Source organism: Oncorhynchus nerka, linkage group LG1 (assembly GCF_034236695.1).
Source record: "Oncorhynchus nerka isolate Pitt River linkage group LG1, Oner_Uvic_2.0, whole genome shotgun sequence".
Classification (NCBI taxonomy): Eukaryota; Metazoa; Chordata; class Actinopteri; order Salmoniformes; family Salmonidae; genus Oncorhynchus; species Oncorhynchus nerka.
Genome location: NC_088396.1, coordinates 39,471,382 through 39,717,050, shown reverse-complemented (window position 1 = coordinate 39,717,050; position 245,669 = coordinate 39,471,382). Strand labels below are relative to the sequence as shown.

General features: G+C 44.5%; 5 protein-coding genes across 8 annotated transcripts; 3 read left to right on the top strand and 2 right to left on the bottom strand.

The window, feature by feature from the left end:
• Positions 1-14,299: 14,299 nt before the first annotated feature.
• On the bottom strand, positions 14,300-40,163 carry LOC115130134 (signal transducing adapter molecule 2-like). The gene is made up of 14 exons (XM_029660934.2): positions 39,975-40,163; positions 37,266-37,350; positions 34,301-34,376; positions 33,311-33,406; positions 29,563-29,709; positions 21,644-21,710; positions 21,272-21,467; positions 20,985-21,079; positions 20,734-20,816; positions 20,015-20,102; positions 19,784-19,838; positions 19,339-19,504; positions 17,093-17,253; positions 14,300-16,722 (listed from the first exon to the last, which is right to left on the bottom strand). The coding sequence occupies exons 1-14, from the start codon at positions 40,012-40,014 to the stop codon at positions 16,554-16,556; spliced, it is 1,524 nt and encodes a 507-aa protein (XP_029516794.2). The 5' UTR covers positions 40,015-40,163; the 3' UTR covers positions 14,300-16,553.
• A 2,862-nt stretch (positions 40,164-43,025) lies between these two features.
• LOC115130125 (very-long-chain (3R)-3-hydroxyacyl-CoA dehydratase 2-like) lies at positions 43,026-52,396 on the top strand. The gene is made up of 7 exons (XM_029660922.2): positions 43,026-43,196; positions 44,882-44,999; positions 46,175-46,193; positions 46,786-46,874; positions 47,341-47,462; positions 48,597-48,775; positions 51,774-52,396. Exons 1-7 carry the CDS (start codon positions 43,072-43,074, stop codon positions 51,851-51,853), a joined length of 732 nt encoding a protein of 243 aa, XP_029516782.1. The 5' UTR covers positions 43,026-43,071; the 3' UTR covers positions 51,854-52,396.
• Positions 52,397-58,676: 6,280 nt separating this feature from the next.
• Positions 58,677-146,429, top strand: LOC115130564 (adenylate cyclase type 5-like). Its single transcript, XM_065014855.1, has 4 exons — positions 58,677-59,871; positions 74,313-74,648; positions 143,288-143,437; positions 146,244-146,429. The coding sequence occupies exons 1-4, from the start codon at positions 58,921-58,923 to the stop codon at positions 146,427-146,429; spliced, it is 1,623 nt and encodes a 540-aa protein (XP_064870927.1). The 5' UTR covers positions 58,677-58,920.
• Positions 146,430-164,717: 18,288 nt separating this feature from the next.
• On the bottom strand, positions 164,718-244,718 carry LOC115130102 (vesicle-trafficking protein SEC22a). Of its 4 annotated transcripts, XM_029660886.2 has the most exons (8): positions 244,611-244,718; positions 239,307-239,445; positions 234,940-235,157; positions 229,698-229,861; positions 229,120-229,299; positions 226,779-226,897; positions 226,421-226,486; positions 223,854-225,783 (listed from the first exon to the last, which is right to left on the bottom strand). In XM_029660886.2, exons 3-8 carry the CDS (start codon positions 235,122-235,124, stop codon positions 225,583-225,585), a joined length of 915 nt encoding a protein of 304 aa, XP_029516746.1. In that variant the 5' UTR covers positions 235,125-235,157; positions 239,307-239,445; positions 244,611-244,718; the 3' UTR covers positions 223,854-225,582. The 4 variants fall into 4 exon arrangements, with proteins under 4 accessions (XP_064874702.1, XP_029516746.1, XP_029516738.1 ...); XM_065018630.1 differs by lacking the exons at positions 223,854-225,783; positions 239,307-239,445 and adding an exon at positions 164,718-165,240; XM_029660878.2 differs by lacking the exon at positions 239,307-239,445 and having other exon boundaries at positions 244,611-244,716.
• On the top strand, positions 171,603-221,784 carry LOC115130118 (adenylate cyclase type 5). The gene is made up of 16 exons (XM_029660908.2): positions 171,603-172,120; positions 172,526-172,667; positions 175,393-175,530; positions 178,261-178,283; positions 180,381-180,525; positions 181,585-181,682; positions 186,462-186,549; positions 191,992-192,108; positions 192,389-192,547; positions 196,067-196,242; positions 196,696-196,716; positions 196,990-197,122; positions 197,192-197,455; positions 212,592-212,796; positions 213,025-213,149; positions 213,449-221,784. The coding sequence occupies exons 1-16, from the start codon at positions 171,996-171,998 to the stop codon at positions 213,575-213,577; spliced, it is 2,088 nt and encodes a 695-aa protein (XP_029516768.2). The 5' UTR covers positions 171,603-171,995; the 3' UTR covers positions 213,578-221,784.
• Positions 244,719-245,669: the final 951 nt, after the last annotated feature.

Genomic DNA, 245,669 nt, shown 5'->3' with positions numbered 1-245,669 from the left:
CCACCCTGGTTCATTGACCTTTTCCTGCGTTGACCCTGAGCCTGCCTGTCATTCTGTACCTTGTCACACCACCCTGGTTCATTGACCTTTTCCTGCGCTGACCCTGAGACTGCCTGCTGTTCTGTACCTTATGGACTCTGATCTGGATTGCTGACCTCTGCCTACCCTTGACCTGTCGTTTTGCCAGCCCCCTGTTCTAGTAATACACTTTGTTACTTTGACACCTTATGCATCTGGGTCTTCTCCTGAAATGTGACAGTACGAACTGGCCATGACAGACCCAGCAGACTCAGACCAGCTCCGCAAGCCATCTCCTCCCAAGGAGCCACCATTAGAAGGCACAAGGAGTTGCTTCATGGTCTTATGGAAGGGTTCCAGACCTTGGCCAAACGTCATGACCGAGCATTGAACACATTATTGGAGCAATTCCGAGGGTTGTCTGTTAGGCAGCCTACCACTATGGCAACTTCCCAGTCCCTCAGTAACCTGGCCACCCCGATTTCCCGGGAACACCGCTTACCTCGCCTGGAACACTTCGATGGAGAGTCGGGCACCTGTCGGGCGTTTCTCGCTCAGTGTTCCCTCATCATCGAGCTGCAGCCCTCCTCCTTCCCCTTGGACCGCTCTAAGATAGCATACCTCATCACGCAATGTCCGGGAGGGCTCTTGCCTGGGCTACAGCAATATGGGAACAGCAGTCGACCGTATGCTTCAGTCTGGGGAAGTGCGTGTGTAACAGTATAACTTTAGACCGTCCCCTCGCCCATACCCGGGCACGAACCAGGGACCCTCTGAACACATCAACAACAGTCACCCACGAAGCATCGTTACCGATCGCTCCACAAAAGCCGCGTCCCTTGCAGAGCAAGGGGAACCACTACCTCAAGGTCTCAGAGCAAGTGACGTCACCGATTGAAACGCAATTTAGCGCGCATCACCGCTAACTAGCTAGCCGTTTCACATCCGTTACACTCACCCCCCTTTTGACCTCCTCCTTTTCCGCAGCAACCAGTGATCCGGGTCAACAGCATCAATGTAACAGTATAACTTTAGACCGTCCCCTCGCCCATACCTGGGCGCGAACCAGGGATCCTCTGCACACATGAACAACAGTCACCCACGAAGCATCGCTACCCATCGCTCCACAAAAGCCGCGGCTTTTGCAGAGCAAGGGGAACTACTACTTCAAGGTCTCAGAGCAAGTGACATCACCGATTGAAACGCTATTTAGCGCGCACCACCGCTAACTAGCTAGCCGTTTCACATCCGTTACACGTGGCGGAGGTGAAGAAAGTTTTTGATGCTCCATTGTCCGGGAGAGAGGCTGCCCGGAAGTTACTCCAGCTACGGCAAGACTCCCACAGTGTGGGAATCAACTATGCAGTTGATTTCTGTATGTTGGCAGCTGAGAGTGCCTAGAACCCGGAAGCGCTGTTCAACATGTTCCTGCACGGAGTATCGGAGGAAGTAAAGGACGAGCTTGCTGCCCGGGAACCACCGATGAATCTCGACTTGCTCATCGCCTTGACCATTCAGATCGATGGGCGACTACTGGAGCAAAGGAGAGGAGGTTTGATTTCACTCACCCGCCCAAGGCTCGCCTCCGAGACATCCCGGAAGTCCCAGACGGCTCCGTTGCAGAGAGAACCCGAGGCTACCCGAGTTCCCCCGAAGTCTGCCAATTCACCTCTTTCCGAGCCGATGCAACTAGGCAGAGCTAGGCTGTCTCCAGCTGAACGGCTGGTGGGCCATACGAATAACTTTTCCTTTCCCCTTACTCGCAACCCTTTTCAAGCCATCTTGCTGTGGGGGAATCAGTTGAAATCACTCAGGGTACTCATCAACTCTGGGGCTGATGAGAGCTTTATGGACGCTACCCTGGCGTCCAAGCTGGGCATCCCCACTCAGCCCCTCTCCATTCCCATGGACGTTAGAGTGCTGGACGGGCGCTCTATAGGCCGGGTCACCCACAATACCACCCCCATCAACCTACGTGTGTCAGGGATCCACAGCGAGGCGATCCAATTCCTGCTCATTAAGTCTCCTCAGGTTTGCATGGTTTTGGGATTCTCTTGGCTCCAGAGACACAATCCCCTTATTGACTGGTCTTATTAAAAAAAAACATATTTTTAACCTTTATTTAACTAGGCAAGTCAGTTAAGAACAAATTCTTATTTTCAATGACGGCCTAGGAACAGTGGGTTAACTGCCTGTTCAGGGGCAGGGTGACAGATTTGTACCTTGTCAGCTCGGGGATTTGAACTTGCAACCTTCCAGTTACTAGTCCAACGCTCTAACCACTAGGCTACCCTGCCGCTGGTGCCATCATGGGCTGGAGCCCGTTCTGCCATGCTCATTGCCTGAAGTCAGCACAGTCTTCCCCAGGATGTCTTTCTGGGGACTTGGAAGTTGCACCGGACCTCTCCTCCATTCCCGCTGAGTATCAGGACTTCCGGGAGGTGTTCAGTAAGGCCCGGGCCACTTCGCTTCCTGCCGCCCCAATTCTATGACTGCAGAATCAACCTTCTCCCAGGCACCACTCCGCCCCGGGGAAGACTGTACTCTCTGTCGGGTCCGGAGACCAAGACAATGGAGACCAACATTAAGGACTTCCTAGCTGCAGGGTTCATCCATTCTTCTTTCTTCCTGATGAGAAAATGTGTTTTAATAAATTATTAGAATGTTACACTCCTGAAACCATAGGTCTGAAACCATGTGATTGCATGAAACCATAGGTCTGAAACCATGTGATTGTATGAAATTGATTTGAATCATTAGATTATTATAATACATGTGTGTAAGTGTTAGAATCATTCGATTATTATATTATAATACTGTGTGTGGTTTTAGTCAGAATCAACGTTTTGGGAACAATGTGTCTAGTGTTTTGAAAACAGACTGTTTGTCTGAGCCAGATTCGGGGCCGACCTTGGCTGGGACACTGAGAACTTCCCAGTCCCAGGTCTCTCCCTATCTTAGGGGAGGGTAGGAAGACACTATTCTTTACGTACTCCCCTAATCTCTATTGGCGGGAGGATTTGATGGTTTGTGTGGAAGTATGTGTGTCACTATAAATTGAAGGTCTTGTACTGTGCACGTCAGAACGTTCCGTGAATAAACATTTAACTTTGGTAGACTGGGACTCTGTCTGTTTTAATTTCTATCAGTATCTTACAAATCCTGATATAACAGACTGAGGGTAACATAATTGAATTTGTTAATGAACAGGAGAATAGACTTCTCCTAACACTTCCCCACCGGCACAGGGTTCTTCTTTGTGGAGAAGAACAAAACCCTGCGCCTATACATTGACTACCAGGGCCTCAATGACATCACAGTGAAGAACCACTACCCACTACCACTCATCTCCTCGGCCTTCGAGGCGCTCCAGTGGGCCACCGTGTTCCCCAAGCTGGACCTACCAAATGCCTACCACCTGGTGCGGATACGGGAATGTGACTAGTGGTAGACTGCCTTTAACACGGCCAGCGGTCATTTGAGTATCTGGTCATGCCATTTGGCCTTACCAATGCCCCTGCTGTGTTCCAGGCTCCAGGCTGTGTTCCAGACATGTTGAACCGGTTCATCTTCGTCTACCTCGACAACATCCTCGCGCTCTACGTCCGAAGGTGAGAGCGGTGGTGGATTGGTCCCAGATAACCGAATGTTTGTTCTTGACGCTGTCCACTCCCCGGTCCTAGAGTGGGCTCACTCCTCCAAGCTTGCCTGCCACCCGGGCTCCTGTTGGACCCTGGCCTTTGTGCAACAACGCTTTTGGTGGCCTACCATGGTTCCTGATGTCGCCACATGCATGATCTGTGCGCAGAATAAGACTCCCGGCAAGCTCCGGCTGGTCTCCTTCAACATGTGCCTCACCAACCCTGTTCTCACATATCCTTTGTCACGGGTCTCCCCCGTCCGATGGCAAAACCGCCATCCTGACAGTAGTGGACCAGTTTTCCAAAGCCGCCCACTTCATTCCTCTCCCCAAGCTACCCTTTGCCAAAGAGATGGCCCAGCTCATGGTGCAGCATGTTTTCCGGATCCATGGTCTCCGACCGGGGTCCTCAGTTCTCGTCCCATTTCTGGAAGGCGTTCTGCACACTCATTGGGTCGTCGGCCAGCCTGTCCTCTGGGTTCCACCCCCTGTCCAAAGGCTAGTCGGAGCGAGCCAACCAAGACCTGGAGACGACTCTTCGCTGCCTGGTCACTGCCAATATGTCTTGTATACTGTTGCTCAGGTTAGTTATCATTGTTTTAGTTCACAATGGAGCCCCTAGTCCCACTCCTCATACCCCTGATACCTCCTTTGTCCCACCTCCCACATATGCGGTGACCTCACCCATTACAACCAGCATGTCCAGAGATAAAACCTCTCTCATCATCACCCAGTGCCTGGGCTTACCTCCGCCATACCCGCACCCCACCATACCCCTGTCTGCGCATTATGCCCTGAATATATTCTACCATGCCCAGAAACCTGCTCCTCTTATTCTCTGTCCCCAACGCTCTAGGCGACCAGTTTTGATAGCCTTTAGCCGCACCCTCATACTACTCCTTCTCTGTTCCGCGGGTGATGTGGAGGTAAACCCAGGCCCTGCATGTCCCCAGGCACCCTCATTTGTTGACTTCTGTGATCGAAAAAGCCTTGGTTTCATGCATGTCAACATCAGAAGCCTCCTCCCTAAGTTTGTTTACTCACTGCTTTAGCACACTCTGCTAACCCTGATGTCCTTGCCGTGTCTGAATCCTGGCTCAGGAAGGCCACCAAAAATTCAGAGATTTCCATAACCAACTATAACATCTTCCGTCAAGATAGAACTGCCAAAGGGGGAGGAGTTGCAGTCTACTGCAGAGATAGCCTGCAAAGTAATGTCATACTTTCCAGGTCCATACCCAAACAGTTCAAACTACTAATTCTGAAAATTACTCTCTCCAGAAATAAGTCTCTCACTGTTGCCGCCTGCTACCGACCCCCCTCAGCTCCCAGCTGTGCCCTGGACACCATTTGTGAACTGATTGCCCCCCATCTAGCTTCAGAGTTTGTTCTGTTAGGTGACCTAAACTGGGATATGCTTAACACCCCGGCAGTCCTACAATCTAAGCTAGATGCCCTCAATCTCACACAAATCATCAAGGAACCCACCAGGTACAACCCTAACTCTGTAAGCAAGGGCACCCTCATAGACGTCATCCTGACCAACTGGCCCTCCAAATACACCTCCGCTGTCTTCAACCAGGATCTCAGCGACCACTGCCTCATTGCCTGTATCCGCTACGGTGCCGCAGTCAAACGACCACCCCTCATCACTGTCAAACGCTCCCTAAAACACTTCTGTGAGCAGGCCTTTCTAATCGACCTGGCCCGGGTATCCTGGAAGGACATTGACCTCATCCCGTCAGTTGAGGATGCCTGGTCATTCTTTAAGAGTAACTTCCTCACCATTTTAGATAAGCATGCTCCGTTCAAAAAATGCAGAACTAAGAACAGATACAGCCCTTGGTTCACTCCAGACCTGACTGCCCTCGACCAGCACAAAAACATCCTGTGGCGGACTGCAATAGCATCGAACAGTCCCCGCGATATGCAACTGTTCAGGGAAGTCAGGAACCAATACACGCAGTCAGTCAGGAAAGCTAAGGCCAGCTTCTTCAGGCAGAAGTTTGCATCCTGTAGCTCCAACTCCAAAAAGTTCTGGGACACTGTGAAGTCCATGGAGAACAAGAGCACCTCCTCCCAGCTGCCCACTGCACTGAGGCTAGGGATCACGGTCACCACCGACAAATCCATGATTATCGAAAACTTCAACAAGCATTTCTCAACGGCTGGCCATGCCTTCCGCCTGGCTACTCCTACCTCGGCCAACAGCTCCGGCCCCCGCAGCTCCTCGCCCAAGCCTCTCCAGGTTCTCCTTTACCCAAATCCAGATAGCAGATGTTCTGAAAGAGCTGCAAAACCTGGACCCGTATAAATCAGCTGGACTTGACAATCTGGACCCTCTATTTCTGAAACTATCCGCCGCCATTGTCGCAACCCCTATTACCAGCCTGTTCAACCTCTCTTTCATATCGTCTGAGATCCCCAAGGATTGGAAAGCTGCCGCAGTCATCCCCCTCTTCAAAGGGGAGACACCCTGGACCCAAACTGTTACAGACCTATATCCATTCTGCCCTGCCTATCTAAGGTCTTCGAAAGCCAAGTCAACAAACAGGTCACTGACCATCTCGAATCCCACCGTACCTTCTCCGCTGTGCAATCTGGTTTCCGAGCCGGTCACGGGTGCACCTCAGCCACACTCAAGGTACTAAACGACATCATAACCGCCATCGATAAAAGACAGTACTGTGCAGCCGTCTTCATCGACCTTGCCAAGGCTTTCGACTCTGTCAATCACCATATTCTTATCGGCAGACTCAGTAGCCTCGGTTTTTCGGATGACTGCCTTGCCTGGTTCACCAATTACTTTGCAGACAGAGTTCAGTGTGTCAAATCGGAGGGCATGCTGTCCGGTCCTCTGGCAGTCTCTATGGGGGTGCCACAGGGTTCAATTCTCGGGCCGACTCTTTTCTCTGTATATATCAATGATGTTGCTCTTGCTGCGGGCGATTCCCTGATCCACCTCTACGCAGACGACACCATTCTATATACTTTCGGCCCGTCATTGGACACTGTGCTATCTAACCTCCAAACGAGCTTCAATGCCATACAACACTCCTTCCGTGGCCTCCAACTGCTCTTAAACGCTAGTAAAACCAAATGCATGCTTTTCAACCGATCGCTGCCTGCACCCGCATGCCCGACTAGCATCACCACACTGGATGGTTCCGACCTTGAATATGTGGACACCTATAAGTACCTAGGTGTCTGGCTAGACTGCAAACTCTCCTTCCAGACCCATATCAAACATCTCCAATCGAAAATCAAATCAAGAGTCGGCTTTCTATTCCGCAACAAAGCCTCCTTCACTCACGCTGCCATGCTTACCCTAGTAAAACTGACTATCCCACCGATCCTCGACTTCGGCGATGTCATCTACAAAATTGCTTCCAACACTCTACTCAGCAAACTGGATGCAGTTTATCACAGTGCCATCCGTTTTGTCACTAAAGCACCTTATACTACCCACCACTGCGACTTGTATGCTCTAGTCGGCTGGCCCTCGCTACATATTCGTCGCCAGACCCACTGGCTCCAGGTCATCTACAAGGCCATGCTAGGTAAAGCCCCGCCTTATCTCAGTTCACTGGTCACGATGGCAACACCCATCCGTAGCACGCGCTCCAGCAGGTGTATCTCACTGATCATCCCTAAAGCCAACACCTCATTCGGCCGCCTTTCGTTCCAGTACTCTGCTGCCTGTGACTGGAACGAATTGCAAAAATCGCTGAAGTTGGAGACTTTTATCTCCCTCACCAACTTCAAACATCTGCTATCTGAGCAGCTAACCGATCGCTGCAGCTGTACATAATCTATTGGTAAACAGCCCACCCATTTTCACCTACCTCATCCCCACAGTTTTTATTTATTTACTTTTCTGCTCTTTTGCACACCAATATCTCTACCTGTACATGATCATCTGATCATTTATCACTCCAGTGTTAATCTGCAATATTGTAATTATTCGCCTACCTCCTCATGCCTTTTGCACACATTGTATATAGACTCCCCTTTTTTCTACTGTGTTATTGACTTGTTAATTGTTTACTCCATGTGTAACTCTGTGTTGTCTATTCACACTGCTATGCTTTATCTTGGCCAGGTCGCAGTTGCAAATGATAACTTGTTCTCAACTAGCCTACCTGGTTAAATAAAGGTGAAAAAAAAAAAAAAAAAACTCACCACCTGGAGCCAGCAACTAGTGTGGGTTGAATGTGCCCCCCACACCCTTCCTTGCTCTGCCATGTGTCTCGCCCTTTGAGTGTTCCCTGGTTTATAAGCCCCCGCTCTTCCCGGAGCAAGTAGACGAGGTCCCCATACCCTCGGCCCAGATGTTTGTCCGCCGCTGTCATCGTACCTGGAAGAGAGCCCGGTCGGCTCTTCTCAAGACCACTTCGACGACAAGCGGACTGCCACTGGACCCCGGCTCCCCCGGTATCATCTCGGGCAGAGGGTACGGCTGTCCACCCAAAATCTGCCCCTCCGGGTGGAGTCCCACAAACTTTCCCCCCGGTTTATCAGGCCCGTTCCCCATCTCCAAGATCATAAGCCCCTCTACTGTTTGTCTTCTGTTGCCCTGTACCCTCCGTATACATCCCACTTTTCATGTGTTTAGGATCAAACCCATGGTTTACAGCTGTTTGTCTCCTGTTTCCAGGCCGACCCCTTTCCCCCATCTCTTGTTACTGGCTGGTCTCCTTCAACCTCTGCCTGTTTTCACCTTCCCTGGTGTCACATATCCCAGGTTCCACCCCCTGTCCAATCGCGAGTTGGAGCGAGCGAGCCAACCAAGATCTGGAGATGACTCTTCGCTGCCTGGTCTCTGCCAACCCCATGACCTGGAGCCAGCAACTACTGTGGGTTGAATATGCCTGCAACACCAATCCTTGCTCTGCCACAGGTCTCTCGCCCTTCGAGTGTTCCCTGGGATATCAGCCCCCACTCTTCCCGGAGCAAGAGGTCGTCATACCTTCAGTCAAGATGTTGTCCACCCGAGATCTGCCCCTTTGGGTGGAGTCCCGCAAACCCTTTCCCCATCTCCAAGATATTTAGCCCCTCTGCTGTTCGTCTTCTGTTGCCCTGTACCCCCCGTATACATCCCACCTTTCATGTGTCTAGGATCAAACCCATGTCTCACAGCCCTTTGTCTCCTGTTTCCATCTGTCTGTATCTGGGTCTTCTCCTGAAACATGATAGTTAAGGGTTAGGGTTTAGGGGGATAGGGTTAGGCTCTAGGGTAGGGACGTCCCAAGGATCCCAGATAATACTAACCATTTAGGCATAGCAATGGAGGACCACACTGAGTGCACAAAACATTAGGAACACCTTCCTAATAATGAGCTGCACCCCCCTTTGCCCTCAGAACACTACATTTGTCAGAGCATGGACTCTACAAGGTGTCAAAAGCGTTCCACAGGGATGCTAGTCAATGCTGACTCCAATGCTTCCCACAGCTATGTCAAGTTGACTGGATGTCATTTGGGTGGTGGGCCATTCTTTATACAGACGGGAAACTGTTGAGTGTGAAAAACCCAGCAGCGTTGCAGTTCTGGACGCACTCAAACTGGTGCATCTGGCATCTACTACCATACCTCCTTCAAAGGCACCTAAATATTTTGTCTTGCCCATTCACCCTCTGAATGGCATACATACACAATCCATGTCTCAATTGTATCAAGGCTTAAAAATCATTTTTTTTATCCTGTCTCCTCCCCTTCATCTATACTGATTGAAATGGATTTAACAAGTGACATAAATAAGAGATAATAACTTTCGCTGGATTCACCTGATCAGTCTATGTCTGGTGTTCATAATATTTCTGTACACTGTGTACATTCAGTCTTCAAGGACATTTTCGATTGGGAAAAAGAGTCAAGAAATTGACCCTGCCATTGAGCAATGTTTCCCAACTCCAGTCCTCCAGTAAACCCTAACAGCACACATTTTTATTGTAACCCTGGACAAGCACTACTGATTCAACTTGTCAACTAATCAAGCCCTCAATGAGTTGAATCAGGTGAGTTTGTCTGGGGGCACGACAAAAATGTGTGCTGTTGGGGGTACTGGAGGACTGGAGTTGGGAAACATTGCCCCTAGAGTATCTTGGAAATGCACACAAGCCAGTATAAGACACAAAGACAGCTCACATGAAGTGGGATAATTAGACAGGACGCCAGGCTTGTTGAACCTTCAACCTCTGTGCTAGAACCTTACTACGCTAAAGCACCCCAGCTATCATATGAAGAAATCATAAAGAAAAGGCTCACCGAATAAAACGTGTCTCCTGGCCACAGTGAGATTTTTTTTTTAATGTAGTGTGAATATGCTTCCTGCTCAGTAGACCATTGTTCACACCCCTCACCAAAGCTGTTATAACAGAATGGACCTAACCCCTTCACAGAGTCGAAAGGATGAAACAAAACTTGTGACCCATTGAACATGACATATCAGACAATAAGGGACTACCTCCAGTCCTCCAATTCCACAGGTACAAGATGAATAGTGGTTATGGGTCTCCCTCTTCCAAATAGATATGACAACATACATCACTCGAAGCCAGTTCCACTGCTTTCTTTCATTGTTCCCCTCTAATCATAGACTGATTTAGACCTGGGACACCAGGTTGGTGCAATTAAGTATCAAGTGGAACAAAAAACCTTCCAGCTCCAGACCTTATCGGGTAAGAGTTTATTACCCCTGCCATACATGGTCAACGAGAAACTGAAAAGACTTGAGACTTAAGTTGTGTATCACAAGGGAATAGAATAGAATAATAGAAGAAAGGAAGACAAAATAAGGACAGAAGAAAAAGGAAAAGAAAAAGGACAACAAAGTGAAACCTCTAAAGAAACAAGAGACCATAATACAAGAAACAGCACTATAGAGAGATAGAACAACAACAACGCAGCCACTGCCAGCTAGCCTACTTCAGCAGTACTGTATCATTTGAATTATTTTAGTCAATAAGATTCCTGCTACGTAAGCTTAACTTTCTGAACATTCGAGACGTGTAGTCCATTTGTCATTCCAATCTCCTTTGCATTAGCGTAGCCTCTTCTGTAGCCTGTCAACTATGTGTCTGTCTATCCCTGTTCTCTCCTCTCTGCACAGACCATACAAACGCTCCACACCGCGTGGCCGCGGCCACTCTAATCTGGTGGTCCCAGCGCGCACGACCCACGTGGAGTTCCAGGTCTCCGGTAGCCTCTGGAACTGCCGATCTGCGGCCAACAAGGCAGAGTTCATCTCAGCCTATGCCTCCCTCCAGTCCCTCGACTTCTTGGCACTGACGGAAACATGGATCACCACAGATAACACTGCTACTCCTACTGCTCTCTCTTCGTCCGCCCACGTGTTCTCGCACACCCCGAGAGCTTCTGGTCAGCGGGGTGGTGGCACCGGGATCCTCATCTCTCCCAAGTGGTCATTCTCTCTTTCTCCCCTTACCCATCTGTCTATCGCCTCCTTTGAATTCCATGCTGTCACAGTTACCAGCCCTTTCAAGCTTAACATCCTTATCATTTATCGCCCTCCAGGTTCCTCGGAGAGTTCATCAATGAGCTTGATGCCTTGATAAGCTCCTTTCCTGAGGATGGCTCACCTCTCACAGTTCTGGGCGACTTTAACCTCCCCACGTCTACCTTTGACTCATTCCTCTCTGCCTCCTTCTTTCCACTCCTCTCCTCTTTTGACCTCACCCTCTCACCTTCCCCCTCTACTCACAAGGCAGGCAATACGCTCGACCTCATCTTTACTAGATGCTGTTCTTCCACTAACCTCACTGCAACTCCCCTCCAAGTCTCCGACCACTACCTTGTATCCTTTTCCCTCTTGCTCTCATCCAACACTTCCCACACTGCCCCTACTCGGATGGTATCGCGCAGTCCCAATCTTCGCTCTCTCTCCCCCGCTACTCTCTCCTCTTCCATCCTATCATCTCTTCCCTCTGCTCAAACCTTCTCCAACCTATCTCCTGATTCTGCCTCCTCAACCCTCCTCTCCTCCCTTTCTGCATCCCTTGATTCTCTATGTCCCCTATCCTCCAGGCCGGCTCGGTCCTCCCCCCTCCCGCTCCGTGGCTCGACGACTCATTGCGAGCTCACAGAACAGGGCTCCGGGCAGCCGAGCGGAAATGGAGGAAAACTCGCCTCCCTGCGGACCTGGCATCCTTTCACTCCCTCCTCTCTACATTTTCCTCTTCTGTCTCTGCTGCTAAAGCCACTTTCTACCACTCTAAAGTCCAAGCATCTGCCTCTAACCCTAGGAAGCTCTTTGCCACCTTCTCCTCCCTCCTGAATCCTCCTCCCCCTCCCCCCCCCTCCCTCTCTGCAGATGACTTCGTCAACCATTTTGAAAAGGTCGACGACATCCGATCCTCGTTTGCTAAGTCAAACGACACCGCTGGTTCTGCTCACACTGCCCTACCCTGTGCTCTGACCTCTTTCTCCCCTCTCTCTCCAGATGAAATCTCGCGTCTTGTGACGGCCGGCCGCCCAACAACCTGCCCGCTTGACCCTATTCCCTCCTCTCTTCTCCAGACCATTTCCGGAGACCTTCTCCCTTACCTCACCTCGCTCATCAACTCATCCCTGACCGCTGGCTACGTCCCTTCTGTCTTCAAGAGAGCGAGAGTTGCACCCCTTCTGAAAAAACCTACACTCGATCCCTCCGATGTCAACAACTACAGACCAGTATCCCTTCTTTCTTTTCTCTCCAAAACTCTTGAACGTGCCGTCCTTGGCCAGCTCTCCCGCTATCTCTCTCAGAATGACCTTCTTGATCCAAATCAGTCTGGTTTCAAGACTAGTCATTCAACTGAGACTGCTCTTCTCTGTATCACGGAGGCCCTCCGCACTGCTAAAGCTAACTCTCTCTCCTCTGCTCTCATCCTTCTAGACCTATCGGCTGCCTTCGATACTGTGAACCATCAGATCCTCCTCTCCACCCTCTCCGAGTTGGGCATCTCCGGCGCGGCCCACGCTTGGATTGCGTCCTACCTGACAGGTCGCTCCTACCAGGTGGCGTGGCGAGAATCTGTCTCCTCACCACGCGCTCTCACCACTGGCGTCCCCAGGGCTCTGTTCTAGGCCCTCTCCTATTCTCGCTATACACCAAGTCACTTGGCTCTGTCATAACCTCACATGGTCTCTCCTATCATTGCTATGCAGACGACACACAATTAATCTTCTCCTTTCCCCCTTCTGATGACCAGGTGGCGAATCGCATCTCTGCATGTCTGGCAGACATATCAGTGTGGATGACGGATCACCACCTCAAGCTGAACCTCGGCAAGACGGAGCTGCTCTTCCTCCCGGGGAAGGACTGCCCGTTCCATGATCTCGCCATCACGGTTGACAACTCCATTGTGTCCTCCTCCCAGAGCGCTAAGAACCTTGGCGTGATCCTGGACAACACCCTGTCGTTCTCAACTAACATCATGGCGGTGGCCCGTTCTTGTAGGTTCATGCTCTACAACATCCGCAGAGTACGACCCTGCCTCACACAGGAAGCAGCGCAGGTCCTAATCCAGGCACTTGTCATCTCCCGTCTGGATTACTGCAACTCGCTGTTGGCTGGGCTCCCTGCCTGTGCCATTAAACCCCTACAACTCATCCAGAACGCCGCAGCCCGTCTGGTGTTCAACCTTCCCAAGTTCTCTCACGTCACCCCGCTCCTCCGCTCTCTCCACTGGCTTCCAGTTGAAGCTCGCATCCGCTACAAGACCATGGTGCTTGCCTACGGAGCTGTGAGGGGAACGGCACCTCAGTACCTCCAGGCTCTGATCAGGCCCTACACCCAAACAAGGGCACTGCGTTCATCCACCTCTGGCCTGCTCGCCTCCCTACCACTGAGGAAGTACAGTTCCCGCGCAGCCCAGTCAAAACTGTTCGCTGCTCTGGCCCCCCAATGGTGGAACAAACTCCCTCACGACGCCAGGACAGCGGAGTCAATCACCACCTTTCGGAGACACCTGAAACCCCACCTCTTTCAGGAATACCTAGGATAGGATAAAGTAATCCTTCTCACCCCCCCCTTAAAATATTTAGATGCACTATTGTAAAGTGGCTGTTCCACTGGATGTCTTAAGGTGAACGCACCAATTTGTAAGTCGCTCTGGATAAGAGCGTCTGCTAAATGACTTAAATGTAAATGTAAATGAATAGGAGTATGTTTTCTGTACGTGAGATCAAATTCCCACACCATCTGTCTTGAATATTATAGATGCCATATCTTAATTTGATCATCCTGTTGCAGGTATTTTCCTGCACAGCAGGAAATGCAAACTTGTAGTGTATTCAAAGTTTAAAAGGTGTCCAAAGTTTGTAATTTCAGACATGATTTGCCCAACGAAAAAATTCAGCCCCTACAAAAAAAATGCCCAATAATGATAATTTACATAATTCTCATTTCCAGTTGATTATTTTCCTGCTATGAGAAACTGGGTCAAATTAAGATACAGCATGTGTGCTGCATATAGAAATTCATTTGATTCTCTTTCTACATCAGAAATGTGTCATTGAACTGTTCTCAAACAACTCAAAAGTATCCCCTCAAACAGCACGCACTTACAAGATGTCCATCTCAGAGTTTTCAGAGAACACATACTGCAACATGAAAAAACTGCATCCATCAGTAGAAAGCTGTGAACACAGGTACATTTTATTTGAAAGAATATTAGAGTTGACGGTGTTACAAAAGGATTTACAATGATAACGCAGAGAAATCTTGAAGTAACAAAACATGGAGTCAGTTATAATAAATGGGTAGTACTGAATGGGAACACTCCCTGGAATATTTTTTAAATATATAGAGTTCTAGATATACAGCAGCTTCAGGGTCAATTCCTTTCCCAAAGATGTTTCCATTTTGATTTGATTTCTAAAGAAAACAAGGCATCCAGTGGTAAATCAAATGTTTACAAAGTTAAGGTGCAATTACCCACAATGCCAGAAGATATTTTACATTAATATACAACACCTTTTCAGATGCAGATAAAGAAAAAGTAAAGTGGACACAGTTATTATTTTAGTCAGAGTAGACTATCCAGCTAAAGGGGGAGGGAGTAAATAAATCTGGTCCTCGGTTACACCCAACAGTTTCATTAATTTCAGATGAACATTTTAGGCCAAACAGTTCTCTAGCTATAAAACTTTGTACAATTCACACATTTATCAATGAGCCAGTTCTAACTGTTGGTCACGGTAGCCATTTGTTCTGACACAAATAAAGTAAAACCAAAAAGTATTAAAGGGGAAAGCATACCATACATTTATAAACCATAAAATAATATCTGATCATATGGATAGAATCCAGAGAAAGATGTCAAGTGATGTCATTTACAATTTCTAATTAAAGGTCCAAATGCAGAGCAAACAGCCATTCCAAAGAACCATTATTTCCACAAAAAGATTTATATGAAAACGTGACCTCCTACAGCCCAGAAACATGAAAAGCACACCGATATTAATTTAATAATTACAAACATCTATTACTAACGTCTATGGTCTTAAAAGCCTTTTCAACAGAAGAGTGAATGAAGAAGGACCATAGAAAGATATAGCTAGGACTTGGCTCATTTCCCAATCAATCTCTTATTCCTTGCGATTACAACTTGTTACTCAAGGTATATAGGACATCTACCAAGTTGCCAAGAGCCTTGGCACATGAATGTTGTTAATCAACAACCATATAATCTGAAGATTCCATTTAGCCTGGTCCCAGATCTGTTTATGCCGTCTTGCCAACTGCATTGTTGTCATTGTCAAGGCAAACATGACAAATTTCATAAGGAGTTGGCAATAGAGTAGAAACAGACAGGCACCCAGGCTAGATTACATTTGCATTACTAAAAAAGTTATGTTTATGAAAATGTGCACTAAACCTACAATAGCATTACATTTGGAAAGGCTGCATGGTCACAATTCTAAATGTATTTAACAATGACTTCAGTTAATTTCATAACAAAATCACATCGAAATTGCACACAAATGAAAAATGATAAAACGTGTCACTCCTAGAACATATTAAACACCCAAAGAGTGTTGCAAGGCAGGCAGTGTATGGGAAGCTAATCTCTAACTGTACCATAGTATCTAATAAAACATGGTACTGATTATAGCACAAGAAGACATACCTAGAGCACTCCATAACCTTTGGCCCCAAGAAGGGTCAACTAAAGTGGATGACGCTGTTAGAGAGAGGGGGATAGAAAAGTCCTGGTCAGGGTTGGGGTCAATTCCATTTCGAATTGACTCGAACCCTGGTCCTGGCCAGCCATGGGTTCCTTCATTTGGACTGATCTCCAGACAGACACCAAACCAGACGGTGAACAGAAAAACAAACATTTAAAAATAGAAGATGATTAAAAAGCAAACAAACAAAAGATATCTCTGAACAAGGACAAATACACACAACATTAATGAAGCAGTTTGGAAATTATCAGCTGATGAGCTGCCCCCTTAACTGTTTTAAAGAGGCAAACCAAGACAAGGAAAAGTACTTATTTCACATACTGTTTCAAAACATTCATCCCTTCCAAACAGGCCGTGGTGGGTGGGTGGTAGGTTGGCATTTGGTCTCCTCCTGTGGGTCTCCACACCTCTCAGACAGACACTGACCTTTGTGACAATCTAGGCGGTGTTCCAAATGACTCTATTCCCCAAATAGTGTGCTACTGTTGACCAGAGCTCTATGGGTCCTGGTCAGAAGTAGAGCACTACATGGGGAATAGGTTGCCATTTCGGACACAAGCCTACACAAGCATACCTCATACCATTGCCATAATATTTTCATAAAGGACAAAAGAGGGGGAGGATTGTGTCATTGTACTGTGTCTGTTGGTGGGGATATGCTGCTTCTCACTCAGACAGCCCTGATAGTATTGCACGGCCTGCCTTTATAGGAGAGGCTGCTGATAGTAGGCCTGTTGCTGGTGTGGGGCCTGCTGCGATGGAGCAGCCATTTGATAGGAGGCTGGAGGCAGGTTGGCGTTCTGATAGGCCGACATGTCCATCTGTGGGGCCACACCCATCTGTGGAGGGTATCCGGCAGGTGCATATGGTACACTGCGGTGAAGAGACAGAATGGTACAATATTAGCCACCTACTGCCTAACACAAGCATTAAGACAAGACATTTAACCCTCAACACAGGAGCAATGCCACCCCCAAAAATGTAATACTCACAAATCCACTAGTGGGATGTCTCAAAACACAAACATCCAGACACAAGAATGACCTCACAAAATGGCTGCCATTTAGCTAGCTAGTTGCCTAGTCAGGGCTGGTATACAAAGGAGACCTGTAACCCTGTAAAGTACTGGTATACCGAGAAGACGTGTAACCCTGTAAAGTACTGGTATACCGAGAAGACGTGTAACCCTGTAAAGTACTGGTATACCGAGGAGATGTGTAACCCTGTAAAGTACGAGGCTTACCTGTAAGGAAGCTGTGCTGGCTGACCGTTGGGAGATGTGACGTTAGGGTGGAGTGAGTGGAGGGGTCCGGGCTGGTCAGAGCCCATGTAGGCCTGCTGGGCTGGGGGGCCCTGGGGCATCCCCGGAGGCATGTAGGAACCACCAGGCTGACCTGGGTAACCCTGAGAGAGGGAGGAGGGGAGCAAAAAGAGAAAGTTCAATGTGAAATTGGGTAAAACACATTTCATAGTACAGTGTACATTGCATTACTCCACTAAACTATACAACCAACATTACTACAGGTGCAGCCAGGTACACAACAAGGAAGAGATAGTTTCTAAACTGGTTTTGCAGTGCAGAAAGTGAAGTGGTAAAACAGTCCAAACATGACCACTGGAATCTCCCATTCGTCTCCAAGGAGGGACTGACATCCATCATCAGGGACAAACAGCACACATGGTCAGCATCTGAAATGGAATCCTATTCCCTATATAGTTCACTACTTTTGACCAGAGCCCACCATATGATATTTTTGATTTAACTAGGCAATTAATAGGATGCCATTTTGGACACTGGCATAGTGTCTCTGCCTTCACCGAGGCCACACACACGTATGTGTGTCCCCTTCAAATTAGCAGATTTGGCTATTTCAGTCACACCCGTTGCTGACAGGTATATAAAATCGAGCTTCCAATCTCCATAGTAGAGGTTGAACGATTATGATTTTCCAACGCCGATACCGATTATAGGAGGACAAAAAAAATCTGATACTGATTAATCAGCCGATTAAAAAACGTTAAAAAAAAACTTTAAAAAAAAAAAATATATATATATATAATGACAACTACAACAATACTGAATGAACACTTATTTTAACTTAATATAATACATCAATAAAATCAATTTAGTCTCAAATAAATAATGAAACATGTTCAATTTGGTTTAAATAATGCAAAAACAAAGTGTCATATGTGGCACATGGCACATGTAAGAAAGCTAACGTTTAAGTTCCTTGCTCAGAACATGAGAACATATGAAAGCTGGTGGTTCATTTTAACATGAGTCTTCAATATTCCCAGGTAAGAAGTTTTAGGTTGTAGTTATTATAGGAATTATAGGACTATTTCTCTCTATACTATTTGTATTTCATATACCTTTGACTATTGGATGTTCTAATAGGTACTTTAGTATTGCCAGCCTAATCTCTGGAGTTGATAGGCTTGAAGTCATAAACAGTGCAACGCTTGAAGCATTGCAAAGAGCTGCTGGCAAACGCAGGAAAGTGCTGTTTGAATGAATGCTTACGAGCCTGCTGGTGCCCACCATTACTCAGTCAGACTGCTCTATCAAATAATAGACTCAATTATAATATAATAACACAGAAATACGAGCCTTTGATCATTAATATGGTCAAATCCGGAAACTATCATTTCGAAAACAAAACGTTTATTCTTTTAGTGAAATACAGAACCGTTCCGTATTTTATCTAACGGGTGAAATTCTGGCAAATCAGTTCGCAACGAGCGAACTAAGATCCCCATGTGCAATGCCAAGCGTCGGCAGAAGGGGTGTAAAGCTCACCGCCATTGGAGCAGTGGAAATGCGTTCTCCGGAGTGATGAATCACGCCTCACCATCTGGCAGTCTGACGGCCAAATCTGGGTTTGGTGGATGGCAGGGGAGTGCTACCTGCCCCAATGCATAGTGCCAACTGTAAAGTTTGGTGGAGGAAGAAAAATGGTATGGGACTGTTTTCCTGGTTCGGGCCCCTTAGTTCCAGTGAAGGGAAATCTTAACGTAACAGCATACAATGCCATTCTAGACGATTCTGTGCTTCCAACTTTGTGGCAACAGTTTGGGGAAGGCCATTTCCTGTTTCAGCAAGACAACACCACCGTGCACAATGCGAGGTCCATACCGAAATGGTTTGTCGAGATCGGTGTGGAAGAACTTGACTGGCATGCACAGAGTCCTGACCTTAACTCCATCGAACACCTTTGGGATGAATTGGAATGCCGACTGCGAGCCAGGCAATCGCCCAACCTCAATAATGCTTGTGGCTGAATGGAAGCAAGTCCCTGCAGCAATGTTCCAACATCTAGTGGAAAGCCTTCCCAGAAGAGTGGAGGCTGTTATAGCAGCAAAGGGGGGGACCAACTCCATATTAATGCCCACGGTTTTGTAATGAGATGTTCGACGAGCAGATGTCCACATACTTTTGGTCATGTATTGTATGTGACAGTGGTTAGATAGTTTGTTATTCCTGACCTGAATGGGGACTTGGGAGGCAGGTGCGTATTGGGGCTGCTGCGGTTGCTGCTGGGACTGCAGTTTGGAGTAGGCTGTGTAGAACGGTGCTTCGTTCATCAGTTTGTTATAGAGCTCCAAGGCCTCCAGTACCTTCACATTCAGCTCAGACAGCTCAGAGTGTTGCCTGCCAGGGAGGGAGAGAGAGAGAGTGGGAGGGGTGGAGATAGAGGTCATCACGACACAAGTAGGACAAAGACTGATGATCGTAGCGGTCATCCAGATACAGTCAATATAAACTATATCAAGTATGTATAAATACATACAATTTGAATAACTCTGTACAACACATATGCCTAACCAATAGAAATAAAACTCTGACATGCAATAGTATAGCCTCTAACATACAATTGAAAATATAGTCCATTATGAATAATTAATTATACTACAGTTAAATTCATTTTACCTGTCAATGTCTTCCAGCTTGTCATCAATCATTGGATTCATCTGCTCACAAGCACCTGGGTGGGTAAAGCATTGATAAGGTGAGACTGTGTGTGTGTGTGTGTGTGTGTGTGTGTGTGTGTGTGTGTGTGTGTGTGTGTGTGTGTGTGTGTGTGCGTGTTAGAAAATAGTCCAACTGCAAAGTGAGCATGGCTACTAGGATTTATCAGAGCATTAAGTCATTGTCGTATACCCTCCAGTTGGACCAGCTCTTGGCAGTCAGGTGCTGCATCAGCAGGGTCTGTGTTCTGGAGCAGATACAGCACTCTGTCCATCTTCTCCTGCAGAGACAGAGAGGGAGGAAGAGAGAGGGGAGAGCAAGAAAGGAGAGAGAGGGAGGAAGAGAGAGGGGAGAGCAAGAAAGGAGAGAGAGGGAGGAAGAGAGAGGGGTGGGGATGAGAGAGAGGGACGGAGGGAGGAAGAGGGGTGGGGATGATTGAGGGGAGAAGGGAAGAAACAGAGGGGGAAGAAGAGAGAAACAGAGGGGGAAGAAGAGAGAAACAGAGGGGGAAGAAGAGAGAAACAGAGGGGGAAGAAGAGAGAAACAGAGGGGGAAGAAGAGAGAAACAGAGGGGAAGAAGAGAGAAACAGAGGGGGAAGAAGAGAGAAACAGAGGGGGAAGAAGAGAGAAACAAGGAAAAGAGGGGATGAGAGAGGGGGAGAAAGATTCTTGTTATACGATGTTACATTACAACTTTGTATAACAAGCCGTGTCAGACTTTATTAACCATTCTAAACGTTTTACTAAGTTACAACTGACAGACTGATGAAGAGGGTTTTCAATGGTCAAACGGTCAAAACTGACAGTGGACTGATTATATCCAAGAAGAAAAGATACATGATGATATAACATGATTTAGGCCTACATGTATGGACAGTCATGCAGTAGGTACGGTACGTAGAAGCACCCACCTCATCTATGAAGACAGGCTCAGGCTCTACGTTGGCTTCTATGCTGGGCTCCTCCGGGGCTGGCGTCTTCTCCACATACGTTACTGTTAGGAGAGGAATTGACATTTTACACATTTAGTTAACGCTCTTATTCAGAGCCACTTTAGAGTCAGGATTTAAAACATGAAACCAAACACTTGACTAGAAGGACTCTCCGTATGGTGGTACAAGAGTGAGGTATGGTACTGGACAGGAACAGAGGGGAAACGTACCTAGTTCAGGCTCAGCGTTGAGGTTGGTCGTGACAAAGTTGGACGGAAAGAGACCTACTCCTCTGTGGTTCTCACCTTTCCACCAGTTTGGGTCACTTTGACATCAACATGGTTAAATCAGTTCAAACATTCTTGTAAGTAAACACTTGCCATTATAAATTAAATGAATGCATGCATTGCAGAACAACAGACATGTAACTGAAGAACTTTTGTTCCCATATTTGCCTATACAGTAGGCCATCATATGGGTCAGAGCCAGGTTTCCATAGCAGCATGTCGTTAGTTACCTGTCGTCCAGGACGAGGATGAGCTCTCCAGTCTTGAAGGTGAGCTCGTTGTCCTCGGCCGCCTCAAAGTCGTAGAGCGCCCGCAACTTCCGGGAATCCCTGCTACCCCCGCCCCCGTTGGTATTGAAGGGGGGGTCGGCGGTCACGGTGAGGGGTCGCGTCTCCACATACTGCTCCTGCAGGGACAGCTCGATGGCTGCAGATGGGAGGAGGACAGAGGCAGTGGAACAAAATTGAAATACACTGCTCTACACTGTGTCATTCTCAATGATTTTAATGTGTCTAATAAATGTATTAATTCATTCATCAACATGCACAATTCATAATGTAATATGATGTGGTATTCTAGAATCTGTTGGATATTATTTGTACCTTTGGCCAGGTCGTCATCGTCAGATGGTTTACTAACAGCTGGAGTGGTGCCCTTTAGGCTGGACCCCTGTTGATAAGAGGTGGTTGGTTAGAGAGAAGCCTTCCAGAGCAGAGGGGATTTGGGATTAGCTGTGACTGATGCCACCTGTAGGGATTGATAGGTACTACAGGCTTTGCAGGCAGTATTTTGGTAGTAAACTGAGAGCGAGTAAAGGCGTCAGCATGCTTTGGTTCGGCTACCCAAACTCGGCTAGGTGAACCAAACGAATGTGCTTACATACTCCCTTAAAAGACCTTGCTTGAAAAATAAGAAAAACGCAGCAATAGTACTGTTTGTCCATCTTGAGACGCCGTAGCGTCAGAATTAATCTAAAATAAGAAAATCGGTCATTCATTTACGTTTTGCAGATATCTTAGTCACGCAATTTTACATATAACTAAGGTATTTGCTGCAGTATTTCTCAAGCGAATTTTTTTTTTAAACGATTAGTCTCTCGTTAAATGACACGTCATTGAAGAATCCCTACTGTTGACCAATCACAGACGAAGGGGAGTAGACTTCTGCTTGCCCCCCCAAAAAGTGTGCGCACGAACGGCCAATAAACCACTTGCCGCAAGACCAAAACAAATACAAAGAAAGTCACAAAAATGTTGTCATAATATATGCAGAAACTGTTCTGAACTGTTTTAACTGGGAAGCATGTGGATTCCTTAAGAGTAAAAGAGCTCCTAAAATGAAATAGGACATTGAATGACATGAAATTGCAATCGCTTCATACGCAAACATATATAGCCTAACATCTGGAAACCAGTGACACTGACTACAGTTTGAAGAATAAACTGATGTCTGTGAGAGAGGTTGGGAAAAGTCTGTTTCAGTAGAAAATACTTCAGAGTAATTTATTAAAGACCCAATGCAGCAGTTTTATATCAATAAAAAATTATTTCTGTGTAAAAATAAAGTACTTTAATTTAATAGATTTTATTTTTTAAAACTAGGCCATTTCTCAAGCAAGAATTTAGCTTGGAGTGATGATCTGAGTTGCGAGGGGGAAACTGAAAAAAAAAGCTGTTATTTGCAGAGCGGTTTGGATCTCTTTGATTGGACTATTAACCAATTAACCGCATGTTAATGTCACTGTGGAAAGCCAAAACTCCTAACCATGCAAAATGGCTGATTAGAAGGTCTTGTGTAGATTGTATTTTCAACCAGCAACTATCAGGAAATAACACTGATCAAATGTTTTAACCGTTTTACAGGGTTAGTTTCATCAGCTGTTGTACAATATCATACAAAATAGGAAAAAACAAAATGTTGACTGCATTGGGCCTTTAATATAGAATAGGTCACTCAGCCTACCATTTCAACCAAATTAATAGAGTACCAGACTGTCCCTCACATACAATCACAAAAGGAATTCTAATCCCCTTCTGCTAGCTTGCTAGCACCGGCCAGCTAGCTGCCTGAAGCCACTCACTGGACTCCTATGATCTCTCGGCTACGCATGCCTCTCCCGAATGTCAATATGCCTTGTCCATTGCTGTTTTGGTTAGTAAGTATTGCTTTATTTCACTGTAGAGCCTCTAGCCCTGCTCAATACGCCTTAGTTAACACTTTAGATCCACCTCCCACACATGCGGTGACATCACCTGGTTTAAATTATATTTCTAGAGACAATATCTCTTTCATCGTCACTCCATGCACAGGTTTACCCCCACTGTATTCACATCCTACCATACATTATGCCTTGAATCTATTCTACCGGGCACAGAAATCTGCCCCTTTAACTTTCTGTTCTGAAAGTACTAGACGACCAGTTCTTTTAACCTTTAGCTGTAGCCTTATCCTACTCCTCCTCTGTTCCTCTGGTGATGCGGAGGTTAATCAGGGCCCTGCAGTGCCTAGCTCCACTCCCATTCCCCAGGCGCTCTCATTTGTTGACTTCTGTAACCGTAAAAGCCTTGGTTTCAGGCATGTTTTAACATTAGAAGCCTCCTCCCTAAGTTTGTTTTATTCACTGCCTTAGCACACTCTGCCAACCCGGATGTCCTTGCCGACCACAAACCTAAACTGAAATTTCCATCCCTAACGATAACATTTTCCGATTTGCAATCTACTGCAAAGATAGCCTGTAAAGTTCTGTCTTTACTATCCAGGTCTGTGCCCAAACAATTTGAGCTTCTACTTTTAAAAAATCCACCTCTACAGAAACAAGTCTCTTAACGTTGCAGCTTGCTATAGACCACCTTCTGCCCCCAGCTGTGCCCTGGACACCATATGTGAATTGATTACCACCCATCTATCTTCAGAGCTCGTGCTGTTAGGTGACCTAAACTGGGACATGCTTAACACCCCGGCCATCCTACAATCTAAGCTTGATGCTCTCAATCTCACACAAATTATCAATGAACCCACCAGGAACAACCCCAAATCTGTAAACATGGGCACCCTCATAGATATCATCCTAACCAACCTGCCCTCCATATACACCTCTGCTGTCTTCAATCAGGATCTCAGCGATCACTGCCTCATTGCCTGTGTCCATAATGGGTCTGCAGTCAAATGACCACCGATCATTACTGTCAAACACTCACTAAAACACTTCAGCGAGCAGGCCTTTCTAATCGACCTGTCCCGGGTATCCTGGAAGGATATTGACCTCATTCAGTCAGTAGAGGATGCCTGGTTATTCTTTAAAAGTGCTTTCCTCACCATCTTAAATAAGCATGCCCCATTCTAAAAATGTAGAACCAGGAACAGATATAGCCCTTGGTTCACTCCAGACCCAACTGCCCTTGACCAGCACAAAAACATCCTGTGGCGTACTGCACTAGCATCGAAAAGCGCTCACGATATAAAACTTTTCAGGGAAGTTAGGAACCAATATACACAGTCAGTTAGGAAAGCAAAGGATAGCTTTTTCAAACAGAAATTTGCATCCTGTAGCACTAACTCCAAAAAGTTCTGGGACACTGTAAAGTCCATGGAGAATAAGAGCACCTCCTCCCAGCTGCCCACTGCACTGAGGCTAGGAAACACTGTCACCACCGATAAATCCGCGATAATTGAGAATTTCAATAAGCATTTTTCTACGGCTGGCAATGCTTTCCACCTGGCTACCACTACCCCGATCAACAGCTCTGCACCCTCACTGCAACTTGCCCAAGCCTCCCCCAATTCTCCTTCACCCAAATCCAGATAGCTGATGTTCTGAAAGTGCTGCAAAATCTGGACCCCTATAAATCAGCCGGTCTAGACAATCTGGACCCCCTCTTCCTAAAATGATCAGTCGAAATTGTTGCAACCCCTATTACTAGCTTGTTCAACCTCTCTTTCGTATCGTCTGAGATCCCCAAAGATTGGAAAGCTGCCGCGGTCATCCCCCTTTTCAAAGGGGGAAGACACTCTAGACCCAAACTGCTATAGACTTATCTTTCCTACCCTGCCTTTCTAAGGTCCTCGAAAGCCAAGTTAACAAACAGATCACTGACCATTTAGAATCCCACTGTACCTTCTCTGCTATGCAATCTGGTGTCAGAGCTGGTCATGGGAGCACCTCAGCCACGCTCAAGGTCCTAAACGATATCCTAACCGCCATCGATAAGAGACCACACTGTGCAGCTGTATTCATCGAACTGGCCCAGGCTTTCGACTCTGTCAATCACCACATTCTTATCGGCAGACTCAACAGCCTTGGTTTCTCAAATGACTGCCTCGCCTGGTACACCAACTACTTCTCAGACAGAGGTCAAATCGGAGCGCCTGTTGTCCAGACCTCTGGCAGTCTCTGGGGGTGCCACAGGGTTGAATTCTCGGGCAGTCTCTTTTCTCTGTATACATCAATGATGTCGCTCTTGCTGCTGCTGATTCACCTCTACGCAGACGACACCGTTATGTATACTTCTGGCCCTTCTTTGGACACTGTGCTAACTAACCTCCAGACAAGCTTCAATGCCATACAACTCTCCTTCCGTGGCCTCCAACTGCTCTTAAAAGCAAGCAAAATAAAATGCATGCTCTTCAACCGATCGCTGCCCACACCTACCCACACGTCCATCATTACTACTCTGGACGGTTCCGACTTAGAATATGTGGACAACTACAAATACCTAGGTGTCTGGTTAGACTGTAAACTCTCCTTCCAGACTCACAGTAACCTCTCTGGGATATTTGGGATGGTAGCGTCCCACCCAGCCAACTGCCAGTGAAAGTGCAGGTCGCCAAATTCAAAACAACAAAAATCTCATAATCACGAGCTCATGGCAATCTGCCAGAATCCTGGCTCAATCCTCTCTCACTCGGCCCCCCTTCACAGTGGAAGCATCAAACAAGGTTCTATAGACTGTTGACATCTAGCAGAAGGCCTTGGAAGTGCAACATGACCAATATCCCACTGTATCTTCGATAGGCTATTTTTTAAAATTGTACCTTTATTTAACTAGGCAAGTCAGTTAAGAACAAATTCTTATTTTCAATGACGGCCTAGGAACAGTGGGGCAGGGGCAGAACGACAGATTTGAACTTGCAACCTTCTGGTTACTAGTCCAACGCTCTAACCACTAGGCTACCCTGCCGCCCCTATGAGTTGAAAACCTCCAAACCTCAGATATCCCACTTCCTGGGTGGATTTTTCTCAGGTTTTCACCTGCCATATGAATTCTGTTATGCTCACAGACATCATTCAAACAGTTTTTTGAAACACATTCTGAGTGTTTGAGTGTTTTCTATCCAAATATACTAATTATATGCATATTATAGATTTTATGGCTGAGTAGCAGGCAGTTTACTCTGGGCACCTTATTCATCCAAGCTACTCAATACTGCCCCCCAGTCACCAAGAAGTTAAGCATCTCCAATCCAAAATTAAATCTAGAATCGGCTTCCTATTTCGCAACAAAGCATCCTTCACTCATGCTGCCCAACATACGCTAGTAAAACTGACTATCCTACCAATGCACGACTTCGGCGATGTCATTTACAAATTAGCCTCCAACACTCTACTCAGCAAATTGGATGCAGTCTATCACAGTGCCGTCCGTTTTGTCACCAAAGCCTCATTCACAACCCACCAATGCGACCTGTATGCTCTCATTGGCTGGCCCTCGCTTCATATTTGTCACCAAACCCACTGGCTCCAGGTCATCTATAAGTCGTTGCTAGGTAAATCCCCACCTTATCTCAGCTCACTGGTCACCATAGCAGCACCACCCGCAGCACGCACTCCAGCAGGTATATTTCACTGGTTACCCCCAAAGCCAATTCCTCCTTCGGGCGCCTTTCCTTCCTGTTCTCTGCTGCCAATGACTGGAACGAACTGCAAAAATCACTGAAGCTGGAGACTCATATCTCCCTCACTAACTTTAAGCACCAGCTGTCAGAGCAGCTCACAGATCACACCTGCACATAACCAATCTGTAAATAGCCCATCCAACTACCTCATCACCATATTGTTATTCATTTTATTTATTTTGCTCCTTTGCACCCCAGTATCTCTACTTGTACACTCATCTTCTGCACATCTATCACCCCAGTGTTTAATTTGCCATAATGTAATAATTGCGCCACTATGGCCTATTTATTGCCTCACCCCTTTATCCTACCTCCTTTGCACACACTGTATAGACTTTATTGTATTATTGACTGTATGTTTGTTTATTCCATGTGTAACTCCGTGTTGTTGTTTGTGTCGCACTGCTTTGCTTTATCTTGGCCAGGTCGCAGTTGTAAATGAGAACTTGTTCTCAACTAGCCTACCTGGTTAAATAAAGGTGTTCTCAACTAGCCTACCTGGTTAAATAAAGGTGTTCTCAACTAGCCTACCTGGTTAAATAAAGGTGTTCTCAACTAGCCTACCTGGTTAAATAAAGGTGAAATAAAAAATACAAAATAAATAGGGAGAACTGGGGTATTACATGAAATATGTGAGAGACAATTCCATTCGGAGGTCATGCCTTAAAAACACAGAGACAAGCGCCATCCTCCTCCTCTGTATTGGCAACACATGGGAGAGCAGCACACTGAGGACAAGGATAGACCACACTGCACTGGGGCCAGTGAAAGTACACACACAGAGCTTATTTGCTTACAGTGGACCACAGGTTGAAGTCATGAGGAGAGCTTTGTGTTTGAGCTAGCCAATAACAGTTCGTAGGCGAGTCTGGCGATAGCTTCAATAAGACAGGGCTCTACAATGCTACCTTTTCAGTCGGCTATGCTCCTAAATATTTTGCTGTGCTACTTTTTACATAAAAAAATAATAAAATAAACACCCAGATAACATTTAGTGGAACAAAAAGTAAGGAAACGGAAAATAGCTTCTTCAGGAGATGAGCTTCAAAAGATTCATACCCCCCCAAAATTCTGGTGCTCCTTAAACCTGTATGTTGCTATTGCTGGCAATTCTTATAAAAAAAAAAATGTGTGAATATTTTTCATTTGTGCCCCTAAATTTCTTGATGTGCTCCTACATTTTTTGTAAAAAATGTCAGCGTAGCGCCCTGTAAGAGGGTAAAGTACTGATATAGTACGTAAAACCACGTTGGTTTACGGGGGCCTCCCTAGTGGCGCAGCGGTCTAAGGAACTGCATTGCAGTTGCAGAACTGCATTGCATCCAGTTAGGCCAGTTGAGAACAACTTCTCATTTACAACTGCAACCTGGCCAAGATAAAGCAAAGCAGTGTGACAAAAACAAATGTACAGTCAATAACACAATAGAAAAATCTGTATACAGTGTATGCAAATGAAGTATGGAGGTAAGTCAATAAATAGGCCATAGTGGCGAAGTAATTACAATTTAGCAATTTACACTGGAGTGATGTATGTGCAGATGATGATGTGCAAGTAGATATACTGGTGTGCAAAAGAGCAGAAAAACTAAATCAAATATGGGGATGAGGGAAGGTAGTTGGTTGGATGGGCTATTTACAGATGGGCTTTGTACAGCTGCAGTGATCGGTAAGCTGCTCTGACAGCTGACGCTTAAAGTTAGTGAGAGAGCTCGAAATCTCCAACTTCAGTGATTTTTGCAATTCGTTCTAGTCATTGGCAGCAGAGAACTGGAAGGAAAGGCAGCCAAAGGAGGTTCTGGCTTTGGGGATGACCAGCGAAATATACCTGCTGGAGTGCGTGCTAAGGGTGGGTGTTGCTATGGCAACCAGTGAGCTGAGATAAGGCGGAGCTTTACCTAGCAAAGACATATCGATGACCTGGAGCCAGTGTTTTTGGCGACGAATATGAAGCGAGGGCCAGCCAACGAGAACATACAGGTCACAGTGGCGGGTAGTATATGTTATTGGGGCGTTACAGACCCAGGTTCGATCCCAGGCTATGTCACAGCCGGCCGTGACAGGAAGACCCATGAGGCGGCGCACAATTGGCCCAGCGTCATCCGGGTCCCGGAATGGTTTGGCCAGCCGGGATTTCCTTGTCTCATCGTGCTCTAGCGACTCATTTTAGTGGGCCAAGCGTCTGCAAGCTGTCTTCGGTCGCCAGCTGGACAGTGTTTCCTCCGACACATTGGTGCGGCTGGCTTCCGGCTTAAGCGAGCAGTGTGTCAAGAAGCAGTGCGGCTTGGCAGGGTTGTGTTTTGGAGGATGCATGGCTTTCGACCTTCGCCTCTCCCGAGTTCATAGGCGAGTTGCAGCGACGGGACAAGACTAACTACCAATTGGATATCACGAAATTGGGGAGAAAAAAAAGGGGTAAAAGTTTTTTTAAAGACAATCAAACGGCTCTATTTTCCAGGTGAGGCACATCCAGGCCATCTGGCACAAAAATTGTCAATTGAAACAAATAAAAAACAAACTCTTTTAGGAAGGGGGTAACAGAGTTAGTAGTGAGGGGAAACTGCCTGGCCTATACAATGATAGAGGCAACACTGGGTTAGGGTGATAGACGATAGGTTGTTGACTACATTACCTGTGACCCAGAGGATGGGAAGACGACCCCTTCCTCTCTCAGAGACTTGATGGTGGCACTGACCAGACTGAGCTGTGGATCTTTCTGGAACCCATCACACCAGTCCACCATCATCCCCTTCAGCTTGTCACACACCTTGCTGTGGGCCTGCATTGGGAATAGTAATAATTATTATTATTAGGCTACTTATTTGACAGAGGTAGATACAAACAAAACATTGACACAAAGAGCCAGCTGAATGATAATAATGGCGCCCAAGACCAGGCCCAAATCCCTGTCACTCGCGTGAAGAAAAGATGGAGATACAGGGGAAGGTCGAGCTGCCCTGTGAGAATTCAACGGCAAGTGGGTAAACCGCTACTACCATCTGTCCTACTGCCCAAAGTGCAATCACTGGAGAATAAACTGGATGATATTCAATCAAGACTATCCTACCAATGGGACATTAAAAACGAATTTCTTATGTTTCACCGAGTTGTGGCTGAACGACGATATGGATAATATAGAGCTGGCTTGGTATTCCGTGATTCGTCAGGACAGAGCAGCTACTTCTGGTAAGACGAGGGGCAGGGGTGTGTGTCTACTTGTCAATAACTGCTGGTGCGCGATGTCTAATATTAAAGAAGTCTCAAGGTATTTCACGCCTGAGGTAGAGTACCTTATGATAAGCTGTAGACCACACTATCTACCAAGAGAGTTCCCATCGATATTATTCGTAGCCATCTATTTACCACCACAAACCGATGTTGGCACTAAGACTGCACTCAACTAGCTGTTTAAGGGCATAAGCAAACAAGAAAATGTTCATCCAGAAGCAGCGCTCCTAGTGGCCAGGGACTTTAATGGTGGCAACCTTAAATCCGTTTGACCTCATTATACCAGCATGTCACATGTGCAACCAGAGGAAAAAAACAACTCTAGACCACCTTTACTCCACACACAGACAAAGCTCTCTCTCGCCCTCCATTTGGCAAATCTGACCATAATTATATCCTCCTCATTCCTGCTTACAATCAAAAACTAAAGCATCAGTGACTCGCTCAACACGGAAGTGGTCTGACACAGATGCTACGCTACAGGACTGTTTTGCTAGTAGACTGGAATATGTTCCAGGATTCATCCAATGGCATTGAGTATACCACCTCAGTCACCGGCTTTATCAATAAGTGCACAATGTCATCCCCACAGTGATAATACGTACATATCCAAAACCAGAAGCCATGGATTACAAGGCAACATCTGAACTGAGCTAAAGGCTAGAGCTGCAGCTATCAAGGAGTAGGACACTAATCTGGATTCTTTCAAGAAATTCCACTATGCCCTCAGACGAACCATCAAACAAGCAAAGAGTCAATACAGAATTAAGATTAAATCCTACTACACCGGCACTGACGCTCATCGGATGTGGCAGGGCTGGCAAACTATTACAGACTACAAAGGGAAACCCAACCGCGAGCCTACCAGATGAGCTAAGTGCCTTTTATGCTCACTTCAAGGTAAGCAACACTGACGCAAGCATGAGAGCACAAGCTGTTCCAGACGACTGTGTGATAACGCTCTCAGTAGCCGATGTGAGCAAGACCTTTAAACAGGTCAACATTCACAAGGCCATGGGGCCAGACGGATTACCAGGACGTGTACTCAGAGCATGTGTGTTACAACTGACAAGTGTCTTCAAATACATTTTCAACCTCTCCTTGCCTGAGTCTGTAATACCTACATGTTTCAAGCAGACCACCATAGTACCTGTGCCCAAGAAAGCTAAGGTAACCTCTCTAAATGACTACCACCCCGAAGCACTCACGTTGGTAGCCATGTATTCCTTTGAAAGGCTGGTCATGTCTCACATCAACACTATTATCTCAGAAACCCTAGACCCAGTCCTATACGCAAATCGCCCCAACAGATCCACAGATGACTCAATCTCAATCACACTCCACACTACCCATTCCCACCTGGACAAAAGGAACACCTATGTGAGAAAGCTGTTCATTGACTACAGCTCAGCTTTCAACACCATAGTGCCCACAAAGCTCACCATGAAGCTAAAGACCCTGGGAATAAACACCTCCCTCTGCAACTGGATCTTGGACGGGCTGCTCCCAGGTGGTAAGGGTAGGCAACAACACATCCGCCATGCTGATCCTCACTGGGGCCCCTCAGGGGTGCGTGTTTAGTCCCCTCCTGTACTCCCTGTTCACCCACGGCTGCGTGGCCAAGCACGACTCCAACAGCCTCATTAAGTTGGCTGACGACACAACAGTGGTAGGCCTGATTATCCGAAAACGATGAGAGTCTATAAGGAGGTCAGAGACCTGGCAGTGTGATGCCAGGATAACAACCTCTCCTTCAATGTGAGCAAGACAAAGGAGCTGATCATGGACTACAGGAAAAGGAGGGCTGAACAGGCCCCCATTAACAACAGTTTCATGTTGCTTGGTGTCCACATCAACAAACTATCATGGTCCAAACACACCAAGACAGTCGTGAAGAGGGCACAACACATTTTTCCTCTCAGGAGACTGAAAAAAATTGTCATGGGTCCCTAGATCCTCAAAACGTTCTATAGCTGCACCACAGAGTGCATCCTGACCGGTTGCATCACCGCCTGGTATGGCAACTGCTCGACATCTGACTGTAAAGAGCTACCAAAGGTTTATTTGATTTTTTATTTATTCGTTATTTTACCAGGTAAGTTGACTGAGAACACGTTCTCATTTGCAGCAACGACCTGGGGAATAGTTATAGGGGAGAGGAGGGGGATGAATGAGCCAATTGTAAACTGGGGATTATTAGATGACCGTGGTGGTTTGAGGGCCAGATTGGGAATTTAGCCAGGACACCCCTACTCTTACGATAAGTGCCATAGGATCTTTAATGACCTTAGAAAGTCAGGACACCCGTTTAACATCCCATCCGAAAGACAGCACCTGGGGATATTTTTTTAGACCAGAGGAAAGAGTGCCTCCTACTCGCCCTCCAACACCACTTCCAGCATCTGGTCTCCCATCCAGGAACTGACCATGACCAACCCTGCTTAGCTTCAGAAGCAAGCCAGCAGTGGTATGCAGGGTGGTATGCGTATGGCCCAGTACGTCACTGGGGCCAAGCTTCCTGCCATTCAGGACCTATATACTAGGCATGTCAGAGGAAGGCCCTAAATATTGTTAAAGACTCCAGTCACCCAAGTCATAGACTGTTCTCTCTGCTACCCCACGGCAAGCAGTACTGGAGCACCAAGTGTAGGTCCAAAAGGCTCCTTAACAGCTCTTACCCACAGCCCATAAGAATTAATCAAATGGCCACCTGGACTATTTACACTGACCCCCCCCCCCCCCCAATTTGTTTTTACACTACTGCTACTCGCTGTTTATTATCTATGCATAGTCACTTTATCCCTACCTACATGTACAAATGACCTTGACTAACCTGTACCTCTGCACAATGACTCGGTACCCCCTGTATATAGCCTCATTATTGTTATTTTATTGTGTTACTTTTTAATTTTACTTTAGTTTATGTAGTAAATATTTTAGTATTTGAGTAACTCTATTTCTTGAACTGCATTGTTGGTTATGGGCTTATAAGTAAGCATTTCACGGTAAGGTTTACACCGGTTGTATTTGGCGCATGTGACAAATAACATTTGATTGAATTGTTATGCTTGCTCACGTGTGTGTAAGTCTGAACATCCTCAATTCATCACAAATATTGCAAAAGAAAAAAAAACTTGAGACGGCTTCCCTACCCTGCTCAACACAGTTCGGACTTCAGTGGCAAACTCCCGCGAGCAGATTTCTAAGTGAAATATTCTTCCACTGTTATTGACACAGGCAGCCAGCAACTGTAACAGGGAGAAAAGCCAGGTTAGTACAGTAGTCAGTTTAGATGATGTATGTAGAAGTTTTACATTACAGCAAGAGAAGTAGCCCAACGCTTTTATAATCTTCCACAATTCCACATTTAATTGAATAACATAAATGTATTAACACTAATAAATGTAACACCATTGAAATGATGCATGATTTTATGACAGAGAGAGCTAAAGTTGACTGAGTGAGGAGAGATATCAACAAAAAAAAATGGAACAGCCATGTGACTATATACCCTAATGGTGAGTCAGAGAGAAGGCTCACATGGTCTGAGGCTTAGCATCATCCCTCTATAACAACTCTAAGCAGCAGAGAGAACAGAACAAAGCAGTAAAAAAAATGAATCCCGGGCCATGGATCATCACACTCTGGTTGACTGGCTACCCAGAGCAGGAGAGTTACGAGCTCAGAGCTCTAGAACTGCCAAGAGCAGAAGGAGATGGACCACTCTTCCCAAATACTTTATTACGTCACTGAGGCTTATGGCAACAGTCAGAGAACTTTTGATCCACCAGCCTCACTGCCTGAACCAATAAATTCACACTCAGACTTTATACAAGCAAATTGTTTAAACTCTGCTATGCATTCTATAGAAGGATTCATGACTCATTAACTGTGTCTATGATCGCAGTCACTAAACAAGCTCCAGGGCCTGACACCATGCTGAGACTAAAACACCTGACCTTACACTAACCCCACACCCTATGCAGACTATTTCTCTATTGACATCGGTTTATTCATGTATAATAAAGCCTATTACACAGTTAAGCAGTAGGTTTTTCAACAGTCTACCAAATGATATGCAGCTTTTGCTCCAGGTGTCTTGAATACCACATTAAATAATAAAGTAAGTTATAAGAACTCACGGTGAGGGCCTGCATGGCAACGTGTGGGACCTTGTGGTTGACTCGCTTCATCACAGACCTCAAGCAGTCCTTGGCTCTGGGAGAAGAACGACATGGTTATTATGGCTCAAGTAGAAGGTTATTCCTACATGAGTTTTCCAAAAGTATACCATCTTCAATATACAGTTACAGTGCCTTCAGAAAGTATTCATACCCTTTTACTTATTCCACATTTTGTTGTTACAGCTGCAATTCAAAATTGATAAAATTGATAATTTTTTTCACCCATCTACACACAATACCCTATAATAGCAAAGTGAAAACATGTTTAGACATTTTTGCAAATGTATTTTACATAATGACACTCCAAATAGAGCTCAGGTGCATCCAATTTCCTTTGATCGTCCTTGAGATGTCACTACAACTTGATTGGAGTCCACCTGTGGCGAATTCAATTGTTTGGACATGAAACACAGCTTCTATTTAAAAAAAAAAAAGGTCCCTCAGTTGACTGGGCATGTCAAAGCAGAAACAGAAGTCCAAGGACCAGTCTTCAGATTTCAGGGATAGAATTGTGATGAAGCATAAACAGTTGAAGTCGGAAGTTTAATCAAATCAAATGTATTTATATAGCCCTTCGTACATCAGCTGATATCTCAAAGTGCTGTACAGAAACCCAGCCTAAAACCCCATACAGTAAGCAATGCAGGTGTAGAAGTTTACATACACTTAGGCTGGAGTCTTTAAAACACTTAGGCTGGAGTCTTTAAAACACTTAGGCTGGAGTCTTTAAAACTAGTTGTTCAACCACTGCACAAATGTCTTGTCAACAAACTATAGTTTTGGCAAGTCAGTTAGGACATCTACTTTGTGCATGACACAAGTAATTTTTCCAACAATTGTTTACAGACAGATTTCACTGTATCACAATTCCAGTGGGTCAGAAGTTTACATACACTAAGTTGACAATGCCTTTAAAGCTTGAAAAATTCCAGAAATTTGTCATGGCTTTAGAAGCTTCTGATAGAATAATTGACATCATTTGAGTCAATTGGAGGTGTACCTATGGATGTATTTCAAGGCCTACCTTCAAACTCATTGCATCTTTGCTTGACATCATGGGAAATCAAAAGAAATCAGCAAAGACCCCAGAATTTGTTTTTGTAGACCACAAGTCTGGTTCATCCTTGGGAGCAATTTCCAAACGCCTGAAGGTACCACGTTCATCTGTACAAACAATAGTACGCAAGTATAAACACCACGGGACCACACAGCAGTCATACCGCTCAGGAACGAGACGCGTTCTGTCTCCTAGAGATGAACGTACTTTGGTGCGAAAAGTACAAATCAATCCCAGAACATCAGCAAAGGACCTTGTGTAGATGCTGGAGGAAACAGGTACAAAAGTATCTATAAACACAGTCAAATAAGTCCTATATCGACATAACCTGAAAGGCCGCTCAGCAAGGAAGAAGCCACTGCTCCAAAACCACCATAAAAAATACAGACTACGGTTTGCAACTGGACAAAGATCGTACTTTTTGGAGAAATGTCCTCTGGTCTGATGAAACAAAAATAGAACTGTTTGGCCATAATGACCATCGTTATGTTTGGAGGAAAAAGGGGGTGGCTTGCAAGCTGAAGAACACCATCCCAACCATGAAGCACGGGGGTGGCAGCATCATGTTGTGGGGGTGCTTTGCTGCAGGAGGGACTGGTGCACTTCACAAAATAGATGGCATCATGAGGGAGGGAAATTATGTGGATATATTGAAGCAACATCTTCAGACATTACTCAGGAAGATAAAGCTTGGTCGCAAATAGGTCTTCCAAATGGACAATGACCCCAAGCATACTTCCAAAGTTGCGGCAAAATGGCTTAAGGACAATAAAGTCAAGGTATTGGAGTGGCCATCACAAAGCCCTGACCTCAATCCTATAGACCATTTGTGGGCAGAACTGAAAAAGCGTGTGCGAGCAAGGAGGCCTACAAACCTGACTCAGTTACACCAGCTCTGTCAGGAGGAATGGGCCAAAATTCACCCAACTTATTGTGGGAAGCTTGTGGAAGGCTACCCAAAACATTTCACCCAAGTTAAACAATTGAAAAGGCAAAGCTACCAAATACTAATTGAGTGTATGTAAACTTCTGACCCACTGGGAATGTGATGAAAGAAATAAAAGCTGAAATAAATCCCTCCCGCTACTACTATTACAACCCAAGATTATTCAAGATGACTCAAAGCTGTAATCACTGCCAAATGTATTTCTATAAACTATCAGGGATGTGAATACTTATGTAAATTAGATCTGTATTTCATTTTTAATACATTTGCAAACATGTTTTCACTTTGTTATTATGTTGTATTGTGTGTGTGTAGATGTTTATTAAAAAATATATTTAATCCATTTTGAATTTAGGCTGTAACAACAATTTGGAATAAGTCAAGGGGTATGAATACTTTCTGAAACACTGTATTTACATTTAGTAGACACTCTTATCCAGAGCCAATTCCAGTGGTGACTGCATACTTTTTCATACAGATATGAATTGCATTTTGAGTCACTGCTATTCAATGCCATAGCTATAAATAAAATAATCATAACCAATAACCTCAACTTGAGTCCTGGAGTTTAGAGCAGTGGCATTATAACTTGTTCAGCAGGAACCTCATTTCTCGTGAACCCACCCCACCAATAATTACAACCTTAAAATCGGTACATGTCGATTTGTACATCAACAATTAACCTTCAATTAATTAATGTTCATCTCATATCAAGATGAAACAAAGTTAAAGGTTAATTAAAATAAATAAATAAAGGAAACCAAAACAAAATGTACCTAATTGTCTTTTCAAATGATCTTTCTCAAATGTTTGTACATTGTCCCATTGTCCCTGTACTGTTCATTTTTGGTTAAAAAAACAAACAAACATTTTAGAAACAATCTGATATTTTAGAAATAGGAAGTCGCACTTCAACTTACCCATTGGGCGTCTGTCCAACTCTGTCACAGATATCCATAATCAGAGCCCAGTCCTCCACTGTATTGGTTTCATTGGTGGCTTTCTCTGAAAATGTGGTACACCGAGATACATGTGGTTAGTTGGGAAAAGACAATCTGTGGTTGGTATGTAGTGTGTTGGGCCAACATTAACTCAATATTATACCTCTAGTTCTCATTGCTTTAGTTCACCACTATATTTGTATAGGATTGACAGTTAACACATAATTCTGGAAGTTGTATGACTAGACTAGGAATAAAGTCAATTATTCCGTATCTGATTTGTGATACCAGATGGCACAGTCACCGTGTTTCTAGCTCCTAGCCAACTTTGCAGTATTGTTTTTATTTGCTCAGACCATATGTATTATTACTTAGTCACTCAATAGAAATGTGGACATCCCAGACCTGACTTAATTGCTTTCTTTTTACTTTTTGGATTATGTGATTGGTAGGTATTTTTTATTACTGCACTTTTTTGTTGGGAGCTAGAAACAAGCATTTCGCTGCACCTGCAAATCCGTGTATGCGACCAATAGACTATTTTATTTGTGATAAAGCCATTACACATGGCTAACTATATATTTCTGTACAGAGTGAAATTCGTATTATTGTAGCTACAAGGACACTAGGAGATACGAGAGCATCTGTTACAAAGATGATGGCTAAACTGCTCACCCTAGAGGGGGTTAGCTAGCTACAGCGCATTCGGAAAGTATTCCGACCCATTGACTTGATCAACATTTTGTTTTACACTACAGGCTTATTCTAAAATGTATGACACCCCCCATCAATCTACACACAATACCCCATAATGACAAATCAAAAACAAGTTTAGATTTTTTTACGAATTTGTAAAAAAACGAAAAAAACTGAAAACACTTTACCTAAAGTATTCATACAATTTACACAGTACATTGTTTTAGCACATTTACAGCCTTGAGGCAGCGATTACAGCCTCAAGTCTTCTTGGGAATGATGCTACAAGCTTGGCACACCTGTATTTGAGGGGTTTCTCCCATTCTTCTCTGCAGATCCTCTCAAGCTTTTGTCAGGTTGTATGGGGATCGTCGCTGCACAACTATTTTCACATCGAGTTCAAGCACGGGCTCTGGCTCAGCTACTCAAGGACATTCAAAAACTTGTCTTGAAGCCATTCCTGCGTTGTCTTGGCTGTGTGCTCAGGGTCGTCATCCTGTTGGAAGGTGAACAGTCTGAGGTCCTGGAGCCGGTTTTCATCAAGGATCTCTCTGTACTTGTCTCCATTCATCTTCCCCTCGATCCAGACTAATCTTCCAGTCCCTGCCCCTGAAATCATCCCCACAGCATGATGCTGCCACCACCATGCTTCACCGTAGGGATGGTGCCAGGTCTCCTCCAGACGTGACACTTGGAATTCAGGCCAAAATAGTTAAATGTTGGTTTCATCAATCTTGTTTCTCATGGTCTGAGTCTTTAGGTGCCTTTTGGCAAACTCCAAGCAGGCTGTCAAGTGCCTATTACTGAGGAGTAGCTTCCATCTGGCTAATCTACCATAAAGGCTTATTTGGTAGAGTGCTGCAGAGATGGTGGCCCTTCTGGAAGGTTCTCCCATCTCCACAGAGGAATTCTAGAGCTCTGTCAGAGTGACTATCGGGTTCTTGGTCACCTCCTTCTCCACCCGATTGCTACGTTTGGCTGGGCGGCCAGCCCTATGAAGAGTCTCGGTGGTTCCAAACTTCTATTTAAGAATCATGGAGGCCACTGTGTTCTTGGGGACCTTCAGTGCTGCAGACATTCTTTGGTACACTTCCCAGATCTGTGCCTCAACACAATCCTGTCTCAGAGCCCTATGGGCAATTCCTTCAACCTCATGGCTTGGTTTCTGCTCTGACATGCACTGTCAACTGTGGGACCTTACACAGACAGGTGTGTGCTTTTACAAATCATGTCCAATCATTTGAATTTACCACAGGTCGACTCCAATCAAATTGCAGAAATACATCAAGGATGATCAATGGAAACAGGATGCACCTGAGCTCAATTCGATTACCATAGAAAAGAGTGAATACTTATGTAAATAAGTAAATCATGTTTTTAAAACTATTTTCGCTTTGTCATTATGGGGTACTGTGTGTAGACTGAGGATAACATTTTTAAATCAATTTTAGAATAAGTCTGTAACGTAACAAAATGTGGAAACAGTCAAGGGGTCTGAATACTTTCCGAATGCACTGTATATTATATGCATACAACGTTTGCATACAAGACCCTCCTTCCCTTTCAGTAAACCTAAAACTAACCCAACTCATGAATGCATTAAGCTAAATGAACTAACTAGCTAGATAATGTTGTTCTTGTTTAATGTGTGAGCTTGTTGCAGTTTAGTCAGTCTTGTTATTGAAAATCGTTCATTACGATAAAGTGATGACACAACAACTAGCTAACATAGCTAGCACAAAGTCTGGCCGATGACTGTCTGCTACAAGCTAGTTACCGAGTTTACCAAACCGCATAACTAGCTAGCTATGTGGATAATCTCACATTTGGTCAGAGCGTCAAAGTAGCTAGCTACAGACATGCAGCCCGGCTAACGTTAGCTAGCTAGTTGTTGTTGTTAGCTTGCGGGCGAGAGGTTTCGCCATGTACGAAGCTACGGTAGTTACGCTAGGTCACTGCTAACCAACATGCCAAATGAAGCGCTCAACTTACCAACATCTTGGTCGAATGGATTCTGCGCAAATAAAGGCATGTCTACTTCTTTAAATAAACCGACGTTGTTGAGAAAGAAAATGTAGCTAGAATATTTATTTCAAGAACGTAAAAAAATCCCTTGCTCATCCATCAAACCCTGTACACTTTCACCAGTTGCTCTTCCGTACACTTAGGTGGCTGCGAAAATGCCTGAATACATTTGCGAGCATTACATGGAAAATAAATAGAACTGAAATCATATCGACACATATTGATTAATGTATATGTTAAGATCATTAATTAGCGTACATTTAACATTGCTGTATTTCTGCATTCAAATGTATAATGTACAGGCAGATAAAAAGACACATTTTATGACCCAATTAAAAATCCTGGTGTAACGTCACACTGCCACCCCTAGGGAGGAAGAAGTACGTATGAGAATATCCCAATGTTCATTTTATTTTATTATAAGGCTTTTATAAAAAATTGAATGGTTCGAAAAGCATGACGTATACTGCCACTCACAAAGAGTCATGCAGCAACAGCAGTAAATCTGTCTAAATGGCCACACCGATCGATATTCATAATTTGTTGTAATTAGAAATATAGGCTACGCACACAATATTTTGTTTGCGCCAAAACAAGCACTAAACAAAACTGCTCACGGTAACATCAAACGTTGCCGAAACAGTCCCATAAAATACCGCGCAGGCCCAGTTTACGCCTTTTATTTCCTGATTTGGTGGACCGATTCCTTAGCATTGGGATTACCGTTCAACAAGCAGCAGGATATTATTACAGCTAATTATACAAATATTTGATATTATACTGGCAGCATGCTGATTTTGGGAGGGAATAAGAGTCCCATTGCAAAGACGTGCTATATTTGGGGAATAATGATACTTTTGGGAACTAGTGCATTTCAACTGTTTTGCATAGCATTGCACGTACATTTGAATAAATAAAAGGATAATTTGACGTATTTTATTTTTAATAATGTATTACTTATACTAGCATTTATTTTGAAAGTGTACAGAAAATACTGGTATGTTGAAAGCTATTGTATATCTAGGCAATATTTAAAGAAATACACTTTTAATAAAATACAAATATATGTTATTGGAATTACTCAATAAAGTCTGTAAAACTGAAATAGGTCTCTTGCGCTCGGCAACGGGTTTAATGCAGAGTACTTGTAGACTCCTTACTCTACCCGCTCCATTCACTGCAATATACGGTATATGGGATACGTATTGGCTTGCAGGAAGAACTTTTTGACCTGTCTCAGCTGAAGTTGGGTGGGAAATACTCAGTAGGGTGTCTACTAACCAAAAATGTTTTGTTTTGGAGGGGGACTGTGTCGTACATACCTAGCAGCACTTCATTATCTACCCCTTCCATAGCCCCCAAAGCACTGTAACAGACTGTACATGGGGTACATATTGGCTAGTAGAGAACTTTTCCACCTGTCTCAGTGTGGTGGGAAATAATCAAATATGGTTAGTTTTGGAGGGGGACAGTGTCGTACATATCCAGCAACACCGCTTTAAATGACCCAGCAGTATCCACAGTCCTGAAAACAATACACCAAAAAAGAAAAGAAACACAAAAGCAACCTTTTAAATCAAAAATAATAAATGTAATGAATATTAACCAGGCTAGGACACAGTATAATCACGCTTTCGGAACAGCAATGGAGAAAATGATTTACAAGTCTTATCTATGAAGTTTTGCCGTATCGAGCAGTGTTTCCCAACCCTGGTCCCCCAGTACCCCCAACAGTACACATTTTTACTGTGACCCTGGACAAGCACACTTGATTCAATTTGTCAACTAATCCTCAAGCCTTCAATGAGTTGAATGAGTGTGTTTTTCCAGGCTTACAATGAAAATGTGTATTGTTGGGGGTACTGGGGGACCAGGGTAGGAAACACTGGTATAGAGTAATGGCCTGTTACCTAGTTTAAAAGGGTAATAACATAGACAAGATTATTTTATAAGCAATATTGTCATGATTATCTTTCAAGGTCAGCAAAGGCATTATATTGGGGCACCAATGAGAAAATTAATAGTTAAGTGTCACATCCATGCAGTATCAGATACTGTAATGCCAGGTATTTCTGAAGGGGAAGTAGTCTATCCTTTAATTCTCTTTTATACTGGTTGAGGGGATATGACACCCCTCCCCTTTTACAGGTAGGCCTATCAAATTAGAGATTTATTTTGGAAATTCTACCCAATAATTGAAAGGGAGGTTGGAAGGAGCACAAGGGAAGGAGCACAAGTTAAAACAACATTTTTAAAAATAAAGTATAAAATAGGTGAAAAGTGCATTTCAGACTCATGTTGTGCTTGCTTCCATATGCATGTTTTGGCACATGTCAAGGCTGGCCAAGAGCTGATTTAAATCTGTAAAGATGCACCCATTACCATCGCCATTAAATTCATCTGGGTTGTTAACATGTATGCCATTTCATCATTGATTACATTTTGTCTGTCTAAATTTTCATTTGATTTCACACTGGAAGCAAACCGGGTAAGCAACATAATAGAGTTAAAGTTCAAGTTTCCCATGCACTTTAGCTGAGACAGGTAAAAGCTTTCTCTCTAAAAGCCCATATGTATACCATGTACAGTCTATTACAGTGCATTGCATTGGGGGCTATGGAAGGGGTAGATAATGAAGTGCTGCTGGTTTGTATGACACAGTCCCCCTCCAAAACGTAGCATATTTGGTTAGTAGAGACCCTACTGAGTATTTCCCACCCCACTTTAGCTGAGACAGGTAGACCATTTTTCTCTCTACAGCCCAATAATCGCAACATACCAGTGTCAATATTGCATTATTTTCATTATTGGTCTTAAAAAATGTTTTTAAAACCATATTTCTTCTTTACTTATTGCATTTTCTTGTTGTCACAATAAACGTGGCTATTGATTAAAATTCAATATAATTTGAATGAGTTATCCACATTGAAATGTTTTGAAATGCAGGCTTTTATTTAGAAGGTTTCCTCATTGCCATGTGAAAGTGACGTCACAGTTTGTGCTGCTTGTAGAATACTAGTACCATCCGGTACACTTATCCGGCAGCGCCAAGTGGGGTTCAGTCATGTCGGCACCTGCTATGGGGACCACGAAGACGGCGCACAGTGATGTGGCCCCGAAGAAAAAGAGGGGACCGGGTGCACTGGCTACGGCGTATCTGGTTATATATAACGTGGTTATGACAGCTGGGTATGTACATAATTCTGATACACTTCTTGTTGTAGGCTACTTGACGACATTTGGGTGCAAGGGTGCATGAAATGCCATAGTGAATGGCTTGGGAAGAAGACACGCGCCTATTACGAGACTCGATCCCGAACTGTTTTTATGGATATGTTGCACAATAATGCCTCGTTTCATTGTGCTGCCTTCAGCTACACTGTAGCAATTCAACTCAGCCACACACTGAACTTCTGTGTTGTTACTTTGTAACCGACTTCGTCGGGAATGTATCAATTGTCAGTGTCTTTGGTTACATTGTTGCCGAGTGCGCGTCTAAAATACTCTGCAATTATGTTGCCTAGAGTTAAAAAATAAATACATTTGTGTATTGCTTCCACTAAAATGTGCTGGCAATATCTCTGATTTTCACTTAGGTTATTATGACACAAAGTTGTTGTGAAGGAAATCCCATAGGGCGGCGCACAATTGATCCAGCGTCGTCCGGGTTTGGCCGGTGTAGGCCGTCATTGTAAATAAGAATTTGTTCTTAACTGACTTGTCTAGTTAAATAAAATGTACTGAATCCCGTGAATGGTGTATTTCAAGAAACAATTGGCGTCCACGGTGTCATTATGTACAGTTATAGCTATACTGCATGTAGTTTCAATCTAATCATAATTGGTTACATTAAATACATATTTGTATTGCTTTGACTAAAATGTACTGGCAATATCTCTGATTTCACTGAGGTTATTATGACACAAAGTTGTTGTGAAAGAAATTGCACAAGAATTATGGATGCTCTCCCATCCTGACCAGTTAGGTGACTTTACACAACCTGGTCTCAGATCATTTTGTATTATTGAGTATGTAAATGCAAGACACAGCATTTGGTATGATATGTTACATTTCGTATGGTATGTTATAAATTACAATTCGTATTATATGTTATGAATTTGAAAAATGTACCATATGTTACGGATTTGCAAAATGCATGAGAAGTTACTAATTCTAGCTAGATGGCTAATGTTAGCTAGGCTAGGGGTTAGGGTTAAGTTAGGTTCAAGGGTTAGGGTTAAGTGAAGGGTTAGCTAAGTAGTTGTAAAGTAGCTTAAAAGTAGTTGAATAGATGCTAAAGTTGACATTCCCGTTATACTCCCACTCATCTACCCCTACCAACCACCCTCCTTTCTTTTTTTGCCTTAAGTAACCATTGTCTTATGTAACTATACCAAACTTCATACTAAATGGAGTGTAATGAATTTACTTACAGAGTGATATGAAATGCTCCCCCCCCTCTGTTTCCTGTCTGGTGAGGTGATATTTGCCCTGTGTCATGCTTTCTCTGTCTATTGAATACCAGCTACAGTGGGGTACATCCTGCCTTTTCAGGAGCTATGTAGCCTGCTCAGTTTCTATTACTTTATTTAGTAGATGAGTTTCTATCTGTTCAAAACCTCAGTCACTCATACCAATCATGCCTATTCAAGTATATCATTATGCAGATGCAGATAGAAGTATCTATGTATTGGGCCTCCGTTCTACGTGGTTGGACTGTTTTGCTTTACCCTGTCCTCTAAGAGCAAACTGAGGCTATTCTTTTATATCAGAAACATATTCCCACCCAGGACTCCTTGGACAATAGTGCCATTTGTTACTGAGTGGACTATCCTGGCTAAATGAGCTAAATGAAAATCTGTGTGTTCTTCCAGGTGGCTGGTCATAGCCGTGGGCCTGGTGCGGGCCTACTTGGCCAGAGGCAGCTACCATGGCCTGTACTACTCTATAGAGAAACCACTGAAGTTTTTCCAGACCGGAGCTCTTCTGGAGGTGAGTGGCTGTAGGCCAAGGGTGCAATTGTTATGCAGATTCTGTTGCAAAACGTTTTGCAACAGGAAACGTTTACTCTAAACTAAAAATACAGACGAGAGTTTCTATTGGACAAATTCAGGTAGGTCCCTCCCTGTTTCGTTCCATTTGCTTCCGTTTGGTTCTTAAACAGTAAATGGTTTCCGTAATGAATACCCCCAGAGTCTCTGTTGTATAGGTCAGACCTGGGTCATGTTCATTAGGTACACTAGCAAAACGTTATTCGGTAGTGCCCCCCCCCCCCTTATTTAAAAACATTAACAAACTTACAACAATGTCTTTTTATACTTTGTTGAGGGGAAATATACTTGCTATGATTGTGATATGTTGTTGTCTCACCTAGCATTCTTAAGATGAATGCACTAGTTGCTCTGGATAGGAACGCCTGCTAAATGACTAATAACAACATGTGAATTTCACTCCCTTCCAAATGTTTTCTCCCCACTGAATACAAGCTTTTATTCAGAGAAGGGTAAATAGAACAGACTCATCGCTTTCTGTGGGTGGTGAGTTGGTTATGTCCCCTACTGTACGAATACAACTTAATGGCAGGAATGTTTAGTCTCACAGTGCTGTTAATTTTTTAAATGTTTTATAATAAGTCCTCCATAGTGACTGGCCTTGGCCTTTCCCCTCTTCCACCTCTGTCCTACTCTACTCAGTACGAATACCTAGTAGGGTGTTAGTGTGATCCTCTCCAGCCAGCCATACTGTAACACAGAGATAAGGATTAGGCCTAGTGGAACTCCAGCTCTGTCTACCGGGTAATTGTCCTCTCAGTCATACTAACTCCAATCATTCATAAAAACGTCTTCAAACACGGGCCATTTCCTGTGCTGTGATTAGGTTTAGAGACTAGTGTAGGCTTTTGTCTATTCCTTGACTAGTGGAAAGAACTGTATTGGTGCACATATCTATTGTGTTCCAACAACCATCTTATTTAAATTTTTAACCATGGTTCATTGAAGAACAATTTGAGGAATTTTTACATACAGTATATCGTAGCTGTGTTACAGCAACATTATTATAACAATTCAGCTTGAGTATTTATTTAGGAAATTATATTATTGCATGTTTAGTATGTTCACTGACCATGTGTTGTGTTTATGTATTAAGTTATTTTCCTTTCCCCTCAGGTATTGCACTGTGCAGTAGGTAAGTTCATTCTTCTGCTCCTGTTGAAAGTACCATACAGGTTCAAGGGTGACCACATAGTGGTATTTCTTTATGACTAAACCAGGCATGTGGAGCTATAGGCCTACTACAAAAAGCCATTCCCTCAGCTCAGAGTCTATATAGAAGATGGTGGATAAGCTAAGCCTGATAACAGCCTGGCCCTGCTACGTTGTGGTCGTGGCATTCCCGGTTCACAGTCCACTACTCATTATCTGGGATTTAAAGCTAAACCTGACCTTTCACATACTGCAGCTGTCTGTCCACTCCTGGCCTTGTTCTCTGCTACTCTCTACTGGCCAAACACCGATGCCACACCATAGCATGTATTCTCATGTACTATAGAGTTATACAGTTGAATGCTACTGTATTTGAATGAGCTAATATTGCTACTGTGCATTAGGTTTTGCTACCTATTTATCATTCTTTGTAGCATACTTTTTTATTTGTTGTCAACTCTTGATTGGCTAATTGAAATCATATAATTTTCTCCATATCACCGTGCTCTAAAACGTGGTAAAACTGATGTGAGGTGATACATCTTCTCTAACCATTGTGTTGTCTTCTGCTCCAGGGATCGTGCCGTCCTCAGTAGTTTTAACAGGGTTTCAGGTCTTGTCACGAGTCTTCCTCACCTGGGCCGTGACACACAGTGTTCGAGAGGTACGTCTCTTCTCTTTCTCTTATCCCTTATCTCTATGTGCATCAGTGTCAATCAATCAATGGCATTTATTTCTAAAGTCCTTTTTACGTCAGCAGTTGTCTTCGTCCCAAAGAAAGAGCTTTGCGGAGACACTAAGGTCTGTGAGCCTGAAATAGTAAACATGCTTGAAACCAACATGGTGAATAACACTGACATGCTTGTGAGCTCTGAAACATTCAAACTTTCTATATGTTTGTGAGCATTTGAATCTATGTTAACTTACCAAGACTGAGTTTAGCTTTTTAACTTGTGCTGACTTGTGTCTCTGTCTCCATGCCTGTCATGAGATGCAAAGTTACTATAGAATGCTGTATGTAGTGGGTGCTACAAACTGCACGATTCTGCCATAACCCCCGTCTATCTCCTGCTAGAGTGCTTCCTGTTTCCCACCCTCATGCTTGTCTGGTGCCTGTGTGGTCCCTACAGGTCCAGAATGAAGACAGTGTCCTGCTCTTTGTGTCAGCCTGGACCATCACAGAGATCATCCGTTACTCCTTCTACACTTTCAGTCTGCTCAACCACCTGCCCTACCTCATCAAATGGGCACGGTAAGGCTCACATAATGAAATAGAACACAGTCATGATATTGAATATATGATATGTTTGAATGCATATGATGTATCTCTATGGCATAACCCTGGCGCCGGAGAAGAAGGCTGAAGTTTTATGTCCCCAACCAATTGTGCTTTCTGTTTGTTTCTTTGCATTGTTTGTACCTTATTTTTTACATGTTACTTTTATTTCTTATTCTTATCTGGGGGTTTTTAAACTGCATTGTTGGTTAGGGGCTCAAAAGAAAGCATTTCAATGTATTCTGCGCATGTGACTAATAACATTTGATTTGACTTGGACAGGTATAAATAAATACAGTGTAATGATCTGTGTCCTTTGAATACGTGGGTCCAAAAACACCCCTCTATTTATTCACTAAAAGTCTAAGGCCATAAAGCAACATTCAGGATTGAAAGCAGTAAAACAAAAGCCATATTTTAAATGGTAGGGAAACTTTGACTTTATCCCTGGAGGCTTTCTTATTCTATATGTGTCCATGGAAGTTAAATATAGAATGATGGAACATGGGACTGTTTGAAACTGTTATGACACTCCACCTCCATAATATTTTTTTTCTCAGTCACAACCATGGCAACAAAGTCTTAGCGAGCTCCAGTAGCCTACTGGTGGGGAGGACCTTCTTTTGTTGCCGGGTAGAAAATGTTGATGAATCTTCTCCCAATGTCGGCCAATGTTCTGGTGCTTTGCTCTTTTCACATTCAATTTGCTTTTCAAAGGCAGATTGAGGTATATGACAGGTAGCGTCACATAGGTGAGAAATTCAACTAAGGGTGCCAAGATTAGCCTCAGTGATTTGAGGTATATGACAGGTAGCGTCACATAGGTGAGAAATTCAACTAAAGGTGCCAAGATTAGCCTCAGTGATTTAGATCAGGTCTCACTACATTACTATGCAATACTAATGATATAACTAATGATAATACAATGTTACTATTGTAATATACAGCGTTACTACTACAAGCAACTTGTAAAATGTAAAGTGTTATCTTCATGAGCTACCCATTTGGTGTGCTAGTTCCTGTTTACCAGTGATGCCTCCTCTCCCTCTTTCCAGTAGCTAAATGGTGACAATAAAGGGTTTCTAAAAAAATGAAATAAAATCTCTCCAGGTACACATTCTTCCTAGTGCTGTACCCCATGGGAGTAACTGGCGAACTGCTGACTGTCTATGCTGCCCTGCCCTACGTTCAGAAGACAGGCCTCTACTCTGTCACCCTTCCCAACAAGTACAACTTCTCATTCGACTACCACACCTTCCTCATCCTCACCATGGTCTCCTACATTCCATGTAAGTCTCTCTCCTACCCACCACAATACACCACTGATGTACAGTACTACTGTAGCTGGGTTGTTCCACGAATAGAGTACATTTTGCATCCCTTTGGTATTCTAAGTAGAAATTGTTCACCAATATTGCATTTTAAAAGCCTGTTATATTAAATGAAGTGACCACGTGGAAAATTCAATAAATCTGATTTTTCTATATGAAAAAAGACTTGCTAAAGTACCTTCGTCATGTTTTTCCGACTTCTAGGACAATTTTTAACCCACTTAACTTGAAATGTAGTGGTTTTCACCATCATTGTAAAGCCCTAGTTATATTCTTGCTTTGACAGTCATTTCTGAAGATTTTTATTGATTTCATCATGTGATTAATTGACATGTGTCCCTCATTTTTAGGTCAACCCTGTTATGTGAACTGACCATTTTTCTGGTGTTTTATGGTGGAAAACTGAGTGTGTCAAGCATAACATGTCAACCCTGTTACCCATAGATAGGCATGACATTTTTTTACCTCTACGGGATCGGTGTCCCTAAACCGGGATGGTTGTTGCTCAATGTGCGATTAATGTGAGCAGAAAACGTTGTATACAACATACAACTACGGGACATAGACATGTTTTATATGGGCAGAAAATAATTTAAGCTGTTAATCTAATTGCAGTGTCCAATTTTACAGTAGCTATTACAGAAAAACAATACCATGCTATGGTTTTGAGGATAGTGCACAACAAAACACTTTTACCACTGCAACTGGTTTGATTTAATCTCCTCTGAAGGTAAATAATGTACTTAAATTCACTAATCTTGCTCTGATTTGTCATCCTGAGGGTCCCAGAGATAAAATGTAGCATAGTTTTATTTGATAAAATCCATTTTATATTCAAAAGTAGGAACTAGGGTCTACAGTTTGACCCCACTGCTGTCTCCGGCTCCACACCCACCCTGCCCGGCCATCTAGATGTGTGAAAGTTGGTGTGTTTTCTGTAGGGAAGCTAATGATTCATGTATGAGATTCTTGGGAGTGTAAACGTAAATGTTTTATTACCATAGCATTGTTGTATGTTCTTTATAGTTATGTACTTGAAAATGTATAAATTGACCAATTCGGCACATTTGGGTAAACTCTTGGCAGACTTGATACAAAATATTGTGTAGTAATGTAATTATTCACTGGATCAGTCTGAAACTTTGTACACACACTGCTGCCATCTTCTGGACAAAATCTAAATTACACCTATGATCCTAACTCTATGGCTATTCTCTTGCATTTCAAAATAGAAAACGCATGTTTTTTTGTTTGTATTATATTTTACCAGATCTAATGTGTTATTCTCCTAGATTAATTTCACATTTCCACAAACTTCAGTGTTTCCTTTCAAATGGTATCAAGAATTTGCATATCCTTGCTTGCTTGTAATTTTAGGTGAAAATTGAAAAAAAGGGTCTGATCCTTTTAAAAAATATATTAAAAAACATGTGAAGCTTGCATTCAATTGCCCCTCCCGGGTTGCACACAAGCTTCCATTCCTCCTGTCACAAGGGGATTTATGGCTGACTTTTAAGATGAAAACCTCAACCCTGTCAGTCGGTACTGTTACAGTCAAGCCTGTTTCTTTAATGCTGCTTTATTGGCAATTACTATAGTCTTTTTATTTGATTTAACCCCTGAGGTGGGGGAACATGTTTTTTTATGGAGTTGAACATATACTCTTTAAGACAGAATGTTAAAATTAGGTGATTTAAAACCATTTTTGTTTTTACCAAGTTACACTACCCAAAATGCACTCTATTTGTGGAAAGACCTAGCTATGTCTAAGGTAAATCAGCTTCGTGCTGTGAATTATAATATTCTACCTTGCACTTTGTGCTTGCTTACTCTAGATCAGGGGTCTCCAACAGGTAGATTGCGAGCTCAGCCCACCTACGAGTAGCTCACCAATCAAATCTGAAAGTACTTGCCTTTTTTTCATGTTTTCCATGGCAAACTGTCATAAACATAAAGCTCCCAGCTACTATCCAATCAAAGCCACATTGACATTATCCCACCTCTGGTTAGCCACTATTGGCTTAAATTTAAACGTAACACAATATTTGCCAATTCATTTCCATCAATATTGCCTGTGTCTGTTTGGTGCGAGTTTGTCTATCAGTCCGTAAATAGCCAGGTAGTGAAAACCGGCGTCTTGTGGGTAGACGGAAAGACGTTCCCTATAAACTTTCTCCATTATGTGTACACTGCAAAGAAGGCTGACAGAACTATATATATTCATTGTATCAATTTTGGTGGCCATTGTATTGCAAACTCTGCCATGACATTTTCTGATACATTCGTCCTAACAGCAGCAACCTTTCTAGACTGACACATTCTTCTCTTGATAGATGCTCAATTAATGGGGAATTACACCCCAAAAAATCTACATTTTGTTATTTTTTTCTTCTTCCGTACTTCAAAAATGTGATTAAAGCATTGATGTGGACTCGGAACATACATTTTCATTTTTTCTGTATATGAATAATTGTTATATTGAGAGTAAAAAAAACTACAATCAAACTGAGAAAATAGAATTCTGGAAAATACAAAGATAATTTGATGTGGCCTGTCATGCTAAATACTGTTTATTAACCATAATATTACCAGGAACAGTATATTGACAGAACACATCTCTTCTATACCATGGCCCCAGGGAAGAGTTTCAGGGTAGAGGAGAATGATGTGCCTATTTGAAAGCCTTAAAAAAAAGAGTAGCTGGCGACGTTTCATTTTTAAAAAGTACCTTTCATGCTAGAAAAGGTTGTAGACTCCTGCTATAGATCTTATGGGGACCCATTTTAGCATTCATCATTTTATGAAACCGCTCATGAATTCATTGTGTGGAAGAGGAAAAAAGGGTTTTATAATAGCACTGTAAAAATCCCATGTATTACTGTCAACACACTTAAATTGATAGTTCTGAGTATGACTCTATGGTTCCTTGTTGTTGATCTGACTGTTTTCTTTCCAGTGTTTCCTCAGCTCTACTTCCACATGATGCGTCAGAGGAAGAAAGTCTTGTGCCATGTGGAGGAGTACAAAACAGAGTAAACAAACACAATGACACACAGCAGCCTGATGACTTCATGACACAGGCAGGAATGGAAAAAGACCAGAACCTTTTAAATTGGCCAAGCATGTTTTTTTAATATATATTTTTTATTTTTTATGTCTGCTTGTTGAAATATCATAGAAAGCCATCTCTTTTTCAGATCAAGAAAATAACATGGGGAATGGGGATGATCGATCTAACAATGGTTCTTGGTAATCACTTGGGTCAGTTTTAGACTGTTGCCTGGTTAATCAGATGCTCAAGTCATTTACAATATACAAACTGTTTTTTGTTTTCTTTATAAGCCTTATGGTCCCTGGTCAAAAGTTGGACACTATATTGGGAATAAAGTGTAATTTGGGATGCAGAAATGCTTTGTGCTCAAATGAATAGTTGTTATTTTTGTTAAGATAGAAGGTTCCATATTAGTCTGACTCTCAACTGACCACTATGCCTGTTATATTATTTGAGTCATTTATTTTTTATCTGCAGAACTTCTGATCAAATTCCTTGTTTTGGTGTAATAAAACAATTTTATTTTATTCTGTGTTTACATAGTTTTCTTTTCAAATACTCAAGTACTAACTGAAGTAACTGAGTGCTTATTGTCATAAGATAGGTTCTTGCTTTTATGTTTAGGATTTTTTTGTTGTTGACATTATTAGTTGAGTATTTGGACCATAGGGTTTCTTTACATTAATATATTAATGTTGATTGTGGGTTGGTTATTGATTTGTAGGGGTAGGCCTCCATGACGTAGAGTGGATAGTACATTGATAGGTGGACCAGTTGTAAATGTACTTGTGCTTTCTTTTGTATATTTTCAGAGGAAACTCAATTATTTAATTTAAGCTTTAAAACTAAAGGTTGTCTTCGTGTGACGTTGGACCAAGACACTGCTGGACATTGCTTTGAAAACATATTGAAGAGCTAACCACCCACCAGCCATTTCTGACTATTTATTCATTTTTTTAAATTAAAGGTCTGTGTTGAACTATGGTAGAGTCCCAGGACATGAACTGATTGACAGGAAGCTTGCCTAGACACGGGAGCCAATTGAATTACAGAGCTTGTAGTCATGCATTTCCAATGAGTTAAATCTAACAACAAACAGAGAGAGCTGGGAGTCAGTCAGGAGTTTCTGTGTGTGGTTCAGAGTTTCTTTCCATCTCCCTGGCTTAGAAGTTAACTGAGAAATGATTTTGCATATGAGTACATTGTAAAAAGCTGAAAGGTATTCATTTGGATGTGAACAGTAACTGCACTGCACGAGCATTGACTGCTCAAAGAACCAGATTTTCGTTTCAGCTACTAAATTGTTTTAGAACCATTTTTAAGTCCACAAAATGTAGTTTGTCTTTCACAATTGTTCTACAACAATTTAGTAGCTGAAATTAAAATCTGGTTCTTTGAGCAGTCAATGCTCGTGCAGTGCAGTTACTGTTCACATCCAAATGAATACCTGTTAGCCTAAAAAAAAGTGTCCATGTTGTGTTTGAGTAGTGATCCCTGTCTGTGGGACTGCATCTCTGCATGCAGTTGTAGACATCGATCAGGAGTTACCTCACACTGGCCTGATGTTCTTTGAGCTGCGTATATTCATGATACCCTGAATGATGCTGTTAAAGGCCTACTATATGCAAGGCATTTTTCTCATAAATAATGTCTGTTTCCCTCCTTTTCTCAAAATGTCCCATTGTCCTGGTCGTTGTTGAGTTCCTGTGTTTCTGTTCTTTGTTGACCTTAAATGTAGTCTACACCCCTATGAAAGAGTTGAGCTAGCAATGTGAACTGAAGGTGCCTTTAGTACATCAACAACAACCCAACATTCCAACTAACTTGATTTAACATTCCCCTGGAGTAGAGGACATTTAAGCGTGGCCAGAACGGTTGGAAAAGCTTGTGAGAGGAACGAGTGCTTATGCATATCCCAATTTTGGGATATGTAAATAATGTTAGGAATATTATATTAGAATATGTAATGTGCAAAAAAATATTAAAGGAAAATTGGAATTTGCAGTATACAAACCTAACATGAACAGGAATTACATTTACTCTTACAGGTGGCCAAACATTTTCTGAAAACCACGCTCCTTGTAGGCCACACCTCCTGAAAATAACCAATGAATTACATTTATAAAAATAAAATAAAAAGCTGCTGAGTCAACCCAATTGATGGTTACAAAAAAACAGATCTTAAAATGAACCCATGTTTGGGTAATCCAGACAACCAAACATTTTGGGTTATTCACGCAACTCAACTGACTGGGTCAAAATAACCCAGCACGTGTTCTGTCCAATATTTACCTGGCGCTGGGTAACCAAATAACCCACATTGAGTTGTTTTTAACACACCATTTTTTAGAGTGTACATTTGCATGTACCAAAGTGATGATACTTTGGTACAATTTACAGTATGGAAAAAGCATGGCACAATGCTATTCCATCCACCGGTTCTACTGAGCTTTTTGATTCAAACGTTTTGCATGGGGACCAGCAGACTTTGTATAAGTATGATTAGTGATATAACTATATATTTACAATAAACTCTTAACATGGGAAGTTATACAGATTGTTGTTTTTTTCTCTATTTTGAGGATTGTTTAATGATCCACATCTGTGATCTGATTACTGTACCTGTGTGTCTGTCTGTGTGTGTATGTGAGAGAGCGATGACGCAGTACTGATGTGGAACACATGCATTTACCACTCACATGATGGCAGTAGTGTTCTATGCCAAAGCCATGTAGGATGTTACAGTTGTACCCTTTCCCCCTAGATAAATGACTATATTCAGACCCGGTTTGCCAGTGCACGTGTGGACGACTGCTTTAGCAGGGTGACTTTATCCCATAAATCTGATTCCTGTTGTTCTATATTGACCACCACGCCCCTTATGTACATCAACATTGAGGACCGAAACGCATATGCTGATGCACGGACCCGGGACCCACTAATGAATTCGTACCACACCAATCTTAGTTGAATATTTACTTATTAAAAAGTTAAAATGATGATAAAAGATACACATAGACAAAACACATTATAGGCTATTGATTAGAACTTAGTATAACGGGCCAACACACTGGCACGTGTTACCCACAATGGGAATTTCAAAAGAGAGAGAAAAAAAAGAAGTACATAAGAGAAATATACATTTGGGTGAATTTGTCAGCTATGCTATTCTAACCCTAGCCTTGCCCTAAACTGCCGCTCTTATGGGTCAGAATATAATGATGTAATTACGTGGGAATGATCTCCGGGGATTCTCTGCGTAGGCCTTCAGCTGTTTGATGACACGCTACTCCGGCGCACCTCTCTGACCGTCTTCCCGGTGTCAGTGTCCTTTTGGCTTAGGAGTCTGTTCCCTCACCCCTTTCTCTGGAAGGGGTCTTCTGAGGCCAGACAGCTCTGTAGCTCAGAGCTCACAGCATAGGAATGAAACCCTTTAGATACCACGATTCAATGGGAGATGGAGGCTAGGTGGTTCGACTTGAATTCACCCGCTTAGACACAGCTACTCATCCGTAGCTTGGGTAGAAAAGGATTTCTTTGTCCTTAAACTTGCGTTGCTTTCTGGGTTTGTTGACTTTTTAAGACCCTGCTGCAGCTGGGGTCACGTAGTCTTATTGTAAATTCTATACTCACAGGTTTTATACCCTTGGGTCAGAAGTGGGCGTAGCCGCCTTTAGGGTAATTCTCTGGGTGTACCAAGTTAATGAGGCAAGGGCTAGATTTATCTCAAATCCCATTTTAGACAACTAACTTAACATTTCATCCTCCCCAAAACATTCTCTCAACGTACAATGTATAAACATCAAACATATACTAGGAAAACCCTTCACATTACAATGTTTTTGTAATAACGTCATCTATTAATCTTCAAGAACAGAACAAAAATGACATACATTTTCATAGTCTATCTATCGTCATGACCACCATTGTGGCTGATGAAAACCCTTGTTCCAAAATCCCTTAAGTTAATGTTTAATGTTCTGAGGCTGGTTCTCTATAGTGACAGGACAAAGGAATTTTTCTGTGGCCTGAGATGTACCAGGGGCGTGGGGGCCATAAAACCCCCCCACGTCTTCAGACCCCTAGATCTCTCCTCCTCTGTTGGGGTTGAGAGATAATCTGTAGGGTTGTGGTCTCCTGTAACCTGATCAAGAGAGTCATGACACAGGTTTAATCCTCACTGTGATTCCCACAGTAATATAACTGTTCATCGGGAAGCAGCAGAATTAATTATCAAGATGTTGGTAGTTTTTTTATGCTTGGGGCTCCCGAGTGGCACAGCGGTCTAAGGCAATGCATCTCAGTGCTAGAGGCATCACTAAAGACCCTGGTTCGATCCCGGGCTGTATCACAATTGGCCGTGATCGGGAGTTCCATAGGGTGATGCACAATTGGCCCAGCGTCATCTGGATTAGGGAAGTGTTTGGCCAGGGTAGGCCTTCATTGTAAATAAGAATGTGTTCTTCTGACTTTCCTAGTTAAATAGAGGTTACATTTAAAAAATGACAGATAGTAGGGCTGTCGGAAAGACACAGGTCACGTGCACTGTCCTACTCTGTGTGTTTTGTGTTCGTTTTGTTCAGATCCATTTGTTTCACTGACCAACAAAGGCAATGATACTGTATGATGGACTCTGATGTTGAAACATGCGATCGAGTTCCCTCCCATTGTGGAGTTTCAGTGATCCTACTATGCTTGTTTCCAGAATGTCCTGTCCCTGGAAAGTGAAACATATACACTATCCGCCTTTCAAGAGGTTAGGTTAAGAATTAGTAAGACGTCATTGGACACACAGCCAGTGTCATTACGATTTACGATACAAATGCCACATCTAAAACGAGCATGTTCTTAGGACGTGCTGCGATATAGATAGTAGACACAGTAGCATCTTGTCTCTCCTGGTTGTAATTCATGCAATCGGTTTATCAGGTGACCAAAGAAAAAAACACTGGATATATAAAATGGTGACTTGGTGTGGTTGGGATCTTAGATTCCTGTTCTTTTATGGCCATATAAGGAGTTATACATGTGACAGAGTAACAGAGAGCTCCTCTCAGTATAAAAAAAACAGTCACCAAGCGGTCATATGACAAACATGCCGTTAAAATTGCGGAATTTAGATCGACATGTGGTTTCAAGAGGTTAAACCTATGTAACCCTATGTTCATACCATTACTATCATGGACTATATAATGAGTTGAAATGATAACTGAAAGAGAACAGGTCTGGAAAGTTATTAGAATAAAGATTTCGCCCCACCATACTGCTCAACTTGTCTATATCTCACTAACTCAACAAATACCTTGGCCATTTGACTCAAGAATGACATTGACTTGCAAGGTACAGGGCTGTCAACTGAAATTTATAGCAGTCTCCTCCAGGCTTTGGTCTGGAGACCATAAAAGGAAAATGTCCCTTGGTTGCCAGGGTGGCAGAAGTCACACCCAAAATCAATTAGGTCTGCTGCACAGGTCACAGCAAAATACACAATTGTCTTCTATTTGCTTATCAATATGCCCCACCAAATAAACTACACAGGGGTCCAGCAGCACATCGGGGGTTTAGTTTGCTTTCGCTCGAGGTCCAGCTGTGATCACAGACCCGCCCATTTATCCAAACGCGGGAGACCGCGCAGGAGTCGCGTCTCCAACTGACACGGTCGAAAGCCAATGAAAAAAGCTTCAAAGTGAAAGTCATACTCTTGCATATCCAATGGGAATGAGCAAAAGGCCGACTTTTCGGAATCAGATTTGGTTGAATGGCAACCCAACAACAACGAGCAGTAAACCGATGATGCCTGCCTACAACCACAATGCATGACTCCATATCATACCCTGCAGGGATTGCGCGCAGAAAAAAAAATAATTCCGGTCAATCGGTCTGAATACTTTACGTTCGACGTTGCAGGAATACAAATATGGGACGGAATGAGGACCAAATGCTGCGGTATCGTTGGGTGATGTGTGCTGCATGAATCGTATGGATCAAAACTGGATTGAGTCTTCAGGGATTTAGCTGTTTGTCATACTATGCAGTCATAGGCTAATACTGATGAGAACCGTTTTTTGGATGTCGGTGTGTGGACTTTTGGGTGTGTGGAATTGCGGAGTCTTCCTCCCCTCCGCTCCGCAATGAAAGCGCGCGAGGGTCGTGCTGTGACGGTTTCGTAATTTACATTTCATTTGCATTTGAGTAATTTAGCAGATGCTCTTATCCAGAGCGATGTACTGTAGTGAGTGGATACATTTTCATATTAATTGTAAGGATGTAACCATCCAAGCAGCGACAAGGCTGCAATAAGATGCACAGGTGTACGACTACGACTTCTAGCACTGGATGAGACGCAAAACTAATGTAGCCTAGACGTCAATATGGGATTGTCCCCCACAACATCGCATTTTTTATTTTCATTATTTTTTTTAAATAAAGTGTTTGGGTAACATATTCGCAACGTAATATATGTTTGTATGACCAACTATTGGAGTTGTGTAACGTTTTTATTCCATGGCCTATATAACAACATTCGGCAACATTTCTGCATACAGAGCTTCATGTTTGGATTATAATTAATTAAAACGAACTTCTCCTGGAAATATATTATCCACCATAGTTGCGTTTGTTGTTATCGTATCGTATCTCCCATGTGACTTTTCTTCCTATTTCATTGATTTTAAGTGATTTTCAGAACATTTTACCATCTGCTGCCAAATTTATCCAAAGTCATGAATAGGCCTATGCATCACATTTCAACAGTATCCTGGACACACATTTGTTCTACCGTAGTGGACTTTCAACTGGACACATTTAATTGACTTAAACGTCCTCTGATTGTTACCTTACCTCTAGAATTAACCCGTCGCTGATTTACCATGCGTTTCATAGACCTGCCGCCGAAGAAAACATTGTAACAAATGTAACAACATTTGTAACAAGAACAATAGCCTAATTCTTAAAAAGTTTGGGGTCGAGTTGGCTTTCATGAGAAACTTTAAGCAGGCGCGTGTGTGGTTCTGTGCGTTGCTTTTTCTATTATTTTTATCTGAGAAATACCATGTCCCGATCTAACAGTGTTAGCCCGCCCGGAGTCGGTGCGCCTGGGCTGAGGGGAGGGACTGAACTGAGATCAGCTTGGGGCGAGTCTGAGTATATTGCCAACGGATGCCCATACTCGGCTAGATCTCCGAGCAAAAAGCTCGCCCGTTCGAACAGCAGATGGACTGAAGGAGATGATGATCCCGACCGACAGCCCAGACCAGGACGAGCCACGACAATGGTTAGCAGGGTCAGTTTTAGGTCTAGGTCTGCGTGGCAAGAGCATGGCACTGGAGAGGAGAGCCGAAAAAACAACCGATCGTCCCCTAAACACGCAGATGGAGCCGTGGAAGTGAGACCCATATCGGTGGAGTTGGGCTTGGAGGACCGTAGAGTGAAGGGCACCAAACCCGAGGAGGAGGAACTCATGCCCGAAGTTCACATTTCCATGGTCGCGTGCTGCAGCAGCATGATGCAGATTTTCAGATCCAAGAAATTCCAATCGGAGAAGTTGGAGAGGCTGTACCAGCGTTACTTTTTCCGGCTCAACCAGAGCAGTTTGACTATGCTCATGGCCGTTTTGGTGCTCCTGTGCGCGGTCATGCTGACATTCCATTGCGCGGGGGGAGGATGCCGGATAGCTTACGTTGTGGTCTTTTCCTTGGCCATCTTACTTATCCTCATCTTGATGGTGGTGTGCAATCGGAACGGGTTTCATCAGGATCACATGTGGATAGTCTGCTATGTGGTCATTCTAGTCGTGCTGGTATTACAAGTGATCGGGGTCCTCCTCGTACATCCGCAAAGTGCCTCTGAGGGAATTTGGTGGACAGTGTTTTTTATCCATGTCATTTACACACTGCTCCCGGTTCGGATGCGGGCTGCGGTTATCACTGGAGTTATACTGTCTGCCATCCATGTGGTCGGGTCTTGGAAGTTAAACGAAAAGGATGCCTTTGTATGGAAGCAGGTAAGTCCTGTTTTATACATTTCTTATTAGGCGACGCATTTATTACTCATGAATAAACTGATACACGTGAAAGTAACTTTACGCATGGAATAATCTACCAAATATTTTTAGTTTAAAGATGGATTTAGGGGGTGCCTCCCATCAGGTGGCAGTGTTATTACGCCAGGTTGGAGCATAATTGCTGAGTCAAAGGCCTATTTTATTGCAGATAATTCAATTTCTCATAATTGACCGAATACTCATTAGGGAATACAGGAATGCAGTGTCTCTCATTATTGCTAGAACTAATGTTTCCCACAGTCAACGCTTTTCACTGGTTAATAGACAGTGACTTATAATGATGCTGAATTTGTCTTGAGGTGCTGCTGATGCTTGTTGCTACGGAAACGGTCTCGATTGACCATTGCTCAGTCCCCTAGTCCCCTAGTTGTTATCATGGAGAAGACCATTAGCAAAAGCATCCATAATATTATAATATTATATTAGCGAAAAAACACGTATACGAAGCCAATCTGAGCGCACTGGGTAAAACGGGAGTTTTAAGAATTTAGGCAAAATAACAGTTCTAGAAGAAGTTCTAGAATTATGAGACAGAAGGAGATGATAGTGCTGGCACAGATGAGCATCCTCCTGAAGTTAGTGTGTACTGTTTCGGGTTTGTAGACTTTAGAAGAATTGGGATGGAAACATGGGGTTATTTTGTTATTGGGATTTTGCAAATGATATTCCTATAGAGAAACAACAGTTATATGCTGTTTTGTGTTTTATTATGTTCCTAATAAAATGTTGAGGCCCACTGCTCTATTTTATTCATTTTAAAAACTTTGACCATCATAGCTCAGAGCTCTTGATTTGTAAAACTCCATGCGTGTCATCTCTCATTCCCCTCTTATTATTCGGCTTCCTATTGATAATTTGCCGTTTTAATGATATATTTAATAATTTTGATTTGTTTATTTAACCTTATTTAACTACTAGGCAAGTCAGTTAAGAACAAATTGTTATTTACAATGATGGCCAAACCCTAACCCGGATGACACTGGGCCAATTGTGCGCCACCCTATTGGACTCCCAATCACGCTGATTGTGATACAGCCTGCAATCAAACCAGTCTGTAGTGACGCCTTTGGCACTGAAATGCAGTGCCTTAGACTGGTATCATTGCGTCTGTCCTATTGAAATGTGAATCGCTTTACAATAAACTAGGCCTTTATAGATTGTGTCTGAGGGAGGGGAAATGTTTGGCTAGGCCACTTAAATGACTTAGGATGTTTGTAAGAGATAAGACTTTTTTAGTATCAAGTTCTATGTCAGAAGGAAGTTGTGTTTGAGAACCCCCCCAGATCATGTGCTCTGTAGAATATCCCCAAAACAATTCAGGAGACTAAGGCTGCATCCCGAATGGCAGTATCCCCTTTATATGTGCTCTTCCAAAGAACTGCTGTTTCACACACCTGGGGAATGGAAAGTGTTCATCAGTCCCCTATTGAAATTTAAGGGCTTGTAAATGAATTATTGAGCAAGTGAAAAAAATAACTCTAACTTAAAAACAAGACTCCACACAATACCACCTCTTTCCCATAGGCTACAATGGGTCAGTTGTGTGTTGTGTTCCAATACAGCATTCTAGATCAGTCTAATCCACTTTCTTTGTCTTTTGATTATATCAGTCAGAGAGTTTGTGATACAGACATGTGACCCTTATATCTAAGTGTGGGAACAGACTGCTGTATTTGTTTCTCTTTCCTCACGATCCTGTTGTTTTTACTATATCAGATCTCCCCCTGTTTATATAGGTCCCAGCAGCTCTCCACTGTGGAGCTGTATGTTTATATAGGTCCCAGCAGCTCTCCACTGTGGAGCTGTATGTTTATATAGGTCCCAGCAGCTCTCCACTGTGGAGCTGTGTGTTTATATAGGTCCCAGCAGCTCTCCACTGTGGAGCTGTGTGTTTATATAGGTCCCAGCAGCTCTCCACTGTGGAGCTGTGTGTTTATATAGGTCCCAGCAGCTCTCCACTGTGGAGCTGTGTGTTTATATAGGTCCCAGCAGCTCTCCACTGTGGAGCTGTGTGTTTATATAGGTCCCAGCAGCTCTCCGCTGTGGAGCTGTGTGTTTATATAGGTCCCAGCAGCTCTCCGCTGTGGAGCTGTGTGTTTATATAGGTCCCAGCAGCTCTCCGCTGTGGAGCTCTCCCGCTGTGGAGCTGTGTGTTTATATAGGTCCCAGCAGCTCTCCGCTGTGGAGCTGTGTGTTTATATAGGTCCCAGCAGCTCTCCGCTGTGGAGCTGTGTGTTTATATAGGTCCCAGCAGCTCTCCGCTGTGGAGCTGTGTGTTTATATAGGTCCCAGGTCCCGCTGTGGAGCTGTGTGTTTATATAGGTCCCAGCAGCTCTCCGCTGTGGAGCTGTGTGTTTATATAGGTCCCAGCAGCTCTCCGCTGTGGAGCTGTGTGTTTATATAGGTCCCAGCAGCTCTCCGCTGTGGAGCTGTGTGTTTATATAGGTCCCAGCAGCTCTCCGCTGTGGAGCTGTGTGTTTATATAGGTCCCAGCAGCTCTCCGCTGTGGAGCTGTGTGTTTATATAGGTCCCAGCAGCTCTCCGCTGTGGAGCTGTGTGTTTATATAGGTCCCAGCAGCTCTCCGCTGTGGAGCTGTGTGTTTATATAGGTCCCAGCAGCTCTCCGCTGTGGAGCTGTGTGTTTATATAGGTCCCAGCAGCTCTCCGCTGTGGAGCTGTGTGTTTATATAGGTCCCAGCAGCTCTCCGCTGTGGAGCTGTGTGTTTATATAGGTCCCAGCAGCTCTCCGCTGTGGAGCTGTGTGTTTATATAGGTCCCAGCAGCTCTCCACTGTGGAGCTGTGTGTTTATATAGGTCCCAGCAGCTCTCCACTGTGGAGCTGTGTGTTTATATAGGTCCCAGCAGCTCTCCACTGTGGAGCTGTGTGTTTATATAGGTCCCAGCAGCTCTCCACTGTGGAGCTGTGTGTTTATATAGGTCCCAGCAGCTCTGTGGAGCCAGCAGCTCTCCACTGTGGAGCTGTGTGTTTATATAGGTCCCAGCAGCTCTCCACTGTGGAGCTGTGTGTTTATATAGGTCCCAGCAGCTCTCCACTGTGGAGCTGTGTGTTTATATAAGCTCCCCAGATGATGCTTGTATCATGAGTGGTCACATGAATTAGCCCAAGGCACAAATAACCATGCTGGCTGAGTCTTGGCTTGAGATGGTGGCTTTGTATTTTGTGTATGTGCACTGTACTCCAGATGTCTGCAGGGATGACCCGCTTCTTCCTTAAACCACAGTGAGGTAACTTGAACTGTCTAAACGTTGACAATACAAGAAAAACATTTATAAACCTGGTAGTTTAGATACTGGATGCTTATTGGCTAAAATCACCATGAATATGACTTTTAGCCTTTTCACCTTGATAAAATGGCTACATGGACAATGCTTCAATATAGTGTTGACTTTCTCTTCTATCCATCTATGAAGGGTTACTTCCTGGTTTGACAGGAGTTTCTATATTTTAAGGAAGGAGGAGCCCTAGGGAGTTTACACCTGCAGTGCCTTCCATATCACCTGGCTTGTCTCTTTCAGACAGTGCCACTGTCCCTTCCCCTGCCAAAGCCTGGCTGGAGAGAGGCCTTCAGAGGGGGACGTCCAGTCAGAATGAACCAGCCAGGGCTGTGTGGCAGTTAGCCAGCTCACTCCTCTTCTCCTCTGCTCCCTTCGCTTTAAGTCAGTGTGGATGGAGAAAAACCTGGTTCTAGTGCTAATCAGATAAATTGACGTGCTGTACCAAAATTAACAAATGGCTAGAGTCAACGCCATCGCGCATTAGATGACGTATTTTTAGCACTATTTTCAAAAGTACTATAAAACGTTAATTTTTCACATTCTATTTAGTACGCTAGTATGGGTATTCGGACAGGGATCTTATGCTACACAAATATAAGAAATATATATTTTTTTATACTTATCCAATCTGTATGTGGTTGGATATATAGCAACCGTTAGTGAGATAGTTGTTCCAGTTGACATGGTGTAGGTCATCTTCATGTGCTGCATTTCCTTCCCTACTCTGTCAGACATTCTAACATTCAAGTTGAGACGTAAAAGAGATTGAATATCACATTGCAAACCACCATAATGTGACACATTAAGAAATATTCAAACAAAGCTTTACATCTTTATAACTCAAAGGAAGTAAACTGAAAGAGAAGTGTACTCTGCTGTTGTTGATTGTTAATTCAAAACAACACAGAAAAGTGTAAAATGTTAAGGTAGTTATTTAAAAACAACAAATATATCATTTTAATTATCTCAAAAATATCAACACCATGACATGAGTTGTTTTAACACAAAATGGGGGTCAAATAGTGTTGCATTTGACTCCATGGTAGTTGAATTAATTCTGCCGTTTTGACTGTGTAGGTGAGCGGGCTCAAGTCTCTCCTGGCTCCCCACCAGCTGTAACCAGGTTTGCGGCCACTGTAATTGAATTCCCCTGCGCCGTAACGTGAATCTCCCCCGACAGATCTGCTATTAATTTGCCTCGGAGATTCAACCCCCATGGAAGCATTTAACCAGCTCCTGAGTACTGGAGTATGTGCACTCTAGAACGAGCCCTCGCTGAAAGTGGTCCGGGGACTGAGGCTCTGAATCACCTGGTAGCGAGACCGTTCAAAGACACTTAAATATTTTGGCACACGTACTGCACACAATCCTTGTCTCAAGTTTCTCAAGGCTTACATTTTTACCTGTCTCCTCCCCTTCATCTACACTGATAAAGGTGGATTTAAGAAGTGACATCAATCAGGAGTCATAGCTTTCAGTTGGATTCACCTGGTCAGTCTATGTCATGGAAAGAACAGGTGTTCTTAATGTTTTGATGTTTTGTACTCTCAGTGTATACTGTACATTATACTTAAGCTATCTGGTAGCCCCAATCTCCCTCTTGTGTCTGTCCATGTCCAGGTGTATTCTATCAGAACAGTTTGGTTTTTGGTTGATTCCCATGACCACATGTACAATGAGGTGTGTGCAAGTAAAAAGGGAAGTCACATTTTGTGGAAAAGGGTTAGGGTCAAAAAGGGTTAGGGTCAAAAGGGGTTAGGGTCAAAAAGGGTTAGGGTCAAAAGGGGTTAGGGTCAAAAAGGGTTAGGGTCAAAAGGGGTTAGGGTCAAAAAGGGGTTAGGGTCAAAAAGGGTTAGGGTCAAAAGGGGTTAGGGTCAAAAAGGGTTAGGGTCAAAAGGGGTTAGGGTCAAAAAAGGGTTAGGGTCAAAAGGGGTTAGGGTCAAAAAGGGTTAGGGTCAAAAGGGTTAGGGTCAAAAGGGGTTAGGGTCAAAAGGGTTAGGGTCAAAAGGGGTTAGGGTCAAAAAGGGTTAGGGTCCAAAAGGGTTAGGGTCAAAAAGGATTACGGTCAAAAAGGGTTAGGGTCAAAAGGGGTTAGGGTCACAAGGGGCTACTGTCAAAAAGGGTTAGGGTCAAAAGTTATCCCAGTAGATTGGTGTATTTCCCAGGCATTTGGAGTTGATCTTGAGGACCAAACGTCATCATCCCCATCACCTCTCAGAATCCTGCATGCACACTGCTTCCAGTATCTTAGCAACAGAAGCCCTTTATCACAACACAACACCATCCAGAACCTCTTAGAGAGATCTTCCCTGCAAGAAGACCTCTGTCTTTTCATCTCTTCACCCTCCCTTCCACCGCTGAGTGTACACTGGCATCCCAAATGGAACCCTATTCCTGATTTAGCGCACTTTTATGAACTTCCTAGGTAATAGGGTGCCATTTGGGACAAAGCCTACAGATGGAGGCTCAAATTGGAGATAATTGGGAAACAGCTGGCCTCAGTGTTATTTGATTTACTTTACCCTAACCTAACCTCCCCTCCTACCTCCTTCTTTTATCTTCTAGTATCATGTTAGTTGTCATTACAGAGGTTTTAGGTGTAGAACGTTGATCCAGTCAATATCACATGCAACAGGATCTCTTATGATCTCTTAACTACCTCCTTGCCATTGCATTTCTATTCCTATACTCTTCAGAATTCTCTCTGGCCAAAGACACAAAGCAGAGGCTGTAGCTCTGTCCAAATGTTGTCCTCAGGTTTACACGTTATTGATCACTTTATTTACCCCCTTTATTGACGTCCCACTGTCAACAACATGGACATGATTAAGCCTAATCATTACAGAGGGAGGCACCATGGCCCAGTCCACACCTGCTAGATAAAAACAATTCAGAAATACAAGAAAGAGGATAATAACAACAGAAAGAGACCCAGGTATACTACTTTGAGAAACTGTTGGACAGGGAGACCTTTTTTTGATAATCACAGCAGCTGAGCAGCACCTCTCCTCCCTCTATCCCATCCCTCCCTCCGTCCTTGCCTACCCTACCCCGCCAGTCCCTCTCTCTATCCCATCCCTCCTTCCCTACCCTACCCTACCCTGCCAGTCCCACCTCTCCTCCCTCTATCCCATCCCTCCCTCCTTCCCTACCCTACCCTACCCTGCCAGTCCCACCTCTCCTCCCTCTATCCCATCCCTCCCTCCGTCCTTGCCTACCCTACCCCGCCAGTCCCTCTCTCTATCCCATCCCTCCTTCCCTACCCTACCCTACCCTGCCAGTCCCACCTCTCCTCCCTCTATCCCATCCCTCCCTCCTTCCCTACCCTACCCTACCCCGCCAGTCCCTCCCTCCTCTCCTCCCTCTATCCCATCCCTCCTTCCCTACCCTACCCCACCAGTTCCTCCCTCTATCCCATCCCTCCCTCCTTCCCTACCCTACCCTGCCAGTCCCTCCTCTCCTCCCTCTATCCCATCACTCCCTCCCTCCCTCCCTCCTTCCCTACCCTACCCCACCAGTCCCTCCCTCCTCTCCTCTCCTCCCTCTATCCCATCACTCCCTACTTCCCTACCCTACCCTGCCAGTCTCTCCCTCCTCTCCTCCCTCCCATCTCACCCTCCTAGTGCTGAGTGAATAGTGCTTTTTGAGGTAGGTTCGGCTTCGTTTCGATTATTAAAAAATAATCACAGTTTTCTATTTCGGTTTTGATAATTTTTTTAAACATTCAATGCACTGTGCATTATGTGGGTTGAACGCTGTAACAACACAGAATTAAACAATTAATACAAGTCCCATGATGGTAGTGACTGCCCATTACTGCTTATTACTTACAGTATTAACCATCATTTACTTTAATAAAATATTTCAGTTGTTGTGTATATTACATTTGTTTTATTTGATGACTTTATTATTTCATTCCAATTCATCATCTCATCTCTATAGAGCTGCTGCCTGATGTCTTACAAAATCACTATTTTAGTTCTTCAAAGTAAATAAGGCATACTTTTATAACTGCTGAATACCAACAATCAATCACTTAGGTCATGTATTTTCAGGTAGAGATACCTCACAAAGCAAATGCTCTCGATCGCGCAATGGATTATGGTCATTGTAGTTAATTACCACATGTAGTGGTGATTGTCTATGGAAAGACACTTGCACAGGAGAGCCATCCATAATGTGTTAACAAGAATCAGCTTTCCAAACGTTACCCTTTTTCGGGTGAAGCTCCCAGTTATTGCGCATAGAAAATATAAATAGCGCCAATGCACATATTCCTATACAAAAGGTGAAGGGAGATGGATTCTATAACCTGTGATAAGGTAAGAACTGTATGCCCTCTCCTCTCACCTGTGCTAATCCTTCCTGGTCACCTGTGCTAATCCTTCCTGGTCACCTGTGCTAATCCTTCCTGGTCACCTGTGCTAATCCTTCCTGGTCACCTGTGCTAATGCTTCCTGGTCACCTGTGCTAATCCTTCCTGGTCACCTGTGCTAATCCTTCCTGGTCACCTGTGCTAATCCTTCCTGGTCACCTGTTCTAATCCTTCCTGGTCATCTGTACTAATCCTTCCTATTCACCTGTGCTAATCCTTCCTGGTCACCTGTGCTAATCCTTCCTGGTCACCTGTGCTAATCCTTCCTGGTCACCTGTGCTAATCCTTCCTGGTCACCTGTGCTAATCCTTCCTGGTCACCTGTTCTAATCCTTCCTGGTCATCTGTACTAATCCTTCCTATTCACCTGTGCTAATCCTTCCTATTCACCTGTGCTAATCCTTCCTGGTCACCTGTACTATTCCTTCCTGGTCATCTGTACTAATCCTTCCTATTCACCTGTGCTAATCCTTCCTGGTCACCTGTGCTAATCCTTCCTGGTCACCTGTGCTAATCCTTCCTGGTCACCTGTGCTAATCCTTCCTGGTCACCTGTTCTAATCCTTCCTGGTCATCTGTACTAATCCTTCCTATTCACCTGTGCTAATCCTTCCTATTCACCTGTGCTAATCCTTCCTGGTCACCTGTACTATTCCTTCCTGGTCACCTGTACTAATCCTTCCTGGTCACCTGTACTAATCCTTCCTGGTCACCTGTACTAATCCTTTCTGGTCACCTGTACTAATCCTTTCTGGTCACCTGTACTAATCCTTCCTGGTCACCTGTGCTAATCCTTCCTGGTCACCTGTGCTAATCCTTCCTGGTCACCTGTACTAATCCTTCCTGGTCACCTGTACTAATCCTTTCTGGTCACCTGTACTAATCCTTCCTGGTCACCTGTGCTAATCCTTCCTGGTCACCTGTGCTAATCCTTTCTGGTCACCTGTACTAATCCTTCCTGGTCACCTGTGCTAATCCTTTCTGGTCACCTGTGCTAATCCTTTCTGGTCACCTGTACTAATCCTTCCTGGTTATCTGTACTAATCCTTCCTGGTCACCTGTACTAACCCTTCCTGGTCACCTGTACTAACCCTTCCTGGTCACCTGTACTAATCCTTCCTGGTCATCTGTTCTAATCCTTCCTGGTCACCTGTACTAACCCTTCCTGGTCACCTGTACTACCCCTTCCTGGTCACCTGTACTAACCCTTCCTGGTCACCTGTACTAATCCTTCCTGGTCATCTGTTCTAATCCTTCCTGGTCACCTGTACTAACCCTTCCTGGTCACCTGTACTACCCCTTCCTGGTCACCTGTACTAACCCTTCCTGGTCACCTGTACTAATCCTTCCTGGTCACCTGTACTAACCCTTCCTGGTCACCTGTTCTAATCCTTCCTGGTCACCTGTACTAACCCTTCCTGGTCACCTGTACTAACCCTTCCTGGTCACCTGTACTAATCCTTCCTGGTCACCTGTACTAATCCTTCCTGGTCATCTGTACTAATCCTTCCTGGTCATCTGTTCTAATCCTTCCTGGTCACCTGTACTAACCCTTCCTGGTCACCTGTACTATTCCTTCCTGGTCATCTGTACTAATCCTTCCTATTCACCTGTGCTAATCCTTCCTGGTCACCTGTACTAATCCTTCCTGGTCACCTGTGCTAATCCTTCCTGGTCACCTGTTCTAATCCTTCCTGGTCATCTGTGCTAATCCTTCCTATTCACCTGTGCTAATCCTTCCTGGTCACCTGTACTATTCCTTCCTGGTCACCTGTACTAATCCTTCCTGGTCACCTGTACTAATCCTTCCTGGTCACCTGTACTAATCCTTTCTGGTCACCTGTACTAATCCTTTCTGGTCACCTGTACTAATCCTTCCTGGTCACCTGTGCTAATCCTTCCTGGTCACCTGTACTAATCCTTCCTGGTCACCTGTACTAATCCTTTCTGGTCACCTGTACTAATCCTTCCTGGTCACCTGTGCTAATCCTTCCTGGTCACCTGTGCTAATCCTTTCTGGTCACCTGTACTAATCCTTCCTGGTCACCTGTGCTAATCCTTTCTGGTCACCTGTGCTAATCCTTCCTGGTCACCTGTACTAATCCTTCCTGGTTATCTGTACTAATCCTTCCTGGTCATCTGTACTAACCCTTCCTGGTCACCTGTACTAACCCTTCCTGGTCACCTGTACTAATCCTTCCTGGTCATCTGTTCTAATCCTTCCTGGTCACCTGTACTAACCCTTCCTGGTCACCTGTACTACCCCTTCCTGGTCACCTGTACTAACCCTTCCTGGTCACCTGTGCTAATCCTTTCTGGTCACCTGTTCTAATCCTTCCTGGTCACCTGTACTAACCCTTCCTGGTCATCTGTTCTAATCCTTCCTGGTCACCTGTTCTAATCCTTCCTGGTCACCTGTACTAATCCTTTCTGGTCACCTGTTCTAATCCTTCCTGGTCACCTGTGCTAATCCTTCCTGGTCACCTGTACTAATCCTTTCTGGTCACCTGTACTAATCCTTTCTGGTCACCTGTTCTAATCCTTCCTGGTCACCTGTGTAAATCCTTCCTGGTCACCTGTGCTAATCCTTCCTGGTCACCTGTACTAATCCTTTCTGGTCACCTGTACTAATCCTTCCTGGTCACCTGTGCTAATCCTTCCTGGTCACCTGTGCTAATCCTTTCTGGTCACCTGTACTAATCCTTCCTGGTCACCTGTACTAACCCTTCCTGGTCACCTGTACTAATCCTTCCTGGTCACCTGTGCTAATCCTTTCTGGTCACCTGTACTAATCCTTCCTGGTCACCTGTACTAACCCTTTCTGGTCACCTGTACTAATCCTTCCTGGTCACCTGTACTAATCCTTCCTGGTCACCTGTACTAACCCTTCCTGGTCACCTGTACTAACCCTTTCTGGTCACCTGTACTAATCCTTCCTGGTCACCTGTGCTAATCCTTTCTGGTCACCTGTGCTAATCCTTCCTGGTCACCTGTGCTAATTCTTCCTGGTCACCTGTACTACTCCTTCCTGGTCACCTGTGCTAATCCTTCCTGGTTATCTGTACTAATCCTTCCTGGTCACCTGTACTAACCCTTCCTGGTCACCTGTACTAACCCTTCCTGGTCACCTGTACTAATCCTTCCTGGTTATCTGTACTAATCCTTCCTGGTCACCTGTACTAACCCTTCCTGGTCACCTGTACTAACCCTTCCTGGTCACCTGTACTAACCCTTCCTGGTCACCTGTACTACCCCTTTCTGGTCACCTGTTCTAATCCTTCCTGGTCACCTGTGCTAATCCTTCCTGGTCACCTGTGCTAATCCTTCCTGGTCACCTGTACTAATCCTTTCTGGTCACCTGTACTAATCCTTCCTGGTCACCTGTGCTAATCCTTCCTGGTCACCTGTGCTAATCCTTTCTGGTCACCTGTACTAATCCTTCCTGGTCACCTGTACTAACCCTTCCTGGTCACCTGTACTAATCCTTCCTGGTCACCTGTGCTAATCCTTTCTGGTCACCTGTACTAATCCTTCCTGGTCACCTGTACTAACCCTTTCTGGTCACCTGTACTAATCCTTCCTGGTCACCTGTACTAATCCTTCCTGGTCACCTGTACTAACCCTTCCTGGTCACCTGTACTAACCCTTTCTGGTCACCTGTTCTAATCCTTCCTGGTCACCTGTGCTAATCCTTTCTGGTCACCTGTGCTAATCCTTCCTGGTCACCTGTGCTAATTCTTCCTGGTCACCTGTACTACTCCTTCCTGGTCACCTGTGCTAATCCTTCCTGGTTATCTGTACTAATCCTTCCTGGTCACCTGTACTAACCCTTCCTGGTCACCTGTACTAACCCTTCCTGGTCACCTGTACTAATCCTTCCTGGTTATCTGTACTAATCCTTCCTGGTCACCTGTACTAACCCTTCCTGGTCACCTGTACTAACCCTTCCTGGTCACCTGTACTAACCCTTCCTGGTCACCTGTACTACCCCTTCCTGGTCACCTGTACTAACCCTTCCTGGTCACCTGTACTAACCCTTCCTGGTCACCTGTACTAATCCTTCCTGGTCATCTGTTCTAATCCTTCCTGGTCACCTGTACTAACCCTTCCTGGTCACCTGTACTACCCCTTCCTGGTCACCTGTACTAACCCTTCCTGGTCACCTGTGCTAATCCTTTCTGGTCACCTGTACTAACCCTTCCTGGTCACCTGTACTAACCCTTCCTGGTCACCTGTACTAACCCTTCCTGGTCACCTGTACTACCCCTTCCTGGTCACCTGTACTAACCCTTCCTGGTCACCTGTACTAACCCTTCCTGGTCACCTGTACTAATCCTTCCTGGTCATCTGTTCTAATCCTTCCTGGTCACCTGTACTAACCCTTCCTGGTCACCTGTGTTAACCCTTCCTGGTCACCTGTACTAACCCTTCCTGGTCACCTGTGTTAACCCTTCCTGGTCATCTGTACTAACCCTTCCTGGTCACCTGTACTAACCCTTCCTGGTCACCTGTACTAACCCTTCCTGGTCACCTGTACTAACCCTTCCTGGTCACCTGTACTACCCCTTCCTGGTCACCTGTACTAACCCTTCCTGGTCACCTGTACTAACCCTTCCTGGTCACCTGTACTAATCCTTCCTGGTCATCTGTTCTAATCCTTCCTGGTCACCTGTACTAACCCTTCCTGGTCACCTGTACTACCCCTTCCTGGTCACCTGTACTAACCCTTCCTGGTCACCTGTACTAATCCTTCCTGGTCATCTGTTCTAATCCTTCCTGGTCACCTGTACTAACCCTTCCTGGTCACCTGTGTTAACCCTTCCTGGTCACCTGTACTAACCCTTCCTGGTCACCTGTGTTAACCCTTCCTGGTCATCTGTACTAACCCTTCCTGGTCACCTGTACTAACCCTTCCTGGTCACCTGTACTAACCCTTCCTGGTCACCTGTTCTAATCCTTCCTGGTCATCTGTTCTAATCCTTCCTGGTCACCTGTTCTAATCCTTCCTGGTCACCTGTTCTAATCCTTCCTGGTCACCTGTTCTAATCCTTCCTGGTCACCTGTGCTAAACCTTCCTGGTCACCTGTACTAAACCTTCCCGGTCACCTGTACTAACCCTTCCTGGTCACCTGTACTAACCCTTCCTGGTCACCTGCACTAACCCTTCCTGGTCATCTGTACTAACCCTTCCTGGTCATCTGTACTAACCCTTCCTGGTCATCTGTTCTAATCCTTCCTGGTCACCTGTACTAACCCTTCCTGGTCACCTGTGTTAACCCTTCCTGGTCACCTGTACTAACCCTTCCTGGTCACCTGTACTAACCCTTCCTGGTCACCTGTGTTAATCCTTCCTGGTCATCTGTGCTAACCCTTCCTGGCCATCTGTGCTACCTATATACATGTGACCAGTGACCCATGACCCCAGCATATAGTGCCCACTACTGTACAAAACAAGTTAAAAGAACTCTTGATGGGCTTGATTGAATTTATCTGTAGAGAAATGCACAATATTGGCATTGAGCTCATAAAAAGAAAGAAAGAAATGGAATCAAAATATTTGAATCACATTGGTCAATTAGTTGTTTAAAAAAATGATAAATAACCGACATTTCAGTTAATCGCTCAGCACTATCCTCACTCCCTCCCTCCCTTTATCCCTCCCCCACCAATCCCTTCTTCTTGTATCCACCTCACTGCTTTCCTTTCTCACCCAAGTCACTTCGTGTCTCTCTCTCCTCTCCCACACAAACCTCCTCCTCATCAACCTCTCGGTTGCTCTGTTGTTAGTCAGGAGAGTGAATAGTGCCATAGAAATGGAATCCTTCCGTATGGAATTCTATTTCTATGAATAGTGCCCTGTCCATGGCCTGTGCCCCAGCCCTTGTCTAAGTGGAAATGGCTTTGGTTGGCTATTTCAGTGTAAACGTTATCAGCACAACTCCCCTTTTTAAACACCTTGATGTCATTCCATGTCAAAGCCTGGTGTGATTTTTATCCTCTATGGCCCCCACACTCACCTGGCGGACCGTGGGTCCCTGACTAAAAATATAAATAAATACTGTACATGAAGAGTTTATTTCCAAAATGATATATCCATGTTTTCACCAGAAATGATTGCTTATGGGCACCTTCACTGGCGTACGGGACAACCCTGCAGACCCACTTGTGGGGGGTGGAGGGGGGGACGAGCTGTGAGGGCCCATGCGCTTTGTCATCGATGCTTGTTTTCTAAAATGTAATGTCACGTTTTGCTGTGACAGGACAACCGACAGTTGAGCTCAGCTCAACACTGATTGGCTCATTTTTTTATATATTTTTTTATCAAGTGAGGCCAAATGTGCCATGCCTGCTCCCGCTCCTCCTCCCTGGCGCTCGAGGGCACTAGGCTACCCGTCATCATACACTCCTGTTGCCAACATTACACGCAGCTGCGCTCATTGGACTCACATGGACTCCTTCACTTTGTTGATTACCCCCTCTATACCTGTCTGTTCCTTGATTGTTCCCTGTGTCTACATTGTTCCGTATTGTGTTTGTTATGTGTTCCTGTCCTGATGCTGTTCCTGTTCCATTTCATGTCCGTCAGCTAATAGACCTTCACTCCCTGTACCTGCTTCTCATCTCCTGCGCCGCTCCCGTGACAATATGTGACAGAATGCGGACACCACTACAAGAAGCATAGGGGAGTTCTTTTTGTTTTGTGGGTGACAGACTCGGGGGCCGCCACCGATGAAACCGGGGGTGCCTAAGCCAGCTCGTCGGGCTTCCACGCCCTTGCTGGCTCGAGAGGTTTCCATGCCTCGGTTGGTTCGGCAGGTTCCCATCCCACGTCATGCTTCAGCCGGCCCATTGGGTTTCTACGCCGCAACGGGATCTTCAGGTCTTCATGCCTCAGCCGGTTCGCCAGGCTCCTACGCCTCAGCCGGTTCGCCAGGCTCCCATGCCTCTGCCGGTTCGTCGGTGGGGGGGTACTGCTCCCGCTCCTCCTCCCTGGCGCTCGAGGGTGCAATCGATGGCGATTGCGTTATCTGTGCATCTGTTGGGGCGGTACGCAATTTGTAGTGGGTCTAGAGTATTGGGTAAAGTGAAGGTGATATGATACTTAACTAGCCTCTCAAAGCACTTCATGATGACAGAAGTGAGTGCTACAGAGCAGTAGTCATTTAGTTAAGTTACCTTCGCTTTTTTAGGTACAGGAACAATGGTAGACATCTTGAAGCAGACTGGGATAGGGAGAGAATGAATATGTCCGTAAACACTCCAGCCAGCTGGTCTGCACATGGTCTGAGAACGCGGCTAGGGATGCCGTCTGGGCCGGCAGCCTTGCAAGGGTTAACATGCTTAAATGTCTTACTCACGTCGACCATGGAGAACGAGAGCTCACGGTCACTATGTTTTCCTGAAATTATTGCATTTGACAGATACCCAATTGTAGCTTGTATTGGACAGTGGTTTCTTCACAATTGTTGACTTGCTCTTTTATGAAAAAAAAGAAAAGTCCAATACTTTCTCTGTATTTGTAATTGGCTGTAATTTAGAAAAGACACGGGCTGCTGGACCATTAAACCTGTTGGAAATGTTCTTATGGGCCTTTTTGTGTGGATTTCTGGATTACCTCTTGGCTACACCACTTAATTCAACCTTTCTGGTTTTTGGTTAATGTTTGTAGTTGGCATGTTTTACCATGCAGTGCTATCAGTGTTTTAGGAATGTGTGTGGGTGTGTATGATAAACACAATATAATAAGCACAACGGATAAGTAACGTCATGCTTGGGCTATTCCTGCTCCTTGATGCACCAGGAATCTCTTTTTCCCCACATTCAAGAACGGTTAATTGAACATTCTTTCTCTTTAGACTAAATAGAGTGCTCACTTTACACAGTGCTCACTTTACACAGTGCTCACTTTACACAGTGCTCACTTTACAAAGTGCTCACTTTACACAGTGCTCACTTTACACAGTGCTCACTTTACACAGTGCTCACTTTACAAAGTGCTCACTTTACACAGTGCTCACTTTACAAAGTGCTCACTTTACACAGTGCTCACTTTACAAAGTGCTCACTTTACACAGTGCTCACTTTACACAGTGCTCACTTTACACAAGTGCTCACTTTACACAGTGCTCACTTTACACAGTTCTCACTTTACACAGTGCTCACTTTACACAGTGCTCACTTTACACAGTGCTCACTTTACACAATGCTCACTTTACACAGTGCTCACTTTACACAGTGCTCACTTTACAAAGTGCTCACTTTACACAGTGCTCACTTTACACAGTGCTCACTTTACACAATGCTCACTTTACACAATGCTCACTTTACACAGTGCTCACTTTACAAAGTGCTCACTTTACACAGTGCTCACTTTACACAGTGCTCACTTTACAAAGTGCTCACTTTACACAGTGCTCACTTTACAAAGTGCTCACTTTACACAGTGCTCACTTTACACAGTGCTCACTTTACACAAGTGCTCACTTTACACAGTGCTCACTTTACACAGTGCTCACTTTACAAAGTGCTCACTTTACACAGTGCTCACTTTACACAGTGCTCACTTTACACAGTGCTCACTTTACAAAGTGTTCACTTTACACAGTGCTAACTTTACAAAGTGCTCACTTTACACAGTTCTCACTTTACACAGTGCTCACTTTACACAAGTGCTCACTTTACACAGTGCTCACTTTACAAAGTGCTCACTTTACACAGTGCTCACTTTACAAAGTGCTCACTTTACACAGTGCTCACTTTACACAGTGCTCACTTTACAAAGTGCTCACTTTACACAGTGCTAACTTTACAAAGTGCTCACGTTACACAGTGCTCACTTTACACAGTGCTCACTTTACACAGTGCTCACTTTACACAAGTGCTCACTTTACACAGTGCTCACTTTACACAAGGCTAACTTTACACAGTGCTCACTTTACACAGTGCTCACTTTACACAGTGCTCACTTGGAAGCAATCTGTATTTAAATATTTTTAATTACTGCAATAATCTTTTAGGATGCAACGCAAGTTAGGCAAAGTGTGGATGTGTATGTCTGCAAATCAACAGTTATATCATATGCATAGAGAATGTGCAACATCTTTTGAGAAACATATTGAGAGAGATATTCATATTCCTCCTCCCTCTTCTCATTGTGGTTTTCGGGACATGAATTGGCATGAGGGATGCTACGCTGTGTGCTAAATTAGGGTTAGCCTCCGAGCAACACAGACAAATGAAGCCTGTAGCTGGAAACTGTCCAGAGCTTCTCTCTTTGTCCCTGGTGATCTGGCAGTTAGCATGGAAGATAACAAACTCCTCATCAATTTTTGGTTTCTCTGTAGATTTCTTTGTTCTTCGATGGCTTTTTTTCTCTCCTGAAACTCGAATCGATTAGTCAAACTGTCTTAGGTTGAGATCCCAATAAGAATCTTATTCATTTCTACCAGAGCTCTCATCCGTGGGTAACATATGCTTTAGTGTCACCAATAGGAGTGAGGGACTAGTGAGGAGGAAGGAGACTCCAGAGAGACAAGGGCATCATCCATGTTGTCGTCAATGGAACTGATTCACCTGTGTCATATCATGTGTTGATTCAAATCAACACAGTACAGTACTGGGCAACAATATATGGGTTGTCATGTAACCCCAACACCCCAGGCATTGTTGGCTGGAAACAACTGTATTGCTCCATCGCTTCACACTGTATTGTACCACAGAGCCATAGAATGTATAGAAAACACATTTGGCCCAGCCATGACCTCTGTGTAACCCTTAGTATTTGCCCCTGACATGATTGTCCATTTACACTGTGTTGACATTGAAGCTGAATCGTGGTCTGAATATAGCATGTGTTAGGCTGAGCTCCTCTCCTCTCCACTCTCCAGGAAAAGAAACGCGTTATCCCTTATATGGTACCTGCCAGGCAAATGAACCATCCTCTGCCCTGTCTGATATTCACATTCATTTCTAGCCATTCTGACTGAGTTTGTCTACTTGAGTTTGTCTTGCCTCTATACAAAGCTTTAGCCTATCTCTGGTGCTAGACACAAAAAAACAAAGGAAATTGATCTGTTGAACACTTACAGCCAAATCAAATGTTATCCATCATTTTTTCTACAAGCTTATGTTCACTACAAGCAGAAGCGTTAACGCCCCACTTAGCTTAGCTGACTGTGTTTCTTAATATTTTCAAGTGTTCTGGAAATAATAATCATAGTGAAGAACTTCTTCATTCCCATGTCCATCAAATACCTAAACCACAATAAGTAAGCACGCCACTGACAGGATGTAAGGGAAATGTTTTTTTATTTAACTAGGCAAGTCAGTTAGGAACAAATTCTTATTTCCAATGACGGCCTACTGGGGAACAGTGGGTTAACTGCCTTGTTCAGGGGCAGAATGACAGATTTTTACCTCGTCAGCTCGGGGATTCGATCCAGCAACCTTTCGGTTACTAGTCCAACACTCTAACCACTAGGTTACTGTCTAATCAAGGTGGGTGGAATCAGGCGCAGAGAGCAGATAACGATATAAAGTTTATTCTCCGTTGAACAAAACAAACACGGTCAACCCAAACACACACAGGGTGAAATTATCCAACACAGGATAACAGACTAACCGGAGAATAAGAAACACAAAAACACCGATAGACGAAATGAATGACAACATAAACAATCCCGCACAAAACAAGGGCGGGACAACCTACATTATATACAGACACTAATTAACTAAACAACACACAGGTGCAACCAATCAGACAAAACCAACAGATACACGAAAAGGGATCGGTAGTGGCTAGTAGGACGGTGACGACGACCGCCGAGCACCGCCCGAACGGGCAGGAGAGCCAACCTCGGCGGAAGTCGTGACAGTTACCTGCCGCCCCATTATGTATGTCAGGGGTAACATGCAATGTATTATGTTGAGTGTGTAATGTACCGTGTCTATTTTGTATACAGTAGTACTGTGTGTCTAAGACAATTTTCCCCTTGAGGACATTAAAGTCTGTCCTATCCTGTATTTTCCTAGTATGACTCGGTTATAGCAAGAGTAAACTCTGGAGAACCTGGCATACTCCAATTGGGTTGTTTGGCTCTGTCACCTCCTTGCGATTTGTACTCATCTTAAAAGATGCCATAAAAACACCCCCACAGAAAAACCTTCTCCCACAGAACAGATGTAGGTTGTTAGGCTACGTTTACACAGGCAGCCCAATTCTGATCTTTTTTTTCACTCATTTTTCTTTTGACCAATCAGATAAGCTCTGAAAATGGAAAGATGTGAAAGATCGGATGTGATTGGTAAAATGATCAATTAGTGGAAATATATCAGAATTGGGCTGTCTGTGTAAACGCAGCCTAACAACCAGCATCTGTTCTCTGGGCGAAACTTTTTCTGTGGAGTTGTTTTTATAGCATCTTTTAAGAGTAGTACAAGAACATAATGCAAATGTTAGTAATGGACTTTGGTGCAAGACAAGTGACTCCTTAACAAATGTTGAATCTGATCCGAGTCAGATTGACCACATTACCATTTCAGACGGGTGATTGTATGCATTTTCCTCGTTGAGCAGACCTTGGGAGTGAGGAGTGAGGCTGCTTGAAACCGAAACCTCTTGGTGCTCAATGACCTTTTTTGACATTTTATCTGAGCCATCAGATTTATCATCCAGTCAGTGGACTGTCTTGTGTTCTGTTCCGTCACGGTCGCTGAGAGAGAGAGCACAATGCAGAACAAAGAGGGAGAGAGAGAGACATAGTGTAAGAGAGAGAGGGAGAGAGAGAGAGACATAGTGTACGAGAGAGAGAGAGAGGCAGTGTAAGAGAGAGGGAGAGACATAGTGTGAGAGAGAGAGACATAGTGTAAGAGAGAGGGAGAGAGAGAGAGAGACTTTGACTTTTGGTCTTTCTTTATTGAAACATTCTCAATTCATTTAAAACTCACCCCCCCACTCCTAAAATAAAAAATAAAATAAAAATATATCCTGTACAAATCACCATACACAAAAACCCTCTCCTACAACCGTATATCCAAAACATCTTCCCCAGCAATACAGACAGCCCCCCCAACACACCATATCTCCTCAAACATCTCCACACATTTGATCATTTTATAGAACTCAAACTCAACCCTAAGGCGCGCAGAGACCATCCCATTAAACAGTAGTAAAGGGTCTGTTATCCCCCCACCTTTGACCCTGTTCCTCCTTGTTAGCCAAATAGCTAACTTTGCCTGAGCAAACAGAAAATTTAACAAAACACATTTTTCTTTCTCCTTACTCGAATACCTGTATCCCATTATAAACATCCCAACATATAAACACCCCAACCTGTCACACAGACATTCCAACAGAGACATTAATGGCATTAACCTGGTGCACACAGAAAACACATGAATTACAGTTTCTTTCATTTGACAGAAAGGACACCCCTGCCCAATTCCCGGATCAACCCGTGCCAACCAGCTGTTAGTGGCCAGGGCTCCATGAAGAACCCTCCACTGGAGGTCCCCTGACCTCTTTGGTACTGGGGGTTTGTAGAGCGCCCTCCATCTAAAACCCACCATACTCTCTGCCCCACATACCCCCTGCCACTGATGTGCCTTCACTCCTGTTAGGCTTCTAATGCTCCTAACCTTAACGCAGAGGTTGTAGAGGGCTTTACCTCCCACCCCCTCAAACTCCCCCAGGCTCGGAGTGTTAAAATCTAACAAGTCCTCCAGACCCCCTTGCCAGTCTCCAGTCTCTGCCGTCACCTGCAGTGGCGGGAACATTGGTGGCCCCTCTCCCTTTGGCCTCTCAAACACCCCCCTTACCGGCTCAGACAGTGCCTCCTGGACCTCCTCCAGGAATCTCTCCAGCAGCCTAAGAGACGTTATTCCTGTTTGTTGCGCCAAGACCTCCAGGGTTTTCCACCCCTCCTCTCCCAGCAGTCTCAGGTCACCCAGCCTTTGTAAACCCCCTGCCATCAGTTGCCTCTGCAGGGTGGCGGACTGAACCGATCTCAAAGGGATGGCTGGGTTGTGGAAGATAGGCTCCTCCCACTGCCCAGGCTCCACACCCCCTTCTCGTGTGGGCCTTAGCAGCTGCCAGGCCCTCAGCACCGCAGAGTAAAACTCTGAGAGACCTGCTGTACTCGGTCCAACCCTAATCCGCCAGCTCTCCTCAGCAGCGCGCATGCTGGTTCCCTCCAGCCAACATCAGTGTGGTACAGCAGTCTCTGCACCACCTTTAGTCGGAAAGCAGCCATCCTGCTCTCCAGTTCCACCAGGCCCTGTCCTCCTTCGTGGACGGTCATGTACAAAACTGCTGCCTTCAGCCAGTGATGTCCCGACCAAAAGAAGTCCACCAGCTTGCGTTGCAGGTCTGCAAGCAGACCGGCGGGGGGGTTGAGGACAGCCAGTTTATGCCACAAGGAAGATGCCACCAGGTTGTTGATTATCAGCACCCTCCCTCTATATGACACTTGGGACAGGAGCCACCTCCACCTGGCCAGTCTTGACACCACTGCCTGTGACAGCCCCTCCCAGTTCTTGCTGACCCACCTCTCCGAGCCCAGGTACACCCCCAACACTTTAAGCCCTTCACAACCCCACTGCAAACCCCTGGAAGCAGAGGAGGAGCGCTATCCCCCATGCCCCACATAACAGAGCTTTGCTCTTTCCCCAGTTTACCTTAGCTGATGAAGCTCCCTCGTACACCTTCAGACTGGTCTCTAGTTCCTGCATATCTTGCCCATCCCTGACCATCACAGAAACATCATCTGCATATGCTGAGACTGCTATTCCTGTCACCACATCCATGCCTGTCCAGCACACTCCCCGCAGTCTCCTGCGTAGCAGTCCTAAAAAAGGCTCAATGGCTATTGTGTACAGCTGCCCAGATAGAGGGCATCCTTGTCTAATGCCCCGTCTCACCCAGACTGGCCTACTGAGCCCCCCTCCAACCTTAACCATACATGATGCCCCAGCATACAACAGCTTCACACAGGTCACAAAACTCTTCCCAAACCCAAACACAGACATCACATTAAACAGATACTCATGATCCACTCTATCAAAAGCCTTCTCTTGATCTAAAGAGACCAGTCCAAAGTTCACATTAGAACCTCTCGACAAGTCCAACATGTCCCTAACCAAGAACAAGTTGTCCATGATTGAGCGTCCCGGTACACAATATGTCTGGTCCTTGTGTATTATAGAGTCCAGATGGGACTTCAGTCTGTTAGAGAGGACCTTGGCAAAAATCTTGTAGTCCGCACAGAGTAATGCCACAGGCCTCCAGTTCTTAAGTTCACACAAGTCCCCTTTTTTGGGCAGGAGAGTCAGAGCCGCCCGACGGCAGCTCATCGGCAACTCTCCTACCCCGACGCATTCACGCAACACGCAAAAGAAATCCTGTCCAATTGTTCCCCAGAATTTTTTGTAAAATTCCACTGGAAGTCCATCGACCCCGGGTGCACGACCGGGGACATCTGGGTTACTGCCTCTGCCAGTTCATGTGACAACAGAGGAATGTCCATTTCATCCCTCTGTGCCCGAGAGAGCTTAGGGAGTCCTGCGAACAAGACCTGAGCACACATAGGATCACACATTTCTGCCCTATACAATTCAGTATAAAACTCCACAGTCCGCTCCCGCATCTCCCCCACCACAGAGGTCACCCGCCCATCAGACAGCCGTAGACAATGCATACCCTTGGCTTCACTGCTCTGTCTTTCCAAACCAAAGAAGAAGGAGCTGGGAGCATCCATCTCCTTGAGCATGGAGAACCTAGCTCTTACAAGTGCTCCTTTTGCTTTAACCTGGAAAAAACTGCCCAGGTCCCTACGTAATTCGGCTAAGTTAGCCTGGAGGCCTACATTGCCTTGCCCCACCATCTCTACCTCCATCTCACTAATACACCGCTCTAGTTCCCCCAATACTCTCCTAGCCTCTGAGGATGAGAGAGCTGTGTACTGTTGACAGAAAAGCCGAATTTGCACTTTCCCCACATCCCACCATTGACTCAGAGACTCATACTCCTCTCTTCGCTGCCCCCATCTTTCCCAAAAGTCTGGAAACCTGAGCAAAAGTGGCATCTTGTAAGAGCTTTACATTGAACTTCCAATAAGATGCCTGCCGGGGCCTGGTGAAATAGACAGCCGAGCCATGGTTATGTGGTGATCCGAAAACCCCACTGGGAGAATGGTAGCACCCAGCAGCCTATTGCTCTGATTCCTGGACATGTAAAACGATCAAGTCGAGCTGCACTCACCCTAGCCCCAAAAACCTTCACCCACGTATACTGTCTTGTGTTTGGATGTTTAGTTCTCCAAACATCCACTAGGTCAAACTGATTAAAGATGTCCCTTAACACTCCAACTGACACTGAATGAGGCTCTTCCCCATTTCTGTCTTTTGTAAAATCCATTGTACAGTTCCAGTCACCTCCGATCACCAGCGTCTCCTCAGGCGCTACTTGTGAGAGTTCCTGTCTAAGACTCCCAAATAGAACCCCTCTTTCTCTCCCTGTGTTAGGCGCATACACATTTATAAAGACAAAACACATGTTGTTCATTTCTGCTTTAACAACAAGCAACCTACCCCTACACACCTCCTTTGAGGAGCAAACCCGGTGCAAAAAGGACTGCCACCCCTGCACTAAGATTTGTCCCATGGCTCAACACACTTGCCCCTTTCCACCAGAGCCCCCAATCAACTTCATTCACCACATCACTATGCGTCTCCTGCAGAAACAACACCTGTACTTTTTTTTGTTTTACATATTCACCCAACACACTCCTCTTTCCCGCATCTCTGGCGCCATTTATATTGAACGAGCCTACCCGAAGAGTCTCCATAAGAAGTGGGAGAAAAGCCAGCAGAGAAATAGACCAATAGCAAAGCTCAAAAGGCCCCAGTGTCAGTAAGAAATTAAACATTTAAACAGTGTCTGAAGGTAAACCTTTACGCACTGTTGTGACCCACTTCTTCAACCTAAACCGTTTCCTGGGTGAGAGGACACCATGCCCCTCATTACTCATAGCATGTTGTACTGATCTTACAAACTTTCTAGGATCAGGAAAAAAAGCCTCAAGATGAACTTTTTTCCCCTTAGTCTCTTTCAGGAACCGTGTCAGTTCTCTCAACGTGTACTTAGACCCCTCTGGTTGACTGGCTGTCAGCTCCGGGCCAATTGAAGAGGAGTCTGAAAAAAATAACTCCTCATCCTCAGACTCAGACTCACTTTCCTCCTCCAGTATCATCTGCCTGTTGTTGTGGGTGAGGCCATAGCATGACTAGGGCCAGCCTCAGCTACACCACCCTCCATAGCATGACTAGGGCCAGCCTCAGCTACACCACCCTCCATAGCATGACTAGGCCCAGCATCATCTGCACCACCCTCCATAGCATGTCTAGGCCCAGCCTCAGCTACCCCACCATCTCTAGCCTGACTAGACCCAGCCTCTGCTTCTCCACCATCTCTAGCCTGACTAGACCCAGCCTCCACTACCCTACCATCTCTAGCCTGACTAGGCCCAGCCTCTGCTGTCTGCATCTCCTTACCCCCTGCATTTTGACCTCGATTTCCCCCACTTGCGCTAGTACCCTCACTTTGTCTATGGCCTTTATGTGGGCACGCAAAGCTCTTGTGCCCCAAATCCCCACATTCAAAACACCGTAGACTATCTGTGCTGGCAAAACCTGCATAGAGCCCCTCCCCATGCCTCACTTTGAAATGCACATTTAGCTGTTGCTCATTATTGTTCAGAAACATAAACACTTGCCTCCTGAACGAAACAACGTGCTTAACGGCATCTGCCTGAAAACCTGCTGACAGTACACGGAAACCGCTAGCAAACTTACCAAAACGACTCAGCTCTTTCCTAATTTGATCATCCGTAATAAACGGAGGCAAATTTGCCACTACAACTCTTGTTGAAGGGGTAGAGAGAGGTGAAATTGACACCAACACATCCCTTACAAATATTCCGCTAGCAATTAGCCTACCGACCAAATTAGCCCTTTTCATGAACACAACCACCGCTTTGTTCATTCTAGAAGCAGAATGTATAAACTCAGCTCCTACCTGTTCACCGACCGCGAGCAGAACCTCCTCCACCTTAACTCCGTTCTCAGGAACACACCTGAATCCATGCTGTATCGACAGCGTCTCCTCCGCGCTAGGCTGAGAAGCCATTGCGCACACAACACCTTCCAACCCCCAGGAAAGTTACTCTGTCCTCTTCCACCCTAACTTTGAAAAAAAACTTTGGATACCGCTAAAAACAAATATTGCATTAACCCTCCACCATAGAAAATAACATGTAAAGAAAAGAATCAAGAAAGTTAGTTAGGATAGAGCTCTCCACACCAAACACCCAAAATCCAAAAACACCCAGCATGCACCGAGAGAGAGAGAGAGAGAGAGAGAGAGAGAGAGAGAGAGAGAGAGAGAGAGAGAGAGAGATAGAAAAGTCTACAGCACCCGGCCTCACCCTACTAGAATCTGAAGTCAAATGTCTACTGTTTGCTGATGATCTGGTGCTTCTGTCACCAACCAAGGAGGGCCTACAGCAGCACCTCGATATTCTGCACAGATTCTGCCAGACCTGGGCCCTGACAGTAAATATCAGTAAGACCAAAATAGTGGTGTTCCAAAAAAGGTCCAGTCGCCAGGACCACAAATACAAATTCCATCTAGACACCATTGCCCTAGAGCACACAAAAAACAATACATACCTTGGCCTAACATCAGCGCCACAGGTAACTTCCACAAAGCTGTGAACGATCTGAGAGACAAGGCAAGAAGGGCATTATATACCATCAAAAGGAACATAAAATTCAACATACCAATTAGGATCTGGCTAAAAATACTTGAATCAGTCATAGAGCCCATTGTCCTTTATGGTTGTGAGGTCTGGGGTCCGCTCACCAACCAAGAATTCACAAAATGGGACAAACACCAAATTGAGTGCAAAAATATGCAAAAATATCCTCCGTGTACAACGTAGAACACTAAATAATGCATGCAGAGCACAATTAGGCCGATACCCACTAATGATCAAAATCCAGAAAAGAGACATTAAATTCTACAACCACCTAAAAGGAAGCGATTCCCAAACCTTCCATAACAAAGCCATCACCTACAGAGAGATGAACATGGAGAAGAGTCCCCTAAGCAAGCTGGTCATGGGGCTCTGTTCACAAACACAAACACACCCCACAGAGCCCTGGGACAACAGCACAATTAGACCCAATCAAATCATGAGAAAACAAAAAGATAATTAGTTGACACATTGGAAAGAATTAACAAAAAAACAGAGCAAACTAGAATGCTATTTGGCCCTAAACAGAGAGTACACAGTGGCAGAATACCTGACCACTGTGACTGACCCAAACTTAAGGAAAGCTTTGACTATGTACAGACTCAGTGAGCATAGCCTTGCTGTTGAGAAAGGCCGCCGTAGGCAGACATGGCTCTCAAGAGAAGACAGGCTATGTTCACACTGCCCACAAAATGAGGTGGAAACTGAGCTGCACTTCCTGAAATCTTGCGAAATGTATGACTATATTAGAGAGACATATTTCCCTCAGAATACACAGATCCACAAAGAATTCGAAAACAAGCCCAATTTTGATAAACTCCCATATCTACTGGGTGAAATACCACAGTGTGCCATCACAGCAGCAAGATTTGTGACCTGTTGCCACAAGAAAAGGGCAACCAGTGAAGAACAAACAGCATTGTAAATACAACCCATATTTATGTTTATTTATTTTCCCTTGTGTACCCTTAACCATTTGTACATCGATGCGACACTGTATATATACGTAATATGACATTTGTAATGTCTTTATTGTTTAGAAACTTCTGTATGTGTAATGTTTACTGTTAATTTTTATTGTTTATTTCACTTCTGTATATTATCTACCTCACTTGTTTTGGCAATGTTAACACATGTTTCCCATGCTAATAAAGCCCCTTGAATTGAATTGAGAGACAAACCTTGACAAAGTACAGGCTCAGTAAGCACAGCCTTGCCATTGAGAAGGATAGACACAGGAAAAACTGGCTCCCTGTAGAGGAAAGGCTGTGCAACCACGGCACAACAGCAGAACCTGAGATGGAGCTGCATTTCCTGACTAAATGTAAAAAATATATAACAATTAGAGAGTGTCATTTCTCCAAATTTGAAACCCTTATTCAAGGTTTCAAAGACCTCTCTGATGAGAGTAAGCTACCCGTCCTGTTGGGGGAGGACGCAGAGAGCTGTGGGTTGGCAGCGCACTACATTGCTGTCTGCCATAAGATGAGGGACAGTTTCTGACAGACCAATCTGCACATGTCCTCTACTGTATGATTATTGTTATTGTTGAATGGATGGTTATTTTGACACTTGGTTATTGTTGTTACTGTTGTCCCGTTGACAATTTTGATTATTATTACTGTCATATTGTAAATATCCAAAGTAAGCTTTGGCAATATGTACATTGTTACATCATGCAAATAAAGCAAATTTAATTGAATTTAATTGAGAGAGACAGTGTTAAGAGAGAGTGATAGAGGCAGTGTAAGAGAGAGGGAGAGACATAGTGTAATAGAGAGGGAGAGAGAGACAGTGTAAGAGAGAGGGAGAGCGAGAGATAGAGAGAGAGACAGTGTAAGAGAGAGAGATAGAGGCAGTGTAAGAGAGAGGGAGAGATAGTGTAAGAGAGAGGGAGAGAGAGAGTCATAGTTTAAGAGAGAGGGAGAGAGAGATACATTGGAAGAGAGAGAGAGAGAGTGTAAGAGAAAGGGAGAAAGAGAGATAGAGGCAGAGTATGAGAGAGAGACAGAGACAGATCGTTTTCATCTCAAAGTCTGTGATAAAAAGTAATCTGGGCTTCTGATACTCATTGCTTTGAATTTAGATCTCTCTCTCGATTAATAATAATTTAGTAAAATGTCAAACAAAATCTGGAGTGCTGCTCTGTGCTCACTGTCTCTTTTAGGGAAATGAATGAAAGTTCACCAAACCCACAGTTCGGTACGTATTGCAGTTTTGGTGTCACGGTTTGGTTTTGTTACTGCAGGAAAATGTCATTCCATTCACAATGTTCCTTGCATTTTGTGTTGTGATCTAATTGTTATGTTGGGCCTCTGAAGTTTTCACTGATGCTGCGTTTGTAACCATGTGGGTGGTGGGAATTTTGGGAAGTCACAAATACCAGTTGGATGCATTCATGTGATTTGAACTCGTTGAGAAATGCTGATTGGCAAATTAGAAAGTTCAAAAACGATATTAATAGATTTGTATAAATAATGTTTTATTGTTGCATTTAACTGCTGTTATGGAGGCCAGTTCCTTATTAGGTGACGTTAGAGGTCACCATGTGGAAGAAGTGGGTGCTCAGGATGATAGACGAGTGTTCCACTAGTAATTACCAGTTTGAGGGCAGTTCAAGTGGATTTTTTTCCAGTCGAATGTGATAAAGTCCTACTTCCCACTTGGTTACGAACGCAGAATTACACTGCCTCCTTCAGTGCCAGATGCTCACTTGTGACTCTCATAAAGGGGGGCGTGTCTGTAGAAGGGTCCATCTCTCACTCCTGGGTAATGTGATGGGCTGTCACTGTTAACTAGGTGCTCCACAGGGTTCATTGGCCAAATCATTGAAAATGTTGGCTTGCTTACATAGAGCCGGTACTACCCATTTGCTGAAATGGGTGCAAGAGGGAAGTTCCTAACATGGGCGTATATCCATGGCTATAAACCAACGACTGTAAAAAACATAAACATAGCCCACCTATCGCTCTTGGAATCTATTTGGCCTGGTCAGAATCAGCTGCCAAGGGCTGCTTGAATGCAGAGGGGAGACTATGTTGTGTTGTTTCTTTGCGTTTCCGTCTTGCTCTGGTATTCTGGGGTGTTGGCAGCTACATAGGCTATTCTTGTTGAGCGTGGCAACATACTGTTAACGTTTTATCCACAACTCTGTCCATCGCCGTTGTAATCTACTGGGAAGCTGGCTGAGGAACGCTCAACTTCGTTCTTTAATATCGAGGCAGAGTTTAGTTTTGGTAACAGGTCACAGGATTTGCTAGCAACAACATTGAGTCACCATCAGTTGATTCTTGTAAAAATGTCAATTCAGAAAACGCTTACCTGTACCTATGTTTATGCTGTAAAACTGAGGTCATTCCGCGGCGTGCTGAAAGTCATACTTTAAAAAAAACTTTGATCGAATGCAACCACCAACTTTTCCCCATTTTTTAAATTACAATAACAAAATACTCAGTGATACCTGTGACTAATATTGACATGATTGTGTCCATAGAGTAAAATGCCATATAATCTATTTGGAGAACATTCTAATGTTCTGTGACTTTCTTCCTTCTGTATTCTTTCCTTTATCTTCACCCTAATTGGTAGTTACAGTGTTGTCCCATCGCTGCAACTCCCATGCAAACTCAGGAGAGGCAAAGGTCGAGAGCCATGCGTCCTCCGAAACACGACCCCGTCAAGCCACACTGCTTCTTGACACAATGCCTGCTTAACCCGGAAGCCAGCCACACCAATGTGTCGGAGGAAACACCGTACTCCTGGCGACTGTGTCAGCATGCACTGCACCCTGCCCGCCACAGGAGTCACTAGAGCACGATGGGACAAGGACAACCCAGCTGGCCAAACCCTCCCCTAACCAGGACGACGCTGAGCCAATTGTGTGCCGCCCCATGGGTCTCCCGGTCACGTCCGGCTGCAACACATCCTGGGTTCCGAACCAGGATCTGTAGTGATGCAGCTAGCACTGCGATGCAGTACCTTAGACCGCTGCGCCACTCGGGAGGCCGATGCATATTTATTTTCCTCAGTGTTTGTGCTGCTATATCAACTTCTGTTTAAACCATTATTCATCATAGCTGATTGATGGTGAGAGGGAGGGCTGATTGATGGTTAGAGGGAGGGCTGATTGATGGTGAGAGGGAGGGCTGATTGATGGTTAGAGGGAGGGCTGATTGATGGTGAGAGGGAGGGCTCATTGATGGTGAGAGGGAGGGCTGATTGATGGTGAGAGGGAGGGCTGATTGATGGTGAGAGGGAGGGCTGATTGATGGTGAGAGGGAGGGCTGATTGATGGTTAGAGGGAGGGCTGATTGATGGTGAGAGGGAGGGCTGATTGATGGTTAGAGGGAGGGCTGATTGATGGTGAGAGGGAGGGCTGATTGATGGTTAGAGGGAGGGCTGATTGATGGTGAGAGGGAGGGCTGATTGATGGTGAGAGGGAGGGCTGATTGATGGTGAGAGGGAGGGCTGATTGATGGTGAGAGGGAGGGCTGATTGATGGTGAGAGGGAGGGCTGGATGGAGCGTGGGGAATTCATAAAGCAAAATAACAATAATAACAATAATTAGCGGGGGAATAGTGCACTAACTTTGACCAGAGACCTATGGGCCCTGAGGGCTCTGGTCAAAAGTAGTGCTCTATATTTGGGACGTAGCATAGTCTCCCACTGATAGGACCAATAGTCTCCCACTGATCAAATCAAATTGATTTATAAAGCCCTTCTTACATCAGCTGATATCTCAAAGTGCTGTACAGACCTAGCCTAAAACCCCAAACAGCAAGCAATGCAGGTGTAGAAGCACTGATAGGACCTATAGTCTCCCACTGATTGTTCCATAGGGTTTCTCTGGAGGGTTCCTTTTTAATAAGCCTTCATGAATGAACCAGTGGTTTAATAAGAGATGTGTCCTCTGTTGTCCTAGCTTTGTCCTTGATCTGATTCCACTGTAATTCACTTCCAGGCAGAGCATAACCTAACTTAGAACCTAACCTTTCTTTCTGGTCCTGCGAGAAAACAAATACTGCCGGGTGAGGTTGTTTTCTGTACTGTTGAACCAATCCAGTAAATTTGGAGGAGGAGATACGTAAGATGGAGTGTCGCCTTGTTAACGCCCAAAAGTAGAACTCCACAGGCTCTTTCCATTTCCCCTGAAAACTGGATGTAGCCGGTTGTTCAGAACACAGAGGGTGGGCAGAGCAGATAGGATATTTCCTCTTGATGACATCTTCAGGAGGTGACCTCTGGTTGGGGGATTTTTGCAGCGTTCTTTCTAGGCAAAAGTATTCTGTCTTCCTCTGTGTTCGCTTTAGCCTATAGCGACAAGAGAGCAGAACGGCTGAGACATGAGACATGTTTACGTAGTTAATTGGCCCAAGACAGCAGTGCCCCAGCCCTCTCCCCCTCTTCCCTCACTGTATTTGTAAGTCGCTCTGGACAAGAGCGTCTGCTAAATGACTTAAATGTAATGTAAACCCCAATGTGCTGTCATTACTCAAAACTTTAGAGGAACGCATTGCACTATATGCACTACATTACCAAAAGTATGTGGACACCTGCTTGTCGAACATTTCATTGCAAAATCATGGGCATTAATGGAGTTGGTCACCCCTTTGCTGCTATAACAGCCTCCACTCTTCTGGGAAGGCTTTCCTAGATGTTGGACCATTGCTGCAGGGACTTGCTTCCATTCAGCCACAAGAGCATTAGTGAGGTCGGGTACTGATGTTGGGTGACTAGGCCTGGCTCGCAGTCGGCGTTACAGTTCATCCCAAAAGTGTTTGATGGGGTTGAGCTCTTCCACATCCTATGACGCTGCCACGTTGAAAGTCACTGAGCTCTTCAGTAAGGCCATTCTACTGTCAATGGAGATTGCAGTGCTGTGTGCTCAATTTTATACACCTGTCAGCAACAGGTGTATAAACAGGATGAAATCATACCTTGAAGGCAGAACTCAGTGTGTCAGAGTGAGCAATGAGCTGTCGCCCACTCGTAGCTATGATGTGGGCGTGCCCCAAGGGTCAATACTGGGGCCCCTCCTGTTCAGCCTGTACATTAATGATCTGCCTTCTGTCTGTACTGGGTCTGAAGTTCAAATGTATGCAGATGATACAGTGATATATGTGCATGCAAAGAGCAAACAACAAGCTGCACAAGAACTCACTACTGTAATGGTCCAGGTTACAAAGTGGCTCAGTGACTCGTGTTTGCATCTCAATGTGAAAAAAACTGTTTGCATGTTCTTCACAAAGGGCAACAGATGCTACTGAGCCAGATGTCTATGTGTCAGGGGAGAAGCTCCAGGTGGTATCCGATTTTAAGTACCTTGGCATCATACTTGATTCCAACCTCTCTTTTAAAAAGCATGTGAAAAAGGTAATTCAAATAACCAAATTCAACCTAGCTCATTTCCGATTTATACGAAATTGTTTGACTACAGAGGTAGCAAAACTGTACTTCAATTCTATGATACTCCCCCACTTAACATACTGCTTGACTAGTTGGGTCCAAGCTTGCTGTACAACATTAAAACCTATTCAGTCTGTCTACAAACAGGCTCTCAAAGTGCTTGATAGGAAGCCCAATAGCCATCATCATTGTCACATCCTTAGAAAGCATGAGCTCTTGAGTTGAGAAAATCTTGTGCAATACACCGACGCATGTCTTGTATTTAAAATCCTTAATGGCCTGGCTCCCCCTCCACTCAATATTTTTGATAAACAGAAAACCCAGACATATGGCAGCAGATCCACAAGGTCTGCCATGAGAGGTGACTGTATAGTTCCCCTAAGGAAAAGCACCTTTAGTAATTCTGCATTCTCTGTGAGAGCTTCCCATGTCTGGAATACACTGCCATCAGACACACATAACTGCACCACATATCACACTTTCACAAAATGCTTGAAGACCTGGCTAAAGGTCAATCAGATTTGTGAACATGGTCCCTAGCTGTGTGTTGCCGCTTTCCATGTTGTCTGTTGTCTGTAGCTTGTGAGGTGTGGAAACACTTTGTTGCTTTTATGAATTTTGTTTTGCTGCTTTTTGTTCTATGTTGCTCTGTCTGTATGCTATGTCTTGCTTGTCCTATGTTGCTATGTCTTGCTTGTTCTATGGTGCTATTGTCTATATTGTAATTGTTTTTAATTACCTGCCCAGGGACTGAGGTTGAAAATTAGCCGGCTGGCTAAAACCGGCACTTTTACTGAAACGTTGATTAATGTGCACTGTCCCTGTAAAAATAAAATAAACTAAACTAAAACTAAACGGGTGAGGCTGAAATAGCCGAATCCATTAATTTGAAGGGGTGTCCACATACTTTTGGTCATGTAGTGTGTATCTGAGTACAGTTACATAAAGTGATTATGTGGTCATTACTCAATCTGATAGAGTCACTGTGACCCTGTAGGGGGTCCAGATTGGAGTTGTATCAGCTTGACATTTTTTATTAACACCTCCAATATAATTTCCCAGTGTGCCTTGCCTTTTCGAGTGAATTGTAGTGTTACCACCCATGCCTGTATTTGTTAGTGACAGAGACATGGTTATTGAATTAGTTCATTTTCAGTCCTGTGGCCTTCACCAAGTGAGTGAACATTCCTAGGCGAATGTTAGGCGCATGTTATCGTTATAATTAAACTGTGATAATACATTACATATCTCATAAAGCCTTATTTTGAGGCCTAGCTTTGCCCTAATACAGTGGTCTAAAACGCATGGTTTACAGGCCACATCAGGTCTGATAGTAGGGTGGCAAAATTCCAGGAACTTTTCCCAAATTCCCAGATTAAAAAAACAACTGGTTTAAGGATTTCCAGGAATCTTCCAACAAGGATTTCTGGAACCTTGCAAAGTGATGTGTAAAAGTCGTATTCACCCACAACCGGCATTCCTGACTGCCGGGGTTAGGAACAGTGGGAGGACACTACCTATGTAATTTAAACTGGAATAACCATTTCAGTAACAGGTGCAGAAATTCTAAATTAACTATTGGATTAATTTAGAAAAGTGTATGTTATTTATCTTGGTGTAGCATAAGATTAATCAATCAATCACTCAATGTACATGCAAAAACACATGAACATTTTTTTACCTGCAGTAGAGCATGCTGGGAAAAAAGTTAATTTGTTACCATAACTTTAAAAAATAGAGTTGGTGTGACTTCTCATTTAGTTTTGAGTCAGTACCAAAAAGATTTTAAATAATAATGACTTTTCATTGACTTTGAGTTCAACTTACTAGAAGTATTTGAGCACAAAATGCCTTGGGGTTTGCAGTGCAGTTGGTCTTTATCTGAGCATTATTCTTTCCACCCAGATGGCGTAACAACGTGAGAAATGCACCATGGTGCGGAGCTGATTTCCGAGAATCTCTCTTTCTCATCTCCGTGGCTGGGAGTAAATTGCCGGATGGTCAACAGAAGTCATCCGAAACTAACTGAGACAGTGTGATCACATTGCTTTTGTTGTACTAGTGGGAAAATAAAATCCCCCTTGTGTGGTGTGGAGACAAGCCCGCCTTTCACTGATTAGGTTGGGTCTGGCTAGTTCTCTATTTCTCTCTGCCTGGTCTGAGTACCAAAAGTAACATGCATATTACAGATAGACAGATGGGTATGCCCTGCTGCTCGTAAATACATCTGTTCTGTCCTCTGGGGTCTGGGCTTTGGCTCGCTATCCACTAGCTGCTCCCACAATCCCAGACGCTGGGTATGCTCATTCAGGAGAGGAGTACAATACATGCCCATGATATCAACTGTTCCCATAGCCTGGTCCCAGACCTGTTTTGTTGTGTTGTTGTTTGGGGCTACAATGAGCACAGGACTTTGCAAGACAGCACAAACAGATCTGGGACCAGGCTACTGTTCCCACTTCCCACAGGCCTCCTGTGTCATCTTAGGGACTCACTACTAACTAACTACACTGGCTCTGGTGGCTCAACCACAGAGTAGCCCCATGCATGCATGGACGGACCTCCTTGCAACAGTGTGGTTCCAGATTTGTATTTCTGAACAGCTGAGGGACATGTTTGTCTCTAAAGAGGCAAAAGAATGCAGGAGTAGTTTAAAAATAGTTTTTGCTATAAAAGGAGCAGGCTGCTGGATGGAACGTTGTTTTTATGTGTCTGTCTTATTTACAGACCTGGATTCAAATAGTATTTGTTTTCTTAATAATAATTGTATCTGTGCTTGACTGAGTTTGCTTGGCAAAATGGAACCAATGAAATAGTTCAACAGAGCTCACTCATCTCTGGGTTCGTCCCAAATAGCACCCTATTCACTGTTCACTACTTTTATGGACTCTGGTCAAAAGTAAAATCAAATCAAATTTTATTTGTCACATACACATGGTTAGCAGATGTTAATGCGAGTGTAGCGAAATGCTTGTGCTTCTAGTTCCGACAATGCAGTGATAACCAACAAGTAATCTAACTAACAATTCCAAAACTACTGTCTTATACACAGTGTAAGGGGATAAAGAATATGTACATAAGGATATATGAATGAGTGATGGTACAGAGCAGCATACAGTAGATGGTATTGAGTACAGTATATACATATGAGATGAGTATGTAGACAAAGTAAACAAAGTGGCATAGTTAAAGTGGCTAGTGATACATGTATTACATAAGGATGCAGTCGATGATGTAGAGTACAGTATATACGTATGCATATGAGATGAATAATGTAGGGTAAGTAACATTATATAAGGTAGCATTGTTTAAAGTGGCTAGTGATATATTTACATCATTTCCCATCAATTCCCATTATTAAAGTGGCTGGAGTTGGGTCAGTGTCAATGACAGTGTGTTGGCAGCAGCCACTCAATGTTAGTGGTGGCTGTTTAACAGTCTGATGGCCTTGAGATAGAAGCTGTTTTTCAGTCTCTCGGTCCCAGCTTTGATGCACCTGTACTGACCTCGCCTTCTGGATGATAGCGGGGTGAACAGGCAGTGGTTCGGGTGGTTGATGTCCTTGATGATCTTTATGGCCTTCCTGTAACATCGGGTGGTGTAGGTGTCCTGGAGGGCAGGTAGTTTGCCCCGGTGATGCGTTGTGCAGACCTCACTACCCTCTGGAGAGCCTTACGGTTGAGGGCGGAGCAGTTGCCGTACCAGGCGGTGATACAGCCCGCCAGGATGCTCTCGATTGTGCATCTGTAGAAGTTTGTGAGTGCTTTTGGTGACAAGCCAAATTTCTTCAGCCTCCTGAGGTTGAAGAGGCGCTGCTGCGCCTTCTTCACGACGCTGTCAGTGTGAGTGGACCAATTCAGTTTGTCTGTGATGTGTATGCCGAGGAACTTAAAACTTGCTACCCTCTCCACTACTGTTCCATCGATGTGGACAGGGGGGTGTTCCCTCTGCTGTTTCCTGAAGTCCACAATCATCTCCTTAGTTTTGTTGACGTTGAGTGTGAGGTTATTTTCCTGACACCACACTCCGAGGGCCCTCACCTCCTCCCTGTAGGCCGTCTCGTCGTTGTTGGTAATCAAGCCTACCACTGTTGTGTCGTCCGCAAACTTGATGATTGAGTTGGAGGCGTGCGTGGCAACGCAGTCGTGGGTGAACAGGGAGTACAGGAGAGGGCTCAGAACGCACCCTTGTGGGGCCCCCGTGTTGAGGATCAGCGGGGAGGAGATGTTGTTGCCTACCCTCACCACCTGGGGGCGGCCCGTCAGGAAGTCCAGTACCCAGTTGCACAGGGCGGGGTCGAGACCCAGGGTCTCGAGCTTGATGACGAGCTTGGAGGGTACTATGGTGTTGAATGCCGAGCTGTAGTCAATGAACAGCATTCTCACATAGGTATTCCTCTTGTCCAGGTGGGTTAGGGCAGTGTGCAGTGTGGTTGAGATTGCATCGTCTGTGGACCTATTTGGGCGGTAAGCAAATTGGAGTGGGTCTAGGGTGTCAGGTAGGGTGGAGGTGATATGGTCCTTGACTTGTCTCTCAAAGCACTTCATGATGACGGAAGTGAGTGCTACGGGGCGGTAGTCGTTTAGCTCAGTTACCTTAGCTTTCTTGGGAACAGGAACAATGGTGGCCCTCTTGAAGCATGTGGGAACAGCAGACTGGTATAGGGATTGATTGAATATGTCTGTAAACACACCGGCCAGCTGGTCTGCGCATGCTCTGAGGGCGCGGCTGGGGATGCCGTCTGGGCCTGCAGCCTTGCGAGGGTTAACACGTTTAAATGTCTTACTCACCTCGGCTGCAGTGAAGGAGAGACCGCATGTTTTCGTTGCAGGTCGTGTCAGTGGCACTGTATTGTCCTCAAAGCGGGCAAAAAGTTATTTAGTCTGCCTGGGAGCAAGACATCCTGGTCCATGACTGGGCTGAGTTTCTTCTTGTAGTCCGTGATTGACTGTAGACCCTGCCACATGCCTCTTGTGTCTGAGCCATTGAATTGAGATTCCACTTTGTCTCTGTACTGACGCTTAGCTTGTTTAATAGCCTTGCGGAGGGAATAGCTGCATTGTTTATATTCTGTCATGTTTCCGGTCACCTTGCCCTGATTAAAAGCAGTGGTTCGCGCTTTCAGTTTCACGCGAATGCTGCCATCAATCCACGGTTTCTGGTTAGGGAATGTTTTTATCGTTGCTATGGGAACGACATCTTCGACGCACGTTCTAATGAACTCGCACACCGAATCAGCGTATTCGTCAATATTTTTATCTGACGCAATACGAAACATGTCCCAGTCCACGTGATGGAAGCAGTCTTGGAGTGTGGAGTCAGCTTGGTCTGACCAGCGTTGGACAGACCTCAGCGTGGGAGCCTCTTGTTTTAGTTTCTGCCTGTAGGCAGGGATCAGCAAAATGGAGTCGTGGTCAGCTTTTCCCGAAAGGGGGCGGGGCAGGGCCTTATATGCGTCGCGGAAGTTAGAGTAACAATGATCCAAGGTTTTACCACCCCTGGTTGCGCAATCGATATGCTGATAAAATTTAGGGAGTCTTGTTTTCAGATTAGCTTTGTTAAAATCCCCAGCTACAATGAATGCAGCCTCCGGATAAATGGTTTCCAGTTTGCAAAGAGTTAAATAAAGTTCGTTCAGAGCCATCGATGTGTCTGCTTGGGGGATATATACGGCTGTGATTATAATCGAAGAGAATTCTCTTGGAAGATAATGCGGTCTACATTTGATTGTGAGGAATTCTAAATCAGGTGAACAGAAGGATTTGAGTTCCTGTATGTTTCCTTCATCACACCATGTCTCGTTAGTCATGAGGCATACGCCCCGCCACTCTTCTTACCAGAAAGATGTTTGTTTCTGTCGGCGCGATGCGTGGAGAAACCCGTTGGCTGCACCGCATCGGATAGCGTCTCTCCAGTGAGCCATGTTTCCGTGAAGCAGAGAACGTTGCAGTCTCTGATGTCCCTCTGGAATGCCACCCTTGCTCGGATTTCGTCAACCTTGTTGTCAAGAGACTGGACATTGGAAAGAAGAATGCTGGGGAGTGGTGCGCGATGTGCCCTTTTTCGGAGTCTGACCAGAAGACCGCCTCGTTTCCCTCTTTTTCGGAGTCGTTTTCTTGGGTCGCTGCATGCGATCCATTCCGTTGTCCTGTTTGTAAGGCAGAACACAGGATCCGCGTCGCGGAAAACATATTCTTGGTCGTACTGATGGTGAGTTGACGCTGATCTTATATTCAGTAGTTCTTCTCAACTGTATGTAATGAACCCTAAGATGACCTGGGGTACTAATGTAAGAAATAACACGTAAAAAAAAAAAAAAAACTGCATAGTTTCCTAGGAATGCGAAGCGAGGCGGCCATCTCTGTCGGCGCCGGAAGTAGTGTATTATAGTAAATCGGGTATCATTTCAGACGGTCTTTCTTTACTGTATTCTGTCAGGACAGAAGCTGAGACTGGCATCATATCTCATGGATTAGAGAATCTCATGAATACAGGAGCGCTTGTTTGTGTCTGGTCCGCTTGCTTAAAACAAGCCAGGGCTATGATATCCAGGGAAACAATAGGCTGGCATACCGTCTGTCTGCATGCATGTGTTCTGTTCTGCTCTCTCTTTGAGCCCATATGCTTGGTAATGTAAGCAGATCCTTTGATTGGACAAGGGACCATTACTGCATCCCAAATGGTACCCTATTCCCTAAATAGTGCACTGCTTTTGACCAGGGCCCATAGGGGAATAGCATGCCATATGTCCTAGCAGCGTTATTGGTCCAGGGTATAGATTTACTAGCAAGGCTCAGGTAGAAGCACAAGTATCTGTGGACATGTACAGTAGCAACAGTACCGCTTGATGAAACCTTACTACCTAGATTCAATTGCATATAGTTGAGCTTGTTTTAGCAGGCCTACATCTCTAGGAGACCGAAATGGGATTTTTAGGGTAATTACTATGTCATTATTACAAATTAAAATTTGACCATATACTTTCTAAGAAATAAAATGTTCTAAGAAAATACCTCGCAGTTCACAGTAAAAGGATGCAGCTGAGGCAACACTGATTTCATCTCCTCATATGATTGATGGCTTTGAACTCCTCAGAAAGTGGTGAAGCATCACAATTGCAGAATTATGTAATGCACTTTACTTGAAGTACTTTTTATAGCATAGTTAACAGGCTGGTATTGTTAAGGTGATGAGAAGACACCATTACGACCATTATGTGCCATTATGCTAATTACGTACGGAGAAGGAATTGCATTATATTATCATGACTAATGAGGTAAAATTATGCTCTCTCTCTCTATCTTCAGGATGGTGTGAGGGAGGGAGGGATGGAGGGAAAGGATTCACTTTGTTCTTGTAGAAAGAAGGTAAAGCACTCCGGTGAGAATTCACAATGAGAGCGTTTAAACTAAGATTTTAAATTGTCTTGCTGCAGGGGGAGTTTTAGATTATGATGTTCACTATTTTATGTGTCTCTAAGTGCATATATTATATTAAGTGTATTTACACTACCGTTCAAAAGTTTGGGGTCACTTAGAAATGTCCTGGTTTTTGAAAGAAAAATCACATTTTTTGTCCATTAAAATAACATCAAATTGATCAGAAATACAGTGTATGGTAATGGCTGATTTTTAATGGAATATCTACCTAGGCGTACAGAGGCCCATTATCAGCAACCATCACTCCTGTGTTCCAATGGCACAGTTCGTTAGCTAATCCAAGTTTATAATTTTAAAAGGCTAATTGATCATTAGAAAACCATTTTGCAATTATGTTAGCACAGCTGAAAACTGTTGTGCTGTTTAAAGAGGCAATCAAACTAGCCTTCTTTAGATTAGTTGAGTATCTGGAGCATCAGCATTTGTGGGTTTGATTACAGGCTCAAAATGGACAGAAACAAAGAACTTTCTTCTGAAACTCGTCAGTCTATTCTTGTTCTGAGTAATGAAAGCTATTGCATGCAAACAATTGCCAAGAAACTGAAGATCTCGTACAACGATGTCTACTACTCCCTTCACAAAACAACGCAAACTGGCCCTAACCAGAATAGAAAGAGGAGTGGGAGGCCCTAGTGCACAACTGTGCAAGAGGACAAGTACATTAGAGTATCTAGTTTGAGAGACAGACGCTTCACAAGTCCTCAACTGGCAGCTTCATTAAATAGTACATGCAAAACACCAGTCTCAACGTCAACAGTTAAGAGGAAACTCCGGGATGCTGGCCTTCTAGGCAGAGTTCCTCTGTCCAGTGTATTTGTTATTTTGCCCATCTTAATATTTTCTTTTTATTGGCCAGTCTGATATGACTTTTTCTTTGCAACTCTGCTTAGAAGGCCAGTATCCCGGAGTCACCACTTCACTGAACGCCTATGTAAATATTCCATTAAAAATCTGCCGTTTCCAGCTACAATAGTCATTTACAACATTAACAATGTCTACAATATATTTCTGATCAATTTGATGTTATTTTAATGGACAAAATTTTGAACGGTAGTGTATATTCACAGGAAATGTATGGACAGCTATTTAGAGATAATCTCTCGTGGACAGACTAAGTAAGCATAAATGGGTTAACCAAGATTCATTTAGAGATAGAGATGTATTTTCTTATTTGGGACTACAGTACATAGTTACTGCTTAGATGAGCTCTTTTACCCAGTGTCCATGCTTGTGTCCCCTTCTTGGAATGTGTTGGGGGATGTGGTGCAGGAGTTTGTTTTGTTAATATTATCCTTTTCCTTTTCACATAATGAATAAGCATAAACAATATAGTTTTTTATTACAGAGGATACTGGACATAGTAGTATAATCAGATAGGGGTATATTGCTTACATACAGCTCCTTCAGAAATGACCCCTTTACTTTTTCTAAATGTTGTTATGTTACAACATGAATTTAAAATGCATTAAATATAGATGTTTTTTGTCACTGACCTACACACAATACCTCATAATGTGAAAGTGTAATTATGTTTTTTAATATTTTTTTTTACAAATTTATAAAAAAATGTAAAGCTGAAATGTCTTGATAAGTCAAGGGGTATGCATACTTTCTGTAGGCACTGTACATACAGTAGATAGTGTAACAATACTTGTGGTTGTTTGCATGCATTAAATATTCAAGGGAGAGGATCCTAGAGGTGTCATTGGGAACCAGTAGAGCACCCAGGTTTGTACTGTATAGAGAGAGCCATAGGGTAGCCAAACATCCATGTTTGCACTGATGTCCCACTTAGCCTTGTCTCAATAGCGATGCTGAGATTTGCATATGCCACACTCTAATATGCCACACTCTAATATGCACACACTCAAGTGTGCTAGAAGACCAATGAATCTGTAGATGTATTGCCACGGCAACTAGTACTACAGGATCCTTCAGCAGCAGGTTTCTGAATCTTGTTGGAGGTTCGAGAGAGAGGGTTTGGTTGAGAGGGTATCTATAAATAATGAGGCCAATGTATGACATTGGGATCAGAATTTCAAAATGGTTTGAAACGAAAATAAAAAGGATTTGCCTGCAGTTCCACATGTGTACTTAGAGAAATAAAAGTGAATATATGCAAATTGGCCCACAACTCCACCTTATACATCCTATAAGCAGGGTTCATACAGACATAGACAAGACAAATCCAGGGACCTATTCATTCTTAATGATAATTTTCAAATACTTTAATGTTATATAATTGTATAATTTATATAGTTGTACATATAGGGCCTAAAAGTCCTTGCAAATGCATTTATATTAATTGTACATGTAAATTTTTGTCATTTACCAGACGTTCTTATCCAGAGCGATTTAAAGGAGCAATTAGGGTTAAGTACCTTGCTCAAGGGCACGTCGACAGATTTGTCACCCAGTCGGCTCGGGATTCGAACCTGTGACCATTCGGTTGCTGGCCCAACGCTATTAACCGCTATAAAATATGTGAGAATAATGTGGACATTGCTTGACTAAATAGATTGGATGCATGCACGGCGATTTTTCTGTAGCCTGTGTGGCTGACGCAGGCATACATAATTAATCCATGAATAGCGGTAGCATTAATCTCACCATTTGAATCTCACCTTCGCTGTTTTATAATGAGAAAGGATTTGTATGGAAAGCCAAGTTGAAGCCAACATTAGATGTTGTAGTCCTTAATAACCACACGTGTTTTTTTCCGCAACAGGGTAGCGCAACGTCCTTCAATTGAAGTGGCGGGAAAACAAACGGAAGTGGATTTGACTCAGTAATGCCCAGAACATGGATGTCATAAGGTGAAAGCACCAATTTGTAAGTCGCTCTGGATAAGAGCGTCTGCTAAATGACTTAAATGTAAATGTAAACATGTTGGACCCCCAAACGGCTAACAATGTACTAAAAACACGAGTCGTGATTCTACGAGCCTCTTGTTCACATTTCGTTCATAATGGGGCATATTTGAGCAGTTATTTGTGTACTTTAAACAATGCACATTTGTTGATTGCTAGGCATACAAAATGGCCGACGATTATTCCTTGATACATTTTAAAGGATGTCTAGTTGTGGCTGTAACCGGACTAGATTGTGAACGATTCTTGGCGGAATGCGGTGAGGGTGATACGTACCCTGATTACTCACACTAAATTCTTCCGCTGCTTTGTCGTTCGTTACGTATCTCTTTCATTGTGGAGAAGAAACTAAATGCCCAGTTTACATCGTGATGTATTTCATTACGCCGTACGTCATCTTCATGGAGTCTTGCCCCGCATCTGAACGGACAAGTACAACTGAATGATAACTTAAAACACAAAATATAAATATCCATTAACAAACTTCTCATAGCTTATTAGACACATTTCCACTTCCTGAACACATACTACTTAAATAAAAACCATTCCGCCATTTCTTAGTAAAAATGCAAAAGTAAAAAAGAATAAATACAGTCGTATTTCCACCATCGCATTTATTTTGGGAGATTTAAAAATAAGACCTTTTCACTCTGGGAGATAAAAAAATGTGACCTTTTCATTCGACACAGGATAAATATATTGTTTCAAGTGATAATAAAATATGTCTTGTTTCGTTACTTTTCCATCAACTTGTTACTGCAAGTCAAGCTAGCTTGCGCTGCAGAGCAGCTAGGCTAGGTTCAAGATACTATTGTAACTACCGTCCCCCCACTTAACAATTATCATCAAAAACAAACTTTATTACCATCATAATACACTTTAAACGTGAGGCAACAGTCATATAATATAATTGTCTTAACAACCAATGTGTATTATTTAACATTAGTATTAAAATAGTAGGCCTACTCACTTATAGGAATGGGTAATTGTTTACAAGTTGCTGGCTATCCCATAAAGCTCTAAATACTCTGGCTGGACTGAAGACAATGCAGTTTGAAAAATGCAAAGAATGCGGCGTCTGTCTTGCAATGGAGCCTTAATCCATTGTGGATATCTCCATTGGAATGCATGACATCTGGCGTAACATAACGGAGTGTTTATGGGTATTGTGAACGAGGTTTAACGTCCGTGGGCGTGGCGTAGTGCTTGGCCGGAGCAAGGAGTCTGGGTAGCCAGGCAAGGTGATAAATTAGCGAACTGCAGCCCCCCAAACGATTCGTTCTCGAGTACGAGTTTGTTGTGCTGAGACTGTGTATGTTTTGATTCAACAAAGTTGTGCCCATCATAACATTCTATAATCAATTAATTGTAGCCTTTCTTGCACCATGCGATCAATTATTAGTTCTAAACATGTATTTGTATACTTCATGCTCATTATTTATTTTCCTGCGTGCATATGACAGACAGTTCCCGGTCGGAGCTCATCTCTGGACCTACTGTGTCGGAGGAGTATTAAAGGCTTGACATAGTCAATCTTGATGTCTGAAGTTTACTGCGATGCTGCCGCCGCTTTCATACTTCTTGCACTCCTACAAAATTGTGGAGGCGCATGGTGATGCGGTAGGGAGCTTGATTTTGCATCTGCATAGCAGAGCATGCAGATTTGAACAGTTGGAAATCCCGCTCGGTAGGGAGCTTGATTTGGCATCTGCATAGCAGAGCATGCAGATTTGAACAGTTGGAAATCCCGTCGGTAGGGAGCTTGATTTGGCATCTGCATAGCAGAGCATGCAGATTTGAACAGTTGGAAATCCCGCTCATGGAGCTGTGCTTGCGCAGCACTCCAGCGCTCCATGTGCTTTCCTACCACTCTGCTAAAAACCGCCCTGCGATAACAGGGAAAAAACGGCTGCTCCAAATCCGCTCCATTCATTAAAATCTAAATTTAACCACACCCATCTATTTTTGTGACTCCCTGGACTTACCAATTGTTTTTTAAGTATTGAAATCAAACCATATGGTTTGGAAAGAAAATGATTTGAATAAAACATGACAAGGTAGAGGTAAGAAGGGGACATCATTCAAATAGGCTACATGTCATATTAAACAGCATATAAACACTCTAAATAGGCCACATATCATATTAAACAGCATATAAACACTCTAAATAGGCCACATGTCATATTAAACAGCATATAAACACTCTAAATAGGCCACATGTCATATTAAACAGCACATAAACACTATAAATAGGCCACATGTCATATTAAACAGCACATAAACACTCTAAATAGGCCACATATCATATTAAACAGCACATAAACACTCTAAATAGGCCACATATCATATTAAACAGCACATAAACACTCTAAATAGGCCACATATCATATTAAACAGCACATAAACACTATAAATAGGCCACATGTCATATTAAACAGCACATAAACACTATAAATAGGCCACATGTCATATTAAACAGCATATAAACACTCTAAATAGGCCACATGTCATATTAAACAGCACATAAACACTCTAAATAGGCTACATGTCATATTAAACAGCATATAAACACTCTAAATAGGCCACATGTCATATTAAACAGCACATAAACACTCTAAATAGGCTACATGTCATATTAAACAGCATATAAACACTCTAAATAGGCTACATGTCATATTAAACAGCACATAAACACTCTAAATAGGCTACATGTCATATTAAACAGCATATAAACACTCTAAATAGGCCACATGTCATATTAAACAGCATATAAACACTCTAAATAGGCCACATGTCATATTAAACAGCACATAAACACTCTAAATAGGCTACATGTCATATTAAACATATAAACACTCAAATAGGCCACATGTCAAAAACAGCATATAAACACTCTAAATAGGCCACATGTCATATTAAACAGCACATAAACAAATAGGCTCTGTCATATTAAACAGCATATAAACACATGTCATGTCATATTAAACAGCACATAAACACTCTAAATAGGCTACATGTCATATTAAACAGCATATAAACACTCTAAATAGGCTACATGTCATATTAAACAGCATATAAACACTCTAAATAGGCTACATGTCATATTAAACAGCATATAAACACTCTAGATAGGCTACATGTCATATTAAACAGCACATAAACACTCTAAATAGGCCACATGTCATATTAAACAGCATATAAACACTCTAAATAGGCCACATGTCATATTAAACAGCACATAAACACTATAAATAGGCCACATGTCATATTAAACAGCATATAAACACTCTAAATAGGCCACATGTCATATTAAACAGCACATAAACACTCTAAATAGGCTACATGTCATATTAAACAGCATATAAACACTCTAAATAGGCCACATGTCATATTAAACAGCATATAAACACTCTAAATAGGCCACATGTCATATTAAACAGCATATAAACACTCTAAATAGGCTACATGTCATATTAAACAGCACATAAACACTCTAAATAGGCCACATGTCATATTAAACAGCATATAAACACTCTAAATAGGCCACATGTCATATTAAACAGCACATAAACACTCTAAATAGGCCACATATCATATTAAACAGCACATAAACACTATAAATAGGCCACATGTCATATTAAACAGCACATAAACACTCTAAATATGCTACATGTCATATTAAACAGCACATAAACACTATAAATAGGCCACATGTCATATTAAACAGCACATAAACACTCTAAATAGGCCACATGTCATATTAAACAGCATATAAACACTATAAATAGGCCACATGTCATATTAAACAGCATATAAACACTCTAAATAGGCCACATGTCATATTAAACAGCACATAAACACTCTAAATAGGCTACATGTCATATTAAACAGCATATAAACACTCTAAATAGGCCACATGTCATATTAAACAGCACATAAACACTCTAAATAGGCTACATGTCATATTAAACAGCACATAAACACTCTAAATAGGCTACATGTCATATTAAACAGCATGTAAACACTCTAAATAGGCCACATGTCATATTAAACAGCATATAAACACTCTAAATAGGCCACATGTCATATTAAACAGCACATAAACACTAAACCTAAATAGGCTACATGTCATATTAAACAGCACATAAACACTCTAAATAGGCTACATGTCATATTAAACAGCATATAAACACTCTAAATAGGCCATATTAAACAGCATATAAACACTCTAAATAGGCCACATGTCAAAAACAGCATGGCTACATGTCATATTAAACAGCATATAAACACTCTAAATAGGCACATGTCATATTAAACAGCATATAAACACTCTAAATAGGCCACATGTCATATTAAACATATAAACACTCTAAATAGGCTACATGTCATATTAAACAGCACATAAACACTCTAAATAGGCCACATGTCATATTAAACAGCATATAAACACTCTAAATAGGCCACATGTCATATTAAACAGCACATAAACACTCTAAATAGGCCACATGTCATATTAAACAGCACATAAACACTCTAAATAGGCCACATGTCATATTAAACAGCATATAAACACTCTAAATAGGCCACATGTCATATTAAACATGTCATATTAAACAGCACATAAACACTAAACACTCTAAATAGGCTACATGTCATATTAAACAGCATATAAACACTCTAAACAGTCATATAAACACTCTAAATAGGCCACATGTCATATTAAACAGCACATAAACACTCTAAATAAACACTCCTAAATAGGCCACATGTCATATTAAACAGCATAAACACTAAATAGGCACATGTCTAAAACAGCATATAAACACTCTAAATAGGCCACATGTCATATTAAACAGCACATAAACACTCTAAATAGGCTACATGTCATATTAAACAGCACATAAACACTCTAAATAGGCTACATGCATGTCATATTAAACAGCATATAAACACTCTAAATAGGCCACATGTCATATTAAACAGCATATAAACACTCTAAATAGGCCACATGTCATATTAAACAGCAATAAACACTCTAAATAGGCACATATAAACACTAAATAGGCTACATGTCATATTAAACAGCACATAAACACTCTAAATAGGCTACATGTCATATTAAACAGCACATCACTCTAAATAGGCCACATGTCATATTAAACAGCATATAAACACTCTAAATAGGCTACATGTCATATTAAACAGCATATAAACACTCTAAATAGGCCACATGTCATATTAAACAGCATATAAACACTCTAAATAGGCCACATGTCATATTAAACAGCACATAAACACTCTAAATAGGCCACATGTCATATTAAACAGCATAAACACATCTAAAAACACTCTAAATAGGCTACATGTCATATTAAACAGCACATAAACACTCTAAATAGGCTACATGTCATATTAAACAGCATGCACTCTAAATAGGCCACATGTCAAAAACAGCATATAAACACTCTAAATAGGCCACATGTCATATTAAACAGCACATAAACACTCTAAATAGGCTACATGTCATATTAAACAGCATATAAACACTCTAAATAGGCCACATGTCATATTAAACAGCATATAAACACTCATAAATAGGCCACATGTCATATTAAACAGCATATTAAACATAAACACTCTAATATTAAACAGCACATAAACACTCTAAATAGGTCATATTAAACAGCATATAAACACTCTAAATAGGCTACATGTCATATTAAACAGCATATAAACACTCTAAATAGGCACATGTCATATTAAACATATAAACACTCTAAATAGGCTACATGTCATATTAAACAGCATATAAACACTCTAAATAGGCCACATGTCATATTAAACAGCATATAAACACTAAATAGGCCACATGTCATATTAAACATATAAACACTCTAAAACAGGGCCACATGTCATATTAAACAGCACATAAACACTCTAAATAGGCCACATGTCATATTAAACAGCATATAAACACTCTAAATAGGCCACATGTCATATTAAACAGCAATAAACACATCTAAATAGGCCACATGTCATATTAAACAGGCCACATGTCATATTAAACAGCATATAAACACTCTAAATAGGCCACATATCATATTAAACAGCATATAAACACTCTAAATAGGCTACATGTCATATTAAACAGCATATAAACATAAACTACATGTCATATTAAACAGCACATAAACACTCTAAATAGGCTACATGTCATATTAAACAGCACATAAACACTCTAAATAGGCTACATGTCATATTAAACAGCATATAAACACTCTAAATAGGCTACATGTCATATTAAACAGCATATAAACACTCTAGATAGGCTACATGTCATATTAAACAGCACATAAACACTCTAAATAGGCTACATGTCATATTAAACAGCACATAAACACTCTAAATAGGCTACATGTCATATTAAACAGCACATAAACACTATAAATAGGCCACATGTCATATTAAACAGTCATAAACACTCTAAATAGGCTACATTTAAACAGCACATAAAACACTCTAAATAGGCTACATGTCATATTAAACAGCACATAAACACTCTAAATAGGCCACATGTCATATTAAACAGCACATACACACTCTAAATAGGCTACATGTCATATTAAACAGCATATAAACACTCTAAATAGGCCACATGTCATATTAAACAGCACATAAACACTCTAAATAGGCCACATGTCATATTAAACAGCATATAAACACTCTAGATAGGCCACATGTCATATTAAACAGCATATAAACACTCTAAACAGCACATAAACAATAGGCCACATGTCATATTAAACAGCCACATGTCATATTAAACAGCATATAAACACTCTAAATAGGCCACATGTCATATTAAACAGCACATAAACACTCTAAATAGGCCACATATCATATTAAACAGCACATAAACACTCTAAATAGGCCACATGTCATATTAAACAGCACATAAACACTCTAAATAGGCCACATGTCATATTAAACAGCACATAAACACTCTAAATAGGCCACATATCATATTAAACAGCATATAAACACTACATAGGTCACATGTCATATTAAACAGCACATAAACACTCTAAATAGGTCAGGAGCCAGACAGGGAGCCTAAGAAGGAAAGAAAATGAATTATTTAGGCTATATATTATTATAAAGAAATACATTGTGACGAATTTGCAAGTGCGACAGAATAGTCTGATAAGACAAAGCGTTCAGCATTTATTTTGTTGTTGTTGTTGTATTAAATCATTATAGTATATAAATTGCGCGTATCGGCTGTAACTTACTTAGAATTAAATCGAAATTAAACGAAAAATGACTTATTAGTGCATTTGAATTCATTTTTATAAACGCGAGTTTGGCCGGTCTGTGGCTTCAGGCTCATGTGATGGTGCCTGGAGAGCTTGTCAGCAGCAGAGAATATCCTCTCCGCACCTGCAGAGCCACTGGGGATGCGAAACACCCGTTTGGTCACTCTTGCCAGGCTGGGCAGAGATGCAGAGTTGTTTTTTTATTTTTCAATAGGTACGCCTAAAGGTTTTTAGGCAAAATAACCCAATAAAAATGGAAAGCTCCTTGAACGTGGGAATATACCAGGCCTATTGGGCCAAAATCAATTATGGCCCATTGTATATAGATAATAGAATGAAAATGAACGAACAGTTTAAGAGATCTGAATTTTTGTTTAAAATTACTTTGCTACAATGACACACTTTGTTATCTACCCACCTCTTTCCTTTCTTTTAGCATGGGTATGTAAGCATGCTTTTGGGATATGTGCATGTTCAGATTCCACAATGATTCTTTAGTGGTGGACACTAAATCCCCGCACTCCCTCTCTTGCTCTTGGTACTCGTCTTTGTAAGTCACCTTGATGTTTCACGCGTGTTTTAGCAGTTTCTTGTGAAAATACTTAGCGAACTCCCGCAATTGAGTCTATAGTCTATACGAAGCATCCGACCACATTTTCGGATCAAGCATAAATTTGATTTCAAACCTACTGTAGGACTCATTGTGACCAGCAGTAGCAGGTCAAACGAACGATTTAAATGAACGAGTCACGCAGAAAATGAATCATGAGTCTCGAGTCAGTAAAAAGATTCGTTCAAATAGAACGAATCGTTCACGAACTGCACATCACTAGTTGATAGTCCACTCTACTGTTTAAAAACCATGACTAGAGAGGGAATGTCAACGAATGCAGCAAGTAGCTGCAGTTTTTATGAGTGAGTTAGTGTTTAAGATTTTATTCAGCACTGTCAACACTTTTATAAGCCATGAAACGCCCTCTATCACCTCGTGCTAAAAAGTGTATCGATAAACTCGCATTGTTTTGGCGGTGTGAGTCTTTCTAAAATCAAGGAGTATTTTACGCTGTCTTGTCATACGAGTAACAACATGAATTGGTGCATGAGTGTGACTCGAGTTTCGCCATTAGCTGGAAGACGGTGTCCCCTTTTTGGTCAGCGGAGGGAGGAAGCACTAAGGGATTGTGAGGGGCAGCGATTCCGTTTCTCTCTTTCCCGCTCGCTCTCTCTCTCTCTCAATTCAAGGGTCTTTATTGGCATAGGAAACATATGTTAACATTGCTGAGGCAATGTGTCTCTTTTCCTCCTTCCATATATCCACTGAGACTGAACATCAGATTCAGGCACCATCAGTCAAAAAACCTCTCTTGATTTCAATTGATGCCTCACGAGTAATACAACACAATTATCTATTACCACTGTGATTATACTTCACGTTTTTTTTTAAATGGTCTGAGAAAAACAACATTAGCAGGGAAATTGAGAAATAGCTACTATGCAGGATTAATGTGTTGAGCCTATAGCTTACTGCACAAACCTAATTTGTTACAGAACTGTTTTTAATAGCTTCATGTTGCATAGGCTTATGTTTTTTATGTCATGTTTAAATTTGACTCAGATAGAGATCTTGGCTCAGAAAAGGTTGGTGGACACTGCACTAAACAGTATTTGGAGCATTGGAAGGCAGTGGGGTAGCTAAGAAGGGAAGTCTTACACATGCCACAGGAAGTCAGTCCCACATAACTCCTCACTCCACTTACCCATCCACACTGACAGGTCACGGATGGACTACAGGAAGTCAGTCCCACATAACTTCTCACTCCACTTACCCATCCACACTGACAGGTCACGGATGGACTACAGGAAGTCAGTCCCACATAACTCCTCACTCCACTTACCCATCCACACTGACAGGTCACGGATGCACTACAGGAAGTCAGTCCCACATAACTCCTCACTCCACTTACCAATCCACACTGACAGGTCACGGATGGACTACAGGAAGTCAGTCCCACATAACTCCTCACTCCACTTACCCATCCACACTGACAGGTCACGGATGGACTACAGGAAGTCAGTCCCACATAACTCCTCACTCCACTTACCCATCCACACTGACAGTTACCACCATCTTCATGGAACACTATGTTATTATGAGAACAAATGTAGATGTAGGTACACATGATTAGGTATTTAGGGAATGGGAAGGAAATATTGGTTCTGTGATACTAGTCTCGCAGCCAGTCCAAGTACCCCTCTCCCGTCACCCCATCCCTCTTCTCACCCCCCCCCCCCCTCTGGCTATCAGAGGTTGGCTATTTCTATTGTCCATCTGCTCTGCAAGCCCTTTGGATTTATGCTAAACCTCGTAGTTAGAGAAAGCAACCAGTGTGTGAGTGTTTGGGTAGAATATGTATGCACGATTTATACAAGAACCACATGAGAAGTGTTCAAGAAAAAATATGAGTGAAGGGCTTGGACCAATATTGGGTGGCGGAGCGTAGTAAATTAGCCTTATGTTCAGTATATGTTTATGGTTTTGTCTTTGCCGAAGTTCCAATCTGTTAAAAACACAGACCCTGAGCCAATGGGTTCTTGTAATGGGTTCTCCTAATTGATGTGGCACTATTACACCAAATGAATGCTACAGCACTGTAGATTAATTAACCGCCTAGCGCTTACAGTTTTTCTCAATTGCTAAAACACTAAAACCCATTGGCTGAACAAATTTCTTAGTTGCCTCGACTCATTTAGCTAATTAGGCAGTCACGGTTGGGATGGTGTTCTTCGGCTTTTTAACATATTTTTCCCAGCGCCAGTAAAGCCCCTTGAATTCTGTGTTCTGCCCCTGAACAAGGCAGTCAACCCACTGTTCCTAGGCCGTCATTGAAAGTAAGAATTTGTTCTTACAGTTTTTCTCTATTGCTAAAACACTATAATCCATTGGCTGAATAAAGTTCTCAGTTGCCTGGACTCATTGTGCTAATTATGCAGTCTGTTGTCAATACCTTAAACCATTTCACATGGTAAAACACAATTTGCAGATCTCACTTAGACTTTTCAGCAAAACTCTAAACACATTCTCATTCTCAAAACACACTCTGCACTCTAATGCACATGTCATCCATACTGGTAAACACAAGTGACAACAATCAAATACAAATAGAGAACACATGTCATTGATTGAACACAACCACTCAAAATGGATTTAACCTGTTTTAAATGATGCAACACAACCAATATAAGCCAGTACAGAGAGTAAACAGGTTGTTGAAGGTGGGAAGGAGAAAGTCTGAGAATGGATACTGTAGTACAGTGCATTGTAGGCTGTATACTGTACAATGGATGAATTGTATGGCCCTGAACATTGTGCTTTCCATTTATTAACAGTACTGACTGCTCAATAGATTTTGACTGGTTGCAGGTTCATATCAACAAAGAACAATAATTACAGTATCACAGAGACAAAGGACAAGTTTGTGAGATGCAGGGTACAGTACTGTATAAATAGGGGTACAAGGAGGAGGAAGAACAAAAAACTAAATTGCAAAGAACAAAGCAGAGTAGTAATTTCTGATCAAGTTTGAGCTACTATGATAGAACATGTTTTCGTTCATCAAAAGACAATGACGGAAAAATATGAATAGTTTTTTAGATTAAAAATGTACTTCTACCTGAGAATTGTATGTTTTGAACAATGTGTTTTCTATTTTTCGGTGTATTGTTTACTGACTGCTTGAGAGTGTATATGATTTTGATCACTTTGTTTATGATTTGAGAGCAGTGTTTGATTTTGAACACAGGTAAAACTGTTTTGAGGCGAATGTTTCATTTTGCAAGAGGAGTCAGAGGTTATGTAAATAGTGCTTGAAGATGAGGTTTTGTGTTTAATGTATTCAGGAAATGGAGCAAGGTTTCAGAAATTGTGTTTTAGCAATTGAGAAAAACTGTAAGAGTATTGGGCCAATAACAGAAAGGATCGCTGGGTGGAAAATCTGCCCACGTGCCCTTGAATAAGACTAAACCCTATTTCTCCTGTAAGTCGCTCTGGATAAGAGCTTCTGCTAAATGACTGGAATGTAAATGTACACTGAGTGTACAAACCAGTAGGAACACTTGCTATGTTAAATCCACTTTAATCAGTGTAGATGAAGGGGAGGAGTTTTAAGTCTTGGGACAATTGAGACATGGATTGTGTATGTATGCCATTCAGGGTGTATGGGTTAGGCAAAAATATTTCAGTGCCTTTGAACAGGGTATGGTAATAGGTGCCAGGCGCACTGGTTTGAGTGTGTCAAGAACTGCAACGCTGTTGAGTTTTTCAAACTCTAAAGTTTCCCATGTTTTTCCCATGGTCCACCACCCAAAGGACATCCAGCCAACTTGACACAACTGTGGCAAGCATGGGCCAGCATCCCTGTTGAACACTTCGACACCTTGTAGAGCCCATTCCCCTCGGTGAAATGATGCTGTTCTGAGGGCAAAATGGGGGTACAACTCAATATTAGGAAGGTGTTCCTAATGTTTTGTACTCTTATTGTATATCCCTAGCATTTGGGTTTAGCAGCTAGCATGCTGGTACCTAGGATGTGTTCCAAATGGCACCCTATTCCCTACATAGTGCACTGCATTTGACCAGAGCCTGCCCAGTGTCCATGCACTTTTCCCACTGCAAGAGTAATCCATTAGCCACCAGACGGTGAAACACTTGAATTATGGAAACCAGTGGAAGCTGGTGGGAAGAGCTATAGGAGGACAGTCTCATTGTAATGGCTGAAATGGAATTGATGGAAAGTCCTCCTATAGATCCCCCCCACCAGCCTCCTCTGATGGAAACACATAAAGCAATTAATGATTCTAAAAATAGGTCATCCTGTGCCGCCAAAGCTGTTGCCATTTAAACACTACTCAAACTGTAGTTTGTTTAGTTGATGTCCCTCGCTGAGTCTACTTTTGCCATTGAAATGCTTAGTCTGATTGTGTGGGTGTTTAGATTAGTGCTGAGATTTTTAAGCAACTAATTGACCGATGTTGGTTCAATTATTTGAGTTCCATTTAGTTTTTTTTCTTCTTGTGAGCTCGATTTGCAGTTTCTCTAGAGATAAATGAGATCAAACCCAAACTGTGAGATGCAGTTGGGAGTTAGAGTTTCTAACAGGCCAATATTCTACATAGTTTAGCACAGAAAACGTGGTAATTAACTACAATGATTAACTACTTGTCTGGTCTGTGTGGAGCAGATGTTCGAGAGGGATAGAAAGCAACGGCTTTGCGAGGTATGTCTACCTGAAAATACATGATCTACGTGATTGATAGTTGGCATTCAGTGTTCATAAAAGTATGCCTTATTTACTATTGAATAAAATAGTGATTTTGTCAGACAGCATAGCTCTATAGAGATGACCAAAACCAAAACCGAACCGAACCCAAAAAGCACTAATTGCTAAGCACTAGTGTTGATACAAATGTTTATATATTTACATGCACAGCCCTGATTGGCAGATAGGATCGGGGACCACATATTTCCTGCCAGAATTTCTTGAGACTCAATTCCCCCCCCCAAAAATATATCTTGTCCCCACCCAAAATCTGACACAACCATAAAATCGGTCAATTTGGACTTTTACATCAACAAATAACCTTCAATTCATTGCATTTTCATCAAAATGAAAAGTAAACAATAAACAAATGTACTCAATGAAATAGTTTTTCTTTCAAGTAATCTTTCTCAAAAACGTTTGTCCCATAGAATGATTTGTACTCTTAAATATTATTATTATTATTTTTCTTGTTTTCTTTGTTGGCTACCCCACAGCAGTTCCCTTTCAACCGACTTTTAATACCACTGCTCTAGAGCCTACCCCATTTACCCCTGCAAAGTAGGAGGATACATAAAGTATGCAAATCAGATCAGATTGTGATGTCATGATCTGGACCTAAAACTCCATCCCACCTGAACAGTCTGAAATTCCAGTATTTTTTTCAAACAGATCTTACACAAAAAGGGCATTATTATCATTTTCACAATTTCAGAGTATTGTAATCAATTTCATAGTGTGGAAATATCATTAAAAAACTGGAAAAATCACAGTTTTGACCTATTTTTCACTGGAGAGGTGCATTTGGTATGTTTTTAGCATGAATGTCTTTTTTCAAGGGATGTGCTTTTGAATGCCCCCCCCCCCCCAAATTCAGGTGTGTGTTTAAGCTTGAGTGTGACTTCATACATACATGGCATGTGTGAGAGATAATAGATGTGTGTTTCGTTGTGTCTGTGAGTGTGTTTTATTTAGGGAGGGATTTCCTTGATTATTATGTGCTATGAGGACAAACAGAATGTTAGCCCCATGTGTAAAGTGGCATGGACATGGGATTGGGATACACTGACTAGGGATCCTCTTTTCCCTTTCCATTGTGTTTTTCTTAGCTGTTGACAGGTGCTATAATACAGACATGATCTACTCTGGCTCGGAACTGTGTATCCTAACTATCTCCAACTGTATATTGTTTTGAAGGTGCAGCATTCAAATGAAGCCCAGTTGTCAACCCTCCATAAACAATTAAGCACTAAAACAGAGATATCCTAGGACAACATTTACCCAAAGTTGGTCCGTGGATGGTATGTCAACCGCAGTCCAGCTACTCCTTCTGTTGGTTTAGATTCCCTTTGCTGTGCCTGAGTAGCCCATTATCGACTCTGTTATATTATGGGAATGAGATACTTGTAAACTGCAGGCAAACATGCCTTATTGATATACAGTACTGCTTTCAAGTAAGTCCCCATGAAGTCCTGGTAGATGATGTTTCCCTGGTCACAGCTAGTCTGTTTATTCCACACTCCAAGACTGCTTCCATCACGTGGACTGGGATATGTTTCGTATTGCGTCAGATAACAACATTGACGAATACGCCGATTCGGTGTGCGAGTTCATGAGAACGTGCGTTGAAGATGTCGTTCCCATAGCAACGATTAAAACATTCCCTAACCAGAAACCGTGGATTGATGGCAGCATTCGCGTGAAACTGAAAGCGCGAACCACTGCTTTTAATCAGGGCAAGGTGACTGGTAACATGACCGAATACAAACAGTGCAGCTATTCCCTCCGCAAGGCTATCAAACAAGCTAAGCGTCAGTATAGAGACAAAGTAGAATCTCAATTCAACGGCTCAGACACAAGAGGTATGTGGCAGGGTCTACAGTCAATCACGGACTACAAGAAGAAAACCAGCCCAGTCACGGACCAGGATGTCTTGCTCCCAGGCAGACTAAATAACTTTTTTGCCCGCTTTGAGGACAATACAGTGCCACTGACACGGCCTGCAACGAAAACATGCGGACTCTCCTTCACTGCAGCCGAGGTGGCGGCATCCCCAGCCGCGCCCTCAGAGCATGCGCAGACCAGCTGGCCGGTGTGTTTACGGACATATTCAATCAATCCCTATACCAGTCTGCTGTTCCCACATGCTTCAAGAGGGCCACCATTGTTCCTGTTCCCAAGAAAGCTAAGGTAACTGAGCTAAACGACTACCGCCCCGTAGCACTCACTTCCGTCATCATGAAGTGCTTTGAGAGACTAGTCAAGGACCATATCACCTCCACCCTACTTGACACCCTAGACCCACTCCAATTTGCTTACCGCCCAAATAGGTCCACAGACGATGCAATCTCAACCACACTGCACACTGCCCTAACCCATCTGGACAAGAGGAATACCTATGTGAGAATGCTGTTCATCGACTACAGCTCAGCATTCAACACCATAGTACCCTCCAAGCTCGTCATCAAGCTCGAGACCCTGGGTCTCGACCCCGCCCTGTGCAACTGGGTACTGGACTTCCTGATGGGCCGCCCCCAGGTGGTGAGGGTAGGCAACAACATCTCCACCCCGCTGATCCTCAACACTGGGGCCCCACAAGGGTGCGTTCTGAGCCCTCTCCTGTACTCCCTGTTCACCCACGACTGCGTGGCCACGCACGCCTCCAACTCAATCATCAAGTTTGCGGACGACACAACAGTGGTAGGCTTGATTACCAACAACGACGAGACGGCCTACAGGGAGGAGGTGAGGGCCCTCGGAGTGTGGTGTCAGGAAAATAACCTCACACTCAACGTCAACAAAACTAAGGAGATGATTGTGGATTTCAGGAAACAGCAGAGGGAACACCCCCCTATCCACATCGATGGAACAGTAGTGGAGAGGGTAGCAAGTTTTAAGTTCCTCGGCATACACATCACAGACAAACTGAATTGGTCCACTCACACAGACAGCATCGTGAAGAAGGCGCAGCAGCGCCTCTTCAACCTCAGGAGGCTGAAGAAATTTGGCTTGTCACCAAAAGCACTCACAAACTTCTACAGATGCACAATCGAGAGCATCCTGGCGGGCTGCATCACTGCCTGGTACGGCAACTGCTCCGCCCACAACCGTAAGGCTCTCCAGAGGGTAGTGAGGTCTGCACAACGCATCACCGGGGGCAAACTACCTGCCCTCCAGGACACCTACACCACCCGATGTTACAGGAAGGCCATAAAGATCATCAAGGACAACAACCACCCGAGCCACTGCCTGTTCACCCCGCTATCATCCAGAAGGCGAGGTCAGTACAGGTGCATCAAAGCTGGGACCGAGAGACTGAAAAACAGCTTCTATCTCAAGGCCATCAGACTGTTAAACAGCCACCACTAACATTGAGTGGCTGCTGCCAACACACTGACACTGACACTGACTCAACTCCAGCCACTTTAATAATGGGAATTGATGGGAAATTATCTAAAATATATCACTAGCCACTTTAAACAATGCTACCTAATATAATGTTACATACCCTACATTATTCATCTCATATGCATACGTATATACTGTACTCTATATCATCGACTGCATCCTTATGTAATACATGTATCACTAGCCACTTTAACTATGCCACTTTGTTTACATACTCATCTCATATGTATATACTGTACTCGATACCATCTACTGTATCTTGCCTATGCTGCTCTGTACCATCACTCATTCATATATCTTTATGTACATATTCTTTATCCCCTTACACTGTGTATAAGACAGTAGTTTTGGAATTGTTAGTTAGATTACTTGTTGGTTATTACTGCATTGTCGGAACTTTGTAAGTAAGAATTTCACTGTTAGTCTACACCTATTGTTTACGAAGCATGTGATAAATAAAGTTGTATTTGATGTGATTGGTCGTTAGTATATTTTCAGTGGCGAGGACTACTGTTGTATCTGGGGAACGAGCTGCCTAGCGCCCCAAAGCCGTAGGGTAAAGAGCCTGATTCAATTAACCCATCTCAAACCACCAGTACAGCTGTCCCAAGTGGCCATCCAACAAGAAAATACCTCTATCCGATACAGGCTATGGCTTTCAAATGGCTGAACAGCCCAAATGGCATCATTTAGGTAATTTTTTGAATGGTTGTGATGGTTTTCCCCCTGATTGATCCACAGATTGCTTATCATAGTAATTTGGGTGGCAGTGGTTTGAAGGATAATAAAAACATTTCAGTTCAACCTTTGTTAATTGAACAGCTTTCTAGATTCCTAGTAAACGGGGACTGAAATTGCAGTCACCACTGGGTAGGCACATGCAAGGCCAGAGCACTCAATCTGCCACTGTTGCAACTGAGTGTATGTGTGTGTGAGTGTGCGTGAGTGTGTGTGAGTGTGTGTGTGCGTGAGTGTGTGTGTGTGTGCGTGAGTGTGTGTGAGTGTGAGTGTGTGTGCGTGAGTGTGTGTGTGTGTGCGTGGGTGTGTGTTTGTGAGTGTGTGTATTTTTGTGTGCGTGCGTGTGTGTGTATACGGGTGAGTGTGTGCATATGTGTGTGTGAGTGTATGTGTGTGTGTGTGTATGCAACACACTACAGCAACACATCCCATCCTATTTATTCACCTCTCCACCACTCCACTAAGTGTTTTAGGTCAAGTAACAGAGAGTACCTCATCCACTGACACCCACTGTCAGTCCACTGTCAGTGCATATCATGAGTGTATTATGGGGTAGCTAGCTAGCCTTAGATCCCTATAATTCACTATTGCTAAAGTTAGCTCATAGCCTCATACTGTAGCCAGCAGTGACACAGCTGCAGGTCATTACCCCAGATGTAAGGATGTTATGTGGTCTCTGTAGTTCATGTCATGTTGAGAAGATGGCTACATAATAAACCAGTTTTGATCATGCTAACTTGGTGGTCTGTCATCACTTATTTATTCAACTAGACTTACTAGGTCACATAGACGGTAGTTTATGCAGTACAGCACAACTGGGTCAACTCCACTGACGGACATTTAAACTGTCAATATTATTTGGCGCTAACAAAATGTAATATTATATATTTATATCCAAAACAGATACCATAACAGATACAGTGCTTGGACACACCTACTCATTCCAGGGTTTTTCTTTATTTTTACTATTTTCTACATTGTAGAATAAGAGTCAAGACATCAAAGCTATGAAATAACACATATGGAATAATGTAGCAAAAAAACAAATCTAAATATATTTTATATTTAAGATTCTTCAAAGTAGCCACCCCTTGTCTTGATGACAGCTTTGCACACTCTTGGCATGCTCTGAACCAGCTTCACCTGGAATGCTTTTCCAACAGTCTTGAAGGTCTTTAAGGTCCCCAAGAATACAGTGGCCTCATACATTTGTAAATGGAAGATGTTTGGAACCACCAAGACTCTTCCCTAGAGCTGGCCATCCAGCCAAACTGAGCAATCAGAGGAGAAGGGCCTTGGTCAGGGAGGTGACCAAGAACCCGATGATCACTCTGACAGAGCTCCAGAGTTCCTATGTGGAGAAGGAAGAATATTCAAGTAGGACAACCATCTCTGCAGCACTCCACCAGTCCTTTATGGTAGCGGCCAGACGGAAGCCCGTCTAACAGCCCGCTTGGAGTTTGCCAAAAGGCGCCTATAGGACTCTCAGACCATGCAAAACAAGATTCTCTGGTCTGATGAAACAAATAATGAATTCTTTGGCCTGAATGCAAAGCGTCACATCTGGAGGAAACCCCGAGCTGTAAAATAAAGTACTGGTTTAAATCCTTATTTTCTGTTCCTTTTTTTAACATGTAAAATCAACCGTTTTTTTTAAACATTTAGCTCATTAAATTACTTCACCAATTAGAGCAGATAGTGCAGGCAAGCTAGTTGTTTACATGTGTGATGGACAGACAAGTGTAGCCCATGTCGCAAGATGAAACTGACATTTTTGCAGGTGGGGAGAGAGCAAGAGAGAGTTGAGGAGGAGGCTTGAAATGCTGGGCATCTTATTATGACATGCATTATGTGAGTTAGGTCCACGGAATGATACCTAGGAGAAGCGGCTTCTATGGAGGAACTTTGAATGTCCTTTGAGCTAGCTAGCTAACAAGATTTTGCGTGCAGAGTGGCAGCAGAATGAAAAACAGGTCTTACTTTTTTTGTAGTTAATAAATCCAATGTGAAACGGGATAACAATGCCTAGAGTATCCTTAACTAGCGTTGAAAAAGTAAATCCATCTCTCTCCCTATCTTCTGATTTATGCTTATAATGTCAGTACAGTAGCCTATGTTAACGCCAGTACAGTAGCCTATGGTAACGTCAGTACAGTAACCTATGGTTACGTCAGTACAGTAACCTATGGTTACGTCAGTACAGTAGCCAATGCTTTGAAGGGGGGAGGGGCAGATAGCCTAAACACGCACACACGCTGACAAAGATTTTCAGCTTGCAAGCAGACACTGAGTGACAGAGTGAGGGCTTTGCATAGGTGCTTTGTTGTGTTTTTTTGAGTGGGGACTCGAAAAAAAATACATGGAATGTAAAAGCATGTTATTAACCGTTTCCCATGCTTTTAAAATAACGTTTCTGTTCTGGAACAGTATGGATCACTTTCGTTCCCGGTTCCGTTTCTGTTCTTTGAAAATGTTTATGTTTCGGTTTTTGGTTCTGTTCCCTGAACTGGTTCCAACCCCTGATTCAAATATATATATTTTTTAAAAGTACTTGCTTCTCAGATCTGTATTCAAAAAGTTTTAAAAAGTTGTAATTTTTTTCGGATCTGTATTCAAGTAGCTGTAGGCACCTCCAAAGTAAATAATTATTTTCCATAAAGAATATTTAAACTTAAGTTATCCCAGGTCTGCAACGTATTCATCCTGATTTGTCCTAACCCCTCCGAAAGACAACCAATCACACATAGGTTGGAGAGGTTAAATCCAAGTATTAGTGGTCATATCCATTTCACCAAAGTGTATGGGAGGGTAGAGGGTAGGATGTTTCAGTGTGGACGTCTACCCTAAGTCTAAACCACCCTCTCCTGATTCAGAGGGGCTGGGTTAAATGCGGAAGACACATTTCAGTTGAATGCATTCAGTTCAGCATTTTACTATGTTTCCTTCCTGGTGCACCCCTGTTAGTTGTGTATCTGTAGGGAGGCTGGCTGGCTGGGAGGGAGCCCTTTGGTCCAGTGTTACATACACTAAGCCTGAGCCCTGCTGAGCATCACAGGACAGAATGCAGCCTCTATGCTGCCATGCTTCCCTGCGCCACAGAGCACAGCAGAGCACAACTCAACATAATGACATCAGCCACACAGAGGCTGTGTCCCAAATGGCACCCTATTCCCTATTTAGTGCACTACTTGGGACGCACAGAGAACACAGAGTCTCCTATTGATGAGACTGTCGAGTTGTTTCAAAGAAAATATATATATATATATTTTTAACTGGAACATAATCACATGTTCTGTTGCCCCAGCCCGAGCCCAGACTAACACCATCTGTCCTCACGAGGTGAGCCCTAGAATGCATCGCCATGCCAGATGATGAATCCGGTTTCGCTGGTTGTGTTTACAGTAGTACTCTATGGGTCGGTTTTCTGGACACAGATGAATGCTTTTTAGTTCAGGACAGGGCTTCCCGAGGGCTCCAACGAAGACTATTTGTCTGTGAGTGAGTGAGAGGAGGTGATCGGCTAGGGAGCTTTTACAAGTTGATGATTCACACAGGTGTCTGGCCTACAATGGACCCAGTTGTTGAGGCTGGTGTGTCCTCATCTCACCTTTTCAGTCAGAGTGACATTTTCCCTGTGAACAATAGTCAGTTTGAATGCTTTTACTGTGATCTGTTACCTCAGCGAGCCGCCAACCTCTGGATGTCCATTGTCAGTAATTGGGGATGGCGTCTCCTAGCAACACAGTGATTTGATTTCACTCTGATCCTGGCCATCTATTATTTAGATTTTATTTAGCCTTTTATTTAACCAGGCGAGTCAGTTATGATGACATCCTTGTTTACAATGACGACCTTGTTTACATTGACAGCCTTGTATAGTGACGGCCTAGCCATCGCTATTATATATTTGGCCTTTTGATGTGTAGATAATGGTTTGAAGTAGTGGCGTTTGATGAGGGAGGACAGCTCATAATAATGGCTGGAATGGAGCGAATGGAATGGCATTAAACACATGGTAACCATGTGTTTGATGTATTTGATACCATTCCACTTATTCGGCTCCAGCTATTAACACAAGCCTGTCCTCCCCAGTTAAGGTGCCATCAACATCCTGTGGTTTTATTTCAATGTTTTAATGAACCTTTATTTAACTAGGCAAGTCAGTTAAGAACATATTCTTATTTAAAATGACGGCCTACCAAAAGGAAAAAGACGGGGGACGGGAGCTGGGATTAAAAATAAAAATACATTTAAAAAATAACATATAAATATAGGACAAAACACACATCACAACAAGAGAGACAACACAATACAAAGAGAGACCTAAGACAACAACATAGCAAGGCAGCAACACATGACAACACAGCATGGTAGCAACACAACATGACAACAACATGGTAGCAGCACAAAACATGGTACAAACATGATTGGGCACAGACAACAGCACAAAGGGCAAGACGGTAGAGACAACAATACATCACACAATGCAGTCAGAACTGTCAGTAAGTGTGTCCATGATTGAGTCTTTGAATGAAGAGATTGAGATAAAACTGTCCAGTTTGAGTGCTTGTTGCAGCTCGTTCCAGTCACTAGCTGCAGAGAACTGAAAAGAGGAGCGACCAAGGGATGTGTTTGGGTTGGGGACCTTTAACAGAATGTGACTGGCAGAACGGGTGTTGTATGTGGAGGATGAGCGCTGCAGTAGATATCTCAGATAGGGGGGGAGTGAGGCCTAAGAGGGTTTTATAAATAGTCATCAACCAGTGGGTCTAGCGATGGGTATACAGAGATGACCAGTTTACAGAGGAGAATAGAGTGCAGTGATGTGTCCTAGAAGGAGCATTGATGGAAAATCTGATGGCCGAATGGTAAAGAACATCTAGCCGCTCAAGTGCACCCTTACCTGCTAATCTAGAAATGACGTCTCTCTAATCTAGCACGGGTAGGATGGTCATCTGAATCATGGTTAGTTTGGCAGCTGGGGTGAAAGAGGAGTGATTATGATAGAGGAAACCAAGTCTAGATTTAACTTTAGCTGGCCCTCGCTGGCCCTCGCTGGCCCTCGCTACATATTCGTCGCCAGACCCACTGGCTCCAGGTCATCTACAAGTCCATGCTAGGTAAAGCTCCGCCTTATCTCAGTTCACTGGTCACGATGGCAACACCCATCCGTAGCACGCGCTCCAGCAGGTGTATCTCACTGATCATCCCTAAAGCCAACACCTCATTTGGCCGCCTTTCGTTCCAGTACTCTGCTGCCTGTCACTGGAACGAATTGCAAAAATCGCTGAAGTTGGAGACTTTTATCTCCCTCACCAACTTCAAACATCTGCTATCTGAGCAGCTAACCGATCGCTGCAGCTGTACATAGTCTATTGGTAAATAGCCCACCCATTTTCACCTACCTCATCCCCATACTGTTTTTATTTATTTACTTTTCTGCTCTTTTGCACACCAATATCTCTACCTGTACATGACCATCTGATCATTTATCACTCCAGTGTTAATCTGCAAAATTGTAATTATTCGCCTACCTCCTCATGCCTTTTTGCACACAATGTATATAGACTCCCCTTTTTTTCTACTGTGTTATTGACTTGTTAATTGTTTACTCCATGTGTAACTCTGTGTTGTCTGTTCACAATGCTATGCTTTATCTTGGCCAGGTCGCAGTTGCAAATGAGAACTTGTTCTCAACTAGCCTATCTGGTTAAATAAAGGTGAAATAAAAAAATAAAAAAATGTGATATGTGCTGAGAGAAGGACAGTGTACTGTCTAGCCATACTCCCAAGTACTTGTTTGAGGTGACTACCTCAAGCTCTAAACCCTCAGAGGTAGTAATCACACCTGTGGTTAGGGGGGCATTCTTCTTACCAAACCACATGACCTTTGTTTTGCAGGTGTTCAGAACAAGGTTAAAGGTAGAGAAGGCTTGTTGGACACTAACCCAGCTTTGTTGTAGAGCATTTAACACAAAATCTGGGGAAGGGCCATCTGAGTTTAAAACTGTATCATCTGCATATAAATGGACGAGAGAGCTTCCTACTGCCAGAGCTATGTTGTTATTGTAAATTGAGAAGAGCGTGGGCCTAGGATTGAGCCTTGGGGTACTCCCTTGGTAGATCAGCACTCCTACTCTAAGACTCTTTGTGAATGCAGGCCCTGATGGTGAGATCAGTTGTGATGGTAAATGAGCCTCATACTTACAAATGCCAGACAGGAGAGGAGAGTTATAGGCCCTAGGAAAGGAGTAATTCCATATGAGATCAAACAATGATTTACTTCTAATGGAGAAAGACTGAGAGGGGGAAGGATTAGAGATGGAGAGATAGAAAGAAAAGAGCAGAGGGAGAGAAGCTAAAAGTAGGTGGCAATAAAGGCAATTTGGGTTGGTGTAGAAAATATATCAAATGTTTATATAATCCATCCAAGTGAAGCTTCTAGGTCCTCTGATACTTTTCTCTTAAAGCTCTGGGGAGGCATTCCTGCTCTCCCACAGAGACACAGTCTGCCCATGTACAGGACCTGTGCCTGAAGACACATGTTATGGCTTGAATCATACACGTTTGATGTGATATGACCTCTAAACATGTAATTGAATGGATTATTGACCAACCTGAAAACCAAAGTGTCAGATGCATTGTGGATTATTTTCCAGGTTGGGTGAGGAAGGTGACATTGATCGCTTTGCCAGTTCTCTTCTCAAGGTGTTTACATGCAGCCTGTTGGGATGCCCTTGGGACAGATGCATCTGTTCCCCATCCCCAGGCCTGTTATGGCACCCTGCTCCTCTGCTCAGACACAGCTTTCTGGAGAGACACGTTACCTGCGGGGACTTGCTTCCATTCAGCCACAAGACCATTAGTCAGGCACTGATGTTGGGTGATTAGGCCTGGCTCGTGGTTGGCGTTCCAATTCATCCCAAAGGTGTTCAATGGGGTTGAGGTCAGGGTTCTGTGCAGGACAGTGAAGTTATTCCACACTGATCTTGACAAATAATTTCTGTATGGAGGGCATTGCACGAGGGCATTGTCACGTTGAAACAGGAAAGGACCTTCCCCAAACTGTCACAAAGTTGGAAGCACAGGATTGTCTAGAATGTCATTGTATGCTGTAGCGTTAAGATTTCCCTTCACTGGAACTAAGAAGCCTAACCCGAACCATGAAAAACAGCCCCAGACCATTATCCCACCTCCACCAAACTTTACAGTTGGCACTATGCATTGGGGCAGGTAGCGTTCTCCTGGCATCCGCCAAACCCAGATTCATCCGTCCGACTGCCAGATGGTGAAGTGTGATTTATCACTCCAGAGAATGTGTTTCCACTGCTCCAGAGTCCAAAGGTGCCTAGTTTTACACCACTCCAGCCAACGCTTGGCTTTGCGCATGGTGATCTTAGGCTCGTCCATGGAAACCCATTTCATGAAGCTTCCCACTAACAGTTCTTGTTCCGACGTTGCTTCTAGAGGCAGTTTGGAACTCGGTAGTGAGTGTTGCAACCCGAAGACATACCATTTCAGCACTTCAGCACTCGGTGGTCCCATTCTGTAAGCTTGTGTGGCCTACCACTTCGTGGCTGAGCTCCTAGACGTTTCCACTTCACAATAACAGCACTTACAGTTGACCAGGGCAGCTCTAGCAGAGCAAAAATTTGACGAACTGACTTGTTGGAAGGTGACATTCTATGACGGTGTCATGTTGAAAGTTACTGAGATCTTCAGTAAAGCCATTCTACTGCCAATGTTTGTTTATGGAGATTGCATGGTTGTATGCTCAAATGTATACACCTGTCAGCAGCTGGTGTGACTGAAATAGCCAAATCCACTAAATTGAAGGGGTGTCCACATACTTTTGTATATATATTGTACCTGCCGTCTTTTAACAAATACATTTGTTTCTTATTAGGGTCCCTATATGTGGGAGGAAATTGGATTTGAGTGCTAGCTGTTGACATCAAAGCTCTCCAGAGCCCACTGTGCCCCATGTGGCTGGTGTTTGCAAAGGGGGCTATATATGAAATGGCTTTGAGTCTCTGTTCTCTTCTTTTTTTGATGTGGGTAGGGAGATGAAAAATGTTAAATGCTTTTTCTTCTGTTCGGTGTTTGGTTGTGCTGGTGGGTACCCCCACCTTTCTTCTTCAAAGGTGTGAGTCAGAATTCGACATTTATGACTTGAGGGGCTCAGCCAGAGTCTCTTGTGTCACATGGCATGTCATGAGCATTATAAAGGTGCATTCGGTACCCATAGGAGAAAAGCTCAATTTAAAGGCTTTAGTTTGGCATACAAGATATTTTGTATTAAAGTAAAGTATAACAATGATATTGTCATCCCATTGGCCCCCAATCCTATAGCTAGGATTGAATCAATTGCCGATATTGCATGTTTAGACACAGTAGCCCTTTCAGAAATGTATTTGATATACATGTTCCATATGAAGGGAGTTGACACTTGATATAGAAATTGTACTATTTTTAGATAACTCTGTTAACAGGATGTAACGCTAGTTAGGTAGCTAGATACTTCAGTTCACCTTGGCTTGCTACCAGTATATCTAAACTCTGTTAACATGTGTAGCTATTGTTAGCTGCTAGCTATATAGAATTATCAGTTTGATTTAGCTAGCACGTTAGCTTGCTCAGTTATCAAACAACCTAGCTAGCTATTCAAACCTCATCTCGCCGGGTGGCTAGCTAGCTAACGTTAATTTTTATAAAATATGTATATTAACCTCTGGTAGCAAGCTAAATTAGTTAGCTAAGTACCGTTAGATAATTTGCCAAAATACATCTGACAAAAAAAAGCTAACAACAATGCTTTATGACAAAATAAGAGAATGTGACAATAGCTAGGTTTCCATCCAATTGGAGACATATATTCTTGCAAATATTCTAAAATCCACATAAAGAAAATATAGGCATTTCCCCACCAGTGGTGTGTTTCCACCAAACAGACTTGTTGTGGATACAAATCAGTGTGTGATGACATAGTACACACAAAATATACTTTTTCGCTTAAATCAAACCCCCCAAAATCTGAAGTTCAATGTGTTTACATGGCATTTTCAACAGTTTACGAAAACAGTTTAGTAAAATAGCAGCTGTACCTACTCTGGCCTTGGCACGTGCACCCTAAATGTGAAGGTACCGTGCGGATAGGCTAGTCTACATGATGAGATTATTATGGATAACAGTGAGAATATGTTTATCTGTCAAACAGCAGTCAAGCATCGATCATCAAGTCAACAGAATAAGACCATTGATATTTATTGAAATGGAGCGTCAAGGTCACCGTGCACTTTCACCACCCTGTGTAATTCATGATCATGTATTTAATCTGTAGCCTAAATGGTATGGTTTCCCGAATCGTAGTGGGAGGACCACTCACCATGTCATCACGTGACTCCAAGTTTACTTTGATATGATGGTTATTATATCAATATTTGTGCAAAAAGGCATTTCCACCGACATTTCTCTCTTAATAAATGGAAAGCACAATGTTCAGGGCCATATAATTTGTCCATTGTACAGCATTCAGCCTACAATGCACTGTACTACAGTATCCATTCTCAGACTTTCTCCTTCCCACCTTCAACAACCTGTTTGCTCTCTGAACTGGCTTACATTGGTTGTGTCACATCATTTGAAATAGGTTAAATCAATTTTGAGTGGTTGTGTTCAATCAATGACATATGTTCTCTATTTGTATTTGATTGTTGTCACTTGTGTTTACCAGTATGGATGACATGTGCATTAGAGTGCAGAATGTGTTTTGAGAATGAGAATGTGTTTAGAGTTTTGCTGAAAAGTATAAGTGAGATCTGCAAATTGTGTTTTACCATGTGAAATGGTTTAGGGTATTGACATCAGACTGCATAATTAGCTAAATGAGTCCAGGCAACTGAGAACTTTGTTCAGGGTTTTAGTGTTTTAGCAATTGAGAAAAAATGTAATTGGATCCTCCATTGTGGTGGTCACGTCATTGATTTCATAGCGTGTCACATGACAAAGTGTTTGTGGAAATGGGAACACAAGATAGAGCTGTGATTTAGGAACACGTTCCTAAATCAGCATCCTAAAGCATCCACGTTCCTATATCAGCAAATGAGTCCAGGCAACTGAGAACTTTGTTCAGGGTTTTAGTGTTTTAGCAATTGAGAAAAAATGTAATTGGATCCTCCATTGTGGTGGTCACGTCATTGATTTCATAGCGTGTCACATGACAAAGTGTTTGTGGAAATGGGAACACAAGATAGAGCTGTGATTTAGGAACACGTTCCTAAATCAGCATCCTAAAAGCATCCACGTTCCTATATCAGCATCCTAAAAGCATCCACGTTCCTAAATCAGCATCCTAAAAGCATCCACGTTCCTAAATCAGCATCCTAAAAGCATCCACGTTCCTATATCAGCATCCTAAAAGCATCCACGTTCCTAAATCAGCATCCTAAAAGCATCCACGTTCCTATATCAGCATCCTAAAAGCATCCACGTTCCTAAATCAGCATCCTAAAAGCATCCACGTTCCTATATCAGCATCCTAAAAGCATCCACGTTCCTAAATCAGCATCCTAAAAGCATCCACGTTCCTAAATCAGCATCCTAAAAGCATCCACGTTCCTATATCAGCATCCTAAAAGCATCCACGTTCCTATATCAGCATCCTAAAAGCATCCACGTTCCTATATCAGCATCCTAAAAGCATCCACGTTCCTAAATCAGCATCCTAAAAGCATCCACGTTCCTATATCAGCATCCTAAAAGCATCCACGTTCCTATATCAGCATCCTAAAAGCATCCACGTTCCTAAATCAGCATCCTAAAAGCATCCACGTTCCTAAATCAGCATCCTAAAAGCATCCACGTTCCTAAATCAGCATCCTAAAAGCATCCACGTTCCTATATCAGCATCCTAAAAGCATCCACGTTCCTAAATCAGCATCCTAAAAGCATCCACGTTCCTAAATCAGCATCCTAAAAGCATCCACGCTCCTATATCAGCATCCTAAAAGCATCCACGTTCCTATATCAGCATCCTAAAAGCATCCACGTTCCTATATCAGCATCCTAAAAGCATCCACGTTCCTAAATCAGCATCCTAAAAGCATCCACGTTCCTATATCAGCATCCTAAAAGCATCCACGTTCCTATATCAGCATCCTAAAAGCATCCACGTTCCTAAATCAGCATCCTAAAAGCATCCACGTTCCTATATCAGCATCCTAAAAGCATCCACGTTCCTATATCAGCATCCTAAAAGCATCCACGTTCCTATATCAGCATCCTAAAAGCATCCACGTTCCTATATCAGCATCCTAAAAGCATCCACGTTCCTAAATCAGCATCCTAAAAGCATCCACGTTCCTATATCAGCATCCTAAAAGCATCCACGTTCCTAAATCAGCATCCTAAAAGCATCCACGTTCCTAAATCAGCATCCTAAAAGCATCCACGTTCCTATATCAGCATCCTAAAAGCATCCACGTTCCTATATCAGCATCCTAAAAGCATCCACGTTCCTATATCAGCATCCTAAAAGCATCCACGTTCCTAAATCAGCATCCTAAAAGCATCCACGTTCCTATATCAGCATCCTAAAAGCATCCACGTTCCTAAATCAGCATCCTAAAAGCATCCACGTTCCTATATCAGCATCCTAAAAGCATCCACGTTCCTACATCAGCATCCTAAAAGCATCCACGTTCCTATATCAGCATCCTAAAAGCATCCACGTTCCTATATCAGCATCCTAAAAGCATCCACGTTCCTATATCAGCATCCTAAAAGCATCCACGTTCCTATATCAGCATCCTAAAAGCATCCACGTTCCTAAATCAGCATCCTAAAAGCATCCACGTTCCTATATCAGCATCCTAAAAGCATCCACGTTCCTATATCAGCATCCTAAAAGCATCCACGTTCCTATATCAGCATCCTAAAAGTTAGGATGCTGATATAACCAGGAACAGAAGTGCTTTGTGGTGTGTGTGCGTGTGCGTGTGTGTGTGTGTTTTATAAATAAATGGACAAATTTAGCCTCAGTCTGAAGCATTGCAGTGCTAATAGATTCAAGGGAATGCATGATTCAGTGCAAACTCATCCATTTACACTCTCTTGTTAAATCTACTGCGCTGGCTAATGTAGAACAGGTCAAACTCATCCATTTACACTCTCTTGTTAAATCTACTGCGCTGGCTAATGTAGAACAGGTCAAACTCATCCATTTACACTCTCTTGTTAAATCTAATGTAGAACAGGTCAAACTCATCCATTTACACTCTCTTGTTAAATCTACTGCGCTGGCTAATGTAGAACAGGTCAAACTCAACCATTTACACTCTCTTGTTAAATCTACTGCGCTGGCTAATGTAGAACAGGTCAAACTCATCCATTTACACTCTCTTGTTAAATCTAATGTAGAACAGGTCAAACTCATCCATTTACACTCTCTTGTTAAATCTACTGCGCTGGCTAATGTAGAACAGGTCAAACTCATCCATTTACACTCTCTTGTTAAATCTAATATAGAACAGGTTAAACTCATCCATTTACACTCTCTTGTTAAATCTACTGCGCTGGCTAATGTAGAACAGGTCAAACTCATCCATTTACACTCTCTTGTTAAATCTACTGCGCTGGCTAATGTAGAACAGGTCAAACTCATCCATTTACACTCTCTTGTTAAATCTACTGCGCTGGCTAATGTAGAACAGGTCAAACTCATCCATTTACACTCTCTTGTTAAATCTACTGCGCTGGCTAATGTAGAACAGGTCAAACTCATCCATTTACACTCTCTTGTTAAATCTACTGCGCTGGCTAATGTAGAACAGGTCAAACTCATGTCACATTTGAAGAAAATGCTGTTTTTGGGGGGGATACCCACATAGAGAATACCCACCCTCTCTTTTCACTATGTCACACTTTATGTTTGGAGATGCACTTTGCTACAGTTGATGCTACAGTGTTTTTATTACGAATAAGTTGTTGTAGTTATAATCATATTGTAGTGGATGTTATGTGGTTGTATTTTTTATTGTTTTAGTGAGTATTTGTATTTGTATTGTGGCTGTGTAAAGGCCCTTACCTGCCCAGGGACTGCAGGTGCACATTAGCTTTGTCTAACACCGGCACATTTACATGGATGTTGCATTATTGTAGTATTGATGTTGATTAATGTACACTGTCCCCTATAAATGAATAAATACTGTCAGCCTGAAGATGAGGAATGTCATTCATTTCTGTATATTATCATCTATTCCCAGGTGGATGTTCCAATGTTCTAGAGATATTCTTCAGTCTGAGAGCTAGTTTGGATCAACATGATTAGGGCCCAGTAATTCTATATAATTGACAGTTGAATACTGTTTCTCACCATCACAAAAAGTTAGAACATGAATTCTGTTCAAGTTTCAGGTTTTATTAGTCATATGTACAGGATACACATGAAATGCAATGAAATTCAACAACAATAATAAATAATAAAATATGTCAATATGAACATAAAGTAAATGGCTCAGTAGAATAGAATAAACATTTTAGCATCAGTGTAATACAGAAAGGCACCATTTATAGTCCCAATATTTACATGTGTTTTGGGGATGGGGGGGATGGGGGTGTTTAATGTTTAAATTATGTAGTATTAAGCAATCATAATAAGATAGCAGAAGCTGTGGTGTGTCTGTAGTGTGTGTGTGTGTGTGTGTGTGTGTGTGGCGATTCAGATCAGGTGGTCATTTCAGTTCAAATGTTCAGCGGTCTGATGGCTTGTAGATAGTAGCTGTCTCTGAACCTGTTGGTATCAGACCTCATGCTCCGATTTAGTTGAGTTCTAGCATATCATCACATGAACTGAATGAGATGTTTCAGTAGGACATCTGATGGGTCTTTTGCCAAATGAAAAATATAAAATTCCATATACTGCACATTTTTTAAATGTACTTCACCAAAAGGCAGCATACTTGCCTTACACATGAGAGCATTATGGGATATTATATGACGGTAACATGTGGCACTTCACAGCGATGTGTACTGTAGCTCACAATAAGCAGCAAGCTGCCTGGCCTGCACATGACTTGCATTTATTTTAGCACACAATGCACTTCATTGTGTTGACTTAGGAGTGTAGCACACCATAGGGATGCACATTTAGGCCATATCAAACCATTCTCCACTATACATCCTCAACCTGATGACTGTCATTTAACGGCCATTTTAAGCTCTGATGCTGACGTTGTCCCATGTGTTGCCCAGCATGAATTATGGGGTTAAATGACAGTCATCAGGTTGAGAATGTATAGTATACTTGAGTTCACTGTATGCAGAGTTACAGCAGAGTTTGTCAACTGCTCATCGGTCTAGCTGTCGGTGAAATACAATACGTCTTCAATGCCGCATTGAAGTTTGTTTAGTGTTTTCCAATTTTCCCAGACGTGCTTAGAGCCTATGGATTCTTTAATTACATTGAGCTTATTTCTGACATGCTGTTCTTTCTTTTTCCGTAGTGTATTTCTGTATTGTTTTAGTGATTCACCATAGTGAACACGTAGGCTCAGGTTTTCCGTAGTGTATTTCTGTATTGTTTTAGTGATTCACCATAGTGAACACGTGAACACGTAGGCTCAGGTTTTCCGTGAACACGTAGTGTATTTTCTGTATTGTTTTAGTGATTCACCATAGTGAACACGTAGGCTCAGGTTTTCCGTGAGTGTATTTCTGTATTGTTTTAGTGATTCACCATAGTGAACACGTTTTCCGTAGGCTCAGGTTTTCCGTAGTGTATTTCTGTATTGTTTTAGTGATTCACCATAGTGAACACGTAGGCTCAGGTTTTCCGTAGTGTATTTCTGTATTGTTTTAGTGATTCACCATAGTGAACACGTAGGCTCAGGTTTTCCGTAGTGTATTTCTGTATTGTTTTAGTGATTCACCATAGTGAACACGTAGGCTCAGGTTTTCCGTAGTGTATTTCTGTATTGTTTTAGTGATTCACCATAGTGAACACGTAGGCTCAGGTTTTCCGTAGTGTATTTCTGTATTGTTTTAGTGATTCACCATAGTGAACACGTAGGCTCAGGTTTTCCGTAGTGTATTTCTGTATTGTTTTAGTGATTCACCATAGTGAACACGTAGGCTCAGGTTTTCCGTAGTGTATTTCTGTATTGTTTTAGTGATTCAGGTTTTCCGTAGTGTATTTCTGTATTGTTTTAGTGATTCACCATAGTGAACACGTAGGCTCAGGTTTTCCGTAGTGTATTTCTGTATTGTTTTAGTGATTCACCATAGTGAACACGTAGGCTCAGGTTTTCTGGGTCTCTATGTTTTTCGTTGGATAGGTTTCTCAATGTCTTTTTTGAGGTTTTTGCGCCTTCTTCACAACACTGTCTGTGTGGGTGGACCATTTCAGTTTGTCCTTGATGTGTACGCCAATGAACTTAAAACTTTCCACCTTCTCCACTGCTGTCGATGTGGATAGGGGGGTGCTCCCTCTGCTGTTTCCTGAAGTCCACGATCATCTCCTTTGTTTTGTTGACGTTGAGTGAGAGGTTGTTTTCCTGACACCATATATCCTGAGGCTGCATTTATTGTAGCTGGAGATTTTAACAAAGCCAATTTGAGAACAAACCCTAAATTCTATTATTACAGGTTTATAAACTATCTGTGAACTAATGTTTTACAGTTATCGTGCACTGCGCCGGTAGGGATATCCTTGTCCCATCGCGCACTAGTGACTCCTGTGTTGGGCCGGGCGCAGTGCACGCTAACCAAAGTCGCCAGGGGCACGGTGTTTCCTCCGACACATTGGTGTGGCTGGCTTCCGGGTTGGATGCGCACTGTGTTAAAGAAGTAGTGCGGCTTGGTTGGGTTGTGTTTCGGAGGACGCATGACTTTTTTGACAACCTTTTTCTCTCCCGAGCTCGTATGGGAGTTGTAGCGATGAGACAAGATAGTAGCTACTAACAATTGGATACCACGAAAATTGGGGAGAAAAGGGGGTCAAATTAAAAATAAAAATAAATACATTGTTTAAAGTGTGGCTACATAAGCTATTAGGATTCATCATGGCCATATTCGAACAGGAGGTAAACATGTACTGATGTCACCGGAAGGCTGTATGAAAGTTCCAACTCTGAGCTCTCTGGCAGTTCTTTACTGTTACACCCACTGTGTTCACTCTGCACGTAACACGGACGGACGGACGGACGGACGGAGGGGAGGGAGAGAGGGAGGAATAAGTTCCTCTGGACTGGCTCCAGGCCTGCCTCAGCCTGGCCCTGGTCTGTCTTCACTACTGGCCTACAACCACTAGTATTGGGCTGGGTTAGATATCTCAGTAGTAGGGAGTGGCAATCACAAGGCCTTTTCTTGCTCTGTGTAGGATCCACATGACCGTATCTGCTGCTCAGAACTGGATCACTTACCCTCCTCATGTTGTCTACAACGCATTTTCTTGGGTTTTCATTGAATTTCTTCTGTTTTCTTCTATAGATAGATTAATAATGCTGCTGAGTTGGGCCAGGATATTTCCCCCAGCCAAACTGAGGTCTCATGGGGTTCCCCTGTAATAGCTGGGGTTTATCTCATTGACCTCCAGAGTGCCATTATGTATTTATATGGTCAGGGGTCAATGCAGCTTCACATAGCTTTTAATACACCTTCCTGTTTAGAGCAACAAAAAAACAGATCAACCGCTTCAGGGTCTTTGGGTTCTTCTGTCTCCCATTTCTTCACCTGTATTGATCTCTCTGTGCGTGTACTTTCATCCTCTCTCTCTCTCTCTCTCAATTAAATGTTTTATTTTACCTTTATTTAAATAGGCAAGTCAGTTACAGTTTTCTCAATTGATAAAACACCATTTCTGAAACCTTGCTCCATTTCCTGAAAACATTAAACACAAAACGTCATCTTCAAGCACTATTTACATAACCTCTGACTCCTCTTGCAAAATGAAACATTCGCCTCAAAACAGTTTTACCTGTGTTCAAAATCAAACACTGCTCTCAAATCATAAACAAAGTGATCAAAATGATATGCACTCTCAAGCAGTCAGTAAACAATACACCGAAGAATAGAAAACACATTGTTCAAAACATACAATTCTCAGGGAGAAGTACATTTTTAATCTAAAAAACTATTCATATTTTTCCGTCATTGTCCTTTGATGAACGAAAACGTGTTCAAAATTGATCAGAAATTACTACTCTGCTTTGCTCTTTGCAATTTTGTTTTTTGTTCTTCCTCCTCCTTCTACCCCTTTGTCTGTGATATTCTAATTCTTGTTCTTTCTTGATATGAACCTGCAACCAGTCAAAATCTATTGAGCAGTCAGTACTGTTAATAAATGGAAAGCACAATGTTCAGGGCCATACAATTCATCCATTGTACAGTATACAGCCTACAATGCACTGTACTACAGTATCCATTCTCAGACTTTCTCCTTCCCACCTTCAACAACCTGTTTGCTCTCTGTACTGGCTTATATTGGTTGTGTCACATCATTTGAAACAGGTTAAATCAATTTTGAGTGGTTGTGTTCAATCAATGACATATGTTCTCTATTTGTATTTGATTGTTGCCACTTGTGTTTACCAGTATGGATGACATGTGCATTAGAGTGCAGAATGTGTTTTGAGAATGAGAATGTGTTTAGAGTTTTGCTGAAAAGTCTAAGTGAGATCTGCAAATTGTGTTTTACCATGTGAAATGGTTTAAGGTATTGACTGCATAATTAGCTAAATGAGTCCAGGCAACTGAGAACTTTGTTCAGCCAATGGATTATAGTGTTTTAGCAATAGAGAAAAACTGTAAGAACAAATTCTTATTTTCAATGACGGCCTAGGAACAGTGGGTTGACTGCCTTGTTCAGGGGCAGAACACAGAATTCAAGGGGCTTTACTGGCATGGGAAAAATATGTTAAAAGGCGGAAGAACACCATCCCAACCGTGAAGCACGAGGGTGGCAGCATCATGTTGTGAGGGTGCTTTGCTGCAGGAGGGACTGGTGCACTTCATAAAATAGATGGCATCATGAGGGAGTAAAATTATGTGGCTATATTGAAGCAACATCTCAAGACATCAGTCAGGAAGTTAAAGTTTGGTCGCAAATGGGTCTACCAAATGGACAATGACCCCAAGCATACTTTCAAAGTTGTGGCAAAATGGCTTAAGGACAACAAAGTAAAGGTATTGGAGTGGCAATCACAAAGCCTTGACCTCAATCCTATAGAAATGTTGTGGCAAGAACTGAAAAAGTGTGTGAGAGCAAGGAGGACTACAAACCTGACTCAGTTACAGCAGCTCTGTCAGGAGGAATGGGCCAAAATTCAACCAACTTATTGTGGGAAGCTTGTGGAAGGCTACCCGAAACGTTTGACCCAAGTTATACAATTTAAAGGCAATGCTACCAAATACTAATTGAGTGTATGTAAACTTTTGACCCACTGGGAATGTGATGAAAGAAATAAAAGCTTAAATAAATCCTTCTCTCTACTATTATCCTGACATTTCACATTTCTTAAAATAAAGTGGTGATCCTAACTGATCTAAGACAGCGAATTTTTACTAGGATTAAATATCAGGAATTGTGAAAAACTGAGTTGAAATGTATTTGGCTAAGGTGTATGTAAACTTCGGAATTCAACTATATATATATATATACAGTGTTGTAACGATGTACAAATGGTTCAAGTACAAAAGGGAAAATAAATATGCATAAATATGGGTTGTATTTATGATGGTGTTTGTTCTTCACTGGTTGACCTTTTCTTGCGGCAACAGGTCACAAATCTTGCCGCTGTGATGGCACACTGGTATTTCACCCAGTAGAGTTTATCAAAATTGGGTTTGTTTTCTTTGTGGAGCTGTGTAATTTGAGGGAAATATGTGTCTCTAATATGGTCATACATTTGGCAGGAGGTTAGGAAGTGCAGCTCAGTGTCCACCTCATTTTGTGGGCAATGTGCACATAGCCTGTCTTCTCTTAAGAGCCCGGTCTGTGTCACAATCGTCGTATTGAGTAGACCAAAGCGCAGCGTGATGTGAATGCATGATTTAATGAAAAGACAGAAAAAACACGAAGTACACTAAAACAAACAAACAAACTAACAAGACGAACGTAACTGCTAAAGAAACACTGTGCTAACAAGCAACATAACATAGACAATAACCCACGAACCACAATACAAAACAGGCTACCTAAATATGGTTCCCAATCAGATACAACGACAAACACCTGCCACTGATTGAGAACCATATCAGGCCAAAACACATAGAAACAGACTAACTAGACATGCAACATAGAATGCCCACTCATATCACACCCTGACCAACAAAACATAGAAACAAACAACGCAAATAATGGTCAGAGTGTGACAGTCTGCCTACGGAGGCCTTTCTCAATAGCAAGGCTATGCTCACTGAGTCTGTACATAATCAAAGCTTTCCTTAAGTTTGGGTTAGTCACATTGGTCAGATATTCTGCCACTGTGTACTCTCTGTTTAGGGCCAAATAGCATTGTAGTTTGCTCAGTTTTTTTGTTAATTCTTTCCAATGTGCCAACTAATTATCTTTTTGTTTTCTCATGATTTGGTTGGGTCTAATTGTGTTGCTGTCCTGGGGCTCTGTGGGGTGTGTTTGTGTTTGTGAACAGAGCCCCAGGACCAGCTTGCTTAGGGGACTCTTCTCCAAGTTCATCTCACTGTAGGTGATGGCTTTGTTATGGAAGGTTTGGGAATCGCTTTTGAAACACCATTAACACTACCTTTTTTGGAACACCATTATTTTTGTCTTGCTGAGATTTACTGTCAGGGCCCAGGTCTGGCAGAATCTGTGCAGAACACCTAGGTGCTGCTGTAGGCCCTCCTTGGTTGGTGACAGAAGCACCAGATCATCAGCAAACAGTAGACATTTGACTTTAGATTCTAGTAGGGTGAGGCCGGGTGCTGCAGACTTTTCTAGTGCCCTCCCTAATTCGTTGATATATATGTTGAATAGGGTTGGGCTTAAGATGTGTCCCTGTCTCACCCCACGGCCCCGTGGGAAGAAATGTGTGTGTTTTTTTGCCTATTTTAACAGCACACTTGTTGTTTGTGTACATGGATTTTATAATGTTGTACGTTTTCCCCCCAACACCACTTTCCATCAATTTGTATTGCAGACCTTCATGCCAAATTGAGTCAAAGGCTTTTTCGAAATCAACAAAGCATGAGAAGACTTTGCCTTTGTTTTGGTTTGTTTGTTTGTCAATTAGGGTGTGCAGGGTGAATATGTGGTCTGCCGTACGATAATTTGGTAACATTTGATGACATTTTGCTCAGTACATTGTTTTCACTGAGGAAATGTACGAGTCTGCTGTTTATGATAATGCAGAGGATTTTCCCAAGGTTGCTGTTGTTAGTTTCAAATATTGGGGAAGATGCATCGAGCTAAGGATGATGGTAAAGAGTTTTAGTATAGCCAATTGGACTTTGTTGTCTGTATTTTTTATAATTTCATTGAGGATGAAAGTCCCCGGCTACTAGGAGTGCCGCCTCTGGGCGAGCGTTTTCTTGTTTGCTTATGGCGGAATACAGCTCATTCAATGCCGTCTTAGTGCCAGCCTCTGACTGTGGTAGTATGTAAACAGCGACAGAGAATATAGATGAAAACTCTCTCAGTAGGTAATAGTTAAAGTACAATAGGGAAAATAAATAAACATAAATATGGATTTGATTTACAATGGTGTTTGTTCTTCACTGGTTGCCCTTTTCTTGCGGCAACAGGTCACAAATCTTGTTGTTTTCTAATTATTTGTGGGTTGTGTAATCAGAGGGAAATATATTTCTCTAATATGGTCATACATTTGGCAGGAGGTTAGGAAGTGAAGCTCAGTTTCTATCTCATTTTGTCGGCAGTGCGCACATAGGCATGCCTGGCTCTCAAGAGAAGACAGGCTATGGCAGCCTCTCTCAATAGCAAGGCAATGCTTACTGAGTATGTACATGGTGTTTTTGCATAATTCTGCATGCAGCCTCAATTTGGTGTTTGTCCCATTTTATGAATTCTTGGTTGGTGAGTGGACCCCAGACCTCACAACCATAAAGGGCAATAGGTTCTATAACTGATTCAAGTATTTTTAGCCAGATCCTAATTGGGAAGTAAAATGTTACGTTTGTTTTGATGGCATAGTAGGCCCTTCTTGCCTTGTCCCTCTGGTCTCTATGTGTCTCGCTCTCTTTCTCCATCTCTCTGTCTCTATTTCTCTCTCTATTTATATTTCTCTCTCTCTTTTCTTTTCAGCCGTTTTGTTATACTCCAAGCCTCATCATATCCATCTATTCCTCCGTCTTATCCCACTCCACCCCGCCATTTCTCTGAAGTCTCAAGACCTCACTAATAGATTATTGACATGTTATTTTTGTGCATTTTGTTTGTTTGTTTGTTATTGGACATGCCATCGGTGTGAGTGTCTCAGCTGCTGATTCTCTGTTTTAATCCATATGTGGTTTCTGTGAAACATGCCACAGAATGCAGCAGCAGCCCGCAAGTTGTGCCGCAGTATGACGCAACTTTTAAAGGAGGAACCAATGTATCTATATTGGCCGGTGCCAATATATCCTCCAAACACCGGCTTTGAGGGGTTTATCACTTTTATTCAATGGGTTACCAACATATTCAAATAATGATTGTCATATTTGAATTAAAAACTTTATTTTTATGAATTTATTTATACTATTTAATTCTTCCACAAGATATAGTTTCGACACAAGTCTAGGGTTGCTACCCAAGCCGGCTGGTCGTTTGTTCTATCGGTTCGGTTGCCAGAGACGCGACCCAGTCATTAAGTCTAAATGTTCCATTGCCATGATGGCTGGATGTTCCTATCCCTTGCTTGTAGCTAGGCAACTTTGGCTAACACAGTCTTCTAGTGATTTGTTTTGGATACATCCATAACAATGAGCATTATAATGATGTGCAATTTTCGCCTGGCACAGAACATTTGCTCTCTCGGCAGGCCACTATTGAGAAGAGATAGCCAACTACACAGCTGGCACAATCACTTCAAACTAAATCTGTAATGACAGCAAACCAGCTCTATTTCGTGTTTTTCTATTGACAGTTCTTTGTATACAGTACATTAATAAACATTTTGCTGATTCATGATTTCGACTGGCTGAGAAAAGCTGCCAGCCTGTCTGTCTCATCCCAACTCCTGACACGTTCATTACCATAGGACAGCAGGAGATCCAATTTCAATATTGAAACAATGTTGCAAATGTCGGAGAGACAGGCAACAAGGTTTATAAATCTCTGCTGTTGAAAACCAATTACTAGTTTAAAAGAAATGGAAGATAATGTCTAGATGCTTTTTATAGTGGAGATCAAGTCTATAAATTGTCTGGCTGGGCTGATGAGACAGGGGATTGCACAGTCAGATGGAACAGAGTAAATAGGCATTTTAACATCATAGATTTAGCTGGTGGTAACTTGTGGAATAGACACAGCCTGGAATGTGGTTTTAACCAATCAGCATCCAGGATTAGACCCACCCATTGTATAATAGGGTACTCTCAATACTTTCTCTGTCTGACAGACCCATTTCCCTCAGTGAGGGAGGATAATGCTTTCTCTATCTGAAAGACCCATTTTTCTCAGTGAAGATAATGCTTTCTCTATCTGACAGACCCATTTCCCTCAGTGAGGATAATGCTTTCTCTATCTGACAGACCCATTTTTCTCAGTGAAGATAATGCTTTCTCTATCTGAAAGACCCATTTCCCTCAGTGAGGATAATGCTTTCTCTATCTGACAGACCCATTTCCCTCAGTGAGGATAATGCTTTCTCTATCTGAAAGACCCATTTTCTCAGTGAAGATAATGCTTTCTCTATCTGACAGATCCATTTCCCTCAGTGAGGATAATGCTTTCTCTATCTGACAGACCCATTTTCTCAGTGAAGATAATGCTTTCTCTATCTGACAGACCCATTTCCCTCAGTGAGGATAATGCTTTCTCTATCTGACAGACCCATTTTTCTCAGTGAAGATAATGCTTTCTCTATCTGACAGACCCATTTTTCTCAGTGAAGATAATGCTTTCTCTATCTGACAGACCCATTTCCCTAAGTGAGGATAATGCTTTCCTACATAGTTGGACAGACATGCACTCTCAGACGCACACACACCATCACGCTCGCGCACACACACACACGCACGCACGCACGCCCGCCTGTGCTCAGTGTGCAATTTGGGTTATTCTGGTTGGAGATATGTCTGCAGGAGTACAGTTCGGTTCAGCTGAGAATAGTGGTGTGTATGTCCTGGTGCACCTGACAGCAGACAGACAAGACAGGCTTCATTCCAAATGGCATCCTATTCCCTATTTAGTGCACTACCCATAGGGCTCTCTTCAAAAGTAGTGCACTAGGTAGAGAAGAGGGTGTCATTTGATAGCAGACGGTCAGACAGTGTTAAGAGGGAGTTTAGATGCACTGTCCTGCTCCTATTCCAACCCAGAACAGAGGAGAGCAGGGAAACTGAAGGCCCCTCACTCTCCACTCAACAAGTATGAATGGTGCTCCAGCAGGCTGAATAGCATGAACCAAACTGCTCTCCCTCTCTCTCTCTCCTCTCTCTCTTTCTCTACCCTCTTTCTCTCTACCCTCTCTTTCTCTACCCTCTCTCTCTCTACCCTCTCTCTCTCTACCCTCTCTCTCTATTTCTCTCCCATCAATCTCTTGGCCTATTTTGTTATCTGTACAATTTAAGTTATTTGGACAGTAGACAAACACAATGACCATTTATGGGAATGTGGTAACGGGGGATACATTTGGCTTGTACGTCAAATCTCACACAGAGATGAAAGTCTGTCATTTAACGGAATTAGTTGTGGAGGGGATCTATCACACCATTTATTGAACACTGTCACGTTGGTATGAAGGGATCGGGAGACAGGCGTAGGAATGCTTGATAAGGGTTTTTATGGACCCACATTACAGCGCGCCATGTAAAGGCACGGGGACGAAGACCAAACAAACATGTATACAAAACACAGGGTTGAGACTCAAACAACAGAGCGAGGATTACCTTGAATAAATACACAAACGCACGATGATACCACACGGGGCGAGACCCGTAATCATCTCCGCAATACACACGGCACAAATGCCAAAACAACACAGCACAGGTACTCACACGACCAACGGACATTGGAGCAATAATCGACAGGACAGTGGTGAACAGAGGGCACACTTATGCAATTACTAATCAATGGAATAGGGACCAGATGTGCGTAATGACAGTTCTGGAGGGATCTGTGACAAGCACTCTCTTTTCTCTCTCTTCTTCTATTCCTCCTCACCCTTCCTCTCCCTCTGTCAATCTCTCTCCATCTCTTCCTCCCCTTTTCAGATAGTGTCCAACGTCCTGATCTTCTCCTGTACTAACATCGTTGGCGTGTGTACCCACTACCCAGCCGAGGGCTCCCAGAGACAAGCCTTCCAGGAGACCAGGGAATGCATACAGGCTCGCCTCCACTCACAGAGGGAGAACCAGCAGCAGGTACTGTGGTGTAACCACAGGCAGTAAATGACTTGACATAGTTAGGCCGAGTTACTGCTGATGTAAAAAGGGCTTTCGAAATACAGTTAATTAATTAAATGAAATGCATATATTTCCCAATAACCTAGTAACCAACGTCTGAGTTACCGTAAGGAACCTTTGGCTTCTGCTCTCTATAGACCAGGGAAGGGCAACTCCAGTCCTGTTCATAGTCAGATTCATGCCTAATGTGAGTAGCTACTACCAAGTGCCATATGCTTTGTTAGTTACCCATCATAAGCGCGGTCTTCACAGTCACTAGATGAATGGTGACAGTAGGGTGGTGGCGGTCATGAAATTTTGTCAGCCAGGGATTGTCAAGCAAATAACTGCCAGTCTCATGGTAATTGACCTTTAATTAATATAAACACATTTAGCATCTCCTGTCTTCTGCACATACTGTATATTACAAGCCACTGATGCAGACCTTTGGATCATCTACATGTTAAAAAGTCTAATAAATCCATGTAATAAAGCCTACACCATCACAATACATCCATTATTTATTTTAGACAGGTCTAAAGAAACATGATATGAAGAAAATGTAGTCTACTTCAGAAGAACAGAATAGCATCCTCTTGAGTTGTCCTTATGTTAGGTCCTGATCTGGCTATGCCATATGGCTGTGGGCTACACTGGTTCATTTAGCAGACAAGATTTGCTTAGAATTCCATGGCATTATTTTATATTATTTTATAGTATGAAGAATACAGTGGAGCAGAGCTGAATAAAATAGAAAGTATATTTTCTTCAAATGATTTCAGTGAGTGTGCACATGCGGCTACTCTATGTTGAGTGGTTAACATAGAAGCAGGTACTCCTATATGCTTAATTTATTTATGTAACTTTAGTTGTGATACAAACATTGGGCTATATGTTTAGATTTCTAATACATTCTAAGGCTGCAAGATGCGACTCTAATGAGGATTTGAAAAAAGGTGCATGAAATGCATGAGCTCTGCTTTGTTTTTTTTACACAGGCTGTACACACTTCATCAGTCTCTCACTCACAATTTGACAAGCACTTGCCCGGTATTTCACGGCTGCATCTCCTTTGTGTGGCATTAATACCCCCTAAGAAATCCATGCCTTTTGCGGCCAGTGACCAGCCTGCCGATGCCCCTCTCACATTACTCTCAGTCATGTGATCGGGTCTTTCTCACAGGCTACAAGTGAAGACAGACATATCGGGGACACAACTGCATGAGTCTTTATCCTATTCCGAGGCGCATATGGAAGATATTGGAAGATCTGTCCACATTTACTTTTCTTCATCCAACAAGATGAGTAGGCCTAACGAACAGCAAAAGCACTATCCTATGTCAATCTACCATCCCCCACACTACAAAAGTTGACCTAGTCTATTCTGCGCGAGAAATAAATATTCCAAACATAGTCTGGGACAGTTGTGGGATACGACTCATAACCAGCAGCTAATTGGCTAGGATTGACAGGAAGTGAGAGGAGTGTGTGTGGGGTTGGTGGCCTATCCTAGCCCCTTGGTAACACCCGCCCACACATGGCTGCTGCGGCGTAAACAGAACAGGAGCTATGTCCCAAATGGCACCATATTCTATATATAGTGTTCACATGTTAACCAGAGGCTAGTATATATAAGGAATAGAGTGCCAATTGGGATGCAAGCCAAGGAGATGACATCAAGGGCTGGCCCACACTCTTCGGCCAGTGATGACATCTCTCAGCATATAGGGTCACTGTGGCGTGGGCGTCATGGCAATAGAGGGATGGAGAGATAGAGAGAGGGGGTGAGCAGCCATGCGTTCGAGTGCTCAATTACCCAGGTCTTCCCCTGTGGGATAGGCCAAAATCAACACCTCTCCATTTCTCTGTCTCACTGTCTGTCTCGTGTACTGACTCTACTGAACTAAATCTCAGGTTGGTACTTTTTCTCTCTACACTCTCCCTCTCCCCTGCCTCTCTCTCTCTCCCTCTCCCCTGCCTCTCCCTCTCCCCTGCCCCTCTCTCTCACGTTCCCTCTCCCCTGCCTCTCTCCCTCTCCCCTCCCTCTCTCTCTCACTCTCCCCTGCCTCTCTCTCTCTCCCCTTCCTCTCTCTCTCTCTCCCCTGCCTCTCTCACTTTCCCTCTCCCCTGCCTCTCTTCCCTCTCCCCTCCCTCTCCCACTGCCTCTCTCTCTCTCCTTCTCCCCTGCCTATCTCTCTCACCCTCTCCCCTGCCTATCTCTCTCTCCCTCTCTCCTGCCTCTCTCTCTCACTCTCCCCTGCCTCTCTCTCTGTCCCTCTCCCCTGCCTATCTCTCTCTCCCTATCCCCTGCCTCTCTCTCTCACTCTCCCCTGCCTCTCTCTCTCTCCCTCTCCCCTGCTTATCTCTCTCTCCCTTTCCCCTGCCTCTCTCTCTCTCTCTCTCTCTCCCTTGCCTATATCTCTCTCTCCCTCTCCCCTGCCTCTCTCTCCCTCTCCCCTGCCTATCTCTCTCTCCCTCTCCCCCTGCCTCTCTCTCACTCTCCCCTGCCTCTCTCTCTCTCCCTCTCCCCTGCCTCTCTCTCTCACTCTCCCCTGCCTCTCTCTCTCTCTCTCTCTCTCTCTCTCTCCCTTGCCTATATCTCTCTCCCTCTCCCCTGCCTCTCTCTCTCTCTCCCTTGCCTATATCTCCCTCTCCCTCTCCCCTGCCTCTATCTCCCTCTCCCCTGCCTATCTCTGATTTTCTCTCATTCTCTCTTTCTCTCTTGCTGTCTTCCCTATCCCCCCCGTCTCTCTCGCCCTCCATCCATCCCTCTCTCGCTCTGCAGGAGCGTCTCCTGCTCTCCGTGCTTCCCCGTCATGTTGCCATGGAGATGAAAGCTGACATTAACGCCAAGCAGGAAGACATGATGTTTCACAAGATCTACATCCAGAAGCACGACAACGTCAGGTACCAGTCACCACTGACGTCATCAGGGAGAAGAGGGACACATGCAGTCAGTGCCATGCTCTAAAGCTATGTCTAGGTCTTTCCCTTCACCAATTACAGTAACATGCTACTTTTATCAGCATTACCTAGCCTCTGAGGTTCAGCTATACATGCTGTCTGTAGTAGTGGTAGGGTCTGTCTGGGGCTTGACTGCAGTGCAGTTGTAGTGGGCGTGGCCAATGGTGCGGTTTTAGAGGCCCTCCTCTTGGCTGCAGAGACTAAATGTTGCTGTTTGAAAGCTAGTTTCATGCAATTCTACACGTTTTGCCATGGGGCAGAGAGAACATTTGACAGCTTTAAAGCTAGTTTTCTGCAATAAAACACATTCTGTCATTTGGCTGAGAGAAAAATGGCAGTTTCAAAGCTAATTTCCTGCAATTCTACACATTTTTTCATTATGCTATCTGAGTGACTCAAACATAACAAATTCAATGGGGGCCCTATGCCAATTTTGGATTCTCACTGACTGGTTTTTATTCTGGTGTTTGTTAGTTCTCAAAGATTATCTTATCTAAAATACATAGCTCCATTATCCAGCTAAGCTTGGCTGACTATGTGGCTAATACCCTGCTAACGGGAGGGAGACTTGGGGTAGCAAGCCGCTAACAGCGCCCAGCTGCCCTCAGTAATTGGGGCTCCGCTGAACAGCAGACAGACAACAGGAAAAGAGAGAGACATCTCCTGGCAGGTAGAGAGAGAGAGAGATAGATAGAGAGTACTCAGTGGCAGAATACCTGACCACTGTGACTGACCCAAACTTAAGGAAAGCTTTGACTATGTACAGACTCAGTGAGCATAGCCTAGCTATTGAGAAAGGCCACCGTAGGCAGACCTGGCTCTCAAGAGAAGACAGGCTATGTGCTCACTGCCCACAAAATGAGTTGGAAACTGAACTACACTTCCTAACCTCCTGCCAAATGTATGACCATATTAGAGACACATATTTCCCTCAGATTACAAAGATCCACAAAGAATTCGAAAACAAATCCAATTTGGATAAACTCCCATATCTACTGGGTGAAATACCACAGTGTGCCATCACAGCAGAAAGATTTGTGACCAGTTGCCACAAGAAAAGGTCAACCAGTGAAGAACAAACACCATTGTAAATACAACCCATATTTATGTTTATTTATTTTCCCTGTACTTGAACTATTTGCACATCATTACAACACTGTATATAGACATAATATGACATTTGAAATGTCTTTATTCTTTCGGAACTTCTGCAATGTTTACTGTTAATTATTATTGTTTATTTCACTTTTTTATATTATCTACTTCACTTGCTTTGGCAATGTTAATATATGTTTCCCATGCCAATAAATCCCCTTGAATTGAATTGAGAGAGAGAGAGAGAGAGAGAGAGAGAGAGAGAGAGAGGACTATTGGCTGTGGAGAGAGAGAGAGATAGAGGACTATTGGCTGTGGAGAGAGAGAGAGATAGAGGACTATTGGCTGTGGAGAGAGAGAGAGATAGAGGACTATTGGCTGTGGAGAGAGAGAGAGATAGAGGACTATTGGCTGTGGAGAGAGAGAAAGATAGAGGACTATTGGCTGTGGAGAGAGAGAGATAGAGGACTATTGGCTGTGGAGAGAGAGAGAGAAATACAGAGAGGACTATTGGCTGTGGAGAAAGAGAGAGAGAGAGATAGAGGACTATTGGCTGTGGAGAGAGAGAGAGAGAGAAATACAGAGAGGGCTCTTGGCTGTGGAGAAAGAGAGAGAGAGAGATAGAGGACTATTGGCTGTGGAGAAAGAGAGAGAGAAATACAGAGAGGGCTCTTGGCTGTGGAGAAAGAGAGAGAGAAATACAGAGAGGGCTCTTGGCTGTGGAGAAAGAGAGAGGGAAATACAGAGAGGGCTCTTGGCTGTGGAGAAAGAGAGAGAGAAATACAGAGAGGGCTCTTGGCTGTGGAGAAAGAGAGAGAGAAATACAGAGAGGGCTCTTGGCTGTGGAGAAAGAGAGAGAGAAATACAGAGAGGGCTCTTGGCTGTGGAGAAAGAGGGAGAGAAATACAGAGAGGGCTCTTGGCTGTGGAGAAAGAGAGAGAGAAATACAGAGAGGGCTCTTGGCTGTGGAGAAAGAGAGAGAGAAATACAGAGAGGGCTCTTGGCTGTGGAGAAAGAGAGAGAGAGAGATAGAGGACTATTGGCTGTGGAGAGAGAGAGAGAGAGAGAGGGCTCTTGGCTGTGTAGAAAGAGAGAGAGAAATACAGAGAGGGCTCTTGGCTGTGGAGAAAGAGAGAGAGAGAGATAGAGGACTATTGGCTGTGGAGAGAGAGAGAGAAATACAGAGAGGGCTCTTGGCTGTGGAGAAAGAGAGAGAGAGAGATAGAGGACTATTAAATGTGGAGAAAGAGAAAGAGAAATACAGAGAGGACTATTGGCTGTGGAGAAAGAGAGAGAGAACTAGAGAGAGAACTCTTGGCTGTGGAGAGAGAGAGGAATAGAGAGAGGGCTCTTGGCTGTAGAGAGAGAGAGAGAGAAATAGAGAGAGGGCTCTTGGCTGTGGAGAAAGATAGAGAGAGAGAGAGAGATAGAGGACTATTGGCTGTGGAGAAAGAGAGAGAGAACTAGAGAGAGGGCTCTTGGCTGTGGAGAGAGAGAGGAATAGAGAGAGGGCTCTTGGCTGTAGAGAGAGAGAGAAATAGAGAGAGGGCTCTTGGCTGTGGAGAGAGAGAGGAGAGGTCTGTGGCTGAAAACCTTACTGGTACATTTAGCTATCAGATCCTTGCGTTCTCTGTAATTTAGCATAAAGGACCTTGGATCCTCTCCATCAATGGGCTTTGAGAGGAATTAAGGAAACAAGGATGGAGAAAAAGTTATTTGACGGCTAGTAACCTTTTCAGACACAGTGTGTCTCTGTGCGCTCCAGTTGGACAGATGTGAAAGAGTGGAGGGTGTACTATACTGTAAGTAGCCTAGCATGTGATGTGAGGTTGCTGAGAGAGCAGATAGCATCTTGTCCTGCAGCATGTTATGTCCCCTGCCCCTCCCGGCTCAGCTCAGCTCAGCCCTGTCCCCTCTGCTGTTAGTCAGGAGACCTCCCTCCTGCTTTCCTGTTCTTGTCCTCCTCTTCCTCCACTGTCTCCTCAACTTCCTCCTCCTCCACTTCCTCCTCCTCCTTGAAAAAAAGCTGACTACAAGCGTGTTACGCAAGTTAGCAGCAGTGGGGTGTTGGGATGTGTCGGGATGTGTCGGGATTGAAGCTCATCTTAGTGAAGTGGATGTCTACTAGAAGTCAGAATAGTGGTGCGTTTTTGTTGTGTTACAGTTTGTGCCAGTGTCCCAACCTTTAGACCTTGAGAGGAGTCAGACACATTTAGCTGACTCCTCTCAAGGTCTAAAAGTTGGGACATGTCCTTTGGCTGCAGTGCAGTTGTGCTCGCCAGCCTCGCAGTAGATTACATTACTTAATATCCCCTCTACAGGACCAGTACTGACACACTCGGACACACTGTTCAGCACAGCATAGCACTGCAGCAAACAGCACAGAAGATTCTGTGGAGATCTGTTTCCATGTGCACACTACAGGAGCATACCACTTAATGTGAAGAGAATCTATTGGATGTTATGCATTCTGGTAGCAAGTGATGTGCGAGTGGACATTGGAACTTAGCCCAGTGTCTCTTCCCAGCTGATGTTGTCAACTGCTGTTGCGTAGGATATTGGTGATGTTCGATGGGGTCGATGGAGTTACCTGGGAGATGTCTCTATGAAAATGGTGAATGCATTGGGTAACAAGAAGTGGGCTCATTTCATTTTTTGGTGTATCTATGGAACAGAAGGAATGTGCTCTGAGCCTCAAGAAGATGTAGGATTGGAATGTGTTGTGTATGGATCTGGGATGCAAGGTGCCTATCAAGGGTGTTATCTCTGAGGTGGTGCTAGAGCGAATGCAAAGGATATACAGTACGTGAAGAACTTGATGAAGTGGTTGGTGCACACCGACTGACCCGCATAGTGGATGGAGTGAGGAGGAAGCCCACTCCATCCACTCTACTGTTGGTTGATGAAGAGTCTCTGCCTTCTCACATGCATTTGGGATTTATGAAATACCATGTGAGAGCCTTCGTGCCCAAACCCGTGCAGTGTGATAAATGCAAATGATTAAATCATGTGTTGAGTGTATGTAGATGGGAGGAGCATCATATGCCAGCTGAGTCTAAGTGCTGCAATCATGGTGGTGAACATGTATCTGAATTCCTGAAGTGTCCTGTAAGGGTGAAGGAGACAGATGTGGCAAGAGTAAGGGCTTCCAGCATGTCTCCTGTCCGGAGGAAGTGAGAAGAGTGGAGGAAAGGAGTGAAGTTGAAGAAGTAATGGTAGTAGGAGAAGAGACACCAGATGATGTTCCTTGTCAACAGAGAGATCCTGACATGTTGCATGTTAAGAAGGTGGACGTTGTAGCGTTTATTGCATTGGCTATCAACTGCACAGTGCAAACAGAGAGGAAATAAGAGGAAATAGGCATCGTTGTGAGTGTGGCTGAGAGTTTTTTGGGACTCTACAAGGAATACTGTCGATGACTGCTCCGTTCTCACAAGCCCCTGAGCCTGTGTAGGGAAGTGATTTGAACTGTGACTGAAGAAGTAGGATGTTTATTTAAATGTTTTATTTTTATTTTGTATGATGTCCGGGTTCCCCCCTCCCTGCAATGGAATATTTTAGTTTCATTACCCTGTACAGTAGTTTGCGGCAATACACCAAGAGGTTGAAGTCGGCCATAAAACCTAAAAGATGAAGAAGAAGCTTAGTCTTCCCAACCCTGAATACAGGTTGTGGGTGATAGAAAACAACCCTCAAAAAGTTGGATATCCCCAGACTGACTGGATTCCAGAAGGGATTACACATCACCTTGTGAGCCAGCTTAATGTGACTTGCAGACCTGATGTGGCCTGTAAACCATGAGTTTCAGGCCATTGTATTATACTCTCAGGAAAAAAAGGTTTAGATTTTTTCCTAAAGGGGTACAAACACTTGGTCATCCTTTTTACCTTTAGTTACAAGTGCATAATTGTACCGCAGTTCATTGCTCAAGCCACATCAGGCCTGCAAGTAGGGTTGCAAAATTCTGGTGAATTTGCAACCTTACCTGCAAGTCACATTATGCTGGCTTGCATAGTGATTTTAAAAAAACTACCTGCAAAAGAGCCTGCTGGGAAATATGGTAATGATTGGCATGGGTTTGGTTCAAAGTGATATATATGACTTTTGGGCCCCTGTATTAGGGTAAAAGTAGGCCCTCAACTAACACTAACCAATACAGTCATGGGTGGTAACTCTATAACTTACTCAAAAGGCAAGGCACTCTGGGAAATATTTGAATAAGGCTTTACACTATGCAGTGTGTTAATTTAACACTGTTGAAGTGTCTATATGGGACCAAAAACTCAACACGTTCAGTGTTGATTTAACACTCTCAGTGTTATTATTATACTTTTTTAACACTGCAGAATTTGCTGTGTCGAGCTACTGCTTAGGATATGGGTGATGTTCTTACCTAGAGCTACTGCTTAGGATATGGGTGATGTTCTTACCTAGAGCTACTGCTTAGGATATGGATGATGTTCTTACCTAGAGCTACTGCTTAGGATATGGGTGATGTTCTTACCTAGAGCTACTGCTTAGGATATGGGTGATGTTCTTACCTAGAGCTACTGCTTAGGATATGGGTGATGTTCTTACCTAGAGCTACTGCTTAGGATATGGGTGATGTTCTTACCTAGTGATGTTCTTACCTAGAGCTACTGCTTAGGATATGGATGATGTTCTTACCTAGAGCTACTGCTTAGGATATGGATGATGTTCTTACCTAGAGCTATTGCTTAGGATATGGGTGATGTTCTTACCTAGAGCTACTGCTTAGGATATGGATGATGTTCTTACCTAGAGCTACTGCTTAGGATATGGATGATGTTCTTACCTAGAGCTACTGCTTAGGATATGGATGATGTTCTTACCTAGAGCTATTGCTTAGGATATGGGTGATGTTCTTACCTAGAGCTACTGCTTGCTTAGATATGGATGATGTTCTTACCTAGAGCTACTGCTTAGGATATGGATGATGTTCTTACCTAGAGCTATTGCTTAGCTTACCTAGAGCTACTGATTGGATGATGTTCTTACCTAGAGCTATATGGGTGATGTTCTTACCTAGAGCTACTGCTTAGGATATGGATGATGTTCTTACCTAGAGCTATTGCTTAGGATATGGATGATGTTCTTACCTAGAGCTATTGCTTAGGATATGGATGATGTTCTTACCTAGAGCTATTGCTTAGGATATGGATGATGTTCTTACCTAGAGCTACTGCTTAGGATATGGATGATGTTCTTACCTAGAGCTATTGCTTAGGATATGGATGATGTTCTTACCTAGAGCTATTGCTTAGGACATGGGTGATGTTATTACCTACAGCTATTGCTTAGGATATGGATGATGTTCTTACCTAGAGCTACTGCTTAGGATATGGATGATGTTCTTACCTAGAGCTATTGCTTAGGATATGGATGATGTTCTTACCTAGAGCTATTGCTTAGGATATGGGTGATGTTATTACCTACAGCTATTGCTTAGGATATGGGTGATGTTATTACCTACAGCTATTGCTTAGGATATGGGTGATGTTAGATGTGAATGGCTTAGTTTGTACAGTATGTAACAGACTGGGACTACGCTTGTCTGTGGTGCGTTGCTTGTTTAGAGCTTGGCTTGGACCAGTCTTGACAGGAAGGAGTGCAGCCAGGGACAGAGAGCAGGAAATGCAAACTGACAAGCAGCTAAACGTAATAGCTACACTTTGGTTTGGTTGGACATGACAGGCTTGTTACAACGAGAGAGAGAGATACAGGCGAAATGGACTGGACACTATCCTGATATGACACTGATACTAGAACTGGCCTTAAGATGACATGAGGAGTGGTATAAGAACTGTGAAGAGGGGAGGTAGAGAAGTAGGGAGGTAGGGAGAGAGAGAGGGAGAGAGAGGAGGGAGGGAGGGAGGGAGAGAGCCAGGGAGACAACAGTGCTGAAGGGTCAAGCTATAGAGATGAAAAGAGGATTGTCTGTGACAGTGCCAGGAGGTCCAGAGGAAACGCGGTCAGGGATCAGGAAGTCTCTGTCTGTCTGTCAAATCAAATCAAATCAAATTTTATTTGTCACATACACATGGTTAGCAGATGTTAATGCGAGTGTAGCGAAATGCTTGTGCTTCTAGTTCCGACAATGCAGTGATAACCAACAAGTAATCTAACTAACAATTCCAAAACTACGACTGTCTTATACACAGTGTAAGGGGATAAAGAATATGTACATAAGGATATATGAATGAGTGATGGTACAGAGCAGCATACAGTAGATGGTATCGAGTACAGTATATACATATGAGATGAGTATGTAGACAAAGTAAACAAAGTGGCATAGTTAAAGTGGCTAGTGATACATGTATTACATAAGGATGCAGTCGATGATGTAGAGTACTGTCTTTTTGTCTGTCTGTCTGTCTGTGGCTCTGTCTGTCTCTGTGTCTCTGTCTGTCTGTGTCTCTGTCTGTCTGTCTGTCTGTCTGTCTGTCTGTCTGTCTGTCTGTCTGTCTGTCTGTCTGTCTGTCTGTCTGTCTGTCTGTCTGTCTGTCTGTCTGTCTGTCTGTCTGTCTGTCTGTCTGTCTGTCTGTCTGTCTGTCTGTCTGTCGCTCTGTCTGTCTCTGTCTGTGTCTGTCTCTGTCTGTCTGTCTCTCTCTCTCTCTGTCTATCTCTATCTTTGTCTGTCTCTGTCTATCTCTGTCTGTCTCTGTCTATCTCTGTCTGTTTCTCTGTCCCTGTGTGTGCATTCTTTCCCTGGGAGGTTGTTGGACGCGGTCCCTGGTATGGAGCCAAGGCGTAGCTAGCAAGCAGGCGCTGAGGCAAACTGGAACAAACAACTTTCTAACAACGTAATGCCTTTTGCTCTGTTGCAGCTCTGGTGTTACGTTTCAGCTGGAACTCTGGGTTTCAGCGGTTTCATCCCAAGCTGTAAAAGGGTTGTTATTCCATCCTGGGCCTTGTTTAAGGTTTCTCCATCAAAGTGCAGATTATCCACCACTTGAACTGATTTACAACATATTTACAGTAGTGCAAAACACAGAGTTAGGACAGTGTACCTACCTCATGTGGTGAAGTGATTACACAATAACCAACCATCTGATGTGTTTCTCTCAGTGGTGACGTCCTGTTTTTGTGAATGTATTTTTCTTATGAATGTCTCAAATCAAGGAAATAATGTATAAGGTAATTTATAGTACATGTTTTTTTCTACATAGTAAACAATTCATTATATTCTTCTGACATGAATAACCTGCTGAAGGGTAGTATTGAATGATGGACACCCATGAGTCTCTGAATGCCTTGCGGTTTGTTCAGTAGCCTACTGTAGGTTACTATGCGATGAATGTCCCTTTAGAGAAAAACATCACCGTTTTAGGATATACATCCATCCAAGATCTGATTAGGCATCCCCTAGGTACTAATCACATCAGTTTTGAATACATGACACAGCTCTCTCTACTTCTTCCCCCCCGCCTGCTTAAACCCTTCTAAACCAGCCCAGAAATACATCTATGGTCCTGCCCTAAGAGAATGGAACATACTGCATTCTGGGAGATAATATTTCTGGTGCTCTTAATGTGCTGGTTGTGGGAGGTGCAGGGATTGTCTTTGTGTGCTAAATATAGCCTCCATGGCGCATGTCCAAGATGTTAAATGTTCACAAATGATAATCATGGTCGAATAATGATGAAACAGAACAGTTGAAACTGGAGCAGCAGCACAGTCTGTGTCTGTGGACCAGCCAATCCGGGATCATCATGAAAACAGACCGGGGACCGGACATTACAGTATATTTCCTCCTGACATAACCTGAACAGAGACAGTGTTGAGATCGCATATGACATACAAAACATTTATCTCAGTTCAACTGGTGCTGGTGGAGCTTATTTTCAATCAAGGCACTCTTGGATGATGTTCAAATGTATGAGAATGCAGCCTTTAAGTTGTCGTTGTTTAATAATCTTGGTTCAAACCAGAATGGTTATCCACTGGACACAGATCCCAGATCAGTTAGAAGGACAGCATCCCCTCTGTCTGCTAGCTCCTGGGACATGGTCTACCCTCCATAGGTAACTGGTAAGTAGTAGCATGGCCAGGTGGACCACAGTCACTGGATTCATCATGTCAGGTAGTCCTGGGGCAGGCCTTCTGGGGCTAGCTCCAGAGAGAAGAAAGAAAGAGTACAGGAGAGCTCCAGCAATCTAGGAGTACACACGTCACTGGTTTCTTAGCATTCACGGAGACAGGGACTGGGAAGTAGCTCCAGCATATAACAAACTACAGGCACTAAACTAATGCAGCATAAATACTGGAGTGAGGCTTTCTGGAGGGGCTCCAGGAGACACTGGGCCCCAGTACAGGCATTCCCTGGGAGTACTAATCACATCAGTTTTGAATACATGACACAGCTCTCTCTACTTCTTCCCCCCCGCCTGCTTAAACCCTTCTAAACCAGCCCAGAAATACATCTATGGTCCTGCCCTAAGAGAATGGAACATACTGCATTCTGGGAGATAATATTTCTGGTGCTCTTAATGTGCTGGTTGTGGGAGGTGCAGGGATTGTATTTGTGTCTAAATATAGCCTCCATGGCGCCCCTGTCCTCAGTTAAAGTACAAGCTGATAATCTATGTTTAAACTGATGAGGTCTGGACTGGTTCATATGATCTGCTTCGCCTGTGTCTGTGTCAACCAGCCAATCCGGGATCACACAGAAAACAGACCGGGGGACTGGACATTACAGTATATTTCCCCTGACATAACCTGAACAGAGACAGTGTTGCCATCGCTTGACATACAAAACATTTATCTCAGTACAACAGTGGTACTGGTGGAGCTTCCATTTTCAATCAAGGCACTCTTGGATGATGAAGAAAACAAATTATGAGAATGCAGCCTTTAAGTTGTCGTTGTTTATTTGTCTTGGTTCAAACCCTAGAATGGTTATCCACATCCACACAGATCCCAGATCAGTTAGAAGGCAGCATCCCCTCTCCTCTGCTATGCTCCTATGCTCTACCCTCCATAGGTAAAGGTAAGTAGTAGCTCCAGCTAAGAGAGACCACAGTCACTGGATTCTCAGGTGTAAGCAATATGGGAGTACAGGCCTTCTGGGAGTAGCTCCAGCAATACGGGAGTACAGGCCTTCTGGGAGTAGCTCCAGCAATACGGGAGTACAGGGTTTCTGGGAGTAGCTCCAGCAATACGGGAGTACAGGCTTTCTGGGAGTAGCTCCAGCAATACGGGAGTACAGGCTTTCTGGGAGTAGCTCCAGCAATACGGGAGTACAGGCCTTCTGTATATAGCTCCAGCATTGGGAGTCTGGCTTTCTGGGAGTAGCTCCAGCAATACGGGAGTACAGGCTTTCTGGGAGACTCTGCAATACGGAGTACCCCTTTCTGGGAGTAGCTCCAGCAATACGGGAGTACAGGCTTTCTGGGAGTAGCTCCAGCAATATGGGAGTACAGGCCTTCTGGGAGTAGCTCCAGCAATACGGGAATACAGGCCTTCTGGGAGTAGCTCCAGCAATACGGGAGTACAGGCCTTCTGGGAGTAGCTCCAGCAATTGGGAGTACAGGCCTTCTGGGATTAGCTCCAGCAATATGGGAGTACAGGCCTTCTGGGACTCTGCAATATGGGTATATAGCCTCCACATTGACTCTGTACCCCCCTGTCTATAGCCTCCACATTGACTCTGTACCGTATAGCTCCACATTGACTCTGTACCTCCACATTGACTCTGTACCCCCTGTATATAGCCTCCACATTGACTCTGTACCGGTACCCCTGTATATAGCCTCCACATTGACTCTGTACCGGTACCCCCTGTATATAGCCTCCCATTGACTGTATATAGCCTCCACATTGACTCTGTACCGGTACCCCCTGTATATAGCCTCCACATTGACTCTGTACCGGTACCCCTGTATATAGCCTCCACATTGACTCTTTACCGTATATAGCCTACACATTGACTACCCCCCTGTATATAGCCTCCACATTGACTCTTTACCGGTACCCGCTGTACATATCCCCCTGTCTGTTATTCACTGCTGCTCTTTAATTATTTGTTTTCTTATCTCTTACCTTAATATGTATATTTGAGCCTCTTATAACATTGACTCTGTTGGTTAAGGCTTGTATTCACTGTATAGTCTCACCTTGACTCTGTACCGGTACCCCATGTGATACATAAAATTTGACTCTTGGTACCCCCTGTATATAGCCTCCACAGGGACTCTGTGGTATGGAGCCCCCTGTATATAGCCTCCAGGCAGGGACTCTTTAGTGGTACCACCTGGTCTATAGCCTCCACATTGACTCTGTACCGGTACCCGCTGTATATAGCCTCCACATTGACTCTGTGGTATGGACCCCCTGTATATAGCCTCCAGGCAGGGACTCTGTGGTACCCCCTGGATATAGCCTCCACATGTGTGTCTGTGGTATAGCAGGCCCCTGTATGGCCTCCATGGAGCTGGTCTGTGTGTCCCCAGGCAGCCTCCACATGGACTCTGGAGCTGGTCTGTGTATAGCCTCCAGGCAGGGACTCTGTGGTATGGAGCTGGTCTGTATATAGCCTCCAGGCATTGACTCTTGGTATGGAGCCCGTCTGTGTGTCCTCCAGGCATTGACTGCTTTAGTGGTATGGAGCTGGTCTGTATATAGCCTACAGGCAGGGACTCTTTAGTACCCCCTGTATATAGCCTGGTCTGACTCTTTAACCCCCAGGCTGTACTATATGGAGCTGGTCTGTGTGTCCCCAGGCAGGGCTGCTTGGTATGGAGCTGGGCTGTGTCCCCAGGCAGGGCTGCTGGTATGGAGCTGGTCTGTGTGTCCCCAGGCAGGGCTGCTAGTGGTATGGAGCTGGGCTGTTCTTATCTAGTGGTATGGAGCTTAGGCTTTTTGGGCTTAAGGGCTGCTAGTGGTATGGAGCTGGTCTGTGTGTCCCCAGGTGCTTTTGGAGCTGGTAAAACTGCTAGTGGTATGGAGCTGTTGGTTAAGGCTGGTCTGTATGGAGGGCTGTCCCCAAGCAGGGTGCTAGTGTTGTATGGCAGTGATAGCTGGGTCTGTGTGTCCCAGGCAGGGCTGCTAGTGGTATGGAGCTGGTCTGTGTGTCCCCAGGCAGGGCTGCTAGTGGTATGGAGCTGGGCTGTGTGTCCCCAGGCAGGGCTGCTAGTGGTATGGAGCTGGTCTGTGTGTCCCCAGGCAGGGCTGCTAGTGGTATGGAGCTGGGCTGTGTGTCCCCAGGCAGGGCTGCTAGTGGTATGGAGCTGGTCTGTGTGTCCCCAGTGCTAGTGGTATGGACCTGGGCTGTGTGTCCCCAGGCAGGGCTGCTAGTGGTATGGAGCTGGGCTGTGTGTGCCCTGGGCTGTGTGTCCCCAGGCAGGGCTGCTAGTGGTATGGAGCTGGGCTGTGTGTCCCCAGGCAGGGCTGCTAGTGGTATGGAGCTGGGCTGTGTGTCCCCAGGCAGGGCCGCTAGTGGTATGGAGCTGGGCTGTGTGTCCCCAGGCAGGGCTGCTAGTGGTATGGAGCTGGGCTGTGTGTCCCCAGGCAGGGCTGCTAGTGGTATGGAGCTGGGCTGTGTGTCCCCAGGCAGGGCTGCTAGTGGTATGGAGCTGGGCTGGGCTGTGTTCCTGTGAGACTCATGTGAGCCTGTTTATCTCTGAAGCTGCTATTTTTTTTAGGGGTGGCAGGGTAGCCTAGTGGTTAGAGCGTTGGACTAGTAAGTGAAAGGATGCAAGTTTGAATCCCCGAGCAGACAAGGTACAAATCTGTCATTCTGCCCCTGAACAGGCAGTTAACCCACTGTTCCTAGGCTGTCATTGAAAATAAGAATATGTTCCTAACTGACTTGCCTAGTTAAATAAAGGTTAAAAAAAAAAAAAAAAATCCAGTGCTGCTCTTTTTCCAAATAGCATTGAAGTTCACTTAGATTTTTTGTTTGTGTCTTTCCAATAGGAAATATATTTGTATTTTTGCTAGGTGATGATTTGGTTGGGCCACATTTTCTGAGTGCTGTCCTGAGGCTCTATGGGGTTGGTTTGGGTTAGTGAACCAAGCATCAGAACCAGCTGACTGAGGGGACTCTTCTCTTGTTTCATCTCTTGACATTGTAGAGCTATGTGATGAAATTTGATGGCTCTTTTTTCTATTCGAGTAAGGAGGGGGTATTGGACAAATTCTGCTCTACATGCGTTATTTTGAGTTTTTCTTTGCTCTGCATGCAGTATTTCTACTGGATGTTTGTCCCATTTGGTAAATTCATTATTAGAGAGGGGACCCCATACTTCGCTGCCATATAGTGCAATTGGTTCTATAACTGATTTGATTTATTTTTTGACAGATTCTAATTGGAAATTTGATTTTAATGTTCCTTTTAATGGCATAGAATGACCTCTCTCTCTCTGTGTCGATTTCTCTCTTTGTCTATCTATCTCTCTCTCTCACTCCTTCTCTCAGTGTCTCACTTTCTCTCTCACTCCTCTGTGTCTCTCTTTCTCTCTCTTTTGCTCTCTCGCTCTCTCTAACTCTCTCTCAATTCAATTCAATTTCAATTCAAGGGCTTTATTGGCATGGGAAACATGTGTTAACATTGCCAAAGCAAGTGAGGTAGATAATATATAAAGTGAATATATAAAGTGAAATAAACAATAAAAATTAACAGTAAACATTACACATACAATAAAGACATTACAAATGTCATATTATATATATACAGTGTTTTAACAATGTACAAATGGTAAAGGACACAAGATAAAATAAATAAGCATAAATATGGGTTGTATTTACATTGGTGTGTGTTCTTCACTGGTTGCCCTTTTCTCGTGGCAACAGGTCACAAATCTTGCTGCTGTGATGGCACACTGTGGAATTTCACCCAGTAGATATGGGAGTTTATCAAAATTGGATTTGTTTTCGAATTCTTTGTGGATCTGTGTAATCTGAGGGAAATATGTCTCTCTAATATGGTCATACATTGGGCAGGAGGTTAGGAAGTGCAGCTCAGTTTCCACCTCATTTTGTGGGCAGTGAGCACATAGCCTGTCTTCTCTTGAGAGCCATGTCTGCCTACGGCGGCCTTTCTCAATTGCAAGGCTATGCTCACTGAGTCTGTACATAGTCAAAGCTTTCCTTAATTTTGGGTCAGTCACAGTGGTCAGGTATTCTGCCGCTGTGTACTCTCTGGGCCAAATAGCATTCTAGTTTGCTCTGTTTTTTTGTTAATTCTTTCCAATGTGTCAAGTAATTATCTTTTTGTTTTCTCATGATTTGGTTGGGTCTAATTGTGCTGCTGTCCTGGGGCTCTGTAGGGTGTGTTTGTGTTTGTGAACAGAGCCCCAGGACCAGCTTGCTTAGGGGACTCTTCTCCATGTTCATCTCTCTGAAGGTGATGGCTTTGTTGTGGAAGGTTTGGGAATCGCTTCCTTTTAGGTGGTTATAGAATTTAACAGCTCTTTTCTGGATTTTGATAATTAGTGGGTATCGGCCTAATTCTGCTCTCTCTCTAACTCTCTCTCTCTCTCCTCTGTGTCTCTCTAACTCTCTCTCTCTCTCTCTCCCTCCCTTCCTCCCCTGCCCTCTTTATCTCACATTTACATTTAAGTCATTTAGCAGACGCTCTTATCCAGAGCGACTTACAAATTGGTGCATTCATCTCCATCTCATGATGAAAGGAACTAGTATTTCAAAAGATATCATGACCTAATGTTAGTCCCCTCCCTTTTTAGGTTCATGTAATAGTAGTTGGGAGGTCAAACAGAGACTGTGCTGAGTTCAATGTCTGGGTGGCTGTAAGATACGGAGCACTGTGCTGAGTTCAACATCTGGTTGGCTGTAAGATACGGAGCACTGTGCTGAGTTCAACATCTGGTTGGCTGTAAGATACGGAGCACTGTGCTGAGTTCAACATCTGGTTGGCTGTAAGATACGGAGCACTGTGCTGAGTTCAACATCTGGTTGGCTGTAAGATACGGAGCACTGTGCTGAGTTCAACATCTGGTTGGCTGTAAGATACGGAGCACTGTGCTGAGTTCAATGTCTGGTTGGCTGTAAGATACGGAGCACTGTGCTGAGTTCAATGTCTGGGTGGCTGTAAGATACGGTGCTGAGTTCAGCACTGTGCTGAGTTCAATGTCTGGTTGGCTGTAAGATACTGGCACTGTGCAATGTCTGTGCTGAGTTCAATGTCTGGGTGGCTGTAAGATACTGAGCACTGTGCTGAGTTCAATGTCTGGGTGGCTGTAAGATACGGAGCACTGTGCTGAGTTCAATGTCTGGGTGGCTGTAAGATACGGAGCACTGTGCTGAGTTCAATGTCTGGGTGGCTGTAAGATACGGAGCACTGTGCTGAGTTCAATGTCTGGGTGGCTGTAAGATACGGAGCACTGTGCTGAGTTCAATGTCTGGGTGGCTGTAAGATACGGAGCACTGTGCTGAGTTCAATGTCTGGGTGGCTGTAAGATACTGAGCACTGTGCTGAGTTCAACATCTGCTGTAAGATAACACTGTGCTGAGTTCAACATCTGGTTGGCTGTAAGATACGGAGCACTCTGAGTTCAATGTCTGGGTGGCTGTAAGATACTGTGCTGAGTTCAATGTCTGGTTGGCATTGTGCTTGCAAGTAACTGGAGATAACTCTCTCTCTCTGTCTCTGTGTGTCTCACTCTCTCTATGTCTCTGTGTGTGTGTCTCTCTCTCTGTCTCTGTGTGTGTGTCTCTCTCTCTCTGCGTTTCTCACTATTTGTCTCTGTGTGTCTCCCTCTCTCTGCCTCTGTGTGTGTCTCTGTCACTCTGTGTGTGTGTCTCTCTCTTTGTGTGTATGTGTGTGTGCGTCTTGCAGTATCCTGTTTGCAGATATTGAAGGGTTTACCAGTCTGGCGTCCCAGTGTACTGCCCAGGAGCTGGTGATGACTCTCAACGAACTGTTTGCCCGCTTCGACAAGCTGGCTGCGGTGAGAACACACACACACACACACACACACACACACACACACACACACACACACACACACACACACACACACACACACACACACACACACACACACACACACACACAGAAGCCTATGTTGTGTCTTTTACAGTACACAAAATTTGAATATTTGGGGTTTGTTCACAGCTATTTTTGTGCAACCGTGAGTGAGTGTCATTTCAGTTGATCTAATATGTTGTGCTATGCCAGTACATGTTATATATGACAATGTCCAGTGATTGTGTCTTGTGAAAGACGTTTGGCCTTGTGTTAATTGAGAATGATTGACTAAGTCAATAGTTCTCATTCTCTCCTCAGGGACTCCCAGCTGTTGCAGAGCTAGCATACCTGATTCAACTTGTGAATAAAAACAATAATAACATCTGAATAAAAACCCTGTATGGTTCTACAAAGAATCTTTGAGATTGAGAAAGGTTCTTTACAGAACCATTATCTTAGCTTCTTTTAATGGTTCTTTATAGAATCTTAGGAAAGGGTTTGTTATAGCACCATACTGGCTCCATTTAGAACCTTATGAGCATGGCTCTTTATAGAACCATCAAAAAGGGTTCCGCTTTGTTAACAAGCCAAAGAACCCTTATTAGGCACTATATAGAACCATTTGTTTTTAGTGTGTAAAACAGCGATAATGGAGTGCAGTAGGACTTTCTCCTCACAAAGCTCTGTTGTTTACAGTGAGAAGGAGGGAAATAATGGCACATAGTTATTAATAACAGTATTTTACACTGCAGGGAAATTGTATTTAAAAAAGATCAAATTGTTTTATAAAACTATTTATAACATACTGTATAAAGAGGGCTTTTTGCAGTACCAATTCCCAGAAAAGGAAGAACAGTAATTCCTTGAACATGCTTCCAGACCTTGACGTTCCCACTGGGAACAATTCGTTTCCGATGTCATTCAACACGAACAGATGTGAAAGTCCAAACCCTTAACATATCTATGGCATGAGGAATATGGTATTTAGACTTGGTACTTATTCATAAGTGACAGTACATTATAAATGGGTAACACTGCTCTGTATGTATCATACCACATACATGCCAGATCTTCAGTTTCATCCCAAGTGTTGGTCAAATGTGAAGCCAGAATTCTGTAGCCTAGATACAGTATATTTGTCAGGTTTTAAATGCTAAGGAATTATTTTACATTGACATTTTAGTCATGAAGCTTTTATCCAGAGAGACAATACAAAGTGCATTTCAATAAGCAATAATAATAAATATTGTAATCATGGTATGTAAAACCCTCTACTGTATAAAGGAAACGCTATTAACACACTAACACATTCTGTATACGTGTGTGTGCATGCATACATGTGTGTCTGTGTGTACAATACGTGGGCTTGTATTACTATCCTCGTAGATACCTGAAATCCCCCAAAGTCCCCACAAGGACAGCAAAACCAGGACAATTCCCCCTCTTGGGGTCAAAGACAATGGCTATTTTGGGGTTAGGGGTTAGGTTTAGGGTTACAATTGGGGTAGTGGTTATGTTTAGGGTTGAGTAAAGGTTAGGGTTAGGTTTAGTGTTAGGAGTTAGGGAAAATAGGATTTGAATAGAAATAGATCATGAAAGGTATGCTGTCTGTGTGTCATAGGAAAACCACTGCCTGCGTATTAAGATCCTGGGAGACTGCTACTACTGTGTGTCTGGGCTGCCAGAGGCCCGGGCCGACCACGCATCCTGCTGTGTGGAGATGGGGGTGGACATGATCGAGGCCATCTCGTGAGTATGACATGGCCACATACAGAGCCTTCAGAAAGTATTGACTTATTCCACATTTTGTTGTGTTACAGCCTGAGTTCAACATGGATTAAATAGATATTTTTTTCAAACCCATCCACAAACAATACCCCACAATGACAAAATGAAAACATTTTCATTTACATAAGTATCCAATTGTCCTGCTGAAAGTTGAGTTTTTCTCCCAGTGTCTGTTGGAAAGCAGACTGAACCAGGTTTTCCTCTAGGATTTTGCCCGTGCTTAGCTATATTCCGTTTCTTTTTACCCTAAAAAAACTCCATAGTTTTTGCTGATGACAAGCATACTAATAAAATGATGTAGCCATCACCATGCTTGAAACATTTTAAAGTGGTACTCAGTGATCTATTGTATTGGATTTCACATCAAATCAAATGTTATTTCTCACATGAGCCAAATACAACATGAGACCTCACCATCAAATCAAATCAAATTTATTTATATAGCCCTTCGTACATCAGCTGATATCTCAAAGTGCTGTACAGAAACCCAGCCTAAAACCCCAAACAGCAAGCAATGCAGGTGTAGAAGTACGGTGGCTAGGAAAAACTCCCTAGAAAGGCCAAAACCTAGGAAGAAACCTAGAGACGAACCAGGCTATGAGGGGTGGCCAGTCCTCTTCGGGTTGTGCCGGGTGGAGATTATAACAGAACATGGCCAAGATGTTCAAATGTTCATAAATGACCAGCATGGTCAAATAATAATAATCACAGTAGTTGTCGAGGGTGCAGCAAGTCAGCACCTCAGGAGTAAATGTCAGTTGGCTTTTCATAGCCGATCATTAAGAGTATCTCTACCACTCCTGCTGTCTCCAGAGAGTTGAAAACAGCAGGTCTGGGACCGGTAGCACGTCCAGTGAACAGGTCAGGATTCCATAGCCGCAGGCAGAACAGTTGATACTGGAGCAGCAGCACGGCCAGGTGGACTGGGGACAGCAAGGAGTCATCATGCCAGGTAGTCCTGAGGCATGGTCCTAGGGCTCACATCCTCCAAGAGAAAGAGAGAATTAGAGAGAGCATACTTAAATTCACACAGGACACCGGATAAGACAGAAGTACTCCAGATATAACAAACTGTCCCTAGCCCCCTGACACATAAACTACTGCAGCATAGATACTGGAGGCTGAGGCAGGAGGGGTCAGGAGACACTGTGGCCCCATCCGATGATAACCCCGGACAGGGCCAAACAGGAAGGATATAACCCCACCCACGTTGCCAAAGCACAGCCCCCACCATGAAATGCTTACTAACAAGCCCTTAACCAACAATTAACTAAAGTTTTAAAATATATATATATTAATAATAATAACAATAATGAGTCTATAGACAGGGGTACTAGTACCGAGTCAATGTGCGCGGGTACAGGTTAGATGAGGTCATTTGTACATGTACGTATGGGTAAAGTGACTATGCATAGATAATAAACAGTGAGAAGCAGCAGTGTAAAAACAAAAGGGGGGTGTTACAATGTAAATAGTTTGGGTGGCTATTTGATTAATTGTTCAACAGTCTTATGGCTTGGGAGTAGAAGCTGTTAAGGAGCCTTTTGGTATCGCTTTCCCCGGTACCGCTTGCCATGCGGTAGCAGAAAGAACAGTCTAAGTATTGGGTGACTAGAGTCTTTGACTGTAAGGCGCTACAGAGGGAAGTGCGTACTGCCTAGTATATAGGTCCTGGATGGCAGGAAGCTTGGCCCCAGTAATGTACTGGGCCGTACGCACTTCCCTATGTTGCGCTTTACGGACGGATGCCGAGCAGTTGCCATACCAGGCGGTGATGCAACCGGTCAGGATGCTCTCAATGGTGCAGCTGTAGAACTTTTTGAGGATCTGGGGACCCATGGCAAATCTTTTCAGTCTCCTGAGGGAGAAAATGTGTTGTCATGCCCTCTTCATGACTGTTTTGGTGTGTTTGGACCATGATACTTTGTTGGGGATGTGGACACCAAGGAACTTGAAACTCTCGACCGGCTCCACTGCAGCCCAATCGATGTGAATGGGGGAGTGTTTTCCTGTAGTCCACGATCAGCTCCTTTGTCTTGATCATGTTGAGGGAGAGGCTATTTTCCTGGCACCTCACTGTCAGGTCTATGACTTCCTCTCCATAGGCTGTCTCATCATTGTTGGTGATCAGGCTTACCACTGTTGTGTCGTCTGCAAACTTAATGATGGTGTTGGAGACGTGCTTGGCCACAGATTCGTGGGTGAACAGGGAGTACAGGAGGGGACTAAGCACACACCCCTGAGGGGCCCCCGTGTTGAGGATCAGCGTGGCGGATGTGTTGTTGCCTACCCTTACCACCTGTGGGTGGCCCGTCAGGAAGTCCAGGATCCAGTTGCAGAGGGAGGTGTTTAGTCCCAGAGTCCTTAGCTTAGTGATGAGCTTTGAGGGTACTATGGTGTTGAACGCTGAGCTGTAGTCAATGAACAGCATTCTCATATAGGTGTTCCTTTTGTCCAGGTGGGAAAGGGCAGTGTGGAGTGCGATTGAGATTGCGTCATCTGTGGATCTGTTGGGGCGTTAAAGTGAATTGGAGTGGGTCTAGGGTTTCTAGGACCATGGACCATGTCCCAGGACTACCTGACATGATGACTCCTTGCTGTCCCCAGTCCACCTGGCCATGCTGCTGCACCAGTTTCAACTGTTCTGCCTTACTATTATTCAACCATGCTGGTCATTTATGAACATTTGAACATCTTGGCCACGTTCTGTTATAATCTCCACCCGGCACAGCCAGAAGAGGACTGGCCACCCCACATATGCTCTCTCTAATTCTCTCTTTCTTTCTCTCTCTCGGAGGACCTGAGCCCTAGGACCGTGCCCCAGGACTACCTGACATGATGACTCCTTGCTGTCCCCAGTCCACCTGACTGTGCTGCTGCTCCAGTTTCAACTGTTCTGCCTTATTATTATTCGACCATGCTGGTCATTTATGAACATTTGAACATCTTGGTCATGTTCTGTTATAATCTCTACCCGGCACAGCCAGAAGAGGACTGGCCACCCCACATAGCCTGGTTCCTCTCTAGGTTTCTTCCTAGGTTTTGGCCTTTCTAGGGAGTTTTTCCTAGCCACCGTGCATTTACACCTGCATTGTTTGCTGTTTGGGGTTTTAGGCTGGGTTTCTGTACAGCACTTTGAGATATCAGCTGATGTACGAAGGGCTATATAAATAAATTTGATTTGATTTTGATTTGATTTCTGGGATAACGTGTTGATGTGAGCCATGACCAGCCTTTCAAAGCACTTCATGGCTACCGACGTGAGTGCTACGGGGCTGTAGTCATTTGGCAGGTTACCTTCGCTTTCTTGGAAACAGGTATTATGTAGGTATTACAGAGTCGGTCAAGGAGAGGTTGAAAATGTCAGTGAAGATACTTGCCAGTTGATACGTGCATGCTCTGAGTACACTTCCTGGTAATCCGTCTGGCCCCGTGGCCTTGTGAATGTTGACTTGCTTAAAGGTCTTGCTCACATCGGCTACGGAGAGCATGATCACACAGTCATCTGGAACAGCTAGTGCTCTCATGCATGCTTCGAAGCAAGCATAAAGGCATTTAGCTCGTCTGGTAGGCTCGCGTCACTGGTCAGCTCGCGGCTGGGCTTCCCTTTGTAGTCCGTAAGAATTTGCAAGCCATGCCACATCTGACGATGTAGTAGGATTCAATCTTAGTCCTGTATTGATGCTTTACCTGTTTGATGGTTCCTCTTTTCACTTTGTCATTAGGTTAGTATTGTGGAGTAACTACAATGTTGTTGATCCATCCTCAGTTTTGTCCTATTACAGCCATTCAAATCTGTAACTGTTTAAAGTCATCAATGGCCTCATGGTGAAATCCCTGAGCGGTTTTCTTCCTCTCCGGCAATTGAGTTAGGAAGGACGCCTGTATCTTTGTAGTGACACCATTCAAAATGTAATTAATGACTTGCCCATGCTCAAAGGGATATTACATTTCAGCAATTTTTTACCCATCGACCAATAGGTGCCTTTCTATGCAAGGCATTGCAAACCTCCCTGGTCTTTGTGACTGAAGGATCTTACAGATAATTGTATGTATGGGGTACAGAGATGAGGAAGTCATAAAAAATATATGTTTGACAATATTATTGCACACAGAATGAATCAATGCAAATGATTATGTGACTGTTTAAGCAAATGTTTACTCCTGTACTTATTTAGGCTTGCCATAACAAAAGGCTTGAATACTAATACTATTGACTTTTCAGCTTATCATTTTTTATAAAAATTTGTTTAAAAAATTTGAAACACAATTCCAGGCCAGTGACACAAAATCTCAATTTAATCAATTTTAAACAGACTGTAACACATCAAAATGTGGAAAAAGTAAACCAGTGTGAATATTTTCTGAAAGCACTGTAAACTGTCTATATTATATAAAAGTATATGTCTCAATGGAAAACAACATACCTTGTCTGGTCTGGCTCTGTCCAGTACAGCTCACGGTAAAACACCCTTGTCTAGAGAGGATTTTTCTTTAACCCTGGTACTGGAGAGCCACAGAATGTGCAGGTCTTTGTTCCAGAGAGGTGGTAGGAGGCAGGTATGCATTAGTTCCATTGTACTCTACTTTAATCCCAGTACTGAGAAACCAAACAGTTGGCAAGTTCAAATCAAGTTTATTCTATCCCCACGAAGAGGCACTTAGCCTAATTTGTGACTGCAGAGGTTGAGTCAACGACTGCTCTGAGGTGGCCCTGCCTTAGAACATTAGTTCTGACGTCATAATGAGGTTTGGATGATTACAGTATGCCACCGGCCATATCTAATAAAGAAAGACCACACACACCATTTCACTACTCTCTCTCTCTGACTCCTGTAAGAGGAGGTGAGTCATTATAAAGGACGGGCGGGGCCACACAGACACTGTGGTCCTGTCCGTTGTCTGCTCTGCCCTGTGGTCAGTCGGTCGATCAGTCGGTCAGTCAGTCAAGTGGTCGGTCAGTCAAGTTGTCGGTCAGTCAAATGGTCGGTCAGTCAGTCGCAGTCAAGTGGTCGGTCAGTCAGTCGGTCAGTCAATTAGTCAGTCAGTCGGTCATTCTAGTGGTCAGTTGGTCAGTAAGTCGGTCAGTCGGTCGGTCGGTCAGTCAGTCGGTCAGTATGTCGGTCAGTCAGTCAGTCGGTCAGTCAAGTGGTCGGTCAGTCAGTCAGTCAGTCAGTTAGTCAGTCAGTCGGTCAGTCAAGTGGTCGGTCATACGGTCAGTGGTCGGTCAGTTGGTCAGTATTTCAGTCAGTATTTTGGTCAGTCAGTCGGTCAGTCAGTAAGTCGGTCAGTCCATTGATCAGTTGGTTAGTCAAATGGTTGGTCAGGCAAGTGGTCGGTCAGTCAGTCAGTCAAGTAGTCGGTTGGTCAGTCAGTTGGTCAGTATGTTGGTCAGTCAGTCCGTCAGTCAAGTGGTCGGTCAGTCAGTCGGTCAGTTAGTCGGTCAGTCAGTAGGTCAGTATGTTAGTCAGTTAGTCAGTCAGTTAGGTGGTCGGTCAGTCATTTGGTCAGTCAGTCGTTGAGTCAGTCGGTCAGTAAGTCGGTCAGTCGGTCGGTCAGTGAGTTGGGCAGTCAATCAGTTAAGTGGTTGGTCAGTCTGTCGGTCAGTCAGTCGGTCGGTCAGTCAGTTGCAGTCAAGTGGTCGGTTGGTCAGTCAGTCAGTCGGTCAGTCAATCGGTCAGTCTGTCGGTCATTTAAGTGCTAAGTCAATCAGTCAAGTAGTCGGTTGGTCAGTCAGTTGGTCAGTATGTTGGTCAGTCAGTCGGTGAGTCGGTCAGTCAAGTGGTCGGTCAATCAGTTGGTCAGTCAGTCGTTGAGTCGGTCGGTCAGTAAGTCGGTAAGTCAGTCAGTCAGTCGGTCAGTCAAGTGGTCGGTCAGTCGGTTGGTCAGTCATTCAGTCAGTCAAGTGATCGGTCAGTCAATCAAGTGGTCGGTCAGTCAGTCAGCCAGTCAGTTGGCCGGTCACTTGACTGACTGTCTGACTGTCCGACCGACTCACTGACTGACTGACTGACTGACTGACCGACTGACCAACCTACTACTCACCAACTGACCGACTGATTGACCGGCATTTGGCTGACCAACTGACTGACTGACCGACCGACTGACTGACTGACCAACCGACCGACCGAAATACTGACCGACTGACTGACCGACTGACCTACTGATCGACTGACCAACCACTTGACTGACTGACTGATTGACCGACTGACCAACTTACTGACCAACCGACTCACCAACTGACTGAATGACCACTTGTCAGTCAGTCAGTCAAGTAGTAGGTTGGTCGGTAGGTCAGTCAGTCAGTCGGTCAGTAAGTTGGTCAGTCCGTCATTCAGTTGGTCAGTCAAATCGTTGGTCAGTCAAGTGGTCGGTCAGTCGATCAGTAGGTCGGTCAGTAAGTCAGTCAGTCAGTCGGTAAGTCAGTCAAGTGGATGGTTGGTCGGTCAGTCGGTCGTTCGGTTAGTAGGTTGGTCAGTCGGTCGGTCAGTCGGTGAGTCGGTCAGTAAGCCGGTCAGTCAGTCAGTCAGTCGGTCAGTCAAGTGGACGGTTGGTCGGTCAGTCGGTTAGTAGGTCGGTCAGTAGGTCAGTTAGTAGGTTGGTCAGTCAGTCAGCCGGTCAGTCAAGTGGTTGGTCAGTCAGTCAGTCAGTCGGTCAGTCAGTTGGTCAGACAGTCAGTCAAGTGGTCGGTCAGTCAGTCGGTCAGTTAGACAGTTTGACCGAACACTTGACCGACATACTGACCGACCGACTGACCGACTGACTGACTGACCACTAGAATGACCGACTGACTGACCAATTGACTGACCGACTGACTGACCGACCACTTGACTGCGACTGACTGACCGACCATTTGATTGACCGACAACTTGACTGACTGACCACTTGACTGACTGACTGCCCGACTTGCTGACCGACTGACTGACTAACCGACTGACCGACTACTTGACTGACCGACCGACCAATTGACCGACTGACTGAATGACCACTTGACTGACTAACTGACCGACCGACCTACTGATCGACTGACCGACCACTTGACTGACTGACTGATCGACCGACTGACCGACTGACTAACCGACTTGACTGACGACTTACTGACCGACCGACTCACAGACTGACTGACTGACTGACCGACCACTTGACTGACCGACTGACCGACTTACTGACTCACAGACTGACTGACTGACTGACCGACCACTTGACTGACCAACTGACAGTCAGTCAAGTGGTCGGTCGGTTGTGAGTAGGTCGGTCAGTCAGTCGGTCGGTCAGTCAGTCAGTCAGTCAGTCAGTCAGTCAGTCAGTCAGTCAGTCAGTCAGTCAGTCGGTCGGTCAGTCGGTCAGTCGGTCAGTCAGTCAGTCGGTGAGTCAGTCGGTCGGTCAGTAAGTCGGTCGGTCGGTCAGTCAAATGGTTGGTCAGTCAAGTGGTCGATCAGTAGGTTGGTCGGTCAGTAGTCAGTTGTTCAGTCATGTGGTCGGTAAGTCAGTCGGTCAGGCATTAGCCAGAGATAGGTCACACACATACTGTAGCTTCACTGCAAGGAAGGAGAATTTCCTGTGGATTCAGTTTGCTATTGTTGTGGAAGCATTGTCATTTTTCTCTCATTTTACTATTTCCTTTTACTCCCTTCTATTGTTTGATGATGTGGTCAATCTGTCAATCAGTGCTCAGTTGTTTCTGACTGTTTCTGTCTGTGCTCGAGGCTGGTGAGAGAGGTGACGGGGGTCAACGTGAACATGCGTGTGGGAATCCATAGCGGCAGGGTCCACTGTGGGGTGCTGGGACTCAGGAAGTGGCAGTTTGATGTGTGGTCCAACGATGTCACGTTAGCCAATCACATGGAGGCCGGGGGTGCGGCAGGGTACGTCCAGCCAATCACAACAAACCAGTACACAGTCACTCACCCAATGACACTACTAGGCTGTGTTCCATTATACATTAACATACTACTTAGAGTACCACATAGAATGAAGCTATGTATTGAGCATTCGTTCTTATTTTGTAACGTAACCCTAGTCTCAGTGAATACACAGTTCACAGTGCAACATACTGTACTGTACCCATTCATTCATCTGACTTCACATTGTCTTGCTGTATTTGACAGAAGAACAACTTGTAAAAGTCAAGTGGGAAACAAAGATTTACACTACATTATGAATATGACAATATTACGTCATAATGTGTTATGGTATAAACATGAAATGAATGAATACTGTCAATCCCTGTCCATTGTGCCCAGTAAGTCATTGGTGTGTTACTGTGCCAGGCGGATCCACATCACCAAGGCCACTCTGAACTACTTGAGTGGAGACTATGAGGTAGAGCCAGGATCAGGAGGAGCAAGGAACGTCTATCTGAAGAAACACAACATAGAAACCTACCTCATCGTGGGCTGCAGCCAGAAAAGGGTATGTGTGTGTGTGTATGTGTGTGTGTGTGTGTGTGTGTGTCATATCATATCAGACCTGTGGCGATATCTTGGCTCTTGGCACTAATCCAGCTAACATGTCATATCATGTGTGTGTGTGTGTGTGTGTGTGTGTGTGTGTGTGTGTGTGTATCATATCATATCAGACCTGTGGCGAGCTCTTGGCTCTAATCCAGCTAACATGTCATATCATGTGTGTGTGTGTGTGTGTGTGTGTGTGTGTGTGTGTCTTATCATATCAGACCTGTGGTGAGCTCTTGGCTCTAATCCAGCTAACATGTCATATCATGTGTGTGTGTTTGTTTTTGTGTGTGTTTGTGTGTATAGAAAAGGGTAGAGGGATAAGAGAGTAAGATAAGACAGTAACAGTAGCATAGAGTAACATATTAACATAGAGTAACATAAGAGTACAATTGAGTAACAAAGTAACAGAGTAAGATAGAGTAACATGAACATAGAGTAACATGAACATAGAGTAATATGAACATAGAGTAACATATAGCAACACAGAGTAGCATAGAGTAACACAGAAAGTAACACAAAGTAACAAAGTAACAGAGTAACATGAACATTGATTTACTCTATGTTCATGTTACTCTGTGTTACTCTGATTTACTCTGAGTAACATAGAGTAACACAGAGTAATATAGTAACACAGAGTAACTCGGAGTAACATAGAGTAACACAGAGTAACACAGAAAAACACAGAGTAACAAAGTAACACAGAAAAACACAAAGTAACAGAGTAACATAGAGTAACACAAAGTAACAGAGTAACACAGAGTAACACAAAGTAACAGAGTAACACAGAGTAACACAAAGTAACAGAGTAACAGAGTAACACAAAGTAACAGAGTAACACAGAGTAACACAGAAAAACACAGAGTAACACAAAGTAACAGAGTAACAGAGAGTAACACAAAGTAACAGAGTAACAGAGAGTAACACAAAGTAACAGAGTAACACAGAGTAACACAAAGTAACAGAGTAACACAGAGTAACAGAGTAACATTGAGTAACAGAGTAACAGAGTAACACAGAGTACCAGAGTAACATAGAGTAACACAGAGTAACAGAGTAACATAGAGTAACAGAGTAACACAGAGTAACACAGAGTAACATGAACATAGAGTAACATGAACATAGAGTAACATATAGCAACACAGAGTAGCATAGAGTAACACAGAGAGTAACACAAAGTAACAAAGTAACAGAGTAACACAGAGTAACATGAACATAGAGTAACATGAACATAGAGTAACATATAGCAACACAGAGTAGCATAGAGTAACACAAAGTAACAGAGTAACACAGAGTAACATGAACATAGAGTAAATCAGAGTAACATAGAGTAACACAGAGTAATATAGTAACACAGAGTAACTCGGAGTAACATAGAGTAACACAGAGTAACAAAGTAACAGAGTAACACAGAGTAACACAGAAAAACACAGAGTAACAAAGTAACAGAACATAGTAACATAGAGTAACACAGAAAAACACAGAGTAACAAAGTAACAGAGTAACATAGAGTAACACAGAGTAACAAAGTAACAGAGTAACACAAAGTAACAGAGTAACACAGAGTAACACAGAAAAACACAGAGTAACAAAATAACAGAGTAACACAGAAAACACAGAGTAACAAAGTAACAGAGTAACACAGAGTAACAGAGAGTAACAGAGTAACACAAAGTAACAGAGTAACAGAGAGTAACACAAAGTAACAGAGTAACATAGAGTAACACAGAGTAACAGAGTAACACAGAGTAACATAGAGTAACACAGAGTAACAGAGTACCATAGAGTAACAGAGTAACACAGAGTAACATAGAGTAACACAGAGTAACAGAGTAACATAGAGTAACACAGAGTAACACAAAGTAACAGAGTAACATAGAGTAGCAGAGTAAGCTAGAGTAAGATCTCCAATGTATTCATTGCACAGATATGAGCACGATGTCTAATGTAATAATTACATATGGGAAATCAACTTGAAAGTTGGCCAGGAAGAACTCTGGGTACCTGGGTGACTCTAACATAAATAAAGGGGTGTGCGTGTGTGTGTGTGCGTGCGTCATATCAGTCCTGTGGCGATATCACAAGTTTTGACTCCAGCTCACATATTATGTGTGTTTTCACATGATGTATCATATTGCTATATACTCCATTCTAACCTATCAGTGAACTGGGAATGGGTTATTTCTCATGATCGCTGTTACATTAGTGATAACTTTCAGTGTGCGTCCCAAATGAGACCCTATTCCCTATAGAGTGCAACACAGATGACCAGAGACCTAGTGCACTGTAGGGAATAGGGTGCCATTAAAGTTGCAGGCTTTAGAGTTCTCTACATTTCCTGTTCTGGTTGAATCACAACACTCATCCCAGATCAGATTTCACTACCTTTAACCATATTTAATTGTAGAGGAAACGTTGAAAAACATTTAAGTGATTTACAGTAGATTTAGTGATTGTGAGGATGCATGAAATTCAACTTCTAGAAATACAATATACTGTCTGTGTCTGTGTCAGGGGTAGAAACGGTGGACAAGCTGGGGGAACTGGGTACCGGTAGACAGTAAAGCCAGTTTAATATGCGCCTTTCATGGTTAATTAATAAAGGATTTTACATTACTACTTCCCAGAGTGACCTTTTCCATTACCATCCCTAAGTATATTAGTCTGTCTCCCTTGCCTTGCAGAAAGACGAGAAGGCGATGATAGCCAAGATGAACCGTCAGCGAGCCAACTCTGTCACCCACAACATGGGCCCCTGGACCGACCGGCCCTTCTACAACCACATGGGAGGAAACCAGATCTCTAAGGAGATGAAGAGGATGGTGAGATAACATGCTGCCCTCACCCCAATTCAGGAATACTCTATATTTACTCCTGTCCTTCACAACAGGGCCAGGTTGTTGTTGTGTGTTTGTGTGTGCTCACCAGGGACTATAGAAAGCCAAGGACGTGTGACGGTCATGTTATGGCGTATGTTGCGGGACGATTTTTCCTTGAGCGGATAGTCAGGGCCCAGAAGATAGTTATAAATCATTTTCACACTGCAAATTGACCGCAAGAATCACGAACAGATAATAATAATTTGGAAGGTGCTTATATTTTTCCTGTTACACACTTTAATGCAAATGTGTTTTTGCATATCACAAATCCCCCTGAGATACCCGCAGGGAGTGGGATCACGGCTAGGGTCACCATTGTCCAGCACCCCTGGAGCAATTTGGGTTAAGTGCCGTGCTCGAGGACACAGCAACAGGTTTACTGGCCCAACGCTCTAACATTCATGCTATACCTGCTGTTCAAGATATAGTATTTGACAAAAAAAGTTTCCAACATTGATTAAATGGGATACGATCACATTATTTATGCATTGGAATACTTGGGGACAGATTCAGATTCAGAAAGATCAGATTTACACAAGTATTTAGACCCTTTACTCAGTTATCTCTCTCTCTCTGTTTCTCTGTTTCTGTCTCTCTGTCTATCTCTGTTTCTGTCTCTCTCTCTCTGTCTCTCTGTTTCTGTCTCTGTCTCTCTGTTTCTTGCTCGGTCTCTCTGTTTCTGTCTCTCTCTCTCTGTTTCTGTCTCTCTGTCTTCTCTGTTTCTGTCTTTCTGTCTCTCTGTTTTTGTATTTCTGTCTCTCTGTCTCTGTTTCTGTCTCTCTGTTTCTGTCTCTGTCTCTCTGTTTATGTCTCTCTCTCTCTGTTTCTGTCTCTCTGTCTTCTCTGTTTCTGTCTTTCTGTCTCTCTGTTTTTGTATTTCTGTCTCTGTCTCTCTGTCTCTGTTTCTGTCTCTCTGTTTCTGTCTCTGTCTCTCTGTTTCTGCCTCTGTCTCTCTGTTTCTGTCTCTCTGTTTCTGTCTTTCTGTCTCTGTCTCTCTGTTTTTGTCTTTCTGTCTCTGTCTCTCTGTCTCTCTGTTTCTGTCTCTCTGTTTCTGCCTCTGTCTCTCTGTTTCTGTCTCTCTGTTTCTGCCTCTGTCTCTCTGTTTCTGTGTCTGTCTCTCTGTTTCTGTCTCCGTCTCTCTGTTTCTGTCTCTGTCTCTCTGTTTCTGTCTCTGTCTCTCTGTTTCTGCCTCTGTCTCTCTGTTTCTGTCTTTCTGTCTCTGTCTCTCTGTTTTTGTCTTTCTGTCTCTGTCTCTGTCTCTCTGTCTCTCTGTTTCTGTCTCTGTCTCTCTGTTTTTGTCTTTCTGTCTCTGTCTCTGTTTCTGTCTCTCTATTTCTGTCTCTCTGTTTCTGTCTCTCTGTCTCTCTGTTTCTGTCTCTCTGTTTCTGTCTCTCTGTCTCTCTGTCTCTCAGTCTTTGTCTCTCTGTTTCTGTCTCTCTCTGTCTCTCTGTTTCTGTCTCTGTCTGTCACTCTGTTTTGGTCTCTCTCCCTCTCTCTGTTTCTGTCTCTATGTCTCTCTGTCTCTCTGTTTCTGTTGCTGTTTTGGTCTCTCTCTCTCTCTCCTCCTCTCTCTCTCCTCCTGTCTGTCTCTCTCTCTTCTCCTCCCCCTGCTCCTAAATTACACAGCAGCAGAGGTAGAGAAAGAGCAGAGATAGTGGGAGCAAGGAGCGAGGGAGGGAGACAGAGGGCATGAGGTATAGAGAATGGGTCTGTGTGAGGGGAAAGGGAGTCACAGTGATAGTAGTTCCCACACTAGCCCCTGTCCTCCAACCTCCCAGCACTGCAGGGCAGGCAGTGGAGTGGAGATGACTTATGACTTGATGACCACTGTGTTTCTGTCCTACATTCCTACTATGTCATTAATCCCTGTTGTCCTATTCCATATAAAATAAAGAATGCTGGTATTTGGGGATGTTCCACCTCTATGTTTGTAGAGGGCAGTGGAATTGCTTATGTTATTATAAGATATTCAGACATTCTGTCCATGTCCAAAATAAAAAGCTTAGTTCAGCTTAGTTCACAATTAGGAAAATGTAGGAGTATAGATGGAACCTAGATTTGAAAAAAGGACGACTATCTACTAGAGACGTGTTAATGTTTCTTGGACCTGTACAGCACATTTGATCTCCTGCTGTTGTTTCTATCTTCATCCAGTAGAGTGCACTGCAGGTCCTTGATACAGTAGATGTCGAAACTCTTCAGTTCACCTAATGTGTTGTTAATAAGACTGTCTTCTCTAAAACCACTATTGACTCATCTTCCTAGGAAGATGCCTGCCTGGCTAGCTGTTGTTCTCAACTTGGTGTGCATCCCAAATGGCATCATATTCCCTATATAGTGCACCACTTTTGACCAGAGCTTTATGGGTCCTGGTCAAAAGGAAGGGAATAGGGTGTCATTCGGGACACAATCCTTTGTTGTTGTTTTTCAGCATCTTTTACTGTCAGTTTGGGCAGAGAGGATGGTGGAAGAGGTGTCAGTCTCTTGTCTTGCTGGTTGAAGCAACTTCCATTTTCAGCCAACACCTGGCTGTGTGAAATGATTCTACCTCTTTCTCTTCGAAAGAAACTCTAGCCCCACTTACATTTCTCTGTTTGTAGCTGTTCCTGAAAATCAGTCATTTTCCAGTCAGACAACAGTGTCTCTATTCTGCTCTTTTCTTCTGTCTTCCAGGGATTTGAAGACCCCAAGGACAAGTGAGTAGAGACCCCCATCTCCCCTCCTGTCAGTCAAGGTGTTGGGCAACCTTCTGCTGCAGGTCATGTTTTCAGGCTTTCTAAAGACAAAATAGCAATGTCATAACCATAGATATTTTGACTTATCTGGATAGGTATGTGGTAGTCAGAGAACTAAACTACTTATCTGGATAGGTATGTGGTAGTCAGAGAAATAAACTACTTATCTGGATAGGTATGTGGTAGTCAGAGAAATAAACTACTTATCTGGATAGGTATGTGGTAGTCAGAGAAATAAACTACTTATCTGGATAGGTATGTGGTAGTCAGAGAAATAAACTACTTATATAGGTATGTGGTAGTCAGAGAAATAAACTACTTATCTGGATAGGTATGTGGTAGTCAGAGAAATAAACTACTTATCTGGATAGGTATGTGGTAGTCAGAGAAATAAACTACTTATCTGGATAGGTATGTGGTAGTCAGAGAAATAAACTACTTATCTGGATAGGTATGTGGTAGTCAGAGAAATAAACTACTTATCTGGATAGGTATACTTATCTGGATAGGTATGTGGTAGTCAGAGAACTAAACTACTTATCTGGATAGGTATGTGGTAGTCAGAGAAATAAACTACTTATCTGGATAGGTATGTGGTAGTCAGAGAACTAAACTACTTATCTGGATAGGTATGTGGTAGTCAGAGAAATAAACTACTTATCTGGATAGGTATGTGGTAGTCAGAGAACTAAACTACTTATCTGGATAGGTATGTGGTAGTCAGAGAAATAAACTACTTATCTGGATAGGTATGTGGTAGTCAGAGAAATAAACTACTTATCTGGATAGGTATGTGGTAGTCAGAGAAATAAACTACTTATCTGGATAGGTATGTGGTAGTCAGAGAACTAAACTACTTATCTGGATAGGTATGTGGTAGTCAGAGAAATAAACTACTTATCTGGATAGGTATGTGGTAGTGTAAACTACTTATCTGGATAGGTATGTGGTAGAGAAATAAACAGAGAAATAAACTACTTATCTGGATAGGTATGTGGTAGTCAGAGAAATAAACTACTTATCTGGATAGGTATGTGGTAGTCAGAGAACTAAACTACTTATCTGGATAGGTATGTGGTAGTCAGAGAAATAAACTACTTATCTGGATAGGTATGTGGTAGTCAGAGAAAAACTAAACTAAACTTATCTGGATAGGTATGTGGTAGTCAGAGAAATAAACTACTTATCTGGATAGGTATGTGGTAGTCAGAGAAATAAACTACTTATCTGGATAGGTATGTGGTAGTCAGAGAACTAAACTACTTATCTGGATAGGTATGTGGTAGTCAGAGAAATAAACTACTGTTGCTATAATACACAGAATTGCCATCAAAAACACAACCAGAATATCCAACTCACCAAATTGTAATTTTTCACTGGGTGAGGAGGGGATCCTGGAGATGTGATTGGCTGATCCAGTTGTCACTCAAGGGGATGGCCCATTTGCCCTTGTGCATACCATGCATATGTCACAAATGCAGTCTATATTCTCACCCTGAATATATCTCAATTTCAATCTCCTTTATGTGATTCTATGTGCTCCTGTTGTTTACAAAGCATGTAAGAAATAAGATTTGATTTGATTGTCCCCATGCGTTGCCCTACGTGCTACAGACAGATCAATGTTCTTCAATGGGATTTGTTTAATCGTGACAGTCACTTTAGGACATCCATACCCATGAGTGTCAGTGAGTTCAGCGTCTTCCATACTCACTGTAACTTATGATGTCTGTGATTCATAAAACATTTGAATCACCTGGTTTGATCTTGTCCACTGATCCACTGACAATAGGCCAGATTGCCTCTAATCAATGCATTCAAACAATGCACTGCTGATTCAACGACCGATTAGTCCAATCAAACAAACATAATGACAGTGGTTTGATGATCTCAATCACTTTGTTTGTTATGGTGATGCAGTTCAGTTAGTGGTGAGTTAGGGGCTTGTGGTGGGCTAGTCCGCAGAGACACCGAGCTGAAGGACCTCTTGTGACGGCCTGAAACGGAAAACAAAAAAGTATCTCCTCGTCTTGTGTTATCTAGACATTTCATTTTCAGAAACACGCAGGAAAACCTGAACCCAGAAGACGAGGTGGACGAGTTCCTAGGCAGAGCCATCGACGCCAGGAGTATCGACCGGCTACGCTCGGAACACGTCAAGAAGTTCCTGCTGACCTTCAGAGAACCAGACCTGGAGAAGAAGGTAGTGCCGTCTTCCTCCAGGGAAATTAATCCACATAATCGGACTAAGGCCCTGTGTGAATCGTCTGGATAGATCATCAGCAGTGGAAATGTCAGACAGACAGACAGACACACAGAGAGAGAGAGAGAGAGAGAGAGAGAGAGAGAGCAGAGAGGCCCCGTTTTCAACCTCCTCTCTTTCCCCTCTCCCTGTCAGTCTCTCTCGTCTGGGTAAATGGGCTGTATAGTGGCTACTTACAACAGATCCAAAGCCCGCTCTCAGTGTGTCAGCCCCCAGCCCGGTTTTCTATGGGAGAGATAATCACTGACTTGGTCTTCCTCTACTACCTTTCATCTGAAAGATCTCATAATTCACCTCCTGAGCACCTATGCCAGAAGCATGCGCACGCGCGCACGCACGCACGCACACACGCACATGATTCATCTCCTGAGCACATCCTTTAGGCCCAGCCAGAGACACGGCTGCTTGTGGATGGATAGGTGGATGGATGAATAGATGGATGGATGAATAGATGGATGGATGGATGGATGGATGGATGGATGGATGGATGGATGGATGGATGGATGGATGGATGGATGGATGGATGGATGGATGGATGGATGGATGGATGGATGGATGGATGGATGGATGGATGGATGGATGGATGGATGGATGGATGGATGGATGGATGGATGGATGGATGGATGGATGGATGGATGGATGGATGGATGGATGGATGGATGGATGGATGGATAGATAGATAGATAGATAGATAGATAGATAGATAGATAGATAGATAGATAGATAGATAGATAGATAGATAGATAGATAGATAGATAGATAGATAGATAGATAGATAGATAGATAGATAGATAATAAATGGATAGATAAATGGATAGATAAATGGATAGATATATGAAAGGCATTTCAGCTGTGTAACCAGTAACATGCTGTTCTCACAGTGTGCGGCTGTTGTGTCCTCACATCAGTGGCACTAAAGGGTTTCAAGTGAGATGTGAAGCAGTCAGCAAGCCTATGGTTACCTTACTGCTCTTATATTTTTCAATTTCTGTCCTTCAGTACTCCAAACAAGTGGACTCCAGATTTGGAGCGTACGTGGCCTGCGCCTCCCTCGTCTTCCTCTTCATCTGTTTCATCCAGATTGTCATTGTACCACAGTAAGTACTGAATCTCTCCAAGTTGATTCATACAGTACCATAGCGCTGAATCATTTATTTACTAGTAAATCACAATGAATGTTTTCCATATATTTTTATTAGAATTCACAGCACATTCACGCTACTCATTCCGTGGGTAATACTCCTGCTACCTGTCTCTCCCGAACTGATTTGACCTGTGTTTTGTCTTACTGCTCTGCGTATTGCTTGTATCCACAGCACTAGCTTGCGAGTCATCTCCCGCTCCTACAGTCTATGTGCAGCCAGGATCCATATGTCCTCCTCTTTCTCTCTGTTTATCGTACTGCTGTGTGATTCAGGTGTGTGATTCAGGTGTGTGATTCAGGTGTGTGTGTGTTGCTTGTGTGTGATTGCCAATTCACTGGCTGAGCTTGTTTTAGGGAGGTGGGGTGTGGGTTGTATTCGCAAACTCACTATACTTCACAGCAAATATTTAGCATGTTTACTGGAAGCAAAAACAACTCAAAGCTCAATGTAGAAGACGAGTATGTATCACTGCATTCCATGATCTATTCCATCAACATAAAGAGTTCTATAAAAATCTAATAGATCTGCAAGAAAATAACTTTAAATCCTTCCTGCAACTCTTAATTGATTCTAGCAATAATAACTTTAAATCCTTCCTGCAACTCTTAATTGATTCTAGCAATAATAACTTTAAATCCTTCCTGCAACTCTTAATTGATTCTAGCAACAATAACTTTAAATCCTTCTTGCAACTCTTAATTGATTCTAGCAACAATAACTTTAAATCCTTCCTGAAACTCTTAATTGATTCTAGCAACAATAACTTTAAATCCTTCCTGCAACTTTTAATGGATTCTAGCAACAATAACTTTAAATCCTTCCTGCAACTCTTAATGGATTCTAGCATCAATAACTTGAAATCCTTCCGCAATGCACGCTGACACGGTCGCCAGATGTACGGTGTTTCCTTCGACACATTGGTGCGGCTGGCTTCCGGGTTAAGCAGGCATTGTGTTAATCAGCAGTGCGGCTTGGTTGGTTGGGTTGTGTTTCGGAGGACACACGGCTCTTGACCTTCACCTCTCCTGAGTCCATACGGGAGTTTCAGTAACCACCAATTGTGGAGAAAAAGGGATGCTATGAACTTCAAATACAGTATGGATTTAACGCAGTCCGAGGTGGATTAGCTGAAGGGTGCGAATATCCCCAGCCAGGCCGCATTCAAACCCGTCTCAGAAGATTTTGCAAAATTCCAAACAACACTAGACAAACTCTCTTCCAAAGGAGATTACCTGGAAAATCAATCCAGGCTAAACAACGTTCTAATCAATGGAATCGAAGACGTTAAAATTGAAACTTGACATGACACAGAAGCCAAGGCCAAGAAACTCCTGACAGGTCATCTGAAACTGGACCCTAAGCTCAGTGAGAGGGCGCACAGGAACGGCACCTTTTTTCCTGATGGACGGCCCAGATCTATATTGATGAAACTGCTCAGGTACAAAAACAAGGAGGAGATTCTCAAGAATGCCAAGTGCCTGAAGGGAACTAAGTTCTTCATTAATGAAAGCTTCTTCAAAAAGGTACGCCTCAAAATGAACTGCTGCCACGACTAAACTAAGGAAGGAGAGGCAACATCGCATACCTGAAGTAGGACCAGCTTGTCATCCCCCCGCAGGGGACTCGGCTGTAGTCCGTTGATCTATCACATGGATTCATTTGATTCGACACACACATACCTACATATTTACTCTACCATGTGTTTCACCTAACCCCATGACCAAAAACACACACTCTCTAAAGGTCATAACCCTCTGAAGTCTTCAGTGGTGTTATGTGGACTATGTCAAGGTGCATTCCACAGGAAGTGCACCCCTATTGATGAGACTAACACAAATGTGTGGATGTATTGGACATGTGAGGCATGTAATTCTGTTTCCCTTCCACTCTCTGAATGATTCCCACTGTAGGTCTATCTTAGGATGTCAACCCTGATTACCTGGTCTTCAAACCATTTGATATTAATGAAGATAGCGATAAATAATGACTGTGTTGATCCAGATTAAAATGTCCTGAAATTGACCAAAGATGAGTCTATCAAGTGACTATTTGTAAGCGATTTCCTCCTCTTTGTCTGAAGAGGAGAGGCGAGAAGGATCGGAGGACCAATATGCGGCGTGGTAAGTGTCCATGGTTCCTTTTAATAAGAAATACTAAACATGAACACAACTGAATACAAAAACAATAAACGTAGACCGAACGAACCCCAAAACAGTACCATGTGGTGAAAAACATAACATAGAAATCCCAAAATCATAGAAAAACAAACATAGACTGCCCACCCCAACTCACGCCCTGATCATACTAAATAATGACAAAACAACGGAAATAAAGGTCAGAACGTGACACTATTATAATGTTAGACTGCTATACAGGTTGTTAAATAGTTTATCTAATTCCAATACAAGCTTATTCAGTCTTCCTAAAAATCATGACCACCTTGTTCATTATCTGTCTTCTCTTAACCATGTGTTTTTTATTGTTGACCTTTCAGAAACATGGTTGACTGAAACCATGACAAGGCTTTATGACATGTCTCCATATAATGCTATTCACCACTGTAACATCAAGAGAGAGGGGGGTATGTTATTTGACGTGTATCATTCAGCATTCAGGGCTCAAACCCCCCAGTTTATAATACAGCTTAAGTTACCCATATCTCATTTACTGCAATATTGGCTAGTACATATGCTTCCTACCTACACAAATGACTCATCACACAAAATATATTTGGAAGACTAGCCACCTCCTCTAACTACTTGGCTCCAACTGCCTCTGCGTTTGAGAAACTCAATATATTGTCTATCTACAACATGAATATTGTCCAATGATGCACCTTCATCAACAGATACTCATACCTTCCAGACAGCCTACCTGAACACTTCAAATCAATGGATTCAAAGATTATACCAAGTTAATTCCATAATCCATGCATACAACATTAGACACTGCCATAACTCTAGTAGACACAGAGGTTCCATGCTCTGGAATTCCTATCTTCACAAAATATCATCAACCCTCAATTAACTTCAAACATAGACTAGAAGTCAGCCTGATGAACCAAACTACCCAGTAATATCCTTCCTTGTAACTTAAAGCTCTCTCTCACACACACACACACACACACACACACGGGCACACACACACACACACACGGGCACACGCACACAGACACACTTTGTTTAACTGATTGAACAAACTTTTTTTGTACATATATTTGTATATTGGTTTTGTGGTGTAGTTTTCATATAAGCCCTTTTGGGCTTCCAACCTCACCTGCACACCATTTTTACCTCGTTTTTATCTGCACTATTTGGTCTTTCACTTGTTTTCTTTGGTGCAATTTCTTTCAAATTTTTTGTTGTTGTATATGATTCACAACTTGGAGCCCTAGCTCTTTTTGGACTGAGGACAGGGCTTTGGGACTGAGGGCAGGACTTCAGGGATGAGGACAGGGCTTTGGGACTGATGGCAGGACTTCGGGGATGAGGACAGGGCTTTGGGACTGAGGGCAGGACTTCGGGGATGAGGACAGGGCTTTGGGACTGAGGGCAGGACTTCGGGGATGAGGGCAGGGCTTCGGGGATGAGGACAGGGTTTTGGGACTGAGGGCAGGACTTTGGGGATGAGGACAGGGCTTTGGGACTGAGGGAAGGACTTCGGGGATGAGGACAGGGCTTTGGGACTGAGGGCAGGACTTCGGGGATGAGGACAGGGCTTTGGGACTGAGGGCAGGACTTCGGGGATGAGGACAGGGCTTTGGGACTGGACTGAGGGCAGGACTTCGGGGATGAGGACAGGGCTTTGGGACTGAGGGCAGGACTTCGGGGATGAGGACAGGGCTTTGGGACTGAGGGCAGGACTTCGGGGATGAGGACAGGGCTTCGGGGATGAGGACAGGGCTTTGGGACTGAGGGCAGGACTTCAGGGATGAGGACAGGGCTTTGGGACTGAGGGCAGGGCTTTGGGGTTGAGGACAGGGCTTTGGGACTGAGGGCAGGACTTCGGGGATGAGGACAGGGCTTTGGGACTGAGGGCAGGACTTCGGGGATGAGGACAGGGCTTCGGGGATGAGGACAGGGCTTTGGGACTGAGGGCAGGACTTCGGGGATGAGGACAGGGCTTTGGGACTGAGGGCAGGGCTTTGGGGTTGAGGACAGGGCTTTGGGACTGAGGGCAGGACTTCGGGGATGAGGACAGGGCTTTGGGACTGAGGGCAGGACTTCACGGATGAGGACAGGGCTTTGGGACTGAGGGCAGGACTTCGGGGATGAGGACAGGGCTTTGGGACTGAGGGCAGGACTTCGGGGATGAGGACAGGGCTTTGGGACTGAGGGCAGGGCTTTAGGGTTGAGTTGAGGAGACAAATATGACCTAGATGAGGCTGGTACCTGAGACAGGGGACCCAGGACAGGTAGTCCCAGACAGGCCCGTCACCACTGTTCCTCTCCTCTGCCAGGGGGCCTGATGGGTACCGCTGTGGCTGCTGGCTGTTTGTTCATTCTCAAGGATGTCCCCCCTTCCCATATATTTCTCTCTCACTCTCTTTCTTTCGCCTATTTTCTTTAACATTCCTTTTTACTTATCCCCTCTTCCTCAATCCTTTTCTCTCACTAAAATATATTTACTGGTATTCTCTCTCTCTCTCTCTCTCTCTCTCTCTCTCTCTCTCTCTCTCTCTCTCTCTCTCTCTCTCTCTCTCTCTCTCTCTCTCTCTCTCTCTCTCCTCAGCTCCACTCTGATGATTGGGTTCTATGTCACCTGTCTGATCATCCTGATGGCTGTCATGTTTGTCTCAGCAATCTACTCCTGTTTTGGGGTGAGTAACCATGGATTGAGGACCTGAAAGTACGTACCACCACATTTAATCAGGGCAAGGCGACTGGAAACATGGCCGAATACAAACAGTGTAGTTATTCTCTCCGTAAGGCAATCAAACAAGCAAAGCGTCAGTATAGAGACAAAGTGGAGTCGCAATTCAACAGCTCAAACACGAGACGTATGTGGCAGGGTCTACAGGCAATCATGGACTATAAAGGGAAAACCAGCCCCATCGCTGATATCAATGTCTTGCTCCCAAACAAATTAAACAACGTCTTTGCGCGCTTTGAGGACAATACAGTGCCACCAACACGGCCCGCTACCAAAGCCTGTGGGCTCTCCTTCTCCATGGCCGACGTGAGTAAAATATTTTAACGTGTTAATCCTCGCAAGGCTGCCCGCCCAGACAACTTCCCTAGCCGCGTCCTCAGAGCATGCGCAGACCAGCTGGCTGGTGTGTTTACGGACATATTCAATCAATCCCTATCCCAGTCTGCTGTCCCCACATGCTTCAAGATGGCCACCATTGTTCCTGTTCCCAAGAAAGCTAAGGTAACTGAACGAAATGACTATTGTCCCGTAAGCACTCACTTCTGTCATCATGAAGTGCTTTGAGAGACTAGTCAAGGACAATATCACCTCCACCCTACCTGACACCCTAGACCCACTCCAATTTGCTTACCTCCCCAATAGGTCCACAGACGATGCATTCGCCATCAGACTGCACACTGACCTAACCCATCTGGACAAGAGGAATACCTATGTAAGAATGCTGTTCATTGACTATAGCTCAGCATTCAACACCATAGTACCTTCCAAACTCATCATTAAGCTTAAGACCCTGGGTCTCGACCCTGCCATGTGCACCTGGGTCCTGGACGTCCTGACGGGGCACCCCCAGGTGGTGAAGGTAGCAAACAACATCTCCACTCCACTGATCCTCAACACTGGGGCCCCACAAGCCCCTCCTGTACTCCCTGTTCACCCACGACTGTGTGGCCATGCACACCTCCAACTCAAGTCATCAAGTTTGTAGACGACACTACAGTGGTAGGCTTGATTACCAACAACGACGAGACGGCCTACAGGGAGGAGGTGAAGGCCCTCGGAGTGTGGTGTCAGGAAAATAACCTCTCACTCAATGTCAGCAAAGCAAAAGAGATGATTGTGGACTTCAGGAAACAGCAAAGGGAGCACCTCCCTATCCACATCGACGGGACAGCAGTGGAGAAGGTGGACATTTTTAAGTTCCTCTGTGTACATATCACCGACAAACTGAAATGGTCCACGCACACAGACAGCGTGGTGAAGGCGCAACAGCGCCTCTTCAACCTCAGGAGGCTGAAAAAGTGTGCCTTGTCACCGAAAACCCTCACTAACCTTTACAGGGGCACAATGGAGAGCATCCCGTCGGGCTGAATCACTGCCTGGTACGGCAACTGCACCACCCACAACCACAGGGCTCTCCAGAGGGTGGTGCCGTCTGCACAATGCATCACCAGGGGAAAACTACCTGCCCTCCAGGACACCCACACCACCCGATGTCAAACGAAGGTCAAAAAGATCATCAAGGACAACAACCACCCGAGCCACTGCCTGTTAACCCCGCTTCCATCCAGAAGGCGAGGTCAGTACAGGTCTATCAAAGCTGGGACAGATAGATTGAAAAATAGCTTCTATCTCAAGGCCAAAAGATTGTTAAACAGCCACCACTAGCACAGAGAGGTGGCTGCCTACCTACAGACTTGATATCATTGGCCACTTTAATAAAATGAACACTAGTCACTTTAATAATGCCACTTTAATAATGTTCACATATCTCACATTACTCATTTCATATGTACAGTTGAAGTCGGAAGTTTACATACACTTAGGTTGGAGTCATTAAAACTCGTTTCTCAACCACTCCACAAATTTCTTGTTAACAAACTATAGTTTTGGCAAGTCAGTTAGGACATCTACTTTGTGCATCACACAAGTAATTTTTCCAACAATTGTTTACAGACAGATTATTTCATTTATAATTCACTGTATCACAATTCCAGTGGGTCAGAAGTTTACATACACTAAGTTGACTGTGCCTTTAAACAGCTTGGAAAATTCCAGAAAATGATGTCATGGCTTTAGAAGCTTCTGATAGGCTAATTGACATCATTTGAGTCAATTGGAGGTGTACCTGTGGATGTATTTCAAGGCCTACCTTCAAACTCAGTGCCTCTTTGCTTGACATCATGGGAAAATCAAAAGAAATCAGCCAAGACATAAGAAAACAAATTGTAGACCTCCAAGTCTGGTTCATCCTTTCCAAACACCTGAAGGTACCACGTTCATCTGTACAAACAATAGTATGCAAGTATAAACACCATGGGACCACGCAGCCTTCATACTGCTCAGGCACGAGACGCGTTCTGTCTCCTAGAGATGAACGTACTTTGGTGCAAAAAGTGCAAATCAGTCCCAGAACAACAGCAAAGGACCTTGTGAAGATGCTGGAGGAAACAGGTACAAAAGTATCTATATCCACAGTAAAATGATTCCTATATCGACATAACCTGAAAGGCCGCTCAGCAAGGAAGAAGTCACTGCTTCAAAACCGGCATAACAAATACAGACTACGGTTTGCAACTGCACATGGGGACAAAGGTTGTACTTTTTTGAGAAATGTCCTCTGGTCTGATGAAACAAAAATATAACTATTTTTCCACAATGACCATCGTTATGTTTGGAGGAAAAATGGGAGGCTTGCAAGCTGAAGAACACCATCCCAACCATGAAGCACAGGGGTGGCAGCATCATGTTGTGGGGGTGCTTTGCTGCAGGAGGGACTGGTGCACTTCACATAATAGATGGCTTCATGAAGAAGGAATATTATGTGGATATATTGAAGCAACATCTCAAGACATTAGTCAGGAAGATAAAGCTTGGTCTCTTCCAAATGGACAATGACCCCAAGCATATTTCCAAAGTTGCAGCAAAATGGCTTAAGGACAACAAAGTCAAGGTATTGGAGTGGCCATCACCAAGCCCTGACATCAATCCTATAGAACATTTGTGGGCAGAACTGAAAAAGCATGTGTGAGCAAGGAGGCCTACAAACCTGACTCAGTTACACCTGCTCTGTCAAGAGGAATGGGCCAAATTTCACCCAACTTATTGTGGGAAGCTTGTGGAAGGCTACCCAAAACATTTGACCCAAGTTAAACAAGTTAAAGCCAATGCTACCAAATACTAATTGAGTGTATGTAAACTTCTGACCCACTGGGAATGTGATGAAAGAAATAAAAGCTGAAATAAATAATTTCACATTCTTAAAATAAAGTGGTGATCCCAATGGACCTAAGACAGGGAATTTTTACTAGGAGTAAATGTCAGGGATTGTGAAATACTGAGTTTAAATGTATTTGGCTAAGGTGTATTTAAACTTCAGCTGTATATAACGTATATATCCTTCACTATCTATTCTTTACTATCTATTACATCTTAGCCGCTCTGTCGCTGCTCATCCATATATTTTATACTTATATATTCTTATTCCTTTCCTTTACTAGATTGTGTGTATTAGGTTTAGTTGTGGAATTGTTAGATATTACCTGTTAAATACTGCTGCACTGTCGGATCTAGAAGCAGAAGCATTTCGCTACACTCACAATAACATCTGCTAACCATGTGTAAGTGACCAATAAAATTTGATTTGAGTACTTATGTTTTTCAAGGAATGTGTTTGTGTTCCCGAAGCCTCTGCATACTACGACGTCAATGTCCATACCACAATGTGCAACACCACTGCCCATCCATCCATCCAATACCCACATAGCCACTTAGCCTGACGCGTCTCTTTGGCTGTCTGGGAATGTTGTATCATGCAGTATACATTTATAATATAGTCAGTGCTGTTATCCAGAGCGACTGATACGCGCCGACAAGTGCCTTGCTCAGCGGAACGTCAACATATTTTTCACCTAGTTGGCTCAGGGATTCAAACCAGCGACCTTTCGCTTACTGGCTCCATACTCTTAACCTCTATGCTACCTGGTGCCCCTATAACATGTCTGATTTCACAGCATGACAGGGAAGAACACACAACAGGTAAACCTGCGAGGTGGATGGTATTGATCTTCCCGGCCCTGAGAGCAGCAGTCCCCTGTAGAGTCAGACTGCTCAGTGAGGCATCTAGAGAGGAACTGGCATCTAATTGGGCGAAAGATTAACGTGGATGTAAACTCACTTTAGGGATGTTGATGTTTTGTCAGTTGTGGACATTTGTGATCGACGGCAGCGATCTGATGATGTTATAGCTGTTGTTGTTGTTCCTGGAGGGCCTTCTGTGTATTTCATTTCCTGCTGTCTCCTCATTGGGAAATGGCCGGCTTGGGGGGAATGAAAAGGCCCGAAATCATTCTGTAGTTGAGGGATTAGTGATGAATATTGTCATTGTAGCACTGTAAGCTTTGGAAAACGGAGGGGTTTAGAATTCCAAAGAGGATTCTTTATAACTCCCCAGGTCAAATACGATCCACCAAATCAGTGCGTTTTGCATCCCTTTGATATTTTAAGGAGAAATTGTGCACCAATATTGAATTTTAAAAGACTGTTATATAGACTACATGAAAAATTCTTTAAATCTAATTTTTAATATTGAAAAGACTTACTAAAGTGCCCAAATTCAGCATTTTGACATGTGCATCCTCTGTGATTTCTATCATTTTAACCCATTAAACCCCCAACATTTCTCCAAGTTTCACCATCATTGTAAAGCCCTAGTTATTTGGTTGCTTTGACAGTCATTTCTGAAGATGATTATTTTTCATGTGATTAGTGATTCATTTTAAGAGAGAAAAAAACTGTCCTTCATTTAATAACAAGCCTGTTACATGAACGGAACTCTCACTTTAATATGTATAACTATTCATTTTTAAATACCCTTTTCAAAAGAAACATTGAACATCTAAAAGTAAAATCCTAGTGTAAAAGCAGGTGAGCTGGTTCTACTCTTTTTGGACATTTTCTTTTACATCAACCCTGTTACTTTATTTGGCACTTAATAGGCCCCTACTGTAGCCATTTATATTTAACTTCCTGAGATTGGAACACATGTTTAATATTAAGTTCAACATGTACTCTTCGTGATAGTGTATTCAAATTAAGTTAAATAAACTTCTATTTTTTTCACCAATTCACACTATTCAAAAGAAACCTAACTGGTGGAACTATGAGTCTAGACTTCCGTTATGAAACAAATCAGATCACATTGTTTACATGTTGATCCTGGCATAGCAAGGATTCTGGTTTTGTGGGAAAGGGGTAGGCATCACTTCTACCAGCATGTGTCAAATTGCACCCACAGTCATACCTGGGATTGTTGGCTGTAGGATACAAACATAATGCTCTCTAGTAACCCAAAATACTTGAGACTGACCTACTAAACTGCCCCCCCCCCCAGTTTTTCCCAGCGTCTCTACAGACTCTGTCCAAGATGATAGTCCAGTCCAGACTCAACAGTACCCTGGTGGGAGTCTTCACCATCCTCCTGGTCTTTCTCTCTGCCTTCATCAACATCGTAAGTCCCTGAGCCTCCACTCCAAATGGTTGCACAGATCATTTGAAGGGGTAAACCCTCAAAGCTTACATTAATGAGTGTCTGACATCTGTGGTCATCCTATGTAAAGTCTCCAGGGTTGTGTTCATTTAGGGCTCTTCGTAGCAGAACGTTTTGCAACGGAAAACAAAAAGTATTTATTATTGGAAAGAAGTTCAGACATTTTGTTCCTACTAAACACTACCCAGTTTTCATTCATAATCATGTGAACCCCCTTTGACCTCTGTCCTCTGCCCCCTAGTTCACCTGCAGTACTGGAGACCTGAGGGAGTGCCTGAGCTGGGAACTGAACATCAGTCGCAGCAGTGTGAATGCCTGCCATGCACGCAGCCTCAACTACACCCTCGAATCACTGGACGGCTTCTGTGGCAGCCCCTCACCCAACTGCAACTTCCCTGAGGTGTGTGTGTGTAAAAAACATATGTAAAAATATAAACAACAATATAAATAGAAGAAGCTAGGCTTGAGCAGTCATTCTCACTGTACTGATTATATGCCAGAAGTGGCCAATACTTTTCACAATGGTTATGCTAAAACATTTGCAAATGTTTGACATCTCTCTCTCTCTTTCTATGTCTCCCTCGCCCCTCCCCCTTATCTCTACATCCCTGTCCCCCCTCCAACCACCCTCCCTCACCTGTTCCCGCTCCCTCTCTCTCCCTCCCTGTACCCCATTCACCCTCCCTCCCTCTCTGTTCCCCCTCCCTCTCTCTTCCTCCCTGTTCCCCCTCCCTCTCTCTTCCTCCCTGTTCCCCCTCCCTCTCTCTCTCTCTCTTCCTCCCTGTTCCCCTTCCCTCTCTCTCTCTCTTCCTCCCTGTTCCCCTCCCTCTCTCTCTCTTCCTCCCTGTTCCCCTCCCTCTCTCTCTCTTCCTCCCTGTTCCCCCTCCCTCTCTCTCTCTCTTCCTCTCTGTTCCCCTCCTCTCTCTCTCTCTTCCTCTCTGTTCCCCCTCTCTCTCTCTCTCTTCCTCTCTGTTCCCCCTCTCTCTCTCTTCCTCCCTGTTCCCGCTCCCTCTCTCTCTCTCTCTTCCTCTCTGTTCCCCCTCCTTCTCTCTCTTCCTCTCTGTTCCCCCTCCCTCTCTCTCTTCCTCTCTGTTCCCCCTCCCTCTCTCTCTTCCTCCCTGTTCCCCAACCCTCTCTCTCTCTTCCTCTCTGTTCCCCCTCCCTCTCTCTCTTCCTCCCTGTTCCCCCTCCCTCTCTCTCTCTCTTCCTCCCTGTTCCCCTTCCCTCTCTCTCTCGCTCTCTTCTTCCCTGTTCCCCCTCCCTCTCTCTCTTCCTCCCTGTTCCCCCTCCCTCTCTTCCTCTCTGTTCCCCCTCCCTCTCTCTCTCTCTCTTCCTCCCTGTTCCCCCTCTCTCTCTCTTCCTCCCTGTTCCCCCTCCCTCTCTCTCTCTCTTCCTCCCTGTCCCCCTCTCTCTCTCTCTCTTCCTCCTGTTCCCCCCTCTCTCTCTCTTCCTCCCTGTTCCCCCTCCCTCTCTCTCTTCCTCCCTGTTCCCCCTCTCTCTCTCTTCCTCCCTGTTCCCCCTCCCTCTCTTCCTCTCTGTTCCCCCTCCCTCTCTCTCTTCCTCCCTGTTCCCCCCTCTCTCTCTCTTCCTCCCTGTTCCCCCCTCTCTCTCTCTTCCTCTCTGTTCCCCCTCCCTCCCTCTCCCTCCCTGTACCCCATTCACCCTCCCTCCCTCTCTGTTCCCCCTCCCTCTCTCTCTTCCTCCCTGTTCCCCCTCCCTCTCTCTCTTCCTCCCTGTTCCCCCTCCCTCTCTCTCTCTTCCTCTCTGTTCCCCCCCTCTCTCTTCCTCCCTGTTCCCCCTCCCTCTCTCTCTCTTCCTCCCTGTTCCCCTTCCCTCTCTCTCTCTCTTCCTCCCTGTTCCCCCTCCCTCTCTCTCTCTTCCTCTCTGCTCCCCCTCCCTGTCTCTCTCTCTTCCTCCCTGTTCCCCTTCCCTCTCTCTTCCTCCCTGTTCCCCCTCCCTCTCTCCTTCTCTCTCTTCCTCTCTGTTCCCCCTCTCTCTCCTCCTCCCTGTTCCCCCTCCCTCTCTCTCTTCCTCCCTGTCCCCCTCCCTCTCTCTCTCTTCCTCTCTGTTCCCCCGCCCTCTCTCTCTCTCTCTTCCTCCCTGTTCCCCCTCCCTCTCTCTCTTCCTCCCTGTTCCCCCTCCCTCTCTCTCTTCCTCCCTGTTCCCCTTCCCTCTCTCTCTCTTCCTCCCTGTTCCCCCTCCCTCTCTCTCTCTTCCTCCCTGTTCCCCTTCCCTCTCTCTTCCTCCCTGTTCCCCCTCCCTCTCTCCTCTCTCTCTTCCTCTCTGTTCCCCCTCTCTCTCTCTCTCCTCCTCCCTGTTCCCCCTCCCTCTCTCTCTTCCTCCCTGTCCCCCCTCCCTCTCTCTCTCTTCCTCTCTGTTCCCCCGCCCTCTCTCTCTCTCTTCCTCCCTGTTCCCCCTCCCTCTCTCTCTTCCTCCCTGTTCCCCCTCCCTCTCTCTCTTCCTCCCTGTTCCCCTTCCCTCTCTCTCTCTTCCTCCCTGTTCCCCCTCCCTCTCTCTCTCTTCCTCCCTGTTCCCCTTCCTCTCTCTCTCTCTCTCGTCCTCCCTGTTCCCCTTCCCTCTCTCTCTCTTCCTCTCTGTTCCCCCTCCCTCTCTCACTCTTCCTCCCTGTTCCCCCTTCCTCTCTCTCTCTCTTCCTCTCTGTTCTCCCTCCCTCTCTGTTCCCCCTCCCTCTCTCTATTCCTCTCTGTTCCCCCTCTCTCTCTCTCTTCCTCCCTGTTCCCCTCCCTCTCTCTCTCTTCCCCCTGTTCCCCCTCCCTCCTCTCTGTTTCTCCCTGTTCCCCCTCCCTCTCTCTCTTCCTCCCTGTTCCCCCTCCTTCTCTCTCTTCCTCTCTGTTCCCCCCTCTCTCTCTCTTCCTCCCTGTTCCCCTTCCCTCTCTCTCTCTCTTCCTCCCTCCCTGTTCCCCCTCCCTCTCTCTCTCTCTCTCTTCCTCTCGGTTCCCCCTCCCTCCCTCTCTATCTTCCTCCCTGTTCCCCCTCCCTCTCTCTCTTCCTCCCTGTTCCCCTTCCCTCTCTCTCTTCCTCCCTGTTCCCCTTCCCTCTCTCTCTTCCTCCCTGTTCCCCTTTCCTCTCTCTCTTCCTCTCGGTTCCCCCTCCCTCCCTCTCTCTCTATTCCTCTCTGTTCCCCCTCCCTCTCTCTCTTCCTCCCTGTTCCCCTTCCCTCTCTTCCTCCCTCTCTCTCTTCCTCTCGGTTCCCCCTCCCTCTCTCTCTTCCTCCCTGTTCCCCCTCTCTCTCTCTCTTCCTCTCTGCTCCCCCTCCCTGTCTCTCTCTCTCTCTTCCTCCCTGTTCCCCTTCCCTCTCTCTCTCTCTCTCTTCCTCCCTGTTCCCCCTCCCTCTCTCTCTTCCTCTCTGTTCCCCCTCCCTCTCTCTCTCTCTCTCTCTTCCTCCCTGTTCCCCCTTCCTCTCTCTCTCTTCCTCTCTGTTCTCCCTCCCTCTCTCTCTCTTCCCCCTCCCTCTCTCTCTTCCTCTATGTTCCCCCTCTCTCTCTCTTCCTCCCTGTTCCCCCTCCCTCTCTCTCTCTTCCTCTCTGTTCCCCCTCCCTCTCTCTCTTCCTCCCTGTTCCTCCTCCCTCCCTCTCTCTCCCTCCCTGTTCCCCCACTCTCTCTCGCTCTCTTCCTCCCTGTTCCCCACTCTCTCTCTCTCTCTTTGTTCTCCCTCTCTCTCTCTTCTCCCTGTTCCCCCTTCCTCTCTGTTCTCCCTCCCTCTCTCTCTTCCTCTCTGTTCCCCCTCCCTCTCTCTCTTCCTCTCTGTTCCCCCTCTCTCTCTCTCTTCCTCCCTGTTCCCCTCCCTCTCTCTCTCTTCCCCCTGTTCCCCCTCCCTCTCTCTCTTCCCCCTGTTCCCCCCCTCCCTCTCTCTCTTTTCCTCCCTGTTCCCCCTCCCTCTCTCTCTCTCCTGCTGTAGTACTTCTCTTCCTGTGTGTTGTTGACCCTGCTGGCCAGCTCGGTTTTCCTACAGGTCAGCAGTATAGGTAAACTCCTACTCATGCTCTTCATCGAGATCTTCTACATCCTCATCATGGAGGTGCCAGAGGTCAGCCTGTTCGACAACGTAGACCTGCTGGTCATGGCCAACGCTATGTGAGTAGTTTAGAACACCCATTAGCATGCAGGTACAGCAAGGTAGCAAACAAAGTCATGAAAGGAAGATAGATAACCGATGAGTCAATAGTATTTTATGCTAATGTTCTTCAGAGCGAAGCAGTAACGCGTCGGCTGTCTCATATGTTTGTTTACTGATGTACACCTAGCTTTAGATATGATGGACGAGAACAACTCTGGCCTGTGTAAATTGCCCAGTCGGTAAATGTTAGATTGAGGTGAAAGGTATTGATGGGTGGACTGATGCTTTGCTCTAACCCATGCTATATATTCACGACAAGCAGATTTAAATTAAAACCTGTCCTGAGTTTACTTAATGTAATGGATGACTGTTGGTTAGGTCAGGTCCTGTCTATGGTTATCCGTCTTCAGATGGAGTGGGTTCAGTTGCCTCTCTCCCTAAAATGTTCTTTCTTTGTTTTCTCTTCACAGTGAGCACATAAATGGAACAAGGTGAGATTTATGTAGCTTAACACTATTAAACCAATGGAAACAAATTGAAACGCACAAATGGATTGAGATCAATTGTATCCAATATACTGTAGCTTCAATGCATCATGTAGATCTTCCTGGCACTTCATATGCCTCAGGTAGTTAGATAACATTGATAAACAGTGTTGTGACCTTGTATATGGTTTAGTACTAGTATGTAGTATCTGGCGTTATTGAAGAACATAGAGGCCTCAGGCCTGTAGTTGATCTTTGGTATCTGTCCTCTCTGTCCAGCTGTGTGATGGACTCTAAGGTCCCTCTGAAGATCATGACTCCCGTGGTCATCACTGTCTTCGTCCTGGCTTTGTATCTACACGCCCAGCAGGTGGAGTCCACAGCCAGACTCGACTTCCTCTGGAAACTACAGGTAGGTGTGTGTGTTTGTGTGCCAGCCAAGGTCATTGATACCTCCTTGACCATCCCTCCCTCCCTCCAGGCCACAGAGGAGAAAGAGGAGATGGAGGAGCTACAGGCTTACAACCGTCGCCTCCTCCACAACATCCTCCCCAAAGACGTGGCTGCTCACTTCCTGGCGCGAGAGCGTCGGAACGACGAGCTCTACTACCAGTCCTGTGAGTGTGTGGCCGTCATGTTCGCCTCGATCTCCAACTTCTCTGAGTTCTACATAGAGCTGGAGGCCAACAACGAAGGAGTGGAGTGTCTCAGGCTGCTCAACGAGATCATTGCAGATTTTGACGAGGTGAGAAGGGAGTGGGGAGAGAGAGGTATGAGGATGGGGGGAGGAGGGGAGAGGTATGAGGATGGGGGAGGAGGAGAGAGGTATGAGGATGGGGGAGGAGGAGAGAGGTATGAGGATGGGGGAGGAGGAGAGAGGTATGAGGATGGGGGAGGAGGAGAGAGGTATGAGGATGGGGGAGGAGGAGAGAGGTATGAGGATGGGGGAGGAGGAGAGGTATGAGGATGGGGAGGAGGAGAGAGGTATGAGATGGGGGAGGAGGAGAGGTATGAGGATGGGGAGGAGGAGAGAGGTATGAGAATGGGGGGAGGAGGAGAGAGGTATGAGGATGGGGAGGAGGAGAGAGGTATGAGGATGGGGGAGGAGGAGAGAGGTATGAGAATGGGGAGGAGGAGAGAGGTGTGAGGATGGGGAGGAGGAGAGAGAGGTGTGAGGATGGGGAGAGAGGTGTGAGGATGGGCAGAGGGAGAGAGGTATGAGAATGCGGGGAGGAGGAGAGAGGTGTGAGGATGGGCAGAGGAGAGAGGTATGAGGATGGGGAGAGAGTTGTGAGGATGGGCAGAGGGAGAGAGGTATGAGGATGGGGGGAGGAGGAGAGAGGTATGAGAATGGGGAGGAGGAGAGAGGTGTGAGAATGGGGAGGAGGAGAGAGGTATGAGAATGGGGAGAGAGGTGTGAGGATGGGCAGAGGGAGAGAGGTATGAGGATGGGGGAGGAGGAGAGAGGTGTGAGGATGGGGGAGGAGGAGAGAGGTATGAGAATGGGGAGGAGGAGAGAGGTATGAGAATGGGGAGAGAGGTGTGAGATGGGGAGGAGGAGAGAGGTGTGAGGATGGGGAGGAGAGAGGTATGAGAATGGGGAGAGAGGTGTGAGGATGGGGAGGAGGAGGAGAGAGGTATGAAATGGGGAGAGAGGTGTGAGATGGGCAGAGGGAGAGAGGTATGAGGATGGGGGTAGGAGGAGAGAGGTATGAGAATGGGGAGGAGGAGAGAGGTATGAGAGATGGGGGAGGAGGAGAGAGGTATGAAAAGGGGAGGAGGAGAGAGGTGTGAGAATGGGGAGGAGGAGAGAGGTGTGAGAATGGGGAGGAGGAGAGAGGTGTGAGAATGGGGAGGAGGAGAGAGGTGTGAGGATGGGGAGGAGGAGAGAGGTATGAGAATGCGGGGAGGAGGAGAGAGGTGTGAGGATGGGGGAGAGGAGGAGGTATGAAATGCGGGGAGGAGGAGAGAGGTGTGAGGAGGAGGAGAGAGGTATGAGGATGGGGAGAGAGGTATGAGGATGGGGAGAGAGGTATGAGGATGGGGAGAGAGGTATGAGAATGGGGAGAGGTATGAGAATGGGGAGAGAGGTATGAGGATGGGCAGAGGGAGAGAGGTGTGAGGATGGTCAGAGGGAGAGAGGTGTGAGGATGGTCAGAGGGAGAGAGGTGTGAGGATGGGCAGAGGGAGAGAGGTGTGAGGATGGGCAGAGGGAGAGAGGTGTGAGGATGGGCAGAGGGAGAGGTGTGAGGATGGGCAGAGGGAGAGAGGTGTGAGGATGGGGGAGGAGGAGAGGTGTGAGGATGGGGGAGGAGAGAGAGGTGTGAGGATGGGGAGGAGGAGAGAGGTGTGAGGATGGGGGGAGGAGGAGAGAGGTGTGAGGATGGGGGAGGAGGAGAGAGGTGTGAGGATGGGGAGGAGGAGAGAGGTGTGAGGATGGGGGAGGAGGAGAGAGGTGTGAGGATGGGGGAGGAGGAGAGAGGTGTGAGGATGGGCAGAGGGAGAGAGGTATGAGGATGGGGAGGAGGAGAGAGGTATGAGAATGCGGGGAGGAGGAGAGAGGTGTGAGGATGGGCAGAGGGAGAGAGGTATGAGGATGGGGGAGGAGGAGAGAGGTGTGAGAATGGGGAGGAGAGAGTGTGAGGATGGGGAGGAGGAGAGAGAGGTGTGAGGATGGGGAGGAGGAGAGAGGTGTGAGGATGGGGAGGAGGAGGAGAGAGGTGTGAGGATGGGGGAGGAGGAGAGTGTGAGGATGGGGGAGGAGGAGAGAGGTGTGAGATGGGCAGAGGGAGAGAGGTATGAGGATGGGGGAGGAGGAGAGAGGTGTGAGAATGGGGGGAGGAGGAGAGAGGTGTGAGAATGGGGAGGAGGAGAGAGGTATGAGGAGGAGGAGAGAGTATGAGAATGCGGGGAGGAGGAGAGAGGTATGAGGAGGAGGAGAGAGGTATGAGGAGGAGGAGAGAGGTATGAGGAGGAGGAGAGAGGTATGAGGAGGAGGAGAGAGGTATGAGGAGGAGGAGAGAGTGTGAGAATGCGGGGAGGAGGAGAGAGGTATGAGAATGCGGGGAGGAGGAGAGGTATGAGGATGGGGGAGGAGGAGAGAGGTGTGAGGATGGGGGAGGAGGGGAGAGGTATGAGAATGGGGAGAGAGGTATGAGAATGGGGAGAGAGGTATGAGAATGGGGAGAGAGGTGTGAGGATGGGCAGAGGGAGAGAGGTGTGAGGATGGTCAGAGGGAGAGAGGTGTTTATTTATTTTTTTATTTTTTTTATTTCACCTTTATTTAACCAGGTAGGCTAGTTGAGAACAAGTTCTCATTTGCAACTGCGACCTGGCCAAGATAAAGCATAGCAGTGTGAACAGACAACACAGAGTTACACATGGAGTAAGCAATTAACAAGTCAATAACACAGTAGAAAAAAAATGGGCAGTCTATATACAATGTGTGCAAAAGGCATGAGGAGGTAGGCGAATAATACAATTTTGCAGATTAACACTGGGGTGATAAATGATCAGATGGTCATGTACAGGTAGAGATATTGGTGTGCAAAAGAGCAGAAAAGTAAATAAAAAAATAAAAAAAACAGTATAAAAACAGTATGGGGATGAGGTAGGTGAAAATGGGTGGGCTATTTACCAATAGACTATGTACAGCTGCAGCGATCGGTTAGCTGCTCGGATAGCTGATGTTTGAAGTTGGTGAGGGAGATAAAAGTCTCCAACTTCAGCGATTTTTGCAGTTCATTCCAGTCACAGGCAGCAGAGTACTGGAACGAAGGCGGCCAAATGAGGTGTTGGCTTTAGGGATGATCAGTGAGATACACCTGCTGGAGCGTGTGCTACGGATGGGTGTTGCCATCGTGACCAGTGAACTGAGATAAGGCGGAGCTTTACCTAGCATGGACTTGTAGATGACCTGGAGCCAGTGGGTCTGGCGACGAATATGTAGCGAGGGCCAGCCGACTAGAGCATACAAGTCGCAGTGGTGGGTGGTATAAGGTGCTTTGGTGACAAAACGGATGGCACTATGATAGACTGCATCCAGTTTGCTGAGTAGAGTGTTGGAAGCCATTTTGTAGATGACATCGCCGAAATCGAGGATCGGTAGGATAGTCAGTTTTACTAGGGTAAGCTTGGCGGCGTGAGTGAAGGAGGCTTTGTTGCGGAATAGAAAGCCGACGCTTGATTTGATTTTCGATTGGAGATGTTTGATGTGAGTCTGGAAGGAGAGTTTGCAGTCTAGCCAGACACCTAGGTACTTATAGATGTCCACATATTCAAGGTCGAACCATCCAGGGTGGTGATGCTAGTCGGGCATGCGGGTGCAGGCAGCGATCGGTTGAAAAGCATGCATTTGGTTTTACTCGCGTTTAAGAGCAGTTGGAGGCCACGGAAGGAGTGCTGTATGGCATTGAAGCTCGTTTGGAGGTTAGATAGCACAGTGTCCAATGACGGGCCGAAAGAATATAGAATGGTGTCGTCTGCGTAGAGGTGGATCAGGGAATCGCCCGCAGCAAGAGCAACATCATTGATATATACAGAGAAAAGAGTCGGCCCGAGAATTGAACCCTGTGGCACCCCCATAGAGACTGCCAGAGGACCGGACAGCATGCCCTCCGATTTGACACACTGAACTCTGTCTGCAAAGTAATTGGTGAACCAGGCAAGGCAGTCATCCGAGAAACCGAGGCTATTGAGTCTGCCGATAAGAATATGGTGATTGACAGAGTCGAAAGCCTTGGCGAGGTCGATGAAGACGGCTGCACAGTACTGTCTTTTATCGATAGTGGTTATGATATCGTTTAGTACCTTGAGCGTGGCTGAGGTGCACCCGTGACTGGCTCGGAAACCAGATTGCACAGCGGAGAAGGTACGGTGGGATTCGAGATGGTCAGTGACCTGTTTGTTGACTTGGCTTTCGAAGACCTTAGATAGGCAGGGCAGGATGGATATAGGTCTATAGCAGTTTGGGTCCAGGGTGTCTCCCCCTTTGAAGAGGGGGCTGACTGCGGCAGCTTTCCAATCCTTGGGGATCTCAGACGATATGAAAGAGAGGTTGAACAGGCTGGTAATAGGGGTTGCGACAATGGCGGCAGATAGTTTCAGAAATAGAGGGTCCAGATTGTCAAGCCCAGCTGATTTGTACGGGTCTAGGTTTTGCAGCTCTTTCAGAACATCTGCTATCTGGATTTGGGTAAAGGAGAACCTGGAGAGGCTTGGGCGAGGAGCTGCGGGGCGGAGCTGTTGGCCGAGGTTGGAGTAGCCAGGCGGAAGGCATGGCCAGCCGTTGAGAAGTGCTTATTGAAGCTTTCGATAATCGTGGATTTATCGGTGGAGACCGTGTTACCTAGCCTCAGTGCAGTGGGCAGCTGGGAGGAGGTACTCTTGTTCTCCATGGACTTCACAGTGTCCCAGAACTTTTTGGAGTTGGAGCTACAGGATGCAAACTTCTGCCTGAAGAAGCTGGCCTTAGCTTTCCTGACTGACTGCGTGTATTGGTTCCTGACTTCCCTGAACAGTTGCATATCACGGGGGCTATTCGATGCTATTGCAGTCCGCCACAGGATGTTTTTGTGCTGGTCGAGGGCAGTCAGGTCTGGAGTGAACCAAGGGCTGTATCTGTTCTTGGTTCTGCATTTTTTGAACGGAGCATGCTTGTCTAAAATGGTGAGGAAGTTACTTTTAAAGAATGACCAGGCATCCTCAACTGACGGGATGAGGTCAATGTCCTTCCAGGATACCCGGGCCAGGTCGATTAGAAAGGCCTGCTCACAGAAGTGTTTTAGGGAGCGTTTGACAGTGATGAGGGGTGGTCGTTTGACTGCGGCTCCGTGGCGGATACAGGCAATGAGGCAGTGATCGCTGAGATCCTGGTTGAAGACAGCGGAGGTGTATTTGGAGGGCCAGTTGGTCAGGATGACGTCTATGAGGGTGCCCTTGTTTACAGAGTTAGGGTTGTACCTGGTGGGTTCCTTGATGATTTGAGTGAGATTGAGGGCATCTAGCTTACATTGTAGGACTGCCGGGGTGTTAAGCATATCCCAGTTTAGGTCACCTAACAGAACAAACTCTGAAGCTAGATGGGGGCGATCAATTCACAAATGGTGTCCAGGGCACAGCTGGGAGCTGAGGGTGGCCGGTAGCAGGCGGCAACAGTGAGAGACTTATTTCTGGAGAGGGTAATTTTCAAAATTAGTAGTTCGAACTGTTTGGGTATGGACCTGGAAAGTATGACGTTACTTTGCAGGCTCTCTCTGCAGTAGACTGCAACTCCGCCCCTTTGGTAGTTCTATCTTGACGGAAGATGTTATAGTTGGGTATGGAAATCTCTGAATTTTTGGTGGCCTTCCTGAGCCAGGATTCAGACACGGCAAGGACATCAGGGTTAGCAGAGTGTGCTAAAGCAGTGAGTAAAACAAACTTAGGGAGGAGGCTTCTGATGTTGACATGCATAAAACCAAGGCTTTTCGATCACAGAAGTCAACAAATGAGGGTACCTGGGGACATGCAGGGCCTGGGTTTACCTCCACATCACCCGCGGAACAGAGAAGGAGTAGTATGAGGGTGCGGCTAAAGGCTATCAAAACTGGTCGCCTAGAGCGTTGGGGGCAGAGGATAAGAGGAGCAGGTTTCTGGGCATGGTAGAATATATTCAGGGCATAATGCACAGACAGGGGTATGGTGGGGTGCGGGTACAGCGGAGGTAAGCCCAGGCACTGGGTGATGATGAGACAGGTTGTATCTCTGGACATGCTGGTTGTAATGGGTGAGGTCACCGCATGTGTGGGAGGTGGGACAAAGGAGGTAACAGGGGTATGCAGAGTGGGTCTAGGGGCTCCATTGTGAACTAAAACAATTATAACTAACCTGAACAACAGTATACAAGGCATATTGACATCTGAGAGAGACATACAGCGAGGCATACAGTAATCACAGGTGTTGAATTTGGAAAGCTAGCTAAAAACAGTAGGCGAGGCTAATCCGCTAGCACAACAAACAGCAGGTAAAATGGCGTTGACTAGGCAACGGGGCCGACAGGTAAGACAAACAAGCAGAAAGGAGTACCGTGATTAATGGACAGTCCAGCGTCGTCAGCTATGTAGCCAAGATCAGTGTCCAGGGGCAGCGGTGGATGGGCAGGGGGCTGGGAGTGTTATCCAGGGAGAGAGGTGTGAGGATGGGCAGAGGGAGAGAGGTGTGAGGATGGGCAGAGGGAGAGAGGTGTGAGGATGGGCAGAGGGAGAGAGGTGTGAGGATGGGCAGAGGGAGAGAGGTGTGAGGATGGGTAGAGAGAGAGAGGTGTGAGGATGGGCAGAGGAGAGAGGTGTGAGGATGGGGAGGAGGAGGAGAGAGGTGTGAGATGGGGGAGGAGGAGAGAGGTGTGAGGATGGGGGAGGAGGAGAGGTGTGAGGATGGGCAGAGGGAGAGAGGTATGAGGATGGGGGAGGAGGAGGTGAGGTGTGAGAATGGGGGGAGGAGGAGAGAGGTGTGAGAATGGGGAGGAGGAGAGAGGTATGAGGAGGAGGAGAGAGGTATGAGAATGCGGGGAGGAGGAGAGAGGTATGAGGAGGAGGAGAGAGGTATGAGGAGGAGGAGAGAGGTGTGAGAATGCGGGGAGGAGGAGAGAGTATGAGAATGCGGGAGGAGGAGAGAGGTATGAGGATGGGGAGGAGAGAGTGTGAGGATGGGGGAGGAGGGAGAGGTATGAGAATGCGGGGAGGAGAGAGGTATGAGAATGGGGAGAGAGGTATGAGAATGGGGAGAGAGGTATGAGAATGGGGAGAGAGGTATGAGAATGGGGAGAGAGGTGTGATGATGGGCAGAGGAGAGAGTGTGAGGATGGGCAGAGGGAGAGAGGTGTGAGGATGGGCAGAGGGAGAGAGGTGTGAGAGATGGGCAGAGGGAGAGAGGTGTGAGGATGGGCAGAGGGAGAGAGGTGTGAGGATGGGCAGAGGGAGAGGTGTGAGGATGGGTAGAGGGAGAGAGGTGTGAGGATGGGTAGAGGGAGAGAGGTGTGAGGATGGGCAGAGGGAGAGAGGTGTGAGGATGGGCAGAGGGAGAGGTGTGAGGATGGGCAGAGGAGAGAGGTGTGAGGATGGGCAGAGGGAGAGAGGTGTGAGGATGGGCAGAGGGAGAGAGGTGTGAGGATGGGCAGAGGGAGAGGTGTGAGGATGGGCAGAGGGAGAGAGGTGTGAGGATGGGCAGAGGAGAGAGGTGTGAGGATGGGCAGAGGGAGAGAGGTGTGAGGATGGGTAGAGGAGAGAGGTGTGAGGATGGGCAGAGGGAGAGAGGTGTGAGGATGGGGGAGGAGGAGAGAGTGTGAGGATGGGGAGGAGGAGAGAGTGTGAGGATGGGCAGAGGGAGAGAGGTGTGAGGATGGGGGAGGAGGGGAGCGGTATGAGAATGTGGGGAGGAGGAGAGAGGGAGAATGGGGAGAGAGGTATGAGAATGGGGAGAGAGGTATGAGAATGGGGAGAGAGGTATGAGAATGGGGAGAGGGGTATGAGAATGGGGAGAGAGGTATGAGAATGGGGAGAGAGGTGCGAGGATGGGCAGAGGGAGAGAGGTGTGAGGATGGGCAGAGGGAGAGAGGTGTGAGGATGGGCAGAGGGAGAGAGGTGTGAGGATGGGCAGAGGGAGAGAGGTGAGGATGGGCAGAGGAGAGAGGTGTGAGGATGGGCAGAGGGAGAGAGGTGTGGGATGGGCAGAGGGAGAGAGGTGTGAGGATGGGTAGGGAGAGAGGTGTGAGGATGGGCAGAGGGAGAGAGGTGTGAGGATGGGGGAGGAGGAGAGAGGTGTGAGGATGGGGAGGAGGAGAGAGGTGTGAGGATGGGCAGAGGGAGAGAGGTGTGAGGATGGGGGGAGGAGGGGAGCGGTATGAGAATGCGAGAGGAGGAGAGAGGTATGAGAATGGGGAGAGAGGTATGAGAATGGGGAGAGAGGTATGAGAATGGGGAGAGGGGTATGAGAATGGGGAGAGAGGTATGAGAATGGGGAGAGAGGTGTGAGGGATGGGCAGAGGGAGAGAGGTGTGAGGATGGGCAGAGGGAGAGAGGTGTGAGGATGGGCAGAGGGAGAGAGGTGTGAGGATGGGCAGAGGGAGAGAGGTGTGAGGTTGGGGGAGGAGGAGAGGTGTGAGGATGGGGGAGGAGGAGAGAGGTGTGAGGATGGGCAGAGGGAGAGAGGTGTGAGAATGGGGAGGAGGAGAGAGTGTGTGAGAATGGGGAGGAGGAGAGAGGTGTGAGGACGGGGAGGAGGAGAGAGGTGTGAGGATGGGGAGGAGGAGAGAGGTGAGGATGGGGAGGAGGAGAGAGGTGAGGAAGGGGGAGGAGGAGAGAGGTGTGAGGATGGGGGAGGAGGAGAGAGGTGTGAGGATGGGGAGGAGGAGAGAGGTGTGAGAATGCGGGGATGAGGAGAGAGGTTTGAGAATGCGGGATGAGGAGAGAGGTTTGAGGAGGAGGAGAGAGGTATAGGAGGAGGAGAGAGGTATGAGGAGGAGGAGAGAGGTATGAGGAGGAGGAGAGAGGTATGAGGAGGAGGAGAGGTATGAGAATGCGGGGAGGAGGAGAGAGGTATGAGGAGGAGGAGAGAGGTATGAGGAGGAGGAGAGAGGTATGAGAATGCGGGGAGGAGGAGAGAGGTATGAGAATGCGGGGAGGAGGAGAGAGGTATGAGAATGCGGGGAGGAGGAGAGAGGTGTGAGGAGGAGGAGAGAGGTATGAGGATGGGGAGAGAGGTATGAGGATGGGGAGAGAGGTATGAGAATGGGGAGAGAGGTATGAGAATGGGGAGAGAGGTATGAGAATGGGGAGAGAGGTGTGAGGATGGGGGGAGGAGGAGAGAGGTGTGAGGATGGGGGGAGGAGGAGAGAGGTGTGAGGATGGGGGAGGAGGAGAGAGGTGTGAGGATGGGCAGAGGGAGAGAGGTATGAGGATGGGGGAGGAGGAGAGAGGTATGAGAATGTGGGGAGGAGGAGAGAGGTATGAGAATGTGGGGAGGAGGAGAGAGGTATGAGAATGGGGAGGAGGAGAGAGGTGTGAGGATGGGGAGGAGGAGAGAGGTGTGAGGATGGGGAGGAGGAGAGAGGTGTGAGGATGGGGAGGAGGAGAGAGGTGTGAGAATGGGGAGGAGGAGAGAGGTGTGAGGATGGGGGAGGAGGAGAGAGGTGTGAGGATGGTGGGAGGAGGAGAGAGGTGTGAGAATGGGGGAGGAGGAGAGAGGAGAATGGGGGGAGGAGGAGAGAGGTGTGAGGATGGGCAGAGGGAGAGAGGTATGAGGATGGGGGAGGAGGAGAGAGGTATGAGAATGGGGGAGGAGGAGAGAGGTATGAGAATGTGGGGAGGAGGAGAGAGTGTGAGGATGGGGAGGAGGAGAGAGGTGTGAGGATGGGGAGGAGGAGAGAGGTGTGAGGATGGGGAGGAGGAGAGAGGTGTGAGAATGGGGAGGAGGAGAGAGGTGTGAGGATGGGGGAGGAGGAGAGAGGTGTGAGGATGGTGGGAGGAGGAGAGAGGTGTGAGAATGCGGGGAGGAGGAGAGAGGTATGAGAATGGGGGAGGAGGAGAGAGGTATGAGGAGGAGGAGAGAGGTATGAGGAGGAGGAGAGAGGTATAAGGAGGAGGAGAGAGGTATGAGGAGGAGGAGAGATGTATGAGGAGGAGGAGAGAGGTATGAGGGAGGAGGAGAGAGGTATGAGGAGGGAGGAGAGAGGTATGAGGAGGAGGAGAGAGGTATGAGAATGCGGGGGAGAGAGAGGTATGAGAATGGGGGAGGAGAGAGGTATGAGAATGCGGGGAGGAGGAGAGAGGTATGAGAATGCGGGGAGGAGGAGAGAGGTATGAGGATGGGGAGAGAGGTATGAGGATGGGGAGAGAGGTATGAGGATGGGGAGAGAGGTATGAGAATGGGGAGAGAGGTATGAGAATGGGGAGAGAGGTATGAGAATGGGGAGAGAGGTATGAGAATGGGGAGAGAGGTATGAGAATGGGGAGAGAGGTATGAGAGAATGGGGAGAGAGGTGTGAGGATGGGCAGAGGGAGAGAGGTATGAGGATGGGCAGAGGGAGAGAGGTATGAGGATGGGGGAGGAGGAGAGAGGTGTGAGAATGCGGGGAGGAGGAGAGAGGTATGAGAATGGGGAGAGAGGTATGAGAATGGGGAGAGAGGTATGAGAATGGGGAGAGAGGTGTGAGGATGGGCAGAGGGAGAGAGGTGTGAGGATGGGCAGAGGGAGAGAGGTGAGGATGGGCAGAGGGAGAGAGGTATGAGAATGGGGAGGAGGAGAGAGGTGTGAGAATGGGGAGGAGGAGAGAGGTGAGGACGGGGAGGAGGAGAGAGGTGTGAGGATGGGGAGGAGGAGAGAGGTGTGAGGATGGGGAGGAGGAGAGAGGTGTGAGGATGGGGGGAGGAGGAGAGAGGTGTGAGGATGGGGGGAGGAGAGGTGTGAGGATAGGAGGAGGAGAGAGGTGTGAGAATGCGGGGATGAGGAGAGAGGTATGAGGAGGAGGAGAGAGGTATAAGGAGGAGGAGAGAGGTATGAGGAGGAGGAGAGAGGTATGAGGAGGAGGAGAGAGGTATGAGGAGGAGGAGAGAGGTATGAGAATGCGGGGAGGAGGAGAGAGGTATGAGGAGGAGGAGAGAGGTATGAGGAGGAGGAGAGAGGTATGAGAATGCGGGGAGGAGGAGAGAGGTATGAGAATGCGGGGAGGAGGAGAGAGGTATGAGAATGCGGGGAGGAGGAGAGGGTGGAGGAGGAGGAGAGAGGTATGAGGATGGGGGAGAGAGGTATGAGAATGGGGAGAGAGGTATGAGAATGGGGAGAGAGGTATGAGAATGGGGAGAGAGGTATGAGAATGGGGAGAGAGGTGTGAGGATGGGGGAGGAGGAGAGAGGTGTGAGGATGGGGAGGAGGAGAGAGGTGAGGATGGGCAGAGGGAGAGAGGTATGAGGATGGGGGAGGAGGAGAGAGGTATGAGAATGTGGGGAGGAGGAGAGAGGTATGAGAATGGGGGAGGAGGAGAGAGAGTATGAGAATGGGGAGGAGGAGAGAGGTGTGAGGATGGGGAGGAGGAGAGAGGTGTGAGGATGGGGAGGAGGAGAGAGGTGAGGATGGGGAGGAGGGGAGAGGTGTGAGAATGGGGAGGAGGAGAGAGGTGGAGGATGGGGGGAGGAGGAGAGAGGTGTGAGGATGGGGGGAGGAGGAGAGAGGTATGAGGAGGAGGAGAGAGGTATGAGGAGGAGGAGAGAGGTATGAGGAGGAGGAGAGAGGTATAAGGAGGAGGAGAGAGGTATGAGGAGGAGGAGAGAGGTAAGAGGAGGAGGAGAGAGGTATGGAGGAGGAGGAGAGAGGTATGAGGAGGAGGAGAGAGGTATGAGAATGCGGGGAGGAGGAGAGAGGTATGAGGAGGAGGAGAGAGGAGAGGAGGAGGAGAGAGGTATGAGGAGGAGGAGAGAGGTATGAGAATGCGGGGAGGAGGAGAGAGGTATGAGAATGCGGGGAGGAGGAGAGAGGTATGAGAATGCGGGAGGAGGAGAGAGGTATGAGAATGCGGGGAGGAGGAGAGAGGTATGAGGATGGGGAGAGAGGTATGAGGATGGGGAGAGAGGTATGAGGATGGGGAGAGAGGTATGAGGATGGGGAGAGAGGTATGAGAATGGGGAGAGAGGTATGAGAATGGGGAGAGAGGTATGAGAATGGGGAGAGGGTATGAGAATGGGGAGAGAGTATGAGAATGGGGAGAGAGGTGTGAGGATGGGCAGAGGGAGAGAGGTATGAGGATGGGCAGAGGGAGAGAGGTATGAGGATGGGGGAGGAGGAGAGAGGTGTGAGAATGGGGGAGGAGGAGAGAGGTGTGAGGATGGGGGAGGAGGGGAGAGGTATGAGAATGGGGGAGGAGGAGAGAGGTATGAGGATGGGGGAGGAGGAGAGAGGTGTGAGGATGGGGGAGGAGGGGAGAGGTATGAGAATGCGGGGAGGAGGAGAGAGGTATGAGAATGGGGAGAGAGGTGTGAGGATGGGCAGAGGGAGAGAGGTATGAGGATGGGGGAGGAGAGAGGTATGAGAATGGGGAGGAGGAGAGAGGTGTGAGAATGGGGAGGAGGAGAGAGGTGTGAGAATGGGGAGGAGGAGAGAGGTGTGAGAATGGGGGAGGAGGAGAGAGGTGAGAATGGGGGAGGAGGAGAGAGGTGTGAGAATGGGGGGAGGAGGAGAGAGGTGTGAGGATGGGGAGGAGGAGAGAGGTGAGGATGGGGAGGAGGAGAGAGGTATGAGGATGGGGAGGAGGAGAGAGGTGTGAGGATGGGAAGGAGGAGAGAGGTGTGAGGATGGGGAGGAGGAGGAGAGAGGTGTGAGGATGGGGAGGAGGAGAGAGGTGTGAGGATGGGGGAGGAGGAGAGGTGAGAATGGGGAGGAGAGAGGTGTGAGAATGGGGAGGAGGAGAGAGATGGGGTTGGGGGAGGAGGGGAGAGGTATGAGGATGGGGGAGGAGGAGAGAGGTATGAGGAGGAGGAGAGAGAGGTATGAGGAGGAGGAGAGAGGTATGAGGAGGAGGAGAGAGGTATGAGGAGGAGGAGAGAGGTATGAGGAGGAGGAGAGAGGTATGAGGAGGAGGAGAGAGGTATAAGGAGGAGGAGAGAGGTATGAGGAGGAGGAGAGAGGTATGAGGAGGAGGAGAGAGGTATGAGGAGGAGGAGAGAGGTATGAGGAGGAGGAGAGACGTATGAGAATGCGGGGAGGAGGAGAGAGGTATGAGGAGGAGGAGAGAGGTATGAGAAGGAGGAGAGAGGTATGAGGAGGAGGAGAGAGGTATGAGGAGGAGGAGAGAGGTATGAGAATGCGGGGAGGAGGAGAGAGGTATGAGAATGCGGGGAGGAGGAGAGAGGTGTGAGGAGGAGGAGAGAGGTGTGAGGAGGAGGAGAGAGGTATGAGGATGGGGAGAGAGGTATGAGGATGGGGAGAGAGGTATGAGAATGGGGAGAGAGGTATGAGAATGGGGAGAGAGGTATGAGAATGGGGAGAGAGGTATGAGAATGGGGAGAGAGGTATGAGAATGGGGAGAGAGGTGAGAATGGGGAGAGAGGTGTGAGGATGGGCAGAGGGAGAGAGGTATGAGGATGGGGGAGGAGGAGAGAGGTGTGAGAATGGGGGAGGAGAGAGGTGTGAGGATGGGGGAGGAGGGGAGAGGTATGAGAATGCGGGGAGGAGGAGAGATGTATGAGGATGGGGGAGGAGGAGAGAGGTGAGGATGGGGGAGGAGGGGAGAGGTATGAGAATGCGGGAGGAGGAGAGAGGTATGAGAATGGGGAGAGAGGTGTGAGGATGGGCAGAGGGAGAGAGGTATGAGGATGGGGGAGGAGAGAGGTATGAGAATGGGGAGGAGGAGAGAGGTGTGAGAATGGGGAGGAGGAGAGAGGTGTGAGAATGGGGAGGAGGAGAGAGGTGAGAATGGGGGAGGAGGAGAGAGGTGTGAGAATGGGGGGAGGAGGAGAGAGGTATGAGGATGGGGAGGAGAGAGGTGTGAGGATGGGGAGGAGGAGAGAGGTGTGAGGATGGGGAGGAGGAGAGTGGTATGAGGATGGGGAGGAGGGAGAGAGGTGAGGATGGGGAGGAGGAGAGAGGTGAGGATGGGAAGGAGGAGAGAGGTGTGAGGATGGGGAGGAGGAGGAGAGAGGTGTGAGGATGGGGAGGAGGAGAGAGGTGTGAGGATGGGGAGGAGAGAGATGGGGTTGGGGGAGGAGAGGGATGGGGGGAGGAGGAGAGAGGTATGAGGATGGGGGAGGAGGAGAGAGGTATGAGGATGGGGGAGGAGAGAGGTATGAGGATGGGGAGGAGAGAGGTGTGAGGATGGGGAAGGAGGAGAGAGATGGGGATGGGAGGAGGAGAGAGGATGGGGAGGAATGAGGATGGGAGTAGAGAGGTATGAGGAGGGGGAAAAAGAGGAGAGAGGGATGAGGAGGAGGAGAGAGGTATGAGGATGGGGAGTAGAGTTAAAGTTGTGAGGATGGGGGAGGAGGAGAGGGATGGGGAAGGAGGAGAGAGGTATGAGGATGGGGAGGAGGATAGAGGTATGAGGAAGATATGATAATGGGAGGATAGAGGTATGAGGATGGTGAGAGATATGTGGAAGGGAGGAGATGGATATGTGGATGGGCGGAGGGAGAGAGGTATGAGGATGGGGGAGGAGGAGAGAGGTATGAGGATGGGGGGAGGAGAGAGGTGTGAGGATGGGGAAGGAGGAGAGAGATGGGGATGGGGAGGAGGAGAGAGGATGGGGGAGGAATGAGGATGGGAGTAGAGAGGTATGAGGAGGGGGAAAGAGGAGAGAGGGATGAGGAGGAGGAGAGAGGTATGAGGATGGGGAGTAGAGTTAAAGTTGTGAGGATGGGGGAGGAGGAGAGGGATGGGGAAGGAAGAGAGGGATGGGGAAGGAGGAGAGAGGTATGAGGATGGGGAGAAGAGAGAGGTATGAGGATGGGGAGGAGGATAGAGGTATGAGGAAGATATGATAATGGGAGGATAGAGGTATGAGGATGGTGAGAGATATGTGGAAGGGAGGAGATGGATATGTGGATGGGCGGAGGGAGAGAGGTATGAGGATGGGGGGAAGGGGAGAGATGAAGAGAGGGAGTGGAGTGTCCACCTGCTCATTGAGATTACCACAGAATTTAACAAGGTGAGAGGGGCCTTTCTCTCTCTCTCTCTCTCTGTGTGTTTACACTGACCATATGTTCTGTCCCATTACTCGTAATATTACTACAGTATTGGCACTAGTGACTATTATTGGACCCTGTTATGTTGAAATAGAGCTAACAATATCAATGCTATTAACCCAAGTTAACTAACTAGTAAATGTCTTTCACATCCCTATTGTCCTCCTCTCCCCCCAGATCATCAGTGAGGACCAGTTCCGCCAGCTGGAGAAGATAAAGACCATCGGCAGTACCTACATGGCAGCCTCTGGCCTCAACGACTCTACCTACGACAAGGAAGGCCGCTCGCACATCAGAGCCCTCGCAGACTACGCCATGAGACTCATGGATCAGATGAAGTACATTAACGAACACTCCTTCAATAACTTCAAGATGAAGATCGGTAAAGCTGCCTCTGGGAAAGATCATTTTGTTGCCTTGTTCATTTTGATGTGAATTCATGAGAAGAACGATATCCTTAAGCAGTAGTGCCTCACAAAATCTATAATGAGTAATGGAATTAATGTGACCTCACCAGGGAAAAGTCTGCTGACTGATAAAAAATGTATATTGAACATACTGTATATATTGTTAAAAACATGCTGGACCATGTCCCTGTCCACCGGTGCAGGTCTGAACATGGGTCCGGTGGTGGCTGGGGTGATCGGGGCCAGGAAGCCCCAGTATGACATCTGGGGGAATACCGTCAACGTGGCCAGCCGCATGGACAGCACCGGTGTACCTGAGCGGATCCAGGTAACTCAGACACAGCACAGAAGAAACTGATAACACACCAATCATTTCTATTGTGACTTTATTATAACTATGATGAAGACCTAAGGGTGGAAACATCGTCAGTAAAGCACATGGAAGCATAGCTTGCAGTGTGCACTCTTTCTTTAACCTTGTGTCCATCTTTTAGAATATTAGCATTTGGCAGTGTGAAATGGCAGGTAGTGTGCTTATGATCAAGATATGTGAACACTCCTCTGTGTGACTTCATGACTACCTTTCTTTTCCTCTCTCTCTCCTTCCTCTGGCCTTTCTCCCACCAGGTGACCTCTGACCTGTACAACGTGCTGAACTCCTATAACTACACACTAGAGTGCCGAGGCCTCGTCAAGGTGAAGGGTAAAGGAGAAATGCAGACCTACTTCCTCACTGGAGGACCTCCCAGCAGTTAACACCCAGGCTGTGTCCCAAATGGAAACCTATTCCCTATATAGTACACTACCTTTGACCAGGGACATAGGGCTCTGTTGAAAAGTAGTGCACTATATAGGAAATTGGGTGCCATTTCAGACACAGCCTATTCAGAAGCAGCCCCAGTAACAGACTGACACTGGTGCAGGAAAAGGCTGAGAGGAGAAGGGTGATTGGACTAAAGGGGGCTGACCCCTCCCCCCCCGCGTCTTTGACGAGCAGGCTCATGGACCTGTGTTAGCTTGGGGAACTGACTGCCCCCCACCAACACCCCTTGTCCTAGGTTTATCTCCTCCCTACCTGCAGAGGTCAGCCTCCAATTGGACCAGAGTGAAGGAGACCCCACCCAGCCTCCTCTCGGCTTGGGGGAAAGAGACAGGGAGGAGCTTAGAGGGCCTGGGTTCGCTGAAGAGACCAAAGAAATCCCATCAGACTACAGCAGAGAGACACATTGTGACAGCAGCATCCTCTCAAGGTCTTATTTCTATAGGTCATAGTGTGAGTTAAGGAACGGCTAAAAGCCAATCATCTCGCAGTACTGTAGATCTCTAAGGTTTTCTGAGGAAATCGATCCAATATGTGTGTCTTCATAGACATTCTGCTGAAAGATCCAAGTCGCTCTAAACAAAACCTGCATGAAGACACTGAAACCCATATAAACACGTAAAACATTCTGAAAGTATTCAGGCCCCTTCGCCTTTCCACATTTTATTGTGGACTTTTTCTAAAATGGCTGAAATAAAACATGTCCTCATCAGTCTACACACAATAACCCATAACGACAAAGCCAAACCAGGTTTTTAGAAATGTTTGCAAATGTATTCAAAATAAAAAACGGACAAAACCTTATTTACGTAAGTATTCAGACCCTTGAGATAAGGTAAATCCTGTTTCCATTGATCATCCTTGAGATGTTTTTGAACTTGGAGTCCACCTGTGGTAAATCCAATTGATTGGACGTCATTTGGAAAAGGCACACATCTGTCTATATAAGATCCCAAAGTTGACAGTGCATGTCAGAGCAAAACCCAAGCCATGAGGTTGAAGGAATTGTCCGTAGAGCTCAGAGACAGGATTGTGTCGAGGCACAGATCTGGGGAAGGGTAGCAAAACATTTCTGCAGCAGTGAAGGTCCTCAAGAACACAGTGGCCTCAAACATTATTAAATGGAAGAAGTTTGGAACCACCAAGACTCTTCCTTAGAGCTGGCCACCCAGCCAAACTGAGCAATCGGGGTATCTCCAAGCGGGCTGTCAAAAGCCACCTAATGGACTCTCAGACCATGAGAAAAAATATTATTTGGCCTGAATGCCAAGCATCATGTCTGGAGGAAACCAGGCACCGCTCATCACCTGGCCAATACCATCCCTACGGTGAAGCATGGTGGTGGCAGCATCATGCTGTGGCGATGTTTTTCCGCGGCAGTGACTGGGAGACTATTCAGGAACGAGGGAAAGATGACCGGAGCAAAGTACAGAGAGATCCTTGATGAAAACCTGGTCCAGAGCGCTCAGGACCTCAGGCTGGGGCGAAGGTTTACTTTTCAACAGGACAACGACATTAAGCACACAGCCAATGAGTGGCTTTGGGACAAGTCTCTGAATGTCCTTGAGTGGCCCAGCCAGAGCACGGACTTGAACCTGATCAAACATCTCTGGAGACCTGAAAATAACTGTGCAGCCACGTTCCCCATCCAACCTGACAGAGCTTGAGATGATCTGCTGAGAGAAAAAAATGGGAGAACTCCCCAAATATAGGTGTGCCAAGTTTGCAGCGTCATACCCAAGAAAACTTGAGGCTGTAATCACTGTCAAAGGTGCTTCAACAAAGTACTGCGTAAAAGGGTCGGAATACTTATGTAAATGTGATATTCCCATTCCCCCCCCCCCCAAAAAAAAATCCAAACCTGCTTTTTGCTTTGTCCTTATGCCTTATTGTGTGTAGATTGATGAGGGGGAAAAACTATTGAATCCAATTTTAGAATAAGGCTGTATGTAACAGAATGTGGAAAAGTCTAGGGGGCAGAATACTTTCAGAATGTACTGTATATACAGTACCAGTACAGTACACCTACTCATTCAAGATTTGCTTCATTTTTACTATTTTCTGCATTGTACAATAATAGTGAAAACATCAAAACTATGAAATAACACAAAGGGAATCATGTAGTAACCAAAAAATTGTTAAACAAATAAAATATATTTTAGATTCTTCAAAGTAGCCACCCTTTGACTTGATGACAACTTTGCACACTCTTGGCATTCTCTCAACCACCTTCACAAGGAATCCTTTTCCAACAGGGGTTCCCACATATGCTGAGCACTTGTTGTCTGCTTTTCCTTCACTCTGCAGTCCAACTCATCCCAAACCATTTCAATTGGTTTGAGGTCGGGTGATTGTGGAGGTCAGGTCATCTGATGCAGCACTCCATCACTCTCCTTCTTGGTTAAATAGCCCTTACACAACCCTTACACAGGTGTGTTGGGTCATTGTCCTGTTGAAAAACAAATGATAGTCACACTAAGCGCAAAGCAGATGGGATGGTATATCGCTGCAGAATGCTGTGGTAGCCATGCTGGTTAAGTGTGCCTTGAATTCTGAATAAATAGGAACCACACATGCGGAGAACATCTCAAAGACACGGCGGTTGGAACCAAAAATCTCAAATATGGACTCATCAGACCAAAGGACAGATTTCCACCGGTCTAATGCCCATTGCTTATGTTTCTTGGCCCAAGCAAGTCTCTTATTATTGGTGTCCTTTAGTAGTGGTTTCTTTGCAGCAATTCGACCATGAAGGCTTGACTCCTCTGAACAGTTGATGTTGAGATGTGTCTGTTACTTGAACTCTGTGGGGTGCAGTTAATTGTCGATTTCTGAGGCTGGTAACTCTGCTGCGGAGGATAAATTCATTAGAGGTAACTCTGGGTCTTCCTTTCCTGTGGCGGTGCTCATGAGAGCCAGTTTCATCATAGCGCTTAATGGTTTTTGCGACTGCACTTCAAGAAATGTTCAAAGTTCTTTAGATTTTCCATATTGACTGACCATGTCTTAAAGTAATGATTGACTGTCATTTCTCTTTGCTTATTTGAGCTGTTCTTGGCATAATATGGACTTGGTCTTTTACCAAATAGGGCTAGCTTCTGTATACCACCCCTACCTTGTCACAACACAACTGATTGGCTCAGACGCATTAAGGAGGAAAGAAATTCCACAAATTAACTTAACAAGGCACACCTGCTATTTGAAATGCATTCCAGATGGCTATCTCATGAAGCTGGTTGAGAGAATGCAAAGCTGTCAAGGCAAAAGGGTGGCTACTTTGAAGAATCTCAAATATAAAATATGTTATGATTTTAACACTTTTTTGTTTACTACGTGATTCCATGTGTTATTTCATAGTTTTGATGTCTTCACTATTATTCTACAATGTAGAACATAGTCAAAATAAAGAAAAATCCTTGAATGAGTAGTTGTTTTCAAACTTTTAATTGGTACTTTATATATACATACAGTACATCTGGAAAAAAGTGTTTTTTGTTCATACAGTCCATGTATGCTGTCTTTGTATACTTGAGTGGTACAGATATTACAATTCTCCAAACCATGGGTACACTACGTACTAACATTGCCAGCCAGCACAGAAGCACTATCAAACCCTTTACTGGAGTTGGTCAGATAGGAAGGAGCAGTGTGTTTCATCTCTAGTAGGGAGCCTTGGTGGGCCGTGTTAACCTGGCTGGCTACTTGAACGACCAGTGAGACTGCTCTGTTCAGTGTGAGTTTACAGAGCTCTACACTACACAACACACAGACATACGCTAGCCACACATACATGCACATAGACACACATACATGCACATAGACACACATACATGCACATAGACACACATGCTTTAACTGACGACACTTTCAACCGAGGATGTCAACGAAAAGTTTTGTATTTGACATTTTGTATTTTGACTCAAACACCAAACCCTATCAGATATTTTAGATTCTATATTTTGTACATTAATATATTAGAGAGAAGTATCTATAAATAAAGATGTATTCGGATGTACATAGCTGACCGAGACCTATTACAATCATGCAAGGGGTGGACGATTCCTTTTCTGTCCCATCACTGTATTCTTCATTCTTTCTAGTTCACCTGCTTTTTCCACACATTTGGTTTGAATATCAAGCAGTTGCCTGCACTTGTGGCAAGGCATCCCCTGACATAATAACCCCCTGCAGTCAGTCCATGTCATAGATAGAGACTGATTTGGCGCTCTATGAAGCCATCCCACCAACCCTGGCTCAATCAGATGTTATGACCCAATGAATGTCCAATATTCTCCAATGAGGCCTTTATACTTGTCTACACTGATGATGACATCATCCTTATGTTAAACAATATGAGGAACAGCTTGTGGGAGTCCATGTGGAGATGTTTCATTTTTACCTTGGACCTGCTGGATATTGTTATCCCCATTGGGGTTGCACAATAATCCAGTAACACTGCAAAAATTCCCGGGTTTTTCTAAAATACTGGTTGGAAGATTCCCGGAATCAGGAGGGAATAAGCAGGAAATCCAGTAAACTTCCAACAGAGATTTCTAGAAAACCTGGGAATTTGGGGAGTGACTGGAATTTTACAAACCCTATCCCCCTTCTTCTGTTTCTGGTAGAGCAGCCCCATCAGTGTTACAGCATACTGTAGTATCTTCATCTGTTTCTGGTAGAGCAGCCCCATCAGTGTTACAGCATACTGTGGTATCTTCATCGGTTTCTGGTAGAGCAGCCCCATCAGTGTTACAGCATACTGTAGTATCTTCATCTGTTTCTGGTAGAGCAGCCCCATCAGTGTAACAGCATACTGTAGTATCTTCATCTGTTTCTGGTAGAGCAGCCCCATCAGTGTTACAGCATACTGTGGTATCTTCATCTGTTTCTGGTAGAGCAGCCCCATCAGTGTTACAGCATACTGTAGTATCTTCATCTGTTTCTGGTAGAGCAGCCCCATCAGTGTTACAGCATACTGTGGTATCTTCATCGGTTTCTGGTAGAGCAGCCCCATCAGTGTTACAGCATACTGTAGTATCTTCATCTGTTTCTGGTAGAGCAGCCCCATCAGTGTTACAGCATACTGTAGTATCTTCATCTGTTTCTGGTAGAGCAGCCCCATCAGTGTTACAGCATACTGTGGTATCTTCATCGGTTTCTGGTAGAGCAGCCCCATCAGTGTTACAGCATACTGTAGTATCTTCATCTGTTTCTGGTAGAGCAGCCCCATCAGTGTTACAGCATACTGTAGTATCTTCATCTGTTTCTGGTAGAGCAGCCCCATCAGTGTAACAGCATACTGTAGTATCTTCATCTGTTTCTGGTAGAGCAGCCCCATCAGTGTAACAGCATACTGTAGTATCTTCATCTGTTTCTGGTAGAGCAGCCCCATCAGTGTTACAGCATACTGTAGTATCTTCATCTGTTTCTGGTAGAGCAGCCCCATCAGTGTTACATCATACTGTAGTATCTTCATCTGTTTCTGGTAGAGCAGCCCCATCAGTGTTACAGCATACTGTGGTATCTTCATCTGTTTCTGGTAGAGCAGCCCCATCAGTGTAACAGCATACTGTAGTATCTTCATCTGTTTCTGGTAGAGCAGCCCCATCAGTGTCACAGCATACTGTGGGATCTTTGTCTTATCCTACATCTGATGTCATCATTCCAATTTAACCAATTTTTTTTTGTCTTTCCCGTCATCAAACAACTACTTACAGTGACAATATTGGTGATTTGGGTACCAATCAGTTCTTGAGAAGCAGTCTGTCTGTTTAGATTGTCACTTTGTACCCCGAGGTACGTGTGGATAGGAAGAATGTCTTGGCGCTCTATTCATTCTGGGTGACAGATAGCCTAGTGGTTAAGAGCATGCCTGAACAGCCCCTCTAAAAACTCAAAGTCCAAAACGAACAAAAACATCACAAAAGGCGTCATAATACACTGCTCCAAAAAATAAAGGGAACACTAAAATAACATCCTAGATCTGAATGAATGAAATATTCTTATTAAATACTTTTTTCTTTACATAGTTGAATGTGCTGACAACAAAATCACACAAAAATTATCAATGGAAATCAAATTTATCAACCCATGGAGGTCTGGATTTGGAGTCACACTCAAAATTAAAGTGGAAAACCACACTACAGGCTCATCCAACTTTGATGAAATGTCCTTAAAACAAGTCAAAATGAGACTCAGTAGTGTGTGTGGCCTCCACGTGCCTGTATGACCTCCCTACAATGCCTGGGCATGCTCCTGATGAGGTGGCGGATGGTCTCCTGAGGGATCTCCTCCCAGACCTGGACTAAAGCATCCGCCAACTCCTACACAGTCTGTGGTGCAACGTGGCGTTGGTGGATGGAGCGAGACATGATGTCCCAGATGTGCTCAATTGGATTCAGGTCTGGGGAACGGGCGGGCCAGTCCATAGCATCACTGCCTTCCTCTTGCAGGAACTGCTGACACACTCCAGCCACATGAGGTCTAGCATTGTCTTGCATTAGGAGGAACCCAGGGCCAACCGCACCAGCATATGGTCTCACAAGGGGTCTGAGGATCTCATCTCGGTACCTAATGGCAGTCAGGCTACCTCTGGCGAGCACATGGAGGGCTGTGCGGCCCCCCAAAGAAATGCCACCCCACACCATGACTGACCCACCGCCAAACCGGTCATGCTGGAGGATGTTGCAGGCAGCAGAATGTTCTCCATGGCGTCTCCAGGCTCTGTCACGTCTGTCACGTGCTTAGTGTGAACCTGCTTTCATCTGTGAAGAGCACAGGGCGCAAGTGGCGAATTTGCCAATCTTGGTGTTCTCTGACAAATGCCAAACGTCCTGCACGGTGTTGAGCTGTAAGCACAACCCCCACCTGTGGATGTCAGGCCCTCATACCACCCTGATGGAGTCGGTTTCTGACCGTTTGAGCAGACACATGCACATTTGTGGCCTGCTGGAGGTCATTACGCAGGGCTCTGGCAGTGCTCCTCCAGCTCCTCCTTGCACAAAGGCGGAGGTAGCGGTCCTGCTGCTGGGTTGTTGCCCTCCTACAGCATCCTCCACATCTCCTGATGTACTGGCCTGTCTCCTGGTAGCACCTCCATGCTCTGAACATTACGCTGACAGACACAGCAAACCTTCTTGCCACAGCTCGCATTGATGTCCCATCCTGGATGAGCTGCACTACCTGAGCCACTTGTGTGGGTTGTAGACTCCGTCTCATGCTACCACTAGAGTGAAAGCATCACCAGCATTCAAAAGTGACCAAAACATCAGCCAGGAAGCAAAGGAACTGAGAAGTGGTCTGTGGTCCCCACCTGCAGAACCACTCCTTTATTGGGGGTGTCTTGCTAATTTCCACCTGTTGTCTATTCCATTTGCACAACAGCATGTGTTGCTTCCTAAGTGGACAGTTTGATTTCACAGAAGTGTGATTGACTTGGAGTTACATTGTGTTGTTTAAGTGTTCCCTTTATTTTTTGAGCAGTGTATATGCAGAAACTCTTCCAAACTGTTTTGGCTGGGAAGCATGCAGACGCCTTAAAGCAGGAACATCGACTTTAAATTTAATTCATGATGTAACGCTCAACTTCAATGATATGGTTTAAATAGAGCCCTTATCCTCTGGTCTTTACTCTTTTCAAACTAAAAGCCCTCCTTCCACTGGAAACATGAGGGATCTTACTCTACTGCTATAACCCATTCAGTTCCTCTTTTTTTACTGTGTCATTGGTGTTGTTTGAGATTGTACTTTACTTTCTGCTACTTTGAAAATGAGCAAGGAAAATACAGTGCCATTGAACTCAATTGACCTTTAACGTGCGTTCTCAAACTGTGGGGTGGGGGGAGGGGGGCAGACCTCTGCTAGGGAGGAGCATAGCTCCCTTTCTCTCCCTATATTTGGACAAAGGATGAACCTCGTGAGGTTTTCACTAGATGGAGCGGAGAGGAGGAATGACATCAGTGTGTCTTGAGTCAGAGGCAGGACTTGCATAACCTGGTTGTCGTCTGGTCAGCTATTACATTCCACAAGGAGTGGTAGCTAAGAGGACTGGTACCCAGACTAAACCTTGGGTTGTCTTTGCTTTCTATCATGTCAAACACTAAGCGTCTTTCTTTGTTACGTTCAATAAACCACTAAAATGGCACCTGTTGACAACGCCTTTTTATTTGATGTGGCATCCTATATATCTCTACTTCTATAACCTTATGTTTGGATGGTTGTTTCAGATGTACACCCATAGATTTATTTTGGTCTTTGACGATCCAAATGGTAATATGTTTCAACATTACTAATAGAAAGAGGAGAACTTAACCAGCCAGCTTGCCTGCCATTTCGCTGAACTGCTCGAGTTGATTGTTCCGATAGATCTACATATAGGACACAAATTCAAAAGGATCTCTACAATTGTTCCTCTAGATCTCCAGAGGGGGGCAGCATTACACTGTCATTGGTACAAATCCTAACAGATGGGCTGTACTAAAAACAATGGCTCCCTTTCTATTTTCTTCATTAATAATACAGCTATATGAAAGCAATATGGTGATTTAGAATTCGTACCAAATAGTACCCTATCACCTATATAGTGCACTACTTTTGACCAGGACCCATAAGAGCCCTGGTCAAAAGTAGTGCACTATATAGGTGATAGTAAATCTGTAAATCTGTCAGAAATGGCACCCTGACTAATGACCCTTGGTTGTGAATTATACATGTTATTAGATAGACTACGTATACAACTTAAGCACTGATAAACTACAATATGAACAGGCCTATTTTATCTGCCCCTCTGTACATTTCCCATAAATAATTGTTAACTTAGTTAAGCAAGTAAGACTGACTGTACTTAAATACAATGGCCACAGTCCAAATAAACTGGAGACCACAGAGGAAACAGTCCCAATAAAACAGAGACTACAGAGGAAACAGTCCCAATAAAACTGGACCACAGAGGAAACAGTCCCAATAAAACTGGAGACTACAGAGGAAACAATCCCAATAAAACTGGAGACTACAGAGGAAACAGTCAAAATAAACTGGAGACTAGAGGAAACAGTCCCAATAAACTGGAGACTACAGAGGAAACAGTCAGACTAGAGAAACAGTCCCAATAAAACTGGAAACTACAGAGGAAACAGTCAAAATAAACTGGAGACTACAGAGGAAACAGTCCCAATAAACTGGAGACTAGAGGAAACAGTCCCAATAAAACTGGAGACTACAGAGGAAACAGTCAAAATAAACTGGAGACTACAGAGGAAACAGTCAAAATAAAACTGGAGACTACAGTGGAAACAGTCCAATAAAACTGGAGACTACAGAGGAAACAGTCCCAATAAAACTGGAGACTACAGAGGAAACAGTCCCAATAAACTGGAGACTACAGAGAAAACAGTCCAAGCCCATAGAATAGATGGTGGATGTAAAGGGCATTGTAGCCTACTGATCAATTCATTTAACAGGCTTTACTGTGTACGAAAACTATGTTGATTTAAATCTTTACAAAGAGGGGAAGGTAGAAGTGCTTTAAATGCCCTGCACTTCAAAGGAAATCACTGCATAATACAGCTGGATGAAGACAATGATTTGGCGGGACTCATAAATTGGTAATCTTGCCGAGTCCATGCCCTTTAAAAGCAGCACACCACGGTTGCTGTGGACAGTGTAAAAATAATGTTGATTACGTCTTTATTAGTCACAAATAGGCCTAGATGGCAACGGCCGTCCCCCCTCACTTGCATTCAAATTTAAAGTGCTGTCCAGATGAGTTACAATTCCCCTTCTAATACCTACGACTTCTTCTGCATTCAACCTTACACTTCCTGATTTAGATTTATTAGGGATCCCCATTATCTGCTGCCAAGGCACAAGGGGGAATTTTTTATATGAAACTCGTTTGAAATAACAATTAGAAATGCACTACTCCGGTTTGCCTCAGGTGTAGTAGATTCTGGATTGTATGGTATCCATTTGGAATTCTATTGCGCTGATACAGGCACTACATTTAATGGTACTTTATACATACAGTAAAGAAACCTCTAAGAAACCTCACAGTGCCTTCAGAAAATATTCACACCCCTTGGCTTGGACATTTAGGGCAAGACTTGAAAATGGCTGTCTAGCAATGATCAACAACCAACTTAACAGAGCTTGAAGAATGTAAAGAATGTGGAAATAGTAAACTAAGTAGGAAACTACTTGGTTATGCACACACCATTAGCAAAATGAGGATCTGTTTAATGGTTGTATATTTAGTTACATTACATTGATTGAAAAAGTATGTCATTAGAAACAGCCAGGGGCGCAACTTTGGTTTTAGAAGTGGGGGGAGACTTCTTTTATTCAGTCGGATAAACACCCTACCCGACTGCTCGGAGGCATCCGCATGGTCCTAAAGCACACCGTTAACACATTTTGTATGACATTCCAGTGATTCAACTGGGGGGGGGGGTAAAAATGCACCATACGCAGTGAAAGTTGCACCCCTGGAAAAAGCCAACATAAAATAAAACATTTAAGTCCTAGATGTCATACTGGAGGCTAACTTAGGTCACAAAAGTCAAGTACCACAGTCTGCTAAGATGTACAGGCTAATAGAAAACATGTTGGCCATTGTTGATGACAAATCTTAAGGGTTGGATCAGTGCAGTAGTGCCCAGATATACATGTAGTTTGTTGCCAGATGTTCATAATACTTGGTTCCATGTTTATACTCTCCACTCATGCAATGACTATCTCTAGTCTGACTGACACTGGCCACTCCACCCCCAAAAAAACTAACTGTTCGCACAATCCCTTAACTCATCATTAAATTAACAATATTTCTAGGAAGTTTACTGACATTGCCCTCAGTAATTTCTGCTTCTGACATGACAAACATTTCTGCAATATAATCCAAAAGCTATGCAAAATAAATGATGCATTGGAAAATACATGGCAAAAGAAAAGAAATGCATGGAGTATTTTTGGAAGTAACCATTTCTGCTCCAATATAAGTAACTCGTCTAGCTCCTCTCCGACTCTGGCCTTTAGAGTAATACCCTGAAACATCGGGATGGCAGATGGCTCACAGGTCAATTAAACCCTTTCCGGCTGCTGTTACCACCACTGCACCAGGTCTGGCAGATGATAGAGTTGATAAGGTTGGCCTCCCAGTGATGAAAACAGTGGGATAACACCACCACATTACATTTGCCATGCCAAACTCCGCTTTCAAGCAATCGCATATTCATGAAGCCTGCAACAAAGTACATGGAAGTAACAGGTGTGACATGATCATACACATTATTTTGAATAAATTATTCTCAAATCAATAAAACAAATCTTTACGAGCCAAGAGATTTAATAACATATGATACTGGGGTGGCAGGTAGCCTAACGGTTAAGAGCATTGGGTCAGTAACCAAAAGGTCGCTGGTTTGAATCCCCGAGCCAACTAGGTAAAAATAAATAAAGTCGATATGTCCTTTAGGAAGGCACTTAACACTAATTTCTCCTGTATTCACTCTGGATAAGAGCGTCTGCTAAATTACTTCAATTATACATGTCTGTGATGCCAGAGATTCAATTTAAGTCAGTAACCCCTGTTCAGACTCCTGATGGTTACCCCAAACATATTCATATAAATATTATTAGCCAATTATTTGGCTGTAGTGGCACCACCCATTAATCCTATTGGGCCGTATCACTTTGAGGCCACGCTAAAGTGAGCTCAGCATCCAACGGGATTGAGGCAGGGCCAGGCTGGCCCACAGTCCTGAGCGGTGGTGGGGAAGAAACATGATAAAGAGAGCAGGAGCAGAGTCACTTCTTTGCTCCGTAGCCTTAGACATGGTTTTGTTGTTGGTGGTTGGTTGTAAAATTAGTATATTTGTTGGGTTTTGTCAGACACTGAAGTTGTTTATTTCTTATTGTTTGACTGTAAGTCTCGCGGTTGTAGTTTTTGTCAGACGTTGTAGTCCGGAGCTTTGCCCTGCGGCTGCCTCAGTCTGATCTGTAGTGTCATGAAGGCCCCTACAGTCACATGGAAGAGGATCTGCCACACGTTCCTCAGTTCATAAAGGTACATGTTGGACAGACAGATCAGGGCGAAGGCCAGGAACGACTTACTGTTCCTCCACACAGAGAAGTACGCAAACAGGGAACACTGAAGAGAGGGAGAGAAAGGGAGAGATGGAGTGAGAGACCGACACCGGGAAGCAGAGAAGTCAACTTCTGTGAGAACAATAGAGATACTTCATTGTATTGAAAATCCCTTGCAGGAGACCAATCTTTCTTTGCTTTCAAACTATGTCCAATATTTGACCTTTACTCAAGGATGCCCCAATTATTTAGTGCAAGCTTAAATCAACTACCAGCAATAAAATGACAAGCCCTATTCTGCAACATAAATGTAATGCATATTATTTGCACTTTTCAATGTACAATTATGTGTAAACTGTAGCTAGACTCAGACGAACACTAACAACCCCCTCTGTACAGATGCAAAGTGCAAGGTTGTTTTTAATTTATTTAACTAGGCAAGTCAATTAAGAACAAATTCTTATTTACAATGACGGCCTACCCCGGCCAAACCCTAACGACCTTGTGCCAATTGTGCACCACCCTATGGGACTTCCAATCACGGCCGGTTGTGATACAGCCTGGAATCGAACCAGAGTCTGTAGTGACTCCTCTAGCACTGAGAAGCAATGGCTTAGACCACTGCGTCACTCGGGAGCCGCACCTCACTCATCAGTGACTGCCAGAAGGAGACAAGATAGCTCTTGCTCGCTATGACTTACCTGATACAGACAGGCTGCTGTGCCCAGGAAAAAGGCAATCACGTAATTAAAGTCTTCGTCGTCGTTCTGCCGACAAACCAACGGGGGATGAAGACAAGGGAGAGAAGAAAAGATAGCGAGGTCAATGTACAGCAGTAGGTAGGCTTGAAACAAGGCTTGGTGAAACTGGTACGACAAGAAAGCCAACAAAAGCATTGGACAATAAAAGCCTCTGAAAAGCAATAATAAGCATACCCACTAAGATAAATACAGGTATTACAAACTGTTCATATAAAAAGGCTTGGATTAGCTACAGGGGGTCACTTTGGACTTTCCCACTGAATTAAATAGAGTAATGTATCCATCGCTCTGGCATTACCTGTATGGTGCTCTCTATAGCATGAACCCCTCGGAGTAGATTGAGGCCTCCACAGAGGATGCTCAGCACACAGGAGACGATGCCAGGTAGAGTCACAGGATCAAGCTGTTGGCTGGGAGCTGGGCAGAGAAGGGAACTGTTAGGAGCCAGCAGAAATGACCTGGCCAATGAGCAATAGACACATTAAGAGACTATACAGACTGAGATAAACAGCTACGTTGTGATTCTGAAGGACATCACAATACAGACTCAGTGCCAGAGGCTGCCTTGACCTAAAGGTAGGGTGCAAAGTAATATCTTGCAGCTAAATTCTTATAAATATGATGAATAGCTACAGAGCAGGATTAGGTTCAGGGTATAGACATGGTCAACCACTGCACTATACCATCATGTGCAATCTTAGAATTCTCCTTACATTTGAAGAGAAACCAGTGACTAAATCCCAAAATGACAAAGTTTTGATGATCATCCCTTCACATTGAGTGACAGGAAAGTGAATATGAATGCAGAAGTTCTTGGGGAGACAGAGGAGCTGTGGTGACCCAGGGCACAATCATTTAGCTGGGATTACTGAGGTGTGAAGGTACCAACAGAGAGGTGGTGGGCCGGTCACTAATGGAGGGGCACACACACACACACACAGCTGCATGCCAAGGTGTCCTTCAAAGAACTGACCCTATAGGGCTTTCAAGTGATTAACTTTGGTTCTGTTCCAAACATGTTCCCAACCAAGCTGTCCATGAGGTATGGAATGGATGGAAGCCATTTTCAACATGTGCTAACGTGACAGAAGGAGATGTCTACAGTAAAGGCTTAGATGAACAGGACAAGGGAGGATTAGAATGAGGTGGATGGAATGCAAATCAATTTGTCATTCAGTACACAGTGAAGTGATCATGTTAGAGCTTAAGTAAAGAGCCTTACAAGTTTACTGTGTGTGAAAACACAAAAGGCAGGTTGGCACACCTCAATGTGCATAAACTAGCGTATGAGTTTGTCAACGTATGGCTGAATGTGAAAGACTAAGCTATGTAATAGACAACAGGCACTAAAATAATATGTTTGTTAAAACCCTGTAGAGCGGTAGAGGTTGATGAGAAAATATCATAACCTAACTAAAGCGTCTTAGGGTTAGGACCCTTTTTTCTCCATTTCTGCCTGAATGACATGTCCAAAGTAAACTGCCTGCCCTGAAGCCAGGATATGCATAAAATTGGTACCATTGGAAAGAAAACACTTTGAAGACTGTAGAAATGTTTAAATAATGTAGGAGGAGAACACAATAGATATGGTAGGAGAAAATCCAAAGAAAAACCCAACCAGAATTTTTTGGGGGAGAGAGACCATGCTTTTACATTTGCAAGTATAAGGGCATACTCAATTCTAGCTCCCAGGATGGAATTCCGATAGACTGCTGACACCCTGTGGAAGCTATGTTCAAGGTTTCAGGCTTGTAACTTCCAAAGCGAATAAGAAATATCAGTTTTAGTACAGGGACAGAGTCTTAGAAATTTGTGTTTGCGCGCGCCATGAATAAATGACGCATCTGCTAAAATCCTATTGAACATACTTGTTTCCATAAGAAATATTATAGTTTGATTACATTTTAGGGTATCTGAGGAGAAGATAGACATTTATTTTAGACTTGTTGAAACAAAGTTTAGGGGCAGATTTTCAGATTCCTTTCTCTATGTTGAACGAGTGGATTACTCAAATCGTTGGTGCCAACTAAACATACTTTTTGGGATATAAAGAAGGATTTTATCCCAAAAAACGACATGTTATAGCTGGGACCCTTTGGATGACAAATCAGAGGAAGATTTTCAAAAGTGAATATTTAAAATCGCCATTTGTAAATTTATGAAAGGGATAGGATAAAGTAATCCTTCTCCCCCCCCCCCTTAAAAGACCTAGATGCACTATTGTAAAGTGGCTGTTCCACTGGATGTCATAAGGTGAAAGCACCAATTTGTAAGTCGCTCTGGATAAGAGCGTCTGCTAAATGACTTAAATGTAAATGTAAATGTAATGAAACCTGCGCCGGTGGAAAAATATTTTGATGTGGGGCTCCGTCCTCAAACAATCGCATGGCATGTTTTAGCTGTAATAGCTACGGTAAATCGGACAGTGCAGTTAGATTAACAAGAATTTAAGCTTTAAATCAATATAAGACACTTGTATGTACCTAAATATTTAATATACATAATACATCATTTTTATGATTATTTATGTGAACTGACCACCCTCCAGTTTCACCGGAAGTTGTCCCGCTGGTGGGACGCCTAGCCCTAAGAAGTTTTCCCACAACTATCCTGTGTATGTGTCTGTGTGGGGTACCTACTTATGCCCTTGTACTTGGAGGGGGTGTGGTATGAGAAGCCGTTGATGGATCCTAGGTCCTCAGGGGACAGCTGGTAGGGCGGTCGAAGTTTGATCTCTGTTTGCATGTCGGCCAGGTTGATCTTAGTGGACAGAGAGCGGGGGCTGTTGAAGCGCTGCTTCGTCTTCTGGATGAAGTTGTCTGGAAGAGGCCGCAACACAAGTATGAAGGGTGTGAGAATAGAGAAATCTATCATGAAAATACAACCTAGGAATTGTATGTTCCTGCGGGTACAGTATAAACATGCTCTAAAATGTTTGGGCATGATAGTGGGTTAGTTTCCTGAGACCACCCATACGCAAAAATAATAAGTGTCTGCTAAATGGAATATAATATATTTTTGAAAGCATCAAACGAGGGAAAACTAGCCTGGTCCCAGATCTGTTTGTGCAGTCTAGTCTTGTCAACACTACAGTCAAGGTCACGCCAGGAGTAGGCAGAAAAGCACGAACAGCTCTGGGACCAGGCTAAGGGAAACCCTGTGCTTCTAAAGTAAGACAATGCATGGGTTTGTTGGGAAAACAAGAGGAGAGACTCACCCAACTCGATGAAGGAGTATGGCCTCACAGCGCTATTAACACGCTTGGCGTCGTACGTGACGATGAACTCCCTTTGCAGCTCATCCAGGAAACAGAAGGCCAGGACGTTGGGGTAGGTCTCTGTACATACCATCAGATAACCCACACCCAGAGAGCAGGTGAAACTGAAAGACACACAGAGTGAGCAGGAATACAGTGGACTATTATTTCCTGCAATTACAATGCTGAACAGTGGAGTTCAGTATTATTCATAAACAAAACCATGAGATGTCCCTGCATGTTATTCAGGATCAAAATTATATTTGGAGATGTAACAAAACAACTGGCATTATAATAGCTATGCAAGATTACCAAGAAATACCATTTAAGATATTACACAAAAAAGGAACCTCCCAGAGGTGTTTCCAACCAATCCATCGAAAATAATTCACAGAAATGTTAACAGGTGGCTTGAAGGTTGGTTTGCAGTGTGCTAAGAGATGCCAGGATCGGTCTCTAAATTTCTTTACAGAAAGATTAAAACAAGTATTAAATGGGGAGGGGGAACAGCTAGCTCACTCTCTTTTCCCTCTGCTTATGAAGTATGGCTGCTGAATTATGGTCATTTGGAGAGTGGCAGGGAGGGAGGGACAAAAATCATAGCATCCACTCAACTGGAGCTCAGCAGAGCCCCTCGAAGGGCCAATACATCAGAGTTAAGCATTGCCCAAAAGGAGCTTTAAATCAGATTACCCAGTGACTTAACTGCTGTCTGACATGTCCTCAGTCTCTTTCCTTCACAGTGAGGCCGATGTTGGGCCTTGATTAAAGGACCTCATGATAACAAATGAGGCTTCAGACTGTAGAGTGGATGGCCAACCAACGCTGCGCCTAGAGGGAGGAATGTGTGCGTGCACACACACACACACACACACACACCTCATTCAAGCCAATATCTGCTGTCTAATGGTGGTTTCAAGACAACTGGGAACTCTTGGGGGGGACTAGTTCAAATTGTGCCGTCATCGATCTTCAGGTCGGAAAGTAAGATTTCTAGGATGATTCCAGAGTTTCCAACTCGGAATTCCGAGTTGGGTGACCATTCAAAATGATGTCTTAGTCGGTGCTCGTTTTTGTCCGATCTAAAAATGGTTGAAGGCCGGACCTTTTGAGCACGGCATTAATGGGACCAAGTGTCTAATAACCCATGTCCATGTGAACAGATGGATTTTGTAATGCCGCAGTTGTGTTTCTTAAAACAGTTTGGTCAATTACAATTGTCGGGCTGTCACAAAACTCATATTAGGGGAATTGGAGCATTTCAGGAAAGAGCTTTAATAGATATTCACAAAACAAGGAAAAGTGCACTTTGTTGTGACATCAGCAATAGGACAGAATCAAGGTGAGCGTTTTACTGACACATCGGCAGTCATGACCACAGAAGAATTCCACACTTCCGTTGAGTCACGGTCATCTCCTCTTATGCACTCTGGACATGTGTTGGTTGGGGTCTCTAAAGTGATGACTCATTCAAAACGCCTGTATGCATATTAGAGCCTATACATACACCTAGGCTTATGAGCTCAAGTCTGCAAAACAAACAAAAAAACTACTACAATTCTGATTGTGTGAGGCCTCCCGAGTTGCGCAGTGGTCTAAGGCACTGCATCGCAGTTGCTAGCTGTGCCACAAGAGATCCTGGTTTGAGTCCAGGCTCATGGGGCGGTGCACAATTGGCCCAGCGTTGTCCGGGTTAGGGGAGGGTTTGGCTGGCAGAGATGTCCTTGTCCCATCACGCTCTAGTGACTGTGGCGGGCCGGGTGCATACACACTGATACGGTCGCCAGGTGTACGGTTTTTCCGCCAACACATTGGTGTGGCTGGCTTCCGGGTTAAGCGGGCAGTGTCAAGAAGCAGTGCGGTTTGGTTGGGTCATGTTTCGGAGGACGCATGGCTCTCGACCTTCGCCTCTCCTTATGGGAGTCGCAGCGATGAGACAAGACATTTGGATATCACAAAATTGGGGAGAAAAAGGGGTATAAAGTTATAATTATGATTGTGCCTACATAGCCTACTACATATTACACCTGGCATTTTTTTTTTTACTGATTTAAGATGTCTTTGGTACATAATTGGTCTAGCCTATACTAAACAACTTAACACATTTTAGTAATCGGCTTTGAACGTGGACTGTTATTATGCATACTGGATGGACTGGTTACCTTATGCTACACTCCAAAATGTCTATCCACGAGTCTGGGAGAGAACATATAGCCTTTGGCAATGCTGTTGGTTCATTGATTGTGCAGGGCAGTTACAGTTACCCTACAAATTATAGTGAATTTCTATTTGATTGTGCAGGGCAGTTACCCTGCAAATTATAGTGAATTTCTATTTGATTGTGAATAGTCTTAATAGGGAAATATTTTCATAGCTAGAGAATCTCACCACCATGCGTTTCCATCTCTTCCTCTATTCCTTTCTCCAGCGCACAGAGGGGCTGTCAACAGTTTAGTGAAATATGTTTCGGTGCAGATGTCACTATAAATGAAGCATTGGGTAGCTGTAGGAACAGGGTTGGAGAGTCCATGGCATACAGAGTTTGGGTGAAATATCACCTGTTGCATGCAGGCTCTCGCTGCGCTCCTCAAACAGTGGTTGATGCGTGGAGTGAAATAAGTATCCTTATATTTATCAGCTGCTCATATTAAGCACATGCGCCGCTATAAAACAAACTAGTCTACCTGGCATCATTGAAAAGCGGACCGGTGGGAAAACGAGCCGCCTCCATTCGCTATTCCAGTGTATACGGATGACATGTCTTTCTCCCCTTGCCCATTTCATAATGGGACAGTCTAAATCAAAACTCATTTCACATTTTAGTCAAGACTACATTGAGAATAGTCTGATGGGTGAAAATATGATCACTTGATGATCTGTGCTGTGCTGTGCAGCCCGAGGCAAGGAATGTGCAAGCTTTTTTTTGCTACTTTCTCAAATCATCAACAGCCGATAGTTGCATCATGCAGCCCATATATATGTTTTGATTTCTAAGACATTCTAAGGTTTGTATAATTTACGACTAAAGTTGCCAAATAACTAAATCTAGCGTAGAGGACCTGTTCTAAATAATAAATAATAATTTCTAAACACAAATGCGGCAAACAAAAGGAGGTATTTTGCATATAAAAATGATCTCTATTGAACAAAAGGAACATTTGTTGTGTAACTGGGAGTCTCGTGAGTGAAAACATCCGAAGATCAAAGGTAAACGATTCATTTGATTGCTTTTCTGATTTGTGACCAAGCTACCTGATGCTACTTAATGTTTTGTCATGCGATCGATAAACTTACAAACGCTTGGATTGCTTTCGCTGTAAAGCATAATTTCAAAATCTGAGACGACCGGTGGATTAACAAAAGGCTAAACTGTGATTTCACTGAGCAGTAGGATGTGACTTCTCTGCATTTTTTGCATAGGGATAACTACTGGGTGCTTTGAAGATCCTTGTCTCTCAACACAAACTCAAACTGCAAGAATTGCAGCTTTCTCAAGAGTGAGATCCTTGTGCTCATAAATGTAGAGGGGAAGGCAATTTTTGAACTGCTCGAGAAGTAGGAGTGTCTTCAAATCCTCAAGGTCCTTGACCTCTTGAGAACCACAGCAGCGATCAAAAGACATGCTTGTTCCCCAGCGAACTCATCATGGCTTTGCGATTGTGTCTTTTGTCATTTACGGAACTATTGTCGGTATGCCTCTGGGACCAACTCATAAGCCCGAAGTATAGCAGCTAGAACAGTGTCAATCGGAACCCTGGTCGGGAAATAAGGCGGCATACACTTTGAGCCTTTCCCACAAGGACACCAAATATCTCAGCCATTTTAGGGATGTGGGAATCCCCTCAAAGTAATGCATACATCCACCTCTTTTTCATCAAAAAGGCAGTACAATCAGGTGTTCTGACCAAGATCAAACTCTGTTGAGGGAGCAAGATGGCCAAACTGGATTCGGTATGCTTCCAGCTCTTTCAATCGAATGGCATGCACACATTCTTATTGTTCTAGTCTAGCTGTACATTCTTGTTGTTTGGCTGCACGCTCATCTCGTCATTCACTGTGCTCTAACTCATTTATGTTCCTCCAATCTCTCCTCACATTCACTTTCCTTGTGCTCAAGTTCTAATTTCTGTTCCTCCAACCTTAATTTCTAACTCCCTCAGCTGCACGTCTCCGGGATGTACTCTACCACCCGTAGGACCCATTTCATCAACATCTCCAGATGGATTTCCTCCTCCACCAAAGCAGTACCGATCAACTGCCTACTGCTTTTGGATTGCCAGATACCAATCTGATATAATGCTTTGCAATGTTGAGCGGATTAGCCTTCATAAATGTATCTAGCATCTCCCATGTAGGGTTTATTACAAATGCTTTCAACTTAAGAGTCCATGGCCAGAGGCTCCCGGGTGACGCAGTGGTTAAGGGCGCTGTACTGCAGCGCCAGCTGTGCCACCAGAGACTTTGGGTTCGTGCCCAGGCTCTGTCGTAACCAACCGCGACCGGGAAGTCCTCGGGGCCACGCACAATTGGCCTAGCGTCGTCCGGGTTAGGCCGGTAGGGATATCCTTGTCTCATCGCGCACCAGCGAATCCTGTGGCGGGCCGGGCGCAGTGCGCACTAACCAAGGTTCCCAGGTGCACGGTGTTTCCTCCAACACATTGGTGCGGCTGGCTTCCGGGTTGGATGCGCGCTGTGTTAAGAAGCAGTGTGGCTTGGTTGGGTTGTGTATCGGAGGACGCATGACTCTCGACCTTCGTCTCTCCTGAGCCCGTACGGGAGTTGTAGCGATGAGACAAAAGATAGTAGCTACTAACAATTGGATACCACAAAATTGGGGAGAACAAGTGGGTCAAATTATATAATAATTACATGTTTTATTTTATTAAAAGAGTCCATGGCCCTTTTTACATTTTTTATTAGCCTGTGTGTTTATACAACTTTCAAAAAGATTCCACCAATCTTACAAGGTCAGTGACAAACTACCACAAAAGTGTATTTTGAACACTCAAATATTTGGGCACAGCAGACCTTCAGAGTAGGTGACTAGAGTGACTTCCATACTCATGGAAAACAAAATCCTGGACGAGACCCAATTTTGTTAAATTCCCCAGGAAGACCAACTGGCCTAGCATTAGTTAGCAAAACCTCCTGAAGTATCCCAAAACCTCCTGAAGTATCCCATTAAGTGTGACTTGCAACTTACTTGATATTGTACTGTCCAGCCTTCAGAGTGCATCGGTCAGGGAACTGGCTGAGTTTCTTAGACAGTGCTTTGACTTGCTTCTTGGTTTCCTGAAGGCCTTTGTCCTGCTCGTAGTCTGTGGAGGCAGACAGGGGTAGACCGTCCACCACCCGCACCACAGAGGCAAACAAGACCATTGACATCATACAGCTGGCTAGCTCTACACACTCACTGGAAACCTAAAAGAAAAAAATGGAACATGTTCATAGAGCATGATATTTGTGAATTCATTAGCATTCTGATAAAAAAGGCCTAGTTTAACAGAATTGCCAGCATATCAATATTACCATAGCTATATCCAATTCACATTATTTTGGGTAGCCTTGTGTAACACTAGAATAGATCATAATAAATGGGATAACTGAAGTTAGTGAAGGACTAATCTTTGTCTGCCACGGTTCGGTACCTTGGATAGCAGTTTTTCAAAGTGCTAATAGCTTGCTCTTGGTCATGAATCTCAGTTCCATTACACTGCAGTCAATGGAAGAAGGCGTCTTCTGTATGGGGGAGTTTTGTTTTCAATGTTTACTAAAATAAAACTTATACAATGAATAACCTGAGACTCATTGGCCTTGGCTCATTTTCTGTGAAGAACATGCAAAATAACACCCCCTTACATATTCATATTACATATGTGGTTTCGAAGGTAATAAAAGTGCGCATGTAGGTAAAAACAAGTACAAATTAAACAAAAAGGTTTGCTGTGTGCCGTCACCCGTCTTCCTCCCTGGGCCTGCTGTTCCAACATAAAGGACAAGAACCTGTCTTCCTCCCTGGGCCTGCTGTTCCAACATAAAGGACAAGAACCTGTCTTCCTCCCTGGGCCTGCTGTTCCAACATAAAGGACAAGAACCTGTCTTCCTCCCTGGGCCTGCTGTTCCAACATAAAGGACAAGAACCCGTCTTCCTCCCTGGGCTTGCTGTTCCAACATAAAGGACAAGAACCTGTCTTCCTCCCTGGGCCTGCTGTTCCAACATAAAGGACAAGAACCTGTCTTCCTCCCTGGGCCTGCTGTTCCAACATAAAGGACAAGAACCTGTCTTCCTCCCTGGGCCTGCTGTTCCAACATAAAGGACAAGAACCTGTCTTCCTCCCTGGGCCTGCTGTTCCAACATAAACGACAAGAACCTGTCTCTTGATTTTCTCGCACTCTTTACCCGTTGTAGTGTGAGAAACTACACAACGTCTTGACGGGAGCCTGTACAATGTTATTACGATACATTGTAAAAAAAAGTAATAAAAATGCAGTATTTTCCCACACTAACCCAGCCAGGTGCAAATTGAGAGGGACACATAAAACAGCTTTGCGTGTGTGGCTCCTTAACACAATGAATCAGTATGGCAAAAATCTCTGCTCAGAGGGCCTTAGAAATCATTTTTGCACACAGAGAAGCTAGCATGGAAGGAGCATCTTCCACTTTGGAAGATGAAGAATTTTCAGAATATGAGGATCATGTTTGTCAATTCAGATCTTTTCAGTGCAACAACGCCTCTGGGAAAACTTCCACATTATTTCCAGGATTAATCGTCTTCAATAACCGAGACACCAGACCAGCAGGGCAGCAAAGACAAGCTAGCAGCAATCAGGTCCGTGTGGGACAAGTGGATGGTTGCGTCCCACATGGCCAATAGCCAGGGAAAATGCAGAGCGCCAAATTCAAATACATTTCTATAAAAATCTAACACATGCAAGATAGCGAATTAAAGCTACACTCGTTGTCTTACCTTTGACGGGCTTCTTTTGTTGGCACTCCTATATGTCCCATAAACATCACAAATGGTCCTTTCGTTCGATTAATTCCGTCGATATAGCCAAAATGTCCATTTATTTGGTGTGTTTGATCCAGAAAAACACCGCTTCCAAATTACGCAACATCACTAAAAAAAATCTCAAAAGTTACCTGTAAAACTTGGCCAAAAGATTTCAAACTACTTTTGTAATACAACTTTAGGTATTTCTAAACGTATATAAAATCGCTCAAATTGAAGACAGGATGATCGTGTTCAATACAGGAGCAAAACAAACGGACGCTTCTAGTAGCAAAACAAACAGACTTTTCTGGTTACGCGCCTCTATCAAAAAAGGTACACATGAAGTGACGTTCGTTCTGAGCTATGGTACTTCTTCATTACACAAAGCAAAAACCTCAACCAATTTCTACAAACTGGTGACATCCAGTGGAAGCGGTAGAAACTGCAGGAAATTCTGGATTCCCCATGAAAACATATTGAAGAGACAACATCTGAATGGTTTGTCCTTGGGCTTTTGCCTGCTAAATAAGTTCTGTTATACACAGACATGACTCAAACAGTTTTAGAAACTTCAGAGTGTTTATCCAATACTAATATACATATATTAGGATCTGGGACAGAGGGGGCAGTTCAGTTTGGGCACGCTATTTATCCAAAAGTGAAAATGCTGCCCCCTACCCCAAACAGGTTAACCTGTTTTATAACACTGGTCCCAATGTTACTGTTGATGAGCAGCATATGCCATTTAGGGGCCGCTGCCCCTTCAGGCAGTACATACCACAAAATATGGAATCATGATCTGGGCTGCCTGTGATGCTGCTTCATCATATGCGTGGAACTTGCAAGTATATACAGGGAAGCCAGATGGAGGAGCCCCTGAGAAGAACCAAGGGATGCGGGTTGTCCTGGACGTGACACAGGGACTCCGTGGGCACAACATCACATGCGATAACTTTTTTTTACTTCGCACAAGCTGGGACAGGAGCTCCTCAAGAGGAAGCTGACGATGGTAAGAACAGTACGAAAAAAACAAGCCAGCGCTCCCACTTCTGCTGTTGAATACACAGAAGAGGCCTACCAATTCCTCCAAATTTGAGTTCATGGCAGACACATCCCTAGTGTCCTATGTGCCAAAGAAAGGCAAAAATGTGGTACTCATGAGTACGCTGCATAGGGATGGGAGAATCTGTGGGCAGGAGTTTCAAAAACTAGAAATCATAATAGATTACAATTCCACAAAAGGGGTGGACAATTTAGGCAAGCTGGTTACTGGCTATAGCTGCAAAAGAAGAACCCTACGCTGGATAATCATCAACATCTTGGACATCTCGGCATACAACACGTTCGTCATCTGGATGGCGTTGAACCCAGATTGGAACAGAGAGAAGCTTCAGAGGAGACGGCTCTTTTTCGAGAAGCTGGGTAAGGCATTGGTAAGACCTCAAATTCAGAGGTTGCAACATATTCCAAGGACCCCAGCTTCTGCAGCCATCATGAGTAGCATTCAGGAGGAGGATGCCGGTGCCCCATCCACTCGAACCAACAACTCCAATACCAGAAGTAAATGCGAGTGATGTTGTTGCACGTGTGTGCCTGATTCTCCTTCCCTGGCCTGCTGTAACTATATATCCAAGTGAGATATAAGTCAAATTCCTGAACAAGGTTCTCATCATTCTAGATTGCAGCCGGTAGCAACAAGAAATGCTGCGATGTGTATGGACCCAAGAACGACAGGAAGACAAAATTCAGCAAAAAAAGTAACGTCCTCTAGAGGTCGACCCATTATGATTTTTCAACGCCATTACCGATTAATCGGACAATTTTTTCAAATGTATTTGTAATAATGACAATTACAACAATAATGAATGAACACTTATTTTAAATTAATATATCAATAAAATCAATTTAACCTCAAATAAATAATGAAATATGTTCAATTTGGTTTAAATAATGCAAAAACAAAGTGTTGGAGAAGAAAGTAAAAGTGCAATATGTGCCATGTAAGAAAGCTAACGTTTCAGTTCCTTGCTCAGAACATGAGAACATATGAAAGCTGGTGGTTCCTTTTAACATGAGTCTTCAATATTCCCAGGTAAGAAGTTTTAGGTTGTAGTTATTATAGGACTATTTCCCTCTATACCATTTGTATTTCATTAACCTTTGACTATTGGATGTTCTTATAGGCAGTGTATACTGCCAGTGTAGCTTGCAGAGCAGGGGGAACAACTACTAGAAGGCTTAGAGCGAGTGACGTTTGAAACGCTATTAGCGCACGCTAACTAACTAGCCATTTCACTTCGGTTACACTAGCCTAATCTCGGGAGTTGATAGGCTTGAAGTCATAAACAGCGCAATGCTTGACGAACAACGAAGAGCTGCTGGCAAAACGCACAAAAGTGCTGTTTGAATAAATGTTTACGTGCCTGCTTCTGCCTACCACCGCTCAGTCCGATACTTAGATACAACGCAGGACACGCTAGATAATATCTAGTAATATCAACAACCATGTGTAGTTAACAAGTGATTATGATTTTTTTTTTTTATAAGATACGTTTAATGCTAGCTAGCAACTTACCTTGGCTTACTGCATTCGTGTAACAGGCAGTCTAACGTTCTTTGCTTCACGGACACATGGCTCACTCGAGACAGGCTATCAGAGTCGGTACAGCCAGCTGGTTTCTTCACGCGTCGCGCCGACAGAAACAAGCAGCTTTCTGGTAAGAAGAGGGGCGGGGGTATGCCTTATGATTAACGAGACGTGGTATGATCATAACATACAGGAACTCAAGTCCTTCTGTTCACCTGACTTAGAATTCCTCACAATCAAATGTCGACCGCATTATCTACCAAGGCAATTCTCTTCGATTATAATCACAGCCGTATATATTCCCCCAAGCAGACACAGATGGCCCAGAACAAACTTTATTTGACTCCATGCAAACTGGAAACCACATATCCTGAGGCTGCATTCATTGTAGCTGGGGATTTTAACAAGGCTAATCTGAAAACAAGACTCTCTAAATTGTATCAGCATATCGATTGCGCAACCAGGGCTGGTAAAACCCTGGATCATTGTTATTCTAACTTCCGCGACGCATATAAGGCCCTCCCCCGCCCTCCTTTCGGAAAAGCTGACCACAAATCCATTTTGTTGCTCCCAGCCTACAGACAGAAACAAGAAGCTCCCGCGCTCAGGTCTGTTCAACGCTGGTCCGACAAATCCGATTCCACGCTTCAATCACGTGGATTGGGATATGCTCCACATTGCGTCCAACAACATTGACGAATACGCTGATTCGGTGAGCGAGTTCATTAGAAAGTGCATTGACGATGTTGTACCCATAGCAACGATTAAAACATTCCCAAACCAGAAACCGTGGATTGATGGCAGCATTCGGGTGAAACTGAAAGCGCAAACCACTGCTTTTAACCTGGGCAAGGTGACCGGAAACATGACCGAATACAAACAGTGTAGCTATTCCCTCCGCAAGGCAATCAAACAAGCTAAGCGTCAGTATAGAGACAAAGTAGTCGCAAATCAACGGCTCAGACACAAGAGGTATGTGGCAGAGTCTACAGTCAATCACGGATTACAAAAAGAAAACCAGCCCCGTCGTGAGACCAGGATGTCTTACTACCAGACAGACTAAATAACTTATTTGAGGACAATACAGTGCCACTGACACGGCCCGCAACCAAAAGCTGCGGACTCTCCTTCACTGCAGCCAACGTGAGTAAAACCCACGCAAGGCTGCAGGCCAAGACAGCATCCCCAGCCGCGTCCTTCAGGAAACAGCAGAGGGAGCACCCCCCTATCCACATCGACGGGACAGTAGTGGAGAGGGTAGTAAGTTAAGTTCCTCGGCGTACACATCACGGACAAACTGAAGTGGTCCACAGACAGCGTCGTGAAGAAGGCGCAGCAGCGCCTCTTCAACCTCAGGATGTTGAAGAAATTCAGCTTGTCACCAAAAGCATTCACAAACTTCTACAGATGCACAAGCGAGTGCATCCTGTCGGGCTGTATCACCGCCTGGTACGGCAACTGCTCCGCCCACAACCGTAAGGCTCTCCAGAGGGTAGTGAGGTCTGCACAACGCATCACCGGGGGCAAACTTGCCCTCCAGGACACCTACACCACCTGATGTCACAGGAAGGCCATAAAGATCATCAAGGACAACAACCACCCGAGCCACTGCCTGTTCACCCCACTTATCATCCAGAAGGCGAGGTCATTACAGGTGCATCAAAGCTGGGACCGAGAGACTGAAAAACAGCTTCTATCTCAAGGCTATCAGACTGTTAAACAGCCACCACTAACATTGAGTGGCTGCTACCATCTGACTCAATAGCCACTTTAATAATGGGATGGAAATTGATGTAAAAATATCACTAGCCACTTTAAACAATGCTACTTAATATGTCTACATACCCTATTCCTGATCTCATATGTATATAGGGTTTCCATCTGTCTTGCCTATGCCGTGCTGTACCATCACTCATTCATTTATCTTTATGTACATGTTCTTTATCCCTTTACACGTGTGTGTATAAGTTTGTAGTTGTGGAATTGTTAGGTTAGCTTACTCGTTGGTCATTACTGCATTGTCGGAACTAGAAGCACAAGCATTTCGCTACACTCGCATTAACATCTGCTAACCATGTGTATGTGACAAATAAAATGTGTATATATACACAGTGTGTGCAAATGAGGTAGGATAAGGGAGGTAAGGCAATAAATGGGCCAAAGTGGCAATTATCATTATTTTTTACAATATAGCAATTAAAACACTGGAGTGATAGATGTGCAAGTAGATATACTGGGATATAAAGGAGCAAATAAATAACAGTACGGGGATGAGGTAGTTGGATGGGCCATGTACAGGTGCAGTAATCTGTGAGCTGCTCTGATAGCTGATGCTTAAAGATAGTGAGGGGGTTAGGAGTCTCCGGCGATTTTTGCAGTTCATTCCAGTCATTGGCAGCAGAGAACTGGAAGGAAAGGCGGCCAAACTAGGAATTGGCTTTGGGGGTGACCAGTGAAATATACCTGCTGGGGTGCGTACTACAGGTAGGTGCTGCTATGGTGACCAGTGAGCTGAGAAGACTTTTCTCGGTAAAGCCTCGCCTTATAGATGACCTGGAGCCAGTGGGTTTGGCGACAAATATGAAGCGAGGGCCAGCCAACAAGAGCATTGGGAGTAGTCGGTCGCAGTGGGGAGAAGTATATGGGGCTTTGGTGACAAAACGGATTGCACTGTGATAGACTGCATCCATTTTGCTGGGTAGAGAGTTGGAGGCTATTTTGTAAATTACGTCACCAAAGTCAGGGATTGGTAGGATAGTCAGTTTTACGAGGGTGTTTGGCAGCATGAGTGAAGGAGGCTTTGTTGCGGAATAGGAAGCCGATTCTAGATATAATTTTGGACTGGAGATGCTTAATGTGAGTCTGGAAGGAGAGTTTATAGTCTAACCAGACACCTAGGTATTTGTAGTTGTCCACATATTCTATGACAGAACCGTCCAGAGTATTGATGCTGGACGGGCGGGCAGGTAGTGATCGGTTGAAGAGCATGCATTTAGTTTTACTTGCATTTAAGAGCAGTTGGAGGCCATGGAAGGAAGAGTTGTAATGGCATTGAAGCACGTCTGGAGGTTAGTTAACGCAGTGTCCAAAGAAGGGCCAGAAGTATACAGAATGGTGTCGTCTGCGTAGAGGTGGATCAGAGAATCACCAGCAGCAAGAGCGACATCATTGATGTATACAGAGAAGAGAGTCTGAGAAGTAGTTGGTGAACCAGGTGAGGCAGTAATTTAAGAAACCAAGGCTGCTGAGACTGCCAATAAGAATGTTGTGATTGACAGAGTCGAAAGCCTTGGCCAGGTCGATGAATACAGCTTCACAGTATTGTCTCTTATCGATGGCGGTTACGATATCCTAAAGGACCTTGAGCGTGGCTGAGGTCAACCCATGACTAGCTCGGAAACCAGATTGCATAGCGGAGAAGGTACAGTGGGATTCTAAATGGTCGGTGATCTGTTCATTAACTTGGCTTTCGAAGACTTCAGAAAGGCAGGGTAGGATAGATATATGCCTGTAACAGTTTGGGTCTGGAGTGTCTCCCCCTTGGAAGAGGGGGATGACTGTGGCAGCTTTCCCATCTTAGGGGATCTCAGAAGATCTGAGAGGTTGAACAGGCTAGTAATAGGGGTTGCAACAATTTCGGCAGATCATTTTAGAAAGACAGGATCCATATGGTCTAGCCCGGCTGATTTGTAGGGGTCCAGATTTTGCAGCTCTTTCAGAACATCAACTATCTGGATTTGGGTGAAGGATAAATGGGGGAGGCTTGGGCAAGTTGCAGTGAGGGGTGCAGGGCTGTTTTCGGGATAGGGGTAGCCAGGTGGAAAGCATGGCCAGCCATAGAAAAATGCTTATTGAAATACTCAATTATCGTGGATTTATCGGTGGTGACTGTTTCCTAGCCTCAGTGTAGTTGGCAGCTGGGAGGAGGTGCTCTTATTCTCCATGGACTTTAGTGTCCCAGAACTTTTTGGAGTTTGTGCTACAGGACGCAAATTTCTGTTTGAAAAAGCTAGCCTTTGCTTTCCTAACTGCCTGTGTATTTTGGTTCCTGACTTCCCTGAAAAGTATCATATCGCAGGGGCTATTCGATGCTAATGCAGTACACCAAAGGATGTTTTGTGCTGGTCAAGGGCAGTCAGGTCTGGAGTGAACCAAGGGCTATATCTGTCCCTGGTTCTACATTTTTTGAAAGGGCCATGCTTATTAAAGATGGTGAGGAAAACACTTTTAAAGAACAACCAGGCATCCTCTACTGACGGAATGAGGTCAATATTCTTCCAGGACACCTGGGCCAGGTCGATTAGAAAGGCCTACTCGCTGAAGTGTTTTAGGGAACGTTTGACAGTGATGAGGGGTGGTCGTTTGACCGCAATTGTTTATGGTTCATTGAACAAGCATGGGAAACAGTGTTTAAACCCTTTACAATGAAGATCTGTGAAGTTATTTGGATTATTTTTAAATTTCTTTGACAGACAGGGTCTTTCAGCAACACAGACGCTCGTTGGCGCGCGCGAGCAGTGTGGGTGCAATAATTGAATAACACGGAATTCTAAATTTATTTTGCGATGCTCGGCACGCGACGTGTCAGGTCTGGTCAGCATGTTAGACCGCTGCGCCACTCGGGAGCGGTTTTGGAAGCATAAGGACCTCCTTACCTTTCATATCAGCGATAAATAATTTTCAAAAAACAAAGAGGTTCATTTAAATTGATACACACCTAACGTTACATATGGTTAAGGAGTAACTGTAGGCTTCAAGAGTACAGATTGGGCTACTTCATACGCCTTCGCGAAAAAATGTGCCCTCTCCAAGCCCCTGGATAGTAAGCTAACTGGCTACATTTGTCTTGAGTGAGCCTGCATTTGTCTCTCCATTGTTTACCAGGATATGGTACATGCATAAGCGATTGATAGCTCAGAAACACTGAACTAAAGCTAGCTAGGTTGATCAGCAGAATGCTGGCCAAATCATTTGTCGATGATGGTGCAAAATGTGATAGCAAGTTAGCAAACATCACTAGCTAGTTATCTTAACGTTACATTTAATAGTAGTACTACTCAGTTATTAAATGGGAATGCATAGCCACCTTTATCCATGTCGAATAATATCAATTAAAAAAGGGGCCACCTTTTTTAGCTAGCTACTCTCCTTTTGCTCTCTCCTAGTACTGTAAGTTAGCAAGCTACTGCACTCTAGCTAACATTAACTAGCTGTCAAGATTCCAAACATAGGACATTAATTGTTATTTTGTGAGCTAACCTGAACAGATGCGTGTGTTAATGCAACACTCACCGCAAAGTAGTTTATTTCTTGTAACGTAGCATCACCGGGCACCGTTTTTATTTGCCTACAATCTGTTGTGGCGCAAACGTACACGCAGGACAGATGCCACGTTCGATATTAGTCGGAACTAGGAAGTTCCGTATTGCTAACTGAATAGGTGTACACGTGCCGCGTGTAATCAGTTAGCAAGTTGGACATTTCGAGTTCCGACGGGGACATGAATGCGTTAAGAAACTCGCTGTGCATTATGGGTAGTGCCAACCTGATGCGTGCGCAGGTTGACATTTATTTGGGATGAGTCTGGTCTTGGAGGATGCACTGAGAGAATTCCGCTAGATTGTCCAGCTGCAAATTCGGCTTTATTGTAAACATATGAAAGCAAGTGTATTTGTCTTAAAATTAAGGTTATGCACTAAGGTTAGCAGTGTGTTTAGTGGTTTAAAATAATATTTTCGTGACCACTCTGCAGAGCTGCCTCTGGAAAAAGATTCGTGACAAAAACGCTAAACTGAAGCGTGAATGCATTCTCATCAGCACCACCTTAACACCAGCAAGAAATTGATGATTATTATGGATACCACAGCATATTGGAAAATAATGTCACTTTCATTCAATAACAGTCAGATATATACACTACTCAAAAAAATAAAGGGAACACTAAAATAACACATCCTAGATCTGAATGAAATATTCTTATTAAATACTTTTTTCTTTACATAGTTGAATGTGCTGACAACAAAATCACAAAACATATCAATGGAAATCAAATGTATCAACCCATGGAGGTCTGGATTTGGAGTCACACTCCAAATTAAAGTGGAAAACCACACTACAGGCTGATCCAACTTTGATGTAATGTCCTTAAAACAAGTCAAAATGAGGCTCAGTAGTGTGTGTGGCCTCCACGTGCCTGTATGACCTCCCTACAATGCCTGGGCATGCTCCTGATGAGGTGGCGGATGGTCTCCTGAGGGATCTCCTCCCAGACCTGGACTAAAGCATCCGCCAACTCCTGGACAGTCTGTGGTGCAACGTGGCGTTGGTGGATGGAGCGAGACATGATGTCCC

Excerpts from the sequence above, each read along its gene's own strand:
- LOC115130134 (XM_029660934.2), bottom strand. The coding sequence starts at position 40,014 with ATGCCTTTATTTGCGCAGAATCCATTCGACCAAGATGTTG. Across the intron at positions 21,080-21,271 it reads ATCCTCGTCCTGGACGACAG|TGACCCAAACTGGTGGAAAG; the intron begins GTAACTAACGAC and ends TTGATGTCAAAG. Across the intron at positions 19,505-19,783 it reads AAGCTGGAAGACATTGACAG|GCAACACTCTGAGCTGTCTG; the intron begins GTAAAATGAATT and ends CCTCCCTGGCAG.
- LOC115130125 (XM_029660922.2), top strand. The coding sequence starts at position 43,072 with ATGTCGGCACCTGCTATGGGGACCACGAAGACGGCGCACAGTGATGTG. Across the intron at positions 46,875-47,340 it reads TGACACACAGTGTTCGAGAG|GTCCAGAATGAAGACAGTGT; the intron begins GTACGTCTCTTC and ends TGGTCCCTACAG. Across the intron at positions 47,463-48,596 it reads TACCTCATCAAATGGGCACG|GTACACATTCTTCCTAGTGC; the intron begins GTAAGGCTCACA and ends AAATCTCTCCAG.
- LOC115130564 (XM_065014855.1), top strand. The coding sequence starts at position 58,921 with ATGTCCCGATCTAACAGTGTTAGCCCGCCCGGAGTCGGTGCGCCTGGG. Across the intron at positions 59,872-74,312 it reads ATGCCTTTGTATGGAAGCAG|ACTCGGGGGCCGCCACCGAT; the intron begins GTAAGTCCTGTT and ends TGTGGGTGACAG. Across the intron at positions 143,438-146,243 it reads AGAGGGAGAACCAGCAGCAG|GAGCGTCTCCTGCTCTCCGT; the intron begins GTACTGTGGTGT and ends CTCGCTCTGCAG.
- LOC115130118 (XM_029660908.2), top strand. The coding sequence starts at position 171,996 with ATGCGTGTGGGAATCCATAGCGGCAGGGTCCACTGTGGGGTGCTGGGA. Across the intron at positions 196,243-196,695 it reads CTGGTCATGGCCAACGCTAT|TGAGCACATAAATGGAACAA; the intron begins GTGAGTAGTTTA and ends TTCTCTTCACAG. Across the intron at positions 213,150-213,448 it reads GTGTACCTGAGCGGATCCAG|GTGACCTCTGACCTGTACAA; the intron begins GTAACTCAGACA and ends TTCTCCCACCAG.
- LOC115130102 (XM_029660886.2), bottom strand. The coding sequence starts at position 235,124 with ATGATGTCAATGGTCTTGTTTGCCTCTGTGGTGCGGGTGGTGGACGGT. Across the intron at positions 229,862-234,939 it reads GCTGGACAGTACAATATCAA|TTTCACCTGCTCTCTGGGTG; the intron begins GTAAGTTGCAAG and ends TGTGTCTTTCAG. Across the intron at positions 226,487-226,778 it reads CTATAGAGAGCACCATACAG|AACGACGACGAAGACTTTAA; the intron begins GTAATGCCAGAG and ends GTTTGTCGGCAG.